The 288,358-nt window shown below is 45.1% G+C and overlaps 2 long non-coding RNA genes across 3 annotated transcripts; one reads left to right on the top strand and one right to left on the bottom strand.

Moving 5' to 3' along the window:
- Positions 1–14,419: 14,419 nt before the first annotated feature.
- Positions 14,420–15,896, bottom strand: LOC123091091 (uncharacterized). Its single transcript, XR_006442813.1, has 5 exons — positions 15,831–15,896; positions 15,339–15,610; positions 15,083–15,265; positions 14,777–14,814; positions 14,420–14,687 (listed from the first exon to the last, which is right to left on the bottom strand). It is a non-coding gene; the product is annotated as an uncharacterized lncRNA (long non-coding RNA).
- A 214,446-nt stretch (positions 15,897–230,342) lies between these two features.
- On the top strand, positions 230,343–232,918 carry LOC123091012 (uncharacterized). Of its 2 annotated transcripts, none has more exons than XR_006442749.1 (5): positions 230,343–230,442; positions 230,550–230,638; positions 230,754–230,820; positions 231,589–231,646; positions 231,935–232,918. It is a non-coding gene; the product is annotated as an uncharacterized lncRNA (long non-coding RNA). The 2 variants fall into 2 exon arrangements; XR_006442762.1 differs by lacking the exon at positions 230,343–230,442 and adding an exon at positions 231,406–231,476 and having other exon boundaries at positions 230,527–230,638.
- The last annotated feature ends 55,440 nt before the right edge of the window (positions 232,919–288,358 follow it).

Here is a 288,358-nt window from a genome sequence, read left to right as displayed (position 1 = left end):
TCAACGGCTCTATGCTGGGTCCCACAAGCCACGCGTGCAACGGTCTGAATAAAATTGGCCGTTTCTGTCGCCTGGTCCCACCTGTAAGGGCCGAGTCAAAAGGTTGACCTGACGGAGACGGCAGAGTTCACGGAACGAGTCGGTGCGCACGGACTAGGGGCAAAACTGAGCACAATTCGCATCTGAGGGCAAAACTGAGTACATGAACACCACTGAGGGCAAAAGGATAATTAACCCTTAAAAAAGTTGAGAATGTTTTTTGTCAATATTATTATGAGTATTTGATGTTGGGTTATTCATTACATTACTATGCCTTCCTATTCATTGCAGGTTGGTTGTTACTGATTGCATTTCAAATTTCACATGTATAGAAAAGATAGCCAATAGCATAAAAAATATTGAGATCCACTTCACTTACAATGTAATTTGGTAACATATAGGATCAGATCTAATGCACAAAACACAATAACATAGAACTCTTTATTGTGCATTACAAATGATAGGTGGCACATGGATGCCCTTCTATGCTTAAGATTAATCATCTCATGAAAGCATGTCTATTGTTATTATCCATTAATTAAATATGACACATATAGGATTTTGTTCCCTTATTCCAAGATTCTACAATCAGAATTCCCTAGCAAATTTTTACACATGAAATTAGGCACTTGAAACCGTACAGATTACTACATGTACCTCCTACCATTTAAAAACCATGGAAACACAAAATATTTCAACACTTTCCCACCTACTATTCATAGCTTGGACAAGCCCCATCTACTTTTCTTGGCTCAAAAGGACTAAGGCCCCTCCAACTGCACTCAACTTCTAGGATATCTCTTCTTTGAAGGCCATGAAAAAATCATTCGGTAAGATCGTTTGTGATTATAAATGGCATTTATAATTACTTGATATTCTCATATATAGTATCTAAATAGTAAAATTTATAAAGGCAATACATTAAAAGAACTAATGCTACTGGTATCCATAGCTAGAATACATAAATACAAATAATTAGAGGCATGGAACTCTAACATTAGATAGACCCATGTAAATTGCATACATGTAACCCTTATAAACTTGGCGTCTAATATTTTTTTGCAGTAGGCTTTTAACCTATTCAACAAGTCAAACACTCGAAATGAAATTATGTCTTGGGTCTCGCTTAACCTATTCAGCAAGCTACCATCGACCATATTGCAGTCCATATGAAGAAGAGACGAACATCATATTCTGCTGAAAAACAACAATGTGAAGTTTATGGATATCATTGCCATTAATGTCACTAAATTTATTGATCCATAAAAACCATGCGTAAGTGCAAAAGAAAACGAATTTGGGTTGAGGGGAATAAGGAAGGATCAAACGAAAGAATGAATGGATCGCGCACATACTGTTCATAAGTTCTTCTTTGGATGGAAATGGAACCCAATAAATGCCGCTGCAGCATCCTTCTTGTCCGCTCCGAGGAACCCCATTTGACCATTTCCTCCGGTACCGCTCACGACATCTTCTATAACATGTCCTCTTCCACCACTGACATCTTCTCCGCCATCTCATTCACGAAGACCTGTCCACCATGTTTCACTTCATATTACATTACTCTCATGTATCACACATACTACAACTCAACCATGCATATAAGTGAAATATACGAATGGATCTCTAGTACAACAATATATGCACACTTTTTCCAGAGTGACTTCTATGCTTGCTACTACTATCTTCTACACATAGCCCCTGCAGCAGAATTGGCTGGTTCTCAAGTTCCTTCTCCCACTAACCACCTCTGTCACAATTTTGTTGTAGCTATTCTGAATAGCTGTCGTGGTCTGCCTCTGATACTCGTGCATGAGAAGAGGCTACCCCATTGAATATGCATTGTTATACGCCAGGCAAGAACTATCTGCACCGCACCACACACCGCCGACCACAATGTGACATCCATGATCAAAATTAAAAAGTGTTCTTGGCTTCCAGCCTTGGCCAAAAATTGCGCCAGAAACCCATGTGGTCTCTCAAGAGGCGGGAAGAGCCAGGGAGCACCACGACATGCCATCTACAACTCGGTGATGGTGGTGGGTAGCGTTGATCTCGTAACCTTGACAATGGCTCCATGGAGGGTTAGGGATTTTTCAGAGCGTGCTTTTCCACTGGATGAGATGTGTGTCTCCCTCCCGTGAGCTTGCGATGATGGGATCGTGGCCATCGTTGTCCATGCCTAATTGGCACATTAAACTAAATGAAGAAACACTCAGCATATTTCTTCATGCATAATCAAAATACTATTGCAATTAAAATATATAATGCAGTAACGAGTGTTTCAATGTTCTTCTGTTTATAGTCAGCGGGCAACAAGGTACAAGTATGTTCTTCTTTCATCAGTTGTTATGTTTGTCTACCTCAGGTTTGTAGAAAATACGGTTTTGTTAGCCTGCACTACTACACTGATCTTTTGAATGATAAATTTTAGCAACGATGTCAAGAGTACTAAATTGTAGAGAGAAAAAAAAGATGAACACCACCAACTTTAGCTTCACCGGAATTTCCTCACTAAGTAGGAAAAAAACAACGGATCTCAGCTACTTTTCATAAACCATGAAAATATGTAGTAACTTTAATTTTTCAACCAAAATAACACAACGGTGCATTGAAATGGAAAAGGAAGCACATAAAGACAATTACCTCCCTCGTGTAGTAGTGAAACACCATAAATGAATAGTCTCAATAAGCTTTCTGGATGTTTCAGTCTTTGGACGTAATATTCAGTTGTGACGTAATATTTACTTCAGAGATGAAATCCCCGTGCAATAAGGTATATTGTGTACGCCGGCAATGTCACCGGAGAGGCATGCCCCAGGAGTGGCACTACAGATGCCACGCCTTGCGCCCCCGACCCTCGCCACGCAACAGAGAAGCGCCGCCGCAGCTCGCCCGCCACTGGTAGGGAACAACAAGGTGCGACACCGCAGACCAATCCTTGTACCCCCGTCCCTTGCCGTGTGAGGGAGTCCTGGATTAGGGGGTGTTCGGGTAGCCGGACTGTACCTTCAGCCGGACTCCTGGATTATGAAGATACAAGATTGAAGACTTCGTCCCGTGTCCGGATGGGACTTTCCTTGGCATGGAAGGCAAGCTTGGGGATGCGATATTCAAGATCTCCTACCATTGTAACCGACTCTGTGTAACCCTAACCCTATCTGGTGTCTATATAAACCGGAGGGTTGTAGTCTGTAGGGGAGAATCAACTCCATACACATCAATCATACCATAGGCTAGCTTCTAGGGTTTAGCCTCCTTGATCTCGTGGTAGATCTACTCTTGTACTACCTATATCATCAATATTAATCAAGCAGGAGTAGGGTATTACCTCCATCGAGAGGGCCCGAACCTGGGTAAAACAAAGTGTCCCCTGTCTCCTGTTACCATCCGGCCTAGACGCACAGTTCAGGACCCCCTACCCGAGATCTGCCGGTTTTGACACCGACATTGGTGCTTTCATTGAGAGTTCCTATGTGTCGTCGCCTTTAGGCCCGATGGCTCCTTCGATCATCAACAATGATGCAGTCCAGGTTGAGACTCTTCTCCCCGTACAGATCTTAGTCTTCGGCGGCTTCGCACTGCGGGCCAATTCGCTTGGCCACCTTGAGCAGATCGAAAGCTATGCCCCTGGCCATCAGGCCAGGCTTGGAAGCCTAGACTACATGGCTGACACCCACGGGGACTTGATCTTCGATGGATTCAAGCCACAGCCAAGCGCGCCGCACTGTCTCGATGGGCATGATATAGCTCTGCCGCCGAACAACGCTTTGGAGGCCGCACACGCACCGGTTCCAACCATTGATTCAGAGCCCACTGCGCCAATCGAGGATGAGCGGTTGGACGTCACCTCAGGGGCTGCGATCCCAAAAGTGATCGAGCCGAAAGCTAGCCCCGCACTCTGCACAACCTGTGACTCCAAGGGTCCGGACTCCACCCCGGACTCCGAACCCCCCGCGCCCCTGCCAATCGAATCCGATCGGGCGCCGATGATGGAGTTCACCGCTACAGACATCTTTCAGCACTCGCCCTTCGGCGACATCCTGAATTCTCTAAAGTCACTCTCGTTGTCAGGAGAGCTCTGGCCGGACTACGGTCAGCAAAGTTGGGATGCAAACGATGTAGAAATCCAAAACCCACCCACCACCCACTTTATAGCCACTGTCGACGATTTAACCGACATTCCCGACTTCGGCTCCGAAGACATCGACAACATGGATGGCGATGGAGGAGATACCGACGAACCAATGCCCATAGGGCATTGGACAGCCACCTCATCTCACGATGTGTACATGGTGGACACCCCTAAGGGAGGCGACAACGAGGAAAAAGGGGAGGGGACGAGAGATCGATCCCCCGAAAAGCAATCAAGGCGTCAGCGTAAATGCCGACCCAAGCCCCGCCTCGACAAAAACCCGGCCATAGAGCAGGACGAGCCGATAGACGACGGGCGGGCCTTAGAGCAACCGTCTGAACAGGGCAACACGGATAGAGAAACCGAACATCCCTCCTCCGCCGAAAACGGCATTCTGGACGACCTCACGCCGAATAAACTCACGGAGCAGAAGAATCTCCATGAGAGGCTCGTTGCAACTGCACACAGCCTAAAAAAGCAGAAGCGGAAGCTAAAAACAGCGGAAGATGCACTCCGGATCAGATGGAGCAAGGTAATCAATGCCACAGATAAGTACGGCGATAGTCGCCGCACTAGAAGCTATCCGAAAAGAAAGCTACTGCCTGAATTCGATGAAGAGGCCTTAGAGCCCTCGCATTCAAAAAATGAAAAAGCCACACGGTTGGATAGACGACCCCATAAAGCGACAAGCGGCGCCGCACCTAAATCGGCATGCGACCCACTTAAGGATTCGCATCATGGCCCAGTCAGGTCCATTTATGGGCCAAGAAAGCAAGCTCTCGTAAGTAACGCTATGAAGCCATCATCAGAATCCGTCATACCCAAATACAGGGGTGCCGCACACCCCCTATGTTTCACCGATGAGGTCCTGGACTATGAATTCCCAGAAGGATTCAAACCCGTAAACATAGAGGCATATGATGGAACAACAGACCCTAGAGTCTGGATCGAGGACTATATCCTCCACATACACATGGCTAGAGGAGATGATCTCCACGCCATAAAATATGTACCCCTTAAGCTTAAAGGGCCAGCACGGCATTGGCTTAAAAGCCTTCCAGAAAACACAATTGGAAGCTGGGAAGAACTCGAGGATGCCTTCCGAGCAAACTTTCAAGGGACCTATGTCCGTCCTCCGGATGCAGACGATCTTAGTTACATAACTCAACAACCCGGAGAATCAGCTCGGCAGTTCTGGAATAGATTCCTCACTAAAAAGAATCAGATAGTCGATTGTCCGGACGCCGAAGCCTTAGTAGCTTTCAGGCATAACGTCCGAGACAAATAGCTCACCAGACACCTCAGCCAAGAAAAACCAAGAACAATGGCCGCACTTACAAGCCTCATGACCCGCTTTTGTGCAGGGGAGGACAGCCGGTTGGCAAGGTGCAGCCCCAGCGACCCAAGTACATCCGAAACCAGGGATGGAAACGGAAGACCGCGAAGTAACAAGGACCGTCGCCGGACTAAGGACAAAAGTCCGAAGAGCACGACAGTCAACGCCGGATTCAAAGGCTCATGACAAAATCAGGAAAAATCGCCCCCCCAGGATAACAGGGACGATCCATCCAACCTAAATAAAATCCTGGACAGGATATGTCAGATACACAGTACTCCCACGAAGCCTGCGAACCATACCCACAGAGACTGTTGGGTCTTCAAACAATCTGGCAGTCTCAATGCCGAACAAAAGGGGCTCGACACACCAAGCGAAGACGAGGACGAACCCCAACAACAGAGCACTAGGAAACAAAAGAACTTCCCGCAAGAAGTAAAAACAGTGAACTCACTTCACATAACAAAACATGCGGTGCCCGTAAAGGTACGCACCACACGGCCCATCCCCAAAGGATCCTGCTACTGGTTGTCAAAACCGATCACCTTCGATCAGCTAGATTATTCTAGGAATATCAAGAATGTAGGATGGACTGCCTTGATACTCGATCCAATAATTGGCGGACTCAAGTTTTCAAATGTCCTTATGGATGGCGGCAGCGGACTAAACCTGATATATCAGGATACAATACAGCACATGGGGATAAACCCAGCAAGAATCCGTCGCAGCAAAACCTCCTTTCAAGGGGTAATACTTGGTCCGGTTGTACGGGTCTTCTCCGGATCACAGTCACATTCGGCTCTGCGGATAACCTCCACCGCGAAAAGCTGACCTTCCACGTCGTCCCGTTCTCAAGTTGCTATCAAGCGCTACTGGGACGCAAAGCTTTCGCTCGATTTAACGCAATACCGCATTATGCATCTCTTACGCTTAAGATGCCCGGTCCACGAGGCATCATCTCTTTGATGGGAAAGCACTAAAGTGCGCCTCCCCAAGCGGAGGACAGTGCGGCCGCTTTAACAGCCCCACAGCAAAATGGCCTCACCGGCCAAAAAACTTCAAAATAGGTCATTTCAAGACCACGAACATGGATAGACGAGTTCGGTGCAAAATCATCATTGATGCAGGCCTAGAAGCCATATACCCCCACACAAGGGCTCCACGCATATACAATAAGAGACAGTAAAGCTCAAACTTCCATATCTTACTTTATACTTTGCTTATTTTTTTGGCACGACCCGTTCTCAACTCAGTTCCTCTCTTTTACAGATGAAACGTCGTGCGGCGCCCGTCCAGGATACGGCACAACGGAGACACAGGCGCAGACGTGCAGTAGGGCCCGTCCTAAAGGATTCTTTTTAGATTAAGACCATGCGTAAACCTTTTTTACTATCTCTTGTTGCTACACATCCCCTGGTTTTTTCTTTCCAGTATAACCAAGGAGGAGGATGGCGTCTTGGCATGTGGCCACGTCAGAATTTTTGCATGTACCTGGACACTAGGGGCTTTTTTAATAAAGAGTGTTGTTTGGCCCGCACTCATAAAGACCGAACGCCTTAGGGAGTGTTCGGCGTCGCGAGTTTTGGCATCATATGCATCAGCTCCGAATCATGTCTTTGGTCAAATGTTGGGTTGCCCGGCTCCTGAGTTCGGCTACCTTACGTTCCGCTCTATCGGCTAAGGTAGCACCAGGAGAACTACTGCGATTGTGCCCCCGGTTCGGCCAGGGCGAGCACCTCAGTAGAGAAAGCCGAAAACTGACTGTCATGATGTAGCGTGAGACTGGTCAGCCACTCGATGACCGATCAGAATCTATCGGATTCCTCCGCTTTAATGAAGGGCCACTTCCCGGTCGGGCACATACGCGCCCCGAATTTGGACAAGCGCAGTTGCCACCAAGGAGCTACCTAAAGAGTCTCATTTTCAAACTCCTATGGCTAAGTGAAAGTGTTAAAGCATTATAGTCCGATTGCCTGGCCCGCTGCGCTATCACCTCCTTTGTAGGACCAAGACGTAGGGTTAAGTGTGAAAATGCGTCTTCTGCGAGCACCCCCGCACTATGTGCGTGGGGGCTGAAGCCAACGACTGCCATCTTTCAGATTCTACACACACACACACACACACACACACACACACACACACACACACAGATATATATATATATATATATATATATATATATATATATATATATATATATATATATATATATCTTAAAACGGCCGCATAGAAGGTGTTTACAATACTTGGAGGCACAAGTATAAAAAAAGGCCACTACAGTTTATCAAAATATTACTTTATAATTACATATGCTATCATAACATAGCATCTTTCGGGCACTGCGTCTCTATTACACGAGCGCTTTCAAGAACTTCCTGAAAATAGTGCTCGGAGGGTACTCGGCTTTGGTCCGAATCGGGACGCAACAACGGTGGTCTCCATCTCCGCCCAGTATGTCTTAACACGGGCTAGAGCCATCCTAGCGCCCTCTATGCATGCTGACCTCTTAATTGCATTTATACGTGGCACCGCATCAAGGAATTGCTGCACCAAGCTGAAATAACTCTTCGGCTCCGAACTCCCCGGCCACAGGTCACCCACGACGTACTTCATGGCGAGTCCAGACAACCTATTCAGTTCGGCCCATTGAGCCAAACGATCATTTACTGCCAGTGGACGCTCTGGACTATGAAACTGCAACCATAAAAGCCTTTCCACTTCGTGATCTTTCTGATCTCGAAAGTGTTCGGTCGCATCAGCAGCACTCGCTGCCAAATCCAGATAGGTGTCCTCCACACTCCACATCCGGTCCAACGGAGCAAACTTCGGATCACAAACCTTCCTTCGCAGCATAAAGGGCTTTCCAGCCACAATCTGTTCGGCCTGACGCAGCTCCTCCTTCACAGCTCTCATCGCAGAGCGCGCGTCCTTGGCATTGGCGACGGCCTTCTCTAAGTCCGTCTGTTTCGCCTGGTCTTCTTTTTCAAGAAATCTGCAACGGTCGGTAGCGCTTTTTAACTTTTTGGCCATCTCGGTCATCTCCTCTTTTCTTCAGCAATGAGCAGCCTGTTCGGCTCTCAGCTCTTCAAGGGCCTTCTGGGCAGCCGCATCGCTTTTTCTGGCTTGCTCCTTAGCTCGGGCAAGTCCTGCCCTAAGATTCTCCACGGCGGCCGTACCATCTGTGTCAAGCACACACATTGTAAGACACTGGCATGAAGCTCCTCTTACCTGGCGCCGCCCGAAGAATTACATACCTTGAGCCTCATCAAGCCGCTTGTTGACAAGCGCGATGTCGGCATCTGCCATGTCCAGTTGCCGCTTTAGTTCGGCAAATTCATCAGTTCGGCTCGATTCCGAACACCTCGCCACCTAAATTCAAAGGCGACATGGCTGATGTCCGGCCTGGTTTCATGAAGGGGAGCCGGACACCTGATCAGCTTTGCCTTCGCTATCCACTCTTGTTTAAGAAGACGGCTCTTTTAGGGGCAAGTTTATGACAATTATACAAATAAAAGGTCCGGGCACAAGGTTGCTTACTTGAGTATCCAGGCGATTGCGGGTTAGACCTGTGTCCTCGGTTAAATCCGGACACATCTCTTGTGATCCGAAGAACAGTCTATACATCTCCGCGGGCGTTGCGCCCATGAAGTTCTGGAGAGCTCGCGGTCCCTCTGGATTAAACTCCCACAGGCGAAGGGGGCGACGTTTGCTGGGCAATATTCAGCGAATCAGCATGACCTGCGTCACCTTGACCAGGTTGAGGTCTCCTTCTAAGAGATCCCTAATGCGGCCCTACAACAGGGGCACATCTTTGGATAACCCCCAATCTAATCCTTTGTTAACCCATGACATTAGCCGTGGTGGGGGACCCGAGCGAAAGGCAGGAGGCGCCACCCACTTGGCGCTCCTGGGGGCGGTGATATAGAACCACTCTCGTTGCCACAAGCCGAGCTCCTCTTGAAAGGAGCCCTCAGGCCATGGAGCATCGACATTCTTACTTATGACAGCACCTCCGCACTCTGCGTGCCGTCCCTCGATCATCTTCGGCTCCACTCCAAAAGTCTTGAGCCATAATCCAAAGTGAGGAGTAACACGGAGGAATGCTTCACACACGATGATGAATGAGGAAATGTGGAGGATAGACTCCGGGGCTAAGTCATGAAATTCCAGCCCGTAATAAAACAGCAGCCCCCTCACGAAGGGATCCATCGGGAAGCCTAACCCCCGAAGGAGGTGAGACATGAACACTACGCTCTCGCCGGGCTGGGGATTGGGAATAGCCTGCCCTTGACCAGGCAACCTATGCGGAATTTCGGCGGTCAAGAACTTAGCCTCTCTTAACTTTAGCACGTCCTCCTTCGTGACGGAAGAGGGCATCCATCGGCCTTGAAGGTCGGAACCGGACATTGTCGAAGGTCCGAAGCGCCCGGAATCTGAAGCCTAGGGTGTTGGAACTCGAGGTGACGGGCGAACTCGTTTGAGATTGGAAAAAGGAGTAAGGCCTTGGTCTCTTTATAAGAGGTCGAATACCAGGGGCCCTCCCCGTTACCATTTGGGACTCGCCTTTAATCAAGAAAAAGTGCTAACGGGCATGATTGGGTTACCCACGTCCGTATTGATGAGAATCCCGTGAAAGGGGGGTACACGATGTCTGCTTTGACAAGACGTGCCAAGGAAACCGCCTCGTAAAACATGCTGAGGTGGAAAAGTAAAAACGATTCGAGTAAAGGACTTGGCTGTAATGTGATGGTGCACTGCAGAATACGTCAGCAGATTTGATTTGTGTTAATATTATTCTCTCTATGGAAATATGTGGAAACTTATTTTACAGAGCCGGACACTACTCTTGGTGATTACAATCTTCTATGAAGGACTTGGAGGAGGAACCCGCCTTGCAATGCCGAAGACAATTTTGCGCGCCGGACTCGTCGTCATTGAAGCCTGGTTCAGGGGCTACTGAGGGAGTCCTAGATTATGGGGTGTTCGGGTAGCCGGACTATACCTTCAGCCGGACTGCTGGATTATGAAGATACAAGATTGAAGACTTCGTCCCGTGTCCGGATGGGACTTTCCTTGGCGTGGAAGGCAAGCTGGGCGATGCGATATTCAAGATCTCCTACCATTGTAACCGACTCTGTGTAACCCTAACCCTATCCGGTGTCTATATAAACCGGAGGATTGTAGTCCGTAGGGGAGAATCAACTCCATACACATCAATCATACCATAGGCTAGCTTCTAGGGTTTAGCCTCCTTGATCTCGTGGTAGATCTACTCTTGTACTACCTATATCATCAATATTAATCAAGTAGGAGTAGGGTATTACCTCCATCGAGAGGGCCCGAACCTGGGTAAAACAAAGGGTCCCCCGTCTCCTGTTACCATCCGGCCTAGAGGCACAGTTCGGGACCCCCTACCCGACATCTGCGGTTTTGACACCGACACCGTGCAAGGCAGCCCATCGTCAGTATCGACACCATCTTTAATGCAATCTTTTCCAATAGAAACCGTGTCTTTAAAATACAGTAGCGCAACACATTTATAGACCAAGGTACTCTAAAGTGAATAAGTGATATTTCTAGATTAAAAGTTTGGCGTTGCTAATTTCAGTATCTACATAAAACAAACTTTAATAGAAAAACATCAAGTCTATTTAGATATCTCTACCTAATATTAAAAGGATGATTGTTTCTAAAAGACATGCATGGCCATTGCTAAATATGGGTTTACTGGGTATTACTACCATTCTAGCATCTGTCTAGGATAATTATTACAAAGTCCAAACTACCAAGGACAAGGAGTTATAGCACTGTCTCAAGATTCTAACTTCTGCCCCTGTCGCAAGATTCCGCCATACTGTTTTACCTATGTTTATTCAGATTGCATATTCAAAAAATAACTATACCAGTGAGCCTCATAGGTTAAACCGAGCTTGCACACGCACACAGAAAATCAATCTAACTTCTCCCTTCTAACCCCGAACTGTCAACAAGAAGCACAGCGACAATGGTTAGTTGAATGTTTGTGTGTTGCCAATGGACTAACGGAAAATAGTGATTAAACAATCGTTTAAATTCAGAAATGTATGTCGATCATGTTGACATATGGTTTGCATTCATATAGAGACAAACTAATATTCTCTCCTCTCCTCCTTGACAGCTGTCATGTCGCATTAACCACCATCTCAAGCAACAAGGCCTAATTGGGGCTTTATATACGGATGAAATAACCACTTTGGGTGCTCCAGTAATGAAATAACCAGCAATTAAAATATAAACCTAACATCCCTAGGACAGTCTTCTGAAATATAAAAATCGAAGACCAAGTAAACTTTGCAGCAGTCACTACTTATTACACGTTTATATAAAAATCGATTGACTATCAATATTCATCAAACAAATAAATCTGATATATCATACGACAAATGACCTACTAAGTACAAGTTTCTAAAAGGGAGATGTATGAAGTGGTTAAACTCTCCAGGAACCTTAGAAACTTGAAGGCACATATTACCATATCCAAATTTCGAGCTAGTTGTCTAAGAAATTAAGTAGACAATGTAAGAAGATAGAGAAAATGTTATACCACACCAAAAGCTACATGCAGCATAGTGCAACAATGTTTGGAATAATTTGTATTGATGCATACTTGAGACCATATCTAGCCGGTGTACTCTAATTAGAACAAGCAGAAAAAAGGGATCAGCACAAGGTTCACCATTAACAAAAAACAGTTAGCAGAGAAACAACTCGGCGAATCATTAACTTACAATCTTGCTTTTTGAATGTGCAACCCATAACCAGAGAAGCCTCTCGGCATTTGAGGGCTTGGGTATTCTCACAACATAGAGCAACTATAGCTGCGCCTCACTCCAAAAGGGGCCATCTTCACTACAAATAGAGCAATAAGTATCTCACTCCAGTTGATGAGTTAGTCTCTTTAATTACACCCTTGTATGTGGTAGTGTTGTTACTCTGCAACTAATAAAGTCTCTCTACGTGAACTATTTTTTTGCCTGGTATCCAAACAAAGCATTTTTATTTCGCCACTGTATTGGGCTACTATTCACTCATAGGATTCTGCGATAGGATGCCTTATTCTTCATTTTATTATTGCTCGCTAGATTATTTTTAGTTCAATAGTTGTCATACGACAAACCATTAAATTTGAAGAAACCCGGGTTAAGTCTAATCGACATCAACTCTATCTTGCTTCTACTAATAAAAGCACTCTATCTCTATGTACTCCCGAATAGTTGTTTTCTTGTAAACAATTCAACAACACACAAGGATCTTTTCCTAAAACATCACCTAATGACAAAAGGATGCATTCAGAGAACTATAATTTATTCGATCATCATCATGCTTGTGCAAAGAACACTATGCTTGCACATAATAAGCATAAAGAAAATCATAGTCATCCACACTCCCAAGAGTAAGCAGGTAGTACATTAGTGCAAACAATTTACTAATCATAAAATAGCTAGATTGGCCATGAATACCAACATAGGAGCCATGCTTTAGAATCTGCAAATAATTTCTCCAGAGAGTAGCAAGAGTGCAAAAATGAAGCACATGAACAATTTCAAAATGCATTAGAATCTGCAAAGGGAGAAGGATGCGAACTAAATAGTCCAATCATATTGTAGAAGCAAAAACTTTGGACGAAGAGTGGACATGTAGTTACTCATGATTCAAATATATCTATATTTATGTGAAACATAATGCCTACAATAACTAAGTAGATGGACAACCGCTACACACAATTCAGATTTATTCTAGTGCCTGATAAATGTCAGGGCCACGCCATGCAGAAACCCGAAGGATATTAATCCACACCAGCTCTTTCATGGAATCCCCTACCCATCAAAGCATCCTCAATCAACAGGACCCATGCACTAATCAGTGTATACGATCAGACAAAGCTCCAACACACACGTGAAAATGCCTATATATAAGTAGGGGTTCACGCACCTGTACCCTTGAGCCTGTGTGTTGCAACAAGAGAAAAATAGTTCCTTCCATGACCTTGGCTCAATAAATTGATATAAAATAATGCCTTGATATCCAATCTTGAGTATCAAAATATTTTATTTGTGAAAGAGGAAAAAGGTATTGTCTACCTCCCAGCTGGCTGCCCAATTGGATGAGCATGTGTGTTGCAAAAAGTGAGTTCGTATTGGCATTCCTTGGAGAACCCAATCTGCTTGATACTCATCAGGCCTGAAACTATTATGCCAAAAAAAAGCAAGTATGAGATCTAGGATTCAGAGTACAGATCTTTAGAAACATAACTTTCTTTCACAAAAAAAGCTACCTGAACCAAGTTTGATGCCTACTAAAAAAGTAGTATGTTAAATACATGCATCCAGTGAAACTTATATGAAGATAAATGAAGCAACATGATGATAGAAATCGGAGATGGTACCAATTGATCTGCTGGTTGTCATATGTAGAGTTCGTACGTAAAGAAGCACGAACCATGTGAACTTGAGGTCCTCGGCGGTTTGTACAAATACTCATATCACCAATCCATGCAGCTGTACCACTCATATAACAACATGTGGAATTTAGATCCCGTCAAAAAAAACATGTGGAATTTAGATGGGCGGAAGAACATCAGTAGATACAAGGTGCTTGCAATAGAGATCCACGGACGGTTGCAGTCGAGGTAGAGGCCTCCTGGTCGATGACGAGCTGCTGGATGAGCTCGAGCACCCACCTTCTATCGGGCTGCTGCTGCGCCGCCGAGGTGTCGGCTCTATGGTGGCTCCCCCGGCCGGATCTGGCCACAGCGACGATCTGAGTGGAAAGGCTTGTGATGTGCAACAAAATGGAACTGATGGCAACCATCTCCATTACAATTTTCGTTTATATCCTACTGTAAACACAAGAGCTAGGATGAAAATAATAATTTAAACCAATCATGCATAAAGATCACTAATCTGATGGTAAATTTGAGATAGCCTAGATGTTGTCGTCAATGTTATAAGCCACAGATCATTAGGAATCAACACTAACCATGGAAAATTTGGTAGTTGCTGCTTGCTGTAAACCTAAACTCTCTGCTATGGAGCATTAACATCTGCTTCCAGGCTCCAGCTGCTGGCCCATGGGATCTTCCATATGAACCGCCAGCTCAGGCTTGGCAATATTAATCTGATGCTACGCCATAGAAACCTAAAACACCAACACCATAATGCAATTTTAAGAAGGCTGTCATTTGCCTGAACAAAAAATCCACAGGAACTCTGAATATATAGTAGTACCTGCGGATCCCGACATTGATCTCAACATTACACTCCTCCTGCCAGCCAATAAACTAAGTTAACTGTAAATCAGGAAGTTTTAAAATAATATTGTTTGAATAGTGGATATAAGCACACAACCAATTGCTGTAGGTCAAATATATATGATGTGAAGACTGACTTAAATCAACGCACACATGAGACTTGACTGGAGCGCAGAGGCGCCCATAGGCCAGGTCATAACCAAAAACTCATCTCGAGTTTGAGCTCTTTATTGAGAATCAGACAAAGAAACATAGAAAATTTAAGAGAAGAGCAAAAATTTACTGGGTGGATAGACTGCCGATCCAGCCGGAGAGGAAGCTATCAGGCACCATGGTCCCAGTTGCGGAAGGCCTCGATGGCAAATAAGAACCCCAGCCGGCAGGGCGGTGCTGAGCAATGGCAAGACGGAGACGTCGACGTGCTCCACGCGCAGCCCCGGGACAGACTACTCGAACACCTCCGCCGCTGGTCAACGACAGGTCAGCTGCGTTGGTGCGTGCATGAGCGAAGAGAAGAAGGTTCGGATCAGAGAACGTACTGGCGTAGAGGATGCCTTGCGGAGAGAGCCCCTCCTCGAGATGCTCAAGCCATACCATACTGCATCCCGCGCAGCCGCCGTTGACCACCGAACCACATCGTCCCACTTCGACCCGCTTCAGTAATTATACTCCAGTTCAAAGCAATAGTTGGTTGATTTCCAGTTAAATTATACTCCCTGCTTGGCAAACTGAAACTATGATTATCCTAAATCCTACTTCTAGAGTTGCTGCAGATCAACAGCTGCTCTGAGTACAAGAACTCTCCCCCTATCTGCAAGATCAGCAGTACAAACAGTACATTTTTTGAGTATATTTTCAAAGTACTTCAAGCAGGATAATTGAAGTTACTGAAATTTTACTAAAACTGTGCCTACGACTACATCTCCTACTCATAATCTGTACCCATACACATACAAATAAACTGAACCCTACTCCTAATCTGTACCCAAGCAGTACTCCAAATTTAAAGGGAGGAGACAGGGGAAGCTCACCATGCAATGGAGATGCTAGCGAAGAGGAGCATCGTCGAGCAGGGTGTCCTCGAGCAGATGTTCGTCATCGAGCATCACCTGTTCGCCTCCCGGTCCTGGGTGTAGTAGGTTTAGGCGGGGACGCCGGCGTGGGCGCTCGCTGTAACGCCCTCGATGCGGCTATATCTCCCACGTGTCAAAGCACGACTTAGAGGCATAACCGCATTGAAAGCAATGTCGCAAGTGAGGTAATCTTCACACAACCCATGTAATACATAAGGGAAAGAGATACATAGTTGGCTTACAATCGCCACTTCACACAATTACATGAATAAAGCATTACATCATCCAGATACAAATAAGGTCCGACTACGGAACCAAAATAAAAAAAGACTACCCCAAATGCTACACAGATCCCCGATCGACCCCAACTGGGCTCCACTACTGATCAACTAGAATGAAACAACACAAAGGACACGATCTTCATCGAGCTCCTCCTTGAGCTTGGTTGCATCACCTGCTCGGTAACATCGGCACCTGCAAACTTGTTTTGGAAGTATCTGTGAGTCACGGGGACTCAGCAATCTCGCACCCTCGCGATCAAAACTATTTAAGCTTATAGGAAGGGTAAAATGTATGAGGTGGAGCTGCAGCAAAAGACTAGCATATTTGGTGGCTAACAACGCAAATGAGAGCGAGAAGAGAAGGCAAAGCACGGTCGAGAATCTATGATCAATAAGTGATCCTAGAACAACCTACGTCAAACATAACTCCAACACCGTGTGCACTTCCCGGACTCCGCTGAGAAGAGACCATCACGGTTACACACGCGGTTGATGTATTTTAATTAAGGTCAACTTCAGGTTTTCTACAACCGGACATTAACAAATTCCCATCTGCCCATAACCGCGGGCACGGCTTTCGAAAGTTCAAATCCCTGCAGGGATGTCCCAACTTAGCCCATCACAAGCTCTCACGGTCAACGAAGGATATTCCTTCTAGCGGGAAGACCCGATCAGGCTCGGAATCCCGGTTACAAGACATCCTCGACATGGTAAAACAAGTCCAGCAACACCGCCCGAATGTGCCGACAAATCCCGATAGGAGCTGCACATATCTCGTTCTCAGGGCACACTGAGATAGGTCAAGCTACGAGTAAAACCAACCCTCGAGTTGCCCCGAGGTGGCCCCGCAGGCTGCCCAGTTCAGACCAATACTCAGAGGAGCATTGGCCCGGGGGGGTTTAAATAAAGATGACCCTTGAGTCTGCAGAACCCAAGGGAAAGAAAAGGCTAGGTGGCGAATGGTAAAACCAATGTTGGGCATTGCTGGAGGAGTTTTATTCAAGGCGAACTGTCAAGGGGTTCCCATTATAACCCAACCGCGTAAGGAACGCAAAATCTGGGAACATAACACCGATATGACGGAAACTAGGGCGGCAAGAGTGGAACAAAACACCAGGCATAAGGCCGAGCCTTCCACCCTTTACCAAGTATATAGATGCATTAATTAAATAAGAGATATTGTGATATCCCAACAAAATATCCATGTTCCAAACATGGAACAAGCTCCAATCTTCACCTGCAACTAACAACGCTATAAGAGGGGCTGAGCAAAGCGGTAACATAGCCAAACAACGGTTTGCTAGGACAAGATGGGTTAGAGGCTGAACATGGCAATATGAGAGGCATGATAAGCAAGTGGTAGGTATCACAGCATGGACATAGCAAAAGAGCGAGCAACTAGCAAGCAAAGATAGAAGTGATTTTAAGGGTATGGTCATCTTGCCTGAGATCCCGCAAGGAAGAAGACAAATGGACGAAGCCGAACAAATCCTCACAAACGCGACATTATCGGAACTAACCCGAAGAAGCAACACCGGAAAGAAGCAAACAACATAGTAACCAACCACCACATAAACATGACATGATGCACAACCAAATATGATGCATGTCCGGTTTAATGAAGCATGTCATGGCAAAGTGCACAAGCAATCCTACAAATTAAGTGGAGCTCAATATGCAACTCCATTGCATATTGACGAAACACCACATCAATTATTTAGTTTACTCTCGGTTAGGTACTCAACAATATTAAATGTTGGTTCACATGGCAAAAGGTGAAGCATAACAAAACTACACCATCTCAACAATTTAAATGGGGCCGGATATAACAAATAACGAATCCGGTAATTCCCCATATGCATTAGTAATTTATTGCAATAACAATTTAAACATTTTAATTGTTGTAATCATGATGTGGATGACATGAACAAGTTTATGCAATTTTATGAAAAAGTTGGCATGATTGATATGGGGCATTTGGTCGCCATGACGGAAAGAAAAGGGTGTCATGGCGGCGAAAACGGAAACGGTGCCACAGCAACGTTCCGATGATCCGACAACTAGTTGAGATGTCGGTGCAAGAAACAAATGAGAGATGTGCGGAATGTGAAAGAGGTACGGGGAGTGATCCCAGATACCGGGTTTTCCCACGTATCGGTGGCAAGGAAACGAGTGACAAAACGGACACGGTGCGAACATGGCCAAACAAGAGCATATCATACAACACATCACAAGCATTTGTCCACGGGCGTCATTCCGGCGGTTATACCTTACAAGGGAGCATTCTCAGAGCGGTTCGAGTTCGTAGAGGAAGTAGTTGTTCTCGCGACGGTAGTGGAAGTAGGGTTACATGACGACGGTAGAGGTACTGGCGACGGTAGTGGTACACATTTCTTGTCAAAATTACAACGGCGGTAGTGGTACTTGACGTTTCGTTCAGTACTCGCTCGAGCCTCCGTGTGGACTTGTCGACAAAAAGTGGTACTTGGCAGGTCCGCGTAGTTGTACATGGGCCGTTGCACACGTGACGAATCCGAGCCTTTCGGGGTCGGTCTTGGCGAGGGATGGTCGTAGTGGTTCTTGTCGGTCTCGGTCGGGGCGGCAAAACGTAGTCGAACTTGAGGTGGTCCTGACGATCCCAAAAATGCTCCTGCTCGAGGAGGTCTCTGTCTTGGTCTTCATCGGTCGTGGTACTTGACGAAAGGGATCCACGAATGCAATAGTCCTCGGACTTGAGGCTTCGTGCCCGGAGATGGTCTTCGGGCGTAGCGGTACTTGGCGAATCTTGAAACGGTCTTGATGATCCAAAGTGGCACAAGTGAGATGCACAACCACGCAGTCTTCAAACTTGGGCTCCGGGTACAGGATTTAAGGGTCTTGGTGGTGGTCAAACTTGGCAACATTCACAGAGGCACCAGTGGGGTGTTCGATGCACTGAAGGCCGAAGAAGAAACATGGGAAGGTGGCCATGGTGGTCTAGCAGCAGCAGCAAGGGCGATGGAGGTGGGGTGGCGTCGGGAGGCGCTATGCAGAGGAGGCCGACGGGGCATGGAGAAGCGGCGCGAGATGAGCAAGCAGCAAGCAGCAGCGGGGGGGGGGGGGGGGGGGGGGGGGGGGGGGGGGGGGGTTTCGGAGATGCGAGGTGGAGGAGCTGCCGTCGTTGGCTTTGCCGAGGCCGGCAGCAGGCCGCGTCGGTGGCTTTGGTCACCGGCAGGGAAGGAGCACGGGTGACGCGCTTGGGGCCGGCACGGTGGTCTCCATGGCCGTGCGGTCCACGAGAAGGTACATGGCAGCAAGGCCATGGAGGCAGGGTCGGCTGGAGCTTCGAGCTCGGCGTCCACGGCAGGACGACAAGGAGACCGGAGGCGGAGGGCCATGGAGGAGGCGTAAGGGTCCTGCTGGCAAGGAGAAGCAGAGGCGGCAAGGCGGCGGAGGTCGGCGCTGGAGGAGGGATCGAGGGAGAGAAGGGGGGATCGAGCACGGGGTTTTTTTCCTTCCCTGCTGGCGCGTCGAGGTGGAAGGGGATCGAGCAGGGCGATGCGTGGCTCGGAGCGTGCGTGAGAGGCGGCGGTGGATGAAGACAAGAGGGAGAGGGAGTCGGGCTCCCTGGTGACTAGGGTTGGGTACTAGTGGAGGCGGCTGGGCCTAGCAGGCCATGTAGCAGGATGGGCCGGCCTGGCTGAGGGGCTTGCGGTGGCCTGGGCCTGGGCTGCTCTTCCTTTCTCTCCTCATTTCTTTTCCTTAGTTCTTCAGGCAGAATAACAAGAGCAGAAATGCACAGGGAGATCAGGAAGGAAGTAGGCTGGGACGGAAATATTTATAAGATCCTGGATTTATGCACAATTTGAATAAAATGGTCTGGACATTTTTAGAGATAGAAAAATAATTCAAGTTTGAATTTAATTCAAACTTGAGTCATTTTTGAACCCAACCAAAACATCTTCCAATGAGCTGAAAAATTGTCAGAGAGGGTGTAGGCATGGTTTAAGATTAATAGGGAAATAATGAACATTTATGGAGGAGGGGAAATGGTCACTTGCCAAAATGAAGGAATGAAGAAGGAAGGAGGAGGTGATGATGCATGATCGTACGTGGAGCATGCAACAATGTAACATGCATGAATATGACAATGCACATGATGATTATGAGAATGCAAAATGACAAGAGGCAAAAATGCAACATGACAAAGATGGGCATGACAATGCAATATAACCAAATGATGAACATGATGCAAGAAGCAAAATAAAAGAGAAAGCACAAAACAAACACACGGTAATCACAAAAAAATGGAAGTCTTCTGAAGCGTCGGTCTTGGGGCGTTACAACACTCCACCATTACAAGAGGATCTCGTCCCAAGATCTAGGATGGCACCGGAGGAAAACGGAAAAGGAAGAGAAGGGGTAAAACTAATTGCTTCTTTGACAAATGAGTGAAACCAAGAACCTTGCGAGGTTGAACAAATTTAAAGAAGAAAACAACGAAGATGGACGAAGTTGAAAACACTCCGTTAGAAAAGAGGAACAAGGAAGAACAAATTTGTATAGCACTCCGGTTGAAAAGAGATGCAAGACATGATAGGATGAAAAGGACTTGAGCGAAGGGGCACAATACTCCGGTTAAATGGGTAAGCACGAAAAGAACACCATCCGAGATGATGAGAGAAAAGAGCAACATTACAATGCCTCCGGGAGAAAGAATAGAAGATAGATAATTGAAATAAAAGAATGGAGAAGAAAATGCCAACTTCTACCACAATTGAGCTTGAAAAGGCATCTTTAGGAGAAGGGTCGAACGGAGTTGTTGGAACACCAACAATGAAAAGAATAACCTTGATATGGTCTTATGGAATACATCTCAAATTATGAGGTGACAACCAGCCACTTACGGGAAAAGAATTGGATTGATATCAACAAGGAGACGAGAAACTTATTCACCTGTAGGATAAAAGAAGAACTTGGGTCACTTATGAGCACCATAGATAGCAACAATCCTTAGGGAAGGCTTTAGATGAAATATAACCCAAGATAATTCCAACGCAGAGGTTGATGGATTTAAAATATCTCATTCTTGATAACATGTGAATCATGAAACATGAACTCAAATTATCAAGAATGACATAATACCATCTCCAATGATAAGGTAGAAAGAATTGCACTCCGGATGCAAGATGAAGAATGCTTGAACTCCTTAGAAAAGAATCTTGATGAACACTTCGAGAAGGAATATAAATCCTTGATGAACCATCATGCAGAACCTTCATGAAGAACTCCGGTAAACAAAAAGAATAACGAAAATAAAGAGAAGTTGGAAACATAAGGTGAAACCTTGTAATGATTTAGATGGATCTCCGTGATAATTAGAGCTTGGAACTCCGGGAAAGAAAGACGAGCACTTGAAACCAAAAATTTAATCATCGTGAACAAACTCCGGAAGAAAAGATTAACATATGGATGAAATAAGAATAAGAATTACATTATGCTTAACCTTCACCAATTTAATTGATGACAAGCAACGGATTTGGTATACTACTTATTCTCGTAGAAAGGATTAAGATAGATATAACGCAAACTTGAGAAGGTCTTCAACGAACCACCGGAAGGATTGAAGACAACGAATAAATTGATATGATAACGAATGACGAGAACTCTTGAACGAACCACCGTAAGAATTAAAAATGAACAAAGAGAAGATAAAGAAACACTGGGAAGAATTAGCAAATGAACGAAGATACATGAGAGAATTTAGATACAAGTGGAACGAATAGATCACGAACTGATTAGAGAATATTGAATGGTGCACCGGTAAGATTTGGAGAATAATAGTTGAAAGCTGAGAATGAATAAGTCTTCTGAAATGATGGGCTTCGGAGAATCAAACTGAAAAGAATCTTGAATTTCTCCGGATAGGTGAAAAGAATTCTCACAATCAAAAACAATTATGAAAGGATGGCAACAAGCTAGAATGACGAATCTTTGAGAGAACGGATAATATTTGGACGAAAACTCTTCTTCGGTCTTCAAATGTTGAGAATGACGACGAGAAAAAAAACCACCATGAGTTGTTGAGACACTCCGGTATGAAAATTATAAAGGTTGAACCAACGATGAAAGAATTTGACAGATCTTGGAGAAATACATTTGACTGATGATGAATCATTATTACACCAAACTTGGAATAGAATTTGAGAATAACTCCGGGAAAATAAGATGAGTCAGGTAAGATCCTGGGAAAAGACCTGTGGGTTAGGGCCCACTCAAAAGATACACCGTTGAAATGATTTAAAAGAGAGGTTGTACCGGCAAGAGAAGGTATTTGAAACGAGGAAAAAGACATGATCAAACAGGCTTGAATTGGATCCACCGGAGAAGAAAAAGAACGAAGAATGATGAGCTTGAAGCTCCGTTAGAATCTTCATGAGAATCACCGGTTAAGAACATTGAAAGAAAAGAATGAAGAGACTTCACAAGAATAAAAGGATACTTGATTAAGACATATGAGACCTCGGAGAAAAGCAAGGGAGGGAGGGCGGGAAAAAAACAAAGGCAACTTAGACATGGATGAAACAAACACCGTTCAGAAGAAAACTGATACTTAATCTTGCGGATGTTGAACTGATCGGATCCGCTTGAGGAGAGAACACCGGTTAAAAGGATTGACATGAAAATCTCGATTATTATGAAGGATTAGTATTCACATAGGAACATGAGAACACCGTTTAGAAAAGGTATGGAATCAACATTTGACTTCGAAGCAACTTGAATACCACAACTCAAAACAAAACAAAGGATTGGCTTGCAAAATAAGCCAGAACAAACATATGATAGAGATATCGTCCGAAGTTTTCGTGGTGGGGCCTACACGGGCTCGATCGTACAACACCATCATGTACAAGGCAATGCATATGACATACGAAGCGTCCCCGAGTCGGCATAGCCAAGGACTCTTTAAGACACAACGAGACCACTGTAAAACCAACCGTGAATAGGCGGACCACTAGACGTCGAACCCGAATTTCATATCATACATCTGTCGGAAAGATATCCTAAGAGCTACTTGAATTCTCACTTATAAACTCCCGAAATTTTCCAGTTATGCAATCAGGTGTTGGGGATACAGGGGAAGCATAATATCTCACCCAAAACTAACAAATCCTACATCCAGCTATATCCATCCTTCAACACATAACCAAGAAACCTTCGGAAATCATTTACCTCAACCTTCGAAAAGCATCTGTTATACAAGTTATGGCAATACTCCCGAACTCTCGCCCCAGTACTGGGTGGCGTCGAAGTTATCTCACCAACAACTGCATAAAAGAGATTTTCGATGTCGGCGAAACTAAACTCAGGTATTCCAGAACTTCAACGATAAAATTGTGACGACAACACCTCGGAGCTCAACTCCCCGGGACACTGCCACAACCCCTAAATGACAGGAGGCACCAAGAACAATGTTCTCGTCACAAAACCATCGGAACGATTCTAAGATACCAACGTGATCCTAATTTTTTAGTGAAATTTGAGAAGAGAAGAGTCAAAACTCTACGTCAGGATGCCTCATCAGAGCGATGAAGGGACTGAGGAGTAAGAAGAATCCTACTATCCGATATATATAATCCTAAATGACTCAAAACATTTTTCTAGACTCCACAACACCAGTGATTCGATCAAGCAGGGGGCTCCTAAAGTCGGGGAAGGCTCTGATACCAACTTGTAACGCCCTCGATGCGGCTATATCTCCCACGTGTTGAAGCACGACTTAGAGGCATAACCACATTAAAAGCAATGTCGCAAGTGAGGTAATCTTCACACAACCCATGTAATACATAAGGGAAAGAGATACATAGTTGGCTTACAATCGCCACTTCACACAATTACATGAATAAAGCATTACATCATCCAGATACAAACAAGGTCCGACTACGGAACCAAAATAAAAGAAGACTACCCCAAATGCTACACAGATCCCTGATCGACCCCAACTGGGCTCCACTACTGATCAACTAGAATGAAACAACACAAAGGACAAGATCTTCATCGAGCTCCTTCTTGAGCTTGGTTGCGTCACCTGCTCGGTAACATCGGCACCTGCAAACTTGTTTTGGAAGTATCTGTGAGTCACGGGGACTCAGCAATCTCGCACCCTCGCGATCAAGACTATTTAAGCTTATAGGAAGGGTAAAATGTATGAGGTGGAGCTGCAGCAAGCGACTAGCATATTTGGTGGCTAACAACGCAAATGAGAGCGAGAAGAGAAGGCAAAGTACGGTCGAGAATCTATGATCAATAAGTGATCCTAGAACAACCTACGTCAAACATAACTCCAACACCGTGTTCACTTCCCGGACTCCGCCGAGAAGAGACCATCACGTTTACACACGCGGTTGATGTATTTTAATTAAGGTCAACTTCAGGTTTTCTACAACCGGACATTAACAAATTCCCATCTGCCCATAACCGCGGGCATGACTTTCGAAAGTTCAAATCCCTGCAGGGGTGTCCCAAGTTAGCCCATCACAGGCTCTCACGGTCAACGAAGGATATTCCTTCGAGCGGGAAGATCCGATCAGGCTCGGAATCCCGGTTACAAGACATCCTCGACAATGGTAAAACAAGTCCAGCAACACCGCCCGAATGTTCCGACAAATCCCGATAGGAGCTGCACATATCTCGTTCTCAGGGCACACTCAGATAGGTCAAGCTACGAGTAAAACCAACCCTCGAGTTGCCCCGAGGTGGCCCCGCAGGCTGCCCAGTTTGGACCAACACTCAGAGGAGCACTGGCCCGAGGGAGTTTAAATAAAGATGACCCTTGAGTCTGCAGAACCCAAGGGAAAGAAAAGGCTAGGTGGCGAATGGTAAAACCAATGTTGGGCATTGCTGGAGGAGTTTTATTCAAGGCGAACTGTCAAGGGGTTCCCATTATAACCCAACCGCGTAAGGAACGCAAAATCCGGGAACATAACACCGATATGACAGAAACTAGGGCGGCAAGAGTGGAACAAAACACCAGGCATAAGGCCGAGCCTTCCACCCTTTACCAAGTATATAGATGCATTAATTAAATAAGAGATATTGTGATATCCCCACAAAATATCTATGTTCCAAACATGGAACAAGCTCCAATCTTCACCTGCAACTAACAACGCTATAAGAGGGGCTGAGCAAAGCGGTAACATAGCCAAACAACGGTTTGCTAGGACAAGGTGGGTTAGAGGCTGAACATGGCAATATGGAAGGCATGATAAGCAAGTGGTAGGTATCGCAGCATGGGCATAGCAAAAGACCGAGCAACTAGCAAGCAAAGATAGAAGTGATTTCGAGGGTATGGTCATCTTGCCTGAGATCCCGCAAAGAAGAAGAACGAGTCCATGAAGAAGACAAACGGACGAAGCCGAACGAATCCTCACAAACGCGACGTTATCAGAACTAATCTGAAGAAGCAACACCGGAAAGAAGCAAACAACATAGTAACCAACCACCACATAAACATGACATGATGCACAACCAAATATGATGCATGTCCGGTTTAATGAAGCATGGCATGGCAAAGTGCACTAGCAATCCTACCAATTAAGTGGAGCTCAATATGCAACTCCGTTGCATATTGACGAAACACCACATCAATTATTTAATTTACTCTCGGTTAGGTACTCAACAATATTAAAAGTTGGTTAACATGGCAAAAGGTGAAGCGTAACAAAACTACACCATCTCAACAGTTTAAATGGGGCCAGATATAACAAATAACGAATCCGGTAATTCCCCATATGCATTAGTAATTTATTGAAACAACAATTTAAACATTTTAATTATTGTAATCATGATGCGGATGACATGAACAAGTTTATGCAATTTTATGAAAAATTTGACATGATGATGATATGGGGCATTTGGTCGCCACGACGGAAAGAAAAGGGTGTCATGTCGGCAAAAACGGAAACGGTGCCACGACAATGTTCCGATGATCCGACAACTAGTTGAGATGCCGGTGCAAGAAACAAATGAGAGATGTGCGGAATGTGAAAGAGGTACGGGGAGTGATCCCGGATACCGGGTTTTCCCACATACGGTGGCAAGGAAACGAGTGACAAAACGGACACGGTGCGAACATGGCCAAACAGGAGCATATCATACAACACATCACAAGCATTTGTCCACGGGCGTCGTTCCGGCGGTTATACCTTACAAGAGAGCATTCTCAGAGCGGTTCGAGTTCGTAGAGGAAGTAGTTGTTCTCGCGACGGTAGTGGAAGTAGGGTTACATGACGACGGTAGAGGTACTGGCGACGGTAGTGGCACTACAACATGAACCCCCCTACAGCAACGCATCGATGCATTGTTGTAGGTCCGTATAAGTGTTGCAATGGTCTACACCAACGAATTAATATGCGTTGCCGTTGGTGGTGTTCCAAGGGTCTACAACAACGTATATGCATCCGTTGGTAAACAACGTCTAGAAACGTTGCTATCTGGCAACGTATAGGGTCAGAGTCGAACAACACTACATATGTGTTGCTGGTCACCGTGCACAAAGGCTTTTCAAATGGATATCCATCCCAATCCAGCCCAATATGGGTTGGGTTTTCAAATGGGCATATATATAATATTGCCATCTAGCCCAACATGGGTTGATCAGTCAACATTTCTATTAGGTCGTTACCATCTCTCTGCTATTTTCTATTGGAAAAAATCTGTACAATTATTAGCTGGCTCAATTCCATAGAGCCGACTTTTTCCATTGACCAAGTCAATTACCCAACAAAGGGTATTTTCACATCACATGACAAATAATTACTCTATAAATATCAATGCCAATTCCACATCACGTTTCATAGTTCACATTCCCCATAAGCCAAAATAACACAAGCTATATATCAACCTGATACAACATGTAGCATCAATAGACACTAAGAAATATATTAACAAATGAGTGTTCTCTTGACTCTCAAACATAATTGTATAGCTCTCCTCTTCAAAGTTACATTTGTTGGAGGCCCTTTCTCATGGCATCTTGAAGGCAGCTAGGGTTGCTTTGGTCTTTATTTGTCCATCCCAACTTCTTGAAAGATGAGCTACATATCATCCCATAAGAATAGGGCTAGAATCTGCAACAAAGATGTAAACATATCAGTAAGCATGAGTAACAAAAATATAACTACCATTGCAACAAAATTATGAGTAGCATAGTTGGGAGAATAATACATATTTCGACACTTACATTTTCCATTGCGAAATTGATCAGATATGCATGCACCTTGTCCCTAGCTAGGATTTGACGCGCAGAAATCAATCAGATTACACACGCGCAAATTTTAGTGAGAGCGGCGGCGGCGTTGCGGAGGCGTTGCGGAGGCGTTGTGGTAGTGGGTTCGAGGGAGATAAAATTTCTTTTAGAGCTAGACTAGAGTAATAATATATGGGCACCTGAAATTTCCTAGATCCCGCCACGCACGTCCAAAAAAATCTCGCATCGTGCGCTCATTTTTTTGATATATTGCACGATTTTTTCTCTGTTGTGTTGCCACGTTACATTATTATTATTTTGACTAATCTGGTGGTTCGATAATTCTTAGATATACCACTTACTTTGTTCATCTCATCAAATTTAACAAAATACTGTCTATATAAGACGTTTTTTTAAGTTTTGAACTACAAAACCATCTTATATTTAGATATAGAGGACGTAAATATTTAAGGTATCTTCAAAGCGGGCCCCTAAAATGCACATCCGAACCATGATGTCTGGATGTAATTTTTCATCTAATATGAACCCCTATTTGTATGTGGGAACGTCCGTGTGTCCATTTTCTGCAAAGCGGAAGGTTTGTGGGCATACTAATGCCACATACGCGTCTGACACCCTGGTCTTACCGAAAAAAATTCTGGCGCCCTTGGCCTCTCACACGCAACCGCCCTCCGTTAGTCGTTCCACATTCATGATGGCCCATTGCGGACACGATATATCACTGAAGCTGGAATTGAAGTGGCACGACAGCCGAGAGCGCCGCCCACCTCGCGTCTCGGTGTCCGTGCATGTTCCATGCTGGAGGAACATGATCGCACGAGGCACGAGACAACTATCTCATGCATTGAAGTCGACTGCCCGTCCATCCACCCGTCGACATTAAACTGTCGCAGAGATTGGGAAGGCCACTCCGACACCCACATTGAAACAACACGTTGCACGCGATCGCGCACTCAATGATCGCTTTTGTTTCTCCTCTTTGCACCACCTCCACCATGACGGCAAGCTCTAGCGCGTTGTGGGAGACCCTCTCGACGGAGCAGAAGTACGAGTTAGCTGGTCTTGTGGCCGGCTTGCCGGCGAGTTCGTCTGAGGTGAGCGACAATGACCCTACGATGGAGAAGGCGTCTGATGATGAGCCGGTGCCCGTGCCCACGCCGATACATGCCGTCTTCACCATGGAGTAGGTGTAGTGCACACTTCAACGTCGTCATGGCGAAGGAGCAGCTGGCGCCACCGGTGTTGGCATTTCGGCTAGCACAGGAGGACCAACGGTAGAAACCTCACCCTCCTCATGCATCACCGGTTGGTGGAGGGTCAAATCTACGGCGAGTTCATGAGAGAGGAGGCCGTGGTGGATGATTACCTTTTCCGCCACCAGTATGTGCCATTGCCGCCACCACCATGTCTAAGTCACCATGGAACCAATACCCAAGGGAAAGTGATGACATACTAGAACTAATAACAGAGGAAAAGGGAGGGGTCACCACTCCTCAAGCCAACGACGAGGTCGTTGGACCAAAGAAAGGAAAAGCACCGAGACAGTGGCAAGGAACCCTAGGCTTTTTGTATGTTTTTCATGTTTTTTGTTTAGAATATTTTTATATATGAACTTTTCTAAATATACAATGAAAAATTTCTAATTGCAATAACATTTTTCAATATGTGATGAACATTTCTAAAACACAATAAACATTTTGAAATATATATTAAACATTTTAAATACTCGATGAACATTTTGAAATACACAACGAACACGTTTAAAATAAATGATGTACTTTTTTGTCAGATACGTATTTTCCTTTGAAATATCTGAGCATTTTTTAAAATACACGATGAATAAATTTTGAATACACAATAAATATGTTTAAAATTCACTATGACCTTTTGGTAATACATGATGAACATTATTCAAATATACGATGAACAATTACTAAATACATGATATGTTTTCATGAAATAGAGCATGTATAATTTTTCAAATAGACAATGAAAATTTCTAAAATACATGATAAACATTCTTTTAAATGCACGATTAACATTTTCAAAATACACGAAGGTTTCTTTAAAAAAATCCATTTTTCTGAGAAATACGAACTCTCCAAAATTACAAGAACAATTTTCACTTGCATGAACAAAATTTGCTCTACTTGTTTTTTGACACAGTTATATAAAATTATTAAAATACAAATGTTTTAATAAATAGAGTCTTTATTTGATAAAATGTTGGATTTCAAGTGAACATACACGTACAAGTAGCAACTTAATTTTGAGTGTAACGTAGAAGTAGCAATCTTTTTTTAGACAATTTGTACAAATAGATATGTTTTGTGAGTAAATTGCAAGTAGCAACTGAGCGACATTAAAAATCAGCGCGGCCCATTTCGCTAGGCTCCGTGTGCACGTTCCTAGGCCTGGACTTGCTCTCTTTTTTAGAAACGGGCCTGGACTTGCTAAGTCCCAGGTGCGTGCGCGTTGGTTCATTTAGGAGGAATCTTAGTGGGTACCAACACATATATGCATAGGTATAGAAGATACCTGACAACACATCCTTAAAGCGTTGCAAAAATGTGTTGTTAAAGGGGGGTTCTTGTTGTAGTGTGGTACATATTTCTTGTCAAAATTACAACGGCGGTAGTGGTACTTGGCGTTTCGTTCAGTACTCGCTCGAGCCTCCGTGTGGATTTGTCGACAAAAAGTGGTACTTGGCAGGTCCGCGTAGTTGTACATGGGTCGTTGCACACGTGACGAATCCGAGCCTTTCGGGGTTGGTCTTGGCAAGGGATGGTCGTAGTGGTACTTGTCGGTCTCGGTCGGGGCGGCAAAACATAGTAAAACTTGAGGTGGTCCCGACGATCCCAAAAATGCTCCTGCTCGAGGAGGTCTCTGTCTTGGTCTTCACCGGTCGTGGTACTTGACGAAAGGGATCCACGAATGCATTAGTCCTCGGACTTGAGGCTTCGTGCCCGGTGATGGTCTTCGGGCATAGCGGTACTTGGCGAATCCCGAAACGGTCTTGATGATCCAAAGTGGCACAAGTGAGATGCACAACCACGCAGTCTTCAAACTTGGGCTCCGAGTACAGGATTTGAGGGTCTTGGTGGTGGCCAAACTTGGCAACGTTCACAGAGGCACCAGTGGGGTGTTCGATGCATTGAAGGCCGAAGAAGAAACATGGGAAGGTGGCCATGGTGGTCTAGCAGCAGCAGCAAGGGCGATGGAGGTGGGGTGGCGTCGGGAGGCGCTATGCAGAGGAGGCCGACGGGGCATGGAGAAGCGGCGAGACGAGCAAGCAGCAAGCAGCAGTGGGGGGGGGGGGGGGGGGGGGGGGGGGTTGCGGAGATGCGAGGTGGAGGAGCTGGCGTCGTTGGCTTTGCCGAGGCCGGCAGCAGGCCGCGTCGGTGGCTTTGGTCGCCGGCAGGAAAGGAGCATAGGCGACACGCTTGGGTCCGGCACGGTGGTCTCCATGGTCGTGCGGTCCACGAGAAGGTACATGGCAGCAAGGCCATGGAGGCAGGGTCGGCCGGAGCTTTGAGTTCGGCGTCCATGGCAGGACGACGAGGAGACCGGAGGAGGAGGGCCATGGAGGAGGCGCAGGGGTCCTGCCGGCAAGGAGAAGCAGAGGCGACAAGGAGGCGGAGGTCGGCGCTGGAGGAGGGATCGAGGGAGAGAAGGGGGGATCGAGCACGGGGTTTTTTTTCCTTCCCTGCTGGCGCGTCGAGGGGGAAGGGGATCGAGCAGGGCGATGCGTGGCTCGGAGCATGCGTGAGAGGCGACGGTGGATGAAGACGAGAGGGAGAGGGAGTCAGGCTCCCTGGTGCCTAGGGTTGGGTACTAGTGGAGGCGGTTGGGCCTAGCAGGCCAAGTAGCTGGATGGGCCGGCCTGGCTGAGGGGCTTGCGGTGGCCTGGGCCTGGGCTGCTCTTCCTTTCTCTCCTCATTTCTTTTCCTTAGTTCTTCAGGCAGAATAACAAGAGCAGAAATGCACAGGGAGATCAGGAAGGAAGTAGGCTGGGACAGAAATATTTATAAGATCCTGGATTTATGCACAATTTGAATAAAATGGTCTGGACATTTTTAGAGATAGAAAAATAATTCAAGTTTGAATTTAATTCAAACTTGAGTCATTTTTGAACCCAACCAAAACATCTTCCAATGAGCTGAAAAATTGTCAGAGAGGGTGTAGGCATGGTTTAAGATTAATAGGGAAAGAATGAACATTTATGGAGGAGGGAAAAAGGTCACTTGCCAAAATGAAGGAATGAAGAAGGAAGGAGGATGTGACGCCCCCGATTTGACCGTACACTAATCATACACGCAAATGTGTACGATCAAGATCAAGGACTCACGGGAAGATATCACAACACAACTCTAGACACAAATTAAAATAATACAAGCTTTATATTACAAGCTAGGGGCCTCGAGGGCTCGAATACATAAGCTCGAAAACACAAGAGTCAGCGGAAGCAACAACATCTGAGCACAGACATGAGTTAAACAAGATTGCCTTAAGAAGGCTAGCACAAAAGCAGCAACGATCGAAAAGGCAAGGCCTCCTGCCTGGGAGCCTCCTAACTACTCCAAATCGTCATCGGTCGTCACATAGTAGTAGGCATCCTCCGGGTAGTAGTAGTCATCAGTGGCATCGTCTAGCTCCTGGGATCCGTCATCTGGTCGCAACAATCGGGCATGGGGGAAAAAGAAGTAGCAAAGCAACCGTGAGTACTCATCCAAAGTACTCGCAAGACTTACATCAGATCTAAACTAAATATGCATCTGTATCAAGGAATGGGTTGTATCTGTGGACTAAACTGCAGAATGCCAGAAGAGAAGGAGGAAAGCCTAGCCTATCGAAGACTAGCATCTTCTGGAAACCACCATCTTGCAGCAACAGTAGGGACTAGAGTAACATAAGGTAAAGTAGCAGTAGAGTTATCAACCTCGGCCAGAGATCCTTTCTCGACTCCCTATGAGAAAGCAATCCCAGAGCCATACTATCCATTTCTCACACAATCCATTTCTCATCACAAGTATCCAGTTCTAGTTGTATCGATCGGGATACAAATCCAAGTGTCCGTTACCGTAGGACAGGCTATCGATAGATGTTTTCTTCCCTGCAGGGATGCACCAACTTACCCACCACGCTTGATTAACTCCGTCCGGACACAATTTCCTGGGTCATGCCCGGCCACGGCCAAACAATACGCCGCAACCCGACCTAGGCTTAATAGAGAGGCTAGCACGCCGGACTAAACCTATGCCCCCAGGGGTCATGGGCCATCTCCCCGGGAACTCCTGCACGTTGCGAACGCGGCCGGTGAGCAGACCTAGCTACCTCCTTCAACAAGGTAAGTGCTTTCCAGTCCAACTCGGCGCGTGCCGCTCAGTCGCTGACGTCTATTAAGCTTCGACTGATGTATACGACGCAGAACGCCCATACTATGCCCACGTGATGGTTAGTGCTATCAGGCCAGAGGCCCCTTGGATCAAATATCCAAATCGTAGTATTAGGAACGCGCGGTAACGAGTAGAGACTCATGATCGATGTGACCCCGTCGCCCCGTCTCAAGTACTTGCGGCAAGGGCTAAGAATGCCCGGCCACGCCTTGTAAGTATCTCGCGGGCACCTCCCAGGTCAACAAGACTCCACATCACTCACAATTAAGCTCGCACGGGTACCCCTCAGGGTCGACCCGTCTTTAGTAACATGGCTCAGTGTAAATTCATAGTAACCATAGTAACTATGTGTCTAACACCAAGGGGAAAACCCAAGGAATCACACCCGGTGAATCCCACTCGATGTTATCATCAAGGTGAACGTGAGAGGATCCACCCTCGAGGTTCACACTTGAGGGGTTGCACGACAGAGCGTTAACGGAAGTGGTTAAGGAGGAAATCACCCTCAATGACCTCGACCGTATAGCTACACTACAGAGATCTCACCAGGAGTGATGTATGAGGTTCACCCTCGGCACTCGATTGTAACTCTGTAGTGTCGTACAACTACGGGGGGTGATGTGCGGTGTCGGGGCCTGGACGTCGATCACATTGATCGAGTCATCGAACATAAAGCGAGGCAACTGGGACAAGGTTGGGGGTCACCGATGGATCACTAACCAACCTATACTAAGCAGTTTAGGATAAGCAGGTAAGGTATGAAAGCAGGTAACAACAACAGGCTATGCATCAGAGTAGGATCATACAGAAAGCAGTAGCAGTTCTAATGCAAGCATGAGAGGGAAAGAAATGGGCGATATCAGAATGCTCAAGGGGGTTTGCTTGCCTGGTTGCTCTGGCAAGGAGGGGGGTCGTTGTCGACGTAGTCGATCACAGGGGCATCCGCAGCGGTCTCAAGGTCTACCGGAGAAGAAGAGGGGGGACAAATAGTAAATGCACACAAACATAAGCATAACAAGACAATAAGCGGTGCTAGAGGTGTTCTAACGCAGCACTAGGCGACACTGGCGAAGGAGGATAACATCCGAAAAAGTTTTCCCGATTCTGGACGTCTATCAGACAGATGAACCGGAGGGGAAAAGTTCAACGTTTGCTATGATAGGGACGTGTGATAGACGAACGGAGGATGTATTCGGATTCGTTTCGTCGTTCTGAGCAACTTTCATATAGAAAACATTTTCATCCGAGTTACAGATTATTTTCTATGATTTTTCAAAGATTTAAAAGATTTACTAAAATTATTATTAATTCAAAAATAAATGCTAAAATGCTAGACGCACCCAGCTCTGCGTACATACAAGTGTACAGAGACTGACAGGTGGGCCAGGGGGTCCCAGTTGACCAGTCAACATTTGACTGGTCAACAGGGGTGGGGCCCACCTGTCATTGACTATTTGCACTAAAAACAGGTTTAATTAACTAACTCGGAAATTAGGTAAAATAAGCAGGTTAATTAGATTAATTAAATTAATTCTGATTAAACTTAATTAAACCAATTTAATTAAGTTAATTAATTTAATAAGTATATATATATTTTTAACATTTTTTACAGGGGCGGGCCCTAGTTGACAGGGGCACCTCACCCTCAGGACACACACACACACGCAACCCACACACACACGCATGTCATACAGTGGCGTCGGCCATGGCCGTGGCCAGGGCCGGTGGCGGCGGGCGCGTCACCGGCGGAGGGCGGCGCCGGAGGGGGGGGCGCCGGCGCGGGCCGGGCGTGCGAGGCTGGCGGTGAGCGGGCGAGGCCTAGCGGGTGCGTCCGCGCGTGGGGGGGGTGCTGCGGCGGCAGCAGTGGCCGAGGCCGCGGGAAGTAGCGGCGGCGCAGCAACGCACGGGTGCAGGGCACGCGCGAGGGGAGGCAGGAGCGGCTGGGCGCGGTTCGCGGCTAGGGCCTCCAGCAGCAACCGCACAGCGACGGCAGGCACAGGGGGCGCGGCCAAGGGCGACTGGGCGCATCGGCGTGCGGCAGTGGCAGGCGCGAGCAGGGGACAGTGGCTCGCGGCCGGACGCGGCGAGGGGACGCGGCCTGGCAGAGGCCCGACGCAGGGAGGCGGGGCAAGCAGCATGCACCAGTAAGCAACGACGGCACATACAGAGGAGCTCGGGCTCTGGCCATGTCAACTACAGACAAGCACGAGAGCGGCGACAAACGATATAGATCCAAGGGGCAAAGCGTGGGAATCGGCAGAGAGGCTCACCCCGGCGCTTGTGAACGAGGTTGGGAGGTCAGGGGCGGCCCCGAGTAGCGGCAACCGGCGATGGACGTTGGCGCCCGTGGGAGAAGATGAGGACGATGGTGAGGCTGTGGGGCATCTGGCACGGGTTCTTCGGCGTAGTCGAAGGAGACGACCGCAAGGAAGCTCCTGTGCATGCTAGCCGATGGCGGGGAGGCCGGTGGCCGCGGGATCGACAAGGTCCATGGCAACCACGATGCGTTTGTTCGTGGGAGAGAGGAAAGAGGCGCGAGGAGGAGGGGGGGGGGGGGAAGCTAGGGTTTCGGTCGAGTGGGCTTGGGGGCTCTCTGATCTTAAACATCCCGGGGACCAGGGCATGGCCGGCACGTCACCTAGGGGGCGCGACCATGGTGGGATGGCCGCCACAATCCCCTTCTGCTCCTGTAGCGAGGAGGGAGATGAGTGGGGTGTGGGTTGGGCCTCCCAGTAGACCTAGGGCCCAAGTATACATTTGGTAGGCTTTTTGTTCTTTCATTTTTTTTGTCAAATAAATAGCTACATTTTGCATTTATTTGACTGAGCAAACAATCCTTGTTATAGGTGAAACTTCACACATAAATATATGTCATTACTCTAGAGGGGCCCACAAAGTTTCAAGTCAATTTGAAATTCATAAACATTTATTTGTTTTGAAAAGGCCAAAATATTTGTTGTAGGACCACTCATTAATTTACTAGGAATTTATTGGTGAGCCAAAAGAAGTTGGTTCCAACATGACAACGATCAGGGGAATTTATAGAATTATTCGAACATTTTAGTTTTGATATTTGAAAACTTTTGAGTTTGACTTGATTTTAAATTTTGAATTCGAACGGGCATGAATCATCGCGAGGTTAACAACAGTAATCGTGGTGATGTGGCATCACTAACAGGGAATTATTGTAGATTAATTATCCGGGCGTTACAAATCTCCTCCACTACAAGAAATCTCGTCCCGAGATTTAAGAGGGGAGGCAAGGGGGAAGGGATTTGGTTGCGAAATTCTAACGAGTCTTCTCGGTCTTAGTTTCTCTTCTCGAAGAGATCGATCCATTACATTGACGTCTTCATTTCTCTGCTTCAGGTCATCATAATGAAGTCACCATCCTTTCTTCGGGAACTCCATCGTACTTACGAAAGAATAAAGGGTGGGCATTCCGGGAGAACAGACCTCTGCATAGTCGACTATCTGGTCGATAAAATCGAGGAAGGTGGCGGAAGTAACTCTTGAATTTAATCTTAAGAAAATATCAAGAGCAAAGTGAGGAGGTATCACGGGAAGTTTCGAGCGGGCAGGCAATCGTTCGATGCCTGAAACAGGGCATGAAAAGGGGTTCAAAGAAATGGGAATAAGTATTGTGTCTAATACCAGAATTGATGTTCTCTCGGAAGGTGGTCGTGAATTATATACGAGGCCACGCGCGGGGAACAACCTTGGGAACACGGGGTGTATAGGAGAGTCAGATTTCGATCCTGTGGAACTGTGGGTTATGGACCCACCATGTGGGTTAAAAGTAGGAAGGGCGGAGACGTCTTGTGTGATCATGCAAATAAGGCATGTCAGAGGGTAGATTGTCAGGTATGTTGCCAACAACGTTGGTACCAAGGGCGAGGGACTAAGAGAACTATTCTCCTGCTCGTTGAACGAGGTGGACCAATAGGCAAAGTTCTCGTCCATCGGTGGCTACCGAAAAGTCGTCCACACTAGTAACAGGGTCTTACTGACAGAGTGATACACCGAGGTGCTTACTTAAGCAGGGATTTATCTCTGCTCAGACAAGTTAGATTACAAGAAAGGTGGAACAAAACAATGGAAGGAAAATGTGTTTACACACCATAATTGGGAGTATATCCTTCCCAAGGGGAAGCGGAGCGGGATAAACATGATATGACAGCAAGTTCAAAAGCATTTAGTTAAAGGGGGCGAGGTAAGAATCATGATATTACCCATACCACGGTGTTTGGATAATAGATCAAGAAACATTCAGCATTGCACTTCCAATGTTCTTGTTGATGAACGAAGTACTACAGTCGTGCTTCGAGATAGCATTGGCATGGCCATCAGGTAAAGGTCGGGCCTTAGGAATACGAAGGATCCATCAAGAATTTCTAGAACACCTCATGCAATTTTATCAGGAAAAAGATGAGGATGTGGCCGATGGGTTCAGCAGCAATCCTTCGACAGTTCAAAAGGATGTAACGCCAAAATGATATGAACAAAATTGTGTTGGGGGGAAGGCAAGAATGTTGTCGAGCCCAATCATCGAGGGGCACGAATGGTATTCCTCATCATGAATTCGATCGATATCCTGGAGGAGCATCTGAGCCTAGGGTTTGCCCCCTTCCACTCTCCCTTGCGCCTTGGGCCTTGGTGGGGGGCGCACCAGCCCACCTGGGGCTGGTCCCCTCCCACACTTGGCCCATGCAGCCCTCCGGGGCTGGTGGCTCCACTTGGTGGACCACCGGGACCCTCCCGGTGGTCCCGATACATTACCGATAAAACCCGAAACTTTTCCGGCGACCAAAACAGGACCTCCCATATATAAATCTTTACCTCCGGTCCATTCCAGAACTCCTCGTGACATCTGGGATCTCATCCGGGACTCCGAACAACATTCGGTAACCACGTATATCTATTCCCTATAACCCTAGCATCATCGAACCTTAAGTGTGTAGACCTTACGGGTTCGGGAATCATGCAGACATGACCGAGATAACTCTCCGGTCAATAACCAACAGCGGGATCTGGATACCCATGTTAGCTCCCACATGTTCCACGATGATCTCATCGGATGAACCATGATGTCAAGGACTTAATCAATCCCGTATACAATTCCCTTTGTCTAGCGATACGATACTTGCCCGAGATTCGATCGTCGGTATCCCGATACCTTGTTCAATCTCGTTACCGGCAAGTTTCTTTACTCGTTTCGTTACACATCATCTCGTGATCAACTCCTTGATCACATTGTGCACATTATGATGATGTCCTACCGAGTGGGCCCAGAGATACCTCTCCGTTTACACGGAGTGACAAATCCCAGTCTCGATTCGTGCCAACCCAACAGACACTTTCGGAGATACCTGTAGTGTACCTTTATAGCCACCCAGTTACGTTGTGACGTTTGGCACACCCAAAGCACTCCTACAGTATCTGGGAGTTGCACAATCTCATGGAAATGATACTTGACATTAGAAAAGCTTTAGCATACGAACTACACGGTCTTTGTGCTAGGCTTAGGATTGGGTCTTGTCCATCACATCATTCTCCTAATGATGTGATCCCGTTATCAACGACATCCAATGTCCAGGGTCAGGAAACCGTAACCATCTATTGATCAACGAGCCAGTCAACTAGAGGCTTACTAGGGACATGGTGTTGTCTATGTATACACACATGTATCTGAGTTTCCTATCAATACAATTCTAGCATGGATAATAAACGATTATCATGAACAAGGAAATATAATAATAACCAATTTATTATTGCCTCTAGGGCATATTTCCAACAGTCTCCCACTTGCACTAGAGTCAATAATCCAGTTCACATCGATATGTGATTAACACTCAAGGTCACATCCCCATGTGACTAACACCCAAAGAGTTCTGGGTTTGATCATGTTATGCTTGTGAGAGAGGTTTCAGTCAACGGGTCTGCAACATTCAGATCCGTATGTACTTCGCAAATTTCTATGTCATCTTGTAGATGCAACTACTATGCTACATTTGGAGCCATTTCAAATAACTGTTCTACTTGGAGCTATTCTAAATTGTTGCTCCATTATACGTATCCGGTATCTCTACTCAGAGCTATCCGAATAGGTGTTAAGCTTGCATCGACGTAACTCTTTACGTTGAACTCTTTATCACCTCCATAACCGATAAACATATCCTTATTCCTCTAAGGATAATTTAGACCGCTATCTGGTGATCTACTCCTAGATTACCTTTGTACCCTCTTGCCAGATATGTGGCAAGGCACACATCAGGTGCGGTACTTAGCATGGCATACCGTATAGAACCTATGACAAAAGCATAGGGGACGACCTTCGTCCTTCCTCTTTCTTCTGCCGTGGTCGAGCTTTAAGTCTTAACTTCATACCTTACAACTCAGGCAAGAACTCCTTCTTTGACTGATCCATCTTGAACACCTTCAAGATCATGTCAAGGTATGTGCTCATTTGAAAGTACCATTAAGCGTTTTGATCTATCCTTATAGATCTTGATGCTCAATGTTCAAGTAGCTTAATCCAGGCTTTCCATTGAAAAACACTTTCCAAATAACCCTATATGCTTTCCAGAAATTCTACATCATTTCTGATCAACAATATGTCAACAACATATACTCATCAGAAATTCTATAGTGCTCCCACTCACTTCTTTGGAAATACAAGTTTCTCATAAACTTTGTATACACCGAAAATATTTGATCATCTCATCAAAGCATACATTTCAACTCCGAGATGCTTACTCCAGTCCTTAGAAGGATTGCTGGAGCTTTGCATACTTATTAGCATCTCTCAGGATTGACAAAACCTTCCGGTTGTATCACATACAACCTTTCCTCAAGAAAAACGTCGAGCAAACAATGTTTTGATATCCTATCTGCAAGATTTCATAAATAATGCAGTAATCGCTAATATAATTCCGACAGACTCTTAGCATCGCTACGAGTGAGAAAGTCTCATAGTAGTCAACTCCTTGAACTTGTCGGAAAACATCTTAATGACAAGTCGAGCTTTCTTAATGGTGATACTTACCATCATTGTCCGTCTTCCTTTTAAAATCCATATGTACCTAACAGCCTTACGACCATCAAGTAGTTCTTCCAAAGTCTACACTTTGTTTTCATATATGGATCCTCTCTCGGATTATATGGCCTCGAGCCATTTTGGAATCCAGGCCCACATCGCTTCTCCATAGCTCGTAGGTTCATTGTTGTCTAGCAACATGACTTCCAAGACAGGATTACGTACCATTCTGAAGTAGTACGCATCCTTGTCATCCCACGAGGTTTGGTAGTGACTTGATCTGAAGTTTCATGATCACTATCATAAGCTTCCACTTCAATTGGTGTAGGTGCCACAAGAACAACTCCCTGTGCCCTGCCACACACTAGTTGAAGAGACGGTTCAATAACCTCATCAAGTCTCCACCATCCTCCCACTCAATTCTTTCGAGAGAAACTTTTCCTCGAGAAAGGACCCGATTCTAGAAACAATCCCTTATTGCTTTCGGATCTGAGACAGGAGGTATACCCAACTGTTTTGGGTGTCCTATGAAGATGCATTTATCCGCTTTGGGTTCGAGCTTATCAGCCTGAAACTTTTTCACATAAGCGTCGCAGCCCCAAACTTTTAAGAAATGACAGCTTAGGTTTCTCTAAACCATAGTTCATACGGTGTCATCTCATCGGAATTACGTGGTGCCCTATTTAAAGTGAATGTGGTTGTCTCTAATGCCTAACCCATAAACTATCGTGGTAATTCGATAAGAGACATCATGGTATGCATCATATCCAATAGGGTGCAGTTACACTACAAGAAATATGTCAACTTATGACCTTCTGTCAGTGACCCTCTAAGAATTGGTCATAAATTTATGACCATTTTAGACCAATTGGTCAAAAGCTGTTCAGGGGGCTCCAAACCCTAAACCATTGCGACCATTTTGGTTAGAAAGGTTGTAATTTCCTTACACGAAATGGTCACAAAGAAAATAGTGCTAGTTCGCTGCCTTATTTCTAGTTGTTAATGACCAATATAGATGGTCATAGCCTTGTAGATTGTGGTTGGTTGTGATGACTAGGCGCCATCTCATCAGTTTTGCCTATGTGTCATGTCTATGTGGCAGTTTTTGCCCTTGGTTGTAAAGCAACCTATATTTCTATCATTCCTAAAATTCCCAAAAAAATCTCATAAATTCTTTGGGGCATATCTTCATCAAATATGTAAAAATCCTTCCTTGCCTAGTTCAAAACTAATTCAACAATATTCATTTTCCTATTCTGTTCACAACAACACTTTGTGAAGGAAGTGCTATTTATATATTCTTGATTGCCCTTGGAATTTTTGGGCACTCTTTCCTATCCAAATCATTACCGCATGACAAAATTCAGCTCCATTTGCCTAGCAAATCTTCCTCGGCAAATTTCCAAAGTTTTTGTCCACCTAGAAGCATTGTGAAGCAAGTACCTTTTTTATATCTCTAAATGACATGAAATTTATACAGTTCCTTCATATGCCCAAATTATCACCCTCCTCCAAATTGCAGCTCAGTCAAATCATCTATGTGAGCCCAGGTTCAATTTATATTTTATGGCCAAATTGGCACGTTGCAAAGCAAGTGTTATATAGACCCCTCCTATTACCCTCAAACTTTTCAGGCACTCTTCCATACCCAAATCATTGCCACATGATAATATTCAGCTCAATTTTCCTAGTAAATCTTTCTCGGGAAATTTCCAAAGTTTCTACCTCGAGAGAAGCTTTGTGAAGTAATTACGAGCTAGGCTTACCCAAATGATCTGAAAATTTACTAGCGCATGACCATACCTAAGTAACTTACCTACACCAATTTTGAGCTCATTTCATTCATCCAATCTCTCTCACTAGTTTTCCCAATTTTTTGTCCATAGAAGAGCATTGTGAAGGAAGTACTACTTTGGCATGTCCAAATGGTATCAATTTTCTACAATGCTTTACTATGCCCAAATAACCATCCTCCACAAAATTTTAGCTCAATCCATTCATTATTTTGAGCCCAGCTTCAACATTCATATTTTTGTCCAGCGTGGTACTTTGCAAAGCAAGTACCACCTAGGATCCTCCTTTTGAGCTAAAAATTTGTGAATACATTCTCCTTAGTAGATGATCATCCTCAGCCAAAACTCACGCCCATTGACCATGTGCATTTCCCGTACCGCTAATCAAACACTTGGCTGCTAATTCATGTTTGAGCATCGATCGGTCTCCTCGTGAGAATCTTATGTTGTAATTTTCTTCTTAGCACCAACCTGGGGAGTGCCCAACCCACTAGACATACCTAGGCCGCCCAGAACACATGGCAACATTACGGTCACGTGGTGACCACGCGACGGGCATGCGAGTTTATGCGCTCTAGAGTTGGGGCCCTCGGCCACCGCCCAAACCTCGACGTATCACCACCAAACCATGTATTTATGATTAAATAGGTCCTTATGTAACTAGAAATGATTTTTGGAAAAAATAAATAGCAAACTATGAGGCAGCTGTAGTTCAAATTTGACCCGCTTCCAACTGAATCGGCGGAAATTTGTCTTTTTCACGAGAGGTGGATCAAAATTTTTTACACCCAACCATTTTGTCAATTGTGCATTAAATATGGCCTAGTATTTTCTAAAAATGATTTGGTCCAATTTTGCAACCATTATTTGGGAGGTCCTTCACAAAAAAACCTCCTTTCGGGCACTCGAAAAATGGAAAATGGTTTTTTTGTCCAAAGAAAATGAAAACTTCCTTAGGAAACATTGTTTGCCATTCCAATATGCACCCTTGTGCACAATATGAGATGATTTGAACAAACTATGCCATGAATGTGGCCATAAGATTGATCATTTGGCTTGAAAGCCAATAATCTCCACACATGATAGCTCGTTTCTGAGAACACTTTTTTATAATAATTGCCGTATTACAAGTTTGTTATTTTTCCTAGGAACTTGGCCACATATGATGACACAATGCGAAGGTTTCCCAATTTTTTGATTTTTTTTGAATTTTTTATGCCCGTTTCAAAATGCGGTCAAAACGGCGGGAATGACCGTTCCTAGCTAGCGGTTGAATCTTGGAATTTTTTTGGTGTTTCTCTGATTAAATATTTACTTATGTACCTAGAAATGATTTTTGGAAAAAATAAATAGCAAACTATGAGGCACCTACAGTTCAAATTTGACCCGCTTCCAACTGAATCGGCGGAAATTTGTCTTTTTCACGAGAGGTGGATCAAAACTTTTTACACCCAACCATTTTGTCAATTGTGCATTAAATATGGCCTAGTATTTTCTAAAAATGATTTGGTCCAATTTTGCAACAATTACTTTGGAGGTCCTTCACAAAAAAACCTCCTTTCGGGCACTCGAAAAATGGAAAATGGTTTTTTCGTCCAAAGAAAATGAAAACTTCCTTAGGCAACATTGTTTGCCATTCCAATATGCACCCTTGTGCACAATATGAGATCATTTGAACAAACTATGCCATGAATGTGGCCATAAGATTGATCATTTGGCTTGAAAGCCATTGATCTCCACACATGATAGCTCGTTTCTGAGAACACTTTTTTATAATAATTGCCGTATTACAAGTTTGTTATTTTTCCTAGGAACTTGGCCACATATGATGACACAATGCGAAGGTTTCCCAATTTTTTGATTTTTTTTTGAATTTTTTATGCCCGTTTCAAAATGCGGTCAAAACGGCGGGAATGACCGTTCCTAGCTAGTGGTTGAATCTTGGAATTTTTTTGGTGTTTCTCTGATTAAATATTTAATTATGTACCTAGAAATGATTTTTGGAAAAAATAAATAGCAAACTATGAGGCAGCTGCAGTTCAAATTTGACCCGCTTCCAACTGAATCGGCGGAAATTTTTCTTTTTCACAAGAGGTGGATCAAAACTTTTTACACCCAACCATTTTGTCAATTGTGCATTAAATATGGCCTAGTATTTTAGAAAAATGATTTGGTCCAATTTTGCAACAATTACTTTGGAGGTCCTTCACAAAAAAACCTCCTTTCGGGCACTCGAAAAATGGAAAATGGTTTTTTCGTCCAAAGAAAATGAAAACTTCCTTAGGCAACATTGTTTGCCATTCCAATATGCACCCTTGTGCACAATATGAGATCATTTGAACAAACTATGCCATGAATGTTGCCATAAGATTGATCATTTGGCTTGAAAGCCATTGATCTCCACACATGATAGCTCGTTTCTGAGAACACTTTTTTATAATAATTGCCGTATTACAAGTTTGTTATTTTTCCTAGGAACTTGGCCACATATGATGACACAATGCGAAGGTTTCCCAATTTTTTGATTTTTTTTGAATTTTGTATGCCCGTTTCAAAATGCGGTCAAAACGGCGGGAATGACCGTTCCTAGCTAGTGGTTGAATCTTGGAATTTTTTTGGTGTTTCTCTGATTAAATATTTACTTATGTACCTAGAAATGATTTTTGGAAAAAATAAATAGCAAACTATGAGGCAGCTGCAGTTCAAATTTGACCCGCTTCCAGCTGAATCGACGGAAATTTGTCTTTTTCACGAGAGGTGGATCAAAACTTTTTACACCCAACCATTTTGTCAATTGTGCATTAAATATGGCCTAGTATTTTAGAAAAATGAGTTGGTCCAATTTTGCAACAATTACTTTGGAGGTCCTTCACAAAAAAACCTCTTTTCGGGCACTCGAAAAATGGAAAATGGTTTTTTCGTCCAAAGAAAATGAAAACTTCCTTAGGCAACATTGTTTGCCATTCCAATATGCACCCTTGTGCACAATATGAGATCATTTGAACAAACTATGCCATGAATGTGGCCATAAGATTGATCATTTGGCTTGAAAGCCATTGATCTCCACACATGATAGCTTGTTTCAGAGAACACTTTTTTATAATAGTTGCCGTATTACAAGTTTGTTATTTGTCCTAGGAACTTGGCCACATTTGATGACACAATGCGAAGGTTTCCCAATTTTTTGATTTTTTTTGAATTTTTTATGCCCGTTTCAAAATGCGGTCAAAACGACGGGAATGACCGTTCCTAGCTAGTGGTTGAATCTTGGAATTTTTTTGGTGTTTCTCTGATTAAATATTTACTTATGTACCTCGAAATGAATTTTGGAAAAAATAAATAGCAAACTATGAGGCACCTGCAGTTCAAATTTGACCCGCTTCCAACTGAATCGACGGAAATTTGTCTTTTTCACGAGAGGTGGATCAAAACTTTTTACACCCAACCATTTTGTCAATTGTGCATTAAATATGTCCTAGTATTTTATAAAAATGATTTGGTCCAATTTTGCAACAATTACTTTGGAGGTCCTTCACAAAAAAACCTCCTTTCGGGCACTCGAAAAATGGAAAATGGTTTTTTCGTCCAAAGAAAATGAAAACTTCCTTAGGCAACATTGTTTGCCATTCCAATATGCACCCTTGTGCACAATATGAGATCATTTGAACAAATTATGCCATGAATGTGGCCATAAGATTGATCATTTGGCTTGAAAGCCATTGATCTCCACACATGATAGCTCGTTTCTGAGAACACTTTTTTTATAATAATTGCCGTATTACAAGTTTGTTATTTTTCCTAGGAACTTGGCCACATAAGATGACACAATGCGAAGGTTTCCCATTTTTTTGATGTTTTTTGTATTTTTTATGCCCGTTTCAAAATGGGGTCAAAACAGCGGGAATGACCGTTCCTAGCTAGTGGTTGAATCTTGGAATTTTTTTGGTGTTTCTCTGATTAAATAGATAATTATGTACCTAGAAATGATTTTTGGAAAAAATAAATAGCAAACTATGAGGCGACTGCAGTTCAAATTTGACCCGCTTCCAACTGAATCGGTGTAAATTTATCTTTTTCACAAGAGGTGGATCAAAACTTATTACACCCAACCATTTTATCAATTGTGCATTAAATATGTCCTAGTATTTTAGAAAAATGATTTGGTCCAATTTTGCAAAAATTATTTGGGAAGTCCTTCACAAAAAAACCTCCTTTTGGGCACTCAAAAAATGGAAAATGGTTTTTTCGTCCAAAGAAAATGAAAATTTCCTTAGGCAGCATTGTTTTGCATTCCAATATGCACCCTTTTGCACAATATGAGATCATTTCTTTTAATTTTTCATGTGAAAAAGTAGAAAATGACCCCCCCCCCTAAAAACTCATTTCTCATAACAATTTTTAAAAGATATTTGTCTTATTCCAATTCCAAGTTTGTTAGTTTTCCAAAAAACTATGTCTCATTTGGTGACACAATGAGAATGTTTCTTTTTGAATTTCTCATATCATAAAACTATTTCTATGATTCAACACTTTTTTTTGAAAAAATATGGTTCAACACCTTATTTTTAGTCAATTGCAACAAATTTAGAAGTTCATAACGTGTACTGGATTCTGATTGGTCCATGGACATGTCACCCGGATCATGCTCAAACGCCGTCGGATGCTCTCGGATCCGGCGGTAGCCCTTTCTCCCTCACCCCCTCCCCCTCTTTGTCTCAAAAAAAAGAAAAAAGAAAACTCCCTCACCCTCTCACCCCACGAACCCTAGCGCTCCCTCTCCCTCACGCGCTCCCTCTCCCCTCGTCTCCCACATTGCCGCCGCCACCCCGCCGATCCCATCCCTCCCTAATTCAGATCCGACCCCGCCGCCCACGCCCACGCGCCACTACCTGCTCCTCCTCGCCTCCCGGAGGACGTCCGCCGCTCTTCCTTCGCCCATCCCGGAGGCCTCAGTCGGCGCCCTCCGCCGCAGGGCCGCCGCGCTCGTCCCTCCCGCCGCAGGGGACAACATCCGGCAGCGCCTGCGCCCGTAGCTGCCGGCCAACTACTTCGGCAATGCCATCATGTGGGACCTCGTGTCGGTGCGCGTGGGGGACGTGCTGTCACAGCCGCTGGGGTTCGTGGCGGAGCGGATCAAGCGCGCGGTGGCGCGGGTGGACGACGCGTTCGTGTGCTCCATCATCGACTACCTGGAGCTGGAGTCTATTGGTCCCCCCTTTATCTCAAGGCAGGAACTCCCCGATTCGACCCCCCTCTCTCTGGATTTGACTTGGCGCTTCTTGACGAACCTTCTGTTGGTGCTATGCAGCGCGTGGCCATGGTTGCCTGCCTTCGGTCGCTGGCCACGGGGCTTCTCCAGCTGGCGCGTCCTCTCAGCGAGCGGATCTTGCACCTCACGCCGATGGTCTCCGTCGTCCTGGCGGAGGACTGCTACCTTCAGGGCCACTATGGGTTTCTGAGTGCGCCTATGGACCTCGTACCAACAGGTTGCGATATGCGAGCTCCCGTTCCACCCCATCAGCTCGGATTGGCTGGGAGGACACGGCGGAACGTAAGCACAATCCTGAATTACCTCCTTCTCTGCATTTTTGTTGCTGCAATTACGCTCTGAACCTATGTGTGTGTGCTCGCTGCATCTAGGTGCGTGATACTGGTGCATCAAAGTTACATTCTGCACCATGTTGCTGGAAAAAGTTTCGGGTGCAGGACGCCAAGAATTTCGGGTGGGAGATCAATGGGGACATCAACTACAACTGGAAAAAGTTGCTGGAAAACAAGGTCAGGCACATCACCTTGGTCGAGCACATTCATCGTTCATACTCTTGTAGAAGTTTGGTTCCAAGTACAGCACTTCAGCCACAAAGTTCATGGCGCATCAAAGTTACAGTCTACACCATGTTGTAAAAAAAGCATGTTGGAGTGTGATAGTCAGATAGCCGGTTCATATATAGTAGTACATTAGATTTCTTCTGTATTATTTTGTTAAAATTCAGTTTTGATTGTATTCAAGCGCCTAGCAAACAAGTTAACATGGGCCGATGTTTTCTGTTGCAGCTGGAGCGGATCGTCGGAATGTCGTCTGCACGGAGGCTAATTTCTTCCAACAAGGATATGTTTGTCTTCTGCTGACCATGCGCATGAGCGTATGACAACCTTGCCGACTAGTAGAATTTTGGAACATGAGCTGAAAATCCACTGTTGACTAGTCTAGCTGAAAGTGCGTGTACCTGAAGTTGTGATAGCGGATTATTACCTTGTAGAGGGTTAATGCTTCCAATTTTTTTAGCATCGATCTTGAGCATCTCTTGGTTCTACGGAGCTTAGTCGTTGTGCCAAAAGTCACCAGTTTGGAATTCTGGGAAAAGATTCAACTGCCTTTTTTAGCATCGACCTTGTCTTATTGATTAGATAGATACAGTTGGTGCAGCAGATTGAAAAACCTCAAGACGAAATCTTTCTGATCCCTAGGGAAGACAGTCAAATTGGAAGAAAATCCATAGACTGACGACCCCATTGCCTGCATCCTGTAGAAGTATAAGATAACCAAAAGTTCAGCAAAATAAAGTCTCCACACTCACCGCCGTTTCACTCTATTCCCTGCTTCCTAAACCTGCACCTGTAGTAGCTTATTGTTATCCTGGTTGTTTTGTTGCTATCAATATTAGTCCCATGTTTTGTTTCCTTGCATGCTTACTACTATAATCTATACTACTACTATTGTCATATCTACTTCTGGTGGTTCCCTCAAATTATGTATATCTGCTATTGTCATATCTCTATTCACATGTAATCAAACATCTTTGTACTACTGTTGTTGTTGTATGGCAAACACCAGAGGCAAATCATATTTGTGATGCAGTTTCTGTAACTTGGCTTTCTACATGGCTTGTTTATATTGGCAATTATACACCGATGATGATGTTTACCTGCATTGCTTAATTTTGTTTATCTTGATCTTGACGAAAAAAACATCACATGTTTCTTTTCTGTCTAAGACATAACAAACATGTCTTTTTCATTGTTGAGCTTAATTATAGGCTCTTGTGCAGCAGCAACCGTTGATTTCAATTTCAACTGATCAATCATCTGTCCTTGTGCAGCACAAGGGTTCCATGGGGATATATACAATAGCAGCAGGACGACCATGACTCCATCAATTGCAAGATCCAGGTACTAATCCCACTCAGCTCTCTCCTGTAGCGCATCCATTACTCATTCCCTTGCTGCCCCCAAATCTTGAGCGATGAGATAACGTCATGGAGAGTGGGATTTTTTGTTTCCTAGCTTAGCAATTGAGTTAAAGCAATGTAATATAAGTATGAGCACTCGGCTATTGTACAACTGTTTGCATATTTGTTTTGTATTTTTTATAAATGATGATAGTTTGTGCAAGATGTTCACATGTTAATTTTTGTTGACTAAAATCTCTTATGCCCTTGACTTAGCTTGACCCAGAACAGATGCATACTAACCTTCACCTTGTTCTTTCTCTCGTAGACTCGAAGGAGGCTGTATGCAAGGCACCAAGGTGCATGGTGCTCGCAAGCGACGAACGTCCTCTGTTCGACATCGGCTACACAAACCACCATTGTGAGCTCCTCCCTTTGCTATGATACAATCATGCTCTGTTTCATGGGTTAGTTAGGATTTCGATGCTTTTTGCGCCGTGGTTGAGTCCTTGCCGAGTGTTGTGTCGATGATCAACTGCTGGTGCCTAATCTGGCTATTTTATTTGCTGTTGGTAATTAGTAGTATTAGAGTGCCGCTGGTTTATTAGGATGTGGCTGGAACCATTGGATGACTTCCTGTACATGTTATCCAGAATTAGTACTTGTCCCATTTTTTGTTTCCATGCTGGATATGTTATGGTTCAAGTGTCGACGATGTCTAGTAGATAGTTGGCTAGCTATTTACCTGCTGCTGATTGATGCTCTTGTGGTTAGAATTATACTCCTGGAATCATATTATATTATATCTAGTGTTCTTGTGGTTCTGTGAAGATGCATCACAAACATCTAGGTCATTGAAGTTGGCTGAATCTGTTGATTTATCATATATTTGGCCCATAAATCTACATTTCTATGAGATCTCTTTCAATAGTCTGTACACTAAACCTAGAGGTTTGCAAATCTACTCCAGGAATAATAGCGACTCTAATGCTGGTAGCCCATGTGTTCACTCTTTTACAGGAGCTCCAGGTCTATGAAATTTGAAGTTTGAAGCTGTATAGCCCTACTCAGCAAAGAGCCGTATAGACTGTAAATATTGTAATATTGTAATAGTAGGCATATTTTAGTTGTAATACACTATGTACAGATTGTGGTAGACTTAGTTGTATTTGGTAAACTATATTTGTACGACTTAGTTGTATTTGGTGAACTATATTTGTATTGTTCCGTCTGAAATATTGACTATGTATGTGATTTGAAAACGTGTGGAATGGAAACCTGACTCGTGGGACCCACTTATGAAAATAATTTGAGCAGTTTTGAAATTTTTGTCAAGTGGGCCCAATGTGTGAGATGATGACAAGTGGGACCAGCTCCAAAATATAATGGCCCAAACAATGTTAAAAGGCCCCGGCCCAAAAATAAATAAAAGGCTGAAATGGGCTTGGCCCGCTTAACTTACAGAAAAAATAAATATTAAAAAGGCTGAATTAATGGGCTCGGCCCATGTAAAACACCCAATTGGACCAGGCTGAATCTTGTGCCACGTCAGATTGCCACGCTAGATGCCTACGTGGCCTGGGGAGGTTGCTAGTGACCAAAACGCCATAGTAGACGTATTTTGGTCATAAACGTCTATGACCATTCCAGAAGAAAGGTCGCTATAGTCAGTTTACGATGGCCAGCTTTTGACCTTATGTTTTTGGTCACAAAAAGGTCACAAATGGAAATTTGTGACCATTCAGTGACCAATAGTGGTGGTCACAAGTTGACATATTTCTTGTAGTGTTATGATGTTCGGACACACCATCACACTATGGTGTTCCAGGATGTATTAGTTGTGAAACAATTTCCACAATGTCTTAATTCTGTGCCAAACTCGTAATTCAGATATTCATCTCTATGATCATATCATAGACATTTTATCCTCTTGTCACGACGATCTTTCAACTTCACCCTGAAATTACTTGAACCTTTCAATAATTCAGACTCGTGATTCATCAAGTAAATATACTCAACATCTACTAAAATCATCTGTGAAGTAAGAACATAACGATATCCACTACACGCCTCAGCACTCACTGGACTGCACACTTCAAAATGTATTACTTCCAACAAGTTGCTTTCTAGTTCCATTTTACTAAAAACGAGGCTTTCAGTCATCTTGCCCATGTGGTATGATTTGCATGTCTCAAGTGATTCAAAATCAAGTGAGTCCAAACGGTCCATTTGCATGGAGTTTCTTCATGCATATACACCAATAGACATGGTTCGCATGTCTCAAACTTTTCAAAAACGAGTGAGCCCAAAGATCCATCAACATGGAGCTTCTTCATGCATTTTTATACCGATATGACTTACGTGGCAGTGCCACAAGTAGGTGGTACTATCATTACTATCTTATATCTTTTGGCATGAACATGTGTATCACTACGATCGAGATTCAATAAACCATTCATTTTAGGTGCAAGACCATTGAAGGTATTATTCAAATAAACAGAGTAACCATTATTCTCCTTAAATGAATAACCGTATTGCGATAGACATAATCCAATCATGTCTATGCTCAATGCAAACACCAATCTCGATGGTAGAGGGAGCGTGCGATGCTTGATCACATCAAGCTTGGGAAAAACTTCCAACACATATCGCCAGCTTACCTTTAGCTAGTCTCCGTTTACTCCACAGCCTTTTATTTCGAGTTTACTAACACTTAGCAAGCGAACCGGTATCTAATACCATGGTGCTACTAGGAGTACTAGTAAAGTACACATTAACACAATGTATATCCAATATACTTCTATCGACCTTGCCAGCCTTCTCATCTACCAAGTATCTAGGGTAATTCTGCTCCAGTGGTTGTTCCCCTTATTACAGAAGCACTTAGTCTTGGGTTTGGGTTCAACCTTGGGTTTCTTCGCTAGAGCAGCAGCTGATTTGCCGTTTCATGAAGTATCCCTTCTTGCCCTTGCCCTTCTTGAAACTAGTGGTTTCACCAACCATCGACAATTGATGCTCCTTCTTGATTTCTACTTTTGTGGTGTCAAACATCGCGAATATCTCAAGGATCATCATATATGTCCCTAATATATTATAGTTCATCATGAAGCTCTAGCAGCTTGGTGGTAATGAGTTCGGAGAAACATCACTATCTCATCTGGAAGATCAACTCCCACTCGATTCAAATGATTGTTGTACTCAGACAATCTGAGCACAAGCTCAACAATTGAGCTTTTCTCCCTTGGTTTGCAGGCTAAGAAAATCGTCGGAGGTCTTATACCTCTTGACGTGGGCACGAGCCTGAAATCCCAATTTCAGCCCTCGAAACATCTCATATTTTTCGCGATGTTTCAAAACGTCTTCGGTGCCTCAACTCTAAACCGTTTAACTGAACTATCACGTAGTTATCAAAATGTGTATGTCAGATGTTCGCAACATCCACAGACAATGTTCGAGGTTCAGCACACTAAGCGGTGCATTAAGGACACAAGCCTTCTATGAAGCAATGAGGACAATCCTCAGTTTACGGACCTAGTCCGCATAATTGCTACTATCAACTTTCAACTAAATTTTCTCCAGGAACATATCTAAATAGTAGAACTGAAGTGCAAGCTACGACATAATTTGCGAAGACCTTTTGACTATGTTCAGGATAATTAAGTTCATCTTATGAACTCCCACTCAGATAGACATCCCTCTAGTCATCTAAGTGATTACATGATCCGAGTCAACTAGGCCGTGTCCGATCATCACGTGAGACGGACTAGTCATGATTGGTGAACATCTTCATGTTGATCGTATCTTCTATACGACTCATGTTCGACCTTTCGGTCTTCCGTGTTCCGAGGCCATGTCTGTACATGCTAGGCTCGTCAAGTCAACCTAAGTGTTTCGCATGTGTCCCGAGGCCATGTCTGTACATGCTAGGCTCGTCAACACCCGTTGTATTCGAACGTGAGAATCTATCACACCCGATCATCACGTGGTGCTTCGAAACAACGAACCTTCGCAACGGTGCACAGTTAGGGGGAACACCTTTCTTGAAATTATTATGAGGGATCATCTTATTTACTACCGTCGTTCTAAGTAAACAAGATGTAAAAACATGATAAACATCACATGCAATCAAATAATAGTGTCATGATATGGCCAATATCATATAGCTCATTTGATCTCCATCTTGGGGCTCCATGATCATCTTGTCACCGGCATGACACCATGATCTCCATCATCATGATCTCCATCGTCGTGTCTCCATGAAGTTGCTCGCCAACTATTACTTCTACTACTATGGCTAACACGTTTAGCAATAAAGTAAAGTAATTTATATGGCGTTTCTCAATGACACACAGGTCATACAAAAAATAAAGACAACTCCTATGGCTCCTGCCGTTGTCATACTCATCGACATGCAAGTCGTGATTCCTATTATAAGAACATGATCTCATACATCACATATATATCATTCATCACATCCTTTGGCCATATCACATCACAAAACACTTGCTGCAAAACAAGTTAGACGTCCTCTAATTGTTGTTGCAAGTTTTTACGTGGCTGCTATAGGTTTCTAGCAAGAACGTTTCTTACCTATGCCAAAACCACAACGTGAATTGCCAATTTCTATTTACCCTTCATAAGGACCCTGTTCATCGAATCCGATCCGACTAAAGTGGGAGAGACAGACACCTGCCAGCCACCTTATGCAACTAGTGCATGTCAGTCGGTGGAACCGGTCTCACGTAAGCGTACGTGTAAGGTTGGTCCGGGCCGCTTCATCCCACGATGCCGCCGAATCAAGATAAGACTAGTAACGGCAAGATAATTGACAATATCGACACCCATAACTACTTTGTGTTCTACTCGTGCATAGTAACTATGCATAGACCTAGCTCATGATGCCACTGTTGGGGAACGTAGCAGAAATTCAAAATTTTCTACGCATCACCAAGATCAATCTATGGAGTAATCTAGCAACGAGGGGAAGGAGAGTGCATCTACATACCCTTGTAGATCGCTAAGCGGAAGCGTTCAAGTGAACGGGGTTGACGGAGTCGTACTCGTCGTGATCCAAATCACCGAAGATCCTAGTGCCGAACGGACGGCACCTCCGTGTTCAACACACGTACAGCCCGGTGACGTCTCCTACACCTTGATCCAGCTAGGGAAGAAGGAGAGGTTGGGAAGACTCCATCCAGCAGCAGCACGACGGCGTGGTGGTGGTGGAGGAGCGTGGGACTCCAGCAGGGCTTCGCCAAGCACCGCAAGAGACGAGGAGGGAGAGGGGTAGGGCTGCGCCAACAAGGAGATTGAATCGTGTCTATGGCAGCCCAAAACCTCAAGTATATATAGGGGGAGGGGAGGGGCTGCGCCCCCACCTAGGTTTCCACCCCTAGGGGTGGCAGCCAGCCCTAGATCCCATCTAGGGGGGCGGCCAACGGGGGAGAGAGGGGGGCGCACCACTAGGTGGGCCTTAGGCCCATCTGAGCCTAGGGTTTGCCCCCTTCCACTCTCCCTTGCGCCTTGGGCCTTGGTGGGGGGTGCACCAGCCCACCTGGGGCTGGTCCCCTCCCACACTTGGCCCATGCAGCCGTCCGGGGCTGGTGGCCCCACTTGGTGGACCACCGGGACCCTCCCGGTGGTCCCGGTACATTACCGATAAAACCCGAAACTTTTGCGGCAACAAAAACAAGACCTCCCATATATAAATCTTTACCTCCGGACCATTCCAGAACTCCTCGTGACGTCCGGGATCTCATCCGGGACTCCGAATAACATTCGGTAACCACGTATATCTATTCCCTATAACCCTAGCATCATCGAACCTTAAGTGTGTAGACCCTACGGGTTCGGGAATCATGCAGACATGACCGAGATAACTCTCCAGTCAATAACCAATAGCGGGATCTGGATACCCATGTTAGCTCCCACATGTTCCACGATGATCTCATCGGATTAACCACGATGTCAAGGACTTAATCAATCCCGTATACAATTCCCTTTGTCTAGCGGTACGATACTTGCCCGAGATTCGACGTCGGTATCCCGATACCTTGTTCAATCTCGTTACCGGCAAGTCTCTTTACTCGTTCCGTAACACATCATCCCGTGATCAACTCCTTGATCACATTGTGCACATTATGATGATGTCCTACCGAGTGGGCCCAGAGATACCTCTCCGTTTACACGGAGTGACAAATCCCAGTCTCGATTCGTGCCAACCCAACAGACACTTTCGGAGATACCTGTAGTGTACCTTTATAGCCACCCAGTTACGTTGTGACGTTTGGCACACCCAAAGCACTCCTACGGTATCCGGGAGTTGCATAATCTCATGGTCAAAGGAAACGATACTTGACATTAGAAAAGCTTTAGCATACGAACTACATGATCTTGTGCTAGGCTTAGGATTGGGTCTTGTCCATCACATCATTCTCCTAATGATGTGATCCCGTTATCAACGACATCCAATGTCCATGGTCAGGAAACCGTAACCATCTATTGATCAACAAGCCAGTCAACTAGAGGCTTACTAGGGACATGGTGTTGTCTATGTATCCACACATGTATCTGAGTTTCCTATCAATACAATTCTAGCATGGATAATAAACGATTATCGTGAACAAGGAAATATAATAATAACCAATTTATTATTGCCTCTAGGGCATATTTCGAACATTATGGGAGGCACAGGTTCAACCCATAGGGGCATCTTAGGAACCTATTCCACAAACTTCAGAAGTAAACAACACCAGCTCGAAAGCAGAGCATGGTTGTCAAAAGGAGAGGATATAATTACCAAAGGCATTATGTATTTGGGGAAGAACTTCATGAGGTTCTTTGAATATGAAGGACACTGTCAGATGTTAATCCAATAATGGATCCGACGATCCACAACGGAGCTGATGTGAGTCGATATTCAATCAGAAGAAGAAATAATGCAGAGGCATCGGATTTTGGAAATATCTGATAATTCCAAAGCTTAAATGCAAAGAAATTATGATTTCCAATTCGGGGGATCTAATTAATTAATCTCTGATCAAGGATGGATAAGTAGAATTGACCTAGGGGCACAATCGATGACAAATAGATTGGTCGAGAACAACCTCATGTTCAAAATGACGTCTGAGCCAGAAAGATAATTTAGAAGGATCAACTAATGATTGCGTGCTTTCACACACATGTTGAATCTATAGGAACAGAATGACAATCACAAGGAATTTTAAAGAATATTGCTAGACATATGGAATTAATCCTACTGCAAGCAGGCAAGAATTTTAAGAGCAATAGGCTGCTGAAGATTTTCGGAAGATTGAATAGCATTTTGAAGACATTTGTGAAACACATGAACAACTGGGGATGAACGAATCCCCGGTAAGTGTGAGAAATTATTCGTAGGGTTATTCAGGTGGAAAAGAGCTGCAAGGCAGTCGGAAAAAGGATTCTCGAAAGTCGGAGAATACTTTCGGGTATCTTCTAATAACAAGAACAACTAGGGATGGAAGTATGAACGGCAAGGTACACAGTTATCCATAAGGATTCAACGGTGTTAAGGGACTGCAAAAGATATGAGCACAAGTTCTCGAGAGTAGATCCGGGAGTATCTTCGAAGCCTTCTCGTGAAGCAGACAATCATCCGGAATGAAGGGGCTCTCTGGGGAAAGTCGTTACGAGAATCCTAATGTAGTTAGTAAATTCATTTAACCCGAATAGAAGAGAGAACAGAGTCCCAGAGTATAGACGAGGAGTAAAAGATCCTAATACCACCCAATGGCGACGTGGGCCCGTAAGCCACACAGCCATGTTAGTAAACCATTTTTTCAAAGACTAGACTCAACTTCGGCCAAGTAGTTGGAAAGGGGGGTTCCTACAGGCAGTCGGCTCTGATACCAACTTGTGACGCCCCTGATTTGACCGTACACTAATCATACACGCAAATGTGTACGATCAAGATCAAGGACTCACGGGAAGATATCACAACACAACTCTAGACACAAATTAAAATAATACAAGCATTATATTACAAGCCAGGGGCCTCGAGGGCTCGAATACATAAGCTCGAAAACACAAGAGTCAGCAGAAGCAACAATATTTGAGCACAGACATGAGTTAAACAAGATTGCCTTAAGAAGGCTAGCACAAAAGCAGCAACGATCGAAAAGGCAAGGCCTCCTGCCTGGGAGCCTCCTAACTACTCCAAATCGTCATCGGTCGTCCCATAGTAGTAGGCATCCTCCGGGTAGTAGTAGTCATCAGTGGCATCGTCTAGCTCCTGGGATCCGTCATCTGGTCGCAATAATCGGGCATGGGGGAAAAAGAAGTAGCAAAGCAACCGTGAGTACTCATCCAAAGTACTCGCAAGACTTACATCAGATCTAAACTAAATATGCATCTGTATCAAGGAATGGGTTGTATCTGTGGACTAAACTGCAGAATGCCAGAAGAGAAGGAGGAAAGCCTAGCCTATCGAAGACTAGCATCTTCTGGAAACCACCATCTTGCAGCAAAAGTAGGGACTAGAGTAACATAAGGTAAAGTAGCAGTAGAGTTATCAACCTCGGCCAGAGATCCTTTCTCGACTCCCTACGAGAAAGCAATCCCAGAGCCATACTATCCATTTCTCATCACCGACCATTTCTCATCACAAACCATTTCTCATCACAAGTATCCAGTTCTAGTTGTATCGATCGGGATACAACTCCATGTTGGGGATCGTGGCAGAAATTTAAAATTTTCTACGCATCACCAAGATCAATCTATGGAGTAATCTACGAACGAGGGGAAGGAGAGTGCATCTACATACCCTTGTAGATCGCTAAGCGGAAGTGTTCAAGTGAAAGGGGTTGATGGAGTCATACTCGTCGTGATCCAAATCACCAATGATCCTAGCACCGAACGGACGACACCTCCGCGTCCAACAGCAGCACGACGGCGTGGTGGTGATGGAGTGGCAGTTCTCCGGCAGGGCTTCGCCAAGCTCACGCGGAGGAGGAGAGGTATTGGAGGGGAGGGGCTGCGCCAGGTTCAAGGGTGTGGCCGCCCTCCCACCCCTCCACTATTTATAGGTGGGGAGAGAGGGGGCCGGCCCCCCTTAGATCCCATCTAGGGTTGGGGCGGCGGCCAAGGGGGGAGGAGTGCCTCCCAACTCAAGTGGAGGCCCTCCCCCTTAGGGTTTCCCCTCTCCCATGCGCATGGGCCTTGGGGGAGATGGTGCCCTTGGCCCATTAAGGTTAGGGCGCCCCCTACAGCCCATGCTGCTGTATTGGACGTGGTGGAACATTTTCCGGACCTCCGGAATCCTCCGGAACCTTCCGGAAGCTTCCCGGTACAATACCAGAAAAAACCGAACTTTTCCCGGAACCCGAACAACAACTTTCCATATATAAATCTTTACCTCCGGACCATTCCGGAACTCCACGTGACGTCCGGGATCTCATCCGGGACTCCGAACAACATTCGGTAATCACATACAAGTCTTCCTAATAACCCTAGCGTTATCGAACCTTAAGTGTGTAGACCCTACGGGTTCGGGAACCATGCAGACATGACCGAGACAACTCTCCGGCCAATAACCAACAGCGGGATCTGGATACCCATGTTGGCTCCCACATGTTCCACGATGATCACATCGGATGAACCACGATGTCAAGGATTCAATCAATCCCGTATTCAATTCCCTTGGTCCATCGGTATTGTACTTGCCCGAGATTCGATCGTCGGTATCCCGATACCTTGTTCAATCTCGTTCCGGCAAGTCTCTTTACTCGTTCCATAACACATCATCCCTTGATCAACTCCTTGGTCACATTGTGCACATTATGATGATGTCCTACCGAGTGAGCCCAGAGATACCTCTCCGTTTACACGGAGTGAAAAATCCCAGTCTCGATTCGTGCCAACCCAACATACACTTTCGGAGATACCTGTAGTGTACCTTTATAGCCACCCAGTTACTTGTGACGTTTGGCACACCCAAAGCACTCCTACGGTATCCGGGAGTTGCATAATCTCATGGTCTAAGGAAATGATACTTGACATTAGAAAAGCTTTAGCATACGAACTACACGATCTTTGTGCTAGGCTTAGGATTGGGTCTTGTTCATCACATCATTCTCCTAATGATGTGATCCCGTTATCAACGACATCCAATGTCCATGGTCAGGAAACCGTAACCATCTATTGATCAACGAGCTAGTCAACTAGAGGCTTACTAGGGACATGGTGTTTTCTATGTATCCACACATGTATCTGAGTTTCCTATCAATACAATTCTAGCATGGATAACAAACGATTATCATGAACAAGGAAATATAATAATAACCAATTTATTATTGCCTCTAGGGCATATTTCCTACAGTCTCCTACTTGCACTAGAGTCAATAATCTAGTTCACATCACCATGTGATTAACACTCACAGGTCACATCGCCATGTGACCAACATCCAAAGAGTTTACTAGAGTCACTAATCTAGTTCACATCACTATGTGATTAATACTCAAGGAGTTCTGGGTTTGATCATGTTATGTTTGTGAGAGAGGTTGTAGTCAACGGGTCTTGCCATATTCAGATCCCTATGTATTTCGCGAAACTTTATATCTTAGATGCTGCTACCATGTTCCACTTGGAGCTATTCCAAATTATTGCTCCATTGTACGTATCCGGTATCTCTACTTAGAGCTATCCGGATAGGTGTTAAGCTTGCATCGACGTAACTCTTTATGTCGAACTCTTTATCACCTCCATAACGGAGAAACATTTCCTTATTCCTCTAAGGATAATTTTGACTGCTATCTGGTGATCCACTCCTAGATCACCTTTGTACCCTCTTTCCAGACATGTGGCAAGGCACACATTAGGTGCGGTACTTCAGCATGGCATACCGTATAGAGCCTATGACAAGAGCATAGGGGACGACCTTCGTCCTTCTTCTTTCTTCTGCCGTGGTCAAGCTTTGAGTCTTACTCAACTTCACACCTTACAACTCAGGTAAGAACCCCTTCTTTGACTGATCTATTTTGAACTCCTTCAGAAACATGTCAAGGTGTGCGTTCTTTGAAAGTATCATCGGACGTCTTGATCTATTTCTATAGATCTTGATGCCTAATATGTAAGCAGCTTTATCCAGGTCTTCCTTTGAAAATCACTCTTCAAACAACCGTTTATGCTTTCCAGAAATTCTACATCATTTCGAATCAACAATATGTCATCCACATATACTTATTAGAAATGTTGTAGTGCTCCCACTCACTTTCTTGTAAATACAAGTTTCTAGCAAACATTGTATAAACCTAAAAGCTTTGATCACTCCATCAAAACATATATTCCGATTCCGAGATGCTTGCTCTAGTCCATAGAAGGATTGCTGGAGCCAGCATACCTTTTAGCATCGTTAGGATCGACAAAAGCTTTTATCACATACAACTTTTCTTACGAAAACTGGTAAGAAAACTTGTTTTGACATCCATCTGTAAGATTTCATAATCGAAAAATATAGCCAATGCTAAGATGATTCCGACGGACTTAAGCATCGCTACAGGTGAGAAATTCTCATCATAGTCAACTCCTTGAACTTGTGAAAAGACTCTTTCCCACAAGTCGAGCTTCATAGACGGTAACATTACCACCCACGTCCGTCTTCTTCTTAAAGATCCATTTATCTCAATGGCTTGCCGATCATCGGGCAAGTCCACCAAAGTCCATACTTTGTTCTGATATATGGATCCTATCTCGGATTTCATGGCTTCTAACCATTTGTCGGAATACGGGCCCACCATCGCTTCTCCATAGCTCGTAGGTTCATTGTTGTCTAACAACATGATATCCAAGATAGGATTACCGTACCACTCAGGAGTAGTACATATCCTTGTCGACCTACGAGGTTCGATAGCAACTTGATCCGAAGCTTCATGATCACTATCATTAACTTCCTCTTCAACAGACGTAGGCGCCACAGAAAACATCTTTCTGTGTTGCATCACTCTCTGGTTGAAGTAAAGGTTCGACAACCTCATCAAGTTCTATCTTCCTCCCACTCAATTCTTTCGAGAGAAACTCCTTCTCGAGAAAGGACCCGTTCTTAGCGACAAACAATTTGCCCTCGGATCTGAGATAGAAGGTATACCCAACTGTCACCCTTGGGTATCCTATGAAGATGTGTTTGTCCGCTTTGGGTTCGAGCTTCTCCGGCTGAAGCCTTAAGCATCGCATCCCCAAACATTAAGAAACGACAACTTTGGTTTCTTGCCAAACCAATGTTCATATGACGTCGTCTCAACGGACTTAGATGGTGTCCTATCTAAAGTGAATGCAGCTGTCTCTAACGCATAACCTCAAAATGAAAACGGTAGATTGGTAAGAGACATCATAGATCGCACCATATCTCATAGGGTTCGATTACGACGTCCGGACACACCATTACCTTGTGGTGTTCCAGGTGGCTTCAACTGTGAAACAATTCCACAATGTCTTAAGTGATTTCCAAACTCATAACTCAGAAAATCCCCTTTTGGTCAGATCGTAGGAACATGATCTTATTGTTATGATGATTCTTAACTTCACTCTGAAATCGCTTGAACTTTTCAAATGTTTCAGACTTGTCCTTCATTAAGTAGATATACCTATATCTACCCAAATCATTGGTGAAGATGAGAAAATAGCGATATCCACCGCACGCTTCAATTCTCATTGGATCACACGCATCAGCATGCATGATTTCCAACAAGTCACTTGCCCGTTTCATTGTACCTGAAAACGGGGTCTTAGTCATCCTTCCCATGAGGCATGGCTCGCATGTGTCAAGTGATTCAAAATCAAGTGACTCCAAACATCCATCGACATGGAGTTTCTTCATGCATCTTACGCCAATATGACCTAAGCGGCAGTGCCACGAGAAAGTGGTACTATCATTATTAACTCTACATCTTTTGGCGTGAACATGTGTATTACCACGACCGAGATTCAATGAACCATTCACATAGGGTGCATGACCATGAAAGGTATCATTCATGTAAACAGAATAACCATTATTCTCTAACTTAAATGAATGACCGTATTGCAATGAACATGATCTAATCATATTCATGCTCAACGTAGACACCTGATAACATTTATCTAGGTTCAATACTAATCCCGAGGGCAGATGGAGCGTGCGATGGAGATCTCGTCAACTTTGGAAACACTTCCAACACACATCGTCACCTCGCCCTTAGCCAGTCTCCGTTTAGTCTGTAGCTTTTGCTTCAAGTCACCAATAATAGTAACTGAACCGGTATCCAATACCCAGGTGCTACCAGGAGTACTAGTGAGGTACACATTAATAACACGTATATACTTTGAAGTTGCCAGCCTTCTTATCTACCATGCATTTGGGGTAATTCCGCTACTAGTGATCGTTCCCCTTACAATAGAAGCATTTAGTCTCGGGTTTGGCTTCAACCTTGGGTTCCTTCACTGGAGCGGCAACTGTTTTGCCATCCATGAAGTTTCCCTTCTAGCCCTTGCCCTTCTTGAACCAGTGGTCTTGTCAAACCATCAACACTTGATGCTCCTTCTTGATTTCTACCTTTTGCGGTCTTAAGCACCACGAACATCTCCGGGATCAACTCCATCCCTTGCATGTCATAGTTCATCACGAAGATCTAGTAGCTTAGTGATGGTGGCTAGAGAACTCTATCAATCACTATCTTATCTGGAAGTTTAACTCTCACTTGATTTAAGTGATTGTAGCACCCAGACATTCTGAGCACATGCTCACTATCTGAGCTATTCTCCTCCATCTGTTAGCAAAAGAACTTGTCAGATGTCTCACATCTCTCAACACGGGCATGAGCCTGAAATCCCAATTTCAGCTCTTGGAACATCTCATATGTTCTATGGCATTCAAAACGTCATTGGAATCCCGATTGTAAGCCATAAAGTATGGTGCACTAAACTATCACGTAGTCATCAGGATGTGTCTATCAGGTGTTCACAACATCCACATACAACGTTGTAGGGGTTTGCACATCGAGCGGTGCATCAAAGACGTAAGCCATATGTGTAGCAGTGAGGACACTCCTCGGACTACGGACCCAGTCCGCATCATTGCTTACAATATCTTTCAACTTAATCTTTCTCTAGGAACGTATTGAAACAGGGAGCTACAACGTGAGCTATTTATCTACAACATATTTGCAAAGACAATTTAGACTATGTTCATGATAATTGAGTTCATCTAATCAAATTATTTAATGAACTCCCACTCAGATAGACATCCCTCTAGTCATCTAAGTGAAACATGATCTGAATCGACTAGGCCGTGTTCGATCATCACGTGAGACGGACTAGTCATCAACGGTGAACATCTCATGTTGATCGTATCTTCTATACGACTCATGTTCGACCTTTCGGTCTTCCGTGTTCCGAGGCCATGTCTGTACAAGCTAGGCTCGTCAAGTCAACCTAAGTGTTTCGCATGTGTCCCGAGGCCATGTCAGTACATGCTAGGCTCGTCAACACCCGTTGTATTCGAACGTTAGAATCTATCACACCCGATCATCACGTGGTGCTTCGAAACAACGAACCTTCACAACGGTGCACAGTTAGGGGGAACACTTTTCTTGAAATTTTAGGGAGGGATCATCTTATTTATGCTACCATCGTTCTAAGCAAATAAGATGTAAAACATGATAAACATCACATGCAATCAAATAGTGACATGATATGGCCAATATCATTTTGCTCCTTTTGATCTCCATCTTCGGGGCTCCATGATCATCATTGTCACCGGCATGACACCATGATCTCCATCATCATGATCTCCATCATCGTGTCTTCTTGAAGTTGTCTCGTCATCTATTACTTCCACTACTATGGCTAACGCTTTAGCAATAAAGTAAAGTAATTAGATGACGTTTATGTTGACACGCAGGTCATAAATACATTAAGACAACTCCTATGGCTCCTGCCGGTTGGCATACTCATCGACATGCAAGTCGTGATTCCTATTACAAGAACATGATCAATCTCATACATCACATATATCATTCATCACATACTTTTGGCCATATCACATCATAAGGCATATGCTGCAAAAACAAGTTAGATGTCCTCTAATTGTTGTTGCAAGTTTTTACGTGGCTGCTATAGGTTTCTAGCAAGAACGTTTCTTACCTACGCCAAAACCACAACGTGATATGCCAATTTCTATTTACCCTTCATAAGGACCCTTTTCATCGAATCTGATACGACTAAAGTGGGAGAGAAAGACACCCGCTAGCCACCTTATGCAACTAGTGCATGTCAGTCGGTGGAACCAGTCTCACGTAAGAGTACGTGTAAGGTCGGTCCGGGCCGTTTCATCCCACGATGCCGCCGAATCAAGATAAGACTAGTAACGGCAAGTAAATTGACAAAATTGACGCCCACAACAACTTGTGTTCTACTCGTCCATAGAAACTACACATAGACCTAGCTCATGATGCCACTGTTGGGGATCGTAGCAGAAATTTAAAATTTTCTACGCATCACCAAGATCAATCTATGGAGTAATCTAGCAACGAGGGGAAGGAGAGTGCATCTACATACCCTTGTAGATCGCTAAGCGGAAGTGTTCAAGTGAATGGGGTTGATGGAGTCATACTCGTCGTGATCCAAATCATCGATGATCCTAGCGCCGAACGGATGGTACCTTCGCGTTCGACACAAGTACAGAACGGAGACGTCTCCCACACCTTGATCCAGCAAGGAGGAGGGAGAGGTTGAGGAAGAGAGTCCAACAGCAGCACGATGGCGTGGTGGTGATGGAGTGGCAGTTCTCCGGTAGGGCATCGCCAAGCTCACGCGGAGGAGGAGAGGTATTGGAGGGGAGGGGCTGCGCCAGGTTCAAGGGTGTGGCCTCCCTCCCACCCCTCCACTATTTATAGGTGGGGAGAGAGGGGGCCGGCCCCCTTAGATCCCATCTAGGGTTGGGGCGGCGGCCAAGGGGGGGAGGAGTGCCTCCCAAGTCAAGTGGAGGCCCCCCCCTTAGGGTTTCCCCTCTCCCATGCGCATGGTCCTTGGGGGGGCTGGTGCCCTTGGCCCATTAAGGTTAGGGCGCCCCTACAGCCCATGCTGCTGTATTGGACGTGGTGGAACATTTTCCGGACCTCCGGACCCCTCCGGAATCCTCCGGAACCTTCCGGAAGCTTCCCGGTACAATACCGGAAAAAACCGAACTTTTCCCGGAACCCGAACAACAACTTTCCATATATAAATCTTTACCTCCGGACCATTCCGGAACTCCTCATGACGTCCGGGATCTCATCCGGGACTCCGAACGACATTCGGTAATCACATACAAGTCTTGCTAATAACCCTAGCGTCATCGAACCTTAAGTGTGTAGACCCTACGGGTTCGGGAGCCATGCAGACATGACCGAGACAACTCTCCGGCCAATAACCAACAGCGGGATCTAGATACCCATGTTGGCTCCCACATGTTCCACGATGATCTCGTCGGATGAACCACGATGTCGAGGATTCAATCAATCCCGTATTCAATTCCCTTTGTCTAGCGGTATTGTACTTGCCCGAGATTCGATCGTCGGTATGCAGATACCTTGTTCAATCTCGTTACCGGCAAGTCCCTTTACTCGTTCCGTAACACATCATCCCGTGATCAACAACTTGGTCACATTGTGCACATTATGATGATGTCCTACCGAGTGGGCCCAGAGATACCTCTCCGTTTACACGGAGTGACAAATCCCAGTCTCAATTCGTGCCAACCCAACAGACACTTTTGGAGATACCTGTAGTGTACCTGTATAGCCACCCAGTTACGTTGTGATGTTTGGCACACCCAAAGCACTCCTACGGTATCCGGGAGTTGCACAATCTCATGGAAATGATACTTCACATTAGAAAAGCTTTATCATACGAACTACACGATCTTTGTGCTAGGCTTAGGATTGGGTCTTGTCCATCACATCATTCTCCTAATGATGTGATCCCGTTATCAACGACATCCAATGTTCACGGTGAGGAAACCGTCACCATCTATTGATCAACGAGCTAGTCAACTAGAGGCTTACTAGGGACATGGTGTTGTCTAAGTATCCACACATGTCACTGGTAGAAAAAGGGCCTTTAGTCCCGGTTCATAAGGGCCTTTAGTCCCGGTTCTGGAACCGGGACTAAAGTGTCGGTACTAATGCCCTGACCCTTTAGTCCCGGTTCAATCCAGAACCGGGACTAAAGGCCCTCCACGTGGCCGGTCCACCTTTAGTCCCGGTTGGTAACACCAACCGGTACTAAAGGAAATTTCCTGATTTCTTTTTTGAAATTTTTTTTGAAATTTTTTTTTATTTTCAAATTTCTGAATTATTTTAACCTCTAATCTCTAATCACCCCTCACCACTGCTCAATTTAATCTCTAATCACCCCTCATCATTCCAAATCATCTCACTTCCCGAACGGTCACCCATCCTCTCACTACTCCAGCCTGAGCACGCTTAACTTCCGGGTTCTATTCTCCCTCGTTTCCAAGTCTGCACTTGTTGTTTTCCTGACAATAGTAAGATGTCAATCCTATTAACCCTCAGGAATTTAGCTTGAGCATGAAGTCACATATTTCACTGTTTGAGTTTAAAACTATTGTTCTAAGAAACAATAATTTTTTAGTAACACTAATATTTTTGAATAAGTAGTTTGACCATTGTTTGACCACAGTTTGACCATAGTTTGACCAGATTTGACCAAAATTCAAAAAAGGTGAAATAATTATTTAATAACACTAATATTCTTGAATAATTATTTAGTAACACTAATACTTCTTGAATAAGTAGTTTGACCATAGTTTGACCAGATTTACTGAAAATTTAAAAAAACTGAAATTTGAGCATAACTTTTTTCCTTTTGGAATTTGAGGATTCTAGAAATTTGCAAACAGGCCATAGACTGTCTCCATTGGATGTAACTTTTTGAGTAGATGATTTTTCATATAAAAAACTTTTTCATCCGAGTTCGTATGCAAAAGTTATGTCCATTTTACAAATTCCAGAGAGATTTTGTAAATAAAGTCGAAATTCATATTTGTAAATTTTGCCAACAACTAGACCACATATCACATATGAAACTTATTTTCTTTTATTTTTTTGACATTTCCATCATTTTCTTTTTCTTTAAACTGAAAAGGCGATCCACAGGGGGGGTATAGTTTGAAAAGGCGATCCACCAGGTCTAATCTTTAGTCCCGGTTTGTGGCACGAACCGGGACCAATGGTTGTGGGCCAGGAGCGAGGCCCCTTGGTCCCAGTTCATCCCACCAACCGGGACCAAAAGGTCTAGATGAACCGGGACTAATGCCTTAGCCGCACGAACCGGGACCAATGCTCACATTAGTCCCGGTTCTAGACTGAACCGGGACTAATGGGCTGAGCCGGCCTGGACCATAGCCCTGTTTTCTACTAGTGTGTATCTGAGTTTCCTATCAATACAATTCTAGCATGGATAATAAACGATTATCATGAACAAGGAAATATAATAATAACCAATTTATTATTTCCTCTAGGGCATATTTCCAACACTCCAAGTGTCCGTTACCATAGGACAGGCTATCGGTAGATGTTTTCTTCCTTGCAGGGGTACACCAACTTACCCACCACGCTTGATTAACTCCGGCCGGACACACTTTCCTGGGTCATGCCCGGCCTCGGCCAAACAATACGCCGCAACCCGACCTAGGCTTAATAGAGAGGCCGGCACGCCGGACTAAACCTATGCCCCTAGGGGTCATGGGCCATCTCCCCGGGAACTCCTGCACATTGCGAACGCGGCCGGTGAGCAGACCTAGCTACCTCCTTCAACAAGGTAGGTGCTTTCCAGTCCAACCCGGCGCGCGCCGCTCAGTCGCTGACGTCTATTAAGCTTCGGCTGATGTATATGATGCAGAACGTCCATACTATGCCCACGTGATGGTTAGTGCTATCAGGACAGAGGCCCCTCAGATCAAATATCCAAATCATAGTGGATTAGGAACGCGTGGTAACGAGCAGAGACTCACGATCGATGTGACCCCGTCGCCCCGTCTCGAGTACTTGCGGCAAGGGCTAAGAATGCCCGGCCACGCCTCGTAAGTATCTCACGGGCACCTCCCAGGTCAACCCAACTCCACATCACTCGCAATTAAGCTCGCGCGGGTACCCCTCAGGGTCGACCCGTCTTTAGTAACATGGCTTAGTGTAAAGTCATAGTAACCATAGTAACTATGTGTCTAACACCAAGGGGAAAACCCGAGGAATAACCCCCGGTGAATCCCACTCGATGTTATCATCAAGGTGAACGTAAGAGGATCCACCCTCGAGGTTCACACTTGAGGGGTTGCACGACAGAGCGGTAACGGAAGTGGTTAAGGAGGAAATCACCCTCGACGACCTCGACCGTATAGCTACACTACAGAGATCTCATCAGGAGTGATGTATGAGGTTCACCCTCGGCACTCGATTGTAACTCTGTAGTGTCGTACAACTAGGGGGGTGATGTGCGGTGTCGGGGCCTGGACGTCGATCACGTTGATCGAGTCATCGAACATAAAGCGAGGCAACTGGGACAAGGTGGGGGTCACTGATGGATCACTAACCAACCTATACTAAGCAGTTTAGGATAAGCAGGTAAGGTATGAAAGCAGGTAACAACAGGCTATGCATCAGAGTAGGATCATACAGAAAGCAGTAGCAGTTCTAATGCAAGCATGAGAGGGAAAGAAATGGGCGATATCGGAATGCTCAAGGGGGTTTGCTTGCCTGGTTGCTCTGGCAAGGAGGGGGGTCGTCGTCGACGTAGTCGATCACAGGGGCATCAGCAGCGGTCTCAAGGTCTACCGGAGAAGAAGAGGGGGAAGAAACAGTAAATACACACAAACATAAGCATAACAAGACAATAAGCGGTGCTAGAGGTGTTCTAATGCAGCACTAGGCGACAATGGCGAAGGAGGATAACATCCGGAAAAGTTTTCCCGGTTCTAGACGTCTGTTAGACAAATGAACCAGAGGGGAAAAGTTCAATGTTTGCTATGCTAGGGACGTGTGATAGACGAACGGAGGGCGTATTCGGATCCGTCTCGTCGTTCTGAGCAACTTTCATATAGAAAACATTTTCATCCGAGTTACGAATTATTTTCTATGATTTTTCAAAGATTTAAAAGATTTACTAAAATTATTATTAATTCAAAAATAAATGCTAGACGCACCCAGCTCTGCATACACAGAAGTGTACCAGAGGCTGACAGGTGGGCCAGGGGGTCCCAGTTGACCAGTCAACATTTGACTGGTCAACAGGGGTGGGGCCCTCCTGTCATTGACTGTTTGCACTAAAAACAGGTTTAATTAACTAATTAGGTAATTAGGTAAAATAAGCAGGTTAATTAGAATAATTTATTTAATTCTGATTAAACTTAATTAAACCAATTTAATTAAGTTAATTAATTTAATAAATAAATAAATAAATAAATAAATATATAACATTTCTTTATAGGGGCGGGTCCTAGTTGACAGGGGCACCTCACCCTCAGGACACACACACGCGCACGCAACCCACACACACACGCACGTCGTACAGTGGTGTCAGCCATGGCCGTGGCCAGGGCCGGTGGCGGCGGGCGCGGCACCGGCGGAGGGCGGCGCCGGAGGTGTGTGTGGGGGGGGGGGGCGGCGCCGTCGCTGGCCGGGCGTGCGAGGCCGGCGGTGAGCGGGCGAGGCCTAGCGGGTGCGTCCGCGCGTGGGGGGGGGGGGGTTGCTGCGGCGGCAGCAGTGGCCGAGGCCGCGGGAAGTAGCGGCGGCACAGCAACGCACGGGTGCGGGGCACGCGCGAGGGGAGGCAGGAGCGGCGGGGCGCGGTTCGCGGCTAGGGCCTCCAGCAGCAACCGCACAGCGACGGCAGGCACAGGGGGCGCGACCAAGGGCGGCTGGGCGCACCAGCGTGCGGCAGTGGCAGGCGCGAGCAGGGGACAGTGGCTCGCGCGGCGAGGGGACGCGGCCTGGCAGAGGCCCGACGCAGGGAGGCGGGCAAGCAGCATGCACCAGTAAGCAACAACGACACATATAGAGGAGCTCGGGCTCTGGCCATGGCAACTACAGACGAGCACGAGAGCGGCGACAAACGACATAGATCCAAGGGGCAAAGCGAGGGAATCGGCAGAGAGGCTCACCCCGGTGCTTGTGAACGTGGTTGGGAGGTCAGGGGCGGCCCCGAGTAGCGGCAACCGACGATGGACGTCGGCGCCCGTGGGAGAAGATGAGGACGATGGTGAGGCTGTGGGGCGTCTGGCACGGGTTCTTCGGCGTAGTCGAAGGAGACGACCGCAAGGAAGCTCCTGGGCATGCTAGCCGGTGACGGGGAGGCCGGTGGCCGCGGGATCGACAAGGTCCATGGCGACCACGATGCGTTTGTTCGTGGGAGAGAGGAAAGAGGCGCGAGGAGGAGGGGGGAAGCTAGGGTTTCGGTCGAGTGGGCTCAGGGGCTCTCTCTTAAACAGCCAGGGGACCAGGGGATGGCCGGCACATCACCTAGGGGGCGCGGCCATGGTGGGATGGCCGCCACGATCCCCATCTGCTCCTGTAGCAAGGAGGGAGATGAGTGGGGTGTGGGTTGGGCCTCCCAGTAGACCTAGGGCCCAAGTATACATTAGGTAGGCTTTTTGTTCTTTCATTTTTTGTCAAATAAATAGCTACTGTTTGCATTTATTTGAGTGAGCAAACAATCCTTGTTATAGGTGAAACTTCACACATAAATATATGTCATTACTCTAGAGGGCCCCACAAAGTTTCAAGTCAATTTGAAATTCATAAACATTTATTTGTTTTCAAAAGGCCAAAATATTTGTTGTAGGACCACTCATTAATTTACTAGGAATTTATTGGTGAACCAAAAGAAGTTGGTTCCAACATGACAACGATCAGGGGAATTTATAGAATTATTCGAACATTTTAGTTCTGATATTTGAAAACTTTTGAGTTTGACTTGATTTTAAATTTTGAATTTGAACGGGGATGAATCATCGCGAGGTTAACAACAGTAATCGCGGTGACGTGGCATCACTAACAGGGAATTACTGTAGATTAATTATCCGGGCATTACAGAGGAGGTGATGATGCATGATCATACGTGGAGCATGCAACAATGTAACATGCATGAATATGACAATGCACATGATGATTATGAGAATGCAAAATGACAAGAGGCACAAATGCAACATGTCAAAGATGGGCATGACAATGAAATATAACCAAATGATGAACATGATGCAAGAAGCAAAATAAAAGAGCAAGCACAAAAGAAACACACGGTGATCACGAAAAAATGGAAGTCTTCTGAAGCGTCGGTCTTGGGGCGTTACACGCGCGAAGGGCTTGGCACTGGCTGGGTCACGCATGGCCTTGTGGAGCCGCGGCCACGACAACACAAGCGCGTACAGCCTCCGGCCACCGTCGGTTGTGTGCTCGGAGAAGACGTTGCGGGAGGCAAGCAGGCGATGGATGGGCCCGGGTGGCCGAGCAGGAGCAGCGTGTTGGCGCCGCCCGCCCAGGGGAGGGGAAGAGAGGGGGCCACGGTTGGAGGCGAAGTCGCCGGTTCTGGGAGGAGGCGGGGAGGGCTCTGGGGATGCGTTGGTGCGTGGGGAGGAGCCGCCGCCGACGAGATCCAGATCGAGCGGGGTGATTCAGATCGAGCGGGGTGACGAGATTCGTTACAGTTTTTTTAACCTGGTTAATTTTCGTAGGTTAACTGTCGTAGATTTTTTAGGTCGATTTTCTGTCGCTGAACCGTACTGTTTCACAACTGGCGTAGTTGTAGCATGCCGTTTTTTTGTCGATCTGGAGGGAGGAAGTGGGGGATCGCTGGGTAGCGGGAGGTGGGAGGAGGTACCAAAAAACCCAGGGGAGGTGGGACGAAAATTGACCGACGGAGACTACCAACTCCTCCATTACACATTTATATAAAAATCGATTGACTATCAATATTCATTAAACAAATAAATCTGACATATCATACGACAAATGACCTACTAAGTACAAGTTTCTAAAAGGGAGATGTATGAAGTGGTTAAACTCTCCAGGAACCTTAGAAACTTGAAGGTACATATTACCATATCCAAATTTTGAGCTAGTTGTCTAAGAAATTAAGTAGACAATGCAAGAAGATAGAGAAAATGTTATACCACACCAAAAGCTACATGCAGCATAGTGCAACAATGTTTGGAATAATTTGTATTGATGCATACTTGAGAACCATATCTAGCCGGTGTACTCTAATTAGAACAAGCAGAAAAAAGGGATCAGCACAAGGTTTCAGCCATTAACAGAAAACAGTTAGTAGAGAAACAACTCGGCGAATCATTAACTCACAATCTTGCTTTTTGAATGTGCAACCCATAACCAGAGAAGCCTCTCGGCATTTGAGGGCTTGGGTATTCTCACAACATAGAGCAACTATAGCTATGCCTCACTCCAAAAGGGGCCATCTTCACTACAAATAGAGCAATAAGTATCTCACTCCAGTTGATGAGTTAGTCTCTTTAATTACACCCTTGTATGTGGTAGTGTTGTTACTCTACAACTAATAAAGTCTCTCTACGTGAACTATTTTTTGCCTGGTATCCAAACAAAGCATTTTTATTTCGCCACTGTATTGGGCTACAATTCACTCATAGGATTCTGCGATAGGATGCCTTATTCTTCATTTTATTATTGCTCGCTAGATTATTTTTAGTTCAATAGTTGTCATATGACAAACCATTAAATTTGAAGAAACCCGGGTAAGTCTAATCGACATCAACTCTATCTTGCTACTACTAATAAAAAGCACTCTATCTCTATGTACTCCCGAATAGTTATTTTCTTGTAAACAATTCAACAACACACAAGGATCTTTTCCTAAAACATCACCTAATGACAAAAGGATGCATTCAGAGAACTATAATTTATTCGATCATCATCATGCTTGTGCAAAGAACACTATGCTTGCAAATAATAAGCATAAAGAAAATCATAGTCATCCACACTCCCAAGAGTAAGCAGGTAGTACATTAGTGCAAACAATTTACTAATCATAAAATAGCTAGATTGGCCATGAATACCAACATAGGAGCCATGCTTTAGGTAGAGCAAATAATTTCTCCAAAGAGTAGCAAGAGTGCAAAAATGAAGCACATGAACAATTTCAAAATGCATTAGAATCTGCAAAGGAAGAAGGATGCGAACTAAATAGTCCAATCATATTGCAGAAGCAAAAACTTTGGACGAAGAGTGGACATGTAGTTACTCATGATTCAAATATATCTATATTTATGTGAAACATAATGCCTACAATAACTAAGTAGATGGAAAACCGCTACACACAATTCAGATTTATTCTAGTGCCTGACAAATGTCAGGGCCACGCCTTGCAGAAACCCGAAGGATATTAATCCACACCAGCTCTTTCATGGAATCCCCTACCCATCAAAGCATCCTCAATGAACATGACCCATGCACTAATCAGTGTATACGATCAGACAAAGCTCCAACACACACGTGAAAATGCCTATATATAAGTAGGGGTTCGCGCACCTGTACCCTTGAGCCTGTGTGTTGCAACAAGAGAAAAAATAGTTCCTTCCACATGACCTTGGCTCAATAAATTGATATAAAATAATGCCTTGATATCCAATCTTGAGTATCAAAATATTTTATTTGTGAAAGAGGAAAAAGGTATTGTCTACCTCCCAGCTGGCTGCCCAATTGGATGAGCATGTGTGTTGCAAAAAGTGAGTTCGTATTGGCATTCCTTGGAGAACCCAATCTGCTTGATACTCATCAGGCCTGAAACTATTATGCCAAAAAAGCAAGTATGAGATCTTGGATTCAGAGTACAGATCTATAGAAACATAACTTTCTTTCAAAAAAAAAGCTACTTGAACCAAGTTTGATGCCTACTAAAAAAGTAGTATGTTAAATACATGCATCCAGTGAAACTTATATGAAGATAAATGAAGCAACATGATGATAGAAATCGGAGATGGTACCAATTGATCTGCTGGTTGTCATATGTAGAGTTCGTACGTAAAGAAGCACGAACCATGTGAACTTGAGGTCCTCGGCGGTTTGTACAAATACTCATATCGCCAATCCATGCAGCTGTACCACTCATATAACAATATGTGAAATTTAGATCCCGTCAAAAAAAACATGTGGAATTTAGATGGGCGGAAGAACATCAGTAGATACAAGGTGCCACCTCAGCCAGCTTGGGCCGTATTGGAATTATTAGATTGAAATCTTAATTATAGCCAAATGTAGTGGGCCAAAATTTTAACTGGGCCGGTGATCAAATGGGCTGCCACCTCAGATTCACGGAGGCCGCCACGTTAGATCATGACGTGGAATGCATCTTAACATCGTTATGAGCGCGTCCGTTAAATACTCACCTATGACGGTCAAAATCTGTCATGGATCCATGACGGCCAATATCCGTCATGGACTGTGTGGTGGATAAATTATGACGCGATATACATGACGGATTTCAAATCCGTCATGGGCGCCCTTCCATGATGATTTTGAGCACATCCGTGACGGTCTGAATCTGTAATGTATTAACAAGTTTCTTGTTGTGAATATAGCTTTATTCACTTTGCCATCCTTCTTATACACCAAATACTTGGGGCAGTTCCGCTTCCAGTGACCAGTCCCTTTGCAGTAGAAGCACTCAGTCTCAGGCTTAGGTCCAGACTTGGGCTTCTTCACTTGAGCAGCAACTTGCTTGTCGTTCTTCTTACAGTTCCCCTTCTTCCCTTTACCATTTTCTTGAAACTAGTGGTCTTGTCAACCATCAACGCTTGATGTTTTTCTTGATTTCTACCTTCATTGATTTCAGCATCATGAAGAGCTTGGAAATTACTTTCGTCATCCCTTGCATATTATAGTTCATCACGAAGTTCTACTAACTTGGTGATGGTGACTAGAGAATTCTGTCAATCACTATTTTATATGTTATATTAACTCCCACTTGATTCAAGCGATTGTAGTACCCAGACAATCTGAGCACATGCTCACTCCTTGAGCTATTCTCCTCCATCTTTTATCTATAGAACTTGTTGGAGACTTCATATCTCTCAACTCGGGTATTTGCTTGAAATATTAACTTCAACTCCTGGAACATCTCATATGGTCCATGACGTTAAAAACGTCTTTGAAGTCCCGATTCTAAGCCGTTAAGCATGGTGCACTAAACTATCAAGTAGTCATCATATTGAGCTAGCCAAACGTTCATAACGTCTGCATGTACTCCTACAATAGGTCTGTCACCTAGCGGTGCATCAAGGACATAATTCTTCTGTGCAGCAATGAGGATAAACCTCAGATCACAGATCCAATCCGCATCATTGCTACTAACTTCTTTCAACATAATTTTTCTCTAGGAACACAATAAACTGGGAGCAACATCGCGAGCTATTGGTCTACAACATAGATATGCTAATACTACTAGGACTAAGTTCATGATAAATTAAAGTTCAATTAATCATATTACTTAAGAACTCCCACTTAGATAGACATCCCTCTAATCCTCTAAGTGATCACATGATCCAAATCAACTAAACCGTGCCCGATCATCACGTGAGATGGAGTAGTTTCAGTGGTGAACATCACTATGTTGATCATATCTACTATATGATTCATGCTCGACCTTTCGGTCTCCGTGTTCCGAGGCCATATCTGTTATATGCTAGGCTCGTCAAGTTTAACCTGAGTATTTCTTGTGTGCAACTGTTTTGCACCCGTTGTATTTGAACGTAGAGCCTATCACACCCGATCATCACGTGGTGTCTCAGTACGAAGAACTTTCACAATGGTGCATACTCATGGAGAACACTTATACTTTGATAATTTAGTGAGGGATCATCTTATAATGCTACCGTCAATCAAAGAAAGATAAGATGCATAAAAGATAAACATCACATGCAATCAATATAAGTGATATGATATGGCCATCATCATATTGTGCTTGTGATCTCCATCTCCGAAGCACTGTCATGATCACCATCGTCACTGGCGCGACACCTTGATCTCCATCGTAGCATCGTTGTCGTCTCGCCAATCTTATGCTTCCACGACTATCGCTATCGCTTAGTGATAAAGTAAAGCATTACAGGGCGATTGCATTGCATACAATAAAGTGACAACCATATGGCTCTTGCCAGTTGCCGATAACTTCGGTTACAAAACATGATCATCTCATACAATAAAATTTAGCATCATGTCTTGACCATATCACATCACAACATGCCCTGCAAAAACAAGTTAGACGTCCTCTACTTTGTTGTTGCAAGTTTTACGTGGCTGCTACGGGCTTAGCAAGAACCGTTCTTACCTACGCATCAAAACCACAACGACAGTTTGTCAAGTTGATGCTGTTTTAACCTTCGCAAGGACCGGGCGTAGCCACACTCGGTTCAACTAAAGTTGGAGAAACTAACACCCGCCAGCCACCTGTGTGCAAAGCACGGCAGTAAAACCAGTCTCGCGTAAGCGTACGCGTAATGTCGGTTCGGGCTGCTTCATCCAACAATACCGCCGAACCAAAGTATGACATGCTGGTAAGCAGTATGACTTATATCGCGCACAACTCACTTGTGTTCTACTCGTGCATATTACATCAACGCATAAAACCTGGCGCGGATGCCACTGTTAGGAAACGTAGTAATTTCAAAAAATTCCTATGCACATGCAAGATCATGGTGATACATAGCAATGAGAGGGGAGAGTGTTGTCCACGTACCCTCATAGACCGAAAGCGGAAGCGTTAGCACAACGCGGTTGATGTAGTCGTACGTCTTCACGATCCGATCGATCAAGTACCGAACGTACGGTACCTCCGAGTTTAGCACACGTTCAGCCCGATGACATCCCTCGAACTCCGATCCAGCCGAGTGTTGAGGGAGAGTTTCGTCAGCACGATGGCGTGGTGACGATGTTGATGTTCTACCGACGCAGGGCTTCGCCTAAGCACCGCTACAGTATTATCGAGGTGGACTATAGTGGAGGGGGGCACCACACACGGCTAAGAGATCAATGATCTAATTGTTGTGTCTCTAGGGTGTGACCTTGCCCCTGTATATAAAGGAGCAAGGGGGGGTGCAGCCGGCCAGGGCATAGGTGCGCCAGGAGGAGTCCTACTCCCACCGAGAGTAGGAATCCCCCCTTTCCTAGTTGGATTAGGACTTGGGAGGGGGGAAGAAGGAAGGAGGGGGCCGACCCCCCTTGCCCTAAACCTATTCGGTTTTGGCCTTGGGGGGCGCCCCACACTTCCTTAGCTTCCCTCCTTTTCCACTAAGGCCCATGTACTCCGGTAAAATCCCGATTTCACCCGGAACACTTCCGATATCCAAACATAGGCTTCCAATATATCAATCTTCATGTCTCGACCATTTCGAGACTCCTCGTCATGTCCGTGATCACATCCGGGACTCCGAACAACCTTCGGTACATCAAAACATAAAACTCATAATATAACTATCATCGTAGCGTTAAGCGTGCGGACCCTACGGGTTCAAGAACTATGTAGACATGACCGAGACACATCTCCGGTCCATAACCAATAGCGGAACCTGGATGCTCATATTGGCTCCTACATATTCTACGAAGATCTTTATTGGTCAGACCGCATAACAACATACGTTGTTCCCTTTGTCATTAGTATGTTACTTGCCCGAGATTCGATCATCGATATCTCAACACCTAGTTCAATCTCGTTACTGGAAAGTCTCTTTACTCGTTCCGTAATACATCATCCCGCAACTAACTCATTAGTTGCAATGCTTGCAAGGCTTAAGTGATGTGCATTACCAATAGGGCCCAAAGATACCTCTCTGACAATCGTAGTGACAAATCCTAATCTCGAAATACGCCAACCCAACAAGTACCTTCGGAGACACCTGTAGAGCACCTTTATAATCACCCAGTTACATTGTGATGTTTGGTAGCACACAAAGTGTTCCTCCGGTAAACGGGAGTTGCATAATCTCATAGTCATTGGAACATGTATAAGTCATGAAGAAAGCAACAACAACAAACTAAACGATCAAGTGCTAAGCTAACAGAATGGGTCAAGTCAATCACATTATTCTCCTAATGATGTGATCCCGTTAATAAAATGACAACTCATGTCTATGGTTAGGAAACTTAACCATCTTTGATCAACGAGCTAGTCAAGTAGAGGCATACTAGTGACACTCTGTTTGTCTATGTATTCACACATGTATTATGTTTCCGGATAATACAATTCTAGCATGAATAATAAACATTTATCATGATATAAGGAAATAAATAATAACTTTATTATTGCCTCTAGGGCATATTTCCTTCAACTTAACCATCTTTGATTCAACGATCTAGTCAAGTAGAGGCATACTAGTGACACTTTGTTTGTCTATGTATTCACACATGTACTAAGTTTCCGGTTAATACAATTCTAGCATGAATAATAAACATTTATCATGATATAAGGAAATATAAATAACAACTTTATTATTGCCTCTAGGGCATATTTCCTTCAGAAACATTGTGTACACGCGAGATCCCATGTGGGGACCTTTTTCGGCGATCTGCCGGAGGGGTATTCGATCACGGAGGGCTTCTACATCAACACCATAGCCTCTCCGATGATGTGTGAGTAGTTTACCACAGACCCTCGGGTCCATAGTTATTAGCTAGATGGCTTCTTCTCTCTCTTTGGTTCTCAATACAAAGTTCTCCTCAATGTTCTTGGAGATCTATTCGATGTAATTCTTTTTGCGGTGTGTTTGTCGAGATCTGATGAATTTTGGGTTTATGATCAAGATTATCTATGAACAATATTTTATTCTTCTCCGAATTCTTATATGCATGATTCGATATCTTTGCAAATCTCTTCGAAGTATCAGTTTGGTTTGGCCTACTAGATTGATCTTTCTTGCAATGGGAGAAGTGCTTAGCTTTGGGTTCAATCTTGCGGTGCTCGATCCCAGTTGCAGAAAGGGAACTGACACGTATTGTATTGTTGCCATCGAGGATAAAAAGATGGGGTTTATATCATATTGCTTGAGTTTATCCCTCTACATCATGTCATCTTGCCTAATGCATTACTCCGTTCTTATGAACTTAATACTCTAGATGCATGCTGGATAGGTCGATGTGTGGAGTAATAGTAGTAGCTGCAAAATCGTTTTGGTCTACTTGACACGGACGTGATGCCTATGTTCATGATCATGCCTAGATATTCTCATAACTATGCGCTTTTCTATCAATTGCTCGGCAGTAATTTGTTCACCCACCGTAATATATGCTATCTTGAGAGAAGCCACTAGTGAAACCTATGGCCCCCGGATCTACTTTACATCACATAAGTTTACGATCTACATTTCTAGTTTACTATTTATTTTGCAACCTTTATTTTCCAATCTATACAACAAAAATACCAAAAATATTTATCTTATTATCTTTATCAGATCTCACTTTTGCAAGTGGTCGTGAAATGATTGACAACCCCTTTATCGTGTTGGTTGCAAGGTTCTTATTTGTTTGTGCAGGTACTAGGCGATTTGCATGTAGTCTCCTACTGGATTGATACCTTGGTTCTGAAAAACTGAGGGAAATACTTACGCAACTTTGATGCATCACCCTTTCCACTTCAAGGGAAAACCGACGCATGCTCAAGAGGTAGCACCCCTCCCCATGGAGTCCAAATTGTACTAGGGGAGGGGGCGGCGCCCCCTGTCGGTGTCAAAACCGGCGGATCTCGGGTAGGGGGTCCCGAATTATGCGTCTAGGCGGATGGTAACAGGAGGCAGGGGACACGATGTTTTACCCAGGTTCGGGCCCTCTTGATGGAGGTAATACCCTACGTCCTGCTTGATTGTTCTTGATAATATGAGTAGTACAAGAGTAGATCTACCATGAGATCAGAGAGGCTAAACCCTAGAAGCTAGCCTATGGTATGATTGTATGTTGTCCTACGGACTAAAACCCTCCGGTTTATATAGACACCGGAGAAGGCTAGGGTTACACAAGGTCGGTTACAAAGGAGGAGATATGAATATCCGTATTGCCTAGCTTGCCTTCCATGCCAAGTAGAGTCCTATCCGGACACGGGACGAAGTCTTCAATCTCGTATCTTCATAGTCCAACAGTCCGGCCAAAGGATATAGTCCGGCTGTCCGGAGCACCCCTAATCTAGGACTCCCTCAGTGGCCCCTGAACCAGGCTTCAATGATGATGAGTCCGGCGCATAGTGTTGTCTTCGGCATTGCAAGGCGGGTTCCTCCTCCGAATACACCACAGAAGAGTTTGAATACAAGGATAGTGTCCGACCCTGCAAAATAAGTTCCACATACCATCGTAGAGAGAATAATATTTCCACAAATCTAATCTGCTGATACGTTTTGGCAGCATGACATCACGCCACGGCCCGGAAATTATTTGAACCGTTTTTCTTTAACCAGCCCGGCACATAACGCGAGGCGGTTTCTTGACACATCTTGTCAAAGCAGAGATCATGTTCCCCTTATCACGTGATTCTCGTCAATACGAACGTGGGTAACCCAGCCGTGCCTATTGGTATGACTCCTAGATTTTAGGTAAGTCTCGAACGGCCATGAGGAGGACGCCTGATATTCGTCCCCTTTATAAAGGGACAAGGCTTTTACATTTTCCCTCCCGTGCTCAATCGAATCCTTCCCCCACCTCGAGTTCTGACACCCAAAGCCCAGGTCAGGTGCTTCGGACCTTCAATCATGTCCGGATCCAGCCTTCAAGGCCGGTGGATGCCTTCCTCCGTCACGGAGGAGGACATCAAGAAGTTGAGGGAGGCCAGATATCTGACCGCCGAAATTTCGCATAGGCTGCCCGCCCAAGGGCAGGTCGTCCCTACTCCTGAACCCAACGAGAGCGTTGTGTTTGTCTCCCACTTCCTCTGAGGACTAGGCCTCGCTCTGGATCCCTTTGTTAGGGGTCTTTTGTTTTATTACGGGCTGGATTTTCACGATCTGGCCCCGGATTCCCTTCTTCACATCTCGTCATTTATTGTCGTTTGTGAGGCCTTCCTCCGCATTACCCCTCACTTCGGCCTGTGGATCAAGACCTTTGATGTGAAGCCGAAGATGGTCGAGGGGCAGTATGCAGCGTGCGGAGGTGCTCTGATAAGCAAAATTGATGACGCTCCATGGCGAAAGGGCTCCTTTCCAGAATTGTCCGGATTGTGGCAACGGGAGTGGTTTTACGTCACACCTCCCCGAAGTGCCAAGTGGGTAGCTGGCCCCACCTTTTGCTCGGGCCCTCCACCACAACTGATGTCATGGATTAGCAGGGGGCTGAGCTGGGGTCCAGCCAAGGACGTGCCAATACTGCAGAGCCGTATCCGAGATCTCTTCGAGGGAGATTTCAGTCTGGTTATGGTAATGCAAGTTATGCTGGTTCGTCGAATCCAGCCTTACAAATGCCGACCCCTCTGCATGTGGGAATTCAACCCAGAAGGACCACACACCATTCAGAATTTCCTCGGCATGAGGCATGAGGAGATGTACAAATCATTCTTCGGACCCCAAATAGAGTGTCCGGACACTATCGAGGACGTGGGCCTGAGCTACAACTGCCCCGCTGCCCAAGTAAGTAATCCCATGGCCGAACACGTTGTCCTGTTATTTATCATGACATCATTCTGAAGAATCGCTCTTTGACCAGGACTAGATAACAAAGGCGAAGATGATCCGGTGTTCGGCCCCCCTTCCTGAAGGCTTGGGTAATCCGGTGCTGGAAAAGATGCTCGAGCCAGCACCTTGTCTAGTGCCCTCAAAGGAAGATTAAGGGGGGAATAAAGAGGGCGAAAGAGGGCCTCCATTGCTACCTATTCCAATCGAGGGAATGAGCGCCTCCGTGAGGGAGGATAACCAAGGGGAAGAATCTGACATTCTCTCTCCCCGAGGAAGGAAGAGGACTACCTCTGAAGATCCGGAAACTAAGGTTTCCAAACAGGAGAAGAAATCTCCGCCAGAGGGTCCTGCCTTGGAGGGTATTCTTGCCACACAATGTCCGCGCGGGGATCAGCCCTCTACCAAGCTGTAAGTAATCAAAAAGTACTTAATAGTGAGGACATCCTACCTTACTTCCGAAGACAATAACCGATGCTTGTAAATTGTAGTCCAGACCGTAGTCCTTCTCAACAGAGTTCATCTTCGGGGGATCTTTTTCCAGAGATGATGGGGAGCGAAACGCCTCCCCCGGACTCCCCAGCTCAAGAAGCGGGCGACCTTGAAGTGTCATCGTGAAGGGTATCTCCGGATCCAATATCGCCAGAGGATAACCCTTTGGCTGCCCGACATCCCCAGTATCCGGCTCCTGAGGAGAGCGACAGCAAGGGTCCGTACTGTGTGTGGTCGAACGCGCTAAAGGATCTTCTGGGGAAAGCTGTTGTCTCGGAAGCGCATCATACGCTAATGGGTACGGTAATTGAAAGGATTTCATCCGCCGAAAGCGGTTTGCATGAAGCTTTTATGAGTCTGCTGAAAGGCTTTGAGGTACGTAAAGTAATGTATGAATTTAATAGTACCGCATATGTTAGGTATGCCCATGCAGATAGTAGCCCCTGAGACTCTGGTTGTCGTCGAGAACGGCGGCAAACAGAGGATCATAGTCCCAGGTAATAACCAGACCACCTTTATGTGCAGGTGGTTGAAGCTCCGGTGGCTAGCCGGACTGATGGGTTTGCCAAACTAAAGCGGCAACTGGATGCGGCAGATGCCGACATCGTGCTTATCAACAAGCGACTTGACGAGGCACAGGGTGAGTGATTTTTCTGGTGATGATCACATAATAAGAGCAACATCATGCCAGTATCTTTAATATGTTGTGACTGCAGATGGAGCTGCCATCATGGAGACCCTTCGGGCGGAGCTTGCCCGAGCCAAGGAGCAAACAAGGAGTAGTAATGCGGCCGCTTTACGAGCGGCCGAAGAGTTAAGGGCCGAACAGGCCGCTCATTGCGAGAGCAAAGAAAGAATAGCCAAGATGGCTGTAGAGTTAAAAGATGCTGCTGACCGTTACCGGCTTCTTGAAGAAGAAAACCGGGCGATGGCGACGGACCTGGAAAAGGCCCAGGTGGATGCCAAGGAATCCCGCTCCAAAATTAGAGCGACGAAGGAGGAGCTGCATCAAGCTGCGGATATTGTGTCTGGGAAGCCCTTCTTGTTGCGGACTAAGTTTGGGGATCCGAAGTATGCACCTCTGGACCGGCTATGGAGTTCTGTGGACGCCTACGTGGATTTGGCTGCCAGTGCTGCTGACGCAGTCGAGTACTTCAAGGATCAGAAAGATCACGAAGTGGAAAAACTGTTTTGGTCACAGTTTCATGCTCCAGCCCGTTTGCTGCTGTTGAATGAGCAAATGGCCGAGTGGGCCGAGCTCCATAGATTATTCGGACTTGCCATGAGGTCCGTTGTGGATCATCTGCGGCCGGGAGGGCCAAGGCCGAATAGCTACTTTAGCTTAGTGCAACAGTTCCTTGGTGCTGTGACATGCATCGATGTTGTAAAGAGGTCGACGTGCATAGAAGGCTCGCGGATGGCCCTTGCCCGTGTCAAAACATACTGGGCGGAGATGGATGCCACCATTGTTGCGGCACAGGGTTTGGCCATAGGCCGAGTGGCTGCCGAGCACTACTTTGAAGAAGTTCTTGAAGGCGCTCGTTCGATAGAGGCTCAGTGCTCGAAGAATATTATGTTTGAGTGACATGTATTCCCATTGTAAAAACAATGTTTTATTGAGTTTATCAAGGCTGTATTTATACTTTTGCCCAAAAGTACTATGATGCCTCCTGTGCGGCCGTTTATGTATATATGTATATAACCTGAAAGATGGCAGTCGTCGGCTTCAGCCCCCACGCATATAATGCGGGGGTGTTCGTAGAAGACGCATGTTCACACTTCATCCAACGTCTTGGTCCATTAAGGAGGTGATAGCGCAGCGAACTAGGCAACCGGACTATAATGCTTTAACACTTTCACTTAGCCAGAGGAGTTTGACAGTGGGGCTACTATATAGCCCCTGGTGGCTCCGCACTCATCCGAATTCGGGGTGCGTACGTGCCTGGCCGGGAAACGGCCCTTCGTTAAAGCGGAGGAATCCTGAAGATTCTGCTAGGTCATCGAGTGGTTGACCAGTCTCATGCTATATCATGACAGTCAGTTTTCGGCTTTCTCTACTGAGGTGCTCGTCCGGATGAACCAGGGCACAATCGCAGTAGTTCTCGTGGTGCCGCCTTAGCTGATAGAGCGGAACATAAGGCAGCAAAACATAGGAGCCGGGCAAACCCAACATTTGACCAAAGACATGATTCGGAGCTGATGCATATAAGGCCAAACTCGCGACACCGAACACTCCCTAAGGTATTCGGTCTTGGTGTAAACCGAGCTTAAGAAGTGCCCTTTGTAATAAGCCCCTAGTGTCCGGGTACGTGCAATATTCTGACGTGGCCACATGCCAATACGTCAGCGCCCTTCTTAAATGTACTGAGAATCCGGGGGATGTTTATCAACAAGAGACAGTAAAAAAGGTTTACGCAGGGTCTTAATCTAAAAAGAATCCTTGGAACGGGTCCCTGCTGCACGTCTGCGCCTGTGTCTCCATTGTGCCGTATCCTGGACGGGTGTAGCACGATGGTCATCTGTAAAAGAGAGGAACTTAGTTGAAAAGTTGTCATGCAAAAAGGTAGGTTATACTAAAGAAACCATGTACAGTTCAAGATGAGTAAAGTTGAGCCTAATTGTCACTTGTTTGCGCGCGTTGAGACCCTTGTATTGTAATAGGGGTATAGCCATCAAACCTGTATTAATTACATATAGCTGCGCCGGTGTGATAGCCTGGCTTAAGAGGGATAATAGACTACTCATATCAATAAGGAATTTCTTATTTTGCGGGAGCCCATTCAGACAGAACTCCAAAGTTAAGTGTGCTTAGCTTGGATTAGTTTCAGGATGGGTGACCGACCGGGAGTTGCTCCCGGGTGCACACGAGTGAGGACAAAGTGCGCAGAAAAGACTAGTATTGATCTGTGGGGCCAGTCTAGATCCCGCCAGGAGTAACGACCACCGGCGGGTGTGTCCGGGGCATTAAAAGTTGGTATCAGAGCCAACCCTCGTGGTTACACAGATGGTTGCGGACAGGTGCGCAGTCATGTTGGTCATGATGTTTGTGACCCATCATGGCACCCGACATGGCACATGTACTGGACTGGATGCACAGACGGATGTGCCAAGAGGGAACGTTCCTGTGGCCCGACGAGGACGTCGGTTCCTCTGAGTGGGGGTGTATGTGATAGCCTGGCTTAAGAGGGATAATAGACTACTCATATCAACAAGGAATTCCTTCTTTTCCGGGATCCCATTCAGACAGAACTCCAAAGTTAAGCATGCTTAGCTTGGATTAGTTTCAGGATGGGTGACCGACCGGAAAGTTGCTCCCGGGTGCGCACGAGTGAGGACAAAGTGCGCAGAAAAGACTAGTATTGATCTGTGGGGCCAGTCTAGATCCCGCCAAGAGTAACGACCACCGGCGGGTGTGTCCGGGGCGTTACAGCCGGACTCGTCTAACCGCGTCCATGGTCTTATTGACCTGTCAGATGCTTTAGTTGGTGAGGCCGTTTAGTGTGCAGATGCCAAGGCAGCCGCACGGTCTTCCGCGTGCAAGGAGCGCTCAATATTTCCATTTACTGTAATGATGCCACGTGGACCGGGCATCTTAAGTATGAGGGAAGCGTAATGCGGTATTGCGTTAAAGCGAGCGAAAGCTTCGCTTCCGAGTAGTGCGTGATAGCCACTTTGGAACGGAGCGATGTGGAAGGTTAACTTTTCGCTGCGGAAGTTATCGGGAAAGCCGAATATAACCTGTGGTAGCAGGGAGCCCGTGCAATGGGCTTCTGGGCCTGGCGTTACTCCTTTAAGGGTAGTATCGCTATGGCTTATTCTTGTCGGGTCTATCCCCATTTTGCGGACTGTGTCCTGATATATCAGGTTTTTACTGCTTTCGCCGTCCATCAGGACTCGCGTGAAGTGGTATCCGTCAATTATTGGGTCTAATACCAAGGCAGCCCATCCTGCATGTCGGATACTTGCCGAGTAATCCTGATGGTCAAAGGTGATCGGTTGGGACGACCAGTGGCAGAACTCCGTGGTGATAGGCCCTGGGGCATGTGTCTCTAGGAGTGCCGCTTTGTTTCTCCCCTTTGTCACGTGTAAGACGTTTACCGTATTGACTTCTAGTGGGAATTTCTTCTGTTCCCCAGTGCTTTGCTTGCGAGGCTCGTCCTCGTCTTCGCTTGGTGTATCCTGCCCCTTATGTTCGGCGTTGAGCTTGCGGGACTGCTTGAAGACCCAACATTCTCTATGGGTATGATTTGCAGGTTTATCGAGGGTGCTGTGGATCTGACATATTTTATCTAGAATCTTGTTTAGGCTGGAAAGTTCGTCTCTGTTGCCTTTGGAGGGCAACTTTTGTTGACCTGGTCGACAGCTTCTAAATCCGGCGTTTACCGCCGTGCTCTTTGGCCTGTCTTCTTTATTCCGGCGCTTGTTTTTTCTGCGTCGTGGTTTCCTGTTTTTGTCCCTTACTTCGGATGTACTTGGGTCGCTGGTGCTGCATCGGACTAACTAGCTATCCTTGCCCGTGCAAAAGCAGGTCATGAGGCTTGTTAATTCTACCATTGTTCTTGGCTTTTCTTGGCCGAGGTGTCTGGCAAGACATTCGTCTTGAACGCTATGCTTAAAAGCTGCTAAGGCATCGGTGTTCGGGCAGTCGACTATTTGGTTATTTTTAGTGAGGAACCTGTTCCAAAGCTTTCGTGCTGACTCTCCGGGCTGTTGAGTTATATGACTCAAATCGTCTGCATCCGGTGGTCGGACATAGGTCCCTTGAAAATTTTCTCGAAAAGTGTCTTCGAGCTCTTCCCAGCTTCCAATGGAGTTTTCGGGGAGGCTTTTAAGCTAGTGCCGAGCTGGCCCTTTGAGCTTGAGTTGTAAGTACTTGATGGCATGGAGATCGTCTCCTCGAGCCATATGGATATGGAGGATGTAGTCCTCAACCCAGACCCCAGGGTCTGTCGTTCTGTCGTATGCCTCTATGTTTACGGGTTTGAATCCCTCTGGAAATTCGTGGTCCAGCACCTCATCGGTGAAACATAGGTGGTGTGCGGCACCCCTGTATTTGGGTGTACTATGGTGTTGAGATGTTTGTTGTGTTGCATTGCATGCTGGAGCGCGCTTGCGTGGCCCGTAGATGGATCTGATTGCACCGTCCTTTTGATGCGAGCCCTCACACGGATCGCGTACTGGCCTATGTGCGGTGTCGTTTGCCGCTCTATGTTGGCCACGAGGTTGTCTATCCGACCGGATGGCCGTTTAGTTTTTTTGATTGCGGGGGATCTAAGGCCTCCTCATCGAATTCAGGTAGCAACTTTCGCTTCGGGTAGCTCTTGTTGTGGCGATTACCGCCGTACTTTGCTTCAGTGTTGAGTACTTCACTCCATATGATTCTGAGTGTGTCTTGTGCAGCCCTGAGCTTTTGCTTCTGCTTTTTCAGACTCCTCACAGTGGCAACAAGCCTTTTATGGGTTTTCTGTTGCTCCGGGTGCCTGTCCGGCGTGATGTTATCCGGATTGCTGTCTTCGACGGAGTCGGGTTGTTCGGTTTGATTCTCCGTGTTGCCGTGGTCGAACGATGGTTCAATGCCGTGTTTGTCGTCCGCTGGCTCGCCTTGCTCTATTGCTGGGTTTATATGATCGCTGCTTCTGCCGAGGCTTGATTTGGACCGGCGCTTACACTGTCGCTTTGACTGCTTCTCGAGGGAACAACCCTTCGCTGCGTCCTTCCGTTCCTCGTCGTCGTTTTCTTTGGGTGTGTCCACCATGTATACATCATATGATGAAGTGGGCGTCCATTGCCCTGTGGGCAGTGGGTCCTGTTCATCTCCAGCATCGTCGTCCATACTGTCGATGTCTTCGGAGTCGAAGTCGAGCATGTCGGTCAAATCGTTGAAAGTGGCTACTAAGTGGGTGGTGGGTGGGCGGCGAATTTCTTCGTCATCCGTATCCCAATCCTGCCGAACATAGTTCGGCCAGGACTCTCCTGACAGGGATAGAGACCTTAATGTGTTCAACATATCGCCAAAGGGCGAGTGCCGAAAGATATCCGCGGAGGTAAACTCCATGATCGACACCCAGTCGGATTCGATAGGCACGGGCGCAGGCGGTTCGGAGTCCGTGGCCGGGGAAGAATCCGACAATTTGGCATCACGACTCTCGTGAAGGGTAAGGTCAATATTCGGCTCAATCGCCGCTGAGAATGCCGCCTCCGTGGCGGGGTCTATCCACCCGTCCATGGATGGCGCAATTGGCTCTGAATTGAGGGTCGGAGCGGTTGCCGGTGCGGTCTCTTGAACACTGTCCGATGGTAGAGCTAAATCATTCTCATCGTGACCGTGCGGCACACTCGGCAGGGGCTCGAATCCGTCGAAGATCAAGTCTCCGCGGATGTCGGCCGTGTAGTTTAAGCTTCCAAACCTGACCTGATGGCCAGGGGCATAACTCTCGATCTGCTCCAGATGGCCAAGCAATTTGGCCCGCAGTGTGAAGCCGACGAATACAAAGATCTGTCTGGGGAGAAAAGTCTCATCCTGGACTGCATCGCTATCGATGATCGAAGAAGCCATCAAGCCTAATGGTGACGACACAAAGGAACTCTCAATTGAAGCACCAATGTCGGTGTCAAAACCGGCGGGTCTCAGGTAGGGGGTCCCGAACTGTGCATCTAGGCGGATGGTAACAGGAGGCAGGGGACACGATGTTTTGCCCAGGTTTGGGCCCTCTTGATGGAGGTAATACCCTACGTCCTAGTTGATTGTTCTTGATAATATGAGTAGTACAAGAGTAGATCTACCATGAGATAAGGGAGGCTAAATCCTAGAAGCTAGCCTATGGTATGATTGTATGTTGTCCTACGGACTAAAACCCTCCGGTTTATATAGACACCGGAGGAGGCTAGGGTTACACAAGGTCGGTTAAAAAGGAGGAGATATGCATATCCGTATTGCCTAGCTTGCCTTCCACGCCAAGTAGAGTCCCATCCGGACACGGGACGAAGTCTTCAATCTCGTATCTTCATAGTCCAACAGTCCGGCCAAAGGATACAGTCCGGCTGTCCGGAGACCCCCTAATCCAGGACTCCCTCACCCCCTTGCCCTTTCCTACTCCCTCTCCCTTTCCTTCTCTCCTACTCCAAAAAGGAAAGGGGAATCCTACTAGGACTTGCGACTTGTAGTACGACTCCCCACACTTGGCGCCCCCTAGGGGGCCGGCCTCCTCCTCCCCTCCTTTATATATGGGGGCAGGGGGCACCCCAAAGCACATCAATTATTCATCAGCCATGTGCAGTGCCCCCTCCATTGTTTACCACCTCAATCATATTGTTGTAGTGCTTAGGCAAAGCCCTACGCGGATCACATCATCAACACCTTCACCATGACGTCATGCTAACGGAACTCTCCCTCGTCCTCAACTAGATAAAGAGCTCAAGGGACGTCATCGTGCTGAACGTGTGCTGAACTCGGAGGTGCCGTACGTTCGGTGTTGGATCATCAAAATGTTCGACTACATCAACCGTGTTATTAATGCTTCCGCTTTCGGTCTACGAGGGTACATGGACAAACTCTCCCCTCTCGTTGCTATGCATCTCCTAGTTAGATCTTGCGTGATCGTAGGAAAACTTTTGAATTACTACGTTCCCCAACATAATCTAGAACAACGAAAAACTTTACATAAGATGGTCGTTGATACGTCTCTGTGGTATCTATAATTTTTCTTCGTTCCATGCCAATATTCTCCAACTTTTACATACTTTTGGCAACCTTTAGAACTATTTTTGCGACTAACATATTGATCCGGTGCCTCGTGCCAGTTCCTGTTTGTTGCATGTTTTTTCGCAAAAAATCCATATCAAATGGGGTCCAAACGGGAGAAAAACTTACGGAGATTTTTTTTTGGAATATATGTGAATTTTGGGAAATGGAATCAACGCGAGACGATGCCCGAGGGGCCCATGAGGGTGAGGGGCGCGCCCCAGGGGGTAGAGCGCGCCCTGGGCCCTCGTGGCCACTCCGTAAGGCGGTTGATGCCCTTCCTTCGCTGCAAGAAAGCCAATATCCGGATAGAAATCATGTCAAAATTTCAGCCCAATCGGAGTTACGGATCTCCGGGTATTTAAGAAACCGTGAAAGGGTGCTACCTCTTGATCATGCATTGGTTTTCCCTTGAAGAGGAAAGGGTGATGCAACAAAGTAGCGTAAGTATTTCCCTTAGTTTTTGAGAACCAAGGTATCAATCCAGTAGGAGACTACATGCAAATCGCCTAGTACCTGCACAAACAAATAAGAACCTTGCAACCAACGTGATAAAGGGGTTGTCAATGTCTTCACGGCCACTTGCAAAAGTGAGATCTGATAAAGATAATAAGATAAATGTTTTTGGTATTTTTGTGGTATAGATTGGAAAATAAATATTGAAAAATAAATAGTAAACTAGAATTGTAGATTGGAAACGTATATGATGTAAAGTAGACCCCGTGGCCATAGGTTTAACTAGTGGCTTCTCTCAAGATAGCATGTATCACGATGGGTGAACAAATTACTGCCGAGCAATTGATAGAAAAGCGCACAGTTATGATGATATCTAAGGCAATGATCATGAATATAGGCATCACATCCGTGTCATGTAGACCGAAACGATTCTGCATCTACTACTATTACTCCACACACTGACCACTATCCAGCATGCATCCAGAGTATTAAGTTCATAAGAACGTAGTAATGCATTAGGCAAGATGACATGATGTAGAGGGATAAACTCAAGCAATATGATATAAACCCCATCTTTTTATCCTCGATGGCAACAATACAATACGTGTCAGTTCCCTTTCTGCAACTGGGATCGAGCACCGCAAGATTGAACCCAAAGCTAAGCACTTATCCCATTGCAAGAAAGATCAATCTAGTAGGCCAAACCAAATTGATAATTTGAAGAGACTTGCAAAGATATCAAATCATGCATATAAGAATTCAGAGAAGAATCAAATATTGTTCATAGATAATCTTGATCATAAACCCACAATTCATCGGATCTCGACAAACACACCGCAAAAAGAATTACATCAAATAGATCTCCAAGAACATCGAGGAGAACTTTGTATTGATGTCCAAAGAGAGAGAAGAAGCTATCTAGCTAATAACTATGGACCCGAAGGTCTGTGGTAAACTACTCACGCATCATCGGAGAAGCTATGGTGTTGATGTAGAAGCCCTCCGTGATCGAATCCCCCTTCCGCAGATAGCCGGAAGAGGCCCCAAGATGGGATCTCATGGGTACAGAAGGTTGCGGTGGTGGAAAAGGTTTTTCGTGGCTCTCCCTGATGGTTTCAGGGTATAAGAGTATATATATGCGAAAGAATTAGGTCAGTGGAGCTGCGAGGGGCCCACGAGGGTGGGGGGCATGCCCTCCTGCCTCGTGGCTTCCTCGCTGCTTTCTTGACGTCCACTCCAAGTCTCCTGGATTGCGTTTGTTCCAAAAACGACCCTCGCGAAGGTTTCATTCCATTTGGATTTTATTTGATATTCCTTTCCTGCGAAACACTGAAATAGGCAAAAAAACAGCAATATGCACTGGGCTTTCGGTTAATAGGTAAGTCCCAAAAATAACATGGAACAATAAAAAATTATAGATACGTTGGCGACGTGTCAAGCATCCTCAAGCTTAATTCCTGCTCGTCCACGAGTAGGTAAATGATTAAAACAGAATTTTTTTATGTGGAATGCTCCCTAACATAATTTTCAATGTAATTCTGTTTATTGTGGCATGATTGTTCAGATCCAAAAGATTCAAGATAAAAGTTTAATATTGACATAAAAATAGTAATACTTCAAGCATGCTAACCAAGCAATTATGTCTTATCAAAACTACATAGCCAACGAAAGCTTATCCGTACAAAATCATATAGTTTGGCCATGCTTCATTTTCGTCACACAAAATGCTCCCATTATGCATAACCCCGGTGACAAGCTGAGCAATTGGATCATAATTTTTAACACGCTTCAGCCTTTTCAACCCTTACGCAATACATTAGCGCAAGCCATGGATATAGCACTATAGGTGGAATAGCATATGATGATGGGGGTTATGTGAGAAGACAAAAAAGGAGAAAGTCTCACATTGCCGTGGCTAATCAACGAGCTATGGAGATGCCCATCAATTGATGTCAATGTGAGGAGTAGGGATTGCCATGCAACGGATGCACTAGAGCTATAGGTGTATGAAACCTCATCAAAATAAACTAAGTGGGTGCGCATCCAACTTGCTTACTCACGAAGACCTAGGGCATTTTGAGGAAGCCCATCATTGGAATATACAAGCCAAGTTCTATAATGAAAAATTCCCACTAGTATACGCAAGTGACAAAATAAGAAACTCTCTATCATGAAGACCATGGTGCTATTTTGAAGCACAAGTGTGGAAAAAGGATAGTAATTGTTACAGCCTGGTTTTTGCACTCCTTTATTTGCCTGATTTTCAGTTGGATTGATTTTGAATTTGGAGTTTTCGAATCCTTTCATATGGACTTAAACACTTGGGTACCCCTTGGCTTTCACCCAAGTGTCCCATTTCCCCCTCTAACCATCATTCCCACTCTGGTTCATCTCAAAATAATTAGTGGAATATTTTTCTTAAATGAAAATATTCATTTCCATCTCTTAAACCCTAGCTAGATCAATGTGCTCCAAAGCAACCCCAATTTTCCTTGCCCACAAAAATCTGAGAAAATTCACAAACATTCTTGGCATCGTAGGGCAGCTTCCTGAGAAAAAATATGGCATATCTTTTTGGAATATTTTTGCTACAGAAAATATTTTCTGTTCTGGACAGAAATGGTAGTTTTTGCAGCAACTACCATTTTACTTGCTCCTTTGGGGCTAATTTTTCTTGTGCATCATCACCTTAGTAGATGATTGCTAACTTCCAAAAATAATCTCCCAACTCCCAGCCGTTTGACCACAGTAAGCTCCCAAAGTTACTGATCGGAAACTTACTAGGCTTGTGAAATCTTTTCTACTGCATCTGGATCCAAACCAAAGTGTGGTAACATTCAAAACTACCACGAACAACATGCCAGACATGAAGTTTGGGCTTAGGTCGGCATGGCGTCAGAGTTCACGCGGTGACCGCGTTCGTCCAGGCATGCTGGCATGTGGCCGACACGCTCTCGACGCGCCCGAGCCTCTGTTGATCGCGTGCTCGCTTCCCCGCCTGCCTAAGCGTGCCAAACCTCGCCACCATCTTCGTCTTAGCCCCATTAACTCTCCTCTAGCACTCGCCGACGCCGAATCTCGCCGCAGCGAGCACGGGCACGGTCCTGCCAATGAAACAGTGCGGTGCGCACTGTGCTCGTCGTCACCCCAGTGCCCCTGTGCTCGTCCCCGTTCGCCCACAGTCCCCGCGTGAGCTTCGTCTCCTTCTCCCTCTCTCACTGACGCCGCTCGTCGCCGGGCGCCGTGTCCAGGTGTCCACCGACGGAGCCCGAAGCCCCCTCGACGCTCGGCTATAAATAGAGCCCTCCCCCAGCCTCCTCGAGCATCATCCACCACTCTCACACACTCCACAACCAAGTAGAAGACCGTAGCCCAGCCGGGCAGGCCGCGGGCCACCGTCCCCGTGCTCGAGCTCGCCGGTGATCCCCTCAGGTCGTTGCCATCGCTCCGGCCCCTCCCAGGCCTGGGCAACCCTTCCAGGGCCTCCGCCACTCTGCAGTGGTGCCGTTCCACCCGGTTGAAACTCCTGGAGTCACCTCTTCTCGCCGTCATCTTCGTCTCTGGCGAGCTCTGCTTCCTGTCTCCGCTAGAGAGGAAGATTCCGATGCCGTCCGACCACCCCTAGCTACTCTATGGGTATGGGCAGGTGCGCCTCAGTCTCCTCTCTCGATCCCTCCCTCTCGTTTTGGCCAAGGAGCCCTCATCACCGGTGTTTGCTCCGGCGAAGCCGCGCCGTCCCCTATTTCTTTTCCCCTCTCCCTCTCACCTGACTAGCGGGGCCCGCTAGTGAGCTACTTAGTACGTGCGTGAAGCGGTAGGAGTGGTGGTGCCCCGGGGCTTTACGCCTTCGACGTCACCCCCCTCGAGTCTGTTTTATTTAAATTCAAATTTCATTTATATCCAGAGAGCTTCAAACAGCTATAACTTTTCAACCATTAGTCCAAATGAATTGATTCTTTTTGCATTGTGTTCTTTGCAAAGAAATCTAGCAGCTCGCCAAAAATGGGATTTTCCCCTGCTGCCTAGATTTTTTGGTGAATTTCAGAAGGGTTCTTGATGATTCCATTTTGTGTTTGTAATTATTTTTAGAGCAGCTTGAGGATCACCAGGAGGCTTGTGAACCTCATCTGCACTAAGGCAAGCCACGACAACATTTTCATGGTGCCATTGCAATATTTGTGATTTTCCTACTTGAATGAATGATTTAATCCATGCATATAGGTCATTATTGTGTTATTTATATTATTTTAAGTGCTTGTTCAAGTTAATATGCTTGTGTTACAGAAAGTTTAGAGCTAACCTAGTTGATAAAGAAACTAGAATTTATTTTTGTTACGAGAGAAATAATATGGTTATGGATATAAGTAATTGAAGTTATTTTTCTTGCATAAGAAAAATGGTAAAACTTGTTAGAAAAGATGCTGTTTAATGTGAGGTTTAATCTTGACCCGAGGAGTGTCAAGAGTTGCTGATGGTTATGCTTAGTGTGGATATAATTGACTCAGTCTTTTCCGTTAATGTGTGATGCATATGTTATTGTTGCACTTCATGGCATACTATGACACCGGTTATTTCCAATCTAAGTTGAACCTGATAATAATACAACTTGAATATATCGTTGACCGGGTCATGGTGCCACTGAATCGAGTTTTTCCCAGTGCAACCACATTTGCCTGTATGGAAGGCCTTTATTCGGTCCGTTGTCATGCCCCTAGTCAGTGCCTCCAAATAGGGAAGGTTATGGGCGTGCGGTACCCTGGCCCGGTAAGCATACATAACCTTGTGAGCCCGTTGTTGAGATTTTTGGTACCGGTCCCCATGAGGGACGGTCCCGGTGAGGGACGTTTGGCCATGATGGTGGTCGTTGTGTCTTTGGTAGACACGGGGCCACCCAGGACTAGCCCAGTTGGGGAGTGGGTCGGAGTGGCCGAGAGAGTGTCATGGCAATGGAGGGTTTCGTGGGAATGTTGTTGGTCCACCCGAATTGGAGTACGAGGCCATGGGTTCCATGGTGTGGGTACAGTGCGCTACCTCTGCAGATTGTATTAATATATCGATAGCCGAGTCCACGGTTACGGACACGCTCGAAAGTAGGTCACACCATGGGTTAACATTTAATAAAATTTGCACACTAAGTTAGGAACTCTGCACTGTTGATGATGGCGGGAAGGCCATCGGGTTGGACAGGACCAAGTGTTGGTCGTGGTTGTGATCACCGAAAGGATCATTGTTTTAGACCAAGTGTTGGTCGTGGTTGTGATCGCCGAAAGGATCATTGATTTAGGCCTGGTATGGGTCGTGGTTGTGATCGCCGGAAGGATCACAAGATATTCCCGGTTAAGATGTTGAGGTTGGTACAGTGGTGATCCAAGAAGTGATCACCGTTGGTAAGAGGAATTTATCCTCATAAGGTTATGATCACAGCATGCTGAATATATTGTTGCATTATTAATAATTGGTTAAATATCATGATATTGTTATGTCTGTTGTGAGCTTCCAAGTACATTCAATGTACTGACCTAGCGTGTCATGCCAGATTTCAGGAAAAGCCTTGTTGGAGAGGAGTGCTGTCCGAGTCTAGATCGTGTCCACATCGGTGTCCCTGTACTATGGAGCTTCCGCTACGACGTTGTTCCGCTGCCGCGTAGTTGTTATGATTGAGGCCTTTATGTTCACTAAATAATGTACTTATTGTTCATCCGCATCGTGCATGCCGGTTGGCCTCGCTACCTATTGTAATGTAAATTTTGGATCCGCTAGCATCAATAAAGCGGTTGTTTTCTGTACCAAGATGTTGTGTGTTGCCAGAAGACATGGTCTCTGGGCTGGCAATGCATGGTAAACCGGTTGCTCTGAGCCGGGGTGCCACAGTAACATTGTCCCTTCTCTCTTTTTCACTCATTTTTTGTTCGGGCTTCTTTGGCCTCTTTTTTTATTTTTATTTTTTTATTTGGGCTTCTTTGGCCTCTTTTTTTTTCACTTTCCTCACATGGGACAATGCTCTAATAATGATGATCATCACACTTTTATTTACTCATTACTCAATGTTACAACTCGATACTAGAACAAAAATATGACTATGTGAATGCCTCCGGCGGTGTACCGGGATATGCGATGAATCAAGAGCGACATGTATGAAAGAATTATGAAAGTGGCTTTGCCACAAATACGATGTCAACTAGATGATCATGCAAAGCAATATGAGAATGATAGAGCATGTCATAATAAATGGAACGGTGGAAAGTTGCATGGCAATATATCTCGGAATGGCTATGGAAATGCCATAATAGGTAGGTATGGTGGATGTTTTGAGGAAGATATAAGGAGGCTTATGTGTGATAAAGCGTATCGTATCACGGGTTTTGTATGCACCGGCAAAGTTTGCACCAACTCTCGAGGTGAGAAAGGGCAATGCACGGTACCGTAGAGGCTAGCAAATTGCCGAAAGGTAAGAGTGCGTATGATCCATGGACTCACATTAGTCATAAAGAACTCATATGCTTATTGAAAAAGTTTATTAGCCCTTGAAGCAAAGTACTACTATGCATGCCCCCAGAGGGATAGATTGGTAGGAAAAGACCATCGCTCATCCCCTACCGCCACTTATAAGGAAAGCACTCAAAGAACACCCCATGCGTCAAATTTGTCACACAACGTTTACCATACGTGCATGCTACGGGACTTGCCAACTTTAACACAAGTATTTCTCAATTTCACAATTGCCCAACTAGCATGACTCTAACATTACCACCTTTATATCTCAAAACATATATCAGGTATCATAGTATTCAATGCATTCTATATGAAAGTTTTTATCATACCCATCTTGAATGCCTATCATATTAGGACTAATTTTGTAGCCAAAGCGAATTACCATACTGTTCTAAAAGACTCTCAAAATAATATAAATGAATCATGAGAGATCAATAATTTCTACAAAATAAAACCACCACCGTGCTCTAAAAAAATATAAGTGAAGCACTAGAGCAAAATTATCTAACTCAAAAGATATAAGTGAAGCACATAGAGTATTCTAACAAATTCCAATTCTCTCCCAAAAGGTGTGTACAGCAAGGATGATTATGGTAAACTAAAAAGCAAAGACTCAAATCATACAAGACTCTCAAAGCAAAACACATATCATGTGGTGAATAAAATATAGCCTCAAGTAAAGTTACCGATAGACGAAGACGAAAGAGGGGATGCCTTCCGGGGCATACCCAAGCTTAGGCTTTTCGTTGTCCTTGAATTTTACCTTGAGAATCCTCAAGCTTAGGCTATTTCCACTCCTTATTCCATAATCCATCAAATCTTTACCCAAAAACTTGAAAACTTCACAACAAAAAACTCAACAAAAAATCTCATGAGCTCTGTTAGTATAAGAAAACAAATCACCACTTTATGGTACTGTAATCACAACAAAAAAATAAACTTCCGTGATGATACGTGTTTGTCATAGTAGGTCGCATTTTTTGTCATGCATGTACATCCATGACGATTTTATGACAGAATCAAGATAGTCATACCTGTGCTGTCGTAGAAGTGTTCCATGACATTACCAAAATTATCATCACGAAAGTGTCCACTTCCATGATGATAAATCCCGCGTCACAGAAGTGCTTTCGTCAAGGGTGACCGACACATGGCATCCACCGTAACGGAACGCCATTAAGCTATCGGGTCGGGTTTTGGATCCGATAACCCGTTAATAGCCTCGACCAATGGGGATTTTCCACATGTAAAATCATCATTGGCTGGAGGAAACACGTGTCGGCTCATCGTTGGGACAGATGTCATCCACTCATTGGACAGAAGGCGCGTATGATACATCGACAGGTGGCACGACCCAATAGAGGCCCATTCCTGTGAAAAGGCCGGCCCGTTTGACTTGGTCAAAAGGTGGCGGGCCGGCCCATGTAAAGCCTGTTAACGGCTTGTTCGCATATAGCCCATTTACAGCCCGCTAACCCAAGGCCCGTTACGCCCTATCCGAATTAGGCCCAGTAGCGTCATCTGGGCCACCCAATATGATTCTAGCCCATCTTCACTTCTGGCCCATGTATGGCCCATGACATCTTTCGGCCCATATGAGGCCCTATGTAACTCTTGGCCTATTAACAGCCCGTGGTGAAACTGGCCCGTAATGAACAGTGTATCACTTTATACCCATTAACGGCCCATGGTGGAACTGGCCCGTAATGAACAGTGTATCACTTTATACCCATTAACGACCCGTTATTCCGTTGGGCCATTTCCAGCGCATGTTATCTTTCGGCCTTCTCAGAGCCCATTTATTCTTGGGCTCATTTCCAGCATTCGTTTATTTACGGCCCGTTACTGTCATTTTCTGCTTGTGGGCCAAATTCAGCCCGTGGTTACAGTCGGCCCGTTTGTGGTTCGTTAATACGTTGGGCCATTTTCATAGCGTCATCAAATACGGCCTATTAACGATGGCCCGTTATGGTCGGCCCATGAACGGACGATTCCAACTCTAGCCCGTTTACGGCCATAATGCGGCCTATTATTGGCCCATGTTTGGCCAATCGATCATACTGCCCGTATAAGGCCCATTGATGATACGACCCGTAGAAGGCCCATTGTTTCTACGACCCATAGAAGGCCCATTGTTTCTACGGCCCGTAGAAGGCCCACTGTTTCTACGGCCCGTAGAAGGCACACTGTTTGTACGGCCCGTAGGAGGCCCAGTGTCACTACAATAAATATTAGCCCATGGTTATTGTCGCCTAGTTTTAAAAAATAGGTTATTGCAGCCACTAGCAAACCGCGGAAAAAGAACTGCAATGACTACAAGCAAACAAATAAACAAGACAACAAGGAAATAAATAAGCAAGCAACTTACGCTAGACTATCACGGCTATCACACATATTACATCCACTGGGCATCAAAGTTGGCCACCAGTGCAAATAAACGCGCCGACAAAAGAATATACAAAACTGAGAGCACTTCAGAAGGCACTAGGCCTAGCCAGGTCGGGCCCCCCAAACAGCTGAAGAAGCTGAGTAGACCTAAGTTGTGTCAACGATAGATGCATGAACACTAGATTTAAGGCATGATGGTGCGCACGGCAGTCCTCTGACATCTTCATTGCATCTTTGATTTCAAGTCGGAGCTGAGTTGAAGCAAGCCTTTCCGCTTTAAGTTTAGACTGAAGAAGTCGAACTGATTGAGGCGGCGACTGCACAGAGGTTGTCTCACACCTGCTGGTGAGTAGCTTCAACTCACTGTCTTCATCAAGACAGGACCTTGGGGTCATCTTGCTGTCCTCAAGATGGTTTGGCTCACTATCTTCCCTAAAGTTCTGCCTGGCGTAAGAGATACGAGTCTGAAAGAGAAACAAGGAGACACGTAACAGGTTTCACAATTATATAAGCAAATACATGGATCTGTTCTGCATAAGGAACATGTTTTTACAACTACAATTTTAAACTGGTAGTTGTTGCAAACATCCAATCAGATGTAAATAGCAAAGCAAACAGCAGTGGAGGAAATGATGCCTATCCAAATCTATACTAGAACAAAGTTTGAAGGCTTGAGAAGGATGAACTTACATACATGTTAACACGGGTTGGACAAAGCCCTTCTCCATGTTGATGGAAGGATAATTCAATAAATTCCCCAAAGAAAATTATTTATAAGCGTTGACGTTATTCTACATTTTGCAAAGAGTAAATATAGATCAAATAATATTGGAAGAAAGAGAGGATAAAGAAGCTCAGGTGCAGACTGATGATACATAATCAAATAGCAATTAATTAAGTACAACGTTACAAGGCAAGAGGGAGAGAGGTACTGACAAGAGCAATGCAGAGCCCATTATTGTTTTGAGATCGTATGATCCTTTGAGCAAGGAGATTCATCTGAAATTAGTTTTCATACAAGAGAGATGGTAAGGCACAAGCAGAAATTTAGGAGTTCAAATTTTGATTTAATATCATAGATAGTACCTGACGCTGGGCTCCCAGCAGTTCTAATAGGGGTTTGCCACTGGAGTAGGGGTAAAGTGTGGTACAGTTGGGCCTGTGCTTTCTGTGGCTGCTGATCTATCTGATTTAACAGGTATCACTACCTTTCCCAAATACCTAGTTTGTACTCCTTGAGGATCTGCACTCACCCTCTTCCTTTTGGACATCTATTACGAAAGAACAACATTTGACTGGAAAAACATAGTGTGACGACACATGGAATAGGTACAAAAAATGGATAGGTATGGAATATACTCATATATGATGCTTAAAATAAGCAGATGGTGTAACAAAGTAGAAGTAATGCAAGAGGTCAGATGCAAAATATGTGTGACCAATACAACTTTGCAAAGTTAGAGCAATCACCTTGATGGGTGAATAAGATAGGCCATCCTCCACCATGCCAAGTTTGTTAGCCAGTGGATCGTTCCGCAATATTCCTCTCGTGTGCCCATTCTCATATTCATTTTGATAATGTTCAATATCTGACATGCATGAAAACATAAAAACAAGTGAGATTTTCTTTGTAATGCAGAAGTGATTCTAATCCAATACTGCCTCCCTGTAAACCCCTTTGTGCTATCTCTGCAATTCTTTTAAAAGATGCCATGCATGCTGTAATTTGTTGTGTGCATTAATATAATGTGGCCTACTACTCAAAATATGAGAGCTCCAGAAGTGATTACACTTCGCAGATGATAGATTCAACATATAGTAAAGATGAACAAGTTGACCTGACCTGACAGATTCAAAATATACTAAGGGAGGACAACTCGACCTGACCAGTCGACCGCAAGAGAAGAGTATCATCTTAAAGAAGAGCAGGCAGATTGAAGATATTACAAGTCTTTCAATACAACGTCGGTTGGCCACCCATGATGAACCAGAGCACAGAGAAATACTATTCTTTCCGGTCTCTCCATATATGGCTCACATGCATTTCGAAACTATAGTCGGAACATTTAGCTAACCAATTAAACATCTCTCAGTTTTACTAATATCAGCAATAATATCATATATGAATTTTTACAACTAAGCTTGTTTAGCTCGATGGGTGGAGTAGTGCTATTACGACACAAACCACGTAGGCTCATTATGGTCATCATAAAATGGGGAAAACATAAGCATGATGAGTACAGTGTTGACCGTGGCAGTGGGATGGCAGATCTGAAGCTGCAAACCACGCAAAGGGTAGTTAGCAACTGATGTTTGCTTTGAAATAACAACTAAGATTTGGTATGGACAAGAAAGTACGGTCAACAAGTGACAAAGAATTGCAATTCTGCTGTCTCTCTATATGTCGTGACATGCATTTGGAAACTCAAGTGGGACCTTTAGCTAACCAATTAAATGTGCCGGTTAACTAATATCAGTATCATATCACAGTCATATTTGAACAACTAAGCTTTCAAATTCTGAGTGTTGTGTTGTTTAGCTTGAAGGGTGGAGTAATGCTAGTACGATAGAAAGCACCTACGCAGATCATAGTAGAGTAGATAAAAGGGGAAAACCCTAAGCATCAAGAGAAAAATCAGGAAAGTGGAACTAGCTGGACCAGTGGGTGGCACACATGCTTTTCGAAACGAATATAGGAACATTAGGTGACCAATTAAACGTTCTCTGTTTTAGTGATATGAGCATCATATCAGATTCGTATTTCAACACGTAAGCTTTGGGTTGAGGTCTTGAGGAGCAGTGCTAGCATGACACGAAGCACCTACGATGATGGTAGTGAATATAAAGGGGGGAAACCATAAGCTTTACGAGTATAGTTCCCGTGCCATGCCGGATCTGAAGGTGCAAACCGGACAAAGCTACTTCGCAACCAATGTTTTCTTTCAACTAGCCACTACGATTTGGTACGGACAAGAAAAGTATAGTAAACAAATTACGATCTATTTTCCGGGTGAGATCAATAACTTAGGCACATATGGAAGAGTACCACCTCTCTTGCGACGCCGTGTAGGCCTATGCTGATACATTGAGGGTGCTGCGGGTGCAATGGCTGTCGGTGGTGGGGAAGAAGACTTTAGACGGCAAACGGCCGGGTCGGGGGATATATCCTGTTATCGTGGACGAGGCGATCGTAGGAGCGGCAACGGCAAGGTGGACGACGGCGCCAATGAAGCGAGAGGAGGCAGTGAAAGGATCCTGGTCCAGCGCCGTGGATGAGAGACGTCCATCTCTTGCAGTGGACGACGGGGTAGGGGTAGCGGCTTTGGCAAGGTGGAGGATGGGGTGGCGGACAGAGGAGGCTGGCCGCAGTGCGGAGGTTGTCGTGCCGCCGACGGTGTATGAATGGGGAAATGGAGGGGAGGGGGGGATCTCAAACTTTCGGACGTGCTTCTCTGAAATGGGGGAAAGTTAAGAACTTATCCCCCGTTTAAAATTTCGTACATCGCATCGGTTGGGGATAGGACGGTAATCTCGCATCTCCCAAATATTTGCCGGTAACTATTTTGGGCGAGGAGAAGGTGTTTTGCCGCCCATGGTTGGCTCCCACGGTGTATGAACGGGGCTGACAGGTAGGGCGGTTGTGTCACGTCTGATGGAAGTTACACATCTGCCCCTATTTAAAATATTAGCCTACACCGATTTCGGATGAGGAGAGTTTGTTTTGCCGCCCACCATGTATGAATGGGGAAATGGAGGAAGAGACACATGTCTTTCGGATGAGCTTGAATCAAATGTGTTTTGCCGCCCACGTTTGGCGCCCACCGTGTTTGAATGGGCTCAGAGGCCGTCGTGTCACGTCTGATTGAAGTTACTAGTCTACCCCTATCGATAGTAGTGTAAATCCGGTCGATAAGGATGTCAAGTGTCAGGGGTAGATAGTAATTTCCATCTCGCAAACACTTGCTTCGGGCAGCCCACAAATTATAGAGGGTGTTTAGCCACTTCGTTCAAAACTTGGGAGAATTAGCATTCACGTTTGCCCTGGGACCTGGCGAACTAAATTCAAATCCAATTTGTATTCGATTAGGAATATCCACAGATAATTACACGTTCTGTTATTTATTTCTTCAAAACCACAACAAAGATTTATTCCACCTTTATATATGATTATGATTTAGAAATGTCGTGATCTTCGAATTCAGTAGGTTGGATACACTCTGAGTCAAACAGTTATTTCATCCAATACAATATGCTCACATGAAAAACAGTTCACCTTATGTCAATCATAAAAGTACTGAGGATTACCTCGCCTAAAAAATTCGGATCATTACAACACATGGACAACATAGGGGGTCTTGCAACATAATCCATTCAGAGACATGACACAACATGCAAGTACAATAATCTAATGACAATTTTAACTGGTATCTAAAGAAGAACCGGGATTACCTTGGGCTTCAGATAGCAGAAACAGCAGGACCTCCTCCGTCTTCAAATGCAACATTCTTACTTCCTCCAATTCTTGGGTTGCTTGCATAATGCGTGCCGCTAATTCCGTAATTTCCAGCCTCAAGATAAAGATTACCTCATTCATGGCAGCCACACCATCTCTTTCTGCCTCTAGTAGAGCCTCAAGCAATATAATATCTGTGCTCAGACTACTCTCCGGCGGTGTTGCCCCTGAACTACTACCATCTGGTAACATGGATGGCGCACTGCTTCCACAAATAGATTCTGGGGTTGTACATTGTGTCCTAGTGTGAACGGCATCCTGAAAGGTTTCCGCTGGACATCAGTAAGAGATAGTTATCGTATGATCTAGGCAGTAAGCTTACATGGTAAACGACGGACGAATTATTTCCGAGCATGGAAAACTATATTTAAATGGTTCAAAGCAGCATCAGCCGAAAAGAAATTAAAATGGTAAGATGAAACTAGGGATGTAAGTGGCAAAAAAATGACATCCGCCAGTCCCATCTAGTTAGTTTTCGCTACCTTCGTACTTCATTTTCCTCAACAAACAAAAACTCTTTTGAACTATCATACCACTAGTGGACTTTAATCGGCATTAAACGGGACCTAGTTGACATCCCTAGTTGAAAGGGAGTGTACAACCATTATATTTAAGTTGCCAAGGCATCTAAGCGGTTGAAATAATCTGAGAAAGCACTTAACAGTGTGGCCTCATATAAACTACGAAGACAGTCTTGTGATGAAGTTGAGAGGAAAAGTTAAGGACTCAAATGAAATAGGCATGCATTTATTTACGATAGTACAACAGGCACTACTGACATATTGGCCAACTCAGGTATAGCGTAACAACAAATCAGCATTCGAATCAAGCAATATAGCAAAGCAGACAACTAAACTATTTGTAATTCGGTAGGATTACACGTTGAGCGCACAAGCCAAGAAAGCAGCCCACTCGCATTACATTTCACATGTACTAAAACACACTGGCTTACCATATGTTGCTGTGAAGCCTAGCTGCGGTTGCAATGTTCTTTGAAGATATCGTTGTTGGAAATATGCCCTAGAGGCAATAATAAAAGCATTATTATTATATTTCCTTGTTCATGATAATTGCCTTTTATTCATGCTATAATTGTGTTATCCGAAAATCGTAATACATGTGTGAATAAATAGACACCAACATGTCCCTAGTAAGCCTCTAGTTGACTAGCTGGTTGATCAACAGATAGTCATGGTTTCCTGACTATGGACATTGGATGTCATTGATAACGAGATCACATCATTAGGAGAATGATGTGATGGACAAGACCCAATCCTAAACATAGCACAAGATCGTATAGTTCGTTTGCTAGAGTTTTTTCCAATATCAAGTATCTTTTCCTTAGACCATGAGATCGTGTAACTCCCGGATACCGTAGGAGTGCTTTGGGTGTACCAAACGTCACAACGTAACTGGGTGACTATAAAGGTATACTACGGGTATCTCCTAAACCTCTCCTTCCCCCTTGCTGGATCAAGAAGGAGGAGACGTCACGCTGACCGTACGTGTGTTGAACGCGGAGGTGCCGTCCGTTCGGCGCTAGGATCTCCGGTGATTTGGATCACGTCGAGTACGAGTCCCTCGTCCCCATTCTTTGAACGCTTCCGCTCGCAATCTACAAGGAATGTAGATGCATCCGATCACTCGTTGCTAGATGAACTCATAGACGGATCTTGGTGAAACCGTAGGAAATTTTTTGTTTTCTGCAATGTTCCCCGACAGTGGCATCATGAGCTAGGTCTATGCGTAGTTCTCTTTGCACGAGTAGAACACAATTTGTTGTGGGCGTAGATGTTGTCAACTTTCTTGACGCTACTAGTCTTATTTTGCTTCAGCGGTATTGTGGGATGAAGCGGCCCGGACCAACCTTACACGTATGCTTACGTGAGACCGGTTCCACCGACTAACATGCACTAGTTGCATAAGGTGGCTGGCGGATGTCTGTCTCTCCCACTTTAGTTGGAGCGGATTCGATGAAAAGGGTCCTTATGAAGGGTAAATAGAAGTTGACAAATCACGTTGTGGCTTTCACGTAGGTAAGAAAACGTTCTTGCTAGAACCCTATTGCAGCCACGTAAAACTTGCAACAACAATTAGAGGACGTCTAACTTGTTTTTGCAGCAAGTGCTTTGTGATATGATATGGCCAAAGTTGTGATGAATGATATATATGTGATGTATGAAGATGTTCCTGCTATTGTATTAGGAATCACGACTTGCATGTCGATGAGTATGACAACCGGCAGGAGCCATAGGAGTTGTCTTTATTTTTTGTATGACCCGCGTGTCATTGAGAAACGCCATGTAAATTACTTTACTTTATTGCTAAACGTGTTAGCCATAGTAGTAAAAGTAATAGTTGGCGAGCAACTTCATGGAGACACGATGATGGAGATCATGATGATGGAGATCATGGTGTCATGCCGGTGACAAGATGATCATGGAGCCCCAAGATGGAGATCAAAGGAGCAATGTGATATTGGCCATATCATGTCACTATTATTATTTGATTGCATGTGATGTTTATCATGTTTTTGCATCTTGTTTACTTAGAACGACGGTAGTAAATAAGATGATCCCTCATAATAATTTCAATAAAGTGTTCCCCCTAACTATGCACCGTTGCGACAGTTCGTTGTTTCGAAGCACCACGTGATGATTGGGTGTGATAGATTCCAACGTTCACATACAACGGGTGTAAGACAGATTTACACATGCAAACACTTAGGTTGACATGACGAGCCTAGCATGTACAGACATGGCCTCGGAACATAGAAGACCGAAAGGTCGAGCATGAGTCGTATAGAAGATACGATCAACATGAAGATGTTCACCGATGTTGACTAGTCCGTCTCACGTGATGATCGGACCGGGCCTAGTTAACTCGGATCATGTTATACTTAGATGACTGGAGGGATGTCTATCTAGGTGGGAGTTCATTGAATAATTTGATTAGATGAACTTAATTATATTGAACTTAGTCTAAAAAAATTTACAATATGTCTTGTAGATCAAATGGCCAATGTTGTCCTCAACTTCAACGCGTTCCTAGAGAAAACCAAGCTGAAAGACGATGGAAGCAACTATACGGACTGGGTCCGGAACCTGAGGATCATCCTCATAGCTGCCAAGAAAGATTATGTCCTACAAGCACCGCTAGGTGAAGCACCTGTTCTCCCTGCAGAACAAGACGTTATGAACGCTTGGTAGGCACGTTCTGATGATTACTCCCTCGTTCAGTGCGGCATGCTTTACAGCTTAGAGCCGGGGCTCCAAAAGCGTTTTGAGAGACACGGAGCATATGAGATGTTCGAAGAGCTGAATGGTTTTTCAAGCTCATGCCCGGGTCGAGAGATATGAAGTCTCCGACAAGTTCTTCAGCTGTAAGATGGAGGAAAATAGTTCTGTCAGTGAGCACATACTCACTATGTCTGGGTTACATAACCGCTTGACTCAGCTGGGAGTTAATCTCCCGGATGACGCGGTCACTGACAGAATCCTCCAGTAGCTTCCACCGAGCTACAAGAGCTTTGTGATGAACTTCAATATGCAGGGGATGGAAAAGACCATTCCTGAAGTATTTGCAATGCTGAAATCAGCAGAGGTAGAAGTCAAAAAGGAACATCAAGTGTTTATGGTGAATAAAACCACTAAGTTCAAGAAAGGCAAGGGTAAGAAAAACTTCAAGAAGGACGACAAGGGAGTTCCCGCGCCCGGCAAGCAAGCTGCCGGGAAGAAGCCAAAGCATGGACCCAAGCCCGAGACTGAGTGTTTTTTGCAAGGGAAGTGGTCACTGGAAGCGGAACTGCCCCAAATACTTAGCGGACAAGAAGGCCGGCATCACGAAAGGTATATGTGATATACATGTAATTGATGTGTACCTTACCAGTACTCGTAGTAGCTCTTGGGTATTTGATACCGGTGCAGTTTCTCACATTTGTAACTCAAAGCAAGAGCTGCAAAATAAGCGAAGACTAGCGAAGGACGAGGTGACGATGCGCGTCGGGAATGGTTCCAAGGTCGATGTGATCGCCGCCGGCACGCTATCTCTACATTTACCTACGGGATTAGTTTTGAACCTCAATAATTGTTATTTAGTGCCAAGTTTGAGCATGAACATTGTATCAGGATCTCGTTTAATATGAGATGGCTACTCATTTAAGTCTGAGAATAATGGTTGTTCTATTTATATGAGAGATATGTTTTATGGTCATGCTCCGATGGTGAATGGTTTATTCTTAATGAATCTCGAGCGTAATGCTACACATATTCATAGTGTGAATACCAAAAGATGTAAGATTGATAATGATAGTCCCACATACTTGTGGCACTGCCGCCTTTGTCACATAGGTGTCAAACGCATGAAGAAGCTCCATACGGATGGACTTTTAGAGTCTCTTGATTACGGATCATTTGACACGTGCGAGCCATGCCTCATGGGTAAAATGACCAAGACTCCGTTCTCAGGAACAATGGAGCGAGCAACCATCTTATTGGAAATCATACATACTGATGTGTGTGGTCCAATGAGTGTTGAGGCTCACGGTGGCTATCCTTATGTTCTCACCCTCACTGATGACTTGAGTAGATATGTGTATGTCTATTTAATGAAACACAAGTCTGAGACCTTTGAAAAGTTCAGGGAATTTCAGAGTGAGGTTGAGAATCAACGTGACAGGAAAATCAAGTTCTTGCGATCAGATCGCGGAGGAGAATACTTGAGTCACGAATTTGGCACACACTTAAGAAAATGTGGAATAGTTTCACAACTGACACCGCCTAGAACACCTCAGCGTAATGGTGTGTCCGAACGTCGTAATCGCACTCTATTAGATATGGTGCGATCTATGATGTCTCTTACTGATTTACCGGTATCATTTTGGGGCTATGCTTTAGAGACTGCCGCATTCACTTTAAATAAGGCTCTGTCGAAATCCGTTGAGACAACACCGTAAATTATGGTTTGGGAAGAAACCTAAGCTGTCGTTTCTAAAAGTTTGGGGATGCGATGCTTATGTCAAGAAACATCAACCTGAAAAGCTCGAACCCAAGTTGGAAAAATGCGTCTTCATTGGATACCCTAAAGAAACTATTGGGTATACCTTCTACCTCAGATCCGAAGGCAAGATTTTTGTTGCCAAGAATGGATCCTTTCTTGAGAAGGAGTTTCTCTCGAAAGAAGTAAGTGGGAGGAAAGTAGAACTTGATGAAGTATTACCTCTTGAACCGGAAAATGGCGCAACTCAAGAAAATGTTCCTGAGGTGCCTGCACCGACTAGAGAGGAAATTAATGATGATCATGAAACTTCAGATCAAGTTGCTACTGAACTGCATAGGTCCACAAGGACACGTTCCGCACCAGAGTGGTACGGCAACCCTGTCTTGGAAATCATGTTGTTAGACAACGGTGAACCTTCGAACTATGAAGAAGAGATGGCGGGCCCGGATTCCAACAAATGGCTAGAAGCCATGAAATCCGAAATAGGATCCATGTATGAAAACAAAGTATGGACTTTGACTGACTTGCCCGTTGAGCAGCGAGCCATAGAAAATAAATGGATCTTTAAGAAGAAGACAGACGCGGATGCTAATGTGACCATCTATAAAGCTCGGCTTGTCGCTAAGGGTTATTGACAAGTTCAAGGGGTTGACAACGATGAGACTTTCTCACCGGTAGCGAAGCTAAAGTCCGTCCGAATCATGTTAGCAATTACCGCATTCTATGATTATGAGATATGGCAAATCGACGTCAAAACGGCATTCCTTAATGGTTTCCTTAAGGATGAATTGTATATGATGCAGCCGGAAGGTTTTGTCGATCCTAAGAATGCTAACAAGGTGTGCAAGCTCCAACGCTCGATTTATGGGCTGGTGCAAGCATCTCGGAGTTGGAACATTTGCTTTGATGATATGATCAAAGCGTTTGGGTTTACACAGACTTATGGAGAAGCCTGCGTTTACAAGAAAGTGAGTGGGAGCTCTGTAGCATTTCTCATATTATATGTAGATGACATACTTTTGATGGGAAATGATATAGAACTGTTGGACAGCATTAAGGCCTACTTGAATAAGAGTTTTTCAATGAAGGACCTTGGAGAAGCTGCATATATATTAGGCATCAAGATCTATAGAGATAGATCAAGACGCCTCATAGGTCTTTCACAAAGCACATACCTTGATAAGATATTGAAGAAGTTGAATATGGATCAGTCTAAGAAGGGGTTCTTGCCTGTGATGCAAGGTGTGAAATTGAGCTCAGCTCAATATCCGACCATGGCAGAAGATATAGAAGAGATGAGTGTCATCCCCTATGCCTCAGCCATAGGTTCTATTATGTATGCCATGCTGTGTACCAGACCTGATGTAAACCTTGCCGTAAGTTTGGTAGGTAGGTACCAAAGTAATCCCGGCAAGGAACACTGGACAGCGGTCAAGAATATCCTGAAGTACCTGAAAAGGACTAAGGAAATGTTTCTCGTTTATGGAGGTGACGAAGAGCTCGTCGTAAAGGGTTACATTGACGCTAGCTTCGACACAGATCTGGATGACTCTAAGTCACAAACCGGATACGTGTATATTTTGAATGGTGGGGCAGTAAGCTGGTGCAGTTGCAAGCAGAGCGTCATGGCGGGATCTACATGTGAAGCGGAGTACATGGCAGCCTCGGAGGCAGCGCATGAAGCAATTTGGGTGAAGGAGTTCATCACCGACCTAGGAGTCATACCCAATGCGTCGGGGCCAATCAAACTCTTCTGTGACAACACTGGAGCTATTGCACTTGCCAAGGAGCCCAGGTTTCACAAGAAGACCAGGCACATCAAGCGTCACTTCAACTCCATTCGTGAAATTGTTCAAGATGGAGACATAGATATTTGTAAAGTACATACGGACCTGAATGTAGCAGATCCGTTGACTAAACCTCTCCCTAGAGCAAAACATGATCAACACCAGAATTCCATGGGTGTTTGATTCATCACAATGTAACTAGATTATTGACTCTAGTGCAAGTGGGAGACTGTTGGAAATATGCCCTAGAGGCAATAATAAAAGCATTATTATTATATTTCCTTGTTCATAATAATTGTCTTTTATTCATGCTATAATTGTGTTATCCGGAAATCGTAATACATGTGTGAATAAATAGACACCAACATGTCCCTAGTAAGCCTATAGTTGACTAGCTCGTTCATCAATAGATAGTCATGGTTTCCTGACTATGGACATTGGATGTCATTGATAACGAGATCACATCATTAGGAGAATAATGTTATGGACAAGACCCAATCCTAAACATAGCACAAGATCGTATAGTTCGTTTGCTAGAGTTTTTCCAATGTCAAGTATCTTTTCCTTAGACCACGAGATCGTGTAACTCCCGGATACCATAGGAGTGCTTTGGGTGTACCAAACGTCACAACGTAACTGGGTGACTATAAAGGTATACTACGGGTATCTCCGAAAGTGTCTGTTGGGTTGACATGGATCAAGACTGGGATTTGTCACTCCGTATGACGGAGAGGTATCTCTGGGCCCACTTGGTAATGCATCATCACAATGACCTCAAAGTGACCAAGTGTCTGGTCACGGGATCATGCATTACGGTACGAGTAAAGTGACTTGCCGGTAACGAGATTGAACGAGGTATTGGGATACCGACGATCGAATCTCGGGCAAGTAACGTACGGATTGACAAAGGGAATTGTATACGGGGTTGCTTGAATCCTTGACATTGTGGTTCATCCGATGAGATCATCGAGGAGCATGTGGAAGCCAACATGGGTATCCAGATCCCGCTATTGGTTATTGACCGGAGAGCCATCTCGGTCATGTCTCCATGTCTCCCGAACCCGTAGGGTCTACACACTTAAGGTTCGGTGACGCTAGGGTTGTAGGGATATGAATACATAGTAACCCGAAAGTTGTTCGGAGTCCCGGATGAGATCTCGGACATCACGAGGAGTTCCGGAATGGTCCAGAGGTAAAGAATTATATATAGGAAGTGCTATTTCGGCCATCGGGAAAAGTTTCGGGGTCACCGGTATTGTACCGGGACCACCTGAAGGGTCCCGGGGGTCCACCAGGTGGGGCCACCTATCCCGGAGGGCCCCATGGGCTGAAGTGGGAGGGGAACCAGCCCCAAGTGGGCTGGTGCGCCCCCCTTGGGCCTTCCCCCTGCGCCTAGGTTTGGGAACCCTAGGGTGGGGGGGCGCCCCACTTACCTTGGGGGGCACTCCACCCCCCTTGGCCGCCGCCCCCTTGGGAGATTGGATCTCCAGGGCCGGCGCCCCCCCCCTTGGGGACCCTATATATAGAGGGGGGGAGGGATGGCAGCCGCACCCATGCCCCTGGCGCCTCCCTCTCCCCTCCAACACCTCCTCCTCCTCAGAGCTCGGCGAAGCCCTGTCGGAGTACTGCTTCTCCACCACCACCACGCCGTCGTGCTGCTGCTGGAGCCATCTTCCTCAACCTCTCCTTCCCCCTTGCTGGATCAAGAAGGAGGAGACGTCACGCTGATCGTACGTGTGTTGAACGCGGAGGTGCCGTCCGTTCGGCGCTATGATCTCCGATGATTTGGATCACGTCGAGTACGACTCCCTCGTCCCCATTCTTTGAACGCTTCCGCTCGCAATCTACAAGTTATGTAGATGCATCCGATCACTCGTTGCTAGATGAACTCATAGATGGATCTTGGTGAAACCATAGGAAATTTTTTGTTTTCTGCAACGTTCCCCGACAGTGGCATCATGAGCTAGGTCTATGCGTAATTCTCTTTGCACGAGTAGAACACAGTTTGTTGTGGGTGTAGATGTTGTCAACTTTCTTGATGCTACTAGTCTTATTTTGCTTTAGCGGTATTGTGGGATGAAGCGGCCCGGACCAACCTTACACGTATGCTTACGTGAGACCGGTTCCACCGACTAACATACACTAGTTGCATAAGGTGGCTGGCGGGTGTCTGTCTCTCCCACTTTAGTTGGAGCGGATTCGATGAAAAGGGTCCTTATGAAGGGTAAATAGAAGTTGACAAATCACGTTGTGGCTTTCACGTAGGTAAGAAAACGTTCTTGCTAGAACCCTATTGCAGCCACGTAAAACTTGCAACAACAATTAGAGGACGTCTAACTTGTTTTTGCAGCAAGTGTTTTGTGATATGATATGGCCAAAGTGGTGATGAATGATGAATGATATATATGTGATGTATGAAGATGTTCATGCTATTGTAATAGGAATCACGACTTGCATGTCGATGAGTATGACAACCGGCAGGAGCCATAGGAGTTGTCTTTATTTTTTGTATGACCTGCGTGTCATTGAGAAACGCCATGTAAATTACTTTACTTTATTGCTAAACGTGTTAGCCATAGTAGTAGAAGTAATAGTTGGCGAGCAACTTCATGGAGACACGATGATGGAGATCATGATGATGGAGATCATGGTGTCATGCCGGTAACAAGATGATCATGGAGCCCTGTAAGTGCATCTAGTGCCACCCCTAGTTGGTTTTGGAGTATTGACGACAAACCTAGTTGAGGGACTAATGTGTTTGTGAGAATTGCAGGATAACACAGGTAGAAGTCCCTCATTGATTCGGTTTTACTACCAGAGATGACCCCTAAAAATGTATGAAGACATTGAAGACAATGGTGGTATTTGAAGATATTCACATTGAAGACTATGACAGGAGAAGACACCACGTGAAGCCTATGGAACTCGAAGACTTAGATCCTTCGTAGTTTTATTTCATTTGTGTTGAGTCATAGGAACCACCGTACTGTTAAGTGGGGTCCAAGAGAACCAGTCAGAATGACTAAAGTGATGCCTAATTCAAATCCTATGTCTTCGAGCGAAGACTATGAGAGCAAATCTTGTCCAGAGTCGGACAAGTCAGCTTTACTTGTAGCCCAAGTAAAGTTGCCGTGTGAGTTCGAAAACTGACCGTTGGAATACGTGTCAGTTCCTTAGTGACCCAGGGTCATTTTGGACAAACCAGGTCGGGTTGCCCAGTGGCTATAAATAGTCCACCCCCTACAACCATAAATGGTTGGCTGCTCAGATTTCAGTGCACGGCTTTTGTCGTTTGAGAGCAACCCACCTCGAAGCCTTTGAGAGAAAATTCCTAGCGAGGAGAAAAGCCCTAACCACCCAGAGCCAGAGTAAATTGGGCATCACTTAAGTCTTCGTGTCTGAGTGATCTGAAGACTTATTACACTTGAGGACTGTGCATCCTCCAGGCGGTTAGGCATCGCGTTCTGAGCATCCAAGAGAAATTGTGGATTGCCGGTGAACGAAGTCTGTGAAGGTTTGGGAGTCTACCTTGAAGACTTACCAGAGTGATTGGGCGAGGTCTGTGTGACCTTAGCTCAAGGAGAGAAAACGGTGAGGACTGGGTGTCCTGAGCTGCGTGTTCAGGACTGGGTGTCCGGGACTGTGTGTCCTTTGGTTTAAATACCTAGCCGCTCCAACCAGACGTACAGTTGTCACAGCAACTGGAACTGGTCCAACAAATCATTGTCTTCAACGTGTCACTGGTTTCATCTTCACTTCCTTTTAACTTACTGTTATTCATTGTGAAGCCATTGCATGCTTGCTCTATCTTTTGTCTTCACAACGTAACTGTATGATTTGATTGGCTTCATAACTTCTTCCTACCTGATCCTTATTACACTGCAGCTACTTGTCATTGTGCTTTCACTCTATTGAATACTTGACCATGGCTTGCCTAGTGTAATCTAACTTCCGCTACTTAAGTGATAGGCATATCTGTACTGTTTGTCTTCATAACCTTCACGTTTTGAAGACTTTCATAAAAATCGCCTATTCACCCCCCCTCTAGTCGATATAACGCACTTTCAATTGGTATCAGAGCAAGGTGCTCCCTTGTTCTGTGTGATTCGGTTTAACCACCTGAAGTTTTAGCTATGTCAACTGCAGGGATAATCAAAGTCTCCGCTGCGTGCCCCGTCTTCGATGGAACTGAATATCCCTACTGGAAGAATAAGATGCGCATGCATCTTGAAGCCATTGACGTCGACCTATGGTATGTCGTCGAAAACGGCGTTCCCAAGGCTGGAGAAGGTGTCACTGCTGCTGATGTCAAGAAGTTCACCCAACTGGACTCTACTGCCAAGAATATCATCTGTGGTCATCTGACCAAGGGACAGTACGGCCGTGTGAGTGCCTTGAAGACATCCAAGCTGGTCTGGGACTGGCTCTCCAAGGTCAATGAAGGCATCTCAACCCAGAGAGATCAGAGAATCAGTGTTCTTCGCAACCTCTTCAACCGCTTCAAGCGAAATGACAATGAGAATGTCCAGCACACATTTGACCGGCTCACTGACATCACAAATGAGCTTCAAGCCCTCGGCGCCACTGAGATCACCAAACATGAAATCGTCAAGACGCTGCTGAGATCACTTGATAGTTCGTTTGACATCCTAGCCCTGATGATTCAAGAACGTCCTGATTTCAAGACACTCGATCCGTCTGACATACTTGAGAGGCTCAACACACATGAGTTTCAGCTTTCTGAGAAAAGAGATATCTACGGTCCAAACTATGGGCGAACTCGTGCCTTGAAGGCAAAAGCTGTGTCCTCATCTGAAGAAGAATCTGACAGCAGTTCTGATGATCCTGAAGACATTGGAAGGGAACTTGCAATGCTAGTGAAGAAGTTCCAGAAATTCACCAAGAAGAAAGGCTTCAGAAAGTCTTCACGATCAAGCTCAAGGAATGATGAAGCTTCTGCTCATGACTACAAGAAGAAAACATGCCACAAGTGCAAGAAAACTGGACACTTCATCTCTGAGTGTCCACAGTGGGACAATGAGAACAGAAAGAAGAAGAAGAGCAAGGAATATGACTCTGACGACAAGAAGAAGAAGAAATACTCAAAGTCTTCTTCCAAGTCTTCCTCAAAGTCTTCATCACACAAGAAGAGCTCATCTGGCAAGGCACGTGCGTTTGTTGGCAAGGAAATGGATTCAGAGGAGGAGTCCGCTTCTGAGGAGGCAGAGGTGGAGTCTGAGGAGGAGTCTGATTCTGGCATTGCGAGTCTGGCTACAGCATACGTCGCCAAGTCCATCTTCAACACTGAAGACAATGACTTCATCACCAACACCGATGCAAATGACAAGGACGACTCCACTCATACCTACTGCTTCATGGCACCCGGTGCCAAGGTAAACACACGCACTACTCACTATCAAACATCCAGTGACGATGACTCTGATTGTGATTCAAAACCCAGCTACAAAACACTTGCTAAAATTGCAACTGAACAACAAAAGGCCATGGAACATATTCAAAAACTGTTAGACAGAAGCGATGATCTGTTGGGTGCTGAAATGACTCGATCTGAATCCTTAATTGAAGACATAAAAAATCTTCACGTTAAGTATCAGGAACTTGAAGATCGTCATGATACTCTCTCAACTACTCATGAAAAGCTTTCCTATGATTATCTTCAAAGGAAGCAAGAACTTGAGAAGTTGAGAGCGGCTCATGAAGATCTTCAAAAGGAAAACGAGTCACTTCGAGCCGAACAGATCAGTTCCGCTCAGGAAGGATTTGAACCACCATGCCTTAAATGCATTGAGCGTGATAATGCTACCTCTGTTGCTGAATGTTCCACTACTACTGCTGTTGCAATATCTTCAACTGTTGAAGTGGTAACTAACCCCTCTGCTGAGGATACCACTGCTATTGCTGATGAGAATGCTAGGTTGAAGACATTGCTTGAAACAGGAATGTACAAAAGTCTTAAAGGGCATCAGACATTGTGTGATGTCCTCAAGAAGCAGATTCTGAACCGAAACCCTAGGAAAGAGGGTGTTGGGTTCGTGAGGAAAATAAATGCAGATGGCTCTTACTGGAAACCTGAGCAGTACCCCAAAACCACATGGGTTGCTGCAAAGGAATCCTCAGCAGATCCATCCAATCTATCTGGCTTCACTTGTGCTAACCCCATTATCATTGATGAATCCTTTGATGCAAACTATAAACTGTTTAAGAATCAGAATGGTGAAGTGTTTGCCAGGTACATTGGTACTAACTGCAGGAATGGACCGCCTATGAAGAAGATCTGGGTTTCGAAAACATGTCTGGAAAATCTTCCTGTGAATGTCTTCATGACACCTCACATGAAGAAGACAAACCTCAGCCCAAAGGCTTCATACAGACAGAGGACTCACCTGAGTCGCACTAACGCAAATGTTTTGCAGGGAAACCATACTCAGGCATATGAATATGAGAGCGGTTCATCAAACCGTCATGTTCATATGACCAAGAACTATTCTGTCTATTCTAATGAGTACTATTGTCCTCCTGCTAGACTGTTTGCTAGGGCTCCAAAGACAAAATTCTTAGATGCTGCACTTAGACTTATTGCTTCTAAGCCACCCTTGAAGATGTGGGTGGTTAAGAAAGCTTAACTCTCTTTTGCAGGGAAAGGTCTCCAGCAGAAAACCAAAATCTTCTGACGCTATTGCTGGGGACCTTAAAAATCTTGCAGGGCGCAAGATAAAATGCCCTAATGGCATCACTATGTATTTCGTTCATGAATCGCATGCTACTCTCCCTATTAGTCCTAATCTGGATCTAAGTTTTCATAACCCACTGGTTCGTCAAATGTTTTTGCTTCACAATTCTCTTCGTGAAGCCTATCCCCCTAACTGCACTGTAGGGTACGACACCAGCGCTTCAGAGTCTTCAGAATGGATTATTGACAGTGGGTGTACAAATCACATGACTGGCAAAAGAAGCCTTCTTATGGACTCAACCTTACGTCCATCCGACAAGAGCCACATCACATTTGCTGACACTGGTAAAAGTAAGGTATTGGGTCTAGGTAGAGTTGCAATCTCAAAGGATCAACACATGGATAAAGTCATGCTTGTTGAATCCCTTGGCTTCAACTTAATGTCTGTCTCAATGCTTTGCGATTTGAACATGGTCGTAATATTTGGAAAATATCGTTGCCTGGTACTAATGGAATCTGACAAGTCTCTAGTGTTTGAAGGGTATCGGAAAGATGATCTGTATGTGGTAGATTTCTCAGCAGGGCCACAACTTGCAGTGTGCCTTTTGGCAAAGGCTTCAGAATGCTGGCTTTGGCATCGGAGGCTTGGGCATGCTGGCATGAGGAACCTCCACACCCTTGCAAAGAAGAAGCATGTCATAGGCATCGAGGGCGTCAAGTTCAAGAAAGATCACTTATGCGGTGCCTGTGAAGCAGGGAAGATGACAAGGGCAAAACATCCCTCGAAGACAATCATGACCACTACTCAACCCTTCGAACTGCTTCACATGGATCTTTTTGGTCCCACTCACTACTCAACCTTTTCCACTACTGCTTGCCTCTATGGTTTCGTCATTGTTGATGATTACTCTAGATATACTTGGGTGCACATAATCCTTTACAAGACTGAAGTGCAGGATGTCTTCAGACGCTTCGCCAATCGAGCTATGAACAATTATGGCGCCAAGATAAAGCACATCAGAAGTGACAATGGCACTGAATTCAAGAACACTGGCCTTGATACATATCTTGATACTTGGGCATCACACATGAATTCTCAGCTCCGTACACGCCACAGCAAAATGGCATCGTCGAACGCAAGAACAGAACACTCATTGAGATGGCCAGAACAATGCTAGATGAATACAAGACTCCAAGAAAATTCTGGACTGAAGCCATTGACACTGCATGCCATACAATCAACCGTGTTTATCTTCACAAGCTTCTGAACAAGACATCTTATGAACTCCTAACTGGCAAGAAGCCAAATGTCAGTTACTTCAGAGTATTTGGCGCAAGATGCTGGATCAAGGACCCACACCACACCTCAAAGTTTGCACCAAAAGCACATGAGGGCTTCATGCTTGGATATGGAAAGGATTCGCACTCCTACAGAGTCTTCAATCTCTTTCACTACAAAGTGGTTGAAACAGTGGATGTGCGGTTCGATGAAACCAATGGTTCACAAAGAGAGCAACTGCCAAATGTGCTAGATGAAGTTCCAGCTAGTGAATCAATCAAGCTTATGGGAACTGGAGAAATTGTACCTTCTCAAGCTCATCCTGAAGAAGAACTTGTCATCTCAGCACCTGATCCACATGAAGACAATGCTCAGCCTGAAGACATTCCTCCCAACGACAACACAGATCAGCAAGAGCAAAGTCTTCGCCCTGTACATCCTCGTGTTGCCAATGAAGTGCAGATTGACAGAATAATTGACAGCATCAATGCACCTGGTCCCCTCACTCGTTCAAGGGCAACTCAACTGGCAAATTTCTGTGGGCACTTTGCATTTGTCTCAATTTCAGAACCCAAGAAAGTTGAAGAAGCCTTTATGGAACCTGAATGGATTCAAGCAATGCAAGAAGAGCTTCAACAGTTTGAGCTGAACAATGTATGGGAACTGGTTAAGCGTCCTGATCCATGGAAGCATAACATAATAGGCACCAAATGGATATACCGCAACAAGCAAGATGAGCATGGTCAGATCGTCAGAAACAAAGCTCGCCTCGTTGCTCAAGGATATACTCAAGTGGAAGGCATTGACTTCGATGAAACCTTTGCTCCTGTGGCTAGACTTGAAGCCATACGTATACTGCTGGCCTATGCAAATCATCACAACATAATTCTGTATCAAATGGATGTGAAGAGTGCCTTTCTCAATGGCAAGATTGAAGAAGAAGTGTATGTTGCACAACCACCAGGGTTTGAAGATCCAAAACATCCTGACATGGTATACAAGCTCAATAAGGCACTGTATGGCCTCAAACAAGCCCCTCGGGCCTGGTATGACACACTCAAATACTTCCTGAAGAGCAAAGGCTTCATACCTGGTTCCCTAGATCCCACTCTCTTCACGAAGACATATGATGGTGAACTGTTTGTGTGCCAAATATATGTGGATGACATTATCTTCGGCTGCACCAATCAGAAGTACAGTGAAGAGTTTGGCTATATGATGCAAGAGCAATATCAGATGTCCATGATGGGGGAGCTGAAGTTCTTCCTCGGTCTTCAAATACGGCAACAACGCAACGGCATCTTCATATCTCAAGAGAAATATCTTAAAGAGTGCCTGAAGAAGTTCGGTATGCAAGACTGCAAAGGCTTCACAACACCAATGCCAGCCAAACATCATCTGGGTCCCGACGACAATGGTAAAGAGTTCGATCAAAAGGTATACCGCTCCATGATTGGTTCTTTGCTTTATTTATGTGCATCTAGGCCAGATATTATGCTTAGTGTTTGCATGTGTGCTCGATTTCAAGCGGCACCAAAGGAGTCGCATCACTTAGCTGTGAAGCGAATTCTTCGATATTTGGCTCACACCCCAACTCTAGGATTATGGTATCCAAAGGGCTCAGAGTTTGATCTGGTTGGATTCTCGGATGCTGATTATGCTGGTGACAAGGTTGATCGGAAGTCTACATCAGGCACATGTCACTTTCTGGGACGATCACTTGTATGTTGGTCTTCAAAGAAGCAGAACTGTGTATCCCTCTCCACTGCTGAATCTGAATACATTGCTGCTGGATCTTGCTGCGCTCAGCTTCTGTGGATGAAGCAAACTCTCAAGGACTATGGCATTCATCTGAAGCAAGTGCCACTTTACTGCGACAACGAAAGCGCCATCAAGATCGCCAACAACCCAGTTCAGCACTCGAAGACAAAGCACATTGAAATTCGTCATCACTTTCTCAGAGATCATGTTGCAAAGGAAGATATTGATATCATACACGTCAACACTGAAGAGCAATTGGCAGATATCTTCACCAAGCCCTTGGATGAGAAGAGATTTTGCAAGTTACGGTGTGAGCTAAATATCTTGGAATCCTCAAATGTCCTGTGATCAGGCACACATCCTAACACTTATGCATATTGATGACTTAGATGTGCAACACACGAAGTAACGTATATCTTCAATCAATGAAGACATACATTCTAAGTGTGAATACATTAATGTGGAAATTGACTTCGGAGCGCCACGATAATTGTGCGCCGTGTCTGAGTCTAATACTTCCTATACGGTGGGTAACGCCACCACCAAACGTTCTATTTTGAAGTGTTTCACTCATGGCGTTACCTTGCAATGTCTTCACATTTGGTTTGGCTTCAATCTCAACATGTCTTCATGATTATCTTCACTACTGGATATAGATATATATGTACTAGTGTTCTGTCCTCTACAGCATTCACTTATAGCTATGTCTTCTTGTTTGAATCTTTTGAACTAAGTGAATGTGATCGGACCCTAACCTCTCTATGCTTTCTATCTCAAACTCTATCTCTCCAAGTCATATGCATTCTATTGAAACTGTCGAATGTCTTCTCTGCGTCCTTGTCAGCAGAAGACATAGAGACAAACTTTAAAACCGTTTTCAATGCTCATTCATCCACAAGAAATCCGGAGAAGTAGGAACGACCACCCGACAATCCAGGCGTGCGTGGGATGTGGAACTGCCCCCGATATTCCGCATGGTGGACACGTGCAATACAGATGCGAATCGCCAGGGGCACCTGTGTAATAGCGCAGTGCCGCCTCTATCCCTATAAATACACGATTCACTGCGTCATTATCTCTTCTTCCACCCTCGCACGAACCCTAGCGCCACCGCTAGCTCTCGACGACGCCGGCGACGAAGCGCTTCACTGCCGCAACCTCTCCGACGCCGTTTTCACGCCGACCGCGGACATCGTTCTCTCCGCCGTCGCCGTAGGTGTCTTCCGTCGCCAAGTTAGGGCACGGAGGATCGAACTGCTCGGCCTCATCTCCCACTTCGTCTAGCAGTTCCAAGTGTGGTAAATAAAACCTCTTTTTACAGCCTCTTTTGATCCTATAGTTCGGTCACTTTCTGCCATAAGAAGTTTCTGTTCACACAAGTTAGATCTCTCTCAGTCTGCATCTCATAACCTGCCTAGTATATTCACTTGTGCTTCATGAAGTAGTTAGATTCCTCACTTGTACTGATCTGTGGGTTCGTACAAATCTGGAACCAACTTCTTTTCTATGAGTGAATGTCTTCGCACGCTGAGGTCAATGTCTTCTAAACCGATTTATCTTCAAAATCTTCTGAGAATGCATATGACCTCTTCCCCTTCCCTCGCACCTTAATGCTGTCACAGGTACATGTCCGTGGGAGAATCCTTTGGTTCTCATAGTCTGCATTCATTTGCAGAGTACTTACAGCATCACATCAACTCTCCTGAAGCCAGTTCCTGTTGGTCAAGCAAACGGAAGCCTTTGAAGCCTTTGAACATCTTGAAGCCTTCCAAGTTAAGGTTTATGGCTTCAGAAACAGCAGCAAGGAAAGGGGGCAGACAGAGACATGGGGAAACATCCAAAGATCTGCCTGATGAACTGGTAGAGATGTACAAAACAGACCCTCAAGAGAACTATGGATTCGAAGATATTGGGCAGAACAATGGTTCCACTACCGCTTCGTCACTCAGGACAATGCGGAGAAGTGCGCCATCAAGAGACCGTGGGGAGACGTACTATACAAAAATCTCGTACCCAGGTCCAGAGACGAAGCCATTGCTCAAGGCTTCTACCCATGCATGGTCCGAGGACCGCAGCCAGCTGAAGCACATCCATCATCACTCCTCTGGTGTCGCGATGACAATCTGTTAAAGCGCAACTTTCAGTTTGCTCAGAACTCTGTGAAGCAGAACAAGAAGAAGTTGGGGTTAGACTTCAACCCTGGTCCCTCCGCACCTAGGGCAGATGGCACACGCGACGCTGAACCCAATATCATCGGTCCATATGCAAATCTTGCCGGCCTCATCACCCGCATCTTAGTCCAAGGGACTGCCGTGAATGACCCTCCGGCTGACACTGAGTTTGATGACGCGCCTGCTGCGCCAAAGACAAAGCAGATGAAGCATCCAAAAGCTTCGAAGCCGGCCCCTTCACCCATAATCTCAAGGGCGAAGCCATTGGCTACTGCACCTCCTGAAGCTAGTGTACAGTCTGAAGACTTATCACGAGTGTCCAAGCCCAAGAAGGCCAAGAAGCCTCAGCTACACACAGGCAAAGAGCTCACAGCTGCTGCCATTCTACGCAGCGAAACCATTGATCTGTCAAGCGATGAAGATCTTGGCAATGATGCTCTTGAGCAGCTCATCAAGAGCAAGGAAGAAGCCGAAATCTTCAACAATATGCCTCTGTTTCATGTCGCCATCATCCACAACTTCATCGATGAATGGTTTGCCACACCGAACATAAGCTTTGACGATCTGCAACTGCCAGTAGGCCTCAGCGTCGCCTTCCAAGGCGCTATTGCTTCAGAACTTGCAATTGCCCAGCGCATTGTAGAACTGAAGCAGAAAATTGATTTTGAAAAGGCTCAGTTCAAGAAGCACATGGCCAAGCTCAGCGTGCAAGAAGTGAAAAACTTCAAGATCATGTTGCACGAGCTAAAGGAGAACTTTCTGCAGAAGCGTGCAGAAGCCCAGGGTTCGCGGGAGTGAATGAAGACTTTGGCTGATCGCTGTGTCCAGACCTACAATGAGGCCAAGAAGCGCAAGGCACTTGGGCGTCCCGGCATCGACCCCAGGATGGCCGCGAAGAAGAAGAAGAAGGCTGCTGTGCCTGAACCAGAGGCACCAAGACAAGAAGCTGCTCCGATTGTCTTCCCCACTGCTACGACTGGCTCGAAGCCAAAGAGCCGGTCAACCACTTCAGAGCTCAAGAAGACACGGACTGCAGAGGCTGAAGCGGGGAAGAGGAAACACTCTGAAGCCTCTCCTTCTGACCCCACCAAGAAGAAGCACAAGACCAAGCAAGCTCGGGCTGCTCCCACAGAGCCCTTGATAGTTGAACCTCTCTCTGTCATCTATCCTGACGCAGATCGTCAGCTGACTGTTCATGAGCCTACTCCCACAGAGGCTCCTGAAGCTTAAGACATTCCAGCAGCCGACCCCAACGCTGCTGAAGACATTGGTCACCAAGACAATGTGCAAGATGATGCAGCCCTTCCTCAGCTTGAGACAAGCGAACTGATCAGCATTGGTCGTCCTTTGACGCCAATCGCACAAGTTGTGTCATGGGCGGATCGCCCACAAGAAGAAGAATCTGAGGCCCAACCCACTCCAACTCCAAAGGCGTCATCTGCTTTCCGCAGGCTTCGCAAAGGACCACTGCCTCAAGATTCGGCTGAAGACATTCCGGCTGCATCAGCTGAAGACAATGAAGAAATACCACCAGAACCCACTCCCCTGATCCACCAAGAAGCAGTTCTCTAGGAGAACGTGCCTGCATCTGACCCTCCAGCTAGTCAAGCGGAGGCGGAAAATATGGAGGCTGCCACCACCAACCTTGAAGCCAATGTGGAGCCCTCCCCAACAACAGCTTCAGAAGACACTGAAGCTACTGCTCCTGACACTTCTGCGCCTGAGTCTGCTGCCGGTCCACAATTCAACTATCATGTTGCACACAGGCCTCAGGTTCAGAAGCCGATCCCACAACTGCCAAGGTTCCCAGGTCCTGCATCAGCTCCTGGCTCCTTTAATGTCAATAGCTTCAGGGCAGATAATTCGTTCTTCAACAGCTCCAAGAACCCTTATTCATCAGATAGGTTCTGGAGCTATCCACAACGTAGCTATTACTCATGCATCCTATACAACCAAGGCCGCATCTTCCAGCACAAGCGCCTTGAGGTTGAAGCTGTTGCTGGTCTGCCCGGCCTGGAAGAAGCACTGGACTGCTTCAAGCAGGTGGGTTTGCTGCCATTTATCACAGATGAAGAGCACTGGAATGAAGAGTTTCTGCTTCAATTCTATGCCACTCTTCATATCAAAGGCTACAACAAAGATCCGAAGACTTGGGTCCTGGAGTGGATGACCGGCAATGTCCATCATGAAGCCAATGCATTCAATATCATTGAGCTTACCAGTCTGCCCACTCCTGGCGAATTCTTCGAGGAAGGATGCCAACTACATGCTGAAGCAATTGAGAGCATATTCCAGAGGCCTGAACCAAATATGAGTCAGATGCTCTCAATGATGAAGCCATTGCCCCATGATGCACCCTATCCAACTGAGTTCTTCGTTGAAGACTTAGAGTACCTGCCCAGAACCATATATCACATCATCAGGCGGACTCTCTGGCCCATCAAGGGACACTCTCCACATGCCAAGGTTGAGGGTGCAATGAAGACTCTCATATTCTACATCCTTCATGGCAAATGCTTCAATACGCAGGACTTCTTCATACGCCAGCTTGCGGCATCCGGCTCAGATTTATTTGGCTTGAAGTTTTATGCTCCTTGGGTTATGCGGCTGATCAAGCTTCATTCTGTGATTTCATATCAGCCCTCAGCCCGCAACCATCGGATCTTCTTGCCAGATGTGGACACCTCTGCTGAAGCTATATATCCTGAGCCTGCCAAGCAACCATTAAGTCTTCAGAATGTAGAACATCAAAGCTTCACTCCGAATGATGCAGGTGTTGCAGCCATCTCCAGAGTGTATCCGTTGGCTAGCACCACACGTGCACCTGCATCTACTGAAGCCACTGACAGCCGAGCTGATCAGCGACCCAAGAAGCGCGCTCGTGCCCTCAATGACCGAGAGCTTCTTGTGGCTCTTCACCAAAAGCAGGACAGGCATCACGACTGGCTCAAGAGGCAGATGAAAAGCATCCTGGAGGACGTCAATCGTATCAGAAATCTTGTAACCAAGAATGCATTTGTCGCACACGAAACCTGTCGCCGCACTTGGAAAGGACTCACGATGATGTGTCCTGAAGCTGACCTTCACGAGGATGGCTTCACAGAGCGCTTCAAATTTGACTCCACGCCTCCTCGCAGGGCAATGCTTCGCAGAACTCCATCACTTGAAGATTCGAAGTTCTCTTCCTCTGCTGCCACCGTAACTGCCAGGACTATCGAAGAAGAAGACGACGCTACATCACCTCCACCTCCTTCAGCGCGCGTCGAATCTGCACCAAGCTCGTCTGCACCTCCAAACGCCTCCACCGACCTTGCTGCGCCTGGGAACGCGTAGAAAACTCTATGTCTTCAAACCTTTTTGGTCATCACTGACAAAAGGGGGAGAAGCATATGATGTTTATAGTCTTCAAGCGGGTCACTATGGGCGGGTGCCTTTATATTTTGCTACATTTTGCTTCGTGCGTACAATTCCCGTTTTTGATACATTTGCTTCTTTGAGTTGTAACACTTAGACTTGATGGTCGTCTGCTACCTGTTTGTTACTCTGTTTTGCGAAGATAAATTCCGCATGTGCGACGATAAATTCCGCACTTAGATCATTCTGCAGACGTCCATTTTCCATTGTGCATGTCATTATCTTCGTATACCCTTACATGCATAATGGATTGTCATCATAAGTTGAAGTGGATTTCCACAAGTACAACCTGCCATGTGCATTTGCGTTCCAGAAGCAAATTACTTATATGCACATCTTCAGGGGGAGCCCTTGCAGCTTATGAAGACAATTCCTCTACAATTTCACAAATTATATTCCCCGTTGAAAACTTCAACTAGTTTGTCATCAATCACCAAAAAGGGGGAGATTGTAAGTGCATCTAGTGCCACCCCTAGTTGGTCTTGGAGTATTGACGACAAACCTAGTTGAGGGACTAATGTGTTTGTGAGAATTGCAGGATAACACAGGTAGAAGTCCCTCATTGATTCGGTTTTACTACCAGAGATGACCCCTAAAAATGTATGAAGACATTGAAGACAATGGTGGTATTTGAAGATATTCACATTGAAGACTATGACAGGAGAAGACACCACGTGAAGCCTATGGAACTCGAAGACTTAGATTCCTCGTAGTTTTATTTCATTTGTGTTGAGTCATAGGAACCACCGTACTGTTAAGTGGGGTCCAAGAGAACCAGTCAGAATGACTGAAGCGATGCCTAATTCAAAACCTATATCTTCGAGCGAAGACTATGAGAGCAAATCTTGTCCAGAGTCGGACAAGTCAGCTTTACTTGTAGCTCAAGTAAAGTTGCCGTATGAGTTTGAAATCTGACCGTTGGTACACGTGTCAGTTCCTTAGTGACCCAGGGTCATTTAGGACAAATCAGGCCGGGTTGCCCAGTGGCTATAAATAGTCCACCCCCCACCACCATAAATGGTTGGCTGCTTAGATTTCAGTGCACGGCTTTTGTCGTTTGAGAGCAACCCACCTCGAAGCCTTTGAGAGAAAATTCCTAGCGAGGAGAAAAGCCCTAACCAGCCAGAGCCAGAGTAAATTGGGCATCACTTAAGTCTTCTTGTCTGAGTGATCTGAAGACTTATTACACTTGAGGACTGTGCATCCTCCAGCCGGTTAGGCGTCGCGTTATGAGCATCAAAGAGAAATTGTGGATTGCCGGTGAACGAAGTCTGTGAAGGTTTGGGAGTCTACCTTGAATACTTACCAGAGTGATTGAGCGAGGTCTGTGTGACCTTAGCTCAAGGAGAAAACTGTGAGGACTGGGTGTCCTGAGCTGCGTGTTCAGGACTGGGTGTCCGGGACTGTGTGTACTTTGGTTTAAATACCTAGCCGCTCCAACCAGACGTACAGTTGTCACAGCAACTGGAACTGATCCAACAAATCATTGTCTTCAGCGTGTCACTGGTTTCATCTTCACTTCCTTTTACTTACCGTTACACATTGTGAAGCCATTGCATGCTTGCTTTATCTTCTGTCTACACAACTTAACTGTATGATTTGTTTGGCTTCATAACTTCTTCCTACCTGATCCTTATTACACTGCAGCTACTTGTCTTGTGCTTTCACTCTATTGGATACTTGACCATGGCTTGCCTAGTGTAATCTAACTTCCGCTGCTTAAGTGATTGGCATATCTATACTGTTTGTCTTCATAACCTTCACGTTTTGAAGACTTTCATAAAAATCGCCTATTCACCCCCCTCTAGTCGATATAACGCACTTTCAAGCCCCAAGATGGAGATCAAAGGAGCAATGTGATATTGGCCATATCATGTCACTATTATTATTTGATTGCATGTGATGTTTATCATGTTTTTGCATCTTGTTTACTTAGAACAACGGTAGTAAATAAGATGACCCCTCATAATAATTTCAAGAAAGTGTTCCCCCTAACTGTGCACCGTTGCGACAGTTCGTTGTTTCGAAGCACCACATGATGATCGGGTGTGATAGATTCCAACGTTCACATACAATGGGTGTAAGACAGATTTACACATGCAAACACTTAGGTTGACTTGATGAGCCTAGCATGTACAGACATGGCCTCGGAACATAGAAGACCGAAAGGTCGAGCATGAGTCGTATAGAAGATACGATCAACATGAAGATGTTCACCGATGTTGACTAGTCCGTCTCACGTGATGATCGGACATGGCCTAGTTAACTCGAATCATGTTATACTTAGATGACTGGAGGGATGTCTATCTAGGTGGGAGTTCATTGAATAATTTGATTAGATGAACTTAATTATCATGAACTTAGTCTAAAAAAATTTACAATATGTCTTGTAGATCAAATGGCCAATGTTGTCCTCAACTTCAACGCGTTCCTAGAGAAAACCAAGCTGAAAGACGATGGCAGCAACTATACGGACTGGGTCCGGAACCTGAGGATCATCCTCATAGATGCCAAGAAATATTATGTCCTACAAGCACCGCTAGGTGAAGCACCTGTTCTTCCTGCAGAACAAGACGTTATGAATGCTTGGCAGACACCTTCCGATGATTACTCCCTTGTTTAGTGCAGCATGCTTTACATCTTAGAGCCGGGGCTCCAAAAGCGTTTTGAGAGACACGGAGCATATGAGCTGTTCGAAGAGCTGAAAATGGTTTTTCAAGCTCATGCCCGGGTCGAGAGATATGAAGTCTCCGACAAGTTCTTCAGATGTAAGATGGAGGAAAATAGTTCTGTCAGTGAGCACATACTCACTATGTCTGGGTTACATAACCGCTTGACTCAGCTGGGAGTTAATCTCCCAGATGACGCGGTCATTGACAGAATCCTCCAGTCGCTTCCACCGAGCTACAAGAGCTTTGTGATGAACTTCAATATGCAGGGGATGGAAAAGACCATTCCTGAAGTATTTGCAATGCTAAAATCAGCAGAGGTAGAAGTCAAAAAGGAACATCAAGTGTTGATGGTGAATAAAACCACTAAGTTCAAGAAAGGCAAGGGTAAGAAAAACTTCAAGAAGGACGGCAAGGGAGTTGCCGCGCCCAGCAAGCAAGCTGCCGGGAAGAAGCCATAGCATGGACCCAAGCCCGAGACTGAGTGTTTTTTGCAAGGGAAGTGGTCACTGGAAGCGGAACTGCCCCAAATACTTAGCGGACAAGAAGGCCGGCATCACGAAAGGTATATGTGATATACATGTAATTGATGTGTACCTTACCAGTACTCGTAGTAGCTCTTGGGTATTTGATACCGGTGTAGTTGCTCACATTTGTAACTCAAAGCAAGAGCTGCGGAATAAGCGGAGACTGGCGAAGGACGAGGTGACGATGCGCGCCGGGAATGGTTCCAAGGTTGATGTGATCGCCATCGGCACGCTACCTCTACATTTACCTACGAGATTAGTTTTGAACCTCAATAATTGTTATTTAGTGCCAAGTTTGAGCATGAACATTGTATCAGGATCTCGTTTAATACGAGATGGCTACTCATTTAAATCTGAGAATAATGGTTGTTCTATTTATATGAGAGATATGTTTTATGGTCATGCTCCGATGGTGAATGGTTTATTCTTAATGAATCTCGAGCATAATGCTACACATATTCATAGTGTGAATACCAAAAGATGTAAGATTGATAATGATAGTCCCACATACTTGTGGCACTGTCGCCTTGGTCACATAGGTGTCAAACGCATGAAGAAGCTCCATACGGATGGACTTTTAGAGTCTCTTGATTACGAATCATTTGACACGTGCAAACCATGCCTCATGGGTAAAATGACCAAGACTCCGTTCTCAGGAACAATGGAGTGAGCAACCAACTTATTGGAAATCATACATACTGATGTGTGCGGTCCAATGAGTGTTGAGGCTCGCGGTGGCTATCGTTATGTTCTCACCCTCACTGATGACTTGAGTAGATATGGGTATGTCTATTTAATGAAACACAAGTCTGATACCTTTGAAAAGTTCAAGGAATTTTAGAGTGAGGTTGAGAATCAACGTGACAGGAAAATCAAGTTCTTGCGATCAGATCGTGGAGGAGAATACTTGAGTCACGAATTTGGCACACACTTAAGAAAATGTGGAATACTTTCACAACTGACGTCGCCTGGAACACCTCAGCATAATGGTGTGTCCGAACGTCGTAATCGCATTCTATTAGATATGGTGCGATCTATGATGTCTCTTACCGATTTACCGCTATCATTTTGGGGCTATGCTTTAGAGACTGCCGCATTCACTTTAAATAGGGCTCCGTCGAAATCCGTTGAGACAACACCGTATGAATTATGGTTTGGGAAGAAACCTAAGCTGTTGTTTCTAAAAGTTTGGGGATGCGATGCTTATGTCAAGAAACATCAACCTGAAAAGCTCGATCCCAAGTCGGAAAAATGCGTCTTCATAGGATACCCTAAAGAAACTATTGGGTATACCTTCTACCTCAGATCCGAAGGCAAGATTTTTGTCGCCAAGAATGGATCCTTTCTAGAGAAGGAGTTTCTCTCGAAAGAAGTAAGTGGGAGGAAAGTAGAACTTGATGAAGTATTACCTCTTGAACCAGAAAATGGCGCAACTCAAGAAAATGTTCCTGAGGTGCCTGCACCGACTAGAGAGGAAATTAATGATGATCATGAAACTTCAGATCAAGTTGCTACTGAACTTCGTAGGTCCACAAGGACACGTTCCGCACCAGAGTGGTACGGCAACCCTGTCTTGGAAATCATGTTGTTAGACAACGGTGAACCTTCGAACTATGAAGAAGCGATGGCGGGCCCGGATTCCGACAAATGGCTAGAAGCCATGAAATCCGAAATAGGATCCATGTATGAAAACGAAGTATGGACTTTGACTGACTTGCCCGTTGAGCGGCGAGCCATAGAAAATAAATGGATCTTTAAGAAGAAGACAAATGCGGATGCTAATGTGACCATCTATAAAGCTTGGCTTGTCGCTAAGGGTTATCGACAAGTTCAAGGGGTTGACTACGATGAGACTTTCTCACCGGTAGCGAAGCTAAAGTCCGTCCGAATCATGTTAGCAATTGCCGCATTCTATGATTATGAGATATGGCAAATGGACGTCAAAACGACATTCCTTAATGGTTTCCTTAAGGAAGAATTGTATATGATGCAGCCGGAAGGTTTTGTCGATCCTAAGAATGCTGACAAGGTGTGCAAGCTCCAACGCTCGATTTATGGGCTGGTGCAAGCATCTCGGAGTTGGAACATTCGCTTTGATGAGATGATCAAACCGTTTGGGTTTACGCAGACTTATGGAGAAGCCCGCGTTTACAAGAAAGTGAGTGGGAGCTCTGTAGCATTTCTCATATTATATGTAGATGACATACTTTTGATGGGAAATGATATAGAACTCTTGGACAACATTAAGGCCTACTTGAATAAGAGTTTTTCAATGAAGGACCTTGGAGAAGTTGCATATATATTAGGCATCAAGATCTATAGAGATAGACCAAGACGCCTCATAGGTCTTTCACAAAGCACATACCTTGATAAGATATTGAAGAAGTTAAATATGGATCAGTCTAAGAAGGGGTTCTTGCCTGTGATGCAAGGTCTGATATTGAGCTCAGCTCAATGTCCGACCATGGCAGAAGATATAGAAGAGATGAGTGTCATCCCCTATGCCTCAGCCATAGGTTCTATTATGTACGCCATGCTGTGTACCAGACCTGATGTAAACCTTGTCGTAAGTTTGGTAGGTAGGTACCAAAGTAATCCCGGCAAGGAACACTGGACAGCGGTCAAGAATATCCTGAAGTACCGGAAAAGGACTAAGGAAATGTTTCTCGTTTATGGAGGTGAAGAAGAGCTCGTCGTAAAGGGTTACGTCGACGCTAGCTTCGACACAGATCTGGATGACTCTAAGTCACAAACCGGATACGTGTATATTTTGAATGGTGGGGCAGTAAGCTGGTGCAGTTGCAAGCAGAGCGTCGTGGCGAGATCTACATGTGAAGCAGAGTACATGGCAGCCTCGGAGGCAGCGCGAAGAAATTTGGGTGAAGGAGTTCATCACCGACCTAGGAGTCATACCCAATGCGTCGGGGCCAATCAAACTCTTCTGTGACAACACTGGAGCTATTGCACTTGCCAAGGAGCCCAGGTTTCACAAGAAGACCAGGCACATCAAGCGCCGCTTCAACTCCATTCGTGAAAATGTTCAAGATGGAGACATAGATATTTGTAAAGTACATACGGACCTGAATGTAGAAGATCCGTTGACTAAACCTCTCCCTAGAGCAAAACATGATCAACACCAGAATTCCATGGGTGTTTGATTCATCACAATGTAACTAGATTATTGACTCTAGTGCAAGTGGGAGACTGTTGGAAATATGCCCTAGAGGCAATAATAAAAGCATTATTATTATATTTCCTTGTTCATAATAATTGTCTTTTATTCATGCTATAATTGTGTTATCCGGAAATCGTAATACATGTGTGAATAAATAGACACCAACATGTCCCTAGTAAGCCTATAGTTGACTAGCTCGTTCATCAACAGATAGTCATGGTTTCCTGACTATGGACATTGGATGTCATTGATAACGAGATCACATCATTAGGAGAATGATGTGATGGACAAGACCCAATCCTAAACATAGCACAAGATCGTATAGTTCGTTTGCTAGAGTTTTTCCAATGTCAAGTATCTTTTCCTTAGACCATGAGATCGTGTAATTCCCGGATACCGTAGGAGTGCTTTGGGTGTACCAAGCGTCACAACGTAACTGGGTGACTATAAAGGTATACTACGGGTATCTCCGAAAGTGTCTATTGGGTTCACACGGATCAAAACTGGGATTTGTCACTCCGTATGACGGAGAGGTATCTCTGGGCCCACTCCGTAATGCATCATCACAATGAGCTCAAAGTGACCAAGTGTCTGGTCACGGGATCATGCATTACGGTATGAGTAAAGTGACTTGCCGGTAACGAGATTGAACGAGGTATTGGGATACCGACGATCGAATCTCGGGCAAGTAACGTACGGATTGACAAAGGGAATTGTATACGGGGTTGCTTGAATCCTCGACATCATGGTTCATTCGATGAGATCATCGAGGAGCATGTGGGAGCCAACATGGGTATCCAGATCCCGCTGTTGGTTATTGACCGGAGAGCCATCTCGGTCATGTCTACATGCCTCCCGAACCCGTAGGGTCTACACACTTAAGGTTTGGTGACGCTAGGGTTGTAGGGATATGAATATGTAGTAACCCGAAAGTTGTTCGGAGTCCCGGATGAGATCCCGGACGTCACGAGGAGTTCCGGAATGGTCCAGAGGTAAAGAACTATATATAGGAAGTGCTATTTCGGCCATCGGAACAAGTTTCGGGGTCACCGGTATTGTACCGGGACCACCGGAAGGGTCCCAGGGGTCCACCGGGTGGGGCCACCTATCCCGGAGGGCCCCATGGGCTGAAGTCGGAGGGGAACCAGCCCCTAGTGGGCTGGTGCGCCCCCGTTGGGCCTTCCCACTGCGCCAAGGGTTGGGAACCCTAGGGTGGGGGGCGCCCCACTTGCCTTGGGGGGCACTCCACCCCCCTTGGCCGCCGCCCCCTTGGGAGATTGGATCTCCAGGGCCGGCGCCCCCCCCCTTGAGGACCCTATATATAGAGGGGGGGAGGGAGGGCAGCCGCACCCATGCCCCTGGCGCATCCCTCTCCCCTCCAACACCTCCTCCTCCTCCGTAGGGCTCGGCGAAGCCCTGTCGGAGTACTGCTTCTCCACCACCACCACGCCGTCGTGCTGCTGCTAGAGCCATCTTCCTCAACCTCTCCTTCCCCCTTGCTGGATCAAGAAGGAGGAGACGTCACGCTGACCGTACGTGTGTTGAACGCGGAGGTGCCGTCCGTTCGGGGCTAGGATCTCCGGTGATTTGGATCACGTCAAGTACGACTCCCTCATCCCCGTTCTTTGAACGCTTCCACTCGCAATCTACAAGGTATGTAGATGCATCCGATCACTCGTTGCTAGATGAACTCATAGATGGATCTTGGTGAAACCTAGGAAAATTTTTGTTTTCTGCAATGTTCCCCGACAATCGTCAGCATCCCGTGGTTGCAAATCTAGTTGTTGTAGTTTATTCTGCACCATCTATTTAGGTAAATTAGTTTTAATCGCATGCACTGGTCCGAATTGATCATCAATGGTTCATCTAAACTAATGAAAGAAGGGTGTGTGCATACATGAAAATATATCTGCTTCCCTCTATTTTTATGCTTGTTCGAGGTGCTAGCCCCAAAAGAACAAATATTTTGCTTCATGGGGTTGGCAGCTCCATAATTAATAGAAGCATCAAATTAGTCATGCAACTTGGGAAGATCAAGAACACACAAACAAGTAATGAACAGAGGCTCGGAGCAGTGATGTAATAGCTAGCTTCAGAAAATGTAGGGTAAAGCAAACAAAAAGCAGCGAAACCACATGCTAGTTTGCTGATGTGTAATTAAGCATAGAGAACATTAAGCAGTCTGATGGAACCAACAGGTGGCATCAGAACAAAACTAAAGCATATTAACTATATGTGCATTGGTATGTAATTTAGCACATGTAACATGTTCACTGCCAAAAGTATGGCCCTACAGGTGCAAGAAGAATAACGCGTCTCATGAAAAACTAAATGATGCCCTGAAGAAATTCAAAGGTGCGGCGCTTATGCTAGGAAAGTGAACATAGGCGCCGGCCGTTGGATAATAGTACCTGCTTCTCGGCGACGTATGGGTATCGTTGTCATACTTGATAGCTAAGGATCGTCGATGGTGCTCGTGTTGTGGTTGGCTGTCGCCGTCGCTGAAGCAGCTCCGGTGCTACGGTTGCGGCACCTGTCAACATACAAGAAAGCTCATATGTGGTAAGTGAACAGTTGCACGATAAAGAGAAAACTAAAGGAGTACAAATCGAAATAACTTGATGAGGCTGCGGCGTTGGTAAAGCAGGGCTAGTGGAGTTGAATATGGCGTCCATGGAGCGGGTCCGGTGCAGTGGACGAAGGCTTCGGCGGGCGCGTTGTACAGTGCTTTCGGTGAGGCGGATCTGTTGCGGCGGACGAGGGCTTGTATGAAGGGCCAGTGAAGGGGCGAACGAGGGAGTCAGTGAAGGGCCTACGCTGTGGTGGATGAGGGTGCCAGTTAAGCAGATCCGGTGCGGTGGACCATGATGGCGGTCAAGGAGATCTGGAGCGGTGGACAAGCGAGTCGCTGAAGCGGCTCCGGTGAAGTGGTGAGTTGGCAGTTGGGGGTTCCAAGGTGCGGAAGGTAGATCCGTCGGGGTGTGAGGTCCACCGCTGCGGCAGAGGAGTAGATTCGGCGGCTTGCCGTAGTTTGGGGGCGGGGAGGGGAAGGAGAGGGGCTCTGGGGAAGAATGTTGGGGGAAAAGAGGGGAAAACAATGGAGTTACCAAAGCAGCCCTTTTCCGTTCATGTGGCAGGGGTAAAACAGGAATATCGCAGGGCTAAACTTTCTGGCGCGTGATATTTCGATCTGAGCGGGAAGTTTGAAAGCTTTTGGCGCCTAAAATTATAAGTATTCTGCTCTCGTACGGTCGACTATGATATCATGGCCGACAATTTGTTTGTTTTGCACGCAAAAAAAAATGTGCAAGTTTTGAAAATCAATGTCTCCAACTCGAAACTTAGATTGTCCATTCAATTCAAATATGAATCATTGAGCTACCGCAAGCAAATACCATCATACAGTCCAATTCAAATGAAATTCCAAATGTGTTTATCCTAAATATGATGACAAAAGCAAAAATGTGTATGTGTATGAATAAAGTGGATGATTATAAAGTTTGAACATGCCCGTATGTGTATATCTCTAGGTTTGATATATGAATTTGAAATCATGAAATCCCGACTTAAAAAATGTACCTCCATTTAAATGAATTACAAAAGCTAATGATGGAGTCGAATTCTAAAATTCAAATCTTAGGTTTGCAATTATGGTACATCAAGGTATATCACGCATGTTCAAAGTATCATTATCTCATAGTACAAACTGTGACACAAATTGATCAACCATGAGTGCACAATATCTCAATTACGCTAAAGCCCCTCAAATATAGACACCTCACTCTTTATCTGAAGTCAACTACCCCCCCCACCACCACCACCACACACACACATAGAGAAGTCGTTCTCTCCCCAAAACACTAACACACGAGCACATTAACACCCTCTCTCTTGTAAACTCCGGACCCCAACATAGGTCTCTATCACTTTGTCTCTCGGGCATGCACACATCTCTTCCCTCACTCTCTAGGTCTCCCGCTATCTCTCTTACCCAAGAACACGCACTATGTAGAGTGTATATTTCCCATACACACAAAACGTCGCCCCAAAATGTCTATCTCCCTAGTTATGTGGTTCTCGCGCACTCACCTCACACACCACCCCCACTGCAAACAAGCATGCTTTGTCTCCTTGTGCACCACTCTCCTCTTTCCATCTCTCCCACATGCGTACCCGCCCCAGCTCCTTCCCTGTATACATATATGTTGTGACTCTTTGCATAGCTCCCTAATGTATAATCGTTCTCGATTTCGCACATTGTTCTCTACACCATCTATTCTAGATCTCTCATGAAGTCCCTATAACACACACGATGACTCAAGAATCAAGAAGCTCGTGGTTGATCAGATGAAGAAGAATTGAAGAAAAGTTAAGGTTGCGTTGCGCGCCGTGGCATACACTTTGATCCGGCGGTTTGAAGCCAGATCAATTTTTGGAGCGCGTTCTTGAGACGATGGATTTGATCCGTACCTACAACTTGCGTTCAAATCAGAAGGATTTACCGATTCACATGTGCGGCAACACGTGCACATGAGGAAAAAAACGCACCCGCACGCTGTTCAAAAACTTGGAAAGATTGACTGAAAGCTGCGATTGTTCCACACATCAAGGAAACAGGAAGCAATCTACTCCACGTATCAAGGCTCAAGGAGTATTAAAAAAATATAAAAAAAATATGGAGAGAGACCACGACCAGGAAGACATGGAGGTGGATAGTCAAACCAACGACAAACGACCAGGACACGGACGTGGAGAGGAGATGAAGTTGGACCATGCCGCCACAGGTCTCCGCCCCGCCGCCGTGGCTGGGCTCGAGCCACCAAGCCGGCCCTCCTGTCTCTGCCGCCGCGGCCGGCCACCGCGGTACATCGAGCCGCTTCCTCCGCCATCCCGTGCTGAGCTGCCGTTGCGACGCTCGCCCTGCCCTGTCTCTGCTTGTTTCCACAGCTGTGCGTTAACTCGGCCGGTCACCGCTGCCTCAAGTCACCATCGCCGCTCTAAACCGTTTCGGCTATTCGCGGACCTGCGCCGTGTGGCAGAGATGTGCGGGCCTCGCTCCGGTGTCTGTCGCTCGCCTTGCGGCTGCTGTTAAACCGCCGCTCCCCTAAGTTGTCTTTCTCGGCTGTTTCTAATCCGCCGTCACGGCCTCGCTTCAAGACCGCCAACCCGCCCCTGCATGGATTCGTTCCGACCCGCGGTCTGCTTGATTCAAGAAGCAGCTCCAAGTCACTGCCGGCCTGCGAGTTGCCGCCGGTCTGCGAGTCGTTTTTCACGAGTGCCTGCCTTGGGTGTTTCTCACAACTGAGGTGAACCGTGGAGATAGAGGTAGAGGTCGTTGCAAGCCCCCAGCCAGATGACTCCAACCCGCCACTGCGGGCCGGTTTAGACATCAGTGTGAGCCGCCAGTGGCCAGATCAAGTTGCCAGCACCAAGTTCTACAGCCACGGACAAATCGCCGAGCTCGTTTCCGTGTCCTGCACAGCACTCGCCCATGTTGGCTAAGTGCTAGTTGTTAGCACGTACATGGTACAGACAGAGCAGAGCGGAGGCTGGGGGTAGAATATACACCTGCAAGTTTAAGTTTTCTGATACTCTGCTAAGTCCTTGGAAAGTGCTAGATGAAGCACGTATACAGTCAACGGCATTTTCATCCGAATTACCAAAGAAAAAAAGGATGTATATGGCCTAGAATCGGAAACAGGATTGATTCAGGAGTCAACAAACCAGAGATTTGGGAACAGCCCTCATTTCGCTTGGTTTCCAACTGCAGACCGATTGTGCCAGAGAAAAATAGCAAAGGTGCCCCGCCACCATTCTGCTGCTTGCGAGCTGGAGGCTAAACCGGCCCAATTGCTTCTGCTGGTGCGTGACTAAGCTGGCCGCACTTCCGAGCCACCACCCGCGGCCTTGTTTTCGTTCCAAGTCGCCGCCGTCTTGCCCATGCTATGAGCAGCTGTAGTTGCTGTGATTACTGCTACTAGACCGAGCCTGGCCGAGTCGCCCGAGATTGCGGGCCGGATTTACTCCACTCCACTACTACCTATGGTCTGCCGCCGGGCTCTGTTCCCCGTGCGCCGGCTCACCACTTCTGTTGACTGCTGCTGTCCACGCGCGCAGGTTTACCTCAGCCTCCGCGTCCACTACTACCGCGTCTTCGGCTGCGCGACGGGTCACCTCCATCAAATTTACCGAGTCGGCGCCGGATCAAGCCCCTGCTTCCTCGCTTGTTGTAAACTCATCAAAGCTTGCCTGCGCCCTCGCCTATGAGCCGCTTCCACTTTGGTTGTGCCTTACCAGCGCACTTCCGCTGCTGTGACTACGAGTCTACGACCCACCGGCCGGTTTGCGCCTCCGACCCGCCAGTTTAAACCACCGCATCCCCGCCATCGCCGGTTTGCGCCTACGACCCACCGGCCGCTGCCGAGCCGCCGTTCCTACGAGCTTCCGTCTGCTATGGTCCACCGTTCATAAACCGCCTTCAGCACCGCGTTAAGCCGGCCTCATGCTGCTGACCAGCTCCGTCGCCAAAGTCGCGGCACCAAGCTTTACCTGGACCGGCTTTACACCTTGCCTCCGAGCCATTGCAACACATGTCTCGGGACGGTTCTATTGCTCCCCCGCATGATTCTGCTGTCGCGCCGGGTCAAACCGGCCACGTTTGCAAGTCGCCTCCATCGGCAGGCTTAAATCGCCCCTGACCATCAGTACTACATCTACATACATCCAACAAATCCAAAGAATTACCATACTAGCACATCTTACGGGAGGACCATCAGTGCTATGTCTACATACTGCATCCGCTGACCACTGTTGCTGAGTCCCCATGGCTATGCCTCATTGAGCCGCCTCCGCATCAAATCCGTTGCAGTGGTCCCTCGTCAAGCCACCTTCTCACCTCACCGGACGTCTCCTCAATTATAGCAGTGCTGAGTTGACCCGGCCTGGCGCCCTTCAAATGTGGCCGCGAGCCGCCGCCTACAAACCGCCACCACGCTCGCCGGCTCACAGCTCGGCTGCCCGCGCGGTCCTTCCACAAACCTGCGCGTCACCGCGTCCTGCGCCCATCCGCTGTTGGGCCATGGCTCCCCTGAGGTGCCATCGCCGACTTCTTTCCGTCATCGCACTACCAAGACTCGCATCGCTGGCGTTTTCCTCAAGTCGGCCTCCGCCTCTACTCTACGCCTGCGGGTTCACCCTGAGTTGCCACCACCGCCTACGAGCTGGTTTCTAAAGAAGATCATGTGGTAGAGAAATCACTCTGGCACTGGTTCTGCTGCTTGGTTTATTAAACGTCAGGCCAGACAAGGTACAAGTTCCACCGTGAGTAAAACTTTTTCCAAGCAAAGGTCATCTGCCGTTCGGCAGAGAACAACAACGTCATTGGTTATTCAAAGGCATCAGGTGATATCCATCTAAATCTATTTTATCAGCTCATACTAAATTGTTTGAGAGCAATTACTCTAGTCCGTGGTATTGTTTCGCAGGACCATTGTTCATTGCAAAGGTGTTGGAAAGGGGCATGCGCCAACATTATTTTTGCACTAGCGCTTGTATGTGCCATGTTGTTCGATGGATACATGCGCGAATCGCTACCCCCGCTACATCGACACAACATGATTGACTCGCGCGTCTGCACCGGCTTACAACACCGGGCCGACTCATCTGTCTGCTGCCGCGGCCGACTTGGCCATGATCGATTTCAGCTTCACCATGGTGATCATCAACACCGCGGTGGATATTAACTAGCCTAACATATCAGGTGAAATCCGTCCAGTATATTTTTATATTATATATTGCTTTCTTTAAAAGAGCAATTACTCTGGCTTGCAAAGTTATCTAATGCAGGACCATAAAAACTGCCATATTGGTGAAAATTTTAATGGCCGTCAGAAAATTTCCGGCTGAAAATGAAGATTTTGGTTTAAAATCCGGTTCAAGGAAAAGATGTATCCCACAAAGCTTTGAAGCTCTCAATATCTGGTTTAACATCCGGTTCAAGAAGGATTTATCTCTTGCAAAAAGTTAAAGGGTGCCAAAGAGGACTTGCTGCCATGATGCGCGGTTCAAACATGGGTATCATGCCTTATTGGCTTATCATATTATTGATCACTTGGGGACTTGTGGTCACGTCTGAACCATAGTGATGCCTCTTGATCGGCCTAGTGCCACACCATCAATTGGGGGCTTGGTCATGTCTAAACCAATGCAACACCTTTTGATAGGCGAAAGCTCCCAGATCACTTGGGGACTTGGTCACGTCTGAACCAGTCACGCCTCTTGATCGGCCTAAGGCCACAGAATCACTTGGGGGCTTTGGTCAAACCTGAACCATCGCTACGCCTCTTGATCGGCATAATGCCACTACATCATTTGGGGACCTGGCTGACTTGAACCATAGCTACGCCTATTGGGGGCTTGGTCGTGTCCGACCATGGTAATGCCATTTGATGACCTCATTTGCCTCTTTTTTTTCCAATGTTTTATCATTGCCTTTGAAATTTTGTTTCATTTAGACATATATTTCTTTTGTTGCGTTTTGAAAACCGACAAATTCTTAAACGGTTTCGACTGTCAATTACAAATTAACTGAACACGATTAAATCATAATCCGGAGATTGTTAGCCCGGTCTTGTTTCGACTATAAGTCACCAGTATATATTTGGATTGCGCTATTGGAATCATGCGCTCATAAATCATTGGGTTATATTATTCAAACCTTCAAATAGCCAACATGGCTGGATTTTATTATGGTTATCAATAACCAGTATTATGATGAAGGTTTTCAAAGTCGCTTTAGTGCAATGGCTATTATATTATCAATGGATATGGTTTATTTTACAATTGAAGGAATAGTCCCGAGTCGCTGCAGGCTCACGACCCGGCACTTGGGGGCTACATTATTCAACTGAAGATTATATCAAATATGCAAGTCTCATGTCGCTGCAAGCATGCACCATGACACTTGGGGGCTAATGCAAAGTCATTTGTATTAGTCTCATTGAAGACCCAACTCATCACATCATAATGAGCCGGCCCTTGGGGGCTACCATTTGCTCCTGTCAACAATTGAAGTCCCCGCTCATTATTTGCATAAATGACCCGGCCCTTGGGGGCTACACTGATTGAAGTTTTTATGAGCATCAGGAAATTATAAGTCCCAGGTTGCTGCAAGCATGACAACCCGGCACTTGGAGGCTACATATGTGGAATACTCAGTTCTGACTAGTGATTGAGATGAATAAACCTGGTTTTCTTCAAGCTTGTGACATTCATATTGAAGCAAGTCTTAAAGCTGTTACTATGCTCCTTTCTTAAGACTTGGGGGCTACAAGTGATATGCATACAATGGAGGTATATTCTCAAGCTTGATGTTAACAAACAGTTATGATCCGGTGCCATCAATACTTGTAAACCGGCAAAATTCTACATTCTTAAACCGGCTGAAGATCAGATGAGTATTTCAAAAGACCAATATTTTTTGTTAAGCATTGGGAGCTGAGTCAAAGGAGTTATTCTTCACAATATTTCTCTGTGACAAACCAATGTCAGCAAATTGATTATGAAGCTGGCCTATTGACCCGGATTTTCTGGAAGGAAATGACAAGGATTTAAAGAGGATCAGGATTAGTTTAACATGGATAAATCCAAATTAAACTAGGGGCTAATGTCGGGGATATACCCCGCGGTATGACCCGGCCGGAGTTGTAAACCGGCTGGGACTTGGTAAACCGGCAGGAGTTAAGTCAGACCATGTTAAACCGGCAGACAATGTTAAACCGGCAGACAATGTTAATCCGGCAGACAATGTTAAACCGGCAGACAATGTTAAATCGGCAGACAATGTTAAACCGGCATTCAGTGATAACTAGGTTGTCAGGGGTTATGAAGCCCAAGACGTTATGAAGCCCAAGATGTTAAGAAGCCCATGAAGATAAGTTAGAATAGTTAAGTCTTAAGTCCGAGTTGGACTCTACATGTAACCCGCCCCTTCAACATATATAAGGAGGGGCAGGGCTCCCCAAAGAGGGACAAGCTACAAGCAAGAAGAAACAATCTTAGGGCTAGACACAAAGAGGAGAGCCGGTTTACGGCGACTCCCTGGTGATGATAATGAGACCTAGCCTCAAACAGCATGTAGGGTTGTTACCGGATGATGTTTCCCGGGGCCCGAAGCTGTCTAAATCCTTGTCTTGTGTTGCGTCTCTTGATTCCGCTGAACCCCTCTCAAGCTACCACATAGATGCGTTGGCCTCACGACTAAGTCCTCATCCTAGGACATCTGCCGTGATAATTCCACGACACTTCCCTTGCGTCTCCGTTCATAGGCAAATTTCGGACAACATCAACATTGTCTCCCTATCTACATGCCATTTATGGACACAAAAGACCCCTCTCGCCCCCTCTCTTCCCCTCTCTCTCTCCCTCTCCGTCGCCAGCTCTCTCTTTCTCTCGCTCTCACACCCCTCTCCCACACACACACTCGATGTCTCTTCCAAATAGTCTGCTCCCCCCCCACCCGCACCCGTGCTATCTCGCTACTACACATGTCACACCATTCCCCCTTCCCTTATACTAGGTTTACATCATCAGTGGTCTCTCTACTTCACATACAATCTCCCCCTCTCACACACAAACGCGTGCACAAACACACACAGACACGCACAAACACCCATTTATCTGGATCCTCATCTCTCCTCATGTCCGCATGTGTATCTCACACACTCACTCTCTAATTATGTATATGTGTCTCCACGTTACACAACACAAAGCCCCATGTACATGTCTCTCTCTATCCTCCACACACATAGACACAAAGAATATGTTAGCATTGCCTCAGTCTCTAACATATCACACACGCACACTCTCTCTATCTCTCGCAAACACGCTCAACAAGGGTTTCCCCGTGAATAACTTACCATCTATTCATCAACAGTCGTGGCAGTACGGTGAACACGAGACGTGAAAAAGAATAAATCTACACGTGCTTAGACCACCTAGTATGACTACTAGGACTAGAGCAAGCCAAAAAGCGCGCCGGCGTCACCCCCTCCTTGTCGGCGACAGGAAAATCTTTGTTTTACACAGTCAAGAAGTCATTGTGCTAAGGCCCCACATGCTGAGGCATTGAATAGAATGTAGATGCTAGTATACAGAAGCAAGTATCGATAATACGTTTGTATCTCCATACTTATATTTCTTCTCTTATAAAAAACCGAGTTGGTGATGATGGTACGTGTGCCATCTTGCAATATAGACCGTCCGATCTATATCTGACGGATGGAAATTAAACTGAAAGATACCCGCACCCCTCTCCACATTTGCAGACAAGGCCTTCCCTCGTTCATCCTTATCTCCAACAAACCTCATTGTTGAGCAATTAAGAAAGGAAACCTCTGGAATAAACTGGCCTGGTGGCCGCTGCCGGCGTCGTCAATCCCCATGCCCCTGCTCAGTCCAACCACCAACCACCACCACACCCCACACCTCTTCACCTTATCTCATATTTATCGAGATATCATTAGTTTTTTACACATGGGATTACTCCTGCAAGGGTCAATCACAACAAGTGTTTTATAAAAAAATGCATCTTGATGTTCTGTGCAATGCACGGATCTTGCTAGTACTCCTACACAAGACTAAGTTGGTGATGCTGGTGTGTCTGCCATCCGTCGTTTCTGACCGTTAGATCTACATCTAACGGTTGTGAGGTAAGTTGCCTTTTCTCACCAACATCCCACTTGTCTACCAATTTGCAGAAAAACCCATAATTAGTATCTTGAAACCAACCACATCCCTCCCTGACCTCACCAAAACAGCCCAAGGAATATATTCTAATTGAAACATAATATATCTCTAGTAACATATGTATATCAAAATTAGAGTGTTTTGTACCAAGTTTGTGAATAAGTATTATGCTAATTATGATTCATTGCAACGGACAGGAACATTGCTAGTATTTCCAACCATGCATTTTTTTCCTAGTATTCCATAGTTTCGAGTTTTCCATCAAGATATTAGTCACTCATGGTTGATATTTACTTTCAATCATGTACACATATGCACTATGTAAATAGCCTTGCTTATTGGCTTCCAAAGCTTAACTTTCACTCCTACTTACAATATGTAGAGTATTTAACAAAAAGATATCACTTTCAACCAGCCCTAGGAAGAATCTATTATACAAAAAATAGCAAAAACATACCCCAAATTTCTTAATCCACGCCAAAAACTACCTAGTACTCCTACTGATTAGGTTCGTTTAAACCCATTTATGACAGGGTTGGCCCACACGTCCGTGCTAACGACGCAGCTTAAACCAACACATTTTGTTTGATCATTGACACGAGGGACCCACATCGGACCTTCTATCCTGCTATTCCCCCTCAAATCATTATTTTTCCTGAACATTACTTCAAACAGTACTGATGTGTGTTTGTCGGTGGCGCCGGTTATGAGCGAGTTGGCCGCCGCTCCTCCAGATGGGCCAGACGAAGCGCTGGCCTCCGCACGGGTTGGCAGGCTGGCCCGAGCGTGACACATGAGCGAGCAAGCCGCCGCGCTGGCCTTCGCTCGAGCCAGATGGCTGGCCTTAGCGCGGCGCGCGCGAGCAAGCCGCCGCGCTTCCGTGCCAATCTAGCTAGCAAACCTTGCAGACAAGCAGTTGGACGGAGCTATCTTGGCTAGCTAGCGGCCGCGAGCGCCGGACGGAGCTGGCATCCGGGCTGCCGCAACATGGGCTCCGCACCGCCGGCGGTCTTGACCTTGCCTTCTGCCGGTGGAGGTAGCTGCGTCCCATGGTCGAGGATGACTAGGTGGATGGGCCGGAGGTAGGAGGTCACTCGAGGATTTTTGTTGGTAAGAGCATGTACAATGGTTGATAAGGTAGTAGTTTCTTGGCATTTTAGCGGTTTCTTGCATTATTAGAGCAAGTACAATAGAGCTGAGTCAGTGGGCTATAAGAAATAAACTAGTATATTTCTGCTTAGTAGGAGGAAAGAGAAGAGGAGGGAGAAGGTAAGCGGGCTCTTCGTGAAGAGCCAGCTCTAGCACGTGCTCCTAGGCACTTTGTGAGAATGAGAAGTGGGCCACATAATAAAAAAGTAGTACACTCTTTTGATCTATTATTGTACATGTTGGCTATAAGATGGGCTGTAGATGACATGGCAGTGGCTTATAGCCAACAGCTGGCTATACTATTAACAATGCTCTTAGGGGTTTCTTGTAAGGAACAATGTCCATACTACTAGCGACAAAAGGCGATTCTAGGTTGCGTTGTACTCCAACGAGTACTACTAGTGGTCGCGGGAGTGTATACCTCGTTTTGTGGGTTCAATCCCGGCCGAACGCATGGTGGCCTTTTTTTAAAAAATAGTACTACTACACTTCGCTGCGAGCCAATATTTTACACGGGTAGTTTGAGTTTTGAAGTCAAGCGGACGTGCAGCCCCACAATCTAGGTGCACTGGACAGCCTAGCCACGTAAACGGGTTTTGCCTCCCAGCATCCCGTGGCTCGCGTGCTCGCCCTAGCCGCACCTCGCTTGCAGCTTCCTCATCAGCTAGTAGAATATTTAAACTAGCGCATCCCAATTAAGACCGAGGAGCCGGAAAAGCCTGGCGAGGCATTAGGAACTGTGCAATATGGCTCTATACGTAAAGTTCTCTACTACTACTCTGTAGCTTGTGGCGTTGCACGCATGGACTTCACTCCATTATTGGCTGTATCAAATAACTCAAATGTTCTGCCCCCGCAGTAACCATCGCTGATAAACAGGCTGCTAGTGTGTGCGTGAGAGGAGCGGCTGAGTAGGCCAACTACGTGAGAGGAGTGGCTGAATAGAGCACCAAGAGTACCCACTAGGCCACTAAGCAGGTGTACTTCCCCTGCAATGATAGTACATCGATGGTTCTAGAGAATAGTAGTACCCTCCACTTCCAACTGTAGCTCCTTGGCCCTGAGATTCAAGAGTTCAAAACTGGTGCACTATACTAGACTAGACTAGAAGTATAGTACATCACACTACTAGTTGAAAAAAGTAGTACTAATACTACTATAGTACGAGTACGTACTCCTTTGTCACATAATGTAAGACGTTTTTTGACACTAGTTGGCGTGTACAAAAAATGGCAAAAGCATACCCAAAATTTCTTAATCCACTCCAAAAACTACTACCTAGTGCCAAAAATTTCTTACTAGTGCTATTATTTACAGTATAATGCAATCCCATAACGTTCCATAATGCTAGTACTAGTAGTAAATAATAGCCTCACCCCTTCGCTGAGGAACGATCTACAGTTGGAAGGGACGAGGCCCTGCGGTTACTACGCTCTTATCTCCTCCTCGCCAGTTCCCCTCCCCCCGAAGACAACGCAGTTCGTCGTTGCTCCCATGGATTCGCCAGGCGGTTCTCCTCCTCGTCGGGGCTGGGAGACCTTGGACGACGATCCTCTGGGAGAAATCGCACGCCGCTCCGACGTCCTCACCGCCGCAAGACTCGGTGCTTCCTGCACCAACTTTTTCAAGACGCTGCTTAAACAGGCTTGGGAAAAGGCCATCCTTGTTGGTCTTTCATGCATCCTCGAGGAGGTTCTTGTATGGGACAATCCTTCGAACAGTCCACCGCTCCCTGGCCATGGTTGCACGTTGACTCCGCTAGAGTTGCCGACGTTGAGAGGTAGTCGGATTTTGTCCGATGAGCAGGTCAGTAATGGAGTTTGATCACGTAGTACTTAGTTATTCCATTTCCATCCTGTAATTTCTCCGCTGCCCACCATATTATATATAGGTCTGGGTCGGTGCCAACGAAGATTGGCTTACATACCTCCGTCCGGATACCACCATCATTTTGCACAACATCCACAGCAGTGTGGCCGTTCCGGTAGACCCCTTCTCCACCATTGGGATCGGCCTTCTGGACTGGCTGGGCTTGAATACGTATGATGATGCCTACATGAGATTGAAGAAGATAGCAATTGTGGACCCGCCGACAAAGCGACGCGGCTACGACGATTACTATCTCATTGCGGTGTTCGACATAAGGATTGCCATCAATGCAAGAGGCAGTAACGTCAGAGGCTGGCACATGTTGGCGGCGGCAGATTTGTACCCCTACACGTTCGAAGAAGCCATGCGCCATCTAGGCCGCATCTTCACGGTGACAAGCCAGGGGACTTGTTTCATCTGGTTGCCATCCTACGGTACGGGAGATTACAAACAAAATGCACAAACCATCATTTGCATCCCTAACGGTACTTCATTATTTTGCAGGGACCAGTCATCCCCCGATCAAAATAAGATCACCGATCCTGGATGTGCATTTGCATCCGCGATTCGGCCTAACCTGGAACCTTGTAGCTGACTTTGGCATATTGGTATCAACTATCTTAGCAGTCGTTACCCATGGTACCACTAATGTGCAACATGGTCACACAATCTACCACGATCGGACCGTCACCATCTACCCAGGTATTCCATTTTTTAACCCTCTCGCCTTCTCTTTCGTTGTTGTACTAGTAGTATACTTTGTAGTACTAGTAGGAGTACTTTTTACCTTGGAGGACGCATATAGCTAGCTAGGCCCTTGAAGACTTGAACCCGCTAGCTGCCACCATGTTTGTTTTTCCATGTCTTACTATCTCATCCATGTAGCCAAGTGTGGCTATATATAATAAGCCAGTTATTTTACTTCCTCTATACCAGAGTAGTACTATCTGCTGCACATTATTACTGACCGCCATATTTGAGCACAACATTATTATGCATGGTCCTTGACTATGTACGTCACCATGTGTCCAGATCTGGGATGCCGTGTATACTAGATGAACGGCGCCAAGTTCGACCCCCGTGATGCTACGTGGGTGCCGAGGAACACTCTTGGAGAGTACTCGCTTTTCATCGGGGACAGCTACCCCATTGTGAAGCGGATGCCACCTTCCGTGCAAGACACGGAATGCCTGCCGTTCATGAAGCATGGTTATGTCTTCAGTGCGCACCGCCGGATGAACGACATGCCGGGACACGCTATCCCTGATTTATGCCGCTTCAGCTTGGATGAGTCTCCATCATGTGGAACCGGACTAGAAAGCTGCGACAATGATTCTCGTTGCCCACCGCTATGGATCATGCCATCCATGAAGAACACCTGGGACTGGAACCTAGAGGAGGACATGTAGCCCATCTATAACGTGTAAGTGGAGTACGGTAACTATGAACGATAGCGCTGTGAATATATGTAGACTAGTCGTGCACAAATTTATCACATGAATTAGAGATGAACTTGTGTGGCATACTGGCATTTGTCCTTTAGAATTTATTACTAGTAAATGTGTTATGTGTACGTGCAACTTGTGTGGTTGTTCGCTCTTTGAGAAAAAAAGGTGGCACAACTTTGGATATACGTGACGTGGTGGCATCATACAGTAGCATCGTTCGCTATAGTTGTAGTACACTCCTACTAGGACGAAAACTCCTATAAAACCTTGCGCTTGGCTCTTTGCCTCTTCGGGAGGTTCAATAGTTTGTACTCATGTGAACCTTGCACTTGGCTCTTCGCCTCTTTGGAAGGTCCAACAATGATGATACTATAGTACAATATGCTTCTGGCAATCTGACACCGATTGAACTGTTGCACGTCCACCGCGAGGGCGAGGGAGAGGGAGAGGGAGAGGGCGCTGTAGTCAAAACCCTCTCCTTGTCCTGCGAACCACCGTGCGCGTGAGCGAGGGAGAGGTGTAGTAAGCAAGCTTCTCCTCGTTTGGCAAGTTAGGGATACTGTAGAAAGGAAGTCCTCGCGATCCATTATTCCCCATCTCAGTCAGAGAGAACTATTCAACTAGTCTTCGCAGTGAAGTGACAATACACGCTGCAGCAGATGGGACATGTAATTAATAAGCTGAACCAGCATGTTGGTGTTACTAAATCAGCCTTACCCAGTACTGCCATCTCTTCTTCTTCCTCCTCTCTTCCCCATCGTCGGCCGCACACCATTTACCCCCGCTCACTGCTCGCATGCCCGCGCCATCTTCCTTGGTAGCTCGCGTGTACCATATCCCCCCGCTCACTGCTCGGCCACACGAGGAGAAGCTTCTTCGCTCGCCCACCAGAATCCACTTCCTCGCTCGCTCGCAGGCACCGAAAACCCCATGCAAGAACCGACTGACACGCAGAGCCGCGATTGGAATTCCCTCCCCGATGTTCTCTTGGAGCAGATCTGTAGTCGAATGGACCTACTCAGCACCGTCCGTCTGGCCGCATGCTCGGTGTCTTTGTACCATCTACTCGTCTGCAACTGGACGGCTCTTTTCAAGACACCCTGCTTCCTGATGCCCGATCCTCGCAGGTGGACCAGACACCGACTTGACGATCCTACGGAGTTTGCCGTGGTGCCCCTTGACATGCTACCACTACCCGTCCACCTGTCCTTCATGCGCGGCCACTACTGGGCAGGCATGAAGGCCAACTGGATCGTCCTCATCCACCACACCGGTAGTTCGTGGCGTCTCGTGGATATCTACACCCAGTGAGAGATTACACTTCCATCGTTGGATACCGCCGCCATCGAGCCTCGCGGCCTGCCGGACACTCCTGCCTACTATGCACGAGACGCATCAAGCTTTTGGCTCGACCTCTGTTTGTAGAAAGTTGTAATCTATGAAGTGCCCACACCATCAGAAGACTACATGGACTACAAGCTCATTGCCTTGTTCAACATGGGATTAGTCTATCTGGAATCCGGTCGCCATACATGGTTATGGCTCATCATCAATCCTGTTGAGGCAACATTTATGTCTGATGCTATAGTGCACGATGGCATCATTTACACGGTCGACACACAGATTGGCTGCCTATACTAGTGGAATCTATCATCGTGTAATTGTTCTATCTCATCTCATCTTTATCTTATGAATACGTCTGCTTGTTCATTTGTTACAAATTTAGAATACATAGCATATCTATAACCACATCATTGCTATATGTTCCTCTCATTTCCTAGATTTTTATGACCACACATGTTATTGTTAGAGTTGATATGAGAACAATTGGCATCTAATGATTGTTAGAATACATATTATGAGCATAACATCATGATTGCTATATGTTACTCTCGTTTACAAGATTTTTATAACAATGCATGTTATTGCTTAGAGTTGATATGAGAACAGTAGTAGTAAGTGCTATGGTAGAATATGAGTAGGCGCTGTCATGGTTGTTTTCCTCTCATTGTTACATGATGTTTGAACCATGACATATTGCTAGAATATGAAAGCCATTGGCTTATTTTTTTAACTTGGGGTATGATTATGACCACGACATTGCAATTCTCTGTCTATGATATGTGTCACTGTTATAATAAGCTTAATTCCACACATACTCTGAACATAATTGTTTATTTTTGTCCTTTTGGTCTCCAATTTGAATTGTTACAGCAGACGCAAATGCGCTGGCCTTCATGATTCCAGGAACTGGAATCATACCAGCTGATGGGTGGTGGTTTATCGCTCATTCAGCTGACGGCGGTCATTTGATGCTCATTTGCACGTACCAAATTGACCAAACCATTACATCAAACCACATGCAGTACAATGTGTGGGGCGTTCATGACATTGATGGCTATGGCTGCTTCGTGTTCGAGAAAGATCCCAGCTCCGTTGGGCCAGGCGTATTCAACTGGAGGCGGGTTTACAGCCTCGGCAACCACTCCTTGTTCCTCGGGCTCAATTATCCGATCATCCAACCAATCATCGATCATATCACTAGTGATGATTACTATGGCGATGATTACTGTGCTATGCAACTTCCATTCGCGAGGGGGGGCTGTGTTTACACATCATACCATGGGTTTCATGAATCACCATATCCAGAGATTCGTCGACATAGCTTGTTGCCAGATAATCTTTAGTGTGTGAAAGGCATCAAGCTTCCATGCGATGGATGGCTTTTGAAAACCCGACATGCGGTGATGTGGTTCATGCCAATAGCAAATATGCACAACTTGATTCGTGCTGATATCTAGACTGAGCCATGTATTCTGCTGCTGTAGCACGACCCTTTTTTTGGTTATTATGTACTGTTGTTAGTTTGAAGCACTTCTCTGGTTTGAAGAATAGATACCTTCCTGAGATCAAGTGCATCCTAACTCACCTGTGTAGGATATATATCAGTTAGGCTTCAAGTGCGTACTTGTTAGTTAAACCTATGTATAAATTGTGACACTAAATATGACTAGTAAGTAGTACAATAGCAGTACTAGTATACGTCGGTCAAATTATTCATCATGTCCACACACTGAATTGACGTGACAACACGCTGCGCGTGAGGTGACACAAGAATCCCGGCGGCGTGTTCGGGTATTCTGGACTTCAGATTTGGAGTACCACTTATCTGTCGAAATCTTTCATCATTCACTTAAAACAGTCGATTGCTCATACATTGAGTACCATATAACTAGAATTACCGATGCAAGTCGAAGAAGGATTGGTCGGTGCTGCCGGCTGGCGTCAAGTTCGATCCCATGGATCAGGAGCTGATCGAGCACCTTGAGGCCAAAGTGAGTGCTGACAGCGCGAGATTTCAGTCTCTCATCGATTTGTTCATACCAACCATCAACAGCGAGCACGACATATGCTACACCCAACCTGAGAAACTTCCAGTTAAGACACCAATCGACCGTCTACTTGCACAAACATATTCCTTTGTTTATAGCTCTATTTTTGTTTTTAGACGCAGACCTGGTGAAGCAATTACAATTTGACAGTTAATAAAAAGTGAAACAAGTGACTGCAACATGCCAAAGATGTTATGAAAATACCAACTAGGTACACTAAAACATGTATTACACAATACTGCAGGTATCACACTGAGTGGCCTAAGGAAGCATTTCTTCCAGCGCAATTCCAGGGCGTTCAAAAGGGGCACATGGACGCGTCACAAGATACAGTCGGAGTGCGGCATGCATGCGATGTGGCACAAGACCGGCAATACCTTGCCGGTGATGGTCAACGGCCGGCAGACGGGCATCAAAAAAGGTTCTGGTGATGCACACCAACAAGAAGTTTGACCAATAGAGGACCAACTGGGTGATGCACCAGTACCACCTCGGGGACCTGGAGCAAGAGAAGGAGCGGGAGCTGGTCCTCTGCAAGATTTTCTACCAGACGAACACTAGGGCCAGGAGTAAAAAGATTATAAGTTAGTTTGGTATTGGTAGTTGTACTACCTTGTCGTCCGCAAGTTGGTATTGTTGTTAACGATCTTTTGGTATGAACTTGCATTTGCTTCCAACCATCATGCCGAGGGTCGACGTGGATATAAAGCTGAATTATTTGTTTTGAAACGAATTTTCAGGCATCTCATTTTTATTTGATGGGTAGCATAAGCAGCCGCCGTTTGAATTCCAAGTTCTCCATTTTTTCGAAACAAGTGCATGCACTTATTATCACGATAAAAAAACAACATCCATGTTGCATCCCAGTTATCAGTCCGTACTTGCAGAATTCTCTCGTTTATTGAGCACGTATATTGTTTTTTCAGGTCGAGCAAGTTTCAACTGGGCTGTAGACTGCCTAGGGTTGGTTTTGTTTTTAACAGGCCCAGCCCATGACGACTACCGGGCACAAAGATCCAGCAGGTATCTACTGGCCTTTGGCCCACCAGCGTTAGTTATATTTTGCCTTACAACATCCGTAGGCAATTTTTTTACTGAATCAAACACACAGCCCAGTTCTATTTTCCTCTTGAAACGCATATCCTACATCCGTTTTCTAATCTCTACCTATAGTTTTACTAGTTCATATACACGTATCATTATATTGAAAACACATAAAATTCCCTTTTCATATTTACATCCTTATTTTTGTTGTTTTTCCCACCCAGCGTTGATTTTTTACCACTGGTTTTCCCTTAAACCAACTCAATTGTTCCACGTCTTATTTGCTTACGAAAACAAAACAATTTTTTTGGCAAATTAATAAGTTCTTAAAAAATGTTTATCATTTCGGGATTACAACAGTTCGGACTCCACCGAATTATGCAAAATAAGGTTGAACTTTTTGACCATGGTCCTGGGCAGAAAATGGGCTGTAATAAATTACTTAAGAATTAGCAAATGGGCTGCAAATTATAAAAAATAGCAAATGGGCTTTATGTTGTCTACGACAGATTTGGAGGCTGACTTGTGGGCCTACTAAGTTCATGCGTACACAAGGTTTCTCAAAAAAGAAACTTAGTTAACAATCGACTCTACCAACGTCAGACCGTTAGATGTCAATCTAAAGGCAATCGTGCTTCTTCAGTCTCTGATCTTCCTGCCCCAGCCGCCCAAACCAGTGCCATCGGAACCGCCTGCTCCCGCCTCCCGTGGCCGGCAGTGCTGCCGGGCAGGCCTCACGGCCCCATCATACTCGCATCCCTGGCATGTCTATCCCTATACTCACCCATACCTCCTGTTATTTTCCGGCGACGGCAGCCGAACCAGTCAAACCTCGTACTCTCCACCGCGTGGCAGCCACTGTCATGTCTTCCCCCGCTCTGTGTCGTTTGTCGTGGTTCTAAGCCTGACAGTAGAGTGGGTGTAGGTATGGAGAGGCAAGGTCCTAGCTATGGAGAGGTTGTAAGCACAAAGGATGTACGAGTTCAGGCCCTTCTCGGAAGAAGTAACAGCCCTACGTCTCGGAGCCCGGAGGCGGTCGAGTGGATTATGAATGTATGAATTACAAGGTGCCGAACCCCTCTGCCTGTGGAGGAGGGTGGCTTATATAGAGTGCGCCAGGACCCTAGCCAGCCCACGCAGGAGAGGGTTTAAGGTGAGTTAAGTCTGGGGCGTTACTGGTAACGCCCCACATAAAGTGCCTTTACTATCATAAAGTCTACTTGATTACAGGCCGTTGCAGTGCAGAGTGCCTCTTGACCTCCTGGTGGTCGAGTGAGTCTTCGTGGTCGAGTCCTTCAGGCTAGTCGAGTGAATCCTCGTTGGTCGACTGGAAGGCGACCTCTTCTAAGGATGTCCTAGGGTAAGTTACCTGGATCAGGTCCATGATCCTACCCTAGGTACACAACCCCATCATTAGCCCCCGAATGGATTGAGGCTTCGAGTGAAGAAGGAGTTGATGTCGTTTCCGATTAACCTTTGCGCTCCGGTTGTGCGCTGTTCTGGACCAAAGAATCCCTTTGTCGACAGGAAACAAATTGCCTTCAGTTAACTTGATCCATTCTGTTTTTGCGTCGAGTGATCTTTCAGGCTTCGACGATCTCCGAGCGACGGATCGCCGGAAACACCGCGCCTGACAGACTGATTTGTTGCTCGCGGATTCCGCGGGATGCGAAATTTTGGGGTGCGCGCGAAGCGGGGCGGACCGCGGCGTTCGGATGGGACGGGGCATGGACGCCTCGATCTCCGCGCCGCCTTTTTCGCCACGTATCCCGCCTGCATAACTGTTCCAGATATGATTAGATCGCCCGGGCCCACCTGTCATCCACTCGGAAGGGACCTTATAAATGTGCCCGGCGAGGATTTCTGTGCTGCGCCTTAGCATTCTTCCCCTCTCTCTGCTTCCTTCCTCCCTGCTCAGCGTGCTCGCTCTCGCCCCCGCACCACTTCCCTTTGCGCATCTCGCCGGAGACCATGGCCAAGGAGAAGACGGCGGCGCTGGAGCGCGCAAAGAAGGCGTCGGCATCGGAGAAGGCGAAAGGAAGATCCACCAGCCGCGGAGGGTCCTCGTCCAGATCCCGCCTGCCGAAGGGCTGGGTCCAAGGAGACTGGATCCAGTCGACCATCACGGAGAATGACCTCCTCGACATGGCCAACGAGGGCTTGATCCCCCACGGAGCTGCGAGGCTTCCGGGGAAGGAGTGGCGGCCCCAGCCAGAAGAGGGTGAGTGTGTGCTTTTGGCCACCCATGTTGATCGCGGGTTTTCCTTGCCACGAGTGTTTTCTTTCGTGGCTTTTTGAACTTCTTCGGAGCGCAGCTCCACCACTTTACCCCAAACTCCATTGCCTATCTTGCCGCGTTCGTGTCCATGTGTGAGGGTTTCTTGGGCTGTCGACCGCACTGGGGTTTGTTCAAACATATATTCACGTGTCGATCTCAGACCGTGAAGAAGGCGAGCCCAGGTGATGAGAGAACCCGAGTCGTCCAAATGTGCGGAGGCCTGGGGATTCAGGTGAGGAATAAGAGCACCTTCCCGCCCATGACCTTTCCCGAGTCCGTCAGAGGCTGGCAGTCGACTGGGTTCTACTGCCAGGTCCAGTCGACGCCAGGGCAGTCGAGTGGACTCCCTCCGTTCACCATGGACCGAGTGAGCAAGCCTTCCTCTCTGAAGCTGATTCCGGAGGAGAAAGCTGACGTGAAGATGTTGATGGAGCGCGTGGTGCAGTTGGTTCGGGAGGGAGTGACGGGCATGGACCTCCTGGAGGTTTTCCTCAGGCGTCGCATCCAGCCTCTCCAGTTCCGGAGCCACTGCATGTGGTTGTACTGTGGGACCGAAGACGAGACTAGAGTCCATCCAGAAGCAGTCGACGATGTCACTCTGGAAAGATGGATGGTAGCCGTCACTGGAAACAAGGACAACCCACGCGGAGCCAGAAGGATTCCTCCACTCGACCACAACAGTGATCCAGATAAGGTACACTTGCCCTGCTCTCCACTGCATTCTTGTCGCATTCATCTCTGTTTACTCTGCCGACTGGTCGACTGATCATTGTCTTGATATCTGCTAGGCCCTCACCGAGCTGTACTCGATGCCCAATGGGGCACAAACTCCGACTGAGGAGGGTGAGGCGAGTGGGGGCGAGAGCCAGGACGAGGAGGAATGGGACTCGGACGTTGCAGGGGACGACGACGACGATGATGATGACGACGGCGATGATGATGACGCCGAAGACGAGGAGGAAGAGGAGGAGGTCGTGCCACCGCGCTCGGAAAGGCGGTCGAAGCTCGTCCACGACCCTTCGACTGAACGTGGCAAGGGGGTTGTGACGCAGTCGACCAAGCGCCCTAGGACCACTTCTCCAGCGCCGACTGAAAAGGCGCCGAAGCAGCCTAGGGGGGCTCCGCCAAAGCCGACCAAGCTCCTGCCGAAGATGAAGGTGTCCATTCCCACCATATCAGGGTAATTGTGCTGCTCATATTTTCTTATTCTGTGCGAACTTTATCTCTGGTCGACGCTGAAGTTAGCCGACTGATCCTTTGGAGTTGCAGTGCTGCTACTTCTGAGACCTCGGCCCGGGCTGATGACCACGAGATGGAGGATGCAGCAACTTCGAATCCAGGTACTGTGTTCTTAACACCGTTCTTAGTCGACTGACTCGCGATCTCTGATCCTGATCCTTCTCCGCAGCTCCACCCAACATTGTTATCAATCTCCCTGACGACGACGAGGATGAAGAACCACTGACACGCAGGAGGAGTCGGAAAGCGTCCGCCAGTAAGGTACCTCAGGATGTGACGGCGCCTGAGATTCTGACTGTGGAGGAAGGGAACACTACTCGACACACGGTGTCCTTCGCAAATCCACTGACGAGTGCTCAGCAGCCCTCCCTCTTTACGACGCACCACGTCCCAGAGGACCAAGCTGGCGCAGCGAAGGAGGCAATACGCCAGGCGGGACTCATGATGGAGCAGCTGAAGACCATCCGGGACGCGAGCCAGGCAGCTTATGACGCCAGTTCTGCCCTCCAAAGCAATGTCCAGGTCAGTCGACCGCTGTTTGTTCTGTTGGATATGCTACCAAAAACTTTTTTTTCCGGAATTTATATTAGTCACCCACTGGGTGTGTCGAATAAACTCCGTGTTAGCGGGGGCACGCTGAGTGCACCCGCTGGGTGTAGTCCCCAAGGCTAAGGTCGACTGCTGGCAGTCGGCCTTAGGCTTTATGATGTCAATCTTTCTGTCAGTCGACTGGTCGACTGGACTTCACAAACCGGTGGGGGCACGCTGAGTGCATCCACTGGGTGTAGTCCCCAAGGCTAAGGTCGACTGCTGGCAGTCGGCTTTAGGCTTTATGACGTCAATTTTTCTTTCAGTCGACTATGTCGACTGGATTTCACAAACCGGTGGGGGCACGCTGAGTGCACCCACTGGGTGTAGTCCCCGAGACTGTGGTCGACTGCTTGCAGTTGATCACAGTCTTAGAGAATGCATCTCTCTTTTTTTTTTTTTGAGGTCGACTGGTCGACTTTGTCTTCAACAGGATTAGTGGGGGCACGCTGAGTGCACCCACTGGGTGTAGTCCCCGAGACTACGGTCGAATGCTTGTATTTGGCTGTAGTCTTAGAAACGTGTGTTTATCCCTTTTTCACTCGGAAGTGAATTATATTTGACATTTAGTCGATTGGTTCTTCACAGAACTCCTGTGATCTTGTGGCTCGCTACTCAGAGCTTGAACAAAAACATACTCAAGTCGAGCTGAGCTTGAAGCTGGTTCAGGAGAAGCTGACAAAGGCAAAGGAGGAGACCGAAGGTATGTTTGGTGAGACCCTGACGACTGCTTTTCCCCTTGCTTGTTTCAACATCTGATCTTGCTGTAACTTGCAGGTAAGGTAAGGGAGGCCCAGCAGAAGAAAGACCTTGAGCTAGCTGAGAAGATCAAGCTTGCTGACGAGAAGTTAGCTTCAGTCACCAAGCTCGAACAAGACAATACCAATCTGAAAGCTGCTCTTGGGATTGCCAACAAGGAGGTCAGTCGACTGAAAACTGACAAAGCTGCCCTGACCGACCAAGTCAGCAAATTGACTGAGAAGAAAACTGAACTGGAGGCCTTCCTGAGTGGCCTTGCCAAGAAGTTGTTCCTTATGCTTGAAGGTAGACCTCCATGTTTGGCAAATATTTCCAATTGTGGCTTTTTCCATTCGACTATCTCCTTGACTTAGTGATCACCCTTGCAGAATTTTGTCAAAACTTTGAAGAAGAAACCAGCCGACTGGAGCCAAACCTTGACCCCGTCAATTCTCCGGTGAACGACGAAGTTGCCATGGATGTTTTCCGACTGGAGTCTCGTGTTGCAGCTGTCGTGGACTATCTCGCAAGGCTGAAGGCCGCCACATCTCGCATCGACTCGACGCTCTGGCCTGAGGAGACACTTGAGAATGACCTTGAGTCGCTGATGGCCCGCTTGAACACGATCCCTGGTCGAGTGTAGGAGTGGAAGAAGTCCTCGGCTCGGTGTGGTGCAGATGTCGCTCTGTGTCTGGCCCGAGTCCACTGCAAAGATGCGCGAGAAGAGAAGCTGGCGGCCCTTCGGGTGGCCAATACCAAGAAGCACGACTTCAGATCCTTTATGGAAACTTTCCTTGCAGCTGCCACTCGGATCGCCGACGGGATTGACCTTGATGAATTTGTTGCACCTTCCAGCCCTCCACAGGAGGGGTAAAAAACTTCTTCTGGCTCGACGCTTTAAATTTGCCTCGGTATGCCGAGTGAAATTGTAACCGACAAACCTTAACAGGCTTGACGCCTGAGCACTTTCGGTTCCTTTAGATGTCGATTCAAACTTGGATTTGGTGCTTGAATACGATTGCCTTCGGCTCGGAATGTCTTTTGCAGGTTCAAAGCAAGGTGCCTGTGCTGCAATCGACTTATTCTTTAGTCCACTTAGACGAGCACTGGGCTGCAGCTAAGCCCTCCGAATGAGAGGGTTGCTCTCCACTTGGCAGGGTTTTTATACCTTAGGCGAGCGCTTGGACTGCAGCTAAGCTCCCGAGTGAGAGGGTTGCTCTTCACTCGGTAGGATTTTTGTAACTTAGGCGAGCATAGAGCTACAGCTAAGCCCCCGAGTGAGAGGGTTGCTCTTCACTTGGTAGGATTTTCACAACTTAGGCGAGTGCTTGGACTGCAGCTAAGCCCCCGAGTGAGAGGGTTGCTCTTCACTCGGTAGGATTTTTATAACTTAGGCGAGCACGAGGCTGCAGCTAAGCCTCCGAGTGGAAGGCTGGCTTACCACTCGGTAGGATTTTGATAACTTAGGCGAGCACGAGGCTGCAGCTAAGCCTCCGAGTGAAAGGCTGGCTTACCACTCGGTAGGATTTTGATAACTTAGGCGAGCACAAGGCTGCAGCTAAGCCTCCGAGTGAGAGGATTGCTCTTCACTCGGTAGGATTTTCACAACTTAGGCGAGTGCTTGGACTGCAGCTAAGCCCCCGAGTGAGAGGGTTGCTCTTCACTCGGTAGGATTTTTATAACTTAGGCGAGCACGAGGCTGCAGCTAAGCCTCCGAGTGGAAGGCTGGCTTACCACTCGGTAGGATTTTGATAACTTAGGCGAGCACGAGGCTGCAGCTAAGCCTCCGAGTGAAAGGCTGGCTTACCACTCGATAGGATTTTGATAACTTAGGCGAGCACGAGGCTGCAGCTAAGCCTCCGAGTGAGAGGATTGCTCTTCACTCGGTAGGATTTTCACAACTTAGGCGAGTGCTTGGACTGCAGCTAAGCCCCCGAGTGAGAGGGTTGCTCTTCACTCGGTAGGATTTTTATAACTTAGGCGAGCACGAGGCTGCAGCTAAGCCTCCGAGTGGAAGGCTGGCTTACCACTCGGTAGGATTTTCACAACTTAGGCGAGTGCTTGGACTGCAGCTAAGCCCCCGAGTGAGAGGGTTGCTCTTCACTCGGTAGGATTTTTATAACTTAGGCGAGCACGAGGCTGCAGCTAAGCCTCCGAGTGGAAGGCTGGCTTACCACTCGGTAGGATTTTGATAACTTAGACGAGCACATGGCTGCAGCTAAGCCCCCGAGTGAGAGGATTGCTCTTCACTCGGCAGGATTTTGATAACTTAGGCGAGCACGAGGCTGCAGCTAAGCCTCCGAGTGAGAGGGTTGCTCTTCACTCGGTAGGATTTTTGTAACTTAGGCGAGCACAGGGCTGCAGCTAAGCCCCCGAGTGAGAGGGTTGCTCTTCACTCGGTAGGATTTTCACAACTTAGGCGAGTGCTTGGACTGCAGCTAAGCCCCCGAGTGAGAGGGTTGCTCTTCACTCGGTAGGATTTTGATAACTTAGGCGAAACGGATTCGCAGCTAAGCCTCTGAGTGGGAGTCTGGCTCACCACTCGGTAGGATTTTTACAAACTTAGGCGAAACGGATTCGCAACTAAGTCACCCACTGAGGGGAATTTTATTGGAAAATAAAAATAAAAAGTGACAGATATTGTGGAGGAACTATGACACAAAAGTACTTTATTGCAACTCATCCGAGTGATAAAACTTAAGTGTAAAATGGGCGGAGTAGCTCCGCGTTCCAAGCTCGGGGCTCGTCGATATTATGCTCGACGTTGAAAAGACGGTACGCCCCGTTGTGGAGAACCTTGGTGACGATGAAGGGGCCTTCCCAAGAAGGAGCAAGCTTGTGTGGTTTGTGCTGATCCACTCGGAGAACCAAATCCCCTTCCTGGAAGGCTCGACCTCTCACATTTCGGGCGTGGAAACGGCGCAGAACTTGTTGGTAGATGGTCGATCGGATCCGAGCCATCTCCCTTTCTTCCTCTAAAAGGTCGACTGCGTCCTGCCGCGCTTGTTCAGCTTCTGCTTCGTTGTAGATTTCAACTCGAGGAGCATTGTGGAGAAGATCACTCGGCAAGACTGCTTCAGCTCCATAGACCAAGAAGAATGGAGTTCTTCCGGTCGACCGATTAGGCGTGGTCCGCAGTCCCCAGAGTACAGATGGAAGTTCGTCGACCCAAGCTCCAGCCGCGTGTTTGAGATCACGCATCAGTCGAGGCTTCAGTCCCTTGAGAATCAGTCCATTAGCTCGCTCTGCTTGTCCATTCGACTGCGGATGGGCGACTGATGCGTAGTCGACCCGTGTGCCCTGGGAGTCGCAGAAAGCTCTGAATTCCTCTGAGTCAAAGTTCGACCCATTATCCGTAATGATGCTGTGCGGGACTCCATATCTGAATATTAGTTCCCTGATGAAGCTAACAGCAGTACCGGTGTCAAGGCTCTTGATTGGTTTAGCCTCGATCCACTTGGTGAACTTGTCGACTGCCACCAGTACATGCGTGAAGCCACTTCGTCCTGTTCTCAAAGGACCGATCATGTCCAGCCCCCAAACTGCAAAAGGCCAGACGAGTGGGATGGTCTTCAAAGCTGACGCAGGCTTGTGCGACATATTCGAGTAGAACTGACATCCCTCGCACTTATCTACTATCTCTTTTGCCATCTCATTCGCCTTGGGCCAGTAAAATCCGGCTCGGTATGCTTTGGCCACGATGGTCCGAGAGGACGCATGATGACCACAGGTCCCCGAGTGAATATCATTGAGGATGAGTCGACCTTCTTCTGGTGTTATGCACTTCTGACCGACTCCAGTCGCGCTTTCTCTGTATAATTGTCCTTTGATTACGGTAAAGGCCTTAGATCGACGGACGATCTGTCGAGCCTCTTCCTCATCCTCCGGAAGCTCTTTCCTCAAGATATATGCGACATACGGAATCGTCCAGTCGGGAATGACCACCAAAACCTCCATGATCAAGTCGACCACCGCTGGGACTTCAACTTCAGTCGGATCTGTGGCGCTCTTGGGCTGCGGAGTTTCTTCGGTGAAAGGATCTTCTTTGACTGACGGAGTGTGTATATGCTCCAAGAACACACCACTCGGAATGGCTTCTCTCTTGGAACCTATCTTTGCTAGATCATCAGCTGCTTGATTTTTCAGTCGGGGTATATGATGGAGCTCCAACCCCTCGAACTTCTTCTCCAGCTTCCTCACTGCACTGCAGTATCCAGTCATGGCTGGGCTTCTCACGTCCCACTCTTTCATCACCTGATTGACCACTAAATCCGAGTCGCCATAGACCATTAGGCGACGGACGCCGAGTGAAATGGCCATGCGCAACCCATATAGGAGGGCCTCATATTCTGCCTCATTGTTGGAGGAATCAAAGTGAATCTGGAGCACATATCTGAGCTTATCTCCTCTGGGGGAAACCAGGACAACCCCAGCACCGGAACCATTCAACATCTTAGAGCCATCGAAAAACATGGTCCAATGCTCCGAGTGAACTTCAGTCGGCTGCTGTTGTTCAATCCACTCGGCGAGGAAATCTGCTATCGCCTGGGACTTAATGGCTTTCTTTGCCTCAAACTTGATATCAAGGGGAAGAAGTTCAATCGCCCATTTGGCCACTCGACCAGTTGCATCTCTGTTGTGCAAAATCTCTGATAGTGGAGCGTCGCTGACGACTGTGATGGAATGGTCAGAGAAATAATGAGCAACCTTCTTTGTGGTCATGTATATTCCATACACAAGCTTCTGATAATGAGGATATCTCTGCTTGGATGGAGTCAAGACTTCAGACAAATAATACACTGGGCGCTGAACTTTGAGAGCTTTTCCTTCTTCTTCCCGCTCGACCGTTAGCACAGTACTGACGACTTGTCCTGTGGCTGCGATGTAGAGCAACAGAGGCTCTTTGCTGATTGGAGCAGCAAGCACCGGCTGGGTGGAGAGCAGAGCTTTTAGCTCGGCAAACGCTGCATCAGCTTCTGGAGTCCACTCGAACTTGTCAGCCTTCTTCATCAGTCGGTAAAGAGGCAGTGCCTTTTCACCGAGTCGTGAGATGAATCGACTTAATGCGGCCAAGCATCCAGTAAGCTTCTGGACATCGTGCACTCGCACAGGGCGTTTCATTCGGAGAATAGTGCCAATCTTCTCTGGGTTAGCGTCGATTCCCCGTTCGGAAACGAGAAAACCGAGTAACTTGCCACCAGGAACTCCAAATGTGCACTTTGATGGATTGAGCTTGATATCATACCTTCTGAGGTTGGCAAATGTTTCGGCGAGGTCAGCGAGCAGGTCGGAACCTTTTCGTGACTTGACAACAATATCATCCATATAAGCTTCCACATTCCGACTGATTTGGGTGAGTAGACACTTCTGAATCATTCGCATAAATGTGGCTCCGGCATTCTTGAGGCCGAATGGCATGGTGATATAGCAGAAGCACCCGAATGGAGTGATGAAAGCTGTTTTTACCTCATCGGGCCCGTACAGACGGATCTGGTGGTACCCGGAGTAAGCATCTAAAAAAGACAACCTCTCGCATCCCGCGGTCGAGTCAACAATTTGATCTATGCGAGGGAGAGGAAAGTGATCTTTCGGGCAGGCCCGGTTGATGTGCTTGAAATCAATGCACATTCGGAGCGACTTGTCCTTCTTAGGAACCATGACGACATTAGCGAGCCACTCGGAGTGGTATATCTCTCGGATAAATCCTGCCGCCAACAGTCGAGCCACTTCTTCACCGATGGCCTTTCTCTTCTGGACGGCGGACCGCCGAAGATGCTCTTTGACTGGTTTTGCAGACGAGTCGACTCTTAGGCGATGCTCAGCCAGTCCCCTGGGAACACCTGGCATGTCAGCGGGCTTCCATGCAAAAATGTCCCAGTTCTCACGGAGGAACTGGATGAGCGCTTCTTCCTATTTTGGGTCGAGTGTTGTGGAGATGCGGGTCGGAGCTGCTTCGGGGTCGGTCGGGTGAATGTGAACAGGCTTCGTCTCACCGGACGACTGGAATGCAGACTCTGTGGCGGGCTTCTTGGATCGCAGCAAGTCACTCGGATCTGCGTTTTGCTTGTATTCTTCGAACTCGACCGCTGTCACTTGGGAATCGGCAATCTTGGAGCCCTTCTGAAAGCACTCCTCTGCCTTTTTCCTATCACCGGTGACAGTGATCACACCTTTGGGACCGGGCATCTTCAATTTGAGGTACACGTAACATGGTCGAGCCATGAACCGTGCATAGGCTGGTCTCCCCAAAATGGCATGATATGCACTTTGAAAATCCACGACCTCAAACGTCAACTTTTCTTTGCGAAAATGCTTCGAATCACCAAACACTACGTCCAAAGCTATCTGGCCGAGTGACTCGGCCTTCTTCCCTGGTATAACTCCATGGAAGCTCATGTTACTAGTGCTCAGTCGGGACATCGGAATGCCCATACCTTTCAATGTGTCTGCATACAATAAGTTCAGCCCACTTCCACCATCCATCAGCACCTTTGTCAGTCGAGTGCCTTCGACAACTGGATCGACCACCAAAGCTTGCCTCCCGGGGGTGGCAATATGAGTCGGGTGATCAGATTGGTCGAATGTGATGGGTGTTTGAGACCACTTCAGATAATTTGCCTTTGCTGGGGCAACCATGTTCACCTCTCGGTTAATCACTTTCAGTCGACTTCTGCTTTCCACATCTGCAAAGATCATCAGAGTGGAGTTGATATGCGGATATCCTCCCTCACTGTCCTCTTTGTCTTCGGCCTTGTCCGACTCCTTCTCCTTGTCCTTAGACTGTTTTCCCTGAAACTGCTGGATCAGGAGTCGACATTGGCGAGTGGTGTGCTTTGGGTAAATGATATTCCCCTCTTCATCTTTCTTCGTGTGAATGTGACACGGCATATCCATCACGTCGTTCCCTTCTTTATCCTTTACCTTCTTGGGGTTCCAGGATCCTTTTGGTTTCCCCTTAAACTTTCCTTGAGTCACGGCCAGAGCCTCTCCAGGAGCTGCCGGTTCAGCCTTCCGCTTCTGTTTCCGACTGGTGTTTCCTTTTTCCGACTGACTCGGCTTGTGCTTGCCGCTTCGGAGTCGGTCTTCTTCTTCGCCGTTGGCGTACTTGGTAGCAATCTCCATCATCCGACTCAAGGTCATGTCACCGGTTCGACCAAATTTCAAACTCAGTTCTCTGTTCTTGACGCCGTCTTTGAAGGCGCATACTGCCTGATGATCAGAGACATTTTCCACAGTGTGGTGCAAAGTGATCCACCTCTGAATATACTCTCTGAGAGTCTCATTAGTTTTCTGCACGCAGACTTGCAACTCTGTCAATCCCGCTGGTCGCTTGCAAGTCCCTTCAAACGTTCTGACGAACACTCGGGACAGATCTTCCCAAGTGTAAATGCTGCTAGGAGGTAATTGAGTCAACCATGCCCTGGCAGAACCTTCCAACATGAGGGGCAAATGCTTCATGGCCACCTCGTCGTTCCCACCACCGATCTGAACTGCCACTCGGTAGTCTTCAAGCCAAGTTTCAGGCTTAGACTCACCAGTGAACTTGCTGACTCCTGTTGCCAACCTGAAATTGGGGGGGATAACTGCGGCTCTGATAGCTCTGCTGAAACATTCAGGACCAGAAACATGTACTCGACTGCTCGTGGGTACATCTCTGTCGAGTGCGCCTCGATGGGCTCTGTTCCGGTCGACCAACCCTTGCACGATAATGGATCGCGCGTCGAAGCCTGGCTCTCTGGGGTCAACTGGAACCCTACGCCCTGTACTGTACTGACGCCTATCATCTGGCTGCCGAGGAGCGTAAGACCCACCCCTCGGAGGGGAATAGGGCACTCGACGCCTATCATCTCGGTCGAGTCTGTCGCCATATTGATCTCGCCGATTCTCACGCCCTTCGCGCCGCGGAGGCGATCTGGGGCTGTGAGCCGACTGAACCGTATTCACAGTGACAGATCGACTGTGAATTCTGTTGCGCGACTGAGACACGGCTGAATTCTGATCTCCTGCTGCCCGGAGCAGATCCCTGATCTGCAGCAAACCTCTGCCAGCTTCCGACTGCGAAGGCTGAATGGACTCTGCTATACGGGTCGCAGCTGCTAAATTCTGAATTGGGGTTCGATATACCTGAGTCGGCGGGAAGAGTTGACGTCGACTGGTGTCGGGAACTCGTTGCCGCGCGCGCTCGTCGAGTGCTCGCTGAAGGTTCTCCAGTCGAGTGCGCTCGGCCAAATTGGCCAGACGCGCCTCCTCCAAGGCACGAGCCTCGGGGGTTTCTCCTGCGATGGGAATACGCAGGGGATCCTCGTTCCTGCGGCGAAGCTCTTCTCTTTGCAGAGAGTCGAGTGGCTCGGGCTGGTACTCTTCGTAGTCTCGTGCAGGGTCGCCGCCGTCACCTGCTCCACCACCACGGGCGAAGCCAGGAGGGCTGTGGGGCCCGTCGACCATCAAGATTTCCGCCGCTGGATCACTGCTTCCGCACTCGGATGCAGTCTCTCCGGAGCCAGTCGACTGATCGAACAAGCCGTAGAGAGATTCGTTGGGCTCGATTGCCGCAACTTGTGTAGTGGCCGATTGGCGAGCCACCGCGTGACTCACCCATCGCTGAAGCCTCGACCGGCCTGAGCGCTTGCGCTGGCGGGAGACCGGGAGGGTGGACGATGGAGGAGCCGACCGATACTGGGTCGACGGTTGCCGCAGCAGAACGCCGCGGACACATGCGCGAAAATGCGTCGCACCGCGGACGGGGAGCGCGTCTACGTCGAGTGGAGCCTCCTGGAGCCATGCGGAGTCGTCGGCGATGAAGGTGAGAGTGCCGAGACGGATCTCTTGACCCTTGACCAAAACTCCAGCAGACACCATGATGAGAGTACTCGGAAGAATCGCAACTTCTCCACAAAATCGCTAAAACACCGGCCCCACGGTGGGCGCCAACTGTCGTGGTTCTAAGCCTGACAGTAGAGTGGGGGGTAGGTATGGAGAGGCAAGGTCCTAGCTATGGAGAGGTTGTAAGCACAAAGGATGTACGAGTTCAGGCCCTTCTCGGAAGAAGTAACAGCCCTACGTCTCGGAGCCCGGAGGCGGTCGAGTGGATTATGAATGTATGAATTACAAGGTGCCGAACCCCTCTGCCTGTGGAGGAGGGTGGCTTATATAGAGTGCGCCAGGACCCTAGCCAGCCCACGCAGGAGAGGGTTTAAGGTGAGTTAAGTCTGGGGCGTTACTGGTAACGCCCCACATAAAGTGCCTTTACTATCATAAAGTCTACTTGATTACAGGCCGTTGCAGTGCAGAGTGCCTCTTGACCTCCTGGTGGTCGAGTGAGTCTTCGTGGTCGAGTCCTTCAGGCCAGTCGAGTGAATCCTCGTTGGTCGACTGGAAGGCGACCTCTTCTAAGGATGTCCTAGGGTAAGTTACTTGGATCAGGTCCATGATCCTACCCTAGGTACACAACCCCATCATCGTTCCCTTCGTAGCCTCGCCGTCGTCCACTGCCCTGGTTCTCTCGGCACGGCGTGGTCAACGATGTCCATCCAACGGCCGTAGTGCTTCTTCAACCTCTGGTCTTCTTGCTCCAGCCGCCCAAGCCAGCATCGGTCGTGCCTCGTGCTCCTGCCTCCCGTGGCCGGCTGCGATGCGCGGAGGCCTCACCGCCCCCTACTACTCCCACCACTGGCTAGGCCATCCCTCTACTCACCCACACCCCCTGTTATTCTGCGGCGACGGCAGCCTCACACCGCAGCGATCCAGTGAATCCTCGTACTCCTCTACGCGTGGGCATCCACTGCCGCGTCTTCCCCGGCTCCTCGTCGTCCCCTTCCTTGGACTCGCCATCGTCCACCGCCCTGGTGCTCTCGGCGCGGCGTGGTCAACGTGGTCATGGAACGGCTTCCACCGGACGTGGACTGTACATGGAGAAGCTGATAGCTGGGTCCACGGCCGCAGGAAGGAAGTGCCTCCTTATTATGTGCAAAATAATTATTCCTCCAACTGACAGCGGGGACTCACCGGACGGGCCACCGTATTTCGCGAAAAAAACGTTTCCCCCCTGACTGCTAGGACCCACAAGCTACACCTTCGCACGCAAGGAAGTGCGTTCGGGCAAAAAAACAAAACGATTCGCCTCCCTGACTGCTGGGACCCACCAGCTACATCTTCGCATGCAAGGAAGTGCCTGACAGTCGAGACCCACCTGGTCGAAGCGTACGTACCGTTGTCATTCTGTTCGTGAACATGTATGTACATACTGGTCGATGTAGAGGCATGCACATGTTGTAGTAGAGGCGCGCATGTGTCGTAGTAGAGGCGCGCACATAGCATGTACACGTACGTACAACGGCCTATGTGCAAGAAAGAAAATACGGCCACGTATGTGTACATATGGGCGGGGTCTCGAACGCCTACTCGCGCATACATACGGCCAGGGCTCGTGTACATGGCTGGGTCAGAACGGAGAAACAGCATCGTCGTCGAGTTCATGGGGAGGCAACGGAATGCGTCGTGTTCAGGGGAAGGCAACGGAATGCGTCGTGTTCATGGAGAGGCAACGGAATGCGTCGTGTTCATCGGGAGGCAACGGAACGTGTGGGAGCCAACCGGCTGGGTCGGAACGGAATGTGTGGTCGTGTTCATCGCGGGAGGGCTTGGACGGAACAGGCAATGGAAACGAGGCCTGGCGTACCGCAGAACGGAGGAAACGACCTCCTATGGTTGAAACAGGGGTCATGTTGATCGGGAGGGGTGTGGCGTACCGCGAAACGGAGGAAACCGACCTCCTACTGTCGAAACAGAGGTCCTGTTGATCGGGAGGGGTGTGGCGTACCGCAAAACGGACGAAACGGACCTCCTACGGTCGAAACGGGGGTCTTGTTCATCGGGAGGGGTGTGGCGTACCGCAAAACGGGACTCCAGGGGATACTGTTCATCTCCACCGTCGACCTCCTCCAGCCTCCACGGGCTACCGTCGACCTCCTCCAGCCTCTACGGGCTCTTGTTCATCCAGCCTCCACCGGCTACTGTTCAACCACCCCTCCATCGTCTACTGTTCATCCAGCCCTCCACACCACAGGGTCTTGTTCAACCACCCCTCCACGGGCACCCCTCCACCGTCTACTGTTCATCCAGCCCTCCACACCACGGGGTCCTGTTCATCCGGAGGCAACACCACCACTCATTGTTCATCCAAAACCCCTCGCAATGCTCACTGTTCATCCCAGAGGCAGCATCGATCGGCTTCAGTTAGCAGCAGTAGCGAAGGAATCGCTCGATTAGGTTCAGTTAATAGCCATCGATCGATCGGTCGGGTTCAGTAACGCGTAGCCTGCAGTGCAATCGCTCGGGTTCAGTTATAGCCCAACGCTTCGCTCAGGTTCAGTTAGAGCCAACGCCTCGCACACACGCGCGTACGTGTAGGAGAGAAACGCACATCGCTCGGCCCCCGACCTCCCACCGTAACTGGGAACTCCCCGAAATTTTCCTCGCCCTCGCTTCTACCACGGTTTTTTCCATCATGGACGGCCCAAAGAATGTCATGCAGCTGCGTCTCCGGCCCGCCCAGGACAAAAATCCCATTTTCTGTCATGATTTTTTGTCATAGAAGTAGGAGCCCACCACATCTATGATGATACCGTGTTTTGTCACAATTATCGTCGTAGAAGTGTCATATGTATGACAGAAAAAAAATTGTTCGGCCCAAAATGTCACGGATGTGTCTTTTTTGTAGTGAATGAACTCATTCTTTATTTATATTGGTGTTAAACCTACTATATTCCAAGCCATAGATTCATCAAAATAAGTAAACAACACACGAAAAACAGAATCTGTCAAAAACAGAACAGTCTGTAACAATCTGTAGGTTTCGAATACTTCTGTAACTCCAAAAATTATACCAAATTAGGACAACCAGGGTAATTTGTATATACTAGTAAACATACACGTGCGACGCACGTTTAACCATGCAAAAAAATCTTAATGGTATCTTCAAGTGTTGGGTTTATAGTTCAACCATTAGCAAGAGTTATGTGGGTGTCCAATTTGGCAAAGTAGTGTTTTAAAAACAAGGTTTGGCAAAGTAGGGAAATGATATTTCCGTGTCTGGCATAACCATAGTGAAAAACAAGAAACCAATGAAAAAAAGACTTAATAGGTATTTCATTACTCAGAATCCTCATAACATAGACACATCAAAATCAATAAATTACATCAACCATAGAGTTATGAATTCACATTTCCTATGGTACATTTTCATAGAATTTACATATATACATGAAAAAAAAGGACAGACCCAGTGCATAGAAGCTCCCACACAAGGTGGGGTCTGGGGAGGGATTATAGGAACCTAGTCTTACCCCTGCAAAGTGCAATGCAGAGAGGCTGGTTCGAACCCAGGACCTCTTGGCACAAGTGGGGAGGACTTCACCACTGCGCCAGGCCTGCCCCTCTAATTTACATATATACATGAATCAAAGGTAAAAAAATAGAGGTGCGATATCTAAAAAAACAGAAGTGCTCATCATCATCATCGCAGTGGAGAATGTGAAATGGTAAAAAAACAAAGCACCATTTAGTTATTAGATTTTTTAACAGTGGGGAATGGTACCTATTCATTCACAAGAATCTTGGCTTGGCGCATCCTTTGCAGATTCCGTATGCCTAAAAATATCGCCCTCAGTCAATAATCTGAATAGTTGAGTGCAAGACCTGTACTGGACACATGACAGGTCTGATGAGCACTGCAAATTTCAAGAGGTTTCTATAATAATTATGGAAGTGTTTAGAAGTGCCTTGTACACATGAATAGATTCCCAAAGAACCATGGCTCCAACAGTGCATGCCAACGCATATAATTCATTGATTGGCTTCCAATAGATAAACATATTTTCTGCCTATAATGCATAATAGGTGGATTCTGCAATGAGAATTTTGTCAAGTACTTGCAGGAAATGGAGAAAAGGGCTGACCTTATATGGAGGTAGTATAACACACTGATGGATGATCAATAGTTTTAATTTTACATTTTGTGTGCACCTTATATGGAGGTAGTGGTACCTGACCTTCCGCAGCTCGTAGAAGATACACACATGCATTAATCTCAACACGCCCATGTCTAAGTCTTATTTCATCCGCGACACCCAGAAAACATCGCTTCCTGGAAAATATAACCTATAAAACATATAACCATCTCCAAAGCCAGTGAATCTCATCTCTAGGCTGCAGCCGTTCCAGAGATTAGTCAAACTGCAGATATTAACAGTTTTTCATACAAGCATAGTCATAAATTCAGTTTTGATTGCCTAATCTTGGAGCACTTGACTGTTGGGTGCAAGTTATCTCAAAGATAAGTTCAGAAAAGGCAATTAGAATACGTTTTTCTTTTTAATCAGGAAAGAAAAGGCTGGGATCACAAATTGGTAAATGGAAGAACCACCATTGGACACTCTACAAATCATTGTCAGACCTGCGGCTCTTCTTTATGAGGACCTTTTTTTGAGTAGTTACAAAAACATATGAAAAGATTAGTAACTTGAACAGGAGCTCTAGAATTTATAGAGAGAAAAATAGAAAAGAAAGAATGAGACGGGAATGCAATTACGAACACATGTTATATATGTGAAAATTATTAAGATCTATTTTAGAAACACCACTCCTGACTGGAGCTTAAAACATGACAGTAGAAGCATGAGCCTCCAGTGCTTCCGAATTTTCTTTTAAACTCAACGTCTAAGCTTTCTAGTTTACTGTGATTGTCACTTTGCTAGATACACACACACACACACACACACACTGACTTGTCAATAATAGAACAGTATATCCAACATCACCATGACAATTAATGTGCGGCTCCACATTTTTTGTTGACAAAAATAGAAAAGGAATGAAACTTAAAAGGCAGCATGGCCACAATCAAGCATACCAGCACACTTCCGACTACACCGGACACAACCAGCTGCGTCGATCTTCATCTAGCCTAGAGCTAGACTAATAAACACTAGACAAACATGACCACACAATGGCATGGCCAACTAAAAGGGAAATTTGGGGAACCATATGACGAACTCCACCGATGTGAAACAAAGTCTTTGATGATAGTAAAGCAAAAGACCAAATCTAACACAGTCGCACACCTAAACACAAATTGACACCTCCAACCGCCTGGTGAAGCTAAAACTACCATGCTTGATTCAGTCATAAAAAATGCTTTTGTACTAAGCTGTGAAATTTTTCTAATTTCTAGAACTGATGGGTTCAGAGCATATTACCGAGATGAGGAAATTGCAAGAACAAAAATATGGAAATAATAAATGAAAGGTTGACAAATGAAAAATATGGATCCTTTTATGCATTCAACAGAAGGACTATGTAGATGCATTATTTTTCACCTCCTATATTCACCATCCGCCTCTCCCATTTCCTCCCTCCACAGCCTCCTCTCAACCCATCCCGATAAGCCCCACCTTCGCCTCGTCGATGCATACGGCCTTTGCATCACGGTGCGCAAACCTTCACGATCTACCATTCATTTGAAAATAGATCTACCTTTCATGTCAAAATATAATGCTTGCTCACAACCCATGACTCAAACTACAATGTGCAGATTATATATTTGAGTAGTTGTCACACAAAAAAACATCGTTGCCGATACTATTGTGGATAACCCAATATAGCAAAACTTTGGCCTCCTTTTTCTGTATTTAGGCAACTTCAGGAGCGTAGCAACACAATGGGATAGGAAGGTAAGAAACAAAACTTCAAATGTATGAGTTGCTTGGACTACAAATTTCTGAAATCCTCACTAATTCAATATGTCCTCATAAATTTCAGGAATCCTGATGGCAGCTATTTGTCTCTGAGTATATGTTGGCAGAATATGAAATTGGTTTGCTTGGTCTCTAAGTATAGAAACTTACTTGTGACTCCGGCGGCGTGGCGGAGGCGGAGTGGCCGCGTGGCGGAGGCAGAGTGGCGGTGGCCAAGCTGTAGCCGGGGAGGCAGCGAAGGCGCGGCAGGGAGGCTCCGGCGGCTGGGGAGGCTCACGGCGACCCGTGGTTTTGGCGGGCTCCCACGGCTGGGGGAGGCTCCCGGCGACCCGCGGGCGGGCGGGCTCCCGCGGCTGGGAGGCTCCCGGCGACCTGCGGCCGCTTCCCGTGGCTCCTACGGCGTGAGGCGGCGGTGACGGGCGCGGTTGCGGGAGGCGAACGGCACGGCTGCCGGAGGAGGAGGTCGTGCGGGGGGCAGTTTTCTTTCTTTTTGACCGCGGGACGATGATTACTGCGGGGCGATTAGCAATCGATTGTGGCTTGTTGTGTGGTTGGTAGCGTTAAACACAAAATGATTAAGGGCCATTAGATTTTGCTGATGGATGGATGTGATTGTTTGGATCTGCCCCTCTCTTCCTTTTATAGTGGTAGTAGATATCTACTGCAGTTGGAGTTGGTATTTTATCGCTCTCTGGTAAAAAATGAAAATTATTCTCGTGAGCGTATACTTTCTGTTTTTTCAGCAAGATCAAACAACAATCATCCAAGAAGATCCTAAAGTCTTTACTTGGCACAAACACTAATTAAAGCATAAAAACACAATCATAACAGAGGATAGATGATTTATTTATTACTAAACAGGAACAAAAAGCAAGGAACAAAAATAAAATCGGGTTGCCTCCCAACAAGCGCTAGCGTTTAACGCCCCTAGCTAGGCATAAAAACAAGAATAGATCTAGGTATTTTCATCTCTGGTATGCAATCCATGAGTGGCTCCCATAATAGATTCATAAGGTAATTTAATTTTCTTCATAGGAAAGTGTTCCACGCATTTCCTTAATGGAAATTGGAATCTAATATTTCCTTCTTTCATATCAATAATTGCACCTATCATTCTTAGGAATGGTCTACCAAGAATAATAGGACATGTAGGATTGCAATCTATATCAAGAACAATAAAATCTGCGGGCACATAATTCCTACTTGCAACAATAAGAACATCATTAAGCCTTCCTATAGGTTTCTTAATGGTGGAATCCGCAAGTTGAAAATTTAAAGAACAATCATCAAATTCACGGAAACCTAACACATCACACAAAGTTTTTGGAATCGTAGAAACACTAGCACCCAAATCACATAAGCATAGCATTCATAATTTTAATAGTAGGTTCCCACTCATCATAAAGTTTTCTAGGGATAGAAACTTCTAATTCAAGCTTTTCTTCATAGGATTGCATTAAAGCATCAACAATATGTTTAGTAAAAGCTTTGTTTTGATCATAAGCATGAGGATAATTTACCACAGAATGCACCAAGGAAATACAATCTATCAAAGAGAAATTATCATAATTAAATTCCTTAAAATCAAAAATAGTGGGTTCATTGCTACGTAAAGTTTATACCTCTTCCATCCCACTTTTATCAATTTTTGCATCAAGATCTGAAAACTCCGAATCATCGGGACACCTTCTAACTAAAGTTGACTCATCTCCAGTCCCATCTTTATCAAGATTCATATTGGCAAACAAATAATTAATAGGATACACATCAATCACTTTTAGATCTTCATCATTATTATCATGCAAACTATAAGAATACACTTTCACAAAGCAATCTTTTTTAGCACGCATCATAGCGATTCTTTCTTTGCACTCATCAATGGAAATTCTCATAGCTTTGATAGACTCATTGATATCATGCTTAGGTGGAATAGATCTAAGTTTCAAAGAATCAACATCAATAGAAATTCTATCCACGTTCCTAGCCAACTCATCAATCTTAAGCAAATTTTCTTCAAGCAAAGCACTGGAATTCTTTTGCGAATTCATAAATTCTTTAACGGTAGTCTCCAAATCAGAGGGCATCTTTTAAAATTTCCATAAGAGTTGTTGTAGGAATTACCATAATTATTAGAGGAATTACTAGGGAATGGCCTAGAATTAAAGTTTCCTCTATACGCGTTGTTACCAAAATTGTTCCTACCACCAAAATTCACATCCATAGATTCATTATTATTCTCAATCAAAGTAGACAAAGGAATATAATGAGGATCAAAAGAAACACTCTTATTAGCAAACAATTTCATAAGTTCATCCATCTTTCCACTCAAGACATTAATCTCTTCTATCGCATGAACCTTTTTACTAGTAGATCTTTCGGTGTGCCATTGAGAATAATTGACCATGTTATTATCTAGGAGTTCAGTCACTTCTCCTAAAGTGATTTCCATAAAAGTGCCTCTCGTGGCCGAATCTAAAGGATTTATAGAAGCAAAATTCAATCCAACATAAATTTTTTGTATAATCATCCATAAATTCAAACCATGTGTAGGGCAATTACGTATCATTAATTTCATCCTCTCCCAAGATTGTGCAACATACTCATGATCAAGTTGCTTAAAATTCATAATATCGTTTCTAAGAGAGATGATCTTAGCGGGAGGAAAATACTTAGAGATAAAAGCATCTTTGCACTTATTCCATGAATCAAAACTATTTTTAGGCAAAGAAGAGAACCAAGTATTAGCACGATCTCTAAGCAAAAACGGAAATAGCTTCAATTTAACAATATCATTATCCACATCTTTCTTCTTTTGCATATCACACAAATGAACGAAGTTGTTTAGATGGGTAGCGGCATCTTCACTAGGAAGGCCAGAAAATTGATCTTTCATGACAAGATTCAACAAAGCGGTATTGATTTCACAAGATTCAGCATCGGTAGTAGGATCAATTGGAGTGCTAATAAAATCATCATTCTTGGTATTGGAAAAGTCACATAATTTTGTATTATCTTGAGCCATCGTGACAAACAATCAATCCAACACACAAGCAAACAAGAAGCAAGCAAAAAGATACGAACAAAAAGGGCGAATAAAACGGCAAACGTGAAGTGGGAGAGAGGAAAACGAGAGGCAAATGGCAAATATTGTAATGCGAGGGATAAGGGTTTGTGATGGGTACTTGGTATGTCTTGACTTGTGTGTAGATCTCCCTGGCAACGGCGCCAGAAATCCTTCTTGCTACCTATTGAGCATGCGTTGGTTTTCCCTTGAAGAGGAAAGGGTGATGCAACAAAGTAGCGTAAGTATTTCCCTCAGTTTTTGAGAACCAAGGTATCAATCCAGTAGGAGACTACACACAAATTGCCTCGTACCTACAAAAGAAAATAAGAACCTTGCAACCAACATGATAAAGGGGTTGTCAATCCCTTCACGGCCACTTGCAAAAGTGTGATCTGATAAAGATAATAAGATAAATGTTTTTGGTATTTTTGTGGTATAGATTGGAAAATAAAGATTGCAAAATAAATAGTAAAATAGAATTGTAGATTGGAAACTTATATGATGTAAAGTAGACCTGAGGGCCATAGGTTTCACTAGTGGCTTTTCTCAAGATAGCATGTATTACGGTGGGTGAACAAATTACTGCCGAGCAATTGATAGAAAAGCGCATAGTTATAATGATATCTAAGGCAGTGATCATGAATATAGGCATCACGTCCGTGTCAAGTAGACCGAAATGATTCTGCATCTACTACTATTACTCCACACATCGACCACTATCCAGCATGCATCTAGAGTACTAAATTCATAAGAACGGAGTAACACATTAGGCAAGATGACATGATGTAGAGGGATAAACTCAAGAAATATGATATAAACCCCATCTTTTTATCCTCGATGGCAACAATACAATACGTGTCATTTCCCTTTCTGTCACTGGGATCGAGCATTGCAAGATTGAACCCAAAGCTTAGCACTTGTCCCATTGCAAGAAAGATCAATCTAGTAGGCCAAACAAAATCGGTAATTCGAAGAGACTTGCAAAGATATCAAATCATGCATATAAGAATTCAGAGAAGAATCAAATAATATTCATAGATAATCAAGTTCATAAACCCACAATTCATTAGATCTCGGCAAACACACCGCAAAAAGAGTTACATCGAATAGATCTCCAAGAAGATCGAGGAGAACTTTGTATTGAGATCCAAAGATAGAGAAGAAGCCATCTAGCTAATAACTATGGACCCGAAAGTCTATGGTAAACTACTCGCACATCATCGAAGAGGCTATGGTGTTGATGTAGAAGCCCTCCATGATCGAATCCCCCTCCGCCAGATCGCCGGAAGAGGCCCCATGATGGGATCTCACGGGTATAGAAGGTTGCAGCAGTGGACAAGGTGTTTCGTGGCTCTCCCCGAAGGTTTCAGGGTATAAGAGTGTATATAGGCGAAAGAAGTAGGTCGGTGGAGCTGCAAGGGGCCCACGAGGGTGGGGGCGCGCCCTCCTGCCTCGTGGCTTCCTCGCTGCTTTCTTGACGTCCACTCGAAGTCTCATGGATTGCGTTTGGGTTTGCGTATGGGAGTAAAGAGGACTTGATGCCTTATAATGCTATGGTTGGGTTTTACCTTAATGATCTTTAGTAGTTGCGGATGCTTGCTAGAGTTCCAATCATAAGTGCATATGATCCAAAAAGAGAAAGTATGTTAGCTTATGCCTCTCCCTCAAATAAAATTGCAATAATGATTAGCAGTCTAGTTATTGATTGTCTAGGGACAAATAACTTTCTCGTGACAAAAAAGCTCTCTACTGAAACTAATTTAGTTGTGTCTTTATCTAAACAGCCCCTAGCTTTTATTTACATGCTCTTTATTATCTTGCAAACCTATCCTACAACACCTACAAAGTACTTCTAGTTTCATACTTGTTCTAGGTAAGGCGAACGTTAAGCGTGCGTAGAGTTGTATCGGTGGTCGATAGAACTTGAGGGAATATTTGTTCTACCTATAGCTCCTTGTTGGGTTCGACACTCTTACTTATCGAAAGAGGCTACAATTGATCCCCTATACTTGTGGGTTATCAAGACCTTTTTCCGGCGCCGTTGCCGGGGAGCAATAGCGTGGGGTGAATATTCTCGTGTGTGCTTGTTTGCTTTATCACTAAGTGAATTTTATTAGGCATTCTAAGTTGTTCTCTATCTTTAGTTATGGATATGGAACACGAAATACCACAAAAATTAGGTTTACTTGCTACTCATGGAGATGGGGAACCTCCTAAAACCCTCGATGCTCATTATGTGAAAGATATTATGCACTATTTTAATAATCCTGAGAAAAGCCCATTCAATTATGTTATGGGAGGCACGTTGGATCAATGTGAATACTTTAGGGATTATCGCTTGACTCAAAAAGGGAAACTATTATGGGATCAAATTTATATGTTGCATTAGTATGCTCGGGAACTATGCTTGAGATATGATTATACTTGTTGCTCTAGTATGAAGGCTCCACACCTTCCCTTTGCATGCAAATTTAATGATAATGAAACCTTAGCTTCTTATGCTAATGGTATATTTGTTTAAAGAGTTTGAAGATTACTATGATGTGGAACAAATAGAAGAATTTGTTGGTTTTAAGGGTGCTTGCGAAATTGAATATTTGTTTAAAGAGTTTGAAGATTTTGATGATTCAGTTTATAGACCCGAAAATTTAGCTATCCTTAAATATTGTTATGAGAATTATAAATACAATAATGATATTGATGAATTTATTGAGAAAGTCTCCGCTGTCCGAGAAGAGACTAATATTTTGCAGGAGTCTATGGAAGGAGAAATCGATGAAACTGTGAGCTCATTGGATGAAAAAGATGATGAGGAGAGCGAAGAACAAAAGGAGGAAGATCGGATTAGCTACCTGTGCCCACCTTCTAATGAGAGTAACTCTCCAACTCATACATTATTTAATGTCCCTTTGTTCTTACCGAAGGATGAATGCCATGATAATTACTATGATCTTGTTGATTCGTTTGAAATATCCTTTTTTGATGAACTTGATGCTTTCTATTCTTGTGGCCAAGATGCCAATATGAATTATGCTTATGGAGATGAAATTTATATTGTTCCTTATGTTAAACATGAAATTGTTTCTATTGCACCCACACATGATAATCCTATTATCTTTTTGAATTCTCCAAACTACACTATATCGGAGAAGTTTGCACGTATTAAGGATTATATTGATGGGTGGCCTCTTACCGTTGCACATGATAATTTTGATGAATATAATATGCATGTGATTTCTGCTCCTACTTGCAATTATTATGAGAGAGGAACTAAATCTCTGTCTCTCTATGTTTCCAAGACGATAAAATTGCAAGAAACTTCTTATGATATGCATTGGCCTTTACTTGTTGTGCATGAATTTTTCTTGTATGACATGCTGATGCATAGGAAGAGAGTTAGACTTTGTCATTGCTTGATATATGTTGCTTTGTGCTCACTACTAAATGCCAAATGATTGCTCATTCAAATTGGCTTTGATATACCTTGGGATCCGGGTGGATTCATTACTAGCTTATTGGCTTTAAAGAAAGCGCTGCCAGGGAGACAACCCGGAAGTTTTAGAGAGTGATTTATTTCTGTTGAGTGCTTTTATAGAGTTTAAAAACAAAAAAATAAAGAGGGGAACCCAAAACTTTTCAAAAAGGAAAGTGAAAGTGAGAGAGACAAGCATTGTTGAAGTGAGGGAGCTCCTTGAACTTTGTTCATGCTCACGGAAACTTTGTGAATCTTGATTACAGAAACTTTTCAACAAAAATAATTATCACCTTGTACACTTCCATTGTATTATAAAAATAATGTGCCAAGATTTGCCTTTTGGATGTTTACATTGCTTGTTGGTTTGTGCGGTGCAAAACAGAAACATTGTCTACAGTGCGCGATTTTACATTTTTTACTAGAACGTCAAACGGTCCTGAAACTTTTTTGCACTGTCCTTCTATACAAATTGTTTATTTTTCGCAATTTTTTCAGAATTTTTGGAGTAGAGAAGTATGGTGAATGTTCAGATTACTACAGACTGTCCTGTTTAAGACAATTCTGTTTCTTGATGCATTGTTTGCTTGTTTTGATGAAACTATTGATTTCCATCAGTGGATTAAGCCATGGAGAAGTTATATTAGCTACAATGCAAAAACAAAATATGAACTGGTTTGCAACAATACTCACAGTAGTGATTTGCTTTATTATACTAACGGATCTTACCGAACTTTCTGTTGAGTTTTGTGTGGATGAAGTGATCAAGGATCGAAGAGGTGTCGATATGAGGAGAAGGAGGAGAGGCAAGAGCTCAATCTTGGGGATTCCCATGGCACCCCAAGTAAATATTCAAGGAGACTCAAGCGTCTAAGCATGGGGATGCCCCGGAAGGCATCCCATCTTTCTTCAACAAGTATCGGTATGTTTTCGGTTTCGTTTCATTCATGTGATATGTGCAAATCTTGGAGCGTCTTTTGCATTTAGTTTTCACTTTTCTTTGATGCGTCATTCTGGTATGAGATAGTCCATGGTTGATTTGTAGAATGCTCTTTGCACTTCACTTATATCCTTTGAGTATGGCTTTATAGAATGCTTCATGTGCTTCGCTTATATCATTTGAAGTTTGGATTGCCTCTTTCCCTACACATATAAAATCGCCATTTGTAGAATGATCTTTTGCTTCACTTATATTTGTTAGAGCGTGGGCATATCTTTTGTAGAAAGAATTAAACTCTCTTGCTTCACTTATATCTATTTAGAGAGTTGACAGGAATTGGTCATTCATGTGGTTAGTCATTAAATCCTACATAAAACTTGTAGATCACTGAATATGATATGTTTGATTCCATGCAATAGTTTTGCGATATAAAGATGGTGATATTAGAGTCATGCTAGTGGGTAGTTGTGGATTGTAGAAATACTTGTGTCGAAGTTTGTGATTCCCGTAGCATGCATGTATGGTGAACCGTTATGTAACGAAGTTGGAGCATGAGGTATTTATTGATTGTCTTCCTTATGAGTGGCGGTCGGGGACGAGCGATGGTCTTTTCCTACCAATCTATCCCCCTAGGAGCATGCGCGTAGTACTTTGTTTGGATGACTACTAGATTTTTGCAATAAGTATGTGAGTTCTTTATGACTAATGTTGAGTCCATGGATTATATGCACTCTCACCCTTCCATCATTGCTAGCCTCTTCAGTACCGTGCATTGCCCTTTCTCACCTTGAGAGTCGGTGCAAACTTCGCCGGTGCATCCAAACCCCGTGATATGATACGCTCTATAACACATAAGCCTCCTTATATATTCCTCAAAACAGGCACCATACCTACCTATCATGGCATTTTCATAGACATTCTGAGATATATTGCCATGCAACTTCCATCATCATCATATACATGACTTGATCATTTATTGTCATATTGCTTTGCATGATCGTAAGATAGCTAGCATGATGTTTTCATGGCTTGTCCATTTTTTTATTTCATTGCCACGCTAGATCATTCCACATCCCGGTACACCGCCGAAGGCATTCATATAGATCCATATCTTTGTTCTAGTATCGAGTTGTAATATTGAGTTGTAATTAAATAAAAGTGTGATGATCATCATTATTAAAACATTGTCACATGTGAGGTTATCAAAATAAAAGTAGCCAGAGAATCCCAAGAGAGAGAGAGAGAGAGAGGCCAAAGAAGCCTACCAAAAAAAAGAAAAAAGGAAAAAATGAGAGAAAAGAGACAAGGGACAATGCTACTATCCTTTTTACCACACTTGTGCTTCAGAGTAGCACCATGTTCCTCATATAGAGAGTCTCTTGAGTTATCACTTTCATATACTAGTGGGAATTTTCATTATAGAACTTAGCTTGTATATTTCAACGATGGGCTTCCTCATGTGCCCTAGGTCTTGATGAGCAAGAAAGTTGGATGCACACCCACTTAGTTTCAGTTTGAGCTTTCATACACTTATAGCTCTAGTGCATCTGTTGCATGGCAATCCCTACTCCTCGCATTGACATCAATTGATGGGCATCTCCATAGCCTGTTGATTAGCCGCATCGATGTGGGACTTTCTCCATTTTTGTCTTCTCCACACAACCTCCATCATCATATTCTATTCCACCTATAGTGCTATATCCATGGATCACGCTCATGTATTGCGTGAAAGTTGAAAAGATTTGCGAACAATTGCTTGGCTTGTCATCGGGGTTGTGCATGATTTGAATATTTTGTGTGATGAAGATGGAGCATAGCCAAACCATATAATTTTGTAGGGATAACTTTCTTTGGGCATGTTATTTTGAAAAGACACGAGATCTTTATTGGTATACTTGAAGTATTATTGTCTTTATGTCAAATGATAGACTATTGCTTTGAATCACTCGTGCCGTAATATTCATGCCATGATTAGATTACATGATCAAGATTATGCTAGGTAGCATTCCACATCAAAAATTATCTTTTTATCATTTACCTACTCGAGGATGAGCAGGAATTAAGCTTGGGGATGTTGATACGTCTCCATCGTATCTATAATTTTTGATTGTTCCATGCCAACATTCTACAATTTTTACATACTTTTGGCAACTTTTTATACTATTTTTGGGACTAACATATTGATCCAGTGCCCAGTACCAATTCTTGTTTGTTGCATTTTTTTTGTTCCGCATAAAATCCATATCAAACGGAGTCCAAACGGGATAAAAACTTTAGGATATTTTTTTGGAATATATGTGAATTTTGGGAAGAGGAATCAATGCGAGACGATGCCCGAGGGGCCCACGAGGGTGAGCGGTGCGCCCCAGGGGGTAGGGCGCGCCCTGGGCCCTCATGGCCACTCCGTAAGGCGGTTGGTGCCCTTTTTTCGCCACAAGAAAGCCAATATCCGGATAAATATCGTGTCAAAATTTCAACCCAATCGGAGTTACGGATCTCCGAGAATTTAAGAAACGGTGAAAGGGCAGAATCACGGAGCGCAGAAACAGAAGGAAATAGAGAGAGATCAAATCTCGGAGGGGCTCTCGCCACTCCGCCGCCATGGAGGCCATGGACCAGAGGCGAAACACTTCTCCCATCTAGAGGGGAGGTCAAGGAAGAACAAGAAGAAGAAGGGGGGGCTCTCTCCACCTCTCTCCCGGTGGCGCCGGAACACCGCCGGGGCCATCATCGCGATAACGATCTACACCAACAACTTCACCGCCGTCATCACCAACTCTTCCTCCCTCTATGCAGTGGTGTAACCCCTCTTTTACCCGCTATAATCTCTACTTAAACATGGTGCTCAATGCTATATATTATTTCCCAATGATGTATGGCTATCCTATGATGTTTGAGTAGATCCGTTTTTCCTATGGATTAATTGATGATCGTGATTGGTTTGAGTTGCATGTTTTGTTATTGGTGCTGTCCTATGGTGCTCTCCGTCTCGCGCAAGCGTGAGGGATCCCTGCTGTAGGGTTTGCATTATGTTCATGATTTGCTTATGGTGGGTGGCGTGAGTGACAAAAGCACAGACCCGAGTAAGTAGGTTGTTTGCGTATGGGAGTAAAGAGGACTTGATGCCTTATAATGCTATGGTTGGGTTTTACCTTAATGATCTTTAGTAGTTGCGGATGCTTGCTAGAGTTCCAATCATAAGTGCATATGATCCAAAAAGAGAAAGTATGTTAGATTATGCCTCTCCCTCAAATAAAATTGCAATAATGATTACTGGTCTAGTTATCGATTGTGTAGGGACAAATAACTTTCTCGTGACAAAAAGCTCTCTACAGAAACTAATTTAGTTGTGTCTTTATCTAAACAGCTCCTACTTTTATTTACATGCTCTTTATTATCTTGCAAACCTAGCCTACAACACCTACAAAGTACTTATAGTTTCATACTTGTTCTAGGTAAGTCCAACATTAAGCGTGCGTAGAGTTGTATCGGTGGTTGATAGAACTAGAGGGGATATTTGTTTTACATTTAGCTCCTCGTTGGGTTCGACACTCTTACTTATCGAAAGAGGCTACAATTGACCCCCTATACTTGTGCGTTATCAGTCACTTATTCTATCACACCGATGGTGAGCCCGATGCATCCAATATACTTCCATGGAAATTTATGTGAGTAGTACACGAAGAAATTTCTTGCCCAATATAAGTATATGGTGTGTTGTTTGGTACTTTTCTACCCAGAGCAAACATCAAGGAACCGTAACTTTTTTTTGCAAAAAGGTGTTTTTATTAACTCATAATGTAACATCAAGAGGATACTACACATAATAAGTGGACACCCCGCCTCTCCATAATTAAGATGTACATTTCAAACGTGAACTGACGCACAATGTAGTAAAAGGCAGACTAGCAACAGTAAAGTCGTTTATGACCGAAACTATTGGCACTAAAGTTGAACATTATTTGGCAAGTGACCATACATATTGGCAACACTTTTTTTTACGGATATAAATTGAACATTATTTAGGTGATTAACTACATGGAACACGCAAACTATTGGGACTAAAGTTTCAAAAAACCACAAGATTTTCACTTAACCACAACCATCATGGGGTGAACCGTTGCAACCCACCCAGATTGTTTGGTTCAGCTCAGGTTACAACGAATCTGATCTATGGAGCCCTGTTGGGGTTTTAGGTTTAGGTTTTGGGGCCTAGTAGTTGAGGTTTTGCAAAGAGAGCCTTGACTTAGTGGTTGGGCATGTGGTTGTACAAGCTAACGATCCGAGTTCAATTCCTAAAATTAACGGTGATGCACAGGGTTTTTTTCATATTTATTGAGGACCAAGCTTGGTGCGTGGTGGAACCAGTCACCAAGAAATATCTTGATACTTATTCAAAAATTCTAAGGACCATGTTTATCTTGGTACTCATACTAAAATGGTTGTATGCATTCCTAGTTGGTGCAGAGGCCAGGAAGTGAAAATCTCTCCCATTTTAGGAGCACGGTTAGAACTTATCCATAGGCTCGGTTACTTATATATGACCCATCCCAACCCCCTACTGAACCCCTCAGTGCCGTCACCCCGGGGGGTCAGATCCCAGCGCCGCCAGCCCCCTCCTCACAGCGAAAGATCATGTCATCGCTGCCACTGGCATTGGCCGCACCGCCGGTGCCAAGGCGCTGAAGCAGGAGAAGGCGGCGGCAACCACTCGAGGCGGCTGGGACACCTCGGGCTGGGGGCCTCGCACCGCAGCCAGGGCGGCTCCCTGGTTGTGCGGCGGCAACCGACAACCCCATGGCTCGTGGTGCTGGCGATGGGGGGCATGGCAGTGGCCCTGGATCTAGATCCCACCTAGATGCATCGTCAATTCTTCATGTGGATAATCGGCGATGCAATGAGGGCTACGGTGAGGGGATGGAGGATCTCCGCCAGAGAACTGGCCGCGACATATGTCTTCATGGCGAAGCTCAGTGCGGTTCCAGCCAGCCACAAGGTCGGGACGACGCGGTTTCCAGTGAAAACCATGCCTGGCTGCGGTCTTGGCAGACGATGGCGGCGTCTCTGGCGTCGTTTCCTTCTCGAGGCATCGTCGTTCCAGGTCAATTCAAGTCAATCGGGATGTTCCGAGGGAAACCCTAGATCTAGGCCTACCGGATCGAATGATGACGGCGCCTTCCTGTCGTACTCCCTCGCTGGGGCATCGTTTTGGAGCAAGTGTTGGCTGGAGGGGACAAGAGGAGGAGTGGTGTTACATCTACTACAAGGCCGACGGCGGATCCCGGCGGCATTGCGCTGCGGAGTTTCGGCGACGGGCACGCATGGAAGGATACGCGTAGGATGGTGGCATTGTCTGGCGCCATGGTGGCGTCGACGGCAGGCCTGGCAAGGTTGGTGCTTCAGTACCTGCTTTGGAGATGGATCGGTGGAAGACATCGGCGGCGGCTTTTGAGAGTGCCCGGGCCAGAGTGTGACCCAGTCCCGACATTGTGGCTTAGTTGGGACATCTGGCTTTAGATGTTACGCTTTGGTGCGGTTTCTGTTTGGTATTCAGCTCGGACATTCACCACCCCTTCATCAAGGGGATAGGAGTAGCGACATGTGTTGCCAAGATGATAGCTCCAGGCTTCCAGTTGTATTACTTTGTAAGATCTTTGTGAAAAAATAATAAAATGGCTGCATGCAACGCCCAGTGCAGAGGCTGGGGTATATCCTCCTTTTCTAAAAAATTAGTTGAGGTTTTGGGTCATTCGATGTCTTGCCTTCGGCGGAGGAAACTTCGACGCTGAATAAAGAAGCTCCATATCCTTCCCCGATGAGGCGATTAGCTTTATTGTCAGTGATGGATTTGCGAACTATCTGTTCAACCGGGGATGTTGCGGTGGTGGCGACATCCTTGTGGTGGACTTTTGACCTCGGGCTCCGCGACTGTGATGGCGCTCGCTCCAGCGCTGGTGCGGAGCCTGGGTGCTAGTTCAGGAGCGGATGCAGATAGTGGTCTGCATCGAAAATATCTAGAAGATGGATTGTGTGTTGGAGTCGTGGTTGATGGTTGGGAGACATGCTTTTTTCTTCCGGCATCTTAGTCGTGTGGGGATGCCCAATTTGAAGTTCGATGGCGTATTCAGGGTGCTGCCCCGACCAGATTATTTCGATGGCAATGGCTACGTCTTTGGTAAGCTACTTTGAAGGTCCACAAAACTCCATATCAACAATGGAGCCGCATCAAGCTCGGGAGAAGAGGTGATTCGTGGCATTTTCCTTTGATGGTTGTTGCAATGGCGCCGGAGGGAGGTGACGGCATTGGAGGCATGCTCATGGGATTCGTCGATTTTAGTTCTAATTTTCTTTCTTGGCTGGCGGTCTTTTATGCAAAGATTAGTGTGGTCTAGTATCTTTCTAGTTTTGTCAAGTCGATGTCTACGATGGCTTGTACCTTGTCCTTTCTTATACGAATGAAAAATATATTACCATGCAATTTTGTTGTTGTTGTTTCACAGTTCTGTATCTATAGTTATTTTTCATGGTCTATTTATGCATAATTACACCACGCGTGCTCCGTTTCTGTTTGGTACTTATGTTGCATGGTAGTGAGCTCCACATCCAGCTATATATAACCGCCGCGTCCAATTCTGACTCCAAATCCGTCCATGTAATAATTCATGAAATCAGTTGGAAAGGACCCTTGTACTGGCAACTCGCTGGCCGCAAGAGAGAAAATGAGTTTTGTTTTTCTTTCTTTTTTCCCATTTGATCCAAAAAAAAATATGGATCGGGTTCTATTATCAAGAGCTAACGGAGCAAAAACAAAGAAAATAGGAAGACCATGAATGAGTGAACAAGCTACAGCGGTGCCGTGATCTAGCACAGGTGGCCAAGAGAAGTAACCCGGCCAAGTACGAATGTGAGCATGTCCTCGTCAAATGCTTGCACATGTGCCTTACAGACGTCTCTAAGACGAAATTCCATGTTCGCACTTACAACTGGAGACTAGAGATTATCTATTCGTCCACGTGTTTTTACAGCCGCTGAGCAGCGAACCAACGTGGTGTGAACCACACAAATTCGGACACAGCTTCAGCTTCGGTGCCTTAAAGGCATCTGCCTTTGGGTCACTGACATGTAGACCAGTCACCTATTAGATCCATAAGTCATAGATACAAAGATAGATGCCTCAAGGCACCGAAGCATCGTCCCACAAATTCGTTAGAAAGTTCAACCAAGAGCAATTAATGAAATGAAGATTCTAGAGCCATCTTATTATTGTCTTGTTTGCCGTATATATAAAAACAGCCGCGCACATATGATTCCATTCCATTGACCGATGGCATATTGGAAGATTCACACTGTCCTACTAGACATGCAGACACAATCATGTCACATTATTGAACGGAGAAAACAGACCGTAATAATAATAACTAGTAGCAAGAGTAGCATGCATGTATAGAGTTACGGACCACCCTAGCAAATGTGCAGCTGAACATACTTTTGGCGTCGTGGTTAAGGATGTGTTTGGCCATGCATGGATTATCATACTACCTTCCTAATGTATCATACTCCCTCTGTTCCTAAATGTAAGTCTTTTTAAACATTTCAAATGGACTACAACATACGGATGTATGTAGACATATTTTTACCAAAAAAGGATTTTCCCGCTTTGTATTCCAAAGCAACCAGCCAACATAGTATACATCTCGATGCTGGGGCGAGCAGCACAACAAGCCCAAAAACAAAAAGAAGAAGAAACATAATGCCAACAACGGCAGCTCGACAAAGCGCGGAAGGCCTGCCACCGCTGCGCCCTCCGGAAACACCCCACCACAGGCCGAGGCTTCGAGTGCTGCATACCAAGCAACACCTCCAAGAAGGTATGCGACGCCGACGATGCTGCTGCCCGGACAAGTCCTAGGGTTTCCCCCGGTATGCGGAGGAAAGTAGGGGATGGCTAACAACGACGCCCTTCAAGAAGGAATGGTGGCACCCGCCGGTGTCAGCGCATCAGCGCCGGACGAACCGGCAAGAATTTCTCCCGCACACCAAACACCACTGCCTATCCGGAGCCAACCAACCAAACAACCACCCAATGCGCCACCGCGGTTTTGCGCCGCCGCCCACGTCGTCTCACTACGAGCACCAGCACGAGGCTGAGAAAACCGGAGAGAAGCGCCATGTGACAAGAGCAACAGCACCAAGGCCGAGTGGAAGGGAACCACCTCCACCGCTGTCGTGCAAGGAGCCGTGCCTCCGGCACTTTCCCGGCAGCCGACCGGACACGGCAGCGGGGCATACCAGGCCACCCCTGGCCCGGCCAGGCCCGAAACGGGCCTGCTAAGCCCCGTCGGCCGTGCTGCAGCAAGCTGGCGTCGGTGCCACCAGCCCCCGTCACGCAATGCCGCTCCCCTGCATCCCAGGAATCACGCCGCCAAACAGCCCCGCCGCCGGCACGCCCAGGTCTAGATGGGCCCCGTAGGGCCTAGATCTGGGCCGAGCACCGCCGCCAGGACGAGGCACAGTGCCACCCCGCCGCCAACGACGGCGCCGCCGCCCAACCGCCCGCCCGCTCTGCGACAAGGAACCTCGCCGCCAACTGAACCGCTGCTGCCAAGGAGCACCCCCCGGAGCAACTCCGCCCCGCGCCGAAGCCACCGGGAGGGGAAGGGCAGGAGGGCCGCCGCTGTTGGGGAACGTAGTAATTTCAAAAAAATTCCTACGCACACGCAAGATCATGGTGATGCATAGCAACGAGAGGGGAGAGTGTGATCTACGTACCCTTGTAGATCGACAACGGAAGCGTTTGGTTGCTGTAGTCGTACGTCTCCACGACCCGACCGATCAAGCACCGAAACTACGACACCTCCGAGTTCTAGCACACGTTCAGCTCGATGACGATCCCCGTACTCCGATCCACCAAAGTGTCGGAGAAGAGTTCCGTCAGCACGACGGCGTGGTGACGATCTTGATGTACTACTGTCGCAGGGCTTCGCCTAAGCACCGCTACAATATTATCGAGGACTATGGTGGCAGGGGGCGCCACACACGGCTAAGAATATGATCACGTGGATCAACTTGTGTTCCTCTGGGGTGCCCCTGCCTCCGTATATAAAGGCTCAAGGGGGGGGGGGGTGCGGCCGGCCTAGGAGAGGCGCGCAAGGAGGAGTCCTACTCCCTCCGGGAGTAGGACTTCCCCCCCCCCCCCGCAATCCTAGTTGGAATAGGATTCGCAAGGTGGAAAAGAGAGAGAGAGAAGGAGGGGCTCCGGCCCCCTCTCTCCTTGTCCTATTCGGACTAGGGGGAGGGGCGCGCGGCCCAGCCCTGGCTGTCGTGGTAACGATTCCGACAATAAGAGAGGTGTAGGATAAAGGAGCATGATCTATCGAGATGCATATGGGTGACACGATGGTTTTAGCGAGTTCGGGCCTCTCACGGTGGAGATAACAACCCTACGTCTCGTGCTCCGGAGAGGCTTTGTTTTATCCGAGTATGTATCCAGAGATTACAATGTATGCGAGAAAGGAGAACGGATCCCCATGCCTGAGCTAAGTCCTGAGACTAGAAAGAGAGAGAGATAGAAGAAAAGAGCCCCCGAGTGTGGTGGTGGGGTGTGGGTTATATAGAGTGCGCCACCCCTCACCCATTATGTTACACGGTGGAGCATCAATGCCATAATGCCTGCCCACTACAAAACCATCATGCTGACTATTGGTCTTTGCATATCCGAGTGAGTTACACGGTCGAGTGGAATGAGCTCGTCGAGTGAAGTGCCGTGCTCCGAGTGGTGATCGCCGTCCGAGTGACTTTCAAGTTGCGGTACATCTGGACGGCGATCTAGCCCAGGGGCCCAGTAGAAAGTATACGGTGTCCATGGGTAGGGCCTTTAGGTCAAGCCTGTTACCCTACCCCTAATACATGTCCTCGTCATTAGCCCCCGAATCGGTCGAGGTTGAGCGGGTCGAGTCGAGGTGAATTCCCAGATGAGTCGAGTGCTGCGGAGGCACTTATGAACTCCCTCTGGTCACCCAGCAATCTTATCTCCACATGTTGCCTTGACGGATTCCAGACTGTATGGTGTCCGAGTGAAATGAGCTCAAAAGGGTCCGCGGAGGAGCGTTAAACTCACCTTATAGCAATTTTTTTGGAGTGATTTGGAGCTAGTCCTGCATTGAGTAACTGATTACTCAGAATTTCTTCACGCCTGGAACGTGTCTTTGTTTTGTTGTTTGGCCGTCACTCGGACCGGGCGTACCGTTCCGAGTGGATACCATTCCAGTGGGGGCACGGTGAGTGCACCCACTGGGTGTAGTCCCAGAGACTGCCTTCGACTGTGGGCAGTCAGCGGGAGTCTTAGAGCATGTCTTTTTTGTTGTTGTTTGGCCGTCACTCGGACCGGGCGGACCATTCCGAGTGGATACCAACGGTCGGCGGGAGTCTTAGAGCCTGTCTTTTTTGTTGTTGTTCATCACTCGGACTGGTCAGGCCGTACCGAGTGGAGATTACTCCAGTGGGGGCACGCTGAGTGCACCCACTGGGTGTAGTCCCTGAGACCGCCGTTGACTGCGGGGGTCTGAGAGAACTAAAACTCTTCTTAGATGGTACTGATCGAACTTGTTCTTCTCTGACTCGGAGGTCCAGTAATTCTGGAGCTGGTTTTACATCGCGCAAAATGTTTCTTTCCGAGTTCTCTTCCAGTGGGGGCACGCTGAGTGCACCCGCTGGGTGTAGTCCCCGAGCCTCTGTCGGACTAGATGAGTCGGGCAGAGGGTTTAAGTCTCCTGGTAAACCTCCACGCAGTCGACACGGTAAATATCTTTTAGTCTGAAATTGAGTCAATCAGATGCATCTTCAGGTGCTTGACATGGAAAGTAAGCTCAGCCTGGAGCTGAGTCAGTCGAACTGATCTTCGTGCACTCGGCATGGAATAAATTCAGCCTGGAACTCGGTCAAGCAGCTGAATCTTTGTGCTCTCGGCATGGTGAATGAATTCGGCTTTGAAATTGCCGACTGTAGAAAAAAGCTGGACACTCCAGGGAGTAATCGTTCCAGTAATACTTCTTATAACAATTAGATTTTGCGTGAAAGGGGTGTTTGTCCGAGTAGACGTGCTTCCCAACTGATCGGGGTATGTTGACTGCAAGTAAAAACTCGGTGGCACTCGTATTTCTCCCGAAGGAGATAGACTAGTGGTCTGACATGGACGTGCCATGAAACCCGAGTGGAGAGGCTAGTGTGTGGGCTGACTATCCTGAGAGACGCCACTCATTATCCCGGGGGAACACTAGCACATGCCATCTCTGAGTCTAAGTTTGTGAGACTGAGGCCTTGGAGACTAGGATAAGGGCCAAGTGTATCCATAGAGGACCGCCATTTTCACCCTTTTGCAGTCCTTAAGATGACTTCAAGAAATGATTTGGGCTATCGTCCGAGTGGACAGTACTACGCTTATAGATGTTCGGCAGAACGAGCATGTATGGTCAGAAAGATATTACTGATGTGGTCAATGGGTTGATCGAATGGGTGTAACCCCTGAGGGCAGCATGGCCAAAGGCTATGCGTAGCCCCCGAGTGATGCTCGAAAGAGGTAAGCTTGCTACAGAGTGTGATATGAGGTTTGATCATATGAGTAACTTAGTTGTTCCCGTGCTGGGGTGTAGAGGTAAAGACATGCCCAACTGATGGTGACGCGCGAGGTGGCTAAGGGGCGATGATGTGTACAATCGAGTGACGACACGCGGGGTGGTCGAGTGGTGAAGACATGCACAACCGAGTGGCGACGCGCGGAGTGGCCGAGTCATGATGTGCGAGGTGGTCGAATGATGAAGACATGCATAACTGAGGGGCAACGCGCGGGGCGGCCGAGTGGTGAAGATGTGCACAACTGAGTGGCGACGCGCGGGGCGGCCGAGTGAGGATGCGCGAGGTGTCCGAGTGAAGGACTACGTGTCCAGCCAAGTGGCGACGCGCGGTGCGGCCGTGTGGGGAAGGCATGCACAACCGAGAGGCGATGCGCGGAGCGGCCAAGTGGTGAAGACGTGCACAACCGAGTGGCCACATGCGGGACGGCCGCGTGAGGATGCGCGAGGTGTCCAAGTGAAGGACCACGTGTCCAGCCAAGTGGTGACGCACGGGGCGGCCGTGTGGTGAAGGCATGCACAACCGAGAGGCGACGCGCGGAGCGGCCAAGTGGTGAAGACATGCACAACCGAGTGGCGACGTGCGGGATGGCTGAGTGAGGATGCATGAGGTGGCTGAGTGAAGGATTACGTGTCCAGTCAACGGGTGATGCGCGGGGCGGCCGTGTGGTGAAGGCATGCACAACCGAGAGGCGACGCGCGGAGCAACCAAGCGGTGAAGACGTGCACAACCGAGTGGCGACGCGTGGGATGGCCGAGTGAAGATATGTGAGGTGGCCGAGTGAAGGACTACGTGTCCAGCCAAGTGGATGAAATTGTCTTCGAAGGAGTTAGCCAGATGCTTTCGAAGTTAATGTAGCGACGAGGTTGATGTACTGTGGTTGCGACGCAACAAGACCGGCGTGACAACTGAGTCTGAGTAGGAATGAAGATGGCGCACAGAGCGTCTGGGTAATTATAAAACTTGTCAAAGTGGTGGGTCGAATGCACTTGTTGAAGTGAAGGATCTGACTGGTGATGAAGTACTCGACTACTCAGGAGAGTGTCATTCCAAATGAGTTGCAGCCCCCGAGTGTGGCGTAGCTCCCGAGCGTACTACAGGCTTCAACAACGGACATGTCGGAATACGGGAAATATAGTGTTGAATGGATAATTTGTAATTCATCGAGTCGGACTCGGGTAAGGACGGGGAGAAATTTCCAGTGATACTCAAAAGAGGCAAACTCGCAAAAAGAGTGACGTGTGAAGTTTAATTGTAAAAGGGACTTATCTGTCTCATGCCTGGCGGGGTCTATATCATTGATACGATGAAGAGGATTCCATAGAGAGGTTGGCTGGATGTGTTTGAAGTCAACAGAGCGACAAGGCCGGCGTTGTGGTGCGCTAGGACCGGTACGGTGACTGAGTCCGAGCAGGGATGAAGTTGGCGCATAGGGCCGTCGAGTGATCGCGTAACTTGTGTAAAAATGGCACAAGCCAACGAAATAATTTCTCGAGGAAATTTGATGTGTGCTGAAATGATTTGTGTGAATAACACCCATAGACACCCGCTGGGAGTGGAAGGGGCTTGCTGTTTGACCAGCAAGAGTCTGAAAGAGTGAAGGATCCGTTCGAACTTGTCGAAGCGACGGATCCGACCGAACTCATTGGAATACTGGCTCAAATAAAATGGAAGTGTAGTGTTTCAACTAAGTTGCAGCCCAGGAGGAGCGATGCAAACTCGAAAGGAAGAACGCTACATGGTGTTCGTGAATGATGTATGCGAAAAAATGGAAGCTGGACTCGTGAGTCACATAACGAGTACTAAGCAAGTATGTGAAAATAAGCAGCCGAGCGTAGAGGTACACTTGGTGGTGTGGCCTCCGAGTGAACGTGATGTGTGAATTACTGGACACTCGGGAAGACGGAAATAACAGGATGTAAAATGACTTAGCTGTCTGAAGGCACGCGAGTGGCCGAGTGGTGACGAGGCGATGGTGACAGTCGACCTTCATCTTGGTGTCCTTGCGGATAGGGATGGAGCGCACATTATACTTGTGATGAAGCTCCTTGAGTTAGAGGTTTGCTCTTGTCTCAGTCGGATTTTGGCTACTTAGGCGAGTCCTTGGACTACAGCTAAGCCTCCGAGTGGGAGGTTTGCTCTTCACTCGGTAGTATTTTTTTTTCAAACTTAGGCGAGTACTGGACTGCAGCTAAGCCCCCGAGTGGGAGGTTTGCTCTTCACTCGGTAGGATTTTTTCAAACTTAGGCGAGTACTGGACTGCAGCTAAGCCCCCGAGTGGGAGGTTTGCTCTCCACACGGTAGGATTTTTTTCAAACTTAGGCGAGTACTGGACTGCAGCTAAGCCCCCGAGTGGGAGGTTTGCTCTCCACTCGGTAGGATTTTTTTCAAACTTAGGTGAGTACTGGGCTGCAGCTAAGCCCCCGAGTGGGAGGTTTGCTCTCCACTCGGTAGGATTTTTCAAACTTAGGCGAGTACTGGACAACAGCTAAGCCCCCGAGTGGGAGATTTGCTCTTCACTCGGTAGGATTTTTTCAAACATAGGCGAGTACTGCACTGCAGCTAAGCCCCCGAGTGAGAGGTTGGCTCAGCACTCGGTAGGATTTTTCGAACTTAGGCGAAACAGATTCGCAGCTAAGCCCCCGAGTGAGAGGCTGACTCATCACTCCGTAGGATTTCTTAAACTTAGGCGAAACAAATTCGCAGCTAAGTCACCCACTGGGGGATTTTGCTTATAAGTATAAGCAACAACAATTATTTCAGAAAAAACTGTTAAAATCTGTGTGGTGATGAGGTGACCAACCAATGGTGACGTGCGGGGCGGCCGAGTGGTGATGAGGTGACCAACCGATGGCGACGCGCGGGGCGGCCGAGTGGTGATGAGGTGACCAACCGATGACGACGCGCGGGGCGACCGAGTGGTTATGAGGTGACCAACCTAGTGGCGACACGCGGGGCAGCCGAGTGGTTATGAGGTGACCAACCGATGGCGACGCGCGGGGCGGCCGAGTGGTGATGAGGTGACCAACCGAGGGCGACGCGCGAGGCGGCCGAGTGGTGATGAGGTGACCAACCGACGGCGACGCGCGGGGCGGCCGAGTGGTGATGAGGTGACCAACCGATGGCGACGCGTGGGGCGGCCGAGTGGTTATGAGGTGACCAACCGAGTGGCGACGCGCGGGGCGGCCGAGTGGTTATGAGGTGACCAACCGAGTGGCGACACGCGGGGCGGCCGAGTGGTTATGAGGTGACCAACCGAGTGGCGACGCGCGGGGCGGCCTAGTGGTTATGAGGTGACCAACCGAGTGGCGATGCGCGGGGCGGCTGACTGGTTATGAGGTGACCAACCGAGTGGCGACACGCGGGGCGGCCGAGTGGTGATGAGGTGACCAACCGATGGCGACGCGCGGGGTGGCCGAGTGGTTATGAGGTGACCAACCGAGTGGCGACGCGCGGGGCGGCCCGAGTGGTTATGAGGTGACCAACCGATGGCGACGCGCGGGGCGGCCGAGTGGTTATGAGGTGACCAACCGATGGCGACGCGCGGGGCGGCCGAGTGGTTATGAGGTGACCAACCGATGGCGACGCGCGGGGCGGCCGAGTGGTTATGAGGTGACCAACCGATGGCGACGCGCGGGGCGGCCGAGTGGTTTATGAGGTGACCAACGGAGTGGCGATGCGCGGGGCGGCCGAGTGGTCATGAGGTGACCAACCGAGTGGCGATGCGCGGGGCGGCAGAGTGGTTATGAGGTGACCAACCGAGTTTCGACGCGCGGGGCGGCCCGGTGGTTATGAGGTGACCAACCGAGTGGCGACACGCGGGGCGGCCGAGTGGTGATGAGGTGACCAACCGATGGCGACGCGCGAGGCGGCCGAGTGGTTATGAGGTGACCAACCGAGTGGCGACGCGCGGGGCGGCTGAGTGGTTATGAGGTGACCAACCGATGGCGACGCGCGGGGCGGCCGAGTGGTTATGAGGTGACCAACCGAGTGGCGACGCGCGGGGCGGCCGAGTGGTTATGAGGTGACCAACCGAGTGGCGACGCGCGGGGCGGCCGAGTGGTTATGAGGTGACCAACCGAGTGGCGACGCGCGGGGCGGCCGAGTGGCTATGAGGTGACCAACCGATGGCGACACGCAGGGCGGCCGAGTGGTTATGAGGTGACCAACCGATGACGATGCGCCAGGCGGCCGAGTGGTTATGAGGTGACCAACCGATGGCGACGCAAGGGGCGGCCGAGTGGTTATGAGGTGACCAATCAATGGCGAGCGCGGGGCGGCCGAGTGGTTATGAGGTGACCAACCGATGGCGACGCGCGGGACGGCCGAGTGGTTATGAGGTGACCAACCGATGGCGACGCGCGGGGCGGCCGAGTGGTTATGAGGTGACCAACGGAGTGGCGATGCGTGGGGCGGCCGAGTGGTTATGAGGTGACCAACCGAGTGGCGACGCGCGGGGCGGCAGAGTGGTTATGAGGTGACCAACCGAGTGGCAACGCGCGGGCGGCCGAGTGGTTATGAGGTGACCAACCGATGGCGACGCGCGGGACGGCCGAGTGGTTATGAGGTGACCAACCAATGGCGATGCGCGGGGCGGCCGAGTGGTTATGAGGTGACCAACCGAGTGGCGACGCGGGGGGCGGCCGAGTGGTTATGAGGTGACCAACCGATGGCGACGCGCGGGGCGGCTGAGCGGTGATGAGGTGACCAACCTATGGCGACGCGCGGGGCGGCCGAGTGGTTATCTGGGGCGGCCGCGTGAAGTATAGGTGAGTGCCGTGGAGTGATGACGCGCGGAGCGTCCGAGTGATGGAGACGCGTCCCGCGGAGTGGCGACGCGCGAAGCGTCCGGGTGATGTAGACGCGTGCCGCAGAGTGACGATGCGTGTGGTGTCTAGGTGAAGTAGAGGCGTCTGTCGGAGTGACGATGGAAGGGGCGTCCGACTGAAATAGACGAGTCCCGCGAAGTGACGATGCGCGAGGCATACGAGTGAAATAGACGCATGTCCCCGCGGAGTAACGACGCATGGGTGGCCTGAGTGTCGAGGACGCGTCCAACTGAGTGGCACCTTATGTGACGGTCGAGTTGAGCATGTTGTCGAGGAGGCATCCGACTGAGTGGGAACACACGAATGATCAAGTGCCTGCACATTAGTCGCCTGAACGTGTCCAAGAAAATGATGCATGCCCGAGTATAGCATATGTCGAGTGTAGACTTGCACTTGTCCGAGCGTACCAGAGTACCCACTTGGAGTAGCGGACCGGATGGGCCAGCTTCAAGTCAACGCAAGCTGCGTGTGCGCTGGAGGCTGGTGCAGGTGGCTACGGAAAAAAATGAATCAACGCACCTTATTTGAATGGCTGATTAATGAGGCAGCCAATTAATCCGGCGTTGAAGATTCCTTCCGTTTCCAAATATTCCTGCATGCCGTTAATTGATGGAAAAAACAGCTCACGTCCTGACCATGTAGGAGCATGTAGAATCTGCATGTAAGAGGCATTAATTAGCACTAATTAAGCCAGAAGTAAAACATGGAAGTTTCTGCATGTGATGCGGGTTGAAATTAGGAGAGTCGTGAAGGCAGCCCGGAGTCCGGAGAGCTCCGCTGCGGTGAAAACTGCCGGTCAGGCCGGAACTAACGGCAGTCGAGAGATGGCGATGAGGAGGATAACCAGCTGGCTACAGTCCAGGCGCGGGAGTCGCAGGCCAGCACAGCCAAGGGCGAGGCCGGTGCGAGCGCTGTGGTCGCGTTTCACTGCTCGAGGGACCGGAGCCGTGCGCCGGTTGGAGTCGCACTTCAACGCCCGCGGAGCTGAGCTGAGTGCCGGCAGTCGGGCCTCGTCGCTCGATAGCCGGGTCGACCGCCGGTTGTCGTCCTCCGCCAGCCGAGGAGCCAGGCCAAGCGTTAGCGGCCGTGCGTGTATGGGCGCTCGACAACGACGTTTGCAGATGAGGCCAGGGATGACGGCGGACTGCGGCGCTTCATCGTCCGGGAGCCGAGCCACCAATCGGTACAAAGGGAGGTATCCTTTTGTATGAGATCGTGTGCATACAAAAAAAGAACAAACCATAGTTAGATCATTGTAATGTTTGATTGTAAAGAGAACAAGTTGATATGAGCAACTCCCTGATCCTTTTGTATGATGAGGAGTATTTCGTGTGATGGCCGGGACTCCAATAGTCAAAATTGGTAGCGGTGATTGTTTGATCTCGGGAGATCATCCCAAGAAAGCTTGGGTCGCCCGCAGAAATTAGTCTGTTGCCGGCGATTGAAGAATAAAACCATCTGCGTCATGGCTCGACAGACGCCATGCCCCACGGAGGGCGCCAACTGTCGTGGTAACGATTCCGACAATAAGAGAGGGGTAGGATAAAGGAGCATGATCTATCGAGATGCATATGGGTGACACGGTAGTTTTAGCGAGTTCGGGCCTCTCACGGTGGAGATAACAACCCTACGTCTCGTGCTCCGGAGAGGCTTTGTTTTATCCGAGTATGTATCCAGAGATTACAATGTATGCGAGAAAGGAGAACGGATCCCCATGCCAACTGTCGTGGTAACGATTCCGACAATAAGAGAGGGGTAGGATAAAGGAGCATGATCTATCGAGATGCATATGGGTGATATGGTGGTTTTAGCGAGTTCGGGCCTCTCACGGTGGAGATAACAACCCTACGTCTCGTGCGCCGGAGAGGCTTTGTTTTATCCGAGTATGTATCGAGAGATTACAATGTATGCGAGAAAGGAGAACGGATCCCCATGCCTGAGCTAAGTCCTGAGACTAGAAAGAGAGAGAGATAGAAGAAAAGAGCCCCCGAGTGTGGTGGTGGGGGGTGGCTTATATAGAGTGCGCCACCCCCTCACCCATTATGTTACACGGTGGAGCATCAATGCCATAATGCCTTCCCACTACAAAACCGTCATGCTGACTATTGGTCTTTGCATATCCGAGTGAGTTACAGGTCGAGTGGAATGAGCTCGTCGAGTGAAGTGCCGTGCTCCGAGTGGTGATCGCACTCCGAGTGACTATCAAGTTGCGGTACATCTGGACGGCGATCTGGCCCAGGGGCCCAGTACAAAGTATACGGTGTCCATGGGTAGGGACTTTAGGTCAAGCCTGTTACCCTACCCCTAATACATGTCCTCGTCACTGGCCGCCTCTCCTCTTCTTCCACTAAGGCCCACTAAGGCCCATATAGCTCCCGGGGGGTTTCGGTAACCTCCCGGTACTCCGGTAAAATCCCGATTTCACCCGGAACACTTCCGATATCCAAATATAGGTTTCCAATATATCAATCTTTATGTCTCGACCATTTCGAGACTCCTCGTCATGTCCATGATCACATCCGGGACTCCGAACAACCTTCGGTACATCAAAACGTATAAACTCATAATGTAACTGTCATCGAAACCTTAAGCATGCGGACCCTACGGGTTCGAGAACAATGTAGACATGACCGAGACATGTCTCCGGTCAATAACCAATAGCGGGACCTGGATGCCCATATTGGTTCCTACATATTCTACGAAGATCTTTATCGGTCAGACCACATAACAACATACGTTGTTCCCTTTGTCATCGGTATGTTACTTGCTCGAGATTCGATCGTCGGTATCCAATACCTAGTTCAATCTCGTTACCGGCAAGTCTCTTTACTCGTTCCGTAGTACATCATCTCGCAACTAACTCATTAGTTGCATTGCTTGCAAGGCTTAAGTGATGTGCATTACCGAGAGGGCCCAGAGATACCTCTCCGACGATAGGAGTGACAAATCCTAATCTCGAAATACGTCAAACCAACATGTACCTTTGGAGACACCTGTAGAGCACCTTTATAATCACCCAGTTACGTTGTGACGTTTGGTAGCACATAAAGTGTTCCTCCGGCACACGGGAGTTACATAATCTCATAGTCATATATAGGAACATGTATAAGTCATGAAGAAAGCAATAGCAACATACTAAACGATCGGTGCTAAGCTAATGGAATGGGTCATGTCAATCAGATCATTCAACTAATGATGTGATCCCGTTTAATCAAATGACAACTCTTTGTCCATGGTTAGGAAACATAACCATCTTTGATTAACGAGCTAGTCAAGTAGAGGCATACTAGTGACACTCTGTTTGTCTATGTATTCACACATGTATTATGTTTCCGGTTAATACAATTCTAGCATGAATAATAACCTTTATCATGATATAAGGAAATAAATAATAACTTTATTATTGCCTCTAGGGCATATTTCCTTCAGTCTCCCACTTGCACTAGAGTCAATAATCTAGAGTAATGATTCTAACACCCATGGAGCTTTTGTGCCGATCATGTTTTGCTCGTGGAAGAGGCTTAGTCAACGGGTCTGCTACATTCAGCTCCGTATGTATCTTGCAAATCTCTATGTCTCCCACCTGGACTAGATCCCGGATGGAATTGAAGCGTCTCTTGATGTGTTTGGTTCTCTTGTGAAATCTGGATTCCTTTGCCAAGGCAATTGCACCAGTATTGTCACAAAAGATTTTCATTGGACCCGATGCACTAGGTATGACACCTAGATCAGATATGAACTCCTTCATCCAGACTCCTTCGTTTGCTGCTTCCGAAGCAGCTATGTACTCCGCTTCACATGTAGATCCCGCCATGACGCTTTGTTTAGGACTGCACCAACTAACAGCTCCATTGTTTAATGTAAACACGTATCCGGTTTGCGATTTAGAATCGTCCGGATCAGTGTCAAAGCTTGCATCTACGTAACCGTTTACAATGAGCTCTTTGTCACCTCCATATACAAGAAACATATCCTTAGTCCTTTTCAGGTATTTCAGGATGTTCTTGACCGCTATCCAGTGATCCACTCCTGGATTACTTTGGTACCTCCCTGCTAGACTTATAGCAAGGCACACATCAGGTCTGGTACACAGCATTGCATACATGATAGAGCCTATGGCTGAAGCATAGGGAACATCTTTCATTTTCTCTCTATCTTCTGCAGTGGTCGAGCATTGAGTCTGACTCAACTTTACACCTTGTAACACAGGCAAGAACCCTTTCTTTGCTTGATCCATTTTGAACTTCTTCAAAATCTTGTCAAGGTATGTGCTTTGTGAAAGTCCAATTAAGCGTCTTGATCTATCTCTATAGATCTTTATGCCTAATATGTAAGCAGCTTCACCGAGGTCTTTCATTGAAAAACTCTTATTCAAGTATCCCTTTATGCCATCCAGAAATTCTATATTATTTCCAATCAGTAATATGTCATCCACATATAATATCAGAAATGCTACAGAGCTCCCACTCACTTTCTTGTAAATACAGGCTTCTCCGAAAGTCTGTATAAAACCAAATGCTTTGATCACACTATCAAAACGTTTATTCCAACTCCGAGAGGCTTGCACCAGTCCATAAATGGAACTTTGTTAGCTCCCTTTGGATCGACAAAACCTTCCAGTTGCATCATATACAACTCTTCTTCCAGAAATCCATTCAGGAATGCAGTTTTGACATCCATCTGCCAAATTTCATAATCATAAAATGCGGCAATTGCTAACATGATTCGGACAGACTTAAGCATCGCTACGGGTGAGAAGGTCTCATCGTAGTCAACCCCTTGAACTTGTCAAAAACCTTTTGCGACAAGTCGAGCTTTGTAGACAGCAATATTACCGTCAGTGTCAGTCTTCTTCTTGAAGATCCATCTATTCTCAATTGCTTGCTGATCATCGGGCAAGTCAACCAAAGTCCATACTTTGTTCTCATACCTAGATCCCATCTCAGATTTCATGGCTTCAAACCATTTTGCGGAATCTAGGCTCACCATCGCTTCTTCATAGTTCGTAGGTTCATCATGATCTAGCAGCATGATTTCCAGAACAGGATTACCGTACCACTCTGGCGCGGATCTCACTCTGGTTGATCTAGGAGGTTCAGTAGTATCTTTTCCTAAAGTTTCATGATCATTATCATTAGCTTCCTCACTAATTGGTGTAGGTGTCGCAGAAATAGTTTTCTGTGATGTACTACTTTCCAATAAGGGAGCAGGTACAGTTACCTCATCAAGTTCTACTTTCCTCCCACCCACATCTTTCGAGAGAGACTCCTTCTCCAGAAAGTTTCCGAATTTAGCAAAAAAAGTCTTGCCTTCGGATCTGTGATAGAAGGTATATCCAATAGTTTCCTTTGGATATCCTATGAAGACACATTTCTCCGATTTGGGTTCGAGCTTATCAGGTTGAAGCTTTTTCACATAAGCATCGCAGCCCCAAACTTTCAGAAACGACAACTTTGGTTTCTTGCCAAACCATAGTTCATAAGGCGTCGTCTTAACGGATTTTGATGGTGCCCTATTTAACGTGAATGCGGCCGTCTCTAAAGCAGAACCCCAAAACGATAGCGGTAAATCAGTAAGAGACATCATAGATCACACCATATCTAGTAAAGTACGATTACGATGTTCGGATACACCATTACGCTGTGGTGTTCCGGGTGGCGTGAGTTGTGAAACTATTCCGCATTGTTTCAAATGTACACCAAACTCATAACTCAAATATTCTCCTCCATGATCAGATCATAGAAACTTTATTTTCTTATTACGATAATTTTCAACTTCACTCTGAAATTCTTTGAACTTTTCAAATGTTTTAGACTTATGTTTCATTAAGTAGATATACCCATATCTGCTTAAGTCATCTTTGAAGGTGAGAAAATAACGATATCCGCCACGAGCCTCAATATTCATCGGACCACATACATCTGTATGTATGATTTCCAACAAATCTGTTGCTCTCTCCATAGTACCAGAGAACGATGTTTTAGTCATCTTGCCCATGAGGCACGGTTCGCAAGTACCAAGTGATTCATAATCAAGTGGCTCTAAAAGTCCATCAGTATGGAGTTTCTTCATGCGCTTTACACCGATATGACCTAAACGGCAGTGCCACAAATAAGTTGCACCATCATTATCAACTCTGCATCTTTTGGCTTCAACATTATGAATATGTGTGTCACTACCATCGATATTCAATAAGAATAAACCACTCTTCAAGGGTGCATGACCATAAAAGATATTACTCATATAAATAGAACAACCATTATTCTCTGATTTAAATGAATAACCGTCTCGCATTAAACAAGATCCAGATATAATGTTCATGCTCAACGCTGGCACCAAATAATAATTATTTAGGTCTAATACTAATCCCGAAGGTAGATGTAGAGGTAGCGTGCCGACCGCGATCACATCGACTTTGGAACCGTTTCCCACGCGCATCGTCACCTCGTCCTTAGCCAATCTCCGCTTAATCCGTAGTCCCTGTTTCAAGTTGCAAATATTAGCAACAAAACCAGTATCAAATACCCAGGTGCTACTGCGAGCATTAGTAAGGTACACATCAATAACATGTATATCACATATACCTTTGTTCACCTTGCCATCCTTCTTATCCGCCAAATACTTGGGGCAGTTTCTCTTCTAGTGACCAGTCTGTTTGCAGTAGAAGCACTCAGTTTCAGGCTTAGGTCCAGACTTGGGTTTCTTCTCTTGAGCAGCAACTTTCTTGCTGTTCTTCTTGAAGTTTCCCTTCTTCTTCCCTTTGCCCTTTTTCTTGAAACTAGTGGTCTTGTTGACCATCAACACTTGATGCTCCTTTTTGATTTCTACCTCCACAGCTTTCAGCATTGCGAAGAGCTCAGGAATAGTCTTGTTCATCCCTTGCATATTATAGTTCATCACGAAGCTCTTGTAGCTTGGTGGCAGTGATTGGAGAATTCTGTCAATGACGCAATCATCTGGAAGATTAACTCCCATCTGAATCAAGTGATTATTATACCCAGACATTTTGAGTATATGCTCACTGACAGAACTGCTCTCCTCCATCTTGCAGCTATAGAACTTATTGAAGACTTCATATCTCTCAATCCGGGCATTTGCTTGAAATATTAACTTCAACTCCTGGAACATCTCATATGCTCCATGACGTTCAAAACGTCATTGAAGTCCCGATTCTAAGCCGTAAAGCATGGCACACTGAACTATTGAGTAGTCATCAACTTTGCTCTGCCAGACGTTCATAACATTTGATGTTGCTCCAGCAGCAGGCCTGGCACCCAGCGGTGCTTCCAGGACGTAATTCTTCTGTGCAGCAATGGGGATAATCCTCAAGTTACGGACCCAGTCCGTGTAATTGCTACCATCATCTTTCAACTTTGCTTTCTCAAGGAACGCATTAAAATTCAACGGAACAACAGCACGGGCCATCTATCTACAATCAAACATACATAAGCAAGATACTATCAGGTACTAAGTTCATGATAAATTTAAGTTCAATTAATCAAATTACTTAAAGAACTCCCACTTAGATAGACATCCCTCTAATCCTCTAAGTGATCAAGTGATCCAAATCAACTAAACCATGTCCAATCATCACGTGAGATGGAGTAGCTTCATTGGTGAACATCATTATGTTGATCATATCTACTATATGATTCACGCTCGACCTTTCGGTCTCCGTGTTCTGAGGCCATATCTGCATATGCTTGGCTCGTCAAGTATAACCTGAGTATTCCACGTGTGCAACTGTTTTGCACCCGTTGTATTTGAACATAGAGCCTATCACACCCGATCATCACGTGGTGTCTCAGCACGAAGAACTTTCGCAACGGTGCATACTCAGGGAGAACACTTCTTGATAATTTTAGTGAGAGATCATCTTATAATGCTACCGTCAATCAAAGCAAGATAAGATGCATAAAAGATAAACATCACATGCAATCAATATAAGTGATATGATATGGCCGTCATCATCTTGTGTCTGTGATCTCCATCTCCGAAGCACCATCATGATTACCATCGTCACCGGCGCGACACCTTGATCTCCATCGTAGCATTGTTGTCGTCTCGCCAATCTTATGCTTCCACGACTATCGCTACCGCTTAGTGATAAAGTAAAGCATTACAGCGCGATTGCATTGCATACAATAAAGCGACAACCATATGGCTCCTGCCAGTTGCCGATAACTCGGTTACAAAACATGATCATCTCATATAATAAAATTCAGCATCATGTCTTGACCATATCACATCACAACATGCCCTGCAAAAACAAGTTAGACATCATCTACTTTGTTGTTGCAAGTTTTACGTGGCTGCTACGGGCTTAAGCAAGAACCAATCTTACCTACGCATCAAAACCACAACGATAGTTTGTCAAGTTGGTGCTGTTTTAACCTTCGCAAGGACCGGGCGGAGAGGCGCGCCAGGAGGAGTCCTACTCCCTCCGGGAGTAGGACTCCCCCCCCCCCCGCAATCCTAGTTGGAATAGGATTCGCGAGGTGGAAAAGAGAGAGAGAGAAGGAGGGGGCGCTGGCCCCCTCTCTCCTTGTCCTATTCGGACTAGGGGAGAGGGGCACGCGGCCCAGCCCTGGCCGCCTCTCCTCTTCTTCCACTAAGGCCCATTAAGGCCCATATAGCTCCCGGGGGTTCCGGTAACCTCCCGGTACTCCGGTAAAATCCCGATTTAACCCGGAACACTTCCGATATCCAAACATAGTCTTCCAATATATCAATCTTTATGTCTCGACCATTTCGAGACTCCTCGTCATATCCGTGATCACATCCGGGACTCCGAACAACCTTTGGTACGTCAAAACGTATAAACTCATAATGTAACTATCATCGAAACCTTAAGCGTGCGGACCCTACGGGTTCGAGAACAATGTAGACATGACCGAGACATGTCTCCGGTCAATAACCAATAGCGGGACCTGGATGCCCATATTGGTTCCTACATATTCTATGAAGATCTTTATCGGTCAGACCGCATAACAACATACGTTGTTCCCTTTGTCATCGGTATGTTACTTGCCCGAGATTCGATCGTCGGTATCCAATACCTAGTTCAATCTCGTTACTGGCAAGTCTCTTTAGTTGTTCCGTAATACATCATCTCGCAACTAACTCATTAGTTGCATTGCTTGCAAGGCTTAAGTGATGTGCATTACCGAGAGGGCCCAGAGATACCTCTCCGACGATCGGAGTGACAAATCCTAATCTCGAAATACGTCAACCCAACATGTATCTTTGGAGACACCTGTAGAGCACCTTTATAATCACCCAGTTACGTTGTGACGTTTGGTAGCACACAAAGTGTTCCTCCGGCACACGGGAGTTACATAATCTCATAGTCATAGGAACATGTATAAGTCATGAAGAAAGCAATAGCAACGTACTAAACGATCGGGTGCTAAGCTAATGGAATGGGTCATGTCAATCAGATCATTCAACTAATGATGTGATCCCGTTTAATCAAATAACAACTCTTTGTCCATGGTTAGGAAACATAACCATCTTTGATTAACGAGCTAGTCAAGTAGAGGCATACTAGTGACACTCTGTTTGTCTATATATTCACACATGTATTATGTTTCCGGTTAATACAATTCTAGCATGAATAATAAACCTTTATCATGATATAAGGAAATAAATAATAACTTTATTATTGCCTCTAGGGCATATTTCCGTCAGCCGCGACCCCGGGGCCAGGCCAGCTGCGGGCGGCGGGGAGGAAGGAGAGAGGGGGTTGGAGGTGGGAGAGAAAGGAGCGCGGCTGGCCGCCCGCAGGCGGGCGACGCGGTCGCGAGAGAGGAAGTACAGGCAGACGAGGATGCGGTCCGATCACACCTTATGGACTCATTCAACACCGTAGACATATTTTATAATGTAAATTCACTCATTTTGCTCTTTATGTAGTCACTTCTTGAAATCTCTAAAAAGACTTATATTTAGCAAGGGAGGGAGTATATTAGTATTATTGATGACATTAATTATTGTCATGCATTACACATAATAGCAGAACATTTATTATGATATCAAACTCGCTCATGCTCTAAGGCTGTTTGTAATGGGTAGTCTCATAAGTTAGTACTATACATATGATAGTGCCTCTCTAATGTATCAACCCATATATTAGTGTCACAGATTACATTATTTGTAGCCATGCATTACACATAATAGCATAATATTTATTGTGATATGGTATCATGATATGATACTCAACCCTTTCTTTCTTCATTTAATTATATGCCACCTCATCAAAATTACTTAGTTGGCATGCATAATACTAGATATGATACTACCATTACGACCAACCTAAGGCAACCAGTCTCTGAACGGTCCGAGCACATGTAGGATGTAGTCTCAAGTAATGATCAGATATACTTCAGAACATGTTGATAGGGCATAGTCGTCCAACAAGAGATCTGGCTTGAAACCTTACACGTTGCTCGGGGACTTTGCCCTAATTGTAGTCGAGAAGGGCTGACAACTCGGTTGGGGGGTTGGGGGCATGGATAACCCACCTTGAGCTAAGCTTGCTCGGGCTGCGGAGCTAGATGACAATGCTCTGCACCACGGGATAGTGATGGTTGCGTTCTATTTGGACGTGTGTACGTGAGCACAGCCGCGGAGTATGAAGTCAGCGAGTGAAATCACAACTAGCTCAGCAAAGAAAGTTCAGCTGAGATCAATTAATGGCTTGATTGTTGTTATAGTAGAAAAAAGGTATGCAAATCAGTATTTATTCCATTGATCCATGGACAAGTGGATGGTTCCCTGTCCGACAAAGCATGAACTGACTTGATCATGTCGCATTATTGAAACGGAAAAATGAACCGTAATAATAAGTTGTACTCACTCCATTCCTAAGTATAAGTCTTTGTAGAGATTTCTCTATAAACTACATACGGATGTATATAGACATATTTTAGAGTGTAGATTCACTCATTTTCCTTCATGTGTAGTCCATATTGGAATCTCTTAAAAGACTTATATTTAGAAACGGAGGGAGTAGAAGTCACGTGTATGCAACTAATCAAGGAGTCATCAACCGAGTATACTATTCCCTCTCGTCTTCTAAGACGCCAAATACTACATAGAAAGGGAGTTGATGGATATAGAGGTTGTGGTAATAGGCTTGTTCCATATTTATATATGGTGCGTCAAAAAATATGAAAAATATTCGCACAATTGTATTGTCTCCATTCGGGTTTATAAGTCGATGAGGGATTTTCTCTTCATTTTGACTAACGAAATATGTGTTATATGTAAAAAATAATCTTTATATTCATTATCAAGTGAAATTTCTGTAGGTATTGCATCACCTAACATTTGAACCAGGCCCTTATCAAAATACATGACCATAGGCAGTTTCTAGAGTCCTTATTCATGAAGAAACCCTACCTCGGGTTGGATTCGGCCCGCTCTTAGGACTAGCCAAATTTTCCCTGCCCTGCCATAAATATTGTCACAGGGGTTCGTTTAGGTCGGATTTTTTTATTTAATACTCAACACAACTGCAACTATGTGTACTTTGTTTGTGCCTAACACATACCAAGACAACTTTATCTATATTCACAATATCCAGATTACATAGTATAGTTCGATTGCTTCAAGAAATTAGACCTTCATGGAGATGTTGATCATGCTCCGACTCGGTCAATAAAAACTATGGAGTTAGTTTAGCGATTACATAGGCGCAACATCGTCTCACATTCTAGTCGGATCTTCAAAGTCAACTCCAGCCAAATCAACATGTATTTCTCTTCCAAAGATTGGGACACCCTTGTACGTATTACATGCCACGGATAGGAGGAGAAATGGAGATGGAAGGTGGACCTTGGGGGAGGGTGATGTGACGGGTTCTCCAACCTGACACACATATAGCAGCAAGCACGAATGGAAACGTGCAAAGGTTACCGACCTATGTAAAAGTGGAGGAGAGGCCTATGAGCTAGATACGCGCAATCTAGAAGAAGACATTGAGGGTGAGTTTGGTGAGGCGGTCAGGCAGGTAGGCAGCGATGTCATTGCAGAGTTGCAATCACCTTTTTCTTGCAGCCTTGCTGCCTCTTGCTTTGTTCTAGTATTGCATGTGTCGTCAACAATGTGTGCTATGGTGGGAGACAATGACAGAGTTGGAACCTGGAAGCAGGGGTAGGGAGTCGAGCGGGCAATTTGTTGTTGGGGACGTCGATGATGTGGATGCGCGGGTAGTCCAGGTGTTTCAAGAAAGGGGCCGATGTTGGAGGAAGCGGTGAAACAAAAAGGCGAAATCCCACTACATCAGAACCCATGATGCAAACGGGACAGCGGCTGTAAGCCTAAATTATTATCATTCGTAATTTATTTTACTCAATACCAAAGTAGGGTTTCCATAATACTAACGCGTAAGCATGGCACCTCAATATGTCATCATGCATTGAAAAAAGATTCGTCATTTTCAATCAATTATGCCACTTGTATTAAATAATATTTTATAGACATATGGTGAATCATATATATTTAAAGTTTCTGTTATCGCATTATTAATTGAAATGTCAACGTTTCAGTCCAACAAGCTTTTTGTGGGGTGGCGGGGCGCACCGTACACTATCATGTCATGTGTATCTAGAAATATGGTGTGTACTTTGCACACAATTTCTGAGTGGAAGAACAAAGACGGGATATCGTGATACCCATATTAGACTATCTACTACTCTGCCGGCTCCGTCCGTGGGTGTGTTCAAGGAGGTCGCACTCTATCGGTGGAAGTACTAATTACACTTGGGGCATTAGGTAGGTCCCCGATTGTCTCATCTTACATCATGTATGTCATTTAGATATAGAAACATATTGTACTATGAATTATCTCTAAGTGTTATATCTGACAGTTAATATTTCATGCTCCTAAAATTGTGGAAAGATTAAAACTGAACTAGAAATATATATAGCTAAAAATGCCATCTTTTACAACAGATGGAATTATCTTATCTTTCTAAGTGAAAGATCATCTCTTAGCTAAGAGAAGGCAAATATTTCTCATTTCTATCTCATCCAACAATAATTATTCTGTGGGGCATTGCTAAGATAGCAACATTGACAAACCCTAATTGACCAATTAATAATCATGAACGTATATCGTCCAAATTCTACACGTAAAAGGCTGGACTTGATGTGTTGAGAAATTAAATTTTACTCTGATCTATAACGACCAAGGAAACATCTACCATATATATACACATCATCTAGTCAAATCAAGAAAAATTGCGCCATGACAGTTATTTATACCATCTGCATATCAATAGCTGTCTATGAAGAATATCAAGAGCTAGCTAGCTAGAGACCTATTACATTAAGACTTGTGCTAATATGACGGCAAGATCAAGGAAATTACACACGACCAGACCCTTATGGCAGGATACTATGTTCACACCATGAGAAATACATGGTTTCCCTAAATAATGAACCTGCAGTTTCTACTATGTTGTGTTAAACTATGAAAAGCCAATACCATGGTATCGGTTTTTGAATAATGCGACATGATCGAGTCAATGCATGCTTTGTCGGACAGGGAACCATCCACTTGTCCATGGATCAATGGATTAAATACTGATTCGCATACCTGTTTTTCTACTGTAACAATAATCAAGCCAATAATAATAAGATTTCTCTGTCGTTGGCAATCTTTGTCCCATTAATTGATATCAGTTGAAGGTTCCGTGCTGAGCTGGTTGTGATTTCACTCGCTGACTTCATACTCCGCGGCTGTGCACATGTACATACGTCCAAATAAATACATATACATTCCACCTGGTTTTACGCCCCTAAGTTGTAGAGGCTACTTAGAAAACTCCATCTTCTCACGTTCAAGTGGAATGCATCTCACATTCAAGTGGAATGTATATCAATTTGGACATGTGTACGTGTGCACAGCCGCAGAGTATATTGTTCCTTAGAAAAATGAACCGTAATAATAAGTTGTATTCACTCTGTTCCTAAATATAAGTTTTTCTAGAGATTCCTCTACAAACTACATGTGGATGTATATAGACATATTTTAGAGTGTAGATTCACTCATTTTGTTTCATATGTAGTCCATTATGGGATCTCTTAAAAGACTTATATTTAGAAACGGAAGGAGTGGAAGTCACATGTATGCAACTAATCAAGGAGTCATCGACCACTCGCATTCTAGGGAATGTTCTGCTGAGTATAATGTTCCTTCTCGTCTTCTAAGACGCCAAATACTACATCGAAAGGGAGTTGATGGATATAGAGGTTGTGGCAGTAGGCTGTGTTCCATATTTATATATGGTGGATCAAAAAAAATGAAAAATATTTGCACAATTGTAATGTCTCCATTCGGGTTTATAAGTCGATGAGGGATTTTCTCTTCAATTTGACTAACGAAAGATATGCTATATGCTAAAAGTAATCTTTAGATTCGTTGTCAAGTGAAATTTCTGTAGGTATTGCATCACCTAACATTTGAACCAGACCCTTGTTGAAATACATGACCATAGGCACACTACTAGGAAAAAGGCTACTAGCAGCGCGGGTAAAATGGCTACTAGCAGCGCGGGTACCCATGCTACTTGTATCGCACTACAGCTAATAGTTAGTAGTAGCATGGGAGAAACCCACGCTACTACTAACTTTGTTAGTAGTAGCATCTGCCACCCACGCTACTGCTATTATAGACTCGCGCTACTACTAATGAAGTAGTAGTAGCGTGCCTACAATACCAGCGCTACTAGTATCCTAAATACTAGTAGGGCACTTTTTTCCCAACGCTACTAGTAGTAAATTAGGAATTAAAAAAAATAAAAATAGATGTAGTATTCATGAACGGAGATCAGAGACATGTCCAGTGCAAAATAAATTTCACATAACCATCTTAACACTTGCAGTGTTCATGGATGCAACATTCAACATCTCAACTCGAAGAGATCACGAGGACACACACAACCATCATCAAAAGGTTGGTACCTTCCCTAGCGTTTCACCACCAACCTAACTAGATCACTTCTCTAGATGTACGTACAAAGCGTCGTGGTCCTCCACCTTGAGGAACTCCGGACGGTGGCGTCATCCTCCACCTCGGTGACCTCCGGACGGTGGTGTCGAGGTCCTCCACCCCGGGGACCTCCTGCGTCGCAATCACCTGGACGATAATCTGTATGACGCGGTCGCGGAGCTTCACGGTGAAGTCGGCCTCCGAGTAGTTGAAAAGCACGACTCCCATCGGGCCGCAATAGTCCTCGTCGATCACCCTGCACCCAGTCGAGAAAGTGAAAACTTGTTAGTTCACGCCCTCGTGCAGATCCAGTAGGGCATTTTCTTCAATTATCTGTCTCTTTTAGTCTATTATGAATCTTCGTAACGGAAAAACACCTACTAAATGCATACCCTAGCTGTACGTGTTCATGCTATCTTCTTGTTTTGGTGAATTCAAGAAATACTAGTGTATTTGAGCTATATATGCTTGAAATATTTGACAGTTAACATCTGTTCAAAATTTATCATTTTATGGATAGGGAAATCGCCAACAAAGGACATCAGAAAATTGATTCCCACTGCTCTTCAAAACAACGTCGGGGTCGACGTTGACTCTCGAGAGAGCACCGTTTTAAATCAGGCGGGAAAATGTACAGAGGGAGTGATCTAAACGCTCTTATATTAGTTTACAGAGGGGGTAGTATATATATAAGGATGCCCATCATCTTGTGGAAAATGTACTAGCTACCAATAATGAACTATTCACGTTGACCAATTTAAATTCGAACAATTGTGAATAATGATTCAGCTTACACATCCTATAAACAAAATGGTCAACTCCATGATGTATCCGTCAACTACCTAAATTTTAACATGGAAACCTTCCATAATATATAGAAGGGAAAGAGATAGTAAAATGGATCATGCTTGAGATAGTGATTCTTACTGCAAATCTTAACAGAAGACATGACTTGCCAACACCTTAGTCTCCAATAAGCAATAGCTTGAAGAGGTAATCACTGCATGGTCAAATAAGAGAATGTTAGTCTCCAGTAAACACAGTGCGCAGAGAATAAAACAAGTAGTGGTGACATATTCAAGAATAAAAAGGGCAGCGCGCTGCACGTAGCTCTTGCTTGCGCAGAGTTCGCGGAAGGGTCCGGCCACTTCCAAAGATGATAATAAGATACAATAACTATGTCCAGGCTTGGAAGATTGAAAATAAATTAAAAGAGAAATGTATTCAAGATAATAACAAACAACAATTAGATGGAATAATATTGTCAGGCTTAGAAACGTAAGCAGCGACAGATGAAGGGACATTTTGATGTTTAATACTCAGCCAAAATGCCAGTTTTGCTAAGCTAATAGATCCCTATGTACTAGTGTGTGATTACTGTGATAGAATGTAAAAATAGTTCCCCTTGCAGCATTAAGATATAATGATATTGTAACATTGAATGAGTAGAGTGCAACCACAGTTACAGTGGTAACCGAACAAACAGTTATATCAGCCCATGACTGTCACAGTTATACAACATGAAGAGACAGAGCATTTGGCTGTGCTTGTAAAGGATGTTAAGCAGACTTGTGCACTCTACCCACATCTGCAGTGTGGAGACGGATTGGATCATGGATGCAAAGTGACTGCGAAACTAGAGATGGTGCAAAGTGACATTAGCATACATAATTCACCAAAACTGACATATTCTCTATTCCTCTATCTTGTTCTTTTACTGCCGTTAGATAGTAGTAGTAGGAATCTAAAATCCACAATAAACAACGCTGGAAACACTAATCATAACGACCGGGTAAAAAAAGAGTACATCCACCCAGCGGCATGGAGCGAGATAGGTGCACACAGCAAATGATTTCACCTAATTTAAACACAAACTCTGCTGGAAACATTGCATTCCCCTCGCGGACACGATCCAGACCAAGAAAAAAAAGACACGATTCTGCTGGGATCGAGAGTCAACCCCCGTGCACGCCAGATCCAGCGAGATCTCAGCCTAAAAGCCCCAGCCCCGATCGGAACTGCTGGGGGCAAAGCAGAGGAGGGAGGGAGGGAGGGAGGGACTTACTACTCGGGATTCATGGCAGGATCTGGGCGCTCCCGCGGCGTCCAATCTCTCTCGCAGGCAGGAGGACGGGGATCAGCTTGTTGGCGGGGATCGAGATCGAGTCATGGTCAGGCGAAGGCAGGCGGCCTCACGACTTCCCCGAGTTCTTGGTGTCTCGCTCTTCCCGTGAATCAATCAACAATGCGCTGGGAGAGGACCTAGCTCCAGCAGGCCAGCCCGATTTTATTGGTCGTGGTCTTGTGAACGGCCTTCTTCTTCTTGTCATCAGTGGAAAACTAAGTAGGAGTATAACAAGATGAGAACGGTTTCATGTTTTTGTAGTCTGAAGCGTCCAATAATGGCACTCAGTGACTAATAAATCTAGAAATGCAACACCAGTATGTTTGGATGATAAACAATATGCTTAGTGAGCACGCTTCAATTTTGGCATTTCTACAGAGAGAGAGAGCAGCAACGATCCACGGGGCATAAATCAGTCATTCTGAAGAAACTTTCTAGGTCTGAGGCAATCGATTCACAGAGACAAAATGGGTATCTGTAGAAACACATAACGTGCTGAAAGCAGGAAACGCTACTGCTGGTAGCAAAACCAATATAGCAAGGTTAAACAAACAAAGCACCTGCGCACGCTGCCCTTGCCCCCGGTGCGCACGGCGCCAACCATCTTCTTTAGCTTGTCGACATTCATCTGCACGAAACACACTTGCTTTAACAACAGCTGGGCAGAGGAGCAAAAAAGGGATCTAATTAGAGCTAGCTGTGGAAGTAGAGCACGAGGCATGGCAGTGTCCAGTCACTGGCTACTCAGGCTGCGTGTGCTCTTCCGCCAAGAAGCATAGCCATGGCTCAGCCGTGAGTTCACAAATCCAGCAGCTGACGATTCGTCCTAACCTACCGACCCCCAATCCACCTTGAACGACGAAGCAGCGGCCAGATCGAATCTCACAAGCGCATACCCCTCCGGCGCCTGCCTACCCGTCCGCCGGGCAAATCCAACCTAACCCGTGGATGGGACCAAGACGGCAGCCAGCGAATCCGCATGAAGGACAGATCGACGGCGCCGCACCATTCCTCTCTGACCATCGACCCGCCCGCCCGCGCGCCACGCGATCAAACTAAAAGCTGCGGCGAGAGAGTAGATCCGCGAGGGGAGGAGGAGATGGGCGCTGGGGTCTCACCTTGGGCAGCCGACGACGGCGGCGAGGGGAATGGGGGGATTAGCGGGAGAAGATGAGGAGGGGTCGGGAGGCCAACCACTGCGAAAGGGTGGGTGGTGGAGACGGCGGGGAGATGAGCCGGGGTGGGGTGGACCGAGGAACATGTGAGTTCGTGGTGGGGTGGACACGCTTAGTAGTAGCGTGGGGGTCTTACCTGCGCTACTACTACTTACTTAGTAGTAGCGCTGGTTTTATATCCATCGCTAATACTATGGCCTATCTCGGGGCATTGTTGGAGACCACTTAGTAGCAGCGCGGTTTTTATACCCCTCGCTACTACTAATTAGCAGTATCGCCCATTTTTAAACCGCGCTACTGATAAACTTATGCAAAGATTAGTGTGTTCTACTATCTTTCTAGTTTTGTCAGGTCGATGTCTACAATGGCTTATACCTTGTCCTTTCTTATATGAATGAAAAATGTATTACCATGCAATTTTGTTGTTGTTGTTTCACAGTTCTGTATCTATAGCTATTTTTCATGGTCTATTTATGCATAATTACACCACGCGTGCTCCGTTTCTGTTTGGTACTTATGTTGCATGGTAGTGAGCTCCACATCCAGCTATATATAACCGGCGCGTCCAATTCTGACTCCAAATTGGTCCATGTAACAATTCATGAATTCAGTTGGAAAGGATTCTTGTACTGGCAACTCGCTGGCCGCAAGAGAGAAAATGAGTTTTGTTTTTCTTTCTTTTTTCCCATTTGATCCAAAACGAATGGATCGGGTTCTATTATCAAGAGCTAACGGAGCAAAAACTAAGAAAATAGCAAGACCATGAATGAGTGAACAAGCTACAGCGGTGCCGTGATCTAGCACAGGTGGCCAAGAGAAGTAACCCGGCCAAGTACGAATGTGAGCATGTCCTCGTCAAATGCTTGCACATGTGCCTTACACACGTCTCTAAGACGAAATTCCATGTTCGCACTTACAACTGGAGACTAGAGATTATCTATTCGTCCGCGTGTTTTTACAGCCGCTGAGCAGCGAACCAACGTGGTGTGAACCACACAAATTCGTTAGAAAGTTCAACCAAGAGCAATTAATGAAATGAAGATTCTAGAACCATCTTATTATTGTCTTGTTTGCCGTATATATAAAAACAGCCGCGCACATATGTATCTAGACTCATTTTAATGCTAGATACCTCCGTATCTAGACAAATCCAAGACAAGTAATTCGTAACGGAGAGAGTAGTAGCAAGAGTAGCATGCATGTATAGAGTTACGGACCACCCTAGCAAATGTGCAGCTGAACATACTTTTGGCGTCGTGGTTAAGGATGTGTTTGGCCATGCATGGATTATCATACTACCTTCCTAATGTATCATACTCCCTCTGTTCCTAAATGTAAGTCTTTTTAGATATTTCAAATGGACTACAACATACGAATGTATGTAGTGATATTTTTACTAAAAAAGGATTTCCCCGCTTTGCATTCCAAAAAACCCAGCCAACATAGTATACATCCCGATGCTGGGGCGAGCAACACAACAAGCCCAAAGACAAAAGGAAGAAGAAACATAATGCCAACAATGGCAGCTCGACAAAGCGCGGAAGGCCCGCCACCGCTGCGCCCTCCGGAAACACCCCACCACAGCCTGAGGCTTCGAGTGCTGCATACCAAGCAGCACATCCAAGCAGGTATGCAACGCCGACGACGCTGCTGCCCGGACAAGTCCTAGGGTTTCCCCCAGTATGCGGAGGAAAGTAGGGGATGGCTACCAACGACGCCCTTCAAGAAGGAATGGTGGCACCCACCGGTGTCACCGCATCGGCGCAGGACGAACCGACAGGGATTTCTCCCGCGCACCAAACACCACCGCCCATCCAGAGCCAACCAACCAAACAACCGCCCAATGCGCCACCGCGGTTGCGCCGCCGCCCACGCCGTCTCACTACGAGCACCACCATGAGGCCGAGAAAACCAGAGAGAATCACCAAGGCCGAGTGGAAGGGAACCACCTCCACCGCCATCGTGCAAGGAGTCGTGCCTCCGGCACTGTCGCGGTAGCCGAACGGACACGGCAGCGAGGCATAACAGGTCACCCCTGGCCCGGCCAGGCCCGAAACGGGCCCGCTAAGCCCCGTCGGCCGTGCTGCAGCAAGCTGGCGTCGGTGCCGCCAGCCCCCGTCGCGCAATGCCGCTCCCCTACATCCCGGGAATCCCGCCGCCAACCAGCCCCGCCGCCAGCCCGCCCAAGTCCAGATGGGCCCCGTAGGGCCTACATCTGGGTCGAGCGCCGCCGCCAGGACGAGGCACAGCGCCACCCCGCCACCAACGACGGCGCCGCCGCCCAGCCGCCCGGCCGCTCTGCGACAAGGAACCCCGCCGCCAGCTGGACCGCCGCCTCCTAGGAGCACCCCCCGGAGCAACTCCGCCCCGCGCCGGAGCCACCGGGAGGGGAAGGGCAGGAGGGCTGCCGCCACCAGCGACCCAGGGGCCAGGCCGGCTGCGGGAGGTGGGGAGGAAGGGGAGAGGGGGCTGGAGGCGGGAGAGAAAGGAGCGCGGCCGGCCGCCCGCGGAGGAGGGGGGGGGGGGGCGACGCGGTCGCGAGAGAGGAAGTACAGGCAGACGAGGACGCGGTCCGATCACACCTTATGGACTCATTCAGCACCGTAGACATATTTTATAATGTAGATTCACTTATTTTGCTCCGTATGTAGTCACTTCTTGGAATCTCTAAAAAGACTTATATTTGGGAAGGGAGGAAGTATATTAGTATTATTGATGACATTAATTATTGCCATGCATTACACATAATAGCATAACATTTATTATGATATCAAACTCGCTCATGCTCTAAGGCTGTTTGTAATGGGTAGTCTCATAAGTTAGTATTATACATACGATAGTGCCTCTCTAATGTATCATCCCATATATTAGTATCACAGATTACATTATTTGTAGCCATGCATTACACATAATAGCATAATATTTATTATGATATGGTATCATGATATGACACTCAACCCTTTCTTTCTGCATTTAATTGTATGCCACCTCATCAAAATTACTTAGTTGTCATGCATAATACTAGATATGATACTACCATTACGACCAACCTAAGGCAACCAGTCTCTGAACGGTCCGGGCACACGTAGGATGTAGTCTCTAGTAATAATCAGAAATACTTCGGAACAGGTAGATAGGGCATAGCCGTCCAGCGAGAGATCTGGCTTGAAATCTTACACGTCGCTCAGGGACTTTGCCCTAATTGTAGTCTAAAAGGGCTGACAACTCGGTTGGGGGGTTGGGGGCATGGATAACCCACCTTGAGCTAAGCTTGCTCGGGCTGCGGAGCTAGATGACCATGCTTTGCACCACGGGATAGTGATGGTTGCGTTCATTTTGGTACGCAGAGTTCTGATATATGTTCAACACAGTTGTATCATCTTGATATAACGATCAAATGAAAGTGACATTTATCAAAAAAGAAACTATTGAGAATTACTTTGTCTCCTTCTTCCCTGGAAGAAATACTGAGCTCATTTTGTACTTATTAATTAGCAAACTGCCCAATCAATAATCAGGAAATATATCATGCAAATTATACACGCAAGACTTGACTGGCTGTATTGAAAAAATAATTTTACTCCAACTTGGAAGGATCAAGGAAAAAACTACTCCCTCCGTTCCATAATGTAGCGCATATAGATTTTCTACAAAGTCAAACTTTATAAACTTTGACCAAGTTTATAGAGAAAACAATTTATATCTACAATACCAAATGTATGTAATATGAAAGTATGTCTTGTGATGTATCTAAGCACATGTATTTGGTATTCTATATGTATATGATTTCCTCTACAAACTTGGTCAAAGTTTATAAAGTTTGACTTTTAGAAAAAATCTATATGCGCTACATTGTGGAACGGAGGGAGTACCATATATATACACATCGGCAAGTCAAATGAAGGAAAATTCCGCCATGATAGTTATACCATCTGCATACCAGTAATTGTTTATGTAGAATATCAAGACCTAGTTGCTAATTAGAGAGCTATTGCATTAAGTCCCAAAAGACTTTACCTAAGAAAACTCTCAAATGACTTGTGCTAATTTAAGTGGTATGATCAACGAAATTACACTCGACCAGACTCTTGCGAGACATTCACACATTGAGTGGATTCATCCGTACATATCGTGTTGTTTTCTAGTAATATATATTTTTGTGCATTTTTCATTAACATATATAGTTTGGGCAGATACATGTTTTTTAGGTGAGCTACTGCGGATATTTTTTTTCCAGGTTGAACTATTGCGGATACTAGCCAGCCTGAACCATGTAAAAGCGGACCACAGCATATATCACTTGAATCTACTTTTGAATTATTATCCATTTATTGTGTGTATGTAGCTAAGAGACTACACGCAAATCGCCTAGTACCCGCACAAACAATTAAGAACCTTGCAACCAACGCAATAAAGGGGTTGTCAATCCCTTCACGGCCACTTAAAAAAATTGAGATCTGATAAATATAATAAGATAAATATTTTTGGTATTTTTGTTGTATATATTGGACAATAAAGATTGCAAAATAAATAGTAAAATAGAATTGTAGATCGGAAACTTATATGATGTAAAGTAGACCCGGGGGCCATAGGTTTCACTAGCGGCTTCTCTCAGGAAAGCGCATATTACGGTGGGTGAACAAATTACTGTCGAGCAATTGATAGAAAAACACATAGTTCTGAGAATATCTAGGCATGATCATGAACATAGGCATCACGTCCGTGTCAAATAGACCGAAATGATTATGCATCTACTACTATTACTCTACACATCGACCGCTATCCAGCATGCATCTAGAGTATTAAGTTCATAAGAACAGAGTAACGCATTAGGCAAGATGACATGATGTAGAGGGATAAACTCAAGCAATATGATAAAACCTCATCTTTTTATCCTCGATGGCAACAATGCAATACGTGTCGATTCCCTTTCTGTCACTGGGATCGAGCACCGCAAGATTGAACCCAAAGCTAAGCATTTCTCCCATTGCAAGAAAGATCAATCTAGTGGGCCAAACCAAATTGATAATTCGAAAAGACTTGCAAAGATATCAAATCATGCATATAAGAATTCAGATAAGAATCAAATATTATTCATAGATAATCTTGATCATAAACCCACAATTCATCGGATCTCGACAAACACACCGCAAAAAAGAATTACATCAAATAGATCTCTAAACACATCGAGGAGAACTTTGTATTGAGATCCAAAGAGAGAGAAGAAGCCATCTAGCTAATAACTATGGACCCGAAGGTGTGTGGTAAACTACTCACACATCATCAGAGAGGCTATGGTGTTAGAGAGCTATAGTTTACCCCAGACCTTCGGGTCCATAGTTATTAGCTAGATGGCTTCGTCTCTCTCTTTGATTCTCAATACAAAGTTCTCCTCGATGTTCTTGGAGATCTATTCGATGTAATACTCTTTTGCGGTGTGTTTGACGAGATCCGATGAATTGTGGGTATATGAACAAGATTATCTATGAATATTATTTGGTTCTTCTTTGCATGATTTGATATCTTTGCAAGTCTCTTCGAATTATCGGTTTAGTTTGGCCTACTAGATTGATCTTTCTTACAATGGGAGAAGTGATTAGCTTTGGGTTCAATCTTGCGGTGTCCTTTCCCAGTGACAGTAGGGGCACCAATGCATGTATTATATTGTTGCCATCTAGGATAAAAGATGGGGTTTATATCATATTGTGTGAGTTTATCCATCTACATCATGTCATCTTGCTTAATGAGTTACTCTGTTCTTATGAACTTAATACTCTAGATGCATGCTGGATAGTGGTCGATGTGTGGAGTAATAGTAGTACATGCAGAATCGTTTCGATCTACTTGACACGGCGTGATGCCTATATTCATGATCATTTCCTTAGATATCTTCATAACTATGCGTTTTTCTATCAATTGCTCGGCAGTAATTTGTTCACCCACGGTAATATATGCTATCTTGAGAGAAGCCACTAGTGAAACCTATGGCCCCCGGGTCTCTTTCTTATTATATTGCATCTCTTTTATTTACATCGCATCTCGTTTACTAGTTTGCAATCTTTACTTTTCAATCTATACAACAAAAATACCATAAATATTTACTTTACTATCTTTATTATATCTCACTTTTGTGAGTGACGTGAAGGGATTGACAACCCCTTTATCGCGTTGGTTGCAAGGTTCTTGATTGTTTGTGTGGGTACTAGGTGACTTGTGCATTGTCTCCTACTGGATTGATACATTGGTTCTCAAAAATGAGGAAAATACTTGCGCTACTTTGTTGCATCACCCTTTCCTCTTCAAGGGAAAACCAACGCATGCTCAACAGGTAGCAAGAAGGATTTCTGGCGTCGTTGCCGGGGAGATCTACTTCGAGTCAAGACATACCAAGTACCCATCATAAAATCTTCTCCCTCGCATTATATTATTTGCGATTCGCCTCTCGTTTTCCTCTCCCCCACTTCTAAAATGATTTTTGAAAACCTTTGCATTTTCTTCGCCCCTCTTCCATTCGTCTCTTTCCGCTTGCCTCTTGTGTGTTCGTACTTAGTGCGGTTTGTTGCCATCATGTCTGAAACTGGGGAGGTTGTCATTGAAAAGGATAGTAGTAACGATGGACCGCCGCCGCCTAGGAGCACCCCCCGGAGCAACTCCGCCCCGCGCCGGAGCCACCGGGAGGGGAAGGGCAGGAGGGCCGCCGCCACCATCGACCCCGGGGCCAGGCCGGCTGCGAGCGGCGGGGAGGAAGGAGAGAGGGGGCTGGAGGTGGGAGAGAAAGGAGCGCGGTCGACCGCACTCAGGGGGGCGACGCGGTCGCGAGAGAGGAAGTACAGGCAGACGAGGACGCGGTCCGATCACACCTTATGGACTCATTCAACACCGTAGACATATTTTATAATGTAGATTCACTCATTTTGCTCCGTATGTAGTCACTTCTTGGAATCTCTAAAAAGACATAGATTTGGCAAGGGAGGGAGTATATTAGTATTATTGATGACATTAATTATTGTCATGCATTACACATAATAGCATAACATTTATTATGATATCAAACTCGCTCATGCTCTAAGGCTGTTTGTAATGGGTAGTTTCATAAGTTAGTATTATACATATGATAGTACCTCTCTAATGTATCATCCCATATATTAGTATCACAGATTACATTATTTGTAGCCATGCATTACACATAATAGCATAACATTTATTATGATATGGTATCATGACATGATACTCAACCATTTCTTTCTTCATTTAATTGTATGCCACCTCATCAAAATTACTTAGTTGGCACGCATAATACTAGATATGATACTACCATTACGACCAACCTAAGGAAACCAGTCTCTGAACGGTCCGAGCACATGTAGGATGTAGTCTCTAGTAATGATCAGATATACTTCAGAACAGGTTGATAGGGCATAGTCGTCCAACGAGAGATCTGGCTTGAAACCTTACACGTTGCTCGGGGACTTTGCCCTAATTGTAGTCGAAAAGGGCTGACAACTCGGTTGGGGGGTTGGGGGCATGGATAACCCACCTTGAGCTAAGCTTGCTCGGGCTGCAGAGCTAGATGACCATGCTCTGCACCACGGGATAGTGATGGTTGCGTTCATTTTGGTATGCAGAGGTCTGATATATGTTCAGCACAGTTGTATCATCTTGATAGAACGATTGAATAAAAGTGTCATTTATCAAAAAAGAAACTATTGAGAATTACTTTGTCTCCTTCTTCCCTGGAAGAAATACCAAGCTCATTTTGTACTTGTTAATTAGCGAACTGCCCAATCAATAATCAGGAAATATATCATGCAAATTATACACGCAAGACTTGACTGGATGTATTGAAAAATTAATTTTACTCCGACTTGGAAGGATCAAGGAAAAAACTACCATATATATACACATCGGCTAGTCAAATGAAGGAAAATTCCGCCATGATAGTTATACCATCTGCATACCAGTAGTTGTTTATGTAGAATATCAAGACCTAGTTGCTAATTAGAGAGCTATTGCATTAAGTCCCAAAAGACTTTACCTAAGAAAACTCTCAAATGACTTGTGCTAATTTAAGTGGTATGATCAACGAAATTACACTCGACCAGACTCTTGTGGGACATTCACACCTTGAGTGGATTCATCTGTACATATCGTGTTGTTTTCTAGTAATATATATTTTTGTGCATTTTTCATTAACGTATATAGTTTGGGCAGATACATGTTTTTTAGGTGAGCTACTGCGGATATTTATTTATTTTTGCAGGTTGAACTATTGCGGATACTAGCCAGCCTGAACCATGTACAAGCGGACCACAACATATGTCACTTGACAGGTAAATTGTATATTTTCTCAATGTTTAGCCATGCTTAGGGAATTGAACTTTAGGGTGCATTACTGAGAGGTAGAAACAACATCTGAATCTACTTTTGAATAATTATCCATTTACTGTGCGTATGTAGCTAGGTTGCTCGTAGGTTGTCCGCGCCTTTTGGTCTGTTTGGACTTCATCCAGTTTCACTTATTTCCATCTGAACTGCTGTTCTGTTATAATTATAAGTAATAATGGAACCCAGCTCCCATTTGGTAGGCATATGCCAAAACAAAATCCCTGTAACTCTGAACTGCTTATGTGATATATGTATAGACTGGGCAAAAATCCTGGTCAAATTGAAGATTTAATGACAGTGGCACTCGTATGAATTTATGCATGTATACATCAGTCTAACTAATAGTTTTATAAATAGATAATATATAAAATATTTCCTCAAGAGATGTCATGATCGTCCTAATTAAAGGCAATTTCTAGGTTTTTTCCATGTGTAAGCCTATAAGAAGCAAACTTTTGTCAAGCATTTGGCAATCCACAGCTCAAACTTGCCGAACACGCCTAGTTAGGGATCAAGGCCTCTCATACTCCAAACAACATGCCGCCCAAGTCGAAGGGTGAGCTAGCTAGTTAACCTCCAGATATCATAGTTTTGTTCATTAACCAATTAAATTAAAGTTTATATCTTTTTATTGCCATGCAGCGCCGAGTAATAGAGGTCCTATGCCTGGACTGGAAACTTATGCGCAAGGTTCTCATCGACTCTATCTTCATTGCAGCCTCTCCAACTTTAGCCTTATGTTACATTGAAAAGCATAACTGGTTTCCTAACATCTTAATCACATGCATGAATGCAAACTGATTGATTTTCATATCCATGTAGTACTAGTGTTTGATTGATTTTCATATCCTGTAGTACTAGTGTTTGATTGATTGATATTGCCGTGCAGGGAAACCACCAGCGCCTGTGCAGAAACCACCTGCTTCTAATGGAGGTTAGTAGTACTCCAGCACTTGAGATTACATTACTTTAGTCTCTAAGTAAGAGTAGCTACTAAGCTAACATACCGATCGTCGTGTGCGTGCATGCATGCACCATCGTCGATGTGGGCCTACCTTTTTAATCTTGCTTCTTTTCCTCGTTCTCCAAAAGATTTCTGTTGCACTTTCTCTTGACATGACCAATTGTTGTCTCTTATGCGTTCGCATGCGTGCAAAAAAGAAGAAAGATAAAGCACTAAGGAACAAGCCGGATAAAAATGGTAGATATATATTCGTCTGCATATAATTCATGTGGCGCTGCTGAAACCTGACGTACAGAAATTTTATTTTAATTTCAGGCAAGGATACAAGTACTTCCAATTAATCGGCCAATTCAGGATCCAGATATAAAATAATTCTCTTATTTGGATTGATCGATGCCGAAGAAGAATGATATGAGAATCTACTGCAGACTTGCTAGTATTTATTAGTAAGTGTTAAGAGGTGGAAAGGAAATATGGATCAATCTATTACTCCCTCCGTTCCGAATTACTTTATCGCAGGTATGGATGTATCTAGATGTATTTTAGTTCTAGATATATTCATTTCTGCGGCGAGTAATTTGGAACGGAGGGAGTACATGTTAGTAGTTTGTACGTGCTTGCTTGGTGCATTTGTACACTGTCCTAAGTTCATATGTTGGTCTTGTATTCACATGTATTAATAAATTGGGATTGTATTGAGTTTTATCTTCTTTTTTGGCATGGAGCTTATTTTATCCTTTTTTTTGTTAAAACCTGTGAATTTTATCTTGAGCAGTGTCAGTCTGGATCTTTGACAAACTCTGCAAAACATGAATAAATATTCTATCACATCATGAGTTCTCACGAATTGAATACACTTTCTGGAAATTTATGTAATTAACTAGGCAATTACCCGCAAAAAAGTCAATTGCCTCATGCATTGCAATAGAGTCTTGAACATCAGCAGCACTAAAATTTTAATTACTAGTTTTGTACACAATAGCCACGATTTACCTGTAGTTTTATCATTAATATGATTGTGTGGCAGACAAATAGAATTCAATTGCCGCAATATGATGTGGGGCAAGTTGAGATGGTTTTCAGGACAAGTAGTGAGGAAAAACCAATGATTGGGGGGGGGGGGGTGAAAGGTGAGAGGGTTGGGGTGTTGGGACAAACCCCGGACCAATCCTCCCCGGCCACACACGCCGGGCAGCCTTTCGGTGCCACAAATGTCGGACGAAGGCAAACGAAGGAGACACCATGATTTTTCTAGCAACGAACACCGTGGCGCACCAACACCTGTATCTTGGCTTTATTTCTCTCTACGACTCGAACACACAGATGAGGTAATCCGGAAGAACTCTCACATCGACCGGACACACATCATGGTCCCGACGGAGACTACATCTTCTAGGCCCCTCACACTTGGCTCGGCACACCCCGTCGCTCGGCAACACACCGGAGCACGGCTACACACACCGGCCTGGAGGTAGGCGAAGAGGAGTACAGAAGAAGGAGCAGGGAGACACGACAGAATTTCTTCCCAGCGCACGAAGGCTGCAGCCGCACGTACGGACTTGTATTCTATTCCCTCGAGCAACAAACTCGTTGATCCATCTGTTACAACGCACGGGGTATTATACCCTGGGACTCGCCGGGCATGTAGCCACGTCCCAGTCCACGCCCAGCCATTCCAGCCCGCGCCATCCACGCCCCACGCATGCACGTGCATGGCCTGATCGTGCGCGCCCGCTCATGCATGACCGACTCCGGCGCTCCCCCGATCCCGCCAACAGAACACACACGCACTACATACCTACGCACACTCGCGGACCCGACGCGCCCGTCATGCCCAGCGCGCGCCCATACACTCGCCAGACTCGACCGGCTCGCCGTCGCGACTTATTTGCCCAACACTCTCCCCCTAAGACGCGGCTCAGAACAGGCCGCCGTCCTCGACGCCGGCATCCGCCATCATCGCATGCTCCTCCGCTGGCGCCTTCCGAAGCTGGGGGCATTCTCGCTTGAAATGGCCGCGCTCGCCGCACTTGTAGCAGCGGCCGCGCCTGTTGCCACCGTAGCCCGACGCCATGCTCCGCCTGTCGTCGTCGTCCCGAGGACCACCACGCTGCCGCTCCCGTGCTCGCCACTGCGCCGCCGTGTACATGAGCTGGCCGTCCACCCGCTCACTGCCCGCCTGTCCACGTCGTCGCAGCCGCTCGTCGAAGGCCTTCAGGCGACCGAGCGCGTCCTCGAACAGTATGGTGGAGACGTCGCAAAACTGCTCGATTCCGGCCACCGCAGCGTACAAGCGATCTGGCACAGAATCGAGGAGCTTCTTCACCATCATGGCGTCGTCCAGCGTCGACCCGAGTCCCGCGTAGCGCGCCGCCATGCCGCCGAGCTTGACGGCGAACCCATCCAGCGTGTCGCCCTCCGCCATGTGCAGCATCGCAAACTCCCCTCGGAGAGTGCCTAGCCGCGCCGTCCGGACTCGGTCCGCCCCGACGAACCTCGCCTTGAGGCTGCTCCACACCTCCGCCGCCGTCTTCTTCGACGCCACCTGAAGCAGCAGATCCTCCGCGAGCGCCCCGAGCAGGTAAGCCCGCGCCGGCTTGTCCTTCTTGGCAATCACCGCCGCCGTCGCGTCCTCCGGCACCACCACCGCCTCCCACAGCCCAGCCGCATCGAGATTGGCCTCGATTTTGATTGCCCATGCGGTGTAGTTGTCACCGGTGAGCATCGGCACCGGCTGCGGCAGTGAGCTGCCCGATCCGCCGGTGTACGGGATGAGCGACATCGCCGGCGATCACCTTCGCAACGAGGCTCTGAATACCAAATGTTGTTGACAAACCCTGGACCAATCCTCCCCGGCGACACACGCCGGGCAGCCTTTCGGCGCCACAAATGTCGGACGAAGGCAGATGAAGGAGACACCTTGATTTTTCTAGCAACGAACACCGTGGCGCACCAACGCCTGTATCTTGGCTTTATTTCTCTCTACGACTCGAACACACACATGAGGTAACCCGGAAGAACTCTCACGTCGACCGGACACACATCATGGTCCCGACGGAGACTACATCTTCTAGGCCCCTCACACTTGGCTCGGCACACCCCGTCGCTCGGCAACACACCGGAGCACGGCTACACACACCGGCCTGGAGGTAGACGAGGAGGAGTACAGAAGAAGAAGGAGCAGGGAGACACAACAGAATTTCTTCCCAGCGTATGAACGCTGCAGCCGCACTTACGGCCTTGTATTCTATTCCCTCGAGCAACAAACTCGTTGATCCATCTGTTACAACGCACGGGGTATTATACCCTGGGACTCGCCGGGCATGTAGCCACGTCCCAGTCCACGCCCAGCGGCCGTTCCAGCCCGCGCCATCCACGCCCCACGCATGCACGTACATGCCCTGGTCGTGCGCGCCCGCTCATGCATGACCGACTCCGGCGCTCCCCCGATCCCGCCAACAGAACACACACGCACTACACACCTACGCACACTCGCAGACCCGACGCGCCCGTCATGCCCCCCGCGCGCCCATACACGCGTCGGACTCGACCGGCTCGCCGTCGCGACTTATTTGCCCAACATGGGGGGGGGGGGGGGTGCCCAGAGGTCCGGCGAAGGAAGAGCCAAAGAGGGAACACTATTACAAGACTATATTACCAAGGTTTTTTCGGTTGGATAATATGTTGGTGGGCACCGATTACCAGTAATGGCAGTCAAAATAATGCCCTGAATTATTAAATCAAATTTTAAATTTTGAAAAAAAATCAATCTTTCTTTCAATCTAAGCAAACTTTGCCAAAATCGGTGGGGGCACAGGAGGTGCCCTATAGAGCCGGATCAGGAAAATCACCCAAGAAAAGAAACCCGTGAGTAATACCACAACAAATTACTTCACAATGTAAGCATATGTTTTGTCGTTTGGTGCCTTTCGAATATATAATCACAATCTTTACTATGATGAATATACCATATAGGTACAATGTTAACACATTTTGCACTAGTGCAAGTCTAACTCATTTTCCGCTAATTCAATGCTTTGTTGGACAGGGAACCATCCACTTGTCCATGGATCAATGGATTAAATACTGATTTGCATACCTGTTTTTCTACTGTAACAATAATCAAGCCAATAATAATAAGATTTCTCTGTCATTGGCAATCTTTGTCCCATTAATTGATCTCAGTTGAAGGTTCTGTGCTGAGCTGGTTGTGATTTCACTCGCTGACTTCATACTCCGCAGCTGTGCACACGTACACACGTCCAAATAGATACATATACAGTCCACCTGGTTTTACGCGCCTATGTTGTAGAGGCCACTTAGAAAACTCCACCTTCTCACGTTCAAGTGGAATGTATATCAATTTGGACGTGTGTACGTGTGCACAGCCGCGGAGTATGAAGTCAGCGAGTGAAATCACAACTAGCTCAGCAAAGAAAGTTCAGCTGAGATCAATTAATGGGGCAAAGATTGCCAATGACCGAGAAATCTTATTATTATTGGCTTGATTATTGTTACAGTAGAAAAAAAGGTATGCAAATCAGTATTTATTCCATTGATCCATGGACAAGTGGATGGTTCCCTGTCCGACAAAGCATGCACTGACTCGATCATGTCGCATTATTGAAACGGAAAAATGAACCGTAATAATAAGTTGTACTCACTCCATTCCTAAATATAAGTCTTTGTAGAGATTCCTCTATAAACTACATACGGATGTATATAGACATATTTTAGAGTGTAGATTCACTCATTTTCCTTCATATGTAGTCCATATTGGGATCTCTTAGAAGACTTATATTTAAAAACGGAGGGAGTAGAAGTCACGTGTATGCAATTAATCAAGGAGTCATCAACCACTCGCATTCTAGGGAACGTTCTGCCGTGTATACTATTCCCTCTCGTCTTCTAAGACGCCAAATACTACATAGAAAGGGAGTTGATGGATATAGAGGTTGTGGTAATAGGCTTGTTCCATATTTATATATGGTGCGTCAAAAAATCTGAAAAATATTCGCACAATTGTACTGTCTCCATTTGGGTTTATAAGTCGATGAGGGACTTTCTCTTCATTTTGACTAACGAAATATGTGTTATATGCAAAAAATAATCTTTATATTCATTCTCAAGTGAAATTTCTGTAGGTATTGCATCACCTAACATTTGAACCAGGCCCTTATCGAAATACATGACCATAGGCAGTTTCTAGAGTCCTTATTCATGAAGAAACCCTACCTCGGGTTGGATTCGGCCCGCTCTTAGGACTAGCCAAATTTTCCCTGCCCCGCCATAAATATTGTCACAGGGGTTCGTTTAGGTCGGATTTTTTTATTTAATACTCAACACAACTGCAACTGTGTGTAATTTGTTTGTGCCTAACACATACCAAGACCACTTTATCTATATTCACAATATCCAGATTACATAGTATAGTTTGATTGCTTCAAGAAATTAGACCTTCATGGTGATGTTGATCATGCTCTGACTCGGTCAATAAAAACTATGGAGTTAGTTTAGCGATTACATAGGCGCAACATCGTCTCACATTCTAGTCGGATCTTCAAAGTCAACTCCAGCCAAATCAACATGTATTTCTCTTCCAAAGATTGGGACACCCTTGTACGTATTACATGCCATGGATAGGAGGAGAAATGGAGATGGAAGGTGGACCTTGGGGGAGGGTGATGTGACGGGTTCTCCAACCTGACACACATATAGCAGCAAGCACGAATGGAAACGTGCAAAGGTTACTGACCTATGTAAAAGTGGAGGAGAGGCCTATGAGCTAGATACGCGCAATCTAGAAGAAGACGTTGAGGGTGAGTTTGGTGAGGCGGTTGGGCAGGTAGGCAGCGATGTCATTGCAGAGTTCCAATCACCTTTTTCTTGCAGCCTTGCTGCCTCTTGCTTTGTTCCAGTATTGTGTGTGTCGTCAACAATGTGTGCTATAGTGCACTACCAAAAACTGAATTTTTTCTGTGGGTTATAACTTTTCCTATCGGGCCCGCACTAGCTCACAGAAAAATGGGCCATATTCCTGTGCGTCAGGCAAAAACTCACAGAAAAAACAATATTGCAGTTGGTCCTGGCCCGGCCCACAGGACTAACCAATATCCCTGGCGTGCGTAACCCACAGCGAAAATGAAGCCCAGGTTTGCCGCCATGAATTCAGCCACGCGCGCGAAAACAAAGCCCGTCCCGCCGCTGAACTAATTTTTGGGCTGCCACTCACCAGTTGGAAAACTTGGTATAAAGCCACAGTGAAAAAATCCCAGTCCTTGCCCACCCGAGCCAGACAGCGGCGCCCCCAAATCCCAGATCTGGCCGCCGCCAGCCATCGGCGTCCCAGATCCCTCGTCGTCTCTACGCAGATGCGCCCGATATCCGTCGCCAACCTGCTGCGCCCCAGATCCCTCGTCGCCGGATGCGCCTCCGCCAACCTCTCTCCTGCCCCATTCGCTATACTCGTTGGGTTGCCGGCCTCCGGGATATGGTCGTCAACTTCGCCTCTACCTCCGGAGGGTCGCCGTAAAAGTACCTGCTAATGTCGTCAATTGATTGCCATCGAATCCTTCTATGAGTGCCACCCCTTTCCATCCAGGTACCACCCTTCCAGATCCATTTTTTCTTCTTATTTTCCCTTCTTTAGGATTTGTTTCCATTTCCTGATTAATTTCATATGTTAGTACCCCCGACTCTAATCACCAGAAAATAACGAGAATGGTCTCCTTCCTCATTTGCTGGGTACTGGTAGAAGAAAATGGCTCTATACAGACATTGGTTTTGAATAGGCCAAGGTAGTTGATGTCTCTCCTCTGCAACCGTATGTCTGCAAGAGATTCTACTAGTAGTACTAGCTAGAACCACAACTGCTTTTAGAAAGTCCGATATATTTTGATTTTCATCTTCCAGGTTACAGGACTCCTAAAAAATCACTTCTTCAGAGGAGGGAAACAGAGTTGGACTGTTAATTGTAAAGGTAATGGACAATACTGCATGCTTGTTATCATTTAATATATCACTGGTTTCTCAAATATAGCTCTGCATATCTTCTTTTCTGGTTTTGTAATTGTGGGTCACCCCTTCCAATATTTGTATTTTGTGTATCAACATGTAACCGGAAGTTGAAACTAGAGTAAGAAGTAACAGCGAACATTGGTTTCTCAGTTAATTTTCTCAAGATCGAGCAGTAAATAAGAATCATGAAAAAGACATTAGCAGGTTCTATACATAAACTTTTTTTTGTCTTGTATTGGTACAGACGGTGCATAAGGTTTTTTACTTGTGCTTTCACCCTTCCAAAATTTATCATGAATAATTGTACGGCATGTTTTCTCCTATATATTACAATAACATTCGATGTCTAGTATGCTCAAGATGTCTCTAGCATGTTTTCTCCTATTTATCATGAATATTTGTTCAGTCTTAAACTCCTAATGTTACTTTCCATTCTATTTCCTTATGATTTTTTTATTGTCTGACTATCGAGTATGTAACAGTTTTGCTCTCTAATTTGTTTGTCCATACCCTTTGATTTAATCTCTTTCATTATTTTTTGATTTAGGAAGAATTGAACAAACATCACACGTTATCACTCAATGTAAGAAATTGAATAATATTCTTCCAAATGAAGTGGTACTATTCCCTTCCATATTTTGTTGTTGTATGCACATCAACCTATAAATTAAATATTGGTCAACACCTATTTGAGGTCTGATTTTTTTAGTTTGCAATCCATCTTGAGTAGGAGCAAAATTCAAGATTCGGGATCTACGAGAGATGCAAGAGCTTTTGTTCTTATCAAGGTATTTTTACTTTTGCTTTCACCCTGGTCTCCAAACTTGTATCATTAATAATTATCAAATCAAGTTGCCTTGTGTATATTAAAACATACCGTGCTGTGTTCAGTGTGCCCAACATCCTCAGATCAACATTATTGAGCCAGTAGCTGCTATGTTGGTTTAATCTGCAAACTACCCCTCTCTATTTCTTTTGGACCCTTTATTGTCTCACCATGCAGTACTGTAAAAACGTATTATTGTCTCACCAATGATCCTTTTGGTTTCATGCTCTTTCATTATGTTATGATTTAGGGATCAATGATCCGTTGCATGGAAATTGCACGGAATAGGATCAGCACAACAAGGAGGCTGAAGCAGGACGTTAAGGTTATCAATAAAGGCAAGAAATTCTACTTATTCTTCTGAATAAAGAGGTACTGTTCCCTGCTGTTACATTATTGAATAATTGCATAATCCTTTGGTTTTTACTGTTATGGAGATGATGATGACTCTGCCCATTTTTCTCGAACATCTGAAATGGTTAGACTTAACTCCTTGTTATTTTCTCACCATACAATTTTGTGGTGATGCATCATTGAGCACTTGCACTTAAGAGTATTGACATTGGTACTGTGATTTGAGCCTGACTTGCAAGAAGCCTCTAATATCTCATCAATCCAGACTGTTAGCTGATAAATATTTCTAACTAATCCAGAAGCATGTGGTTAGGTTGTCATTTGAATGGATTTTTTCAGTTGCATGGTTTGTATAAATCTGAGATATGATTGTATCACAAATTACTCCATTATTTTTTCCATATAGCTGTAAAATTGGGTAACTTTGCTGTGACAAAAACAAGTTGTGTATATATGCCACTGTTATTGCGAGAAACTGAGATATCAGATCGATTATGCTTATTATATCTTATAGATATTGTTCCTGTTTGTTGTCACCTTTTTGTATCAAAGTGTTGACACTTGCACTTTTTTTTATGCGAGACACTTGCACTTTTGTACAAGTTCATTTATGTCCACTGCAGGGTAACCTTGAAGAGAAGCTTGCAACATAAGTTGTAACCAAACATTATGAAAAGAGGTCTCACGCTGTGAATATTTAGTTGATGCACTAGTGTTTTTAGATGTTGCGCCTCTGTTTTCATTCTCTTTTGATTCATGTATGTAAATTTGATGGAATTGTATCCGATGTATGTGAATTTTTAACTCCATGGTTGATGGAAGCTATTGATAGTGATGTTTCTCTGTTCTAAACATTCAGAGTAATAAAATAGCTATGTGTAAGACCATCAATTCTAAGATTTTTTTTTGTTCATTGGACTCACTTTTTCCAGGCGGTTATGTATGACAGGGATATGAAATTTACCTGGTTTACCAAACCTGACGATTGTGTATCCCTGTGAGGCCAAAACCGTCAGAGAAACAATGAAAACCGACAAGAAAAATGTTCCTGTCAGCCAGCCGACAGGCATATCATAATTTCCCTGTCGAGCTATGCCTGACGGCTAACCCTGACGGTTGGCCGACAGGAAATACTTTCCCTGTCGGTAAACCCTATTTTCCTGCCGGGTTTCGGCTCACAGGAATATTTCTGTTTCTGGTAGTGGTGGGAGACAATGACAGAGTTGGAACCTGGAAGCAGGGGTAGGGAGTCGAGCGGGCAATTTGTTGTTGGGGACGTCGATGATGTGGATGCGCGGGAAGTCCAGGTGTTTCAAGAAAGGGGCCGATGTTGGAGGAAGCGGTGAAACAAAAAGGCGAAATCCCACTACATCAGAACCCATGATGCAAACGGGACAACGGCTGTAAGCCTAAATTATTATCATTCGTAATTTATTTTACTCAATACTAAAGTAGGGTTTCCATAATACTAACGCGTAAGCATGGCACCTCAATATGTCATCATGCATTGAAAAAAGATTAGTCATTTTCAATCTATTATGCCACTTGTATTAAATAATATTTTATAGACATATAGTGAATCATATATATTTAAAGTTTCTGTTATCGCATTATTAATTGAAATGCCAACGTTTCAGTCCAACAAGCTTTTTTTGGGGTGGCAGGGCGTCATTGCACCGGACACTATCATGTCATGTGTATCTAGAAACATGGTGTGTACTTTGCACACAATTTCTAAGTGGAAGAACAAAGACGGGATATCGTGATACCCATATTAGACTATCTACTACTCTGCCGGCTCCGTCTGTGGGTGTGTTCAAGGAGGTCGCACTCTACCGGTGGAAGTACTAATTACACTTGGGGCATTAGGTAGGTCCCCGATTGTCTCATCTTACATCATGTATGTCATTTAGATATAGAAACATATTGTACAATGAATTATCTCTTAGTGTTATATCTGACAGTTAATATTTCATGCTCCTAAAATTGTGGAAAGATTAAAACTGAACTAGAAATATATATAGCTAAAAATGCCATCTTTTACAGCAGATGGAATTATCTTATCTTTCTAAGTGAAAGATCATCTCTTAGCTAAGAGAAGGCAAATATTTCTCATTTCTATCTCATCCAACAATAATTATTCTGTGGGGCATTGCTAAGATAGCAACATTGACAAACCCTAATTGACCAATTAATAATCATGAACGTATATCGTCCAAATTCTACACGTAAAAGGCTAGACTTGATGTGTTGAGAAATTAAATTTTACTCTGATCTGTAACGACCAAGGAAACATCTATCATATATATACACATCATCTAGTCAAATCAAGAAAAATTGCGCCATGACAGTTATTTATACCATCTGCATACCAATAGCTGTCTATGAAGAATATCAAGACCTAGCTAGCTAGAGACCTATTACATTAAGACTTGTGCTAATTTGACGGCAAGATCAAGGAAATTACACACGACCAGACCCTTATGGCAGGATATTATGTTCACACCATGAGAAATACATGGTTTCCCTAAATAATGAACCTGCAGTTTCTACTATGTTGTGTTAAACTATGAAAAGCCAATACCATGGTATCGGTTTTTGAATAATGCGACATGGTCGAGTCAATGCATGCTTTGTCGGACAGGGAACCATCCACTTGTCCATGGATCAATGGATTAAATACTGATTCGCATACCTGTTTTTCTACTGTAACAATAATCAAGCCAATAATAATAAGATTTCTCTGTCGTTGGCAATCTTTGTCCTATTAATTGATCTCAGTTGAAGGTTCCGTGCTGAGCTGGTTGTGATTTCACTCGCTGACTTCATACTCCGCGGCTGTGCACATGTACATACGTCCAAATAAATACATATACATTCCACCTGGTTTTACGCCCCTAAGTTGTAGAGGCTACTTAGAAAACTCCATCTTCTCACGTTCAAGTGGAATGCATCTCACATTCAAGTGGAATGTATATCAATTTGGACATGTGTACGTGTGCACAGCCGCGGAGTATACTGTTCCTTAGAAAAATGAACCGTAATAATAAGTTGTATTCACTCTGTTCCTAAATATAAGTTTTCTAGAGATTCCTCTACAAACTACATGTGGATGTATATAGACATATTTTAGAGTGTAGATTTACTCATTTTGTTTCATATGTAGTCCATTATGGGATCTCTTAAAAGACTTATATTTAGAAACGGAAGGAGTGGAAGTCACATGTATGCAACTAATCAAGGAGTCATCGACCACTCGCATTCTAGGGAATGTTCTGCTGAGTATACTGTTCCTTCTCGTCTTCTAAGACGCCAAATACTACATCGAAAGGGAGTTGATGGATATAGAGGTTGTGGCAGTAGGCTGTGTTCCATATTTATATATGGTGCATCAAAAAATCTGAAAAATATTCGCACAATTGTAATGTCTCCATTCGGGTTTATAAGTCGATGAGGGATTTTCTCTTCAATTTGACTAACGAAAGATATGCTATATGCTAAAAGTAATCTTTAGATTCGTTGTCAAGTGAAATTTCCGTAGGTATTGCATCACCTAACATTTGAACCAGACCCTTGTTGAAATACATGACCATAGGCACACTACTAGGAAAAAGGCTACTAGTAGCGCCGGTAAAATGGCTACTAGCAGCGCGGGTACCCATGCTACTTGTATCGCGCTACAGCTAATAGTTAGTAGTAGCGTGGGAGAAACCCACGCTACTACTAACTTTGTTAGTAGTAGCGTGTGCCACCCACGCTACTACTATTACAGACTCGCGCTACTACTAATGAAGTAGTAGTAGCGTGTCTACAATACCAGCGCTACTAGTATCCTAAATACTAGTAGGGCACTTTTTTCCCAACGCTACTAGTAGTAAATTAGGAATTAAAAAATAAAAATAGATGTAATATTCATGAATGGAGATCAGAGACACGTCCAGTGCAAAATAAATTTCACAGAACCATCTTAACACTTGCAGTGTTCATGGATGCAACACTCAACATCTCAACTTGAAGAGATCACGAGGACACACACAACCATCATCAAAAGGTTGGTACCTTCCCTAGCGTTTCACCATAAACCTAACTAGACCACTTCTCTAGATGTACGTACAAAGCGTCGTGGTCCTCCACCTTGAGGAACTCCGGACGGTGGCGTCGTCCTCCACCTCGGTGACCTCCGGACGGTGGTGTCGAGGTCCTCCACCCCGGGGACCTCCTGCGTCGCAATCGCCTGGACGATAATCTGTATGACGCGGTCGCGGAGCTTCACGGTGAAGTCGGCCTCCGAGTAGTTGAAAAGCACGACTCCCATCGGGCCGCAATAGTCCTCGTCGATCACCCTGCACCCAGTCGAGAAAGTGAAAACTTGTTAGTTCACGCCCTCGTGCAGATCCAGTAGGGCATTTTCTTCAATTATCTGTCTCTTTTAGTCTATTACGAATCTTCGAAACGGAAAAACATCTACTAAATGCATACCCTAGCTGTACGTGTTCATGCTATCTTCTTGTTTTGGTGCATTCAAGAAATACTAGTGTATTTGAGCTATATATGCTTGAAATATTTGACAGTTAACATCTGTTCAAAATTTATCATTTTATGGATAGGGAAATCGCCAACAAAGGACATCAGAAAATTGATTCCCACTGCTCTTCAAAACAGCGTCGGGGTCGACGTTGACTCTCGAGAGAGCACCATTTTAAATCGGGCAGGAAAATGTACAGAGGGAGTGATCTAAACGCTCTTATATTAGTTTACAGAGGAGGTAGTATATATATATAAGGATGACCATCATCTTGCGAAAAATGTACTAGCTACCAATAATGAACTATTCACGTTGACCAATTTAAATTCGAACAATTGTGAATAATGATTCAGCTTACACATCCTATAAACAAAATGGTCAACTCCATAATGTATCCGTCAACTACCTAAATTTTAACATGGAAACCTTCCATAATATATAGAAGGAAAAGAGATAGCAAAATGGATCATGCTTGAGATAGAGATTCTTACTGCAAATCTTAACAGAAGACATGACTTGCCAACACCTTAGTCTCCAATAAGCAATAGCTTGAAGAGGTAATCACTGCATGGTCAAATAAGAGAATGTTTGTCTCCAGCAAACACAGTGCGCAGAGAATAAAACAAGTAGTGGTGACATATTCAAGATGATAAAAAAGGGCAGCACTCTGCACGTAGCTCTTGCTTGCGCAGGGTTCGCGGAAGGGTCCGGCCACTTCCAAAGATGATAATAAGATACAATAACTATGTCCAGGCTTGGAAGATTGAAAATAATTTAAAAGAGAAATGTATTCAAGATAATAACACACAACAATTAGATGGAATAATATTGTCAGGCTTAGAAATGTAAGCAGCGACAGATGAAGGGACATTTTGATGTTTAATACTCAGCCAAAATGCCAGTTTTGCTAAGCTAATAGATCCCTATGTACTAGTGTGTGATTACTGTGATAGAATGTAAAAATAGTTCCCCTTGCAGCATTAAGATATAATGATATTGTAACATTGAATTTGTGGAGTGCAACCACAGTTACAACGGTAACCGAATAAACAGTTATATCAGCCCATGACTGTCACAGTTATACAACATGAAGAGACGGAGCATTTGGCTGTGGTTGTAAAGGATGTTAAGCAGACTTGTGCACTCTACCCACATCTGCAGTGTGGAGACGGATTGGATCATGGATGCAAAGTGACTGCGAAACTAGAGATGGTGCAAAGTGACATTAGCATACATAATTCACCAAAACCGACATATTCTCTATTCCTCTCTTGTTCTTTTACTACCGTTAGATAGTAGTAGTAGGAATCTAAAATCCACAATAAACAACGCTGGAAACACTAATCATAACGACCGGGTAAAAAAAGAGTACATCCACCCAGCGGTATGGAGCGAGATAGGTGCACACAGCAAACGATTTCACCTAATTTAAACACAAACTCTGCTGGAAACATTGCATTCCCCTCGCGGACACGATCCAGACCAAGAAAAAAAAGACACGATTCTGCTGGGATCGAGAGTCAACCCCCGTGCACGCCAGATCCAGCGAGATCTCAGCCTAAAAGCCCCAGCCCCGATCGGAACTGCTGGGGGCAAAGCAGAGGAGGGAGGGAGGGAGGGAGGGACTTACTACTCGGGATTCATGGCGGGATCTGTGCGCTCCCGCGGCGTCCAATCTCTCTCGCAGGCAGGAGGACGGGGATCAGCTTGTTGGCGGGGATCGAGATCGAGTCATGGTCAGGCGAAGGCAGGCGGCCTCACGACTTCCCCGAGTTCTTGGTGTCTCGCTCTTCCCGTGAATCAATCAACAATGCGCTGGGAGAGGACCTAGCTCCAGCAGGCCAGCCCGATTTTATTGGTCGTGGTCTTGTGAACGGCCTTCTTCTTCTTGTCATCAGTGGAAAACTAAGTAGGAGTATAACAAGATGAGAACGGTTTCATGTTTTTGTAGTCTGAAGCGTCCAATAATGGCACTCAGTGACTAATAAATCTAGAAATGCAACACCAGTATGTTTGGATGATAAACAATATGCTTAGTGAGCACGCTTCAATTTTGGCATTTCTACAGAGAGAGAGAGCAGCAACGATCCACGGGGCATAAATCAGTCATTCTGAAGAAACTTTCTAGGTCTGAGGCAATTGATTCACAGGGACAAAATGGGTATCTGTAGAAACACATAACGTGCTGAAAGCAGGAAACGCTACTGCTGGTAGCAAAACCAATATAGCAATACTTATGGAAGACAGTAACAAGGTTAAACAAACAAAGCACCTGCGCATGCTGCCCTTGGCCCCGGTGCGCACGGCGCCGACCATCTTCTTCAGCTTGTCGACATTCATCTGCACGAAACACACTTGCTTTAACAACAGCTGGGCAGGGGAGCAAAAAAGGGATCTAATTAGAGCTAGCTGTGGAAGCAGAGCACGAGGCATGGCAGTGTGTAGTCACTGGCTACTCAGGCCGCGTGTGCTCTTCAGCCAAGAAGCATAGCCATGGCTCAGCCGTGAGTTCGCAAATCCAGAAGCTGACGATTCGTCCTAACCTATCGACCCCCAATCCACCTTGAACGACGAAGCAGCGGCCAGATCGAATCTCACGAGCGCATACCCCTCCGGCGCCTGCCTACCCGTCCGCCGGGCAAATCCAACCTAACACTAACCCGTGGATGGGACCAAGACGGCAGCCAGCGAATCCGCATGAAGGACAGATCGACGGCGCCGCACCATTCCTCTTTGACCATCGACCCGCCCGACCGCGCGCCATGCGATCAAACTAAAAGCTGCGGCGAGAGAGTAGATCCGCGAGGGGAGGACGAGATGGGCGCTGGCGTCTCACCTTGGGCAGCCGACGACAGCGGCGAGGGGAATGGGGGGATTAGCGGGAGAAGATGAGGAGGGGTCGGGAGGCCAACCACTGCGAAAGGGTGGGTGGTGGAGACGGCGGAGAGATGAGCCGGGGTGGGGTGGACCGAGGAACATGTGAGTTCGTGGTGGGGTGGACACGCTTAGTAGTAGTGTGGGGGTCTTACCTGCGCTACTACTACTTACTTAGTAGTAGCGCCGGTTTTATATCCATCGCTAATACTATGGCCTATCCCGGGGCATTGTTGGAGACCACTTAGTAGCAGCGCGGTTTTTATACCCCTCGCTACTACTAATTAGCAGTATCGCCCATTTTTAAACCGCGCTACTGATAAACTTATGCAAAGATTAGTGTGTTCTACTATCTTTCTAGTTTTGTCAGGTCGATGTCTACAATGGCTTATACCTTGTCCTTTCTTATATGAATGAAAAATGTATTACCATGCAATTTTGTTGTTGTTGTTTCACAGCTCTGTATCTATAGCTATTTTTCATGGTCTATTTATGCATAATTACACCACGCGTGCTCCGTTTCTGTTTGGTACTTATGTTGCATGGTAGTGAGCTCCACATCCAGCTATATATAACCGCCGCGTCCAATTCTGACTCCAAATTGGTCCATGTAACAATTCATGAATTCAGTTGGAAAGGATCCTTGTACTGGCAACTCGCTGGCCGCAAGAGAGAAAATGAGTTTTGTTTTTCTTTCTTTTTTCCCATTTGATCTAAAAGGAATGGATCGGGTTCTATTATCAAGAGCTAACGGAGCAAAAACAAAGAAAATAGCAAGACCATGAATGAGTGAACAAGCTACAGCGGTGCCGTGATCTAGCACAGGTGGCCAAGAGAAGTAACCCGACCAAGTATGAATGTGAGCATGTCCTCGTCAAATGCTTGCACATGTGCCTTACAGACGTCTCTATGACGAAATTCCATGTTCGCACTTACAACTGGAGACTAGAGATTATCTATTCGTCCGCGTGTTTTTACAGCCGCTGAGCAGCGAACCAACGTGGTGTGAACCACACAAATTCGTTAGAAAGTTCAACCAAGAGCAATTAATGAAATGAAGATTCTAGAGCCATCTTATTATTGTCTTTTTTGCCGTATATATAAAAACAGCCGCGCACATATGATTCCATTCCATTGACCGATGGCATATTGGAAGATTCACACTGTCCTACCAGACATGCACACACGATCATGTCACATTATTGAACGGAGAAAACAGACCGTAATAATAATAACTAGTAGCAAGAGTAGCATGCATGTATAGAGTTACGGACCACCCTAGCAAATGTGCAGCTGAACATACTTTTGGCGTCGTGGTTAAGGATGTGTTTGGCCATGCATGGATTATCATACTACCTTCCTAATGTATCATACTCCCTCTGTTCCTAAATGTAAGTCTTTTTAGACATTTCAAATGGACTACAACATACGAATGTATGTAGACATATTTTTACCAAAAAAGGATTTCCCCGCTTTGTATTCCAAAACAACCAGCCAACATAGTATACATCCCGATGCTGGGGCGAGCAGCACAACAAGCCCAAAGACAAAAGGAAGAAGAAACATAATGCCAACAACGGCAGCTCGACAAAGCGCGGAAGGCCCGCCACCGCTGCGCCCTCCGGAAACACCCCACCACAGCCTCAGGCTTCGAGTGCTGCATACCAAGCAGCACATCCAAGAAGGTATGCAACGCCGACGACGCTGCAGCCCGGACAAGTCCTAGGGTTTCCCCCAGTATGCGGAGGAAAGTAGGGGATGGCTACCAACGACGCCCTTCAAGAAGGAATGGTGGCACCCACCGGTGTCACCGCATCGGCGCCGGACGAACCCGCAGGGATTTCTCCCGCACATCAAACACCACCGCCCATCCAGAGCCAACCAACCAAACAACCGCCCAATGCGCCACCCCGGTTGCGCCGCCGCCCACGCCGTCTCACTACGAGCACCACCACGAGGCCGAGCAAACCGGAGAGAAGCGCCATGTGACGAGAGCAGCAGCACCAAGGCCGAGTGGAAGGGAACCACCTCCACCGCCGTCGTGCAAGGAGTCGTGCCTCCGGCACTGTCGCGGTAGCCGGCCGGACACGACAGCGGGGCATACCAGGCCACCCCTGGCCCGGCCCGAAACGGGCCCGCTAAGCCCCGTCGGTCGTGCTGCAGCAAGCTGGCGTCGGTGCCGCCAGCCCCCGTCGCGCAATGACGCTCCCCCACATCCCGGGAATCACGCCGCCAACCATCCCCGCTGCCGGCCCGCCCAGGTCCAGATGGGCCCCGTAGGGCCTAGATCTAGGCCAAGCGCCGCCGCCAGGACGAGGCACAGCGCCATCCCGCCGCCAACGACGGCGCCGCCGCCCAGCCGCCCGGCCGCTCTGTGACAATGAAACCCGCCGCCAGCTGGACCGCCGCCGCCTAGGAGCACCCCTCGGAGCAACTCCGCCCCGCGCCGGAGCCACCGGGAGGGGAAGGGCAGCAGGGCTGCCGCCACCAGCGACCCAGGGGCCAGGCCGGCTGCGGGCGGCGGGGAGGAAGGGGAGAGGGGGCTGGAGGTGGGAGAGCAAGGAGCGCGGCCGGCCGCCCGCGGGGGGGGGGGGGGGGGGGGGGGCGACAGGCAGACGAGGACGCGGTCCGATCACACCTTATGGACTCATTCAGCACCGTAGACATATTTTATAATGCAGATTCATTTATTTTGCTCCGTATGTAGTCACTTCTTGGAATCTCTAAAAAGACTTATATTTGGGAAAAGAGGGAGTATATTAGTATTATTGATGACATTAATTATTGCTATGCATTACACATAATAGCATAACATTTATTATGATATCAAACTTGCTCATGCTCTAAGGCTGTTTGTAATGGGTAGTCTCATAAGTTAGTATTATACATATGATAGTACCTCTCTAATGTATCATCCCATATATTAGTATCACAGATTACATTATTTGTAGCCATGCATTACACATAATATCATAACATTTATTATGATATGGTATCATGATATGACACTCAACCCTTTCTTTCTTCATTTAATTGTATGCCACCTCATCAAAATTACTTAGTTGTCATGCATAATACTAGATATGATACTACCATTACGACCAACCTAAGGCAACCAGTCTCTGAACGGTCCGAGCACACGTAGGATGTAGTCTCTAATAATGATCAGATATACTTCAGAACAGGTTGATAGGGCATAGTCGTCCAGCGAGAGATCTGGCTTGAAACCTTACACGTCGCTCGGGGACTTTGCCCTAATTGTAGTCGAAAAGGGCTGACAACTCGGTTGGGGGGTTGGGGGCATGGATAACCCACCTTGAGCTAAGCTTGCTCGGGCTGCGGAGCTAGATGACCATGCTTTGCACCACGGGATAGTGATGGTTGCGTTCATTTTGGTATGCAGAGTTCTGATATATGTTCAGCACAGTTGTATCATCTTGATATAACGATCGAATGAAAGTGTCATTTATCAAAAAAGAAACTATTGAGAATTACTTTGTCTCCTTCTTCCCTGGAAGAAATACCGAGCTCATTTTGTACTTATTAATTAGCGAACTGCCCAATCAATAATCAGGAAATATATCATGCAAATTATACACGCAAGACTTGACTGGATGTATTGAAAAAATAATTTTACTCCGACTTGGAAGGATCAAGGAAAAAACTAACATATATATACACATCGGCGAGTCAAATGAAGGAAAATTCCGCCATGATAGTTATAGCATCTGCATACCAGTAGTTGTTTATGTAGAATATCAAGACCTAGTTGCTAATTAGAGAGCTATTGCATTAAGTCCCAAAAGACATTACCTAAGAAAACTCTCAAATGACTTGTGCTAATTTAAGTGGTATGATCAACGAAATTACACTCGACCAGACTCTTGCAAGACATTCACACATTGAGTGGATTCATCCGTACATATCGTGTTGTTTTCTGGTAATATATATTTTTGAGCATTTTTCATTAACATATATAGTTTGGGCAGATACATGTTTTTTAGGTGAGCTACTGCGGATATTTATTTATTTTTGCAGGTTGAACTATTGTGGATACTAGCCAGCCTGAACCATGTACAAGCGGACCACAACATATGTCACTTCACAGGAAAATTGTATATTTTCTCAATGTTTAGCCATGTTCAGGGAATTGAACTTTACGGTGCATTACTGAGAGGTAGAAACAACATCTGAATCTACTTTCGAATTATTATCCATTTACTGTGCGTATGTAGCTAGGTTGCTCGTAGGTTGTTCGCGCCTTTTGGTCTGTTTGGACTTCATCCAGTTTCACTTATTTCCATCTGAACTGCTGTTCTGTTATAATTATAAATAATAATGGAACCCAGCTCCCATTTGGTAGGCATATGCAAAAAAAAAAATCCCTGTAACTCTGAACTGCTTATGTGATATATGTATAGACTGGGCAAAAATCCTGGTCAAATTGAAGATTTAATGACAGTGGCACTCGTATGAATTTATGCATGTATACATCAGTCTAATTAATCAGTTTTATAAATAGATAATATATAAAATATTTCCTCAAGAAATGTTATGATCGTCCTAATTAAAGGCAATTTCTAGGTTTTTTCCATGCGTAAGCCTATAAGAAGCGAACTTTTGTCAAGCATTTGGCAATCCACAGCTCAAACTTGCTGAACACGCCTAGTTAGGGATCAAGGCCTCTCATACTCCAAACAACATGCCGCCCAAGTCGAAGGGTGAGCTAGCTAGTTAACCTCCAGATATCATAGTTTCGTTCATTAACCAATTAAATTAAAGTTTATATCTTTTTATTGCCATGCAGCGCCGAGTAATAGAGGTCATATGCCTGGACTGGAAACTTATGCGCAAGGTTCTCATCGACTCTATCTTCATCGCAGCCTCTCCAAATTTAGCCTTATGTTACATTGAAAAGCATAACTGGTCTCCTAACATCTTAATCACATGCATGAATGAAAACTGATTGATTTTCATATCCATGTAGTACTAGTGTTTGATTGATTTTCATATCCGTGTAGTACTAGTGTTTGATTGATTGATATTGCCGTGCAGGAAAACCACCAGTGCCTGTGCAGAAACCACCTGCTTCTAATGGTGGTTAGTAGTACTCCACCACTTGAGATTACATTACTTTAGTCTCTAAGTAAGAGTAGCTACTAAGCTAACATACCGATCGTCGTGTGCGTGCATGCATGCACCATCGTCGATGTGGGCCTAGCATCGCCGATAAAGCACTAAGGAACAAGCCGGATAAAAATGGTAGGTATATATTCATCTGCATATATTTCATGTGGCGCTGCAGAAACCTGACGTACAGAAATTTTATTTTAATTTCAGGCAAGGATACAAGTACTTCCAATTAATCGGCAAATTCAGGATCCAGATATAAAATAATTCCCTTGTTTGAATTGATCGATGCCGAAGAAGAATGATATGAGAATCTACTGCAGACTTGCTAGTATTTATTAGTAAATGTTAAGAGGTGGAAAGGAAATATGGATCAATCTATTGCGTGTTAGTAGTTTGTACGTACTTGCTTGGTGCGTTTGTACACTGTGCTAAGTTCATATGTTGGTCTGGTATTCACATGTATTAATAAATTGGGACTGTATTGAGTTTTATCTTCTTTTTTGGCATGGAGTATATTTTATCCTTTTTTTTGTTACAACCTGTGAATTCTATCTTGAGCAGTGTCAATCTGGATCTTTGACAAACTCTGCATAACATGAATAAATATTCTATCACATCATGAGTTCTCACGAATTGAATATGCTTTCTGGAAATTTATGTAATTAACTAGGCAATTGCCTCATGCATTGCAATATAGTCTTGAACATCCGCGGCACTAAAATTTTAGTTACTAGTTTTGTACACAATAGCCACGATTTACCTGTAGTTTTATCGTTAATATGATTGTGTGGCAGACAAATAGACTTCAATTGCCGCTTGAACCATCACTTATTGGCTTAGCAAAGAAAACATGACTTTATTTGTTAAGCCAATATGAAGTACGTGGGGCAAGTTGAGATGGTTTTCAAAAACCAATGATTGGGGTGGGGGGGGGGCGGGGGGCTCAAAGGTGAGAGGGGTGGGAGGGGATACCCAGAGGTCCGGCGAAGGAAGGAGCCAAAGAGGGAACACTATTACAAAATAATATTACCCAGGTTTTTTTGGTTGGACAATATGTTGGTGGGCACCGGTTACCAGTAATAGCAGTCAAAAAAATGCCCGGAATTATTAAATCAAATTTTAAATTTTGAAAAACAAATTGATCTCTTTCTTTCAATCTAAGCAAACTTTACCGAAATTGGTGGGGGTACGGGAGGTGCCCTGTAGAGCCGGACCAGGAAAATCACCCAACAAAAGAAACCCGTGAGTAATACCACAACAAATTACTTCACAATGGAAGCATATGTTCTGTCACTTGGTGCATTTCTAATATATAATCACAATCTTTTACAATGATGAATATACGATATAGGTACAATGTTTACACATTTTGCACTAGTGCAAGTCTAACTCATTTTCCGCTAATTCACCTGTCGATATTTAGGGCCTATTCGGTTTGGAGAATTTTCATAGGAAACACATAGGAACAAGGATTCCAGAGGAAAATTTCCTATAGTTGCATTCGGTTTGTAGGAAATGTGTACAGAAATATCGTAGGAGTACTATTCATTTCCTTTGTTTTTGGAGGAAATTACACATCCACTCAAAACTCATTTTACGCGTAGGAACGAGGCGAGTCAAATCCTTAGGATGGCAAGTGCCATCCTATAAAATTCCTATACTAGTTCTAATTCCTAAATTATGAAATCCTCCAAACCGAATGAGCCCTTAAGATTGACACTACTACTTTAGTATTCGTCCTGTATCCAGTGAAAAAAAATTCCTCAATAAAGTTTGTTTTTATTAACACGAAATGTAGCACTAAGGAGATACTACACATGATGGGCAACCACACGGCCTCGGCAAAACTACGGTGGAAAGCACATTTATTCGCCCGGACGCCGCTCCGACCATCACAACGACGCACCACAGTAGACAAACCCTAACCCTAATGCTACATATGGTTGTCCATGCATCATGCATAGCATCCCCCTAATGCTACTTTTTGAGTTAATAAAAGCACTCTTTATCAAGAAAAATGTATTTTTCACATATATCGTTCATTTTTTCCGTTTCAATAATGCGACATGGTCGAATGAATGCATGCTTTGTCGGACAGGGAACCATCCACTTGCCCATGGATCAATGGATAAAATTCTGATTTTTGTACTGTAACAATAATCAAGCCAATAATAATAAGATTTCTCTGTCATTGGCAATTTGTCCCATTAATTGATCTCAGTTGAACGTTCTGTGCTGAGCTGGTTGTGATTTCACTCGCTGACTTCATACTCCGCAGCTGTGCACACGTACACACATCCAAATAGATACATATACATTCCACCTGGTTTTACGCCCCTAAGTTGTAGAGGCCACTTAGAAAACTCCATCTTCTCACGTTCAAGTGCAATGCGTCTCACGTTCAAGTGGAATGTATATCAATTTGGACGTGTGTACGTGTGCACAGCCATGGAGTATGAAGTCGGCGAGTGAAATCACAACCAGCACAAAAAGTTCAGCTGATATCAATTAATGGGGCAAAGATTGCCAATGACCGAGAAATCTTATTATTATTGGCTTCATTATTAATACAGTAGAAAGCAGGTATGCAAATCAGTATTTATTCCATTGATTCATGGACAAGTGGATGGTTCCCTGTCCGACAAAGCATGCACTGACTCGATCATGTTGCATTATTGAAACGGAAAAAATGAACCGTAATATAAGTTGTACTCACCCCGTTTCAATATAAGTCTTTGTAAAGATTCCTCTACAAACTACATACGGATGTATATAGACATATTTTAGAGTGTAGATTCACTCATTTTGCTTCATATGTAGTCCATAGTGGGATCTCTTAAAAGACTTATATTTAGAAACGAAGGGAGTAGAAGTCACATGTATGCAACTAATCAAGGAGTCATCGACCACTCGCATTCTAGGGAACGTTCTGCCGAGTATACTATTCCTTCTCGTCTTCTAAGACGCCAAATACTACATAGAAAGGGAGTTGACGGATATAGAGGTTGTGGCAGTAGCCTGTGTTCCATATTTATATATGGTGCGTCAAAAAATCTGAAAAATATTCGCACAATTGTACTGTCTCCATTCGGGTTTATAAGTCGAATGAGGGATTTTCTCTTTATTTTGACTAACGAATGATAAGCTATATGCTAAAAAAAATCTTTAGATTCATTGTCGAATGAAGTTTCTGTAGGTATTGCATCACCTAACATTTGAACCAGACCCCTGTCGAAATACATGACCACATAGGCAGCTTCTAGAGTCCTTATTCATGAAGAAACCCTACCTCGGGTTGGATTCGGCCCGCTATTAGGACTAGCCAAATTTTCCCTGCCCCACCGTAAATATTGTCACAGGGGTTTGTTTAGGTCGGATTTGTTTATTTAAGACTCGACACAACTGCAACTGTGTGTACTTTGTTATGCAGTGATGCATACTGATGTGCCTGGACCGAAAAGTTCTGCCGCCGGGAAGAAAGGTATTCATCCTGTTGGATACTATCACCATCGCTAGCCTCTCCAAATTTGCCTCATGTTACATTGATAAGCATAGCCAGCCTCCTAACATCTTAATCCCATGCATGCATGCAACTGGTTAAACTGATCGTATCCGTATACTACTCTCTAATTGATTGATATTGCCGTGTAGTTGTGACACCACATAACGCACCTGCACAGCCGGCAGAGGAATCTTCTACTGGTTAGTATACTCAGAGCTACATACTCGATCAGTCGATCGTCGTGTGCATGCATGCATGCCCCATCATCCACGTCGGACTTGTTTCGACTCCCTGCCACCTTTTGAACTAGCTTTCGCATCCCTGTTCTCCAAAAGACTTCAGCTAATCCTTTTCTTCCATGACCAAATAGTCAATGGATTCTCTAATGTTTGTCTCTTGTGATTTTGCATGTGTGCAGGTGCAGCAGCTAAAGCTACAAGTCATTCCACACCGCCGCTGAAGGTATCAAGCAGCACAAAACAAAACAACCCAACCTAGGTATACGAACTATAATTATTGCATATATTGTGTGTGTGGCTCCGCAGAAACCTGACACGCTGAAATTTTATTTTGTTAGACAAGGTTCCAAATTATTCTCAGCGGTGAATTCAGGATTCACAGATATATTTTAATCCTCTCGTGTGGATGGATGAAGTTAAGAGGTGATACGTATACTGAATACTCTAATAGTGTGTAAGAAGTTAAGAGGTGGAACAGAAATATGTATCAATCTATTGCATGTTTATAGTTTGTACTTCCTTTGGTGGATTTGTTCACTGCCTTAAGTTGGTATGGTGGTATTGTATTGAATTCACATGTACTAATAAATTTGGATTGTACTGAGTTTATCTTCTTTTTTGCCATGGAATTAATTGTATGTTTTTCTTCTCAAACTTGTGAATTTTATCTTGAGCCATGTCAATACATAACTTTTATAAGCCCCTCATCAGATAAACAAGTAATCTATCACATTGACCTCAAACAAATTGAATACATTTTCATGGAAATTTATGTAAGTAATACAAACATTTTGGGGGGTTGGGAAAAATAACAGGTGACCCGCGGTGGGACCAGCTACCAATTATACTAGTCAAAATAACACCTGGAATTATTCAAAGGAATTTCAAATTTGCCAAAATGTATCTAAATTTAAGGAATTCGAGCAAACTTTCTAAAAAAATTGTAAATACAGGTCGTTTTTCTTCTCTAGGGGGAAGTGGGACATGTAGAGCTGGTTACTGGAGAATACGCCAAGTGAAAATTCTCTAAGTAATACAACAAGAAATTCCTTGCACAATGCACGCATATGCCATGTTGCACTGTTTGTGAGTGGCTCTTTCATGCAGACGGATGGGTCCGTGTGGTCGGGCCAGGATTCTCGGGAACTCTGCCAGAAGGATTATTTTTGCTTCATATTGATATTTGTTCGTCTGTACCGAAGCTCTCCTTAATTATAAGGAGCCAATTAGCGAGAACACAACTAACTCACCACATAAATGAGTTAGAAAGTTGAACTGGGATCGATTTAATGAAATAATGATTGCCGGTGATAGTGCAATATTATCGTTGCCTTGGTTACAGTAGAAAAACAGGCATGCATATCAATATGACAGTACCTATTCCATTGAACTATTTTTTATTTGGCTGTTTATCAATCAGCATGTATGTGAGCTCGGGATCGAAAACTATATGTCCTCCACCTCTACTTCCTTTATCAATAGCTCTAACAAACTCCGAGCAGCCATGTGCAACCATCGCCTTCCACAGGTCAAGATCCCGAGCTAGAAACAACGACTGCTGAGTCCTGACAAGCCAATGATTCTGCACAATTAGGATCAATGGTGACCTTGGTCACCAGGATGGAAGCCCCCAAGAAAACCCCTCCTACAGGCCCAACATCCCATCGTGACCTCTACATGACTACTGAGAAAAACACATTATGGTTGAAATTTCACTTACCATATTTATAGAAGCATGATGGAACTGTGTGTATCCTATCCACAGTCCAATTGTGCATGTAATATTTACTCGTATTCTCTCCATCCGAAAAATATATCTTTTTTATCCATTTTGATAACAAGTATTTTTGGATGGAGGGAGTACTAATTAGTGCAGTTAGAACCGACTCCAGTAACGCCAACTCGCGGGCTGCTGCTGCACGCTGGCCAGAATCGGAGGGACACCTGCTATGCCATATACGGCTCCGCAGTTTCTACTATTTTCCTAAATAAGAATCTACAGTTTCTACTATTTTCTTAAACTATGAACAATCCAATAGTACATTTTCCTTCAGTTTGTATCTGTTTTTTAGGTGAAATATGGTGGACATTTGCCATCCTGAACCTGGACAAGAGGATCACATCCATATCTGAAGGAAAATAGTACATTTCCCTCTTGGTTTTCATGGAACTAAACCACATATGGTGCATTACTGAAAGGGACAAAAACCCTTAATGCACTTTACAATAATTATCCATCTTATTCGGTGTAATTCCAGCCGGCATACGCTATATGTATTTTATTTTATTTTATTGAAACTCAGGTAAAAGATTTGCCACATCGAATAATTAAGCAGAAGAGAATTGCCCAGTAGATTGAGAAAAAATTGGGCGAAAACCGTTACAACATGGCCACATATGGACTACTCCCGAAGCATGAATCTCCACGACCACCCCTCCAGACAAGCATATAACCCCACTACAACCACATACCTCAGGCCCACGGATCACAATGTTTCAAAAGAACCACCGTCGAAAACACATCAAAAAATACATCAGACAAGACACAACAACCCGAAAAGAAGAGAACAATCTGTCAAGCAGTCACAAACACCTTGCTTATGGCGCCACTCTTCTTGATTTTTCTCCCTAATAATTTCTCCTTCAGGATGACGGAACGATGGCTAGCGCACACCCTCTTGCTCTTGTCCCTGATTGCCTCCTACTTCAGTAAGAAACCAGCTATCTTGCTAGATCTAGGGTTAGCAAACTCAAATATGGCCATTAATTCTCGAAAAAAATAGAAAAGAAAGCCTCAGAAACTTGCGATGTAGGAACTGATATCACAACCTCATTACTCACAGGAACCACCTGAACGACGGGCTCAGGAGGTTGGAAGACAACACCACTGATGACCCACAAGTATAGGGGATCAATTGTAGCTATTTTCGATAAGTAAGAGTGTCGAACCCAACGAGGAGCAGAAGGAAATGACAAGTGGTTTTCAGCAAGGTGATATCTGCAAGTGCTGAAATTGTAAGTAACAAAGTAGTTTGATAGCAAGATATTTTGTAACAAGCAAGTAATGATAATAGTAGCAAAAGTGCAGCAAGGTAGCCCAATCCTTTTGAGGCAAATGATGGGCCAAAGCGGTCTCTTATGATAAGCAGAGCGTTCTTGAAGGTACACAAGAATTTCATCTAGTCACTTTCATCATGTTGGCTTAATTCGTGTTCGGTACTTTGATAATTTGATATGTGGGTGGACAGAACCTGGCCCATGGGGAAGAAGTAGTAGCCAATGCCGAAACTACTTGCTTGCTTTTACTTTCCGACGCCAATGCCAACAAGTGCTTTCCTGACTCGAGAACGAGTACATACGCTTTCTCCGATGCTTGCTCTTGTTACGAGCTTCTACCCGACTGATTAGCCCAGAGCACTAATACGCTTTCTTTCCTCGAACAAGTACCTTTCCTTCGAACGAGAATGCCAACTGCTTCCTTCCAACAATCCAATACGAATACGAATGTACGAATGACATGCCCTTCTATTCCCTTCCCTAGCTTTCGTGTTTGAGTAGTAGCGCCAGATTTCGATTCGGATGCAAACTTAGCACAATGCCCGGTAAGCTAAAAACTCGATTCTACATCTCCGGGAATGCAACGAACTTCTACTTCTAGATAGGTCTAATAGATAGACGGCTAATAGATAGACGGGGGGGCCACTGGTCCTGTATTGCGGTAGTTCAATACATACTGACAACGGGAGAACGAACCCAGTACCTATAGTACAACAAACACCAGCATTACTTGCGTCACTAAATTGAAGCATAGAAAGAGGTGGACCGCGCCTTGGATAATTGGTCGGATACAGCTGTAGACCGCAGAACTCGATCGGACACACAGGGTACGGTACAGAACTCCTCAAGACACAGTAGTCAACTGCTTCACTCCTACGCATTATCCTTTCTTTGAAAGGCAAGATTAGGGAGCCAATTGAGTGAACAGACGAAGTAGCTTGCTTTGTACTACCGACATCTTAATACGATATTCTTTGCTACCTTTTCCAATGACAAGACAGACTTCAGAACTGATTGGACAGCAGAGTCGATAGCTTACTTGGGACTACCTAAACTACCAAAGAGCAGCTCTCATTTTTCTAAAGAGGAGGTGGATTTCAGTGATAGTGAAAAAGAGAGACCAACAGAAGCCCTATCTGGGCGAAGCAAGCCAGTGCCAGTGCAAGGAGCAAGCTTACCTGCCTCTGGAGTGGAGTGATCCAGTTCCAGCGCTATCATAATATGACATTCTAGGGTTGGCACACCAGAGAAGATCCCGAAAAGGGTGGTACATTTTCAACTACTTCACTCGAGAAAATCGAATGCATTTCCGGGTCCCATCCTCACCTGCTTCTCTCTTCTGCATGACTGTTCTGTTCCCTCCTGGCAACTTAGAGAAGTCAAGCATTCTACTTGTGATCTGTCAACTCTGACCCACAACTAGCGCTAGGGAAATGCTATTCTCGAAAGCAAGGGATTGAGTGAGATATGCAGCAAGCAAAGAAAAATGGAACCCAGCAACCCGGAAACTACAGAAGCCTATCTAGCTTATACGATCACAGAAATGAGAGAACATCCACGGAAGATGGTGATTCCAGATGGCGAGGGTTCTTTCCCTATCAATCTGCCCTGACCCATCAAGCTATTCAGCAGCAATCCAGCCAGACTACTTTAAAGGGTGCCACTAGACTCTGACAGAAACATAGCCCTATGACAAGGATACCCATCATTCCTATCCAAGGACTGGTCCAATTCTCTTCATTCACCATATTTAAGGGGATGCTTGGGGGCCCATGACATCCTTCCTAAACAGGAGCTATTGATCTAACACCTGAGCCATATTTATTGTGTGGAGCAATCCGGTTGCTAAAAGAGGAAGAGCTTCTAAGTTCAAGTCCTGATCCTGAGATCAATGGGTTTCCACTTATGTCCGGACCGGAAGTAGCATATATGAATTAAAGGGAGATCTAATCAACCGAGCTGGGTGAGGATTCTGAGATTATGTATTGGTCATTGGCTATAGGTGAATATAATTAGGTTCGCTGATCATCCAATATGACCCGCATCAGGTCGCGCATTAATTAAGTGGTGGGCTATACGAGCGGGAAAGTACGGGCAGTTGCATGTTTCCTTTGTTTCAAAACAATGTGAAAAAGGCGGGTGTGATGAAGTTGGGAGGAGGGGGCAAGGTATATAGAATGTGAACAATGGGTGGAAATCGGAGAATAGTGCCAGAACAGCCGTTGCACAAATATGAGAAATCAAGGGTTGTGGATGGTGGAAAGTATCGAGTTGTTCTAGTTCCTGGCCTTGGTGGTTGGCCCATGCCCGGGGGATACTATGGCGCATCTCTTGCTGCGGGAACTAAACAAGTTGCCAATAATAATAGATATCCCATAATACTTTTGGGCAAATCCAGGACGGGATATTCCTCGATTACAGAGGCAGCAGTTGCGGGCTCAGGTGCTAGTGTGGCTAAATCTACATCAATAGCAGGATCAGGATACGATGCTTACTCGAAATCAATATTCCCCGGTTTCTTACGAGATAAGATATGTATGCCGGTCCAACTAAAGGAAGGGTGGTTTTGAGCTTGGGTTTCAGGCGCCGGGCTTTTCTACTGATGAAGTGCGGTGCGCATCTAAAAGAGTGGAATATCCCGTTCTGCTATCAAAGAAAGAATTGAATCCGCTGCTTGTTTTTCTAGCTATCAAATCCCTTGCCCAACAGGAACAGGATCTCTTGCCGGCACTGGCACGAATCGAACTGCGGATCAGGCGTGCGGAAATGAATCTCTTGGATGCTCTGGGATTGGGGAAGCGAAAGCAGTTATCGAGTCAAGTCTGGGAAGCAGTCGAGCTACTATGGTACAAGAAGAATCTGTATTCGCAATGAGAAATAACATATGGAATCTGCCACCTAAAACAATAGGAATAGGCTTGCTTGTCCGCTCTTAGATCGGTTCATAGCTCAGGCTCTGGTTTCTAGCAGATGTGAATGAATTCATTTCTACTCTACTCCGGGGAATGGCCTGTCATTCGTACATTCGTATTCGTATTGGATTGCTGGAAGGAAGCAGTTGGCATTCTCGTTCGAAGGAAAGGTACTTGTCCGAGGAAAGAAAGCGTATTAGTGGTCTGGGCTAATCGGTCGGGTAGAAGCTCGTAACAAGAGCAAGCATTGGAGAAAGCGTATGTACTCGTTCTCGAGTCAGGAAAGCACTTGTTGGCATTGGCGTCGGAAAGTAAAAGCAAGCAAGTAGTTTCGGCATTGGCTACTACTTCTTCCCCATGGGCCAGGTTCTGTTCTCGAAATAGCATAAGTGATCCTGCGAAACCGGCGATGCGAGACCAATCAAGCGTATCATGTCGACTTTTGAATCCGGGACTTGACTATCCTTGAGATAGCAGTTCCCTGGTCAGGAAAGCGGAGTCACTAGAATGATATGAGATACACGCACATCTCGATAAGCCAATCCCAATCCCTTCAACCCAACTTTACCAAAGGGGGAAACTGTAACAACAATGACCCTGACTCGGATTCCAATAGGGCTTCTGCGTAGGTGTTGTTCTTACTTGAGCAAACCTCCTACTTATGATTAACCCTCCCGCAAGCATCCGCAACTACGAGAAAAGTATTAAGAATAAATTCTAACCATAGAATTAAACTTTTGGATCCAATCGGTCCCTTACGGAATAGCGCATAAACTAGGGTTTAAGCTTCTGTCACTCTCGCAACCCATCATCTAATTGCTACTCCACAATGCATTCACTTGGGCCCAAATATCGTGAAGTGTCATGTAGTCGACGTTCACATGACACCACTAAGGGAATCACAACATACATACTATCAAAATATCGAACACATATCAAGCTCACATGATTACTTGCAACATAATTTCTCCCATGACCTCAAGAACAAAAGTAACTACTCACAAATGATAATCATGCTCAAGATCAAAGGGGTATTAAATAGCATATTGGATCTAAACATATAATCTTCCACCAAATAAAACATATAGTAATCAACTACAAGATGTAATCAACACTCCTAGTCACCCACAAGAACCAATCTATAGTACGGGTAACAAGATTGAACACAAGAGATGAACTAGGGTTTGACAGGAGACGGTGTTGTTGAAGATGTTGATGCAGATTCCCCCCCCCCCTCCAAGATGGGAGAGTTGTTGGTGATGATGATGACGATGATTTCCCCCTCCGGGAGGGAAGTTCCCCCGGCGGAATCGCTCCGCCGGAGGGCAAAAGTGCTCATGCCCAAGTTATGCCTCGATACGGCGATGCTCCATCCCGGAAGTCCTCTCCTTATTTATTCTAGGTCAAAATGACTTATATAGCAGAAGATGGGCACCGGAGATGGGCCTGGGTGAGCACAACCCATCAGCGCGTGCCTGGGCTCGCTGGCACGCCCAGGTGGGTTGTGCCCACCTGGTGGGTCCACTCTAGTAGTTATTTGCTCCAATATTCTTCATATATATTTGATAAAAAAATCTCCGTGAAGTTTCAGCTTGTTTGGAGTTGTGCATAATAGGCGGCCTGATGTAGCTTTTCCAGGTCCAGATTTCCAGTTGTCGAAATTCTCCCTCTTTGTGTAAACCTTGCATATTACGAGAGAAAAGGCATTAGAATTACTCCAAAAAGCATTATTATGGATAAAAACATCATAAATAATAGTAAGAAAACATGATGCAAAATGGACGTATCAACTCCCCCAAGATTAGACCTCGCTTGTCCTCAAGCGAAAACTGAAATCGAAAAACATGTTGATACGTCTCCAACGTATATATAATTTTTGATTGTTCCATGCTATTATATTATCAACCTTGGATGTTTTATATGCATTTATATGCTACTTTATATGATTTTTGGGACTAACCTATTAACCTAGAGCCTAGTGCCAGTTTCTGTTTTTCCCTTGTTTTAGAGTATCGCAGAAAAGGAAAATCAAACGGAGTCCAATTGACCTGAAATTTCACGGAGATCATTTTTGGACCAGAAGAAGCCCACGGAGTAACGGAGGTGGGCCAGAAGAGTCCCGAGGCCACCACGAGGGTGGGGGCGTGCCCTACGCCCCTAGGCGCGCCCCCCTACCTCGTGGCCTCCTGACCGACTTCTTTCGCCTATATATATCAACATACCCTAGAAACATCATATAGCAGAATAGATCAGGAGTTTCGCCAGAAGCCTTCGTAGCCACCGAAAACCAATCTAGACCCGTTCTGGCACCCTGCGGGAGGGGAGACTCCCTCTCCGGTGGCCATCTTCATCATCCCGGTGCTCTCCATGACGAGGAGGGAGTAGTTCACCCTCGGGGCTGAGGATATGTACCGGTAGCTATGTGTTTGATCTCTCTCTCTCTCTCTCTCTCTCTCTCTCTCTCTCTCTCTCTCTCTCTCTCTCTCTCTCTCTCTCGTGTTCTTGAGTTGGCACGATCTTGATGTATCGCGAGCTTTGATATTATAGTTGGATCTTATGATGTTTCTCCCCCTCTACGCTCTTGTGATGAATTGAGTTTTCCCTTTGAAGTTATCTTATTGGATTGAGTCTTTAAGGATTTGAGAACACTTGATGTATGTCTTGCATGTGCTTATCTGTGGTGACAATGGGATATCATGTGATGCACTTGATTTATGTTTTGGTGATCAACTTGCGAGTTCCATGAACTTATTAATACGGGTTGGCACACGTTTTCGTCTTGACTCTCCGGTAGAAACTTTGGGCACTCTTTGAAGTTCTTTGTGTTGGTTGAATAGATAAATCTGAGATTGTGTGATGCATATCGTATAATCATACCCATGGATACTTGAGGTGACATTGGAGTATCTAGGTGACATTAGGGTTTTGGTTGATTTGTGTCTTAAGGTGTTATTCTAGTACGAACTCTATGATAGATTGAACAGAAAGAATAGCTTCATGTTATTTTACTATGGACTCTTGAATAGATCGATCAGAAAGGATAACTTTGAGGTGGTTTCAGACCCTACCATAATCTCTTCGTTTGTTCTCCGCTATTAGTGACTTTGGAGTGACTCTTTGTTGCATGTTGAAGGATAGTTATATGATCCAATTATGTTATTATTGTAGAGACAACTTTCACTAGTGAAAGTATGAAACATAGGCCTTGTTTCAACACATTACAATATCGTTTATGCTCACTTTTATCATTAGTTACCTTGCTGTTTTTATAATTTCAGATTACAAAAACCTTTATCTACCATCCATATTGCACTTGTATCACCATCTCTTCGCCGAACTAGTGCACCTATACAATTTACCATTGTATTGAGTGTGTTGGGGACACAAGAGACTCTTTGTTATTTGGTTGGCAGGTTGTTTGAGAGAGACCATCTTCAACCTACGCCTCCCACGGATTGATAAACTTTAGGTCATCCACTTGAGGGAAATTTGCTACTGTCCTTCAAACCTCTGCACTTGGAGGCCCAACAACGTCTACAAGAATAAGGTTGTGTAGTAGACATCACATGTCACTGGTAGAAAAAGGGCCTATAGTCCCGGTTCGTAAGGGCCTTTAGTCCCGGTTCCTGAACCAGGACTAAAGTGTCAGTACTAATACCTCCCCCCTTTAGTGCCGGTTCAATCCAGAACCAGGACTAAAGGCCCTCCACGTGGGCAGTGCGCAGAGCCCAGTCAGGAGACCCTTTGGTCCCGGTTGGTGGCACCAACCGGGACCAATAGGCATCCACGCGTCAGCATTTCTATGGCTGGGTTTTTTTGAAAGGGGGGGGTTGGGGGTTTGGGGGGTTAATTTAGATGTTTCATATATTGTGTTAGCTAGCTATAATTAATATAGAGAAGTGTCCTCTCTTATGTCCGTGCTTGGTCGACGCTACGTACTATACATACGTATAGAGAGGACTAGACACGCTGGCTAGCTAGTAAGCAAACGAAGGAAACAGAAGATCGTGATGAACATATATGCATACAGAGAGAAGTGATATCGACCACCTCTCCTTCTCCGAGAGATTGGTCGAACAACAAGTTCTCGTATATCTATCTGACACTACCGGCTACATATATACAGTAATTATCTCTTACAAATATAATCATACGGACTCAGGGTCAACATAGAATTCTCCGTCTTCAAGGACCACGTGGTCAAGAAAGAATGCCGCCAATTCCTCTTGAATTCCTCGCATGCGAGCTGGTGCTAGGAGTTCATCCCGCTTCCGAAACATCTAATTTAAAGAAGGGGGTCAATACATATATATATGAATGAATGAAACTCAACACAAATGATGGTAATAAAATAAAATTGTGAATGTTGTTATTTACGTACTTCATATTGTTCATCATTGTAGCACCGCTCACAGGTCGTGTGGCGGATGGACTCGCAAACATAGTATCCACAGAAATCATTCCCTTGTTCCTGCCACAACCACTTCACAAGAAATAGAGGTTAATCAAACTGATAAGCAAGAATGCCAAATGGTATTGATGAAACTAGCGCTTGAATGACTAGTAGATGCGCTTAAAATGCTACTATAGCTAGTACTTACTTTCGGGTGTCTAAATTGCAGCTCCTTCGGCAATCCCGGAGCTTTTCTGGTGAATTTTCTCCAAACCCTACCGGACAAAGAAAACAATTACTTGATATATCAGGAAATGAACAAAGTTGCTGATATGGTGGATAATGATCGATTTAACTTACTTCTCGAGTATTTGAGTCATGTCTGCATAGTCCTTGGGATCTTTTTGTCTTGAGTCTAAGACGGTTACTAGTCCCTGCTCAAGCTTAATATGTAGGAGAATATAGTGGAAACTGCACACGCATGCATAACTCATCAATTACATTACTATAACCTTGACTAATATATAAGGGAAACCGAATACGCACAAGACAGTAACACTCACTTGAAGTTGTAAGGAAAGAGTATTATATCTTTGTTTTGATTTATCAACGACTGTAGCATACTGGCCTCAGTTTCTGCGGCATGAAATTTAACCTGAGTTGCATCTATGAGATATGTGTTAATGAACCCAATATCACCGACTTGTCTTTTCTTCAATTCGATGATCTTCAATCTGCATAATATAGTGAGGATGATTATAAATACATGCAATAAAAGAGCTAAGCTATATAGAGAAACTTAATGACAGAAGTAGTACTACTTACAGACAGTAGCAGGTGACAGTTGCTTTATCGAGGGCCAATTGATTGAAAAACTGATAGAACTCCTCAAATGGAATAGGCAACAGATCAATTCCAACGAGGTCATGCTCCTTTTTAACTTTCAAATACAAAGTACTCCTCCCCCCAGAGTCTCTGCAGATTTTCAAGTACCAATCATGCAATCTTCGCATCATCGTTGATAGAGATCTTTCATCTTTGACGAGAGGCTTCCCGTACTCGTATCTTTGTATCTGCACATCCATGGGTTCATAATGTACATCGTCGGGCAAGTAATCTGCAAGATTGCTATAACCGGGCACCATCCTCGGATCATTAGCGACGTTGTGGCTAGGCACCTTAAGCGGGGGGCACGATTGCTTCGCTTGTTCGCCGAGCTGGGCAATTTGTTTCCCAGCTCGTCGTTCTTTCAGCCTTTGATCACTGACAGTACTTCCCGACCGCTCCGCTTCGGCAAATTCCTTTCCAATAATGCGGTCATAGTTTCCTTTCGGCGGATCAGACTTCGGTGGTTTTGTCAGGGCAGCCAGAGTGCGCTTCACTTTCACCCGATCTACCTTCTCCTCCGGAGGTGGATGTTTCTTTGCTTTCACCCCTTCAAAGAATTTCCTCACTTCTTCTCGCGCGATCTCGGCGTTCTCCTCCTGGGTCCTCTCGTATGGTAACTTCTCTAGAGTCTTCAGAGAAGGACCGAATCTGTATGTCCGACCGCCTCTGGTTGTACTGCTAGACGCCGACCGAGCAGACGGAGCGGTTGTCTTCTTTACTTGCTTAAGAGGCTGAGGAGAAGGACTACAACGCGCCGAAGCAGTTGGAGCGGCGGCAGGTCTCTTCCGCCCTTGCTGACGAGGCGGAGAAGGAGGAGGCTGGCTGCTCGGGCGTGTCGGCGCAGGCGGAGAAGGAGGTGGAGTGCCGCCACGCGCCGGAGAAGGAGCCGGCCGAGGGCCCTGATCGTCACTCGCCGGAGGAGGAGGCGGTGGAGGAGGCGGAGTGCCCTGACTCGCCGGAGGAGGAGGAGGAGGCGGAGGCGTCCAGTTCGGAAGGTTGATGAGATCCTTCCGCCATAGGCATGGAGTCTTCAAAGCAGACCCCAGCCGAGTCTCCCCTTCACCGGTAGGGTGGTCAAGCTGGAGGTCCTCAAATCCCTCCGTTATCTCATCCACCATCACCCTAGCATATCCTTCTGGAATAGACCGGCAGTGAAAAGTTGCGCCGGGTTCAGTAGGATAAACAGAGCCAACAGCCGCCTTGACCTTCAAATTCATCCATTGCGTCATAAGGTGGCAATTTTGAGACTCCGTGATAGCATCCACGGGATAGCTGGCAGGAGCCGTCAAGGCATGCTCCGGCTGAAGCAGCTCGGTGGAAGCCATGCTGCTTCTGCGCTGAGATGGCGGGGTAGCTTCGGGGGAGGCTTCGACAGTACATTTGCTGTGATTTGCTTCTCGTTCCTCTATCGCGTCTACCCTTGCTTGCAGCGCCTGCATTTGGGTCTGTTGCACTTTTTTCCTCCTCTCATGGGATTTGTAACCGCCTGCGTCCGGAAACCCAACCTTCCATGGAACGGAGCCTGGCGTGCCTCGTGTCCGTCCAGGGTGCTCAGGATTCCCGAGGGCCATTATGAGCTCGTCGTTCTCTCTATCTGGAAAGAACGTCCCTTCCTGCACTGCTTCAATATACTGCTTAAGCTTACTGATTGGTATGTCCATTTGTTCGTTCGTCCAAATGCACTTCCCTGTTTCAGGGTCCAAGGTTCCGCCAGCCCCGAAAAACCAAGTCCGGCAACGGTCTGGCCAGTTATTTGTCTCTGGTTCGATCCCTTTAAGAACTAGATCATTCTCAATCTTGGACCACTTAGGCCGGGCAATGAGGTAGCCACCTCACCCCGTGCGATGGTGAAGCTTCTTCTTCGCAGCATTTTGCTTGTTTGTCGCCGACATCTTCTTACTCTTTTCCGATGTCTTGTGGGCCACAAATGTGGGCCAGTGATCTCTGATCTTCTCATATCTGCCCTTGAATTCTGGTGTCTCATTATTTTCGACAAATTTATTATTCAGCTCTTTCTTCCACCTCCTGAATAGTTCTGCCATCCTCTTCAGAGCAAAAGACTTGATTAATTTCTCTTTAATTGGGTTCTCTAGATTATCCTCTGGCGGTAGGGTGAAATTTGACTTCAGCTCAGTCCAAAGATCATTTTTCTGCATATCATTGACATAAGACACCTCAGGGTCTTCTGTAGCCGGCTTAAACCATTGCTGGATGCTTATCGGGATCTTGTCCCTAACCAGAACCCCGCACTGAGCAACAAATGCACTCTTTGTCCGGAGGGGTTCAATAGGTTGGCCGTCGGGCGCAATTGCTGTGATCTCAAACTTTTCATCCGAGCTCAACTTTTTCTTTGGGCCTCGTCTCTTTACCGAAGTTGTGCTCGATCCGGAGGGCTAGAAAAAAGAACAAAGACTTAATTAATATGTGTACATACCAAAACAATGAATGCATCAATCAGCTAGTCAGCATAGGCTTAACTAATATATATATATATATATATATATATATATATATATATATATATATATATACCTGGCCGGACTTGGTTCGGTCACCGGAGCCGTCATCACGGTCTCCTTCTTGCACCGGCATTGGGTCACCGAAGCCGTCCTCATGTTCTTCTTCTTGCACCGGTATTAGGTCACCGTAGCCAGCTTGTTCACCCTCTCCTTCCAGACCATCGGTTTCATTGAGAAAGTATGAGACGGCATCACTTCCTTCTGCGATTATCTCCCTCAACAACGCTTCTTTTGTTGCTTCGTCTAGGGCGGTGTCCATAGTTTCTACAAATATTTACAACATGGCAATTATTATTCAAACATGACAGATGGATATATTAGTGCCAAACGTAGAACTAGCTACCTAATCATAGTAAGCTATCGGGAGGGGGTATATATCGACAACGACGACACTACATCTATGTCCCTCGACGACCCTCGTTCTCGATAAAAAAAGAGGACGAAGAAGAAAAAAATGAGGAGAAGAAAGAATAGAGGAGTTCTACTCCTCTATTCTTTCTTCTCCTCATTTTTTTCTTCTTCCTCTTCTTTTTTTATCCTCTTCTTCCTCTCATGTTCGAGAGGATCGCCGAGGGGTCGGGAGGTTGCCTAGTGTCAAAGGATTCAACAAAACCATGTCTTCATCATTAGGCGAAAGTAACATGTGCATGATGGTACGAAGCTCTTCAAAGTTGTTCTGGAATGGAGTCCCAGATAGGATAATTCGCTTTTTGGTACAAAGTTCAAAAAGAGCCTTTCGAATATTGCTATTTGGAAGGCCTTTGCTGAATTCGTACCAAAAGGCGGATTATTCTATCCGGGACTCCATTCCAGAACAATTTTGCAGAACTTCGTACCAACATGCCCTGGTTACTTCCGGCTAATGATGAAGGCATGGATTTCTTCAATACTTTGACACTAGGAAACCTCTCTCGACCCCTCGGCGATCCTCGTCCCCTCGAACCCTCGACGACCCAGGAACCCTAGACCCCTAGACGACCCTCTTCTTCCTCTCATGTTCGAGAGGATCGCCGAGGGGTCGGGAGGTTGCTTAGTGTCAAAGGATTCAACAAAACCATGTCTTCATCATTAGGCGAAAGTAACATGTGCATGATGGTACGAAGCTCTTCAAAGTTGTTCTGGAACGGAGTCCCAGATAGGATAATTCGCTTTTTGGTACAAAGTTCAGAAAGAGCCTTCCGAATATCGCTATTTGGAAGGCCTTTGCTGAATTCGTACCAAAAGGCGGATTATTCTATCCGGTACTCCATTCCAGAACAACTTTGCAGAACTTCGTACCAACATGCCCTGGTTACTTCCGGCTAATGATGAAGGCATGGATTTCTTCAATACTTTGACACTAGGAAACCTCTCTCTTCTTCTCCACTATTCCTTTCTTCTTCTCCTCTTCTTTTTCTTCTTTTTTCTTCTTCTTATTTATTTCTCCTCTTCTTTTCGGTAGAGGAAACCCTAAATAGCAAGTATCGTGGGTGTGAGATACATGTGGCCGTCGGTGTCGGACACTACATCCACGTCCCACAAGTGACGTGGGCGTCGAAGCCCGCGCCACTTGTGGGATGTGGATGTAGTGTCCGACACCGACGGTACATGTATCTCACACCGATGATACTTTCAATTTAGGGTTTCTCCTCTACCGCTCGGCGACCCTCGATGACCCTCGTTCCCGATAAAATAAAGAGGAAGAAGAAGAAGAAGAAAAAAGAAGAAAAGAAAGAATAGAGGAGAAGACTTCCTCTTCTTCCTCTCCTCTTCTTCTCCCTCTTCTTCCCCTTCTTCCTCGCCTCTCTCATGAATGTCCGACGTTCTCGACCCCCCCATGTGTCGAAGAAAAAAAAGAAGAAAAAAAAGAAGAGAAGAAGAAAGGAATAGAGGAGAAAAGAGAAAATAGAATATATATTCTAATTTTCTCTTCTTCTCCTCTATTCCTTTCTTCTTCTCCTCTTCCTTTTCTTCCTCTCCTTGTCTTCTCCTTCTTCTTCTCCTTCTTTCTCTACTTATTTTCCTTTTCCTTATTTTACTTTTTCCTCTCCACTAACATCATCATATATATGAAAAAATGCATATATGAAAAAAACATCATCATATATATCATCAACAGAAAAAACATCATCATATCATCAACAGAAAAAAACATCATCATATCATCAACAGGAAAAAAACATCATCAACATCATCATATCACCAACAGGAAAAAAAACATCATAAACATCATCATCTTATTTAGTTCTCTCGACCCCTCGTCCCTCTCTCATGTTGTCGGGGAGGGGCTATCGACCTCTCCGCTCATGTTGAAATTATCGGGGAGGGGGAATAGCTAGAGGAGAAGAAGAATAATTCTATTTTTTCTTCTTCTCCACTATTCCTTTCTTCTTCTCCTCTTCTTTTTCTTCTTTTTTCTTCTTCTTATTTATTTCTCCTCTTCTTCCTCTCCTCTTCTTCTTCTTATTTAGTTCTCTCGACCCCTCGTCCCTCTCTCGACCCCTCGATGACCCTCGTCCCTGATAACATATTTTTTCTCCCCTCGACACCTCTCGACCTCTCGTCCCACTCTCGACCCCTCATCATCATCTATCACCCCCCTCGTTTTCTTTAGCATATATCCATGAACAAAATAGAGGAGAAGATCAAAGAAAAAAAGGAAGCCTTCATCTTCTTATTTTCCTTTTCCCACTCCTTCCTTTTCTTCTTCTTCTTCTTCCTTCTTCCTCTTTTCTTCCTTTTCCTTATTTTACTTTTTCCTCTACACTAACCTAAAATCGATATCTACTAATTAACAACCTAAATAAAAAAATGAATACATATATGAAAAAGAACATCATATAAAAAAACATTTTTGACATATTTAGCATATTTTGATCCATAGTTCAAAATTTTCAAATTTCATTCAAATGAAATTTGAATCGGATTCAAATAACTTGTTGAAAACCTATTCTAAACCTCTCCAAAAATTCTGAAATTTTGCCATCGCCTTTGTCTTGCATCAGTACCTCACCACAAATTTTTTTTAAAATTCCAAAAATGCCCAAAGCCATCTAGCATTTCATCAAACACCTTCTATATGGACAAAAAAATTCCTCCTGTTCCAAAAAATTCAAAAAAGTGGACAGTGCGTTGCTGCTGCTCCACTTCTCCTCTCCTCTACTTCTCCTCTCCTTCTACTCTTGAATGCATCGGGGCCGGCGGTGACCATGGAGCAGGGGTGGAGCAAGGGCGCTCGGGCGCAAGAGTGGCACTCGAGAGGGGGCTCACTTTGAGGGCGGCGGCGACGGCTGGAGTCCGGCGACGAGGACGGCGGGTTCAGGGCGGCACGCGGTGACGGGGACGGTAGCCTCGGGTTGGGTGGCACGCGGTGACGGCCGGGGACAAGGAGGCGGGCTCGGGGAGGCACGCGGCGACGGGGACGAGGGCGGCGGGCTCAGGGATGCCGGCGACGAGGACGGCGCGGGCTCACGGAGGGCTCGGCGGCGACGAGGACGAGGAGCAGCCTGGCGGCGTCGTCGGAGGAGAGGACGAGGAGATCGATCGAACTGAATCGAGAATTTCACATGTGTTGGCTTATATAGCCAGAGCATTGGTCCCGGTTCGTGAAACCAACCGTGACCAATGCCCCCCTTTGGTCCCGGTTGGTGAATTTTCAGCAGCCCAAAGGGCGGGAAGCGGCGGCCTTTGGTCCCGGCTGGTGGCACCAACCGGGACTAAAGGGGGGCATTGGTCACGGTTGGTGCCACGAACCGTGACCAATGCCCCCTTTAGTCCCGGTTTGTGCCACCAACCGGGACCAATGCCCTTGTGCTGCCCGCACCCAAAAGTTTAGTCCCACATCGCTAGCTGAAGGGCACCGGCAGTTGCTTATAAGCGCTGCTGTGCCTCCCCATTCGAGCTCCTCTCTAATGCAGGCTTACGGGCCTAAACTTGCTACTGCCTGTGGGCCTATTGGGCCTCTGCGGGCCTGAATCCTGGCCCATGTAGGGTTTCTAGTCGTATTCAGGCCGTGGAGGCCCAGTAGGTGGCATTTTTTTTGGTTTTTTCTTTTTTATTTCTACATTTTTTTGGTTTTTTATTTTTTTATCTCTAATTAAAACTAAATACTTATAGTTTTTTAGTGATTTCTTTTTGCTTTTAGGTCACAAAAATTATAAACTTTCTGTTAGTGCCATTAGTTTTAAATTTTGAATAGTTTAAATTTGAATTTTTAAAAATTTGTGTGAATCACTAGTTTATGAATAACTTTACCATAAAAATAGAATTTTTTTCTATTTATTTTTTATTTATACTTACAACTAAATACTTATAGTTTTTTAGTGATTTCTTTTTGCTTTTAGGTCATAAAAATTATAAACTTTCTGTTAGTGCCATTAGTTTTAAAATTTTGAATAGTTTAAATTGGAATTTATAAAATTTGTGTGAATAACTTTACTATAAAAATAGAATTTTTTTCTTCTTTGCTATTTATTTTTTATTTATACTTACAATTAAATACTTATAGTTTGATTTTAGGTCACAAAAATTATATTGTTTTTGCTATTGAAGAATATTATAGTTTTATTTTAGTTGATCATAACATAATATTTTAATTGATTGTTTGTATTTTCATAAAAGTTTTGTAGTTCATTCTGTTTGCTATTAATTCATTCTTTGAGCTAAATGACTCTGAAATTGGAAAGCATTTCAAAATGAACTCTGAAAAGGTTGAAAGTTAGCATGGTATCATCATTTCACCCACATAGCATGTTCCAAAAAGTAGAGAGGGTTACGACAAAAACTTGATGCACTTCGTGTACAAAATGGACAATCACTTTCGAAGTATCAAAGTTTCGAACCATAAGACATGAAAGCATTTCAAATGAACTCTGAAAAAGTTGAATGTTGGATGGTATCATAATTTCACCCACATAGCATTTGCTTATTGCGGGAGAAAGTCTTCACTTTTTCTTCGCTTGTGTCATTTGCTTATTGCGCCGTAACCATGGATAATCTTCATTGTTTATCAGGATGCTTGGGTCAGCCTTGACATTGAAGGGAGGAATTTCATGAAACTTTTCATAATCTTCAGACATGTCTGTCTTGCCGTCCACTCCCAGGATGTCCCTTTTTCCTGAAAGAACTATGTGGCGCTTTGGCACATCGTATGATGTATTCGCTTCCGTATGTTTTCTTTTTCTCGGTTTGGTAGACATGTCCTTCACATAGATAACCTGTGCCACATCATTAGCTAGGACGAACGGTTCGTCAGTGTACCCAAGATTTTTCAGATCCACTGTTGTCATTCCGTACTGTGGGTCTATCTGTACCCCTCCGCCTAACAGATTGACCCATTTGCACTTAAACAAAGGGACCTTAAAATCAGGTTGTAGTCAAGTTCCCATATGTCCACTATGTAACCATAATATGTGTCCTTTCCGCTCTCGGTTGCTGCATCAAAGCGGACACCGCTGTTTTGGTTGGTGCTCTTTTGATCTTGGGCGATCGTGTAAAATGTATTCCCATTTATCTCGTATTCTTTGTAAGTCAATACAGTCAAAGATGGTCCCCTGGACAACAAGTACAACTCATCACAAACAGTGTTGTCACCTCTGAGACGTGTTTCCAACCAACTGCTGAAAGTCCTGATGTGTTCACATGTAATCCAGTCGTCGCATTGCTCCGGGTGTTTGGAGCGCAGACTGTTCTTGTGTTCATCGACATACGGGGTCACCAAGGTAGAGTTCTGTAGAACTGTGTAGTGTGCTTGAGACCAAGAATATTCGTCCCTGCATATTATTGAGTCTCTTTCAAGAGTGCCTTTTCCAGTCAGTCTCCCCTCATACCACGATTTAGGGAGACCTATCTTGTTAAGGCCAGGAATGAAGTCAACACAAAACCCGATAACATCCTCTGTTTGATGGCCCATGGAGATGCTTCCTTCTGGCCTAGCACGGTTATGGACATATTTCTTTAGGACTCCCATGAACCTCTCAAAGGGGAACATATTGTGTAGAAATACGGGCCCCAGGATGACAATCTCGTCGACTAGATGAACTAGGACGTGCGTCATGATATTGAAGAAGGATGGTGGGAACACCAGCTTGAAACTGACAAGACATTGCGCCACATCACTCCTTAGCCTTGGTACGATTTCTGGATCGATCACCTTCTGAGAGATTGCATTGAGGAATGCACATAGCTTCACAATGGCTAATCGGACGTTTTCTGGTAGAAGCCCCCTCAATGCAACCGGAAGCAGTTGCTTCATAATCACGTGGCAGTCATGAGACTTTAGGTTCTGAAACTTTTTCTCTGGCATATTTATTATTCCCTTTATATTCGACGAGAAGCCAGTCGTGACCTTCATACTGAGCAGGCATTCAAAGAAGATTTCTTTCTCTTCTTTCGTAAGAGTGTAGCTGGCAGGACCTTTATACTGCTTCGAAGGCATGCTGTCTTTTTCGTGCAAACATTGCAGGTCCTCCCGTGCCTCAGGTGTATCTTTTGTCTTCCCATACACGCCCAAGAAGCCTAGCAGGTTCACGCAAAGGTTCTTCGTCACGTGCATCACGTCGATTGAGGAGCGGACCTCTAGGTCTTTCCAGTAGGGTAGGTCCCAAAATATAGATTTTTTCTTCCACATGGGTGCGTGTCCCTCAGCGCCATAAGGAACAGCTAGTCCACCGGGACCCTTTCCAAAGATTACGTAGTGTAAATCATTGACCATAACAAGCACGTGATCACCGGTGCGCATGGCGGGCTTCTTCCGGTGATCTGCCTCGCCTTTGAAATGCTTGCCTTTCTTTCGACATTGATGGTTGGTCAGAAGAAATCGACGATGGCCCAGGTACACATTCTTCCTGCATTTGTCCAGGTATATACTTTCAGTGTCATCTAAACAGTGCGTGCATGCGTGGTATCCTTTGTTTGTCTGTCCTGAAAGGTTACTGAGAGCGGGCCAATCGTTGATGGTCACGAACAGCAACGCCTTAAGGTTAAATTCCTCCTGTCTGTGCTCATCCCACGTACGTACACCGTTTCCATTCCACAGCTGTAAAAGTTCTTCAACTAATGGCCTTAGGTACACATCAATTTCGTTGCCGGGTTACTTAGGGCCTTGGATTAGAACTGGCATCATAATGAACATCCGCTTCATGCACATCCAAGGAGGAAGGTTATACATACATAGAGTCACGGGCCAGGTGTTGTGATTGCTGCTCTGCTCCCCGAAAGGATTAATGCCATCCGCGCTTAAAGCAAACCATACATTCCTTGGGTCCTTTGCAAACTCATCCCAGTACTTTCTCTCGATTTTTCTCCACTGCGACCCGTCAGCGGGTGCTCTCAACTTCCCATCTTTCTTTCGGTTCTCACTGTGCCATCGCATCAACTTGGCATGCTCTTCGTTTTTGAACAGACATTTCAACCGTGGTATTATAGGAGCATACCACATCACCTTCGCAGGAACCCTCTTCCTGAGGGGCTCGCCGTCAACATCACCAGGGTCATCTCGTCTGATCTTATACCGCAACGCACCGCATACCGGGCATGCGTTCAGATCCTTGTATGCATCGCGGTAGAGGATGCAGTCATTAGGGCATGCATGTATCTTCTCCACCTCTAATCCTAGAGGGCATACGAACTTCTTTGCTGCGTATGTACTGTCGGGCAATTCGTTATCCTTTGGAAGCTTCTTTTTCAATATTTTCAGTAGCTTCTCAAATCCTTTGTCAGCCACAATATTCTCTGCGTTCCACTGCAGCAATTCCAGTACGGTACCGAGCTTTGTGTTGCCATCTTCGCAATTGGGGTATAACCCTTTTTTGTGATCCTCTAACATGCGATCGAACTTTAGCTTCTCCTTTTGACTAATGCATTGTGTCCTTGCATCGACAATGACCCGGCGGAGATCATCATCATCGGGCACATCGTCTGGTTCCTCTTGATCTTCAGCAGCTTCACCCGTGGCAGCATCATTGGGCACATCGTCTGGTTCCTCTTGATCTTCACCAGCTCCCGCCATTGCAGCATCACCGTATTCAGGGGGCACATAGTTGTCATTGTACTCTTCTTCTTTGCCGTCTTCCATCATAACCCCTATTTCTCCGTGCCTCGTCCAAACATTATAGTGTGGCATGAAACCCTTGTAAAGCAGGTGGGAGTGAAGGATTTTCCGGTTAGAGTAAGACCTCGTATTCCCATATTCAGTGCGTGGACAACACATAAAACCATTCTGCTTGTTTGCCTCAGGCGCATCGAGAAACTCATGCACGCCCTTAATGTACTCGCGGGCGTGTCTGTCACCGTACATCCATTGCCGGTTCATCTGCGTGCATTATATATAATTAAGTGTCCAAATTAATAGAAGTTCATCATCACATTAAAACCAAAGTGCATACATAGTTCTCATCTAATAACATATAGCTCTCCAGAGCATCTAATTAATTAAACCATACATTGAAACTATGTAAAGCATTTCAATGCGAAAACAAATGCGATCATAATCGCAACCAAGGTAACAATTGATCCAACGGCATAATGATACCAAGCCTCGGTATGAATGGCATATTTTCTAATCTTTCTAATCTTCAAGCGCATTGCATCCATCTTGATCTTGTGATCATCGACGACATCCGCAATATGCAACTCCAATATCATCTTCTCCTCCTCAATTTTTTTTATTTTTTCCTTCAACAAATTGTTTTCTTCTTCAACTAAATTTAACCTCTCGACAATAGGGTCGGTTGGCATATCCGATTCACATACATCCTAGATAAATAAAATCTATGTCACGTTGGTCAGCATAATTTTCATAAACAATAAATGAACCAATAGTTATAAAGATAATATACATACCAAATCCGAATCATAGACAGGACGAGGGCCGACAGGGGCGGATACCAAAACCATCGCACTATATAAGATGCAATAATAAATGTAAGAAAATGATACAAGTAGCTATCTAAACATACAAGTAAGAATATTTTTCCTTTCAGAAAGAAGATAAGAATAAGAGGCTCACCACGGTGGTGTCGGTGATGAGATCGGCGCGGGTGATCGACGGCGGTGAAGATGGGGACGGGGCGTGACGGACTGCTAAATCTAGACAAATCTCGAGGAAAATGGAGCTTGGAGGTCGAGCTTCGAGAGGAGAAAGCTTAAGTAGTGTGGCTCGGGCATTCCATCGAACACCTCATGTGCATAGGAGGTGAGCTAGAGCACCACAAAGCCATCTCCCCCTCGGCCAGAAAAAACAGAGCACTGTGCTCTGCTCTTGCGCGAGGGGGTATATATAGGCACCTCATTGGTCCCGGTTGGTGACATGAACCGGGACTAAAGGGGAGCCTTTGGTCCCGGTTCAAGCCACCAACCGGGACCAATGGTGGTGGGCCAGGAGCGAGGCCCATTGGTCCCGGTTCGTCCCACCAACCGGGACCAAAAGGTCCAGACGAACCGGGACCAATGGCCCACGTGGCCCGGCCGGCCCCCTGGGCTCACGAACCGGGACCAATGCCCACATTGTTCCCGGTTCTAGACTGAACCGGGACTAATGGGCTGAGGCGGCCTGGACCATAGCCCCTTTTTCTACTAGTGTGTCCACATGCTTAGAGAGAGAGAGAGGTGTCGATAAAACAAAATACAGACATAGAAGCACCATGTTCATTATTATAACAGCAACAAACTTTAACATAAAAAATTTATCAAAGAACTTTTATCATAGACTTCTCATGAATAAGTGACAATTCATCATACTATTGAAGTATAAAGCAAAAACTCTATTAAAAACCAACAAACTATGTTCTCAGTCAACTTTGCAACTATAATTCATCATCTTTTCAGGAAGGGACACGTATCGGAGGCTTTAGGCAAGTCCACATACTCAACCATCATATAGTCTTCTATGATTGCTAACACTCACCGCATACACATGAGCAAAACAATTCAACCGGACACATAGAAAGATAGGGGCTTATAATTTCGCCTCCCAACGTATTCACCTCAACGGTGATGTCAACAATAGTAACTCATGCTATCTATATTCAACTGGACATATGTGCCTAGATTTTTCCTCACCACATGATGCTTGCCAAAGGAGAAAAATAAAAAGGAATAGAAGGAAAACTTTGACTCTTTACATAAAAGTAAATCCATAAAAGTAAAAGATAGGCCCTTCGCAGAGGGAAGCAGAGGTTGCCATGCGCTTTTTTGTTTGTATGCTCAACCCCTTAGTGCAAAAGAACGTCATGTTGCATTGCCCCTTGTGATAGCGACCTTTATTATGCAGTCTATCTCGTTCATTCTTCACCATCACAAGTTCGTGCAACGCTCAATTTTCTCTTACACTAAATGATCTCACACTTTTAGAAGCAATTTTTATTGCCTTTCTGCACTGATGACAACTTACTTGAGGGATCTTGCTCAACCCCTAGGTAGGTATGGTGGACACTTGAAAACAAGATTTGGGTTTAAGGGTTTTTGGATGCACAAGTAGTATCTCTACTTAGTGCGGAATTTTTGGCTAGCAAAGATAGGGGCAAGCACCACATGTTAAATGATCCAAGACAATATGACTTCTATGTGAATATAAACAAACATAAACCATTAAGTTGTCTTCCTTGTCCAACGTCAACAATTTTGGCATATAATATTTTGATGAGGGCTCACAATCACAAAAGATTTCTAGGATAGTATATTTATATGTGAATCTTCTCTTCCCTTATTAATTCTTTCATGAGTTGCATCATTGACTAATGCTATGTTTGTCAATCTCTAATAAAATTTTCTACTTATGCTTTTCCATATGTGGTGTTATCACCTACCATAGGATTAGTATATGATATTTTTAATTTATTTTCTTTCTCTCATTTATTTCCTTTCTCTTTTACTTTTATTTGCAACATGAAAGTAAAGAAAGAAAAAGAGTCAAACTAAACTTTATTATATATCTTGCACACGATTACAAGGATAGATCACTAAGAAAACTATCAAAAAGAAAGGATCAAACTAAACTTTTATTCATCTAAAGCAAAACATCGAACTAAAAGAAGTAAAGGCAAAAAGATACTGGGATGATACGATACCGGGGCATCTCCCCCAAGCTTGGCGGAAGCCAATGGGAGTGCCCATACCCAATACTCAATTCTCCTTTGGTGGTGAAGAAAATGATGGTGGTGATGAAGTGATCCTATCCTTAAGGATCAAGAGATTCTCCAATCGACAGATGATGCTCTAGGGTGGATGATATGCTCTTGATGCAGAATATTTTCACGAGTGAGATACTTCTTCTGTATGCGAACTATTTCAATGATGTGAAAGTCTTCAATCTCAGCAGGAGTAAGGTGAACAAGGTAGGGTTTAAGGATATCTTCCTCTTCCTCCTCGGCTGGCAGTGCTTGTTCGAAGATTGGAGGCTGGTCTACAGTAACCTCCATGCTCTCATCTCCCTTGACGGCTTCCGCGGGCTCTTCTCTCTTCAACTCGATCTTCATCAACCAAGCATCCTCTTCCACGTTGTTGGAGGAAGAAGAAGACATGATGCCTGACTCAACAGATCTGGCCGAAAATAGCAAGAAAAGAGAACAAAGGATTTCTCCGTGATACGGTGGTTAATAGGTTCGGGAAGTATACATATATATATATATATATATATATATATATATATATATATATATATATATATATATATATATATATATATAGGGAAAATCCATCCTACCACCCGGTGGTAGTTATCCCACATATCTCATATACTACCATGTGGTACTATATATACTATTTTATTATTTTAAATATGTTCATATAATATATCTAAGATATTTCAAAGCAAGTTACATGAAAAAATTGCATATGAGCCCATAGTTTTTATTATATTTGTGAAATACGTACATATTTGTACGTAAAAAAGAACATACTCAAAAAATGGTACATACTACCTAAAAATTTGTATATATACTACCTAATCATTGTTATATACTACATACTACACGTACATACTCTCGGTTTCGATAGATACTACATACAACATACAAAACGCAAGTGGTGGTAACTACCACTGCTTGTAGGAAACATTGTCCTATATATATCTTGGGGGACAAGCAAATGGAAGAAAAACGGAGTCTGGAAGGTGTCAACCCACCTGGGCGCGCCAGGCTGGCGCGCCCTGGTGTCTTGTACCCTCCAGGATATGCTTCCTAGTAGTTTCTTATTTTCCTATTTTTCTAGATATCCCAAAGCTAACAAAAAATATTTTTGCAGATTTTTCGGAGTCCGTTTACTTACCGTATCACATACCTCCTTATTTTCACGATTCTGGAGTGTTCCAGAAGGACTCTTTTATGTGTTATTCCGGTGTCATAGTTTGGATAATATTACTTTCAACGTTAATGGGCGTAGCTGAGATATAATGTTTTATTCATTGCTCGTTAACAACCTTCCGGTTAGTACCTTTGGCATTATTTATTTTGATGGCTCTAGACCGATAAACCTCCTCGATAACGTAGGGGTCTTCCCATTTTGAGAGGAGTTTCCTACAAAGAATCTGAAATAAGAGTTGTACAAAAGAACATATTCTCCAACTTTAAACTCACACTTTTGGATTCTTTTGTCATGCCATCTTTTAACTTTTTTGAATAATTTTGCATTTTCATAAGCTTGGGTTCTCCATTCATCTAATGAGCTAATATCAAATAACCTCTTTTCACCAGCAAGATTGAAATCATAATTAAGCTCTTCGATTGCCCAATATGCATTATGTTCTAACTCAAGAGGCAAATGACAAGCTTTTCCATAAACCCATCTTATAAGGAAACATACCCATAGGATTTTTATATGTTGTTCTATAAACCCAACGTGCACCATCTAATTTCTTAGACCAATTCTTCCTGGACCTATTGACAGTCTTTTGCAAAATTAATTTTATTTCCCAATTGCTAAGTTCAACTTGACCACTAGACTGAGGATGATAAGGTGATGCAATTCTATGGTTAACATCATACTTGGCAAGCATTTTACGGGAAGCACCATGAATAAAGTGTGAACCACCATCAGTCATTAAATATCTAGGGACTCCAAACCTTGGGAAAATAACTTCCTTAAGCATTTTAATAGAGGTGTTGTGATCAGCACTACTGGTTGGGATAACTTCTACCCATTTAGTAACATAATCAACAACAACCAAAATATGTGTATACCCATTAGAGGAAGGAAAAGGTCTCATGTAATCAAATCCCCAAACATCAAATGGTTCAACAAAAAGTGAATAATTCATAGGCATTTCTTGACACTTACCAATATTACCTATTCTTTGACATTCATCACAAGATAAGACGAACTTACGGGCATCCTTGAAGAGAGTAGGCCAATAAAATCCAGATTACAATACCTTGTGAGCAGTTCTATTTCCAGCATGATGCCCTCCATAAGATTTGAAGTGACATCTTCGTAGGGTTTGTCCCTGTTCAAGCTCAGGTACACAACATCTAATAATACCATCTACTCCTTCTTTATAAAGATGTGGGTCGTTCCAAAAGTAATGTCTTAAATCATAGAAGAATTTTTTTCTTTTGTTGATATGTAAAGGTAGGTGGCAAATATTTAGCAACAATGTAATTAGCATAGTCAGCATACCAGGGAGTACTATGAGCAACATCTATTGCAGCTAACTGCTCATCAGGAAAACTATCATCAATGGTAGTGGGTCATTAGGCACATTTTCAAGCCTAGATAAATTATCAGCTACGGGGTTCTCAACTCCTTTTCTATCAACGATATGTAAATCAAATTCTTGTAACAAGAGAACCCATCGAATTAGTCTAGGTTTAGCATCTTTCTTTTCCATAAGATATTTAATAACAGCATGATCGGTGTGAACAATTACTTTGGAATCAACAATATAAGGTATAAATTTATCATAAGCAAACACCACTGCGAAGAATTCTTTTTCAATAGTAGCATAGTTTCGGTGAGCACTGTCTAGAGGTTTACTAGAATAATGAATAACATTCAGTTTCCTATCAACTCTTTGTCCTAGAACATCACCAATAGCATAATCACTAGCATCACACATAATTTCAAATGGCAAGTTCCAATCAGGTGGTTGAAAAATAGGTGCAGAAATTAAGGCTTTCTTGATTGTTTCAAAGGCTTCTAAACAATCATCATCAAAAACAAAAGGAATATCCTTTTGCAAAAGATTCGTAAGAGGCCTAGAAATTTTAGAAAAGTCTTTGATAAATCTCCTATAGGAACCAGCATGACCTAAGAAACTACGAATACCTTTTATATCTTTAGGACATGGCATTTTCTTAATTGCATCAACCTTAGCTTTGTCCACTTCAATACCTCTTTCAGAAATTTTATGACCCAAGACAATGCCTTCATTAACCATAAAGTGGCACTTCTCCCAATTCAAGACAAGATTTATTTATTCACATCTCTGCAAAACTCGATCAAGATTGCTTAAACAATCATCAAAAGACTTCCCATAAACAGAGAAAACATCCATGAAAACCTCAACAATCTTTTCACAAAAGTTAGAGAATATAGGAGTCATGCATCTTTGAAAAGTAGCAGGTGCATTACATAAATCGAAAGGCATACGTCTATAAGCATAGGTTCCAAAGGGACAAGTAAAAGTGATCTTTTCTTGATCAGGTTGAGAAATAGGTATTTGTGAAAAACCAGAGTATTCATCAAGGAAGCAAAAATGTGTGTGCTTAGACAATCTTTCAAGCATTTGATCAATAAATGGCAGAGGGTAATGATCTTTTCTAGCTGCTTTGTTTAATTTTCTAAAATAAATTACCATTTATAGCATGTAACATTTTTTTGTGGAATAAGTCCATTCTTATAATTAGGAACAACAGTTGTACCTCCTTTCTTAGGTACACAATCAACAGTACTTAACCATCTACTATCAGCTATAGGATAGATTATTCCTCCTTCCAGAAGTTTGAAGATTTTCGTTCTTACCACTTCCTTCATTTTTGGATTTAACCAACGTTGGTGATCAACAATGGGTTTAGCATCAGGTTCCATATTAATTTAGTGCTGACATAGAGTGGGACTAATGCCCTTTAAATCATCAAAGTATATCCAATAGAAGCTTGATTATTCCTTGGAACTTTCAATAATCTTTCTTCTTCATGTTCTGAAAGGTTAGCACTAATAATAACATGATATATCTTCTTTTCATCAAGATAAGCATATCTCAAAGTGTTTGGCAATTATTTTAATTCAAACACAGGATCACCTTTAGGTGGAGGAGGACCTTGCTACCTCTTGAGCATGCGTTGGTTTTCCCTTGAAGAGGAAAGGATGATGTAGCAAAGTATCGTAAGTATTTCCCTCAGTTTTTGAGAACCAAGGTATCAATCCAGTAGGAGACTACACGCAAATCGCCTAGTAACCGCACAAACAATTAAGAACCTTGCAACCAACGCAATAAAGGGGTTGTCAATCCCTTCACGGCCACTTGCAAAAGTGAGATCTGATAAAGATAATAAGATAAATGTTTTTGGTATTTTTGTTGTATATATTGGACAATAAAGATTGCAAAATAAATAGTAAACTAGAATTGTAGATCGGAAACTTATATGATGTAAAGTAGACCCGGGGGCCATAGATTTCACTAGCGGCTTCTCTCAGGAAAGCACATATTACGGTGGATGAACAAATTACTGTCGAGAAATTGATAGAAAAGCGCATAGTTCTCAGAATATCTAGGCATGATCATGAACATAGGCATCACGTCTGTGTCAAGTAGACCGAAACGATTATGCATCTACTACTATTACTCCACACATCGACCATTATCCAGCATCCATCTAGAGTATTAAGTTCATAAGAACAGAGTAACGCATTAGGCAAGATGACATGATGTAGAGGGATAAACTCAAGCAATATGATATAAACCCCATCTTTTTATCCTCGATGGCAACAATACAATACGTGTCGGTTCCCTTTCTGTCACTGGGATCGAGCACCGCAAGATTGAACCCAAAGCTAAGCACTTCTCCCATTGCAAGAAAGATCAATCTAGTAGGCCAAACCAAATTCATAATTCGAAGAGACTTGCAAAGATATCAAATCATGCATATAAGAATTCAGATAAGAATCAAATATTGTTCATAGATAATCTTGATCATAAACCCACAATTCATCGGATCTCGACAAACACACCGCAAAAAGAATTACATCAAATAGATCTCCAAACACATCGAGGAGAACTTTGTATTGAGATCCAAAGAGAGAGAAGAAGCCATCTAGCTAATAACTATGGACCCGAAGGTGTGTGGTAAACTACTCACACATCATCGGAGAGGCTATGGTGTTGGAGATCTATAGTTTACCCCAGACCTTCGGGTCCATAGTTATTAGCTAGATGGCTTCGTCTCTCTTTTTGATTCTCAATACAAAGTTCTCCTCGATGTTCTTGGAGATCTATTCGATGTAATACTCTTTTGCGGTGTGTTTGACGAGATCCGATGAATTGTGGGTTTATGAACAAGATTATCTATGAATATTATTTGGTTCTTCTTTGCATGATTTGATATCTTTGCAAGTCTCTTCGAATTATCGGTTTAGTTTGGCCTACTAGATTGATCTTTCTTGCAATGGGAGAAGTGATTAGCTTTGGGTTCAATCTTGCGGTGTCCTTTCCTAGTGACAGTAGAGGCACCAAGGCATGTATTGTATTGTTGCCATCTAGGATAAAAGATGGGGTTTATATCATATTGTTTGAGTTTATCCCTCTACATCATGTCATCTTGCTTAATGCGTTACTCCGTTCTTATGAACTTAATACTCTAGATGCATGCTGGATAGTGGTCGATGTGTGGAGTAATAGTAGTACATGCAGAATCATTTCGATCTACTTGACACGGCGTGATGCCTATATTCATGATCATTGCCTTAGATATCTTCATAACTATGCGCTTTTCTATCAATTGCTCGGCAGTAATTTGTTCACCCACCGTAATACATGCTATCTTGAGAGAAGCCACTAGTGAAACCTATGGCCCCCGGATCTCTTTCTTATTATATTGTATCTCTTTTATTTACATCGCATCTCGTTTACTATTTTGCAATCTTTACTTTTCAATCTATACATCAAAAGTACCAAAAATATTTACTTTACTATCTTTATTATATCTCACTTCTGTGAGTGACGTGAAGGGATTGACAACCCCTTTACCGCGTTGGTTGCAAAGTTCTTGATTGTTTGTGCGGGTACTAGGTGACTTGTGCATTGTCTCCTACTGGATTGATACATTGGTTCTCAAAACTGAGGGAAATACTTGCGCTACTTTGTTGCATCACCCTTTCCTCTTCAAGGGAAAACCAACACATGCTCAACAGGTAGCAAGAAGGATTTCTGGCGTCGTTGCCGAGGAGATCTACTTCAAGTCAAGACATACCAAGTACCCATCATAAAATCTTCTCCCTCGCATTACATTATTTGTGATTCGCCTCTCGTTTTCCTCTCCCCCACTTCTAAAATGATTTTTGAAAACCTTTGCATTTTCTTCGCCCCTCTTCCATTCGTCTCTTTCCGCTTGCCTCTTGTGTGTTCGTTCTTAGTGCGGTTTGTTGGCATCATGTCTGAAACTAAGGAGGTTATCATTGAAAAGGATAGTAGTAATGATGGACCGCCGCCGCCTAGGAGCACCCCCCGGAGCAACTCCGCAATGCGCCGGAGCCACTGGGAGGGGAAGGGCAGGAGGGCCGCCGCCACCATCGACCCCGGGGCCAGGCCGGCTGCGGGCGGCGGGGAGGAAGGAGAGAGGGGGCTGGAGGTGGGAGAGAAAGGAGCGCGGTCGGCCGCCCGCAGGGGGGCGACGCGGTCGCGAGAGAGGAAGTACAGGCAGACAAGGACGCGGTCCGATCACACCTTATGGACTCATTCAGCACCGTCGACATATTTTATAATGTAGATTCACTCATTTTGCTCCGTATGTAGTCACTACTTGGAATCTCTAAAAAGACTTATATTTGGCAAGGGAGGGAGTATATTAGTATATTGATGACATTAATTATTGTCATGCATTACACATAATAGCATAACATTTATTATGATATCAAACTCGCTCATGCTCTAAGGTTGTTTGTAATGGGTAGTCTCATAAGTTAGTATCTATTATATACATAAGACGGAAGTCAAACAAGCCACCACGTTCATCCACACAGATTAAATTATCTCGACCGTAAACTTTTAGATTTTAATGGCTGAGATTTAAAAATACAACGTTACATAGAAATAGTTTGTACAAACATATATTGTGTTGCACATACAAAGTCTGTCACGCCATGCGTCTATGATGAATAAGACACGTACATGTTTAGATGTGTCTTCTGTACATGGAAATAAAGGACATGTTACAGATTGGGAAAAAAAGTCATCTTCGGCCATACACGGAGACGGGTCTTCCCAGGACACGTACGTAGTCAACCTCTGGCCTCCACGGCAATACACGGAGACGTGTCCTCCTTGGACTGCCGAAAAAACAAAACAGAAGTCGTGAGCTCCCAGGACATGTAAGTACATATACAACACAACAAGAACACGTAAAAAAACAACACAAGAAGAACGCTGGTTCCCTAAAAAAATAACGCTGGACCATATGTTTGCATGCATAGAATGCCAAGCAGCATGTGTATTTAATTTTAAAAGCCGACATGAAGACATGCTATTGTAGCCATGACAAAATGCTGGATACATGACAAAGTAGAAAAAAAAATCTTAAATGTGCCAGACATATGGAAGATACATGACAACGTCCAACCAATCATAGACATTCAAACCTCCATATTTGTTTCTTTAAGCTAAAATAAGTATATACATAGGTGGAAATAAGTATATTTATTTTATCCACATTCACATGGAAAAATAATACATCCGTATTTTATGGATGAAATTAAAAGTAATAAATAATTTCGATAGCAAAGTAGCCTTTTCATAAAATGTCCATATTTGTTCATTTAAGCTAAAATAATATATAGATAGGTGGAAATAAGTATATTTTATTTTGTGCATATTCAAATGGAAAAATAATACATCCGTATTTAAACGCCGGAAGGCGCTATCAAAACAGGAAAAAAAAACTTAAACGTGCCGGACACATAAAAAATACATATCTACGTCCAACTAAATCGTAGACATGCAAACCTCCACAATCGTTCCTTTTGGCTAAAATAATATATACATATGTGGAAATAAGTATTTTTCCCTCCAACTTCTTAAGAGGTTTATCTAAAGGATTCGCGATATAACTAGGAAGACCTTTTAAATACCACACATGAGTCACGGGACATGCGAGTTTGATGTATCCCATTTGATATCTTCGTATGCGAGAATCCACAAATTCTACCCCGCATTTTTGGCAAAATTGTTCGTCTTCGTTTTCAGCTCCGCTCGCTCGAGAATTGTTCACATGGAAAAATAATACATCCGTACTTTATAGATGAAATTCAAAATAATAAATAATTTTGATAGCAAAGTAGCCTTTTCATAAAACCTCCATATTCGTTAATTTAAGCTACAATAATATATACATAGGTGGAAATAAATATATTTTATTTTGTCCATATCCACATGGAAAAATAGTACATCCATATTTTATATACGAAATTCAAAATAATAAGTAATTTTGATAGCAAAGTAGCCTTTTCATAAATAGCGAAATTGCAAAAAAATATACGAATGATATATTGACTTAAAAATAAATTTATTTCTCAGACAAAAGGATATAATTTGGTAAAAGAAAAGGCAATGAATAACAAGATGGAAAAGATAATACAAACAATCTGTGCTGAATTACAAATTTTGATCAATATATACAAATAGTATATTTAGATGGCCATGTGGCAATGCAACATGAAATATTGGAGTAAGTTGAGAATCTGTTAGCATCTAAACGCATTATACTGTACAAATCAAACTGCGTAAGTCAGACACTTAAAATTATAAGGCGGTCAAAAGAAAATGCCATGGTCAAGTGACATTGCGACACATAATATTATAGCAAGTAGAGAATGCATGTAAGCATCTGAACACATGATACTGTACAAATCAAATGGCGTAACTCAGACACTAAAACTATAAGGCGGACAAGACGTAAGTCTGACACTAATAAATACCAGGTATACAAAAGAAGAATATTAGAGTAAGTTGAGATTGTGGTAAGCATCTAAACATGTCATATTATACAAAGCTGTCATAGATCAGACACTGAAATTATAAGGCAGAAAAGATAAGGTACACTAAGGATTACGTACAATTGTATGATAATCCTGCCATGCTTTTCATGTACATCAGATAAGTTTAGAAACTACTTTAGATAAAGCTATGCAATTAACATATATGTCCAATCCTCCACACAAATAAGCTAGGAACACTTCCTAATGATGAATATCTATGTGGGTAAGTGAAATAGACAAAACATGTGCACACAATAATGAAAATAATTTATGAAGAGAGTAGCTAAGAAGATGTTATAGCAAAAAAGAAGTTATAACAAACCCTGTCAATTATATGACATGCCATTTTATTTGTGCTAAGAACATATATTCTAACACAAATTACAAGAGACGCACATGGGAAAAGTAATATGGCGAGGCAGAGAGATCGAACAAGGAAGGAGGGAGAGAGAGTATTTATATTTTGCTAAAGACAAATAGTGTGAGATGAGATTTCTTGGAACCATTTGGAGGAAATGACATTGCATCGAGGGAAAACACGATCGCCATCTAGCAAATCAGAAGGCGGCTGGATAAAGACATCAACTAACCTTAAGTCCGACAGCATTTATTTTACCTTAGTAAAATGATTCCCTAAATTTTTTAGTGGGAATATAGAATTCAAAACACAATGAACTGTGCAATACGAGAAGACTAAGATAAAGTCGAAAGTACATGCTTTACACATGAGCCCAAAGCCTTAATACCATTGGTCTTCTATTGATAGTCTTATACCCACACCACAATATGATTAGTACAAATAAATGTTTACCAAATCGTGGTAGTGTTTCCATTAAGTATATATGCGGTCATATTTTTTTCATATAACCGAATATCTTCTAGAGAATCAACTCAATATCAAAACATGTACTAGATCTAGCCGCGCAATTGCGTGGGTCACACTGCTAGTTATACATATGATAGTACCTCTCTAATGTATCATCCCATATATTAGTATCACAGATTACATTATTTGTAGCCATGCATTACACATAATAGCATAACATTTATTATGATATGGTATCATGATATGATACTCAACCCTTTCTTTCTTCATTTAATTGTATGCCACCTCATCAAAATTACTTAGTTGGCATGCATAATACTAGATATGATACTACCATTATGACCAACCTAAGGCAACCAGTCTCTGAACGGTCCGAGCACATGTAGGATGTAGTCTCTATTAATGATCAGATATACTTCAGAACAGGTTGATAGGGCATAGTCGTCCAACGAGAGATCTGGCTTGAAACCTTACACGTTGCTCGGGGACTTTGCCCTAATTGTAGTCGAAATGGGCTGACAACTCGGTTGGGGGGTTGGGGGCATGGATAACCCCCCTTGAGCTAAGCTTGCTCGGGCTGCGGAGCTAGATGACCATGCTCTGCACCACGGGGTAGTGATGGTTGCGTTCATTTTGGTATGCAGAGGTCTGATATATGTTCAGCACAGTTGTGTCATCTTGATAGAATTATCGAATAAAAGTGTCATTTATCAAAAAAGAAACTATTGAGAATTACTTTGTCTCCTTCTTCCCTGGAAGAAATACCGAGCTCATTTTGTACTTGTTAATTAGCGAACTGCCCAATCAATAATCAGGAAATATATCATGCAAATTATACACGCAAGACTTGACTGGATGTATTGAAAAATTAATTTTACTCCGACTTGGAAGGATCAAGGAAAAAACTACCATATATATACACATCGGCTAGTCAAATGAAGGAAAATTCCGCCATGATAGTTATACCATCTGCATACCAGTAGTTGTTTATGTAGAATATCAAGACCTAGTTGCTAATTAGAGAGCTATTGCATTAAGTCCCAAAAGACTTTACCTAAGAAAACTCTCAAATGACTTGTGCTAATTTAAGTGGTATGATCAACGAAATTACACTCGACCAGACTCTCGTGAGACATTCACACCTTGAGTGGATTCATCTGTACATATCGTGTTGTTTTCTAGTAATATATATTTTTGTGCATTTTTCATTAATGTATATAGTTTGGGCAGATACATGGTTTTTAGGTGAGCTACTGCAGATATTTATTTATTTTTGCAGGTTGAACTATTGCGGATACTAGCCAGCCTGAACTATGTACAAGCGGACCACAACATATGTCACTTGACAGGAAAATTGTATATTTTCTCAATGTTTAGCCATGTTCAGGGAATTGAACTTTAGGGTGCATTACTGAGAGGTAGAAACAACATCTGAATCTACTTTTGAATAATTATCCATTTACTGTGCGTATGTAGCTAGGTTGCTCGTAGGTTGTCCGCGCCTTTTGGTCTGTTTGGACTTCATCCAGTTTCACTTATTTCCATCTGAACTGCTGTTCTGTTATAATTATAAGTAATAATGGAACCCAGCTCCCATTTGGTAGGCATATGCAAAAAAAAAATCCCTATAACTTTGAACTGCTTATGTGATATATGTATAGACTGGGCAAAAATCCTGGTCAAATTGAAGATTTAATGACAGTGGCACTCGTATGAATTTATGCATGTATACATCAGTCTAATTAATCAGTTTTATAAATAGATAATATATAAAATATTTCCTCAAGAGATGTCATGATCGTCCTAATTAAAGGCGATTTCTAGGTTTTTTCCATGCGTAAGCCTATAAGAAGCGAACTTTTGTCAAGCATTTGGCAATCCAGAGCTCAAACTTGCTGAACACGCCTAGTTAGGGATCAAGGCCTCTCATACTCCAAACAACATGCCGCCCAAGTCGAAGGATGAGCTAGCTAGTTAACCTCCAGATATCATAGTTCTGTTCATTAACCAATTAAATTAAAGTTTATATCTTTTTATTGCCATGCAGCGCCGAGTAATAGAGGTCCTATGCCTGGACTGGAAACTTATGCGCAAGGTTCTCATCGACTCTATCTTCATCGCAGCCTCTCCAAATTTAGCCTTATGTTACATTGAAAAGCATAACTGGTCTCCTAACATCTTAATCACATGCATGAATGCAAACTGATTGATTTTCATATCCATGTAGTACTAGTGTTTGATTGATTTTCATATCCTGTATACTAGTGTTTGATTGATTGATATTGCCATGCAGGGAAACCACCTGCGCCTGTGCAGAAACCACCTGCTTCTAATGGTGGTTAGTAGTACTCCAGCACTTGAGATTACATTACTTTAGTCTCTAAGTAAGAGTAGCTACTAAGCTAACATACCGATCGTCGTGTGCGTGCATTCATGCACCATCGTAGATGTGGGCCTACCTTTTTAATCTATCTTCTTTTCCTCGTTCTCCAAAAGATTTCTGTTGCACTTTCTCTTGACATCACCAATTGTTGTCTCTTATGCGATCGCATGCGTGCAGAAAAGAAGAAAGATAAAGCACTAAGGAACAGGCCGGATAAAAATGGTAGATATATATTCGTGTGCGTATAATTCATGTGGCGCTGCTGAAACCTGACGTACAGAAATTTTATTTTAATTTCAGGCAAGGATACAAGTACTTCCAATTAATCGGCCAATTCAGGATCCAGATATAAAATAATTCTCTTATTTGGATTGATCAATGCCGAAGAAGAATGATATGAGAATCTACTGCAGACTTGCTAGTATTTATTAGTAAGTGTTAAGAGGTGGAAAGGAAATATGGATCAATGTATTACTCCCTCCGTTCCGAATTACTTTATCGCAGGTATGGATGTATCTAGATGTATTTTAGTTCTAGATACATCCATTTCTGCGGCGAGTAATTTGGAACGGAGGGAGTACATGTTAGTAGTTTGTACGTGCTTGCTTGGTGCATTTGTACACTCTCCTAAGTTCATATGTTGGTCTTGTATTCACATGTATTAATAAATTGGGATTGTATTGAGTTTTATCTTCTTTTTTGGCATGGAGCTTATTTTATCCTTTTCTTTGTTAAAACCTGTGAATTTTATCTTGAGCAGTGCCAGTCTGGATCTTTGACAAACTCTGCATAACATGAATAAATATTCTATCACATCATGAGTTCTCACGAATTGAATACACTTTCTGGAAATTTATGTAATTAACTAGGCAATTACCCGCAAAAAAGTCAATTGCCTCATGCATTGCAATAGAGTCTTGAACATCAGCAGCACTAAAATTTTAATTACTAGTTTTGTACACAATAGCCACGATTTACCTGTAGTTTTATCATTAATATGATTGTGTGGCAGACAAATAGAATTCAATTGCCGCAATATGATGTGGGGCAAGTTGAGATGGTTTTCAGGACAACCAGTGAGGAAAAACCAATGATTGGGGCGGGGGGGGGGGATCAAAGGTGAGAGTGGTGGTGGGGGGGGGGGGGGGGGATGCCCAGAGGTCCGGCGAAGGAAGAGCCAAAGAGGGAACACTATTACAAGACTATATTACCAAGGTTTTTTCGGTTGGACAATATGTTGGTAGGCACTGATTACCAGTAATGGCAGTCAAAATAATGCACTGAATTATTAAATGAAATTTTAAATTTTGAAAAAAAAATCGATATTTCTTTCAATCTAAGCAAACTTTGCCAAAATCGGTGGGGGCACAGGAGGTGCCCTGTAGAGCCGGACCAGGAAAATCACCCAAGAAAAGAAACCCGTGAGTAATACCACAACAAATTACTTCACAATGTAAGCATATGTTTTGTCGTTTGGTGCCTTTCGAATATATAATCACAATCTTTACTATGATGAATATACCATATAGGTACAATGTTAACACATTTTGCACTAGTGCAAGTCTAACTCATTTTCCGCTAATTCAATGCTTTGTTGGACAGGGAACCATCCACTTGTCCATGGATCAATGGATTAAATACTGATTTGCATACCTGTTTTTCTACTGTAACAATAATCAAGCCAATAATAATAAGATTTCTCCGTCATTGGCAATCTTTGTCCCATTAATTGATCTCAGTTGAAGGTTCTGTGCTGAGCTGGTTGTGATTTCACTCGCTGACTTCATACTCCACAGCTGTGCACACATACACACGTCCAAATAGATACATATACGTTCCACCTGGTTTTACGCCCCTAAGTTGTAGAGGCCACTTAGAAAACTCCACCTTCTCACGTTCAAGTGGAATGTATCTCATGTTCAAGTGGAATGTATATCAATTTGGACGTGTGTACGTGTGCACAGCCGCCGAGTATGAAGTCAGCGAGTGAAATCACAACTATCTCAGCAAAGAAAGTTCAGCTGAGATCAATTAATGGGGCAAAGATTGCCAATGACCGAGAAATCTTATTATTATTGGCTTGATTATTGTTACAGTAGAATAAAAGGTATGCAAATCAGTATTTATTCCATTGATCCATGGACAAGTGGATGGTTCCCTGTCCGACAAAGCATGCACTGACTCGATCATGTCGCATTATTGAAACGGAAAAATGAACCGTAATAATAAGTTGTACTCACTCCATTCCTAAATATAAGTCTTTGTAGAGATCCCTCTACAAACTACATACGGATGTATATAGACATATTTTAGAGTGTAGATTCACTCATTTTCCTTCATATGTAGTCCATATTGGGATCTCTTAAAAGACTTATATTTAAAAACGGAGGGAGTAGAAGTCACGTGTATGCAACTAATCAAGGAGTCATCAATCACTCGCATTCTAGGGAACGTTCTGCCGAGTATACTATTCCCTCTCGTCTTCTAAGACGCCAAATACTACATAGAAAGGGAGTTGATGGATATAGAGGTTGTGGTAATAGGCTTGTTCCATATATATTTATATATGGTGCGTCAAAAAATCTGAAAAATATTCGCACAATTGTACTGTCTCCATTCGGGTTTATAAGTCGATGAGGGATTTTCTCTTCATTTTGACTAACGAAATATGTGTTATATGCTAAAAATAATCTTTATATTCGTTGTCAAGTGAAATTTCTGTAGGTATTGCATCACCTAACATTTGAACCAGGCCCTTATCGAAATACATGACCATAGGCAGTTTCTAGAGTCCTTATTCATGAAGAAACCCTACCTCGGGTTGGATTCGGCCCGCTCTTAGGACTAGCCAAATTTTCCCTGCCCCGCCATAAATATTGTCACAGGGGTTCGTTTAGGTCGGATTTTTT

Source organism: Triticum aestivum, chromosome 1A (assembly GCF_018294505.1).
Source record: "Triticum aestivum cultivar Chinese Spring chromosome 1A, IWGSC CS RefSeq v2.1, whole genome shotgun sequence".
NCBI classification, from domain to species: Eukaryota; Viridiplantae; Streptophyta; class Magnoliopsida; order Poales; family Poaceae; genus Triticum; species Triticum aestivum.
This window is presented reverse-complemented; position numbering and strand designations above follow the sequence as displayed.